Source organism: Thamnophis elegans, chromosome 2 (genome assembly GCF_009769535.1).
Source record: "Thamnophis elegans isolate rThaEle1 chromosome 2, rThaEle1.pri, whole genome shotgun sequence".
Lineage (NCBI taxonomy): Eukaryota > Metazoa > Chordata > Lepidosauria > Squamata > Colubridae > Thamnophis > Thamnophis elegans.
In genome coordinates this window covers 75,322,925-75,611,282 of record NC_045542.1, presented here as the reverse complement: position 1 = coordinate 75,611,282, position 288,358 = coordinate 75,322,925, and the positions used below count along the sequence as shown (strand labels likewise).

General features: G+C 38.8%; 3 protein-coding genes across 9 annotated transcripts; all 3 read left to right on the top strand.

Moving 5' to 3' along the window:
- The first annotated feature begins 77,761 nt into the window (after window positions 1-77,761).
- Window positions 77,762-201,271, top strand: PPARGC1B (PPARG coactivator 1 beta). Of its 6 annotated transcripts, none has more exons than XM_032209012.1 (12): window positions 77,762-79,013; window positions 167,954-168,127; window positions 177,521-177,736; window positions 181,760-181,876; window positions 185,865-187,047; window positions 187,953-187,989; window positions 189,381-189,445; window positions 189,874-190,648; window positions 191,599-191,680; window positions 193,329-193,450; window positions 194,970-195,124; window positions 196,311-201,271. In XM_032209012.1, exons 1-12 carry the CDS (start codon window positions 78,930-78,932, stop codon window positions 196,412-196,414), a joined length of 3,114 nt encoding a protein of 1,037 aa, XP_032064903.1. In that variant the 5' UTR covers window positions 77,762-78,929; the 3' UTR covers window positions 196,415-201,271. The 6 variants fall into 6 exon arrangements, with proteins under 6 accessions (XP_032064903.1, XP_032064905.1, XP_032064902.1 ...); XM_032209011.1 differs by having other exon boundaries at window positions 77,787-79,013; window positions 177,524-177,736; window positions 196,308-201,271; XM_032209009.1 differs by having other exon boundaries at window positions 77,787-79,013; window positions 196,308-201,271.
- Window positions 201,272-236,937: 35,666 nt separating this feature from the next.
- SLC26A2 (solute carrier family 26 member 2) lies at window positions 236,938-249,227 on the top strand. 2 transcript variants are annotated; one of them, XM_032211881.1, is made up of 3 exons: window positions 236,938-237,174; window positions 245,172-245,820; window positions 247,008-249,227. In XM_032211881.1, the coding sequence occupies exons 2-3, from the start codon at window positions 245,182-245,184 to the stop codon at window positions 248,511-248,513; spliced, it is 2,145 nt and encodes a 714-aa protein (XP_032067772.1). In that variant the 5' UTR covers window positions 236,938-237,174; window positions 245,172-245,181; the 3' UTR covers window positions 248,514-249,227. The 2 variants fall into 2 exon arrangements, with proteins under 2 accessions (XP_032067772.1, XP_032067773.1); XM_032211882.1 differs by lacking the exon at window positions 236,938-237,174 and adding an exon at window positions 237,207-237,397.
- A 30,932-nt stretch (window positions 249,228-280,159) lies between these two features.
- Window positions 280,160-282,837, top strand: LOC116523950 (sulfate transporter-like). Its single transcript, XM_032239043.1, has 2 exons — window positions 280,160-280,771; window positions 281,236-282,837. Exons 1-2 carry the CDS (start codon window positions 280,160-280,162, stop codon window positions 282,835-282,837), a joined length of 2,214 nt encoding a protein of 737 aa, XP_032094934.1.
- Window positions 282,838-288,358: the final 5,521 nt, after the last annotated feature.

The following is a 288,358-nucleotide window of genomic DNA, read 5'->3' as shown; positions in this document are numbered from 1 at the left end:
CAATTTTTGCAAAATGACTTTTCATAGATGCGTCGGATAAGTTTCTATGTTAGTTTTAAAAGGTGAAGCAAAGTACTTGCCCCAGGTTGACAGTCTACTTGGCAGTTCTGAAGACAGGAACACATAATGTTCTCCTCTACTTTGCATCATGCAATTGGTGAACCAATGAAACGATGGAGTTTCTGTTTTGGTTATTTTTAACCAGTCAACTGATGAGCCAGTGAAACAATGCATTTTCCTTCCTCTCCCCCGTAACCCCTTTACTTTTAAAATTGCCTGGATGTAACTTAAAAGCAGGGAAACAATAAAGGGGCAGGAAGATTGGGTAGCTGGTTGCGGGGGTTGGGTAGGGACTGCAAGAAGAAGGGGTTGGAAAGGAAAGGATTCTCTGTGTGCACGCTTGTGTGAGGGTGAGAATATGTTTGTGCAGGTCAGTACTGTGCAGCAAGAAAGCAAGCGAACTCTCACAATCATAAAGAGACAGAACAAAATAATTCTACTTTTTTTTTCTAAGTATGAATCTGCCTTCCAGTAGAATCCAATAACAGCTTGACTTGTGGTAGCTCTCCTAACAAGGGTTCCAAAGACATTCCTATGGACTGGCAGCAAAGGCTGGGGTGAAATTGACCAATATTTAATGTCAACTTTCTGGCTTAAGTGATAAGAAAAATAGTGAATTTTCTCCCACCCCACCCCATGACCTGGTAGAATTCCCATCACAAGCAAGCACTGCCTGCGCCTCCATTCTCTTCACAAATTCATTCAACAAAAGGAAAGAGATTGGTGAGAGAAATAACAATCACGAGATCCATCAATTGGGGAATGCTGTAATTGCTATCTGGATGGAGCATCTTAGAAGTATCATTGTTAAAGCTTGAAATCTGGATAACAATTTCTTAAGCCAAACTTGCAATTCCAGCCAGTATCAGCATGAGAGACAAGTGCTTTGGGCTACTGAAAGAATTGCCCTAGGGCCTTCTCCCTAAATCACTGAAGGAAGCTACAGACATTCCTGGAATAGGAGGTGGGGTGGGAATCAAGTTTCTCCTTTTATATTTCACTGTTCTGTGAAGATATGAAGGACTCTTGCACCAGATCAAACCATCTAGGGCAATAAAAGACTATGTATTAGAATTATAGCCATATTGCAGCTTCATGGCGGGGGGGGGGAGGGGAAGCAATAAAGGAGAATATTTATAGCTCAGTATTGAAATGAGGTACGCTCTAAGCTTGCTGTTTTTTTTTCCTTTTTTTGCAAATGTTTCATTACCCTAACTAGTTAACATTATCGCACCTATGCACTAGCATTGATGATGTTACCTAGTTAGGGTAATGAAACGTCTACAAGAAAACAAGCATGCTCAGAGAGCACCAAGGACCCCTCCCCCCAAAAAACAGAGAAGAGGACAAACAGGAAACAACTATTAAAATTGCTACTAAAAATTACAGTGGTATATTAGAAACCAGGAAAACCTTATTGATCCCCCCCCCCAAAAAAAAATTAACTAGAATGGGAATCCATGTTAGAGGCAAGCAGATCCAATGATCAGTCGAGCCTGTGAGATCTGTCCAGACTTGAAGAACTGACTAGGCACACAGACATCTGCAGCAAAGTGAGATGCCATCAGTGTAATGATGTATAGCATGTGTGGTGACATCACAAAGCAAGCTTCATCTTTCCATCTTTGCATTCCAACATCTGATGTAAGTACAAAGCATTGACTCATCTGATGCAAACTGATAAGTTGTGTATGCATGTGCATTACAGAGAGATGCTTTCCCAGGACATCTAGAAAATAAAATAATATCCTGTTGTGATACTTTGGGCAAAAAGATGCTTCAAGAGACATGGAGCAGTGGTGGGATTCAAAACTTTTTACTACTGGTTCTGTGAGCATGGCTTGGTAGACATGGCAGGGGAAGGTTACTGCAAAATCCCCATTTCCTCCCGATCAGCTGGGACTTGGGAGTCAGAGAATAGATGGAGGCGGGGCCAGTCAGAGATGGTATTTACCGGTTCTCTGAACTACTTAAAATTTCTGCTACCGGTTCTCAGAACTGGTCAGAACCTCCTGAATACCACCTCTGCAAGGGAGCTAGGGTCAGGGAAAAAATAGTTGACATAATTAGATTGAGACTGAGACTGGGGCTAAACAGAAGCTGGACAAAGATATTGGGGCTTTCTTCAAATGCAAGAAATCCTGGCAGCAGCAGAATCTGAACATATTTATCAGGCCATCAACATTTCTGCTCTTCCATCTATGACCAATTCTGAAATCTTTGGAAGGGTTCTGGTTGCTGACAGCAAAATGAAGCTTGGAATGCTGCTCCCTCCCACCAGCAGGCTTTCTAATTCTTTTTTTTGCCTTCCTCTGCCATGCCTGAGTAATCAGAGAGTATCAAATCACACATCACACTTGTGAACAATCCAAAGTCTTTACCCGAAACCAGGATTGTTGATTATTCCATCTTAATTCCTTCTTAGATGTAAGGCTGCCAATCTGCAGCTCTTTGTTGCCATCTAGTGGTCACCCAGATTTTTGCTACCCAGGTGGCCGTACTTAGATGCACCTGACGAAGGTAGCCACTTTAGGCCTGTGGCTTCAGATGAGGCTTGCCTTTCATCCTTAATAAGTATTTGACATTCAAGCCCTGTTTATGAATCTTTTTCAAAAGCACAATAAAAAAAAATCTAGCCCATCATGTTAAAAGTCACAAAGTAAAAAAGTGGACTTTCTGATGAAAGTTTCCCCACCCAGCGTTAACCACTGCTTGCTTGTTCTGCTTCTGCCATTCAAGTCAGTTTCTACCATGGAACTACAGTGTTTCCACCCCCCTCCGTCAAGATGCGCAGTGAATACATTTCTTCATGCGTATCCACTCCCAACCGTCCTTGCTTCCTGTGACTAAATGGCAACAATCTGTGCTGTGGTTTCTTTTTTTTTTCTTTTCCTTTCTTTCTTTTTTATGGTAGCAAACAGGGAATCAAAAGCGAAGCCAGCCAGCTCCTTTTTGACCTCAATTTCTGCTGTCATAAGGTTTCACCGAGTGCTCATCCTTCTGCTCGTCACAGCAGCTGTCGGTTTCTACTTGGAAAATGCTGACCGTTTCTCTCACTGCTGCTGCCTCTGCTTCTCCTGCATGCTTTTTTGCTGGCAACTTGAAAGGGTTTTTGTGTTTCCAGAGTCCTTACGGAAAAGTACAAACAGATAAATGACCTATGTGTTCACTTTTCTTGTTTATCTTCCTCCATCAGGCAAAACAGACCAAAGGCTTGTTTCTCCATGCATTCCCTCCTCTGTTCCCCCCCAACCCCTGCAGTGGAAATCTGCTGACTGCAAATTTGTATTGGCATAATGCAGATCCAGATCTGACCTTGAGCACTTGGCCCACACCAGCTTCTCGGAAAACCAGTGGCCCAACTGGCTTGTGTGCATCCACTGACAGTTCAGAGTTGGGCCAGGATGGCAAGCATGAAAATAGACCCTACTCTGACAGAGATAGAAGTACAATGCTCTCTTGCCACAAGTAAGATATTTTTCGTTTAAGTTCTTTGCTCAGACATAATCATCAGCATGAAGAGCATCCATAATGTTGCCCATACTAATACATCAACACTCCTCAAATCCTAGTCTCAATTTAAAGACTGCGACTGGCACAGGAGCTAATTAATGCAAGCTTAATAGCAAACTCCTGGTAAAGAGTTTGATTTTATTTATATATGTTTATTATTTTTCCCATATGTGTATCCAGCAAAAGCTTGTTAAAGGCAACTTAGGACTTCCTGCTTGCAGGGAGATCTTGCCTGGGATTCAGAGGCTTCAAGCTTCTGTTAGCCAGATTTTTGTCCCTTCTACGTATTGGAATGAAAATCACTCTTCTCTTTTTGGGAACATGCTCAGGAACAAGAGCACATGCATGCATGTGTGCATGAGACAGAGAAGCAGCATGATTATCTGCCATAATCTTACTTTGAACCCATTAGGTAAAACTGGAGGCTGCATCTCTGGTTTTGAACAATGGCTTCCAAGCTACCTTGAGGGGCGGGGGGGGGGGGACCCTACCAAATGGTTATTTGGGCTTGGTTTGACTACATAATTAGTTTGTGCCCTGAGTCCAAAATTGATCAGCTGTTTCCCAGCCTTATTTCATAGAAGTCATTTAGATTCAGTGGCTAGGTTTTGGCTATTAATGGGAAATTATTTCTCAACCCGGCAAGAAGTGAATAATTTCTGTGGCAACTTAGATACTGCAGCTGGAAGCTCTGATTGATGCCAATTCATTAGTTCTCTTCCCTTTAGCTGTTGCCCAGATATAGACTCATTGTGGAGATTCAAAAGCTTGATGTGTGAAGCACAATATTAAAAAGAGAGAGAAAGAGAGAGTGTGTGTTTTAAAACAGCTTGATGCACTATTGGAAAAAAGACTGTGGGTGGCTTGATTCAATAAGGCGCCTTTTGCCTCAGGTTGCAAGAGATTGTATTGACACCAGGAAGAGATGAATCTCACAGGAATGAAAAGGGTGTCAGTGCTTGTGTGTGTGTGTGTGTGTGAGTGTGTGCAAGCAGAGTGTTTAAACATTCTTTTTGCATTTCTTCATACAGGCCTAAGATTCCATTTAGCCTAAGAAGGCAGGTATGCATGATAGCTTGCCCTGAAGAAAGAAAAGAGAATAGTTTGGCAAGCTGCTGATTATCCAGTAGAAGTACTTGAAAGCTGAAGTGTCTTAAAACTATCCTATTTTAAATCAGGAACAGTTTATTTTTTATCTGCCAAGTTGAATGTTTAATTGACAAATTAATTTTAGGGAGTAAAGCATGGGTCATAGCAGTGGGGTGGTGACATGTCAGCATTCTTGGAATGGGTGGGGTTGGAGGCTTTGTTTTGGAAAATTTGGGGAATTATTCTCAATATTGATAGGTTGGTTAACTGTTAACACACACGTCCTTTCCTACTCTGCCTAATGTTGATGGAAAATCACATCTCCAGAACTGAATGAGGTTCCACCCAATCTTAACCAGAGAATTTGGGAAGACCCACGTGAAATAGGCTTTGGTTACATAGCACTTTGCTTTGAAAAATAGCAAGAAAAGGAGAAATACCTGGGTAACATACTGGGGGAATGTGAGTGGGCATTTTGAATCATGTGCTTACTTACCTAGCAAGCTACCTGTATAAGAGGTTGAAAACACAGGGGTGCTTCACATAGGCAACCTGTTAGATTATTTCTGAACAAAAGAAGGGAATATTTATCAGGAGTGTTATCTGTGAAAATGGAAAACCAGGAAAGGCCAGCTGGAAAGACTATGTATGCAAGAACCTCACAAGGAGAATACAAAAACCAAAGAGCAGGTAGGAAGAGAAAGTCACAGCAAAAGAGTAGCATTCTGATATGATTCCCCTGAATAAAGATCCACTTTCAGAAAAGGCATCAAGAGGATTTTGCACATCAGGGACGCTACAAAAATTCAAGCAGGAGGAAGGCAAGGTAAAGAAATGGCTTGCTAGAAAAAGAAGCCTGCACAACTTAAGCAAACATCCTAAACAATCCTTCCCTCACTCTCAGTGATCAGATATGTTGGTGATTGCTTGGAATTCCACACTGGGATTCAGCACACAATGAGATAAGGAGAATAATGCTTTCAATCCCCTTATCTCCAACTAAGAAAGATCTCCCCCAAAATGCTCTCAAAGAGCTTCATCATGATTTTCCAACTTCCGGTCTTTTGTGCACCTAAAATCAAAATGGCCGGAGAAGACTGAACAACTCCTGGAGAAGAAAACACCTACCTCCAATAGCCTCAAGTGGCCAATAGGGACCATGCAGATTCCAACTCCCTATTGTGTTATCAACTGTATTGTTGATGGAAGCATGGTAGATCAGATTCACAGCCAAACCTGAGGAGAAGAGGGAAGATACCTATACTTTAACCCTTAGAGTATCTAAAGAAAAGTTTAAATTGGCTCTGGTATGGACTGAGAATGTGAAAAAGGCAGTGACCAAGAGATGTTGTATAAAACCATTTGCAAGGATCTATTTGTGTCACAATTAGGAGAATGTGGGCATAAGCCTAGAGTTAGAGTTGGAGTAAAAGAGAGTTCAACTTTATGCAGAATCAATGAGACAATATTGGGCTTTATTAAACAATAAATGAAAGCAAGAAATCATTGTCTGGAAAAACCTAAGCCTGAACAAGTTATAAATTATTTAAATTAATAAAAAAAAGAACAAGTAAAAGTGCCAATCAAGTCCAGAGAGGGCCATTGTTACAAACAAAATTTGCAGGACCATGCATTACTTATGATAGTGCATCTTTGTGGCAATTTTAACACAATCTATGGTATATTCTTTGTATTAGCCACATTTTATTTAAGGCCTTCTGCAACAGAAAAAGGAACAAGGTTTTAAAGTAGTAAAATAATGTTGGAAAGGAGAACATCACTTGCTATCTTATCTCTGTTTGAGTGTCAGCATGTGTAGTCAAATGTCATGTTCTATAGTCACATGATTTATAAATTGGGTTTTCCACCTCTTAAGTCAATAACTTCTCTGTAATCATAACTCTACAGCCATATATTCAGATATGACAGCTCACCAACTATACACCTAGACCCAATTATGCACAAACTAGCAGAATGCCCAGAATAAAATCCTTTCTGCCTCTAGCTGCAGAGTATGTGTGTGAAGAATATTTGCTTTATTTACCTATTTATTATTTATGGCAAAGATTTAAATTTGATTTTAAAAAATCCCATTCTGGCTAGAATGTGCATCTGTTCAAAATCCACTATCTCTGTTATTACATCAATCACAGTTAAAAGTTACATGTAGAAGAATGGAATAAATTTTTAGCATCACATGTGAAAATACCACTTGAAGTTTGAGCATAAGCATAAGAATAAGACACTCTCTTTCGCTTCTTCCTTTCGCCTAATCAATTTGTTGTTTACCCAACTTTACCATTTGAACACTATAATAGTATGGAGTTTTGTTAAAGTTACTAATTTTAAAAATGATACTGTTTATGTTCCTGAAACAGCTGTATGAATTGTTGGATTGTCCATTGAATTAAGTTTTTGTTGCTGTTCTTACATCTGCTAGGGAAAGAAAGCTGGAGTATTAAAATCTTAGATCATTGTTTGATTAAACAATCTTCCTTTATTTACAGTCTTTGAGAAACTAATTCTGCGTTATAATTTATTTATTATTCATTTGATATGGATTTATTCAAACAATCAATATCACGAACATAAGCTTTTTTTAGTAACAGCTGAAAATAATGCAAATCTGAGTGTAATTAAAGGAAATAATGAAACTTCTCTCTGCGGATAATATTAAATCTGCTTCAGATATGTTAACTTGCTCATTATATAAAGCATCTCCACATATGAAAAGGAAGGAGCCCAATGGTTGCACACAGCCACACAAGAAAATTAAGCATATTGTTATTATTATTGTTGTTTATTGCACAATCAGCCAGATGTTTAGACTGGATTTGGCATTTTTATCCATCTATAGAGTCCTTCCCAAGGACCTGGAATAGGCAGATATTGGTGTTTGATGGTATTAGAAGTATCGTCATAGGATGTAAGCTGTTCTCAGTAAAGCTGCCTTTTGCAATTGACTGATAGTGATTTTGTCAATGCTGATGCTCCAGTTCTTTTGTGATTACTGTTACCTTTGGCATTGCATTGCCTTCTTTTGTCATGGTCGTTCTTTCTATTTTCAGGTCTTTGGGTGCTTATATTATAACCAAAGTTTTTAGCCAGTCTGTTGGTGGCTCTTTCACTTCTTCTGTTTCAGATTTTAGTAAAAGTTTATACATCATGGCCAGAGGTGGTATTCTGCCAGTTTGCACCATTTCGGCCAAACCAGTAGTGGCTGCCAAGCTGACATCATCACACATGCGCAGAAGGTCCTGCACATGCCCAGAAGTGTGTGCTTCCGTTACCGAACCAGTAGTGAAGAAAATAGGATTCCACGCCTGATCACAGCAATTATACGTATGTTCATCATTTTTACACAATCTATTTCAAATTTAGTTTTACAATGTTCAAAACCATAAATTCTTTTATCTACTTTCTAATAATTGTAGATGAACAATTGGCAAGTATATCCCTCTGACACCAGCTCTTTTCTTGATTTTATTTTACATTCCTCTTGACAAAATTCTAGTATCTTGCGATAAGTTAACCCTTTGCATTTGTCTAATATTTCTCCTTTATAAAATGCTTCTTGTGCCTAAATTCACAAAGGTATTTTGGGGAACAACTTGGATTTGTTTCTATTCATGTTCTTATCATGGCATGTCTAACATAACATTTTTTTTAAATCCACATTAACCTTGACTCTATCGTACCATAAATATTCACGTCACCCAAATCCCAGGTCATGCTAAATTACCTGACAAATGAAAAAAGCCTTTTCAGCAACAGTCACTTTTTCTTCCAAACTAAGCAGCAAGCTGCAAAAAACAATTTCACCTAATGCTCTTCTTTCCCTTGACTCTTATATTTAAATTGTGTTCCCCCCCCCTGCCATACAAATTTAGATATATCCTTTTGTCAATATTTAAATAGTGGTTCAGTTGTCAAACCAGGTATTGTGTGAAACAAACAAAAAATCACCCCACTATCATTCTAGGCAAGAGATTCACTTTTATCACAGAAATTCTTCTCAACGAAGACAATTATAATTTTTCAAATCTTAACATGCCTTTTAACTTCATTCCATGACTTATCAAATGTTATTTTAAATTCATATTGATGTCACAGTGATACCAACATATTTTACCTGTTTCTCAAATCTTAAATCCTGTTTTATCCATCAATTCTGCTTGATCTTCTATTTTCACATATTTTGTTAACACCCTCATCTTCTTTTTATTAATCTTGAAACCTAATAATCACCACATTTTTAATATGTCCATTAATAATTCAATTCCCTTTAAAGGATCTTCCAGAACCAACCTCAAGTCAACTCAAACTTAATTTATGTCTCTCTTGTAATCTTTATTGCCACAATTGTCTCATCTTATCTAATATCTCTATTCAGTATTTCAAGAACCAACATAAACAAGAGGAAGGACAGTGGGCATGCCTATGTTGGTTTTTTTTGTATTTAACTGGGTTTTATGAGAGCTTCATTAACAATTCTTTGTGCTTTCTGTGAGGTGTAGATTAATGTTACCCATTTTATAAATTTTCTCCAAAATTCATGCCTTCTAAAACCTTGAACAAGAAAGTCCATTCAAATTGTCAAAGGCTTTCTCTGCTTCTAAGAAAATCAACATGGGTTGTTTTTCATTTTGTTGCTCCAAATAATCCAAAGTGTCCAACACTTCTCTAATATTGTCCTTTAAATAAAAACCCATCTTGTTCCTCATGAATAAATTCTTGCAGAATTATTTTCAATATCAGATAGAATTGCAGTGAATAAGTTGTGGTATTTAATAATGATGTTGGCCTATAATAGCTTCTTATTAGGCAAAGTTAAATCTTGTTCATTATTGGGTGTTAATATTATATTGCCCTTTTGTCAATTCTCCAGCATCTTTCCTCCCTGTAGTACATAATTCATCATTTTTTGTAAAGGTTGTAAAAATTTATCCTCAAAATATTTACACTAACAATCTGATAATCTCCTCAGTCCAGACCCCTTTTCTATTTAATCTTTTTATAGCTTCAGAAACATCCCTTGTTTTAAGTTTATTCATAATCTTTCTCTGTTCCTCTGTAACCTTCCATAAATTTTGTATCTTTAAATATTCAACTATTTTCTGTAGAGAAATATCATTTAATTTATATAAATATCAATTATTTAAATGGAATACTATTGATGAAATGCTTTTGTATGGCTGTATTATCCATTAATATAATATATCCCCTTGTAATTCCAATATCATGTTATTTTCTTTTTCTTTTTGTAATTTATATCTAGGCACTTCTCTCCTTTATTTGCAAACTCATTTTTTTGCTTTATATAATTCATTTTTATTTTATTTCCCTTTGTCTTATTATTGGCATTAATAAACATCATTGTAATTGTTGTGTAAATATTTTTTTTATAATCTTAGAAAAATTCTTTAATTTTTCTTTTCTCCTTATTTCATTCAAATACTTGTACTTTCTCTTCTTTGTAAGATCACTATCATATTATATAAAATAATTCTACTAAAAGCTTTAGTTGCATCCCAAATCACTCTTAAATAAGTTCCTTAACTAAATTATTGTTTTAAAAAAATCTTTTATTTCTTTTTACAATTCTCCACAATTGCTTCTTTCTATAGCAACATTTCATTTAGACTCCATCTAACAGAATTAGATTTTCTTTTATAATCCAAATTTACAGGATTATGATCCAAAAATGTCTTTGTTAATATCTCTGCCTTAGAAACCTTAGTAGCAATGTTCTTTGAAGTCCAAATGATGTCTGTTTTTGAAAAGGATCTATGTCTTTCTGAAAAGTAGGTATATTCTCTTGAATAGCCATTTTTCTGGCTCCATATTTCAAATGCACCAGAAAAAATTAAACTACGATTTATTATTTTTATAGACACGATTATATAAAAAAGTGAGCTACGTTATAACTATAGAATAAGAGCTTAACTTATAATTATACTATTAACTGCTAAAAAGAATATTGAATGCTTCGCTCTGTTTTTTTTTCTTTTCTATTTTTCTCCTTTTTCTTTTTGCATTTAGTTTTCTCTGAGTTCTTTCTTTTTCTTTTCATTTTCTTACTTTATATTAGTTTGTATTGATTTTTAAGCTTTGTTTTTTTAAAAGAAAAATCCTTGATACATTTTTTTTTAATACAAAAGACTTTCATTGCAGTCTAGGGCAAGTTGGCCTTAGAATAGCCTTTCTCAATTTGGCACCTTCATATTTGCATTTGCTGTTTTTATATCTTGGCTTTGTATCTAATGTTCTGTGCCACCTAGAGTAACTTTTGGTGAGATGTGCGGTATATGAATTTGAGTAATAACTAAATAAATAAACTTTCTGCTTGAGTCTCCCAAACCTATCAGTCCAAATTTGTATTAGGAAACTGGTTCTAGAACAATATTCCCCAGGTTGAAGTCCTCTAAGTTCCTGGGCTATAGCAATAGCACTTAGATTTACATACCGCTTCATAATATTTTATGGCAGCATACACAGTCAGCATAGCAATAGCACTCAGATTTATATACCACTTCATAGTGCTTTACAGCCCTTTCTAAGCAGTTTGCAGAGTCAGCATATTGCCCCCAACAAACTGGCTCCTATTTTACTGACCTTGGAAGAATGGAAGGCTGAGTCAACCTTGAGCCAGTGAGAAACGAACTGCTGGCAGTTGGCAGAATTAGCCAGCAATGCTGCTTTCTAACCACTGTTTCACCATGGCTCCTCTCTAACTCTCCTCTTTCCCAGTAAGCAACGAGTTGCAATTCCAAAGTATTTGAAAGACATTGTTTTGGGGGAATTCTTACACTGTTGCAGATTTTCCAAAGATGCTGAGGGTGCGGAAGAGAATCCATAAATGGGGGAGTGAATCACTTTCTCACATTTCAGCAGAATGGCTTTTCCTAATGTATAGATTCAGTGGATACAAATTGATGCAGCTCATTTTTTTTTAAAAAAGAAATCAGCTGAGTATTTTCAAAGCTCTGCACAAATATGTCTTAGATTAAGTACAAATGAATACTCTGAAATTATTATTGAGTTTATGCATTTGCAAGTAGTTCAATTTGGCTACAGCCATGGTTTCCCTTGTAATTTAAGCACAGGTGGTCTTCGCTTAATGAATGTTTGGATTTACAGCAATGATAAAAAAGAAACTTTTTAAAGCCAGCCTTCGCTTTTATGACCTTTGCAGATCTATAATGCAAAAGAAAGCTGAAATAAAACCATAAGCACAAAGACAGTTCCATTTAGCAACCTCTTTACTTAACAACCAAGTTGCTGGTTTCAGTTGTGGTCGCTTAATGAGGGCTACCTATAATAGATAATTAAAAATCAGGGGTTTGAGTCAGGGGAGAGAAATAAAATCTTGTTCTGGGGAAATAGATTATGGTTTTCAAGTAAGTCTGTCTTGTTATAGCCTTCATATGGAGCCCTTAATGTTCTTTTTTATTTAAAATGCTTTAGAAACTAGCACATGTCTAGCCACCAATAAACATCTGAATGCATGATAAACAACAATCCAGTATCTAAGACAAGGCAATAGAGAATTATCCTGGAATAAATGCCAGTTAATTCTCCCAGCTGAGTGAAAATTTCCTTGCTAGTGTTTCTTTTCTGCTATTACAACCCAGCCAGTATTTCATAGCTAGCAGTTATGGCTCTAACATGCACTCTAACTGTACTTCCTTTTGAAAGGTAATACATTATCTCTTTCCTCCCCTGCTTTCTTTTCTTTCTTTTTTCTTTTTCTTTTTCTAGCAATAAAGCATTACATTCTTACGGTTTGACTTCCTGCATGGGATAATTTGAACTGCTGCTGTTGCAGGATGGCATCCTATTACATAAGATGACAGAACAAACCAGTGGCTTCTGCTGATACTTCAGGAAATGCTTGTCTTCTCTTACACTATCCGTTCCATCTGATCTCCAATGATCTCACTGTAGTCAGTTTATAATTCATCAAACCAAACTGAGCCATGAATATCCTCTTTAGGGTAAAGAGACCGAATCCTCTTTAGGTTTCCAGTCTGGGCCTGAAAAAATAAAGGATGCTATTGTGTTTGACTTGAAAGTCCAAATTGATCCATGGGTCTTTGAAAGAACCCACTGCAGGTGGGAAAAGCTGCCCTTGAGTTCTTCCCTCTCCCTTCTTGGGAATCCCTTCATCTCTAATTTCTCTAAATGTATGGAGTCATTCTCCCCACCCCAAATTGAAGAGCAATGGCCAAAAGTAAGAGGAAATCAGGATTGGGGATATCTACAGTTAAGATTAAACATATGACCAGCATAGAAGCAAATCAGACAGAGCTAGCTGCTTGGGAAAGAAAGAAAATTAGGAAATAAATATAAACCACCACTATTTTGGATCAGTGTTTTGGAATGTTGTTTTATACATCATATTGCTGTTATTTCTTTTTTTTTTAATGCTCTGGATACCATCTAAAGTCAGTTTTGTGAGATCAGCAGTTGCATATATTGTTCAAATAAATCAATCAATATTAAATATATTTCTTATTGTTTATTGATGAAAAACATGTATATAGCCACTCATATCCCCAAATGTTTTCAGTGGTGAGCTAAGAAATTAAGAAGCCACCTGAGATCTGTGGACCATGAGATGGTTGTTCCAAGCATAAAACACGCTTGTAACCACCGTATTTTTTGGACTATAAGACATAACTTTTTCCCCTCAAAAAAGAGGGTGAAAATCTGGCCTCCCCAAACCCCTTTGCAAAAATAGCCATGCATATATAGCCTTTAGGAGGCTTCCAGAGTGCTCCTGGGGGCCGAGGAGGGCAAAAATGAGTGAAAAACCGGTCGTTTTTTGCTCATTTTTGTCTCCCGCCCCCAGCCCCCAGGAACACTCTATAAGCCTCCTAAAGGCTATGCATGCCCTTTTGTGAAAAAAACAGGCCCATTTTTGTGAAAAATGGGCAGTTTGGGGGAGGTTTGCAGAGTGCAAAAACTTTTTAAAAAAATTTGCCTCTTCAAAATCTTGGTGCATCTTATACTCCAAAAAATACAGTATTTTAGATAGACTGTGTGAAATTTGCTACTAATTTTTGGTAACAATATTTTGGGGTCTCAAGGAGTAGCAAAATGAACCTGAGACATGCATGCAGCTACATGTGTGCAGCCAAGATGTCTTCCCTGCTTCACATACCTTCTGTAATGGCGTTTGACACTTTTTTCCTGATAGGTGAATATTTTTTCTGGCTGATGATAGAGCAAGAATACTCTGACCCAGTCATGATGTACTTGTCCGAAGGAAGGGACTGTAAAGGTCTCTGTATCCCCATGCTTGGGAAATTCTAACACCATCCCTCCCACCCCCTCATATCTCTATCAATTTTCCTCTCTCATATTTTTAGAAGATCTTTCAGGACAGTTATTTCACCAGACTGTCAGTTCTAAGGTTTTTGGGCATCCCAGATAAAAAGAGGTTAATTTAATACTGTTGCCTTTTATTATTGTTTTTTTATCATTTTGAAAACTCTTGTAGTATTAATCAAGAACTGTGGTGAGGGGTTAGAACTCAGTACTTGCAGGATAATTCTGCTGACTGCCGGCAGTTCGAATCTCACTCACAAGGTTGACTTTGCCTTCCATTTTCCAAGGTCGGTAAAATGAGGACCCAGGTAGTTGGGGTCAATATGCTAACACTGTAAACTGCTTACAGAGGGGTGTAAAAGCACTGTGAAGCAGTATATAAATCTTAGTGCTAGTGCTGGTGCTATTGTTGGTTTACACTATTTTAACTTTTTGCAACCTGCCCAAACTGTTTTGAGACATGCAGGCTATCAAATCAATAACTAAATAAGTATGGTTTAAAAATCTCCCCACTACCCTTGGTTTGCTGGCTGATGATCAAATTCCAAGGGCAAGTTCCTTCTGCATGGGAGAAGGCAATTAGGCCTGGCCCAGGTTTTTGTGTTCTTGGTTTCTCTTATTGTTGTATCCATTTTAAAGCTGATCATATTTGCTTCTTTTGGGATTGATTTACTATATAGGCTTATTTTCTATTGTGAAATAAAGGCATTGCAAGCTGCTGCGTAGGCCCAAATTGTTCTATTTGCGAGAGATGCCTTTTCCACTTGAGGAAGGGGAGGGAGGACAGCAGTTCAATATTGGCTTGTTATCTGCAGAGCGCTCATCACATTTTGCAGTCAGATGCCATAAATCCTGCAAAACAAGCCAATTGCTACCAAGCCTTTGAACATTCCTAGAACTTCAGAATATACAAGGCCAGGACAAAAGCAGGCATGTTGAGTTATGGAAAGAACTCCTGAGCAATGCCATTTGGGGCTTGATTACAGGAACCAAGAACGCATCCCAAATTGGAAACTAAGCGAAAGAGCAAGAAAAATGGCAGGAGGACCTCCTTTCCTTAATTCCAAAATCATCTTTTTTGGCCAGCTGGTAGGGAAGATAAACTTCGCTTGGAAGATTTGATAGAAAAATAGCTTTTTAACACAAGAGGAGGCTTTAATAATACCTCTTCAAAGCCGATGCTGCAGAAATAATATAAGGGAAGCTTTACTTGAAAATGCCTAGAATGAATTCTTCATTCTCACCAGGGAAAAGATAGACACCTCATCAACTATGTCATCTAAAAGTGGACTGGACAAAGCCCCAGAATAATATCCTGTAGTAAACAACCTTTCTTTGCCTCCCAGGAGATTGACAACATGACAGCTTTAGTTGCTGTTTTAATTCCAGATCCTAAAAATAGGAGGAGAAAAAAGCCTGTAAATTTTAAGCCACACACACCAACTTTAAGAATGATCGAAGAACTGAGGAAAGCCAGCCAAAGGAAAGGCAGCTTTTTCTTACTAGGCCAAGGAATCATGGAAATAGAAAAATAAACTAGGAATTAATCACAGGTCTGCAAAAAAAATTTTTTTCAAGAGCTGTTTTGATTATTCCACATAATCTTTATGTTTTTTGGGGCACTGAATCCGAAAATGACCTCCATTTTGTCCTAGGTCATCATGTTTCCTGACAATTTAGGTAACTATGTTAAATAAGGCAATACCTCAAAATAAATGGAAATAGACTTATAAAATTAAAGTTTTATTACAATATTTTCATGAAAATTCTTTTTTGAACTGAAATGAGCTCACCTACACACACTAAACTCGATTCTTCTTCCTTGTGAGGCTCCTCTTGGTACATTTACACTTGTGAGTAGCATCTGGAATGTCTCTCTGAAGCATCCAACAGTAGTCTGCCATCATTGTAATGCTCCATTTTCCCTGGTATCTCCTTTCCATCTCTTTAATGTCTTGGTGGAATCGTTCACCTTGTTCCTCATGCACAGCTCCCAAATTTTCAGGAAAGTAGTCAAGGTGGGACTGGGGGGAAATGCACTTTCAAACTCATCAGGCAACCTAAAGCTTGAAATGCTTTCAGCATTCTTCTGACAATCTTTTTGTAGTGAGCATCTTTGTTATTGCCTAAAAAAATTCTGTACAACTTCTTTAAATGCAATTTAAAATCTTTTTTAGGATCCGTCATGGTAATGACAAACTCTTGATCAACTATTGCCTTCTAATGTCTGGTCCGACGAACTCACCTTCCTTCAATTTTGCCTCCGACAGGTTTGGAAACTTGGTGACCAAGTATTTGAAGCATTCTCCATCTCTTGGAAGTGATTTTATGAACTGCTTCAATCCCAATTTTATGTGGAGAGGTGGTAGAATAACTTTATGAGAAGGTACCAAAGTTTCTCGGAGGAAATTTTTTTCACCAACTGTTACCACCCTCAGCTGCCAACTCTTCTTGGTCCGGTAATTTTGTTGGTCTCGACTGTCCCATAGACACAGAAAACAAGAGTATTTGGTACACCCAGCTTGTTGCCCGAGCAGCATGCACAAGACTTTCAAGTCCCCACACACTTGCCAACCATGGTCTTCATATTTAAGTGAAGAACCAATTCCAAGTTCTTGTAGGTTTCCTTCAAGTGTACTGAATGATCTACAGGTATGGAAGCATAAAAACCATTGTGGAGTAAAACTGCCTTGAGACTTCTTTTGAAGAATCTATAAAAAGACGCCATTGCTCTGAATCATATTGGATTTTAAATTGACCCATCAGACCTTTGACATCGATGCAATAAACCAATTTGTCTTCCTGGGCGAAGTAAGGAACGAACTCCTTTTCACGATGTCTGAACCATGAAGATGACACTCCTGGCGACAATAAACTCCTGCTTTTCAGTCTTGGTCTGAGTAACTCAGCAGCATCTTTGGGAAGATTCAAGTCTGAGAAAACAATTTTGGTCTTGTATCATCTTCAAAGTCAGAACGCAATTCGCCATCTGGTTCAGGTATGACTTCACCTTCATCGGAGTTAGGTATCTCTTCCAAGGTAGCAGGGGGCTTGGGTACTGGTATATCTGTGCCATGGGGGATGGGATGAATTGTTGAGTGAAGATTGGGGTATGAAATGGAATGCTTCCATTTGGAATTAAACCCTTTCACATCACATGAACAAAAGTAACAGTCATCACTACGGTGCTTTTGCTCTCGCCATAACATAGAAATCCCATAATGGAAAGATTTTTTCTTACCCTTGAACCAGTTTCAGAGGTCCTCAACACATCGTTTGCACACTTTATGAGGCACCCAAACTTTATCTTGATTTCCAATTTTTAGTCCAAAGTATGCAAAATATACTTTTTTTCCGCAAAGTCTGTAATATTCTGCTGTTGCTTCAACACTGTATATTCACACAGATGAAACAGAAACTGTCTGGCAAATTAATACACTTTCGCGGAGCCATAATAATGGTTGAAGAATGACAAGCTAACATAAATTGCGATGAAAAAGTGTGAACAGCCTAGAACCAAGAACCTGATGATGATTCGTGCACAAGTGTGGCATGCAGGAGAGAGCAGCTCCATTTTTGTACATGAGACGTCACAGTGCTGGCCACGCCCCCTGCACTGACCGGAGATTCTGCTATCTGCCCTGTGTCTCCCTCCCACTGGATTCTTCAGGAAAGATTAACCCCTTCTACCATTAGAAGCACAGACTTAAAACTTGCTTAGCTTAAGTATATATTGCTGACCATCAGATTTACAGTGCTATATTTTTTTTACATAACTCGGACAAACCCTTTAAGGGTTTTTTTTGGGGGGGGGTTATATCTTAAATGCACTTATGTGAATTAATTAATAGTAATTTGGACTTTAAATTTGGTTAAAAACCCATAATATAAAAAAATACCAAAAATTAAAAAAAAAATGATAAATTTGAAGACAATTTTGCATGTTGCAGCAAATTATGACGTCTAGGAGTTTTTTCAATATTTTATTTGTTTTCAGCACACCAAAATACATGGAAATTAGATGAAAATAATCAAACAGCTTTTTAGTTGCAGACCTGTGATTAGTCACTCTGACTATAATAAGGATCCCTAAAATTGTTTGCTTGTTTTTCTTTTAATCTAAATTCCACAATAGCAAGCAGAGAAAAAGAGCAAATCCCTGCCCACGTTGTGCTACATACAAATGTATATTTATACGTAGAACTATTTTTTGCTGGATGCATACTAAACTGGTAGAATTCACCAAACAGGATGCAATGATGGCTGCCAACTTTTATTTATTTAGAAAAACGTATCTACACTCCCACCATTCTTTGGTAGCTCTGCATGACTTGCTGTAATGTAATAAAAAACCACCATGAGGCCATCGTTGAAAATTAGAAATATTAAAACCATAAAATGGAGCCAATAAAGACAAAATGCCTGAGTGAAAATATAGGTTTTTAGCCTTTTCTAAGGTGTAAAAAGAGACCAAATTCAATTCTAAACAGCATCATCACCTTGTTCACCAAGTTGGTGTAATATGAAATATTCTATATCAGCTGACAGCTTCATAGATGACTTCTAAGTGAGATCCTTGCCATTCATGTTCTATTGTGGAATTTAGAAAACTTGCCTCCAGGAAAGAAACAATGGTTATTAATAAAATGGAGTCCTTTGAAACCCTCATAACTGAAACTGGGAAGGGATTCAGAATATAAGAGGTAAGACAAAGAGATTCAAGAACCTTATGTATTTCCCCAGTAGACAAACTATGAAACAAATTAAGGTTAATAGACAGTTTGGTGAATACCATTGGATACTATCACTCAAAATGACAAAAACTATATATAAGCTCACTGGTAATGGAGTTCCAAAACTGTTCAAAGCAATTCTCACGTGGCACATGCATGCCAGCCAGAACCACTAGAAAACTGGGCCATCTGCCCAACAACCTGTGTTCCTCTTTGGATGCAGTCAGAAACGAGACCTGTTGTTTCTGATTTTAAAAGAGAATGAGACAAATTAATCAATAGTAAGTTAGTCAATAATTGGTAGCTATAGCATTATATTTTACTTTAAAACAACAACAACACAGAAGGGCTCTTGAGATAAGCTGTAGGGATATGTACTGGGGATAGTGCCCTTGCTCAGATCTTGCTTCTTGACTTCTCAGAAGCCTTTGGATGGCCAGATTGATGGTGCAATTTTTTTTTATTTGCACATTTCTTTATGCTGGATTTTTTTTGCCTTCAGTGGAAAGTATTGATAGCCCCCAAGGTCCATCACCTTCCTCCCCTAAGTTAAGAAAGTCAGCAGATAGCACAATTTTTGATTGGGTTTAACTAATGTACAAATTATGGGTTTTTCTGAAGTAAGACAATAGTGACTCATGCCCTTATTCCCACACAGGTAGATTTCTATTACCATGGTCTATATGGGTTTGCTTTTGAAGGCCACTGAAAACTGCAACTAGTGCAAAATTCAACTGCTCCCTTGCTGTCTGGCACTGATTGCTACCATCACATTACACATATTTTGTGGCTTCACATTAGATTTTTAGGTGCAATTCAAAATGTGTGGTTTGATTGTCGTGGCTTAAAACCAAGGTACTTGCAAGGCTGCTTACTCCAAACAGTGGCAATTCCAACCTACCCTCTGAGTAGAAATGGTAGCGGCCTCCTTTTTTATCAGTGAGGGAAGCTAAGCTAAAAAATATTTTTCAACCATGAAGTCTATACTTTAGCAAGTTTCCCTGTATATCTTAAATGGTTCCCTTGGTAACAGCCTTCCTGGAAGCTAACAAAAGCTGAACTATCCTATGGAGGATTTGGGGATGTGATTGTTCATCATGATTATTATGTTTTATTATGATTTATTTTAACTGTTACTATTATTGTAGCATTTTGCTTTATGAGCTGCCTTAGAGCTTTGGCATTATAGGGATTGTGGGCTAAATTCATTTACGTACATATGTGTGTATATTTATAACACTATTGTGGATGCTTTATTGTATTTTTTATGGTTGGAAGCTGCCACAACTCACAATGATTCAGTGGCATACTAATGTAGTAATAAGCAGATAAATAAATAAAATATCTCTAAACTACTGACTCCGGCCAACTTGAAGAGGTTTAGAAATATAGAAAACACAGGAAAAAATAAAATAAGCTCCACAACAGAACACCACAGGAGTGAGTATCATCCATATGGATTTGACCACCTCCAAGAATATGGAAAGGGAGAGAAGTATTCAGACATTTGGAGACAAAGTCTTTCATAACACAAAAACCCAGCATTCCCTAGTACAAGATGAGTTAGACTCAGAGACTGGCTTTTATGACTAAGGATCTCACAATCTCCTGCTTTCAAGGCTGGTGCCTTAACCACTAATATGCAGGGTACTTGAAATTGTCCTTGGAAGCCTATTGGTAACCAATGCAGTGCTCACCCACCCTCTGTTGTATAGCACTGCTGGCTTTCACCATCCAGTAAACAGGCTGTTGCACTCTAAATGAATTGCCATTTTCAGGTAGTCTTCAAAGGCAGCCCCAAATAAACCACACTGAAGTAATTGATCTGTGAAATTCTTATGTTTTTAGTACTGGAAAAATAGTATACACTACACAGATGGCGTACCATATTAATACAGCTGTCATGTGGAACAATTTGAATTGCAAAACTGACATTTTGATGGATGGGTGTATTCATTTTTGTTGGAATTGCAATGGAAGGAAGTAACATTAAAGAATAATGGAAGGATTATGTTTTGCTGAATATGTTAAAATAATGCACTAGCACTGATCCAAAGTTGATTTAAACTGCAATCCTAATCAGGAGCCGAGTTTTCATTTTTCCTAGCTACAAACAATATTGAAGCTTCTTCAAGTATATCATGTATAAGTTGACTTTGTGGGGTCCTTGATGCTCTGTGAGCTTATTTGTTTTCCCGCAGACCTTTCATTACCAAACTAGGTACATCATCAGTGCTAGCAGTGATAGGTAAAACATCCACTAGAATACAAGCAAGCTCAGAGAGCACCAAGGACCCCTCATTTCAATCCTGAGCGACAAATATTCTCCTTTATAAATTGATTTTGTTCAAGATCGACATTCCTCTATTGTGGAATCCAAGATTTTGTAATAAAAGTTTCCAGTATTTTGCATTGAATAGAAAGAATAGAATACAACTGAATTCTTTATTGGCCAAGTGTGATAAGACATACAGGGAATTTGTCTTTGGTGCATATGCTCTCAGTGTACATAAAAGAAAAGATACATTTGTCAAGAATCATAAGGTACAACTCTTAATGATAGTCATAAAGTACAAATAAGCAATCAAATCATATTAGGAAACAATCAATATACCGTATTTTCACGACCAAAAGCCGCACCGGATTATAAGCCGCAGTATCAATTAACGTTAATTTTTCAAACTTTTTCCACATATAAAGTGCACCGGGTTATAAGCTGCACGTTTCCCGATGCTTCTGGACATCTGTTGCAGTCGCGAGGAGGAGCGGAGAAGAGCGCGAAGGTTCTTGGCGCTCCAGGAAGCCGCGAAAGCAGCTGGGGGAGGCGCACGGCTTGGTTTATCCTCCCTGGACGTCGCAGCAGCAGCCCCAAGCGCACTGATCTCTGTGTTTTTCGCATCGGGGCATGCTCTTGCAGCACACCCCGATGCGAAAAACACAGAGTTCGGTGCGCTTGGGGCTGCTGCTGCGACGTCCAGGGAGGATAAACCAAGCCGTGCGCCTCCCCCAGCTGCTTTCGCGGCTTCCTGAAGCGCCAAGAACCTTCGCGCTCTTCTCCGCTCCTCACGACTGCAATAGATGTCCAGAAGCGGCTTTTGGGGCTAATGGGGATTGGATTTCCAGCTCGATAGCCCCTGCCGCTTCTGGATGTCTAATGCAGTTGTGAGGAGCCGAGGAGAGTGTGGAGAAGAGCGCGAAGGTCCAGGCCCGGAATATGGCGTGAATATCATCGGTGCGATCAGGGAACGAGTGGATTCTCTCTGCTGTTGGGTGATAGAAGCTCTCTGTGCGTGGCTGACAGGAGCGTAATCGGGTTGGTCGAAGACCCCCTCCCGTTAAAACAGTTGGATATGCGCGGAAGCCCGATCGTCTACTTACGGTCATGTGGGGGGGGTGTGGAGTGGGATTTGCATTGGTTCCGTTGCCCATTGTACGCGCTAAGGACGCGGGTTGAAACTCGAGTTACCTCGGGGTAGGTAGACGCGTATTTAGACTGGTGTTTTTAATTCGCTGTGTCCGCGCGTGGTGTGTTTTGCCCGCGCCCCACCGCGGTTAAAATAATTCGTGCCATCGTGAAAAGCCCCACATGGCGACGGCTTTGCTCCCAAGCCTTGCTTGCCTTCCCAGGTCCGCGCACGAGTAAGCGGTTGTCTGTCTGGCTTCTTAGCTCCAAGACTGACATCCGCCAGGCAGGGATTTGACATGACTGTTCCCTTCACTGAATTCCTTTCGCTAGCCAGATTTTGCTTTTCTGACTGACCATTTGGGGCTTTGGGGATCTTTGGTTTGCCTGTGTGTGCATGTGGGTAAACAAGGCACATGGAAGAAGAGAGGTTGCTTATGAAACGTGGATAGGGAATCTGAATGTGAATCTACAGGATTTCCAGCTCGATAGCCCCTGCCACAGAGAAAAACTCTGTGTTTTTCGCATCGGGGCATGCTCTTGCAGCACATCCCGATGCGAAAAACACTGAGATCGGTGAGTTTGGGGCTGCTGCTGCGACGTCCAGGGAGGAGAAACCAAGCCGTGCGCCTCTCCCAACTGCTTTCGTGGCTTCCTGGAGCGCCAAGAACCTTCGCGCTCTTCTCCACACTCTCCTCGGCTCCTCACAACTGCAATAGACGTCCAGAAGCGGCAGGGGATATCGAGCTGGAAATCCAATCCCCATTAGCCCCAAAAGCCGCTTCTGGACATCTATTGCAGTCGCGAGAAGCGGAGAAGAGCGCGAAGGTTCTTGGCGCTCCAGGAAGCCGCGAAAGCAGCTGGGAGATCTTTTTCCACATATAAAGCGCACCGGGTTATAAGCCGCACTGCCGGTTTTGGATGAAATTTTAGGATTTTCAGTGCGGCTTATAGTCGTGAAAATACGGTAAACTTTAAGGATGCAAGCAACAAAGTTACAGTCATACAGTCATAAGTGGGAGGAGATGAGTGATAGGAACAATGAGAAGATTAATAGTAGTGCAGACTTAGTAAATAGTTTGATAGTGTTGAAGGAATGAGTTTGAGTTCCATTTTAACACCCTAGTGCACAAATAATTCACAGATGGATAACACTGGTAAGACATAGTGGAGTTACACTTGGATTCAGCTTTTGTATTATTATATATTGGGCTTATTTTTATGTAAAAACTTACCTTGTAGCCCTGTAATGGACCTTTCTCTATTTGGTTGCTTTGACACTTAAGTAGAGCAGCATGCTATCAGAAGTAACATGCTGCTCATTACCTTGCTAAGCTAAAAAGAATGGTTCAGATTTGTAACTTGGATACTAAATATCAGATCTGATTTTCTCTCATGTAATGTCTAAAGCAGCATGACATGTAGCATGCACAATAAAGGGTCCAGCTCACTCCTCAGTGAGTGCCCTATATTTGTGGCAGATTTGAAGTACAGTACAGAATATAAATTATACTTTAATAAATGGCACTTTTGAAACAACAGCAGTCCTTCTCTTTGTCACAAAGCAAATGTCTTTTGAAAATTGAGCAGAGTCATAACCAGGTAGTAATCTGTCAAGTTGCTGTGCCATTCAACATGCAAGTCCACTGAACATCGCTAGTGAGCATATCTAAAGTTCTTTGTTGGGTTCTCTAGCTAAAATTGGGACTGCAAACATAAAACCAAGAAATAAAAATCAAGACTTATAATCAGCCTTTTTGCAAGGTTTAATATTAACTGATTCTTAGCCCACTTGCTATTTGCCAGGCCTTTTTAAAAATGCATCTGCAATAGCTTCATTGACTCCGGGGTAAAATAATCTGGAAAAAGCAGAAGGCTAATGAGAAGCCATCGCAAGGTTCCAAGGCTTTGTTATAAATAATAAGAGCCATGTAGCTTCTCAGCAGAGAAGAGAATGTTCATCTGTGCTTATGTACAAGCTTCAGGTTGGTCCCAACCCACCATCTGAAAGAATAACATCTGTGCGTGCAGGCAATGGAATTTCATTAAATCGAGCAAGCCCTGAACAATCTAGTAAAAGAAACTCTATTTTTCTGTGTGCAAACACACTAAGAGCAACACAAATGCTTTAACTTACATCTAAAAGATTTCTGCCTGCCCTTGGTTGTGGGCTCTACAAAGAAATTGAAAACATATTTGCATGAGTCTCCTGCATGTTTCGAACAACACATAGTGTGACTTTCTGAATGTCCCTAAATCTCTGGTGGTTATTTACGGAGGGCAGGAAAGTTCCAGATTAAGATAATCTATTATCATACTTCTTGGTTTTATTTATACTTAATTTTAAAATCATGGTTTGTTGAACAGACTTGGTGACACTAAGCCTAAACCGAAGGAATGATATGGTGGCTTAGTCTTAAACAGGAACCAGGGCTTTGTAGGAAGTTAGCACCAATCCCTCTGCTAGAAGAATGAAACATTATAGGAAATATTAAAAAGGTAGAATATGTCCCCTAAAAAGAGAAGTAGAAACTCAAAAGAGTCAGAATCTCAGCTTTCCCCACCCTTTGTCAATGGGCCATTAAGGACATTTCTTCCAACAGCTCTTTGTTAAGAGAACTTCATCAAGTCAGACCGTGGTACTGACATTTCTGATGGCTGCCAGAAATTTTCAGTATAAGTTCCATCAGTAGCTTTAACTTGCTCATACAATTGGAATGAGATTTGTCCTGCTTTGTATTTTTTTTAAAAAAAATGTGGTAAATTTCACTCTCAGAAGCAACGTTGTTGTTACTAAGTGTATGTTACAATTCTCCATCGATTTTGAATATGATTGTGGAGATACATAACAAAAAATTATCATGATGACATGATGATCATCAAGAAGAAGAAAGAGGAAAGATTGTGAAAACAGCTGCCTAATGTCTACCACGTTTTACCTTCTACTTGACATGTCATTTGTCCTGCAAACTCTGGGGATTTAAGGCAGAATGTGTGTTGGGGATTAAAGTGTCAAAGTGAAAATTCCATTTTTTCTTTGAAGAGTTCAAAATGGCATACACATATAGGATCAGCCCTCATTTTAAATTTGCAACAAGTAGGCTGGTGTGAGGGAAAAATTATCTGAATCTCATCTGGGGAGCTTCATGGCCAAATGGGGACTCAAATATTGCAGTCACTGCAGAACAATACTTGCTATATATGGACTTCTTAATTAGTAGGTTCTCTCTCTTTCTCTCTCTCTGTCTTCTCTGTATCCCTCTGTCTGTCTGTCTGTCTCTCTCTCACAGACACACAGACACACAATTTCATATCCAATGAACATTGTGCACTCATTGAATTATTTTTGAATGGACATTTGGAATGGGATAAAATGTCAACTGAGCCTTTTCTTATAATGGGATTTAACAGCTTCTTCAGGATAACAATTTTAGACAACCTTTGCACTGGAGAAGGGTTTTGATAATTTTCCTGAGGAGTCAAAGGAAATCAAAGGTCTTCCACTAGTTCTTGACAATGGATCCTGTTGAGCCAACAAGCTACTTTGTTCTCCAGCTAAGCACTATAGCAACTTATTTATTGAAAATAAGAAAATTATTCCAGATTTTCAGGTACTGCTGGATTCTTCAGTGATAGCCTTTTCTTAATGACTGTTCAAGTCTCCTTGGCTTTTCATCTTCAAAGTTTACCCCCCAAAATCATTTGTTTATGATTATAACAGTGGAATACACATTATTTGGAGTTGTCTTTGAAAATAATTTGGAAATTCCAGCTGGTACAAAGCAAGCAGCATGAAGCTGGAAAGGCACTGAGGAAGCAGTCTTCCAATAATTGCTGGGTTATCTTTAAGAAGGTGAAAATAAAGGAATTTAGAGGCAATGACATCCCATTTGCTTTTTTCACAACTACTTAAATGGAATGAATAAGTTCCTGTAAACAAACAAATGCATTCTAAAAAAAGTCTGTCTGCCTGCCTGCCTGTCTATCAGCTACCTACCTACCTACCTACCTACCTACCTACCTACCTACCTACCTACCTATATATCATCTATCTATCTATCTATCTATCTATCTATCTATCTATCTATCTATCATCTATCTATCTATCTATCTATCTATCTATCTATCTATCTATCTATCATCTATCATCTATCTAAAGCTCTTTCTAACACTAGTTTATCAGTGTTCTGAAGTTCAGCAACATTTCAGTGTTTGCATCCTGTTCTTAAGACATGGTTAACATTATAATGTGGAAAATAATATCATGTAGAGAAAGCCATGGCTGCTCGGAGAATATGGGAGAAGCTCAACATCTTTCACTTCATCAACATTTTTAAAACTCTGTCAGTGTTTTACTAACAGGAGTGTCTTGCTGGAGGAATTCCATTACTTGAAATCGCAGCATGAAATATACTTTGTATATGATCCTTAATGTGCTGATCTTGGATCCCCGAAGTGTTAATCCTTATGACCGAATTGTTATATATTTGACTATATGAAATATTCATGATAGGCACAATCTGTCCAAAGTGAACAGGTTGAGTTTTGCTGATTTGAGCTGAAGAGATTTGTGCAAGAATTTAATTCTTAAGAGAATTAAATTAAAAAATCCACATGTCTCTGTATAAATTATCTGTGTTCCTTGAATTTTCTTGTTTTTCAAACCCCGTAGGAAAAAAATAATTACAAAATGATTTTTTTTTTATCTTATATAAAAATTGGTGTTCTGGATTAGGGTCATATTTCAATTAAGGATGACAGTTTATCCTATATTTTATCTAATCCCCTACCCACTGCCATCTTTGAGAAACTGAAAAGAAAAAAGAAAAAGGAGAGACCCATTATACTTTCTGTTTTTAGATTCTGGATGAGCACAGTTTTCTTTATTCAAGAATAATCTTATTTTGCTTTTTGCTTTTTTCATAGTAAACACTTGTAAAGGTAATGTAATAAATCAAAACTATGGAAACATTCGCATTTCAACATATGACTTCATAACATTTCTGCGTCAGGACTTTTGTTTGCTTGTAGAAATGTTCTTGTCTATGTGCCTGGCAATTTTCCATGTGAATTAGGTGTGGAATTATCTTAACATTTTGATAACCTGGTGTAGCATCAACAAGGAGAAGCATGGATTATTATACAGACGTGGCCACATACTGCAGTGATGCTGTTTCTGGAACAAAACACTGCACTTGAATGAGTCATCCACAATTCCACCCTAACCCACTGTGCTCACCCACTCATGCAGTTTTGTGTTGAATGGCAAAATGAGATTGCTTGGAAGCTAACTTCTGATATTTTCTCTGTTATACAGCACTAATAATATTTCTGAAGGTTCAAAATGTGGGTATTTGGTTTAAAAAATCAACGGAATTTGACAATCCCACAAAGAGTTACAGAAAAAAAATGCAGTCTGATTGAATTTCTTTCCTATGAATATTGTATAAACTATGTGTAAAATTGTGCAAAGTTCACAATCAAAAACATTACAGTGCTAAAATAACCGTGTTTCAGCAGGAAATGCCCTCTACTAAATGTATTATACTGAATTGGTTATCTACTGCTGCAAATTCTAGTTATCAATGATTTACTTCAATGATTGAGGGCCACTAATGACACACAAGGTGCCCTTGTGTAGAATGCCATTTAGCTATTCCCAAACATTTTTTAATGTTCAAAAATTATTAAATATAATTCTAATTATGTGAAGACTTGCTGTGTCATGATACAACAGCAAAGTGTTCATGCATAAAGTTTTAGGGCCTGTATTGTTGATATGGTATCCCCTCTCTTTTTTACTTGCAGCTGGAGCCCCACTCAGGTGGTACACTTATGTGGTGACAACTTGCATACTAGATTGTGATGGCTTGCCATGGTTGCTTGCTAAATGCTTAGATTTTTTTTCTTTTGGATAAAAACATTAAATATTCATTGCATGCTTATAGCATTTACAAAAGATAGCAGATCATACTGGAGGTAAATGAAGACCTAATATTTGACAACACAAACATGATTCTTGCTTCAGATTCTTAGATAATTTTTCTTTTCTCTCCTTCCATTCTAAGCTACAGAATACTTCACTTTTGCTTTTAAAATGTGTAGTCTTCAACTTTCAGAATTCCCCAAACCGCCAATTTCCAGGTTACAGGAAGATCATTCAATGGAGAGGTGGGTTCCTACTGGTTTGGACCAGTTCAGCCGAGTAGGTAGTAACTTGGCCTGCCACATCCCTGAAACTGGTTCTATCGGTGGGGCCGCCATCTTGATTGATGGAATGCATGCGCAGAACAATCTTCATTGCAGAAATTTTATTTTCCCCCCTTTTCTAACATTGTGCGTATGCACAGACCTTTTTAGGTGCAAATGCGCTCGTGCCCGGAAAATGTTTTGCACGTTGAATCAGCAGTAATGCCAGCAGCAACTCACCCCTGGTTCAATATTATTCTACTTGGATTAGATCCTACCTCCACTTCTAGGCAGCAAACTGTGAACATATTTGGAAATAAGGATGATCAATGGTCTAAGAACTATGAGTCCTATGAAGAGAAGAGCTGGATACATGAAGCCTGAATATGATTTTAGGGGAAAGGTGTGACTATGATAATAATCTTCAAATAGGTGTTACAAACAAGAAAGTCAAGACCCGTTTTCCCTCATTCCAGAGAACTAAATGTAGAGTAAAAGATATATACAACAGGAAGATGATTTGACTCAAAATGTACCCAATCAGAACCAATTACCTAGAGAGGTAGTCTTCAATGGAAGTCTTTCAAGGAAGGCTGGTACAGTGTAATTTGGATTCTTCCCCTGAGCAACAAGTTGCATTTAATAGCCTAGAAGAAGCCTTGCAACTCCAGGATTCTATCAGTGTGGATTGTTGCCAGATTGAAGAGCAAACAGGTTAGAATGGGAATATCTAAATAAGATATGGAATGGGAAAAAATAATAAAGTATGTAAGAAAAAATACTTGGTGAGAGACCTTTTCTATTATATTAGTGGACTACTTACAGGCAATAAACTTAAACTCAGCAGAGATCACTTACGCGGACTTAGATGAAATGGAAAATACCTTCTGCCATGACAGAGTTCTACTCTTAGGAGATGGCTTTGCTCAAGAGACCTTATTTATTCAGTTTAAACTCCGTTTACATAAGTGTAAATCTATCCCTGGCAAATTTTTCAGATGGTGATAATCAAGAAGCAGAATAGAGATACTACTGAATCCAAAGCCATTCATTTCACATATTCTGGGTGCATAGCTAAAATAACAAAAACCAAACAATTAAAATAAAACTATTAAAATACAACTGAAACAGTTAATAACTATAAACAAAACAAAACAAAAGTCCAGGATAGTACATTCCAAAATGTGAAAGCAGTATAACCATTTCACAGTCTCTATACTCTCTAGTATCCTGAAGATGAAACTCAAATACTTTGGCCACCTAATGAGAAAGAAGGACTTCCTGGAGAAGAGCCTAATGCTGGGAAAGATTGAGGGCAAAAGAAGACGGGGACAACAAAGAATGAGGGGGGCTGGATGGCATCACTGAAGCAGTAGGTGTGAGCTTAAATGGACTCCAGAGGATGGTAGAGGACAGGAAGGCCTGGAGGAACGTCGTCCATGGAGTCGTGATGGGTTGGACACGACTTCACAACTAACCCCCCAAAATTTCCTATGGTCCCCAGGCCAAGGACAAAACCAACTTTAAGGCCCTTGCTTCCACTATGGAGTGATGGTTAAAGTGTTAGGCAAGAACAAGGGGGTGCCAAATTCAAATCCACTCTCAATGGTAGAAACCCACATGGCTGTTTTGAGCCACCCAATATATCTCAGACCAACCTATATCACAATTATAACTGCAAGGAAAAAAATGGCATTTTATTGTCATCATCATGAACTCCAGGAGGAAAGAATGGAAAGCAATCAATCAATCAATCTAGAATCATAAGATTGAAAGAGGCCATTTAGTTTATCAAATATAAACCCTGTTAATAATTACCTATTTACTTAAATTGACTTAACCCCAAACACAAATTTATGAACTCCCTCCCTCCCACTCTGCCCCTCCCTCTCTCTCATCTAGTCATACATACACTGACACACAAGTGCAGTCATTTGCTTTGACAAAATGCCCACATCCTCATATTAGTCATTGAACCTAGATTTTGTGATAAAAGTTTATAACATTTGCCTGGGAGAGAGTACTTTTTCAGAAAAGTATCAAACGGAGTGCGGTGGGGAAACCTAGCACCATTAGTCTTTGGTTTCCTCTGTATGCCAAAACTCTGTAATGGCTCCAACCTTTATTGCAGAGGTGATTTCTAAAGTACCCAGTCAATGGACCCAGGATCAATCCCCATGTCACAAGGCATTGCATGACCACCTCCTGCTCTGTGTAAGCATTTTGTCTGTGCTATATAGACACTGTTTAAACCCACTGCTCATTTTCTCCGGCTGAGCTTTCATCTTAACCTCTGTCTCAGTTTGCCTGTTTACTTATCTCTAGTGCTTTGCTGCTTTGGAACCCAACATTGACTGATTACCACGTGCCAGCTTTTGGCTCATAGCCAAATCTCAGTGGTCCTGGAATTTGTCCTTTCTAAGGCCGGAGAAGGAAAGAGAGTTAGAAATAGAGACTTATTTGCTCTTCCTGTACATGACCTGGGGTGGGGGTGGGGGTATTGCCATTACATGAACAATAGACAATCAGTAGATTTTTAAATCTGTGTATGTATGTATGTATGTATGTATGTATGTACGTACGTACGTACGTACGTACGTACGTACGTACGTACATACATACATACATACATACATACATATATATATATATATATATATATATATATATATATACACACATACACATACACATACACACACACAAACACACACACACACATTTATATATATTTCCCTTTGGAAACCCGCCCTCATTAACAAACGAATCCCAAACATGAAGAATGAGACCAGGCCCACACTCACAATAGCCACACAGAATACTACCAAAAAACATCCACAAAGAAAACAACCAAAAACACAAACTGATGAGGAGGCACGACCCAGAACCAGAAGCCAGACTGCTAAAGCACAATCAGCCTCTTCAAAACCCCTCCCACCCTCACAGGAAACACAACCCCCCAAACAATCAGAACAGAACACCCCTCCACCAAATAAGGACACACTTCCACCTAATCAAGACACACCCAAGCCCCCATTCAATCAGTTTTCATCCCCTACTGGCAGTTAAAACTTAATCCCCTACTGGCAGTTAAAATTTAATCCCCTACCAGCAGTTATAAGGAACAAACAGCCAGCCAAGATCCCACACTACTCCTGGAAACACCAAACCTGAAATAGTCAGCAGCAGCCTGAAGATGACGAATGTGACTTCGTCGAAACGTCGCCAAGACATCTCCAATTCTACGCGGGAGAAAACCTGAACAACTAGAGACCTACATATATATAATATTATATATATTACATATATTAGATTTTTACAACCCCCGGTATGCCCAAATATGGGAGGAAGATCACTACTTCCATTCTCTGTCCTTCGGCTCGTCACAAGAGACCATCCAGGCAGAAACCCAATATTTTTACTGTTGCCTTTTTGTTACATTTTGTTGTATTTTGTGCTAATAAATAAATAAAGGTGTGTGTGTGTGTGTGTGTGTGTGTGTGTGTGTGTGTGTGTGTGTATTTAAAGTCACAACCCCTGGTATGCCCAAATATGGGAGGAAGGTCACACTTCCATTCTCTGTCCTTCGGCTCGTCACAAGAGACCATCCAGACAGAAACCCAATTTTTTTTTTTACTGTTGCCTTTTTGTTACATTTGTTATATTTGTGCTGATAAATAAATAAAGGGAGACTAGTATAGATCTATTTCAAGCTATTTAGCTCTCATCAGCTAGCCATACCCTTGCTGGGAATCGAACCTGTGCTCTATTGCCTCTTAGGCAGATGTGTTAACCATTGAGCTACAGAGCTCGACTCCTTATCAGCCAGGCCAGGGTGAAAGGTATATATTTAAAGTCACAACCCCTGGTATGCCCAAATATGGGAGGAAGGTCACACTTCCATTCTCTGTCCTTCGGCTCGTGACTTTAAATATATACCTTTCACCCTGGCCTGGCTGATAAGGAGTCGAGCTCTGTAGCTCAATGGTTAACACATCTGCCTAAGAGGCAATAGAGCACAGGTTCGATTCCCAGCAAGGGTATGGCTAGCTGATGAGAGCTAAATAGCTTGAAATAGATCTATACTAGTCTCCCTTTATTTATTTATCAGCACAAATATAACAAATGTAACAAAAAGGCAACAGTAAAAAAAAAATATTGGGTTTCTGTCTGGATGGTCTCTTGTGACGAGCCGAAGGACAGAGAATGGAAGTGTGACCTTCCTCCCATATTTGGGCATACCAGGGGTTGTGACTTTAAATATATACCTTTCACCCTGGCCTGGCTGATAAGGAGTCGAGCTCTGTAGCTCAATGGTTAACACATCTGCCTAAGAGGCAATAGAGCACAGGTTCGATTCCCAGCAAGGGTATGGCTAGCTGATGAGAGCTAAATAGCTTGAAATAGATCTATACTAGTCTCCCTTTATTTATTTATCAGCACAAATATAATTAAATAGGAAGTTTACAGACATTGGTGATATCCAAATCAAAATACAATTCACCCCACCTCCATCAAATGGATTTGAATTGCAACTAGAGCTACAATGAGATGATTCCAAAGCTGAGACATGAACGTTGCTAGGTTTCACATTTTCAGTCTCTTAGGTTAGCTTTAGATTGTGCTTCCAATGATTGAAGTTGCCTTTATTTAATGTTCACTTTACCAATTTTCCACAATAAGCATATTTTTATATCAGAAAAGAGTACTTTGAGAATGGCATACTTTATTATTTTTCTACCCTTTTATTCAAGAGTTTTCTGGCAGACAACATGGCACCTTAAAACACAGGGAGTGGATAATATAAAGAAGGTACTTGCAGACAGACTGACTTAACCTGGACATTTGCCACATGTTTTGGCTTCAACTACTAAAGTTTCCAACAACGGCAAAGCTTACGGAAAATTCTGGGAACTGAAATATCTACTTTGAGAGGATATCCACACTGGGGAAAAAAATACACTGGAATATTTTGGAGCCTATTTGAAAAGATGGCTACTACTCAGTAGAAGTCTTCAACATGCTTCCCTCTCAAGAAGACACAAAAAAGCAGCGTTGTATAAGGGCTCCAACTGAAGTCCAACTAACAGCCATATCTAGCAATTTTAGAAGTCTATTGTTATTTTGACCTCTTGAAATTATGAATGTCTTCAGATATGGATCCTATAGCTTAAAAGATTATTTGATAGCCAGTAATTCAACAAGTACACCTTTTTTAGTACAAAGAAGTTATTGGAGCAGCTCTTCTTCAACATTTTAAATGATACCTGAGACAACATCCTGAGAACAGATTTCTTGCCATTGCAAGTCAATAGACTTACAAAAGGCTCTGGGGAGTCATCATATAGTCAGCATTGAGCAGAATATATGAAGGAAAGAGAAGGAAAGGAATACAAGTATAAGTATCTGTTGAACTTCTCTGTGGTTCCATATGCATAACCAGAGAATTAAGTTTTGATGAATTGATGTAGTGTTTTCTTGGATGTATTCATTTTTCTTTGTAAATATTTGCTACATTCTGGCTTTGCTTTGATTTGTGGTTTTATTTTTGATAGGGTGGGGTTTATGGGGGGGGGGGTTTCTCCTATGTATGTATTTCCCAAAGGTTCTTTTTCAAGAGGCAACTGGACTTTCTGGTTTTAAAACCAGAAAGTCCAGTTGCCTCTTGAAAAAGCACCTTTGGGACAACCAGGACCTGGATAACTGAGAATCTCCATAGACATGTGTATGTATACTTTTTTCTCCAATATACATATTTTAGCAAGTTCTTTTTCATAACAAAATCTTTTTTTCTACACAATTTGTTAGCAAGGTATACATTTCTAAGTGTGGTGGTGTGGAAAAAACCACTTTCAGTGATGAATGAATTGTTCCGTTCCACCTATGCTCAAAGAATATAATAGCAGATTCCTACGCTGTGCACTTCAATAAGACAACTAGTTCAGGAGTGCTGTAGTTGTTTAACATTAATGTTAAGGCAAGTAGAGACTAAAGACCTGCATTTGCCACTATAAATTCCATTTGGGGGGATTCTGTAGCATAAATCCTCCATGATTCTTGCCAATATCAATGCCGTTTGCTTTATGTTTTCCCCCTGCTCTGTTTGGTTTAGTGCTGAGGAGGTACAAGGTATTAAGTAGAAGCTACTGATCATTTTCTTTGCTGTTCATATGCACAAATATATATGAGATGCACAAATATAGATGCGATGACCAACCAATAAAAGCAGAAAGAGGTGTCAGGGTTACAGGACTATTTTGCAGGCCTTGTCAAGTCCTGGATAACACTGACCTCTGACAGCCCCTTCCTCTGCTCCATTTGTTAGCAATCATAGCAAAGCAAGAGAGATTCAGTAAAAAGCCTTACAGTAGCAAAGTTTTGGTCAAGGCTGTTTACTCTGGGCTTATTATAGGTAACAAGGTGCCTTGGTGAATGTTGCAATGTATATATGCACGTGAGACATGAACACAATGTTATCAAAGCGCAGCGTAGAAAAACACTTTTTGATGTGGTGAGGAAAAGAGACATTTCAAGAACTCTGTTAGAAATTGCAGTGATAAGAGGCTGCGTTTGCTATTGTGCAAGACTGTTTCAATGTAACACAGACTTGTAAAAATCAGAATTGCCTTTGCACCCCAAAATCCATAATAAGCTGAATGAAGAATGTGCAGCAGGAGAACAGCAGACAACAGAGAGTGACTTCAGAAGAGCTCAATTGTCTGCTGAGTTCACATATCAAAGGCAGGAAAATCACTAAAATCAATTGGAAAAGCCATTTACCAGGAGAGGAAAGTAGAATTTATTTAGGGAGATAACTTATGTCATTTCTTATATTCAGGCAGAACACTTCCACTCAGCATGAGGTAGTTGTACAACCTTAGGGGATCTGCCTAAGATCAGTGCAACAGACATTTGGGTTGAAATGTCACATATTTTCAAAACCTGTGCTGTAGTTTTAACGCTGCTTGCATTGGATGGTTGCCATGAAATGAGGCGTTGCCTCTTGGTATTAGCCAATTAAACTATCCTGGATAAGAACATGTAGTTTGTTTCCGTTTATTGCCTAACCAATTTCCCAAATACCTTCCTTGACAATGAGGAAGGGTTCTGTAGATGATTTCAGAATGTACTACATGTGTATTTGGTAATTATACTCTATTAAGTACAAATTCTAATAATATTATGTAACTAATACCAAGAGTGCCATGGACTCTTCCAAATGGATCCTGGATTAGGCACAAACATGTTTGCCTTTCAGGGAAGCGAGGGAGGCTGGGCAGGTATGAAGGCAGGCAGACAAGAAACACATGCAAAATGGCAGATACCAGTCATGTCTTACCAGTACTCTTCTAAATGTACAGGGTTTGGGATAGATTTTTTGGGATAAATTGGGATAAATTGGTTGGGAATTTTGGAACCTGTAATCGGAATACATCTGGAAAGGACCAAGTTGTGCATTAATGTCATAAACTGGGTTGAACTGAAATAAATGCTGTATAATATCCCGTTTTCCCGAAAATAAGACCTCCCCCAATAATAAATCCAATCGGGATTTTGAGCGCATGTGATAAAATAAGTCCTCTCCTGAAAATAAGCCCTCCCTGAAAAATATTGCAACACAACAGCAGCCATGGGTGACCACGCTCTGCCTCCTGCACCTCAAAAATAATAAGATCTCCCTGAAAATAAGGCCAAGTGCTTATTCTGGGGCTAAAAAGAAAATAAGACCCTGTCTTATTTTCAGGGAAACATGGTAGTGAGGAAGAGGAGGAGGGGGAGAAGGAGGAGAAAGAAGAAGAGGAGAATTCTGTGACAAGAAGATTTTCAGGTCAAGTTTCTCTTCAGCCAAGATAATTCTGCAATCCTATACATAGCAAAAAGTCTTCATGAATTGGGATTCACTTCTACATTAATGTGCATAGGATTGTCCTGCTTTATGGAAGATGCTTCATTTGACAGTAACCTACAAATGCTAGAAATATTAAGACTATGGTACAAAGTTTGAAAACGCCCTTTCTCTTAGCAGGATTGTCATAGGTCTTCTTGGGGTGATGTATAATGCAAACCTACTCAAAGAGCAATAAATAAATTATTGTCCATTATCTACAAAATTATTTATTAATATGTATTTATATGTGCATATATTATTACTGAGAGCCAGTTTGGTGTAGTGGTTAAGGCACTGGGCTAAATGCTGAAAGACCATGAGTTCTGGTCCCGCCTTAGGCAGAAAGCCAGTTGGGTGACCTTGACCTCCCTCTCTCTCTCAGCACTAGGAAGATGGCAAACCACTTCTGAAAAAGCTTGCCAAGAAAACTGCAAGGGCGTCTCCAGGCAGCCTGCAAGAATTTGACATGATTGAATCGAAGAAGAAAAAAAAATATCCCTATTATTAACCTATAGGACCAGAAGCAGAGTTTTGCTTGTGCAATTGAACTTTCTTGCATTCTTTCTCTCCCAGAATGGCAAGCAACAAAGAATACTCTTTTGTTTCAACCAGTACGTATTAGCATTAACATTATTATTATAATTTCCTTTTGAACTTTCATTTTGTGTTACACTGCGGCAAGTGTTCTTTATTTATTTATTATAATAAAGGTTTCCCTCTTTTCAGCTAAAAAGAGAGTTCTCAAGGTAGTGAAAAAGATCAAAGATAAGATATAACCCCCAAAGCTTGGAAGGAAGATGATAAAAGCAAATGCAGGCACTAGTTCTTAGTTACAAAGATTTTACAATGACGCATTTGGAATGAAACAGTTCAAGGAAAGGAGCCAAAAGTTGATGACTTTCTCTCTGCTCAGCTAACGGAGTAGTTCTCCTTCCTAACCTAAAAGGTTGCTTCCCAGTGTGTTTGATGGCTGCTTCTGCTTCATGGAAGGGGTAAGAGAAAGTGCCCATATGTCACTCTGTCATTACATTGGATGGACATCCAGCTTGGATTCCCTAGATTTGTTTCCCCATAGCTTTTTCTATCTGCTAGTTGGTCCTGCACATTTGAGGAGGTAATTGCAATTGCAATGGAGATGCTGTTATGTTTCTTCTACATTAGCACCACAATGTGTCTTGCCGTCAAGCCCCAATTTAATTTTTCTAATAGGAGGATGCTCAAGGATATACAGGAGAAAGGAGGAGGCAACCCTAGACTTCATTTTGTTTTTTGTAATGTAGACTTAGCACTTCCCTCCTAGCTGTGTCCATTTACAGTAAAACTCAAAAGCTTAGAGAAGCAAGCTTCATAAAACTCCCAGACTAGAATGGACCAATTTTCAAGTATGTGAAAGCTGTGTTCTTCCATTTAATAAAGGAATAGGAGGAAAGTTCACCCATCTATCGTAAACTCAGCATTCTGATTCCAGATCTGCTCTGTGGGGCTTTGGATAGAAGGAAGAAGACAATGTGGGTCAGCAAGATTTCTTTCCAAGTTCTGAAGAAACTTTTACCTAGATCTACTCAAAAGATGCGTAGTCCGAGATGAGATAGTATCCTGTGGGCTCTTGGATAGTAAGGTGGCCCATTTCAGCACTTTTAAAGTAAACCTCTGTGCAGCTATGGGCATTGTTATTTTGGGAGGTGGGTAAGGAGGCTTTGTGAAATCACAGCCTAGAATCTGATGGCTTACCCTGACAACTGAAGCACTGCATACTTTCCCCCCAATCTCCTAGCTTGGAAAGTTGATTCTAAGACATCTAATGTGTCACCATAACTGATGGTGTCTATTACATGCGAAAAAGAATGATGCCAGCAAAAGAGAGATCGGTTGGTTGTTTTGTCCTTACTTTTGTGTGGCAGAAGCCTTTGTTGTATTGGGTCCTGGTCAGCTGAGTGTGGTTGCCAGATATCTCTTGCAGTGTTATTGAAGAATCCATTGGAAAAAGAAATGACAAAAAGAGCCAATGCTATTATATGTATTCAAGTGTAGGGAGGGAGCATTATCATTTGTGAACCTTTGGCAAGGAATGGAGATGGGGAAAAGTGCAAGATATTGATTCTTTGTGGTGGAAGGAATTCTTATAATAAGTAGCAAAATCAGTGGTCAATTATTTTCACGAACTTGTTCATGCTACCACTGAGCAATGGAACAAATTGAACTGACATAATAAATGTAAAATAGAAACATTGGTTAAGGGGGAAAAAAACAGACTGTCAACTCTGGTTGAACTCTTTCCTTTGTGGGGAACACTCTTATCAAGAGTTACAAGGAATGGCTTGCTCTTCAGAATTATAAATATAAGCTGCTGGTAGCAATATTATAGCTACTGTCAACAGCAAACAGTGACAGCTTTAGAGGAACCAAACGAAGGTAGCCTTAAAAAAGGTTAAACTTGATTTGTTTAGCAGCTAAGTGTATATCTGAGCATCTGAGGTATTCTTCAAAACATAACTGCAACCACACAAAATGGTAGCTGGCCTTTTTTTTCATGTATGGCAAACAACTGCCAGCAGCAAAGCAGATGACACAAATGTACATATACATCAAGGCAAGTCAGTTCATACATTGTATGTTATTTGATAGACATAAATAGATCACCAACAATCAAACCTAATTTGTGTAGAGCTCAAGAGAGTCGAGAAAGCACAACTGCAGCAGAGGTAGATTGCTGCTGGTTCTGCCCGGATTGGGTGAACTGGTAGTAGCAGCAGCAGGAGGCTCAACCCACGCACCTGGACGCTTTTGCACATGCGCAAAAGTGTCGTGCATGCGCACAAGTGTGTCTACGAGCAAATCGGTAGTAAAAATAATAGAAACCCACCACTGAACTGCAGGATTTGCACAACAGTAGCAATTTAAGTCTATGCCTTTGTTTTAGAATAATTCCCACCCACTGTCTACAAAAGTCATCTTCAAGTCCCTCAATTAAATCTCTGCTTTGGGTTGATTCCATAGATGGGCAGAAGAAACATAATGAGTCTATGTTTGCATTGCTTGAAGATCTTCTGAGGACAGCATAATGATCCTATGAAGCTGCTTACAGTAGGGACACAAAATTAGATTGTTTATGGATACTCAAGGTGGAGTATTTTTCATTTTTCATTGGAATTCAACTGAGATATGGCCACATTGCAAGGGAGTTTCTCCTTCTTGTCCCAACATCAGTTATACCAAAGCTCTTCTTGAACCCTGTTTCTTTTCATATATTCAAAGGAACAAGGATTTTATCTTCTGGAAAACTTACTCTGGTCTACCATCCAACAATGGAGATCTGAATAGTGGGGGTGGGCATTGAGACCAATACTCAAAAGTAGATGTTCTGATTGAACCATAACTTTAGTAACAACTTCACCTACGGATGCACTCAGCAGTACATGCATGACCACACAACTAATCATGTAATCACAAAGATTGCCTGAGCAATGTTACTTCAACCTCATTTCCATCCATTGGCAGAGAACAGGCTCTACATACCTTAATGCTACACCAAATTGACCTCATTTTATCTATAGGGAAATCCAGGTTTTATGAACAAATGTGCATGAATTCTGCTATGCAAGAGCTCAGAAAGCCCACACCGAAAGCCCCAGATTCATCTAATTAAAATCAGCATTTTGTGCTCTACTGACAAATATGACATTTGTTTCCCTATGATCCAGTTCTGTCCCTTTATTTTAATCAGAGTACACTTCAACTGCTTTTATAATTACAGTACTTCAGTGTCCTTGGGCTCTTTTTGGCATTGTTATATCACTAACAATAAGGTGTCAATTCAACTCTCCCCTCACCCTGTCAATTTCTTCTGCAGTAAAGAACAATTGAATGGGGTGGGGGTGGGAGACAAGTATTTATTATCTATTCAACAAACTTATACGGCCACCCAACTCACACAGAGTGACTCAAAGCAGTGTACAGCAATGGAAAGCCACAATTTAAAACTTCCAAATTTCCCCACCTGCTCTCCATTGAAGCAGTAACAAACACAACCCAAGAAGCCACTTGGTTGGTTGCATCCCCAAGACTAATGCCAGTACCATGTCTTCATAATTCCAAGGCCCTTTTTGAAAAGTAACATGGTGGAGGCCAATGCTATTCCAGGGGACTGATGTTCCATAGGGAGGGAGCCACTACAGAGAAGACCCTTTTCCTTGGTCTCACCAATGTTTATTTTCTCAATAGATGGGACCTGTAACATGCCTTCCATTAGAAAATGGGAAGATGTAACAGTGGAGAGATGGTCCTACAAATAAGGCAGCCCTGAAATTCAGCTTCTGCAACAGAGGTGACACATGGGCATATTGGGGCTTGCTATGGGTTACTGTGTTTTGAAGCAATAAAACTTCCAGATACTGTTCAAGGCAAGACCACTTGACAATACATTATAGAGTACATTATAATAGTCTAAATGAATAATGACTAGGACATGGGTAATAGTCGATCCAGAAATGAGCCTAACTGGCACAGTATGCAGTTGTTCATTGGCCCTCCTAGCCATAACTACTACCTGCTCCTTCAGCATGAGTCAAAGTCCGGAAGAATCTCCTGATTGCACACTGGGTCTGTCTGGGACAATGCAACCCCATCCACAACCAAAGCAGAAGCTGAACTAAGAAGCCCTGATCAAGCATTGTTCCATCATGCTCGCTGAAAAAGACAAATGTGCTACAGGGAAGAAAGGTTGTAGGGGCAATGTTCATTGGTCCACAGATTAGAAAATATATCACACTAGACCAGTTGTGATCTTCCTTCCTTTGTCATCGATCTGGATTTGTGCAGGTCTGCATCCTATTTTTAAATTGCAAAAATGTACCTGCTCTCTACCCATCCTGATTCCTTACAACCCCTTACAATGTTCATGAAGCAGACTATATGACGAATGTCAAACTTGCTGGGTCACATTGCCGTCACATGATATTTCATGCTGTTTTCCACCTTCGCAGACCTGGGGTGGCCATGGCCTGCATGTGACACAGCTGGCCTGTGAGATGCCAATTTAACACCCCTGAATGGGAAAAATGGAAGTGGGATAGACTAGATACTTGGCCCTACATGAAAGAATAATCACCAGAAAGAAGATGACCAACACCAAGGGGAAGAAGCTTTGACCACACCTCAGAATGCGCCCACAGGTGGCAACAGCCAGCAAAAGTAATTTAGAATTGCTGCACCAAAATAAGGCAACCTTCTTTTCACACTGTCTTGCCATGGTGGTGATTTCAACTGCAAGTGTGGAAAAGGACCTCAAATCTGTATTGCCATTGCTCCTTCTGGCCAGCCATGGCATTCAAATGACATTCCTGCAGCTGTGCCTGGAAACTGCAGCAACTGCTGTTGCTAAGAAGCACTTTAAGCAGGAAACCAATTATCCAAGCATGATGTATTCATTTTAAATAAATGAGAAGGAATTCTTGGGAGTGCATGATAGATTGCAAAGGGCTTAATAGACAGAGCTGCTGGATAGGCCAGTTTTTGCTGGTCACCCAGAGGGCAGGAATTCTCATACTCAGAGAAGAGAAAAAATAGCTATTCATAACAATGCAAAAGTGTCATTGTTGTCTCTTGGCAGCAGATACCTATGGAAAGTGATGAGCTATAGCTATTTGATTTGTCAGCATACACTGTGTTTCATATATCATTGTAAGCACAATTCAGACCATATTTCTCCAAACTGAAGACTCCATTTTGTATGAAGCCCTTACAGTTTAATACAACACCTTTTGAGAACTCCCACTGATCAATTTGAATGAGTTAAAAAGCAGGTGCTTAGTAGTAATACCCTATCAGCTTCAAGGTAAAATAAAAGTTGGATTCTGTTCATTTTTCATATTCATCTGCCAGCAGGCGAAAAACCATTCTCTAAGACATTTATATTTAAATAAAAAAAAATAGTTGTCTAAACACTTAAGGGAAGCTGTACCACTACATTCCACAACGATCAATTTTGAATGTAGTCTACTGCAGGTAGTTCTTGACTTATGACCACAATTGAGACCAACATTTCTGTTCTTAAGCGAGACATTTGTTAAGTGAGTTTTGCCCCATTTTATAACCTTTCTTGTCACAGTTATTAAGTGAACCGTTGCAGTTGATAAGTTAGTAACATGGTTGTTAAGTGAATCTGGCTTCCTTATTAGTTTTGCTTGCGAAAAGGTTGCAAAAGGTGATCACATGACCCTGGGGCACAGCAACAGTCGTAAGTATGAACCAATTGCCAAGCATCTGAATTTTGATCACATGATCATGGGCCTGCTACAAAGGTCGTAAGTGTGAAAGATGATCGTAAGTCACTTTTTTCAATGCGGTTGCAACTTTGAACAGTCACTAAATGAACTGTTGAGGACTACCTGTAACTCAATATATTCTTGAAACAATATTATTTTTTATTTCATAACGCCAGTGAATTATTATTTATTTATTTGTCACATTCCTATACTGCCTAAGTGTAGGAATGTGATACGTGTCTTTAGATGGTTTACAATAAAAACTTGTCAAAAAAAGATAAAAGTATGAAAAAGAGCAGAATTAAAAGCAGAATTAAAAGATAGGGTTACAGTATTAATAGCAATAGCAATAGCAGTTAGACTTATATACCGCTTCATAGGGCTTTCAGCCCTCTCTAAGCGGTTTACAGAGTCAGCATATCGCCCCCACAGTCTGGGTCCTCATTTCACCCACCTCAGAAGGATAGAAGGCTGAGTCAACCTTGAGCCGGTGAGATTAGAACCGTTGAACTGCAGATAACAGTCAGCTGAAGTGGCCTGCAGTATTACACCCTAACCACTGCGCCACCTCAGCTCTTAATAGTTAAACAGGTGGAGCAAACACTCTCATGACATCAACCATCCCCAGGGATGCCTACCAATCTTCAACTCCCATGCCAATTGGCAGAGCCGGGTCTTAACACTCTTTCTGAAGGCCAAAAGAAGGGGGGGTCATTTCACCTCTGGAGGTAAGGTATTCCAAAGAATTGGGGGGGGGCACTGGCAGAGAAGGCAAAGTGAGATCTGCAACATATCTTCCCTGCCTGATCAGGTGGGATGGGACAATATAATTGGGACAAGACAGTTCTTTAGGTAACTTGGTTCAACTAAATCCAGTTCAGATCCTGCAAAACAGAAAAACAGGGAGATTAGGTTCACACCAGTAGCTACATACAAGTGGCTCAAGCAGAGAAACATGCAGTAAAAGTGTATACTAGTTTGAAATTGTACTTGTAGAACTAGCATCTATTCCTACATGAAATTCTCCATTGCTTAACTGAGATAATCAAGGTTACTTAAATGTCTGTTCTGCTAATGGAAAACTGAGGGAAAGAATTAGCGAATGCATGGCATAGAAGGTATTATTATTCAGATATGTTCTGCCTAAGCAGGTATTTGAACCAAAATTGAAAACAATTTCCACATCTTAGACCAGTGCTTCTCAATGCCAGCCATTTTAAGAGGTGCTGATTTCAACTGCCAAGATACCCCACCCAGCCAGTGATATTCTAAGAATTTACACATCTGTAAATGACTAAGGTTGACAAACATTACCATAACCAAATCCTGCAGAAATCTTGAAAAAGCAAGGTTTCTTTGAACCTTCCATTAAAGTGAAATAATTTTATGTAAGAGGAGCTCATCTCCAACTGAAAACTATTTTAACTGAATGACAGAAATGTTCAATAGGACTAATAATATGGCCATGGTGCTTTAGTGCTATTAATGTTAATTATATAGTTCTCCAAATGAATTGTGTAACAATCAAAATATTAATCATGCAATACCTCTAATTAGGATTAACCTATCTTCAAAATGTGCTAAGGAAACATACCTAATTATGTATCGTATTGCTGATTTAGATATGCACACACATACAGAGAGAAAGAAGGAACAAAAGATATAATAAGGAAACAACTTGCAATGTTAAGACACTTTATAAGTTTTTCAGGGTGATTATATGAACATATGAATTAAATATTTTGCCATCTGATTAAACATGCATGGTATCCCTGTAACAAAAGACAAAACAATGAAGTTAGGGCATGATAAGACTGAACAATAGCTTTTTTGTGTTCCTGGTTGGGTGATGTATAGAGTGGTAAGCTGCTAAATCTGGACTGCAAAACTCCCGATAAGCATTAGATGCCAGTAAATGATACAGAAAAATCTGAATACTTGATGTCATCTAACGGTTGTATGGATGTTTGCATCTTAGATCTGTATTTATGTAGCTATTTCTGGGAAAAAAATGACATTGAACACTTTAATGTTCTTAAAGCTGGAAACTTACCTAGACGGTGTCTACTAATCCTGTATTGTTCCCTGTGAATTATACAGAGTACAGTAAATGGAGTCAGTGAGAGAAATGTATCCATATGAACATGTCCCTTCAGATAATGTGATAATAAGAATGCCATAGGATATTTTAATAGGAATACTGGCCTTTTTACACCCAGGCAGTAAATAGTACTGCTCTTTCATTCTCACATAGCTCCCTGTAAAAATATACCTAGCCTGGGCACTTTCCATCCTAATGAAGATTTTGACACAGAAATGGCAGAAAGAATCCAGTGTTACGGTAGATGTAACATTATCAAGAAATATACAAGAAATTAGATTTCTTTCTCCCATAAGAATTGCATGGATTATATCAATAGTTTAATGGCCTGTATTTTATTAATTTTTTAAAATGTTGCCCAATTCCAGAAAGATTCTGGATAGCTTACAATATGTCCAGTATGGTAGGAGGAGTGACAGAACCTGGAGCTAGAGTAAAAAAAGGAATCAGCATCGAGTCAAAAATTGTTCTTAGTCACAAATGGGCTAAATCCAACTTTTCTTAAATTCCATTGGCTCTTTTCTAGCACCAAAATAGTGTTAACTGTTAGTTGAGTAGATTCCTGTGTATAGGCTTGAGTAGTCATAAATCACTTTAATTGGAATTTCATGTGTAGTCTTCCACACACCTAACAAATATATGGTATAACTTAAACTCGACTAAAACATGGCCATTGAGGAGCCCTGCAGTTTTTGTGATACCTTCCTTTTTGGAATCAAATCAAAGGCTGATTTGAAGTCCACAAAGACTGCAGAAAGGGTGACTTTGGGTGGAAAAGTGTATTTTTCAGTTAAATGGTACGGGGCCAGACAGTGGTCTAAGGCTGACTGATCCTTTCTAAATCCTCCCTGATAATGTCTTCTGGAAGGATATGTTCACTTTGCACCCAACCCAACAGTTTTAAATAAACATATTTTGCATATATCTTGCTTATTGTGCTAAGCAAGGTAATAGGTCTGTAATTGTAAGGGTTAAGTTTGTTCTTATAGAGAAGGGATTGCTATGGTCTCATTCTACTCACATGAAAAATGTGCTGTGCTCTTAATATAGGTAAATAGAGCAGCATTGGAGCCCACTGATTTTTATTTTCTCTTAGCAACTCTGGAAGGATGAAATCACCTCCAGGAACTTTACCAGTTTTAACTGTGCAATGAGATCTTAAACCTTGGCTATAGACACAGACATTAGGAGATGCATTAGAATGGGGGACCATCACTGGCGGCTTTTTAATAATTCTGAGCTGAGCATGGATTGAAAGCAATTCTCCTAAATATCTGCTTCAAATCTGAAGAAGTGGATAGGGTCCTTTTGGGAATGAATTTGGACACTTGTAAATTAGTTTCTTGCACCTCTTGGCTGATAGAGAGGGAAAGACAATCTGGTTGCAGGACGTATGTTGTGGGATTAATTCTGCCAGTGAGTCTTGGAGGAACTAGTAGTTTGCAATCTCCTCAAGAAACCATCCTGTGATTAGTTGTCTTAATAAATTATCAACTTGTTTTCAACCTACCATTTTTAGGCAGGATGGTTGGCAGTGTGTTCAAGGAAACAAATTATTTGGATTCCTTCCTGTCTGAACTCATGCTTTTGTGACTATCTTGCAATGGGATCACATGAAAGAGGCAGATCTTTCAGCAGCATTCAGTACTATCAACCATGGTATCATCGCAAATATTGGTGATTGAAGCAATTGCTTTACAATAGCTTTTGTCATACCCAATTGGGAAATTCCATCAATACCAACTGAAAAGAGTGTGAGCCCTTGAACATTTCAATGCAAGGTGAGCCTGTAATTGGTCATCTCACCTGTATGTTTCAAAATCTACATGAAAACATTAATAGGTTTCTTTATTAAATCTTCAGTACCATTCCATGGCTCCAATAAAACCAAAACTAAATCATCAGTAAAAAAACAAAACCCTTAGTTTGCAAGTCTCTTTTTTAAATTTTTAGGCCCAGAGGACATCCTTGTCTTATTCCCTTCTGTATCTCACATAGTTTATTTAAATTTCCCTTGACAATAATATGTGCCTTCTGGGGTGTATACATCGGTTTGATTCATTGAATAAAATTTTCCTCGAAGTGCATATTTTCCAAAACTTTAAACATAAAATCAATTCATGTGATCAAAAGTTTTCTCAATGTCCAATAAATAAATAAAGTCCTGTAAAATTTTCTTTTATCTATCAGCCAATATTGTGATAAACATTTTATAATCATTATTCAACAATGAAATAGGTATGTAATTCTTAGCTGAAATTAAATCTTGCCCTTTCTTTGGTAATAAAGCAACATTAAGCCTCTTTCTGATATAGCGAATCCTTGCAAAATAGCATTCATTGTGCTTTTAAGTGGATATAAATTTTGGTCTTCAAAATGCTTATAATTTGGTTGCACATCAAAGACCAGTTGCTTTCCTATTTTAATTTTTATGGCCTCTGATATGTCAAGAGATGCTATAGGCTTATTCATAGTTTGTTTCTGAGATTATGAAAGCTTTGGTAAATTTTAAATATTCATTATCTTTTCTAGGGGATCTTTTCCTGCCTCTTATATAAATTTGAGAAAAAGTCATGGAAGGATTTCTGGATACTGGCATTATCTGTTAAAACAGTATCGTCTTCCTCAATCTTAAATATCATTTTCCTTTTTTTCCCTTTCTCAGTTTATATAACAACCATTTCCTAATTTATTTGCCAATTTGAAGTTTTTCTGTTTTACTTATTTTAATTTAGGCTATTTCTCTCACAGTTGATATAATTGCTGGTGTAAACATTTAATTTGAGATAAAATAGTAGAATATATTGGTACTTTCTGTAAATTTTCCTCTTTAATTATGTTTCTCCAATATAGTCTGCATTTGCTACTGAGTTTTCTTTTTCTCTTTTGTTGAAATTTAATTGTTTGAGAAAAGAAAACACAGAGATTATTCATTCACCCATAATATCAATTGCATTTCTACTCCAGGTCAAACAGAAGATGCAATAGACAGCCTAGAGTCTGTGAGTGATTGAATATTCTAGACCAGTCTTAGACAAAATCACATAAGCTTACACATAATCAATAAGAACACATACTTTATTAGAAATTATAGGAAATGTAAAGAAATAATGATGATGAGAATTCATTTTACTGGCAAGCATCTGCTTGTAATCACTTCCAGGAGGAACTAAGTCCGAGACTGGAAAGAAGTAGAAAATGGAGTAAGTGCTTATGGCTGTTTATGTCATTTGCTTCTTATTCCTCACCTTTGCCATTAATAGCAATAGCAATAGCAGTTAGACTTATATACCGCTTCATAGGGCTTTCAGCCCTCTCTAAGCGGTTTACAGAGTCAGCATATCGCCCCCACAGTCTGGGTCCTCATTTCACCCACCTCGGAAGGATGGAAGGCTGAGTCAACCTTGAGCCGGTGAGATTAGAACCGCTGAACTGCAGATAACAGTCAGCTGAAGTGGCCTGCAGTACTGCACCCTAACCACTGTGCCACCTCGGCTCTTTTTCCTTAATTAAGGAAAATTAATGATGTCTTACAAAATAGACTGATGATGATTGGGTTTGGCTTCCACTTACCTAAATCCGGGGTGGGGGAAATAGATAAAAAAGATTTGTTAACAGATGGCAGCACCTGGTCTATTTTGACCTTGATGTTTAAGCTAGACTGGTCCTGGTTGAAATGTGGAGAGGAAACCTATTGGGAATAATACCCAAACTTAAATATCTATGGAGATTCTCAGTCATCCAGGTCATGGTTGTCCCAAAGGTGCTTTTTCAAAAGGCAACTGGACTTTCTGGTTTTTCTTTGAAGACATTTCTTCAGAAGCTTCTTAGATGAGAAGCAAAACATCTTCAAAGAAAAAGCAGAAAGTCCAGTTGCCTCTTGAAAAAGCACCTCTGGGACTCAAAGTTAACTGGGGAAAAAACCCAAAGCAAACCATATACGTTCTTATCAAGAAAGCCACATAAATTTGTTCATAAAGTTACCAAGAGCTGAGTTTAGATTGAAAGAAACTAGTTTCTTTCACTCACTTTAAATCACATTCTCAGGTGATAATCCAAAGCAACAAATCTAATTTGTTCTATTCAAAGGACAAGGGAAAACCCAAATAATATCTCTGCAGGACCCAAAGCACTGTTGTTGAGCATGACTAAAAGTTGTTTTCTTACACTTAACGTGTCCTACAAATAGATATATGCATGACCCATCTCCTGCTGTGCCCACCTGCGCTGAGAATGCAAAGCTAAACATGCACTAAGAAGGAATAGCGATGATATTTTTATTACTCTGATTAGTTAATGTTTATAAAGTATTCAGTGGGGATCTTGATACAGAGCAATTAATATATAAGTCATGAAGCTAAGACCCTGGCATGGAAACATTAAGTTTTGAAGTCTGATAAAGTGTTGAGTATTTTGGAGTTGTGTTGACTTTGGAATTCATTAAATGTTTTGGGGCCTCATGTGATCAGTTCAACAGCCTGCAATAGAAAATTACTGGGGGGGGGGGAATCTCATTAGTAGCCTTGTGCCAGGACCAGGGCTGGAGCATTGCAATTTGAATTTAGATTTCTGGATTTGTATGTTCAAAGATAAAAGGAGAATGATGGCTCATTGTCCCATGGACAAAGATATAACGTGAGAAAACAAGTGCCCCTTGCCCCATTTTTGAATTACCAGAACTGTTTCATAAAGTGTGTGTGTGTGTGTGTGTGTGTGTGTGTGCGTGTGTGTGTGTTGCATGCATGCATGCATGCATGTATATTAAGTACAGAGAATGTAAACTCCAGATGGGAAGAATGAATAAATTAAATATGAAAGACTCAGTGTTTCTCTCTCAAACATTGCAATCTATATGTTGCACTAATCTTGAAGGTCTTCAGTAAATTGAAACTGGCCGATAGCAATTAGGGTTTTTACTCCAAATTGTCCTAATTACATGCAAACAAAATTACTTTGTACAGCATAAGCAAAATCTTCCCAAAACAGATCAGTTTGCTCCAGTTACTTACCTTAAACACTGCACAACTATCTCATCAGGGAGCTTACAGAAACTAGGAAGGCAATCTGATGGGAAAGTAGACACAGAACATCGCCCAGCCAAATGAAATAAGAACAGAAGTTTTAGTCTCAATTAGATTCCCACTCTAGAGTATAAAGTTGCTTTCTGGTATGGCCAGTGTAATGACAGTAGGGGGGGGGGGGCATCCTTTAGAATAAACAATCTGTTCAATCATCTGTCCCAGAAAAGGATCAGAAGTATGTCTCTCTGTAGGTTTCATTTTTGTTCAGACTTCATGACCCCTTCTTCCCAAGCAGTATACCACCTTTCCCTCTGAAATTCCTTTTGAAAAATTGCTTTATGAAATCCTTTTTCTAGGCTGGATTCATATAATGTAATTCAGTTTGCTGTAGCCACAAACTGTACTCTGTACTCTGGATTCAATCATAAAACATTATGGCGCATTATATGGCTAGGTTCACAGAATACATTAACTCTAATCCAAACATAACACATTATGGTTTATAGAGTGGATGAATGTTACCTAAAAAACTTGGTGTGGAAATCTCAGTGGACTAATATGAATCAGGGTAGACAATATTGTATGAGATATATCAATCATCTGTCTTAGAACTTGCTGACTTCAAAGAGTCACATCACTTCTTTGGTCAAGTTTTGCATTAATCAGGCTTGATCTGTATTGTTCTTGAAACTTAAGGATAATATAGATACTTGTGGGACCATTGAAACGGCCAGTTCTTTCTTCATGCCAAAGCTTTTGCACTGGAATCACATACCATATATCAAAGCAAAACAAACTCTGTGACAGAGTCAAATGCACACCTACTGTAAAAGAACAAAATTTGTAAAAATAGCATGTACACGGTGCCAGAAGAGAATTGTATTAGCCATTAAGAGCAGATGGCTAAGTAAACTGATTGCCTAAGAAGCCAAGGGACCAGGGTTAGGCGAGGAAAAGATACGGCAGCAGCATCAAATATTGCATGGCAGCACATTTAACACTGTAGCACAATGACATCAATACAATATGACAAGCAACGTAAGCTGAGTGTAATAGCCTGCGGTGGTAACGTGCAGCAGAATAATCAGAGTTCATTTGAAGGTTGAGAGACCGACCAACTGAATGTTTGGGTAAGATACTCTGGGATGTGGCTATGCTTAAAAGTAAATAGCTTTCCAGTCCTATCTACCTAGATCTCCTTCTAGTCACTTTAGAGGAGGATTAGGGGAGAGATAGAAAGGAGAAATGAAAAGGATTGGTGCTTTCAGAGTGAGACAAGGACACTACAGATTCTCCAGACGAAGCCGCAAGTCTCCCCTTAATTAGAAGTAACATAAACCTCCTGATTGCATCTGAGATAAGGGAAACTACAAAGCATGGAGTCAAATACATTTATAACCCTAAAATATTGCACACAGCAAAACAAGAGGAATCTAGCTATACTAACAAATCATGGGGATGGGTTGGGGAAAGAGTATTTGATTCTTCTCATTTTGGGACTAAAGTTACAAGAAGGTAGCGATGGACCCACTCATGTTTCTCTTGTGCTGCAATTAGTAATCCTTTCTACTATCCCCTTCTATGAACTCTTCTGAAAAACAAAATAACACAAATATGTTTGTGTTGTTTATCTTGGATCAGGCTGGGAAAGAACACTTTTCCAAAAATGTAAAAAAACTCAAAGATCAGTGTCAATCCTTTATGAGCCCCATAGGGAATTGGATTCCCATCCCTGTCTTCTACATTTATGCATAGGATTAATAGAGAAAGCCCAGGCCCCTTTGGTATAGGCAATGCCCTGGGTTATTTTCATAATAATTAAACAGGATACCTCATGGAAGCTAAAAAAAAAAAAAGGCCAGCCAAGAAATTTGGAGAATGTTAATAAGCAAAGACTTCTTAGCATAGACCATAGGAGGCATAAAGTTGGATCTCCATTTGGCTGTGGTTAAGAGGACAGAGAAATCACCAAAATTATGCCCAAGAGATTAATAAGGTGGGAAAATAGCTTCACAGACATTCAACTGCTAGAAATGGCTCCATTTCTGATGTTATAGTGAAAATTCATTCACAGCTGAGCTTTGTTGAGCTTCCAGGAAGCTTCAGTCAAGTTTTAGCCTGCCAAGGGGAACCTGGCAATTACTTCTCAATCTAGCCTACAGTCCTAGAATTCCCTGGCAGTCTACTATTCAAGTACCAAGCACCTGACCGTGGTCTATTTCCAAGGGCAGACAAGGTTGTGTCTAAATATATTAAACCCTTTGAGCTTGAAGTTTAGACTAAATGGTTTTTCTGGAACTTCCTGACTGGCTCTTAAACGACCATATCTACTTTAAGAGGACCCCACACAAGAAGTTTTCAAATCATAGATAGGCCTCTATTTGTGATCCAAGTAGAACCTCTAGAAACATTTTGATTCTTCCTCTTAAATTTCAATTATGTAAACCAGTTTGAACTGAATTGCTATTACAGAATTAAAGTTCTAATGCTGTGGTTATTGCAAATATGGCATATATAGGCATATCTCAGAGTTAATAGCTAGCTTTACTGCAAAACGTTTTAATTATGAATTTATTTGATTAATTTTAGCTATTTATTTTCTTAATTTCACAGATAAGTCATAAAACTTCCTGAGCCAATTTTTCTCCCTCGCTTTCATTTGCCTTCACGTGGTTTGAAACAAATGCGTGGAATGACTTTTTCTTAGGAACTCTACTAAACGTGCTGAAAATTCAATCTGGACACTCATTTCCTGCAAACTCACTCCAATTCAAAAATTTTGAGTGCACTGTTATGACTTCTGTGTATTTTTTACAGTTTTCCATTTACAATGACTTCAGCAGCTGAGCAAAAAATGTTCAGACCCTCAGTGACTGCAAAATTCATATACTAAAGTAAACTTAATTTGATATATTTCTAGTTCTCAGATGTGGCCACTGCCTTCCCTATGCCGAAGTGAAGGGTTGTATTGCAACTACAGTGATCTATCAATTATCAGAAAATCATTATCCTGGCTCCACAATATGTGCCCAGTTGCCCAGTTGCCCGATATCCATCATGTTATTTTATATTCTAATAAATCCAGTTACATGCTGTTTAAGATCCGGGAATAATATAAAGAATGAATAAGTATCCAGCAGTGGCTAATCCTTTCCCCCAAAGGAAAGTAGGGCAGTCCTGTAATTAGTAGTTGCAAGCAAACTTGAGATAAATAAAATTTAGACCAGCGGAATTGTTTATTAATGAGGTTTTTCAGGTATGTGAAGAAGAACTTGCTTTTGTTTGTTTTGTTTTAGCAAAACCAGAGTATATCAAATCTTTAGCAAAATGATAATGAATTAAAAATTGGATTATGATGGACGTTTAAAGTACGGATGTTATAATTTTGAAGAGGCCACTAAACATTTCTGCCTTTCATCACATGTCATCTGTTATTACAACATCAACTTCACAAGTATCAGTGATGTCTGAAATCTGAAACCAAAGCTGTGGAGTTTACATAGCATTTGGGGGTGTCTCCTGCTTAAGTGGTTTTCATTGGTTCCTTTTTCTGTGTTGTACATTCAGGCTTTGGTAGGCTAAGGGTAGAGATAAACTCTACCGATTTCTCCTGACCAGTGGCCTAGTGACATGAGGTGGTCTCTGAACTTTATTATTTTGAAAGGACGCTGGCAGACTGTTACATTTCAAATTGTTAACTTTATACCCAGTGTCCCTGAGCCTAGATCACACCACAACAGCTGGCTGTAAAGCTCTTGAAAATTGGTATGGTTATGATCCATGACTCACAACCATATAAAATTATAGCCAAGCAAGATGATCTGAACATTTTCTGTAACACCCAAAAGGCCAGGCAACACCTGAATCAGGATGCCTTATGGTCTTCCCAGGATTATGGTGCTGGAGTCACTCATCACAAGAAAGATTACTGGACCCAGAAATATCTGAGATCTGTGTCAAAGGTATTCATAGTTAAAAATTCATTATCCTTTTATTTTCAGATATGCCTGGAAGCAGCTTGGCGTTTTCACAAAGGCAGGAGATAAACATCTTTACAGCACTTTCCTTCTTTAATTTTTTAAACTGGCACTGTCGCCTCAAGTCAAGTGCAGAACTTTCTCTGGATATTGCAATTATTCCCTACCATTATTTTGATAGGTAGTTAATTTAAAATGGAAGGCCATGAAAATTCTCTATTTTAGAAAGTCCCTAAAGTCAATCTGAACATTTTTGTGAGCTATAAAAAGACGACTGTAAGAATAATCTCATGGTACTTTTGTTGCTCACATTTCAATGAGATGTGGCAAGCAGCTAATTAAAAAGTTCATTGTACAATTCTACATGCAGTAATCACTACTGTTTCTGTATCTCTTCACTGACATCTCTATTCTAACTTCCACGCGCTAGGAACATTTAGATAGATGAACTCAAATTAGGGTGAAAACTTTGCATTTTCTAGAAAATGTGATTCACTATAGAACAAGATGATAAAAAAAGAAAGGGGATCCTCTGCATAGGTGGTATTCAGCAGGTTCTGACCAGTTCTGGAGATCTGGTAGTGGAAATTTTGAGTAGTTCGGAGAACTGATAAATACCGCCTCTGACTGGGCCCGCCCCATCTACTCTCTGCCTCCCGAGTCCCAGCTGATCAGGAGGGAATGGGCATTTTGCAGTAACCTTCCCCTGAAGTGGGGAGGGAATGGAGATTTTATAGTATCCTTCCCCTGCCACACTCCCAAAGCCATGCTGTGCCCACAAAGCCACATCACGCCCACAAAGCTACGTCCACAGAACCGGTAGTTTGTTTTTTTTAATCCCACCAGTGATCCTCTGGTGCCAGTGGAAATCTTTGCTCTTGGAAGTAACATGAACTTTGGGTGGTGAGTAATGAAAGGGTTAACCCTCTTCCCAATTTTCTCCATTTTACTCATCCAGATTCTTTAAAAAAACATTTCATGCAATCCTTGACTTATTACCACAATTGAGCCTAAAATTTATGTTGCTGAAAGAGACAGTTGTTAGGTGAATTTTATCCCATTTTACAATCTTCCTTGCCACAGTTGTTCAGTGAATCACTGCAGTTTTTAAGTTAGTAACACAATTGTTAAGTGAAGCTTGTTTCTCCATTGAGCCCAAGTGGCGCAGTGGTTAGAGTACACCACTGCAGGCTACTTCAGCTGACTGCTAGCTGCAGTTCGGCAGATTGAATTTCAGCAAGGTCAAGATTGACTCAGCCTTCTATCCTTCTGAGATGGATAAAATGAGGAGTCAGATTGTTGGTGGCAATATGCTGACTCTGTAAACCTGCTAGAGAGGGCTATGAAGAAGTATGAAGCAGTATATAAGTCTAAGTGCTATTGCTATTGACTTTGATTGTTGGACGTTTGTAAAAGGGGATCACATGACCCTGGGTCTCTGCAACCATCGTAAATATGCATCTGCTAAGCATCTGAATTTTGATGACATCATCATGGGGAGGTCGCAAGTATGAAAAACGGCCATAAGTCACTTTATTCAGTGCCATTGCAATTTAGAACAGTCACTAAATGAACTGTTGTAAGTCAAGGACTATTGTATACAGTTTGGCTTTTTATTTTGTTTTACACATTACATCTGCCCATCCCACCAGATCCACAGGCAGGACATGCTATAGGTCCAGTGGTGGGTTTCAAAAATTGTTCGAACCTACTTTGTGGGAGTGGCTTGCCGCCCATGTGACCAGATGGGAGTAGCTTGCTGTCCATGTGACCGCATATAAAGATGCCGACGACACTTGCCAGAATCACCTTAAATTACCTCTCACACTGCACTGGCATGCATAAGAATATGATGTAAACTTGTTTTTTAAAAGGCATCTCTGGTTTGTGTTAAAACAACTTCAACACATGCAATGTTCTGATTGCACCAGAAATGCAGTAGTCATCCTTACCTTTCACAGAGACACTGAGTTTTATAAATATGAGCATGATATTGTAGAATAATCATATCCAAGGAACAGTGGTGGGTTTCAAACATTTTTGGAACCTCTTCTGTAGGTGTGGTCTGCTTTCTGGGTCCACTGGTGGAACCTCTTCTAACCGGTTTGGTAGATTTGACAAACCGATCCTACGGAATAGGTGCAAACTGGTAGGAACCCACCTCTGTATAGGTCCCACTGGCAAGAGAGCTTTACTTGCTGACTCCTAGGTGGGTGTGTTTTTCCTGGGGTGACTCACACTTTCTGGAACATTCTTACCTCTAGAAGCAAGGTTTGCTTCAGATCTTTTAAATTTCTGAAACTCCCTGGAGACCTGGTTATGGCATGAGGTCTGGGAACCCCAAGGGATTGGTTAAATTCTGAGATAGCTCCAATGTAATTAATATCTCCTCTTCACCTAATACTTTTCTTTTAGTTTTGTGCCTTTTATAATTTACATTTTTAAATATTAACTTTAATACTTGTTTGTATATGTTTTTAGTTTTGCTGTATCTGCCCACAGTGACCTGTTTGTGAGATGAGCTGCCACATAAATAAGACAAATAAATAAATAGATTTTGGTAAGTTAAATAATCACACTTAAAACATTAAAAACAACGTATTAATGGAAGCCAACTTTATTTAACATATAAGTATATGGAATCCAAAAGCCACCTTCGGGTTGTTTCAGATCTGATTTGGTTTTCACAGCATGCTTTGTTCATTGGATCAAGGTGTTTAGAATAATTACAATAGCATGCATTTGTATATTGTACTAAGAAATAAAACATGGTTTAAAAATGGCAATGATTGGATTGATACAACTTGTTAAGTCAAAACCAAGCAAACCACATTGTCGTTTACTATAATATGTGAGACCAGTCTACATGAACACTTAGGTAACAACATAAAGACTGCATCACTCACAACACTGCAGCCTTATAAGAACCGATCGGAAACACAAGATCCATATTATATGGATATGAGTGAACTCCAGCATCAATGCTGATATTCAAGCATCAACCTATATTGTAGTTTAACTTACTGGTATTAAGCAATAAAAACTGTGCAATATAGTTATCCTCTTGATATATTTGTTTGTTTATAGAGTCATTAGTCCTCTGTAGAACTAGTGTTGACCCATAGCAGCATCTTTACAAATTTAAATTTGTTTTCACCTCCTACAGAAAATTGAAAGAATTCTTTTGAAAAATCAAGGGTCTGGGGGGGGGGGGATGAGCCTTGTCCCCATCCCTTTTCCCCACCCTGTTCAAATATCAACTGTTAGATCAGGTGAATGAAGGCATATGCTGGCTTCAGAGTAACAAACAGCTCTTTATTAGTACAAGTCAATATTGTACAATCCAGCGAAGGTTCAATCTGACAGCAGCCCTTTTATAGGGAGCTGTCAGACCCTTTGACCAATCAGATTGAATCTCTGTTCCCGTCGGAACAGAGGACCTTGGTGTAAACCATTACAAATGTTTCTGGTATCTAACACACCTCCCATCTTAGATGGGCTCAACCAACTTGTGACGTAGTCACGCAGGTAAGCGGCCTTTCTGGTGACTCGCCTGGTGGAAGCTCCTGGAACTTCTCACAGGCCGTGGCTGGAGTTTCTGGAGCTGGTTCGCTTGGAACTTGCTGTGGGGCTGCAACACTTACAGATAAGTGCCCCGGTACCTTAGGGATTGAGTTATCTCTGGAAGGAGTAAATCCATGCTCCTTTTGTGTAGGGCTTTGGCTAACTCGTGCAGGAGTTACCTCTGGTTGCCTAAGACTGGAGATGGAGATGTGGCCACAGAGTTGGTTAATGTGCCATCTCCAATTTCGACCATCCTTGAGCTCTAATAGGTAAGAGCGAGGTCCGGTGATGCCTATTACTGTGGCAGGAATCCAAAGAGTTCCCCCAGCATAGTTGTGGGCATAAACTTGATCCCCTATGCTAAAGTTTCTTATTTTGCCGATCAAATATGGGGGCGACGCGGCAGAGTAGTTTGGGTGTAGCCGGTGTAAGTGGGACCTTAGCCAGCGACCCATTAGAAGCTCGGAAGGGCTTCTACCAGTGGTAGCACTTGGCATGATGTGCTGTATGAGGAATTGATCAACCCGAGTTTGCCAATTTCCCGGGCCCATCCTGGATAGGGCTTCTTTTGCAGATCTCACCATTCTCTCCGTCTGACCATTGGAAGCCAGATGGAATGGAGTGACCAGGACATGTCTGATTCCCTGTTCTGCTAAATAAGTCTTGAATGGCTGTAAATTGGGGCCCGTTGTCAGAGACCAAAACATCGGGCAGGCCATGAGTGGAGAAAAGTCTCTGTAGTGCCTTGATGACCGCTTCTGCCGTGGTAGAAGTCATGAGGACTACTTCTAGCCATTTCGAGTAGGTGTCCACAACTACCATAACGGTCTGGCCATGAACAGGGCCAGCAAAATCCATGTGCACCTTAGACCATGGTGCTTGAGGTCGCTCCCACTCCTTAGTGGGCACCTCTGGGGGAGCTGGTCTGGACTCCTGGCATGGTATGCAGCTAGCCACCCATTCTTCTATCTCCCTGTCCATGTTAGGCCACTACAGTTAACTCCTGGCCAAAGATTTCATCCTGACAATTCCAGGATGCCCTACGTTCAAGGCCTCTAATACTGCAATGTGCAGTTTGGGTGGAACAATGACCCGGTCCCCCCACAGTAAACAACCATTCATTACTGACAGTTCATCACATTTGCAGTAAAACATTTTAAATTCAGACTCCACAGGCCCCTTGGGCCACCTCCTCCACACCCAGTTCAAAACTTGTCGGAATGTAGAGTCTTTTGCTGAGTGGTGGGCAACGTCACAAGACGAGACAGGACCAGCCTCAAGACAGTCAATGAGGAGGACTGGCATCTTGGGGGTAGGATCTGAAAGCAGTTCAGGCAGTGGGCATCAACTCAAGGGGTCAGCATGCCCCTAAGGTAGAGCCAGGTCGATGGATGGGGCGATAACTGTAGGCCGTGAGGAAGATTGTCCATCTGGTCATTCACTGTGACAAAGAAGCGGAGGTAGGCTAGCCCCCAGCCAGAAATCCCAGCAATGGTTTGTGGTCTGTGATAAGTTCAAAGTCACGGCCGTAGATGTACTCATGGAACTGTTTCATGCCAGCGACTGCAGCCAGAGCCTCACAGTCCAGTTGGCTGTAGTTCCGCTCGGCAGCAGGCAATGTTCTTGAGTAGGTGGTGGGCACCTCAGTTCCATTGGGCATGCGGTGGTTGAGGACGGCTCCTACACCAAACGGGGAAGCATCGCACGTTAGGACAAGCGGCAGTCTGGCTATATTGGACCAAAAACATGTCCGCTGACAGCAGTTTCTACACTGCAATGCGATCGCTTGGTGTGATCACTGTGCATGCGGTAGCTGTCATCTTTGCTCTCCGAGCCTTCAGGCTCTGTGGCCTCACGATGCACCTCTTCCGCGCACTCTTTGGACTATTTTGGAGCTGCAGGGTTTCCATTGATTTAAATGAAGACTCAGTAGCCCTGGCTTCGTCTAGGGCAATTTGGAGAGTAAGATTAGTTTTTGCTAATAACCTCCTCTGCAGGCCAATGTCCCTAACACCGCATATGATGTGGTCAAGTAGTAGTTCATCAAGATCTCTAAACTCGCAATATGCTGTGACCTATATGAGCGCCGCAACGTATTCATTGATGGATTTCCCTTCTTTTTGGTTACGGATGTTGAATTCATGCCTCCGGACGTATTTAGATGGTCTGGGAGCATAGTTTGTCCTCAGTGTTTGTTGTAGAACCAACCAAGTGACCGATTGGAGTGGCGTTGGCTTGGACAAATCCTTCCCCGTCTCGAACACCTCTGGTCCGCAGTAGCTCAGGAACATATTCTTTTTCCTACCTTCAGAAAGGTCCATGAGATTGTTGGCTTCAACGAAGCAATTGAACCTCATCATATAGCAAGGACGTGCAATCAGGGGAGGCAGGGGAGGCGGGGCCTCACCAGTGTCATGAGGAAAAGAAAAGGATAATTAAAATAATTAAAAAGGCTAAGGTAGTTGCTTCCAGACTCCAGAGTCACAGTGACTCTGCTTAGTGCTAACTGCAGGGGGAGGCGAGAGAACTATGGGCCTCCTTTGCATAAGGAATTTTTCGCCTTTTAACCCTTGCTCAGAGTTAAGCAAGGGTTAAAAGGCAAAAAATTCCTTATGTAAAGGAGGCACGTGATTCTCCCACCTCCTGATCTGGGAGCAGCAAATTGTGCCTAAGTAAGTTGATTTTTCATTTAATTTTTTACATTTTCATCATGGCGGGTGAGGAGAGTTGAAATCCACAGCTGGAAAAGGTATGTGGATTGGACAGAGGGAGGGGCGGAATTCAAAATTATTGTAATTTAATTTGTAATTTTTTATTGTGAGGAATTTGTGTGTGTGTGTGTGTGTTTCTTTCTTCACAGTGGTGGGGTCGGAGGAGGCGGGGACGAGGCAGAAGAGTGCGGCAGTGGCAGGGACGTTCTCACCGCTGTGTCCAACAGGTAAGGCGTCTCGCATTTATGTCCACCATAAACGCAAGACACCTGGCCTGTTGGAGACAGCGGTGGTAGGCTGGTGCTTGCTTTCTTTTGCCAGGCCCCTCGCACCCGCATCCAGCCCACTGGAGCTTGCTGCACCAGGGGAGGAATGGGCTGGGTGGGCTGGCTGTCTGGGGAGGGTGGAGTCATGGCCGCTCAGGCCCTGGTGACAGGGCTTTAAGGCCCTGCCGCCGCGTCCGCCATAGAGCAGGATGGGGCTCTGGGACTTTAAAGCCCTGCCGCTGGTGCCCTGCTGCCACTTTAAAGCCCTGCCACCGCATCCTCCATAGAGCAGGATGCGTCCCGCTCTATGGCGGACGGGGCACCGGGACTTTAAAGCCTTGCCGCCGGGGCCCTGCTGCCACTTTAAAGCCTTGCTGCCGCATCCCGCTCTATGGTGGACGAAGCAGCAGGACTTTAAAGTTCCAGCGCTGCGTCCGCCATAGAGCGACCGCCATAGAGCGACCGCCATAGAGCATCTGCCGCAGAGTCACTGTCATGTAGGATTCCCAGTGTTCGATGTCTGGGTTGTACAGAGTCGGTGGGGCGTACGTTGTCATCTTGTGTTCCCGAGAACTTTGAATTTGCCGCTCAAAGATGGCTGCTCAATGCCACACCATGCTCTGAGCTGGATTGACTTGCTGGATTGTCATGCTCTTTTGTCTGCCTAGTTGCCTTCCAATCCCATCTTCGTCGCCAGTGTTATATTGGGTGAACGAAGGCACACTCAGGCTTCAGAGTAACAAACAGTTCTTTATTAGTACAAGTCAACATTGTACAATCCAGTGAAGGTTCAGTCTGACAGCAGCCCTTTTATAGGGAGCTGTCCAGAGGTGGGTTCCTACCAGTTGGCACCTATTCGGTAGAAGCAGTTCGTCAAATCTACTGAACCAGTTAGAAGAGGTTTCACCAGTGGACCCGGAAAGCAGGCCACACCTACAGAAGAGGTTCCAAACTTTTTTGAAACCCACCACTGGAGCTGTCAGACTCTTCGACCAATCAGATTGAATCTCTGTTTCCGCCGGAACAGAGGACCTTGGTGTAAACCATTAACAATGTTTCTGGTATCTAACAGCAACATAGAGTGAACTCTGGCTGAATTTGAAAACTAACTAGATCATCTCTACTTTGCAACTGTATGAACATGATTTTTAAAAAATGCCTAAGCCAGATGAAGAAGTTGAAAAAAAACTGTTGGAAGCATTGCCAGAGGAAAGATTTATTAACAACATTAAAAAATAGCAGAAAGAAAATCAAATTATGGCCAACTATGATTGGCCATATTTTCTAGTGCACATTCGCTGGATGAGTATAACTACAGTAAGTACATCCTTCCACCTTAACAACAAATTAGCATAAGAAATCGGAAAGTCTACTTAATAACTTACTCCCTTATAATCCCCATCCCAAGTACCTTGGAGTAACATTGGACTCAGCAGTGGGATCAGTGATGGGTTTCAATTTTTTTTACTACTGGTTCTGTGGGCGTGGCTTATTTTGATGGCATAGCTTGGCAGTGACCGGGTGGGAATGTGACTGGTTGGGCATGGCCAATTATGCAGCCCATTTTGCCAATTTAGCAGTCTATTAAGCAATACACAGCAGCCCCCTTTTCTATTCTTGTTAATACTGCATGAAGTTTTTGCTGTAGGTTTTTCTTTTTTTACTAGGGGGGAGTAAAAAAGGGAAAAATTACATTTTTCCATGAAGATTGTTCTGCGCATGTGCAGAACAGAAAACCAAGATGGCTCTGCCACTGAGGATAGTACCGGTATGGTCACATGTCTGCTGGAGTTACTACCTATTTGCCCGGACTGTACCATACCAGTAGGAACCCACCTCTGGGTGGGATTCACTTACCTTTCCTACTGGTTTGCAAATTTGAGCTTGCATGTGCCACGTCTGCCCACTGCCTTTTGTGCATGTGCAGTGCTCGCACATTATGTTGGGGCAGGTGGGCGGAGTCTCTCGCAGCTGGAGAGAACCGGCTGAATACCATCTCTGATTGGACTGCACTCTCTCCTATAAGATATATCTAAAGAATACAATGGCAAAAATCAATACTAGGAATAACTCAATAAATTATGTGGAACTAAATGGGGAGTTTTAGCTGCTCCCCTCCGGTCATCAGCCTGAGGGTTGGTCTATTCTGCAGCAGAATACAGTGGCTGTAGCATCTGCCATACTAGCAATAGCAATAGCACTTAGACTTATATACAACTTTCTTTAGTTCTTTACCACCATAGTTTAGTCATTTTTTTTAGTCATTTATTTGACATTTATAGGCCGCCCTTTTCCCTGAGGGGACTCAGGGCGGCTTACAATTAATAGGAAGGGAGTGCAAGACAAAACACAAGAAAAAAAAAAGTGAATAAAAAAATAAACCAGTAAAACACAACATTCATTCAGCATTCGGGTGGGGCGAGGTTAGGGTCTTATCCCCAGGCCTGACGGGATAGCCAGATCTTGAGGGCTGTGCGGAAGGTCTGGACGGTGGTGAGGGTGCAAATCTCCACGGGGAGATCATTCCAAAGCGTCGGAGCTGCAACTGAGAAGGCTCTCCTCTGCGTAGTCGGCAGTCGGCACTGACTGGCAGATGGAATTCGGAGGAGGCCTACTCTATGTGATCTGATGGGACGAAGGGAGGTAATTGGCAGAAGGCGGTCTCTCAAATAGTCAGATCCACTACCATGGAGGGCTTTATGAATGGTGAGTAGCACCTTGAAGCGTACCCGGAGATCAACAGGTAGCCAGCGCTGCTGACGGAGGATCGGTGTTATGTGGGCGAACCGTGATGCGCCCACGATCACTCGCGCGGCCGCATTCTGGACTAGCTGAAGTCGCCGGATGCTCTTCAAGGGCAGCCCCATGTAGAGCACATTGCAGTATTCCAGCCTGGAGATCACAAGGGCTCAAGTGACTGTTGTGAGGGCCTCCCGATTCAGGTAGGGCCGCAACTGGCGTACCAGGCGAACCTGGGCAAATGCCCCCCTGGTCACAGCTGACAAATGATGGTCAAAAGTCAGCTGTGGGTCCAGGAGGACTCCCAAGTTGCGGACCCTGTCTGAGGGGTATAAATTTTGACCCCCCAGCCTGAGTGATGGAACGTTGGCCAAATTGTTGGGAGGGAAACACAACAGCCACTCGGTCTTGTCTGGGTTGAGTACCAGTTTGTTAGCTCTCATCCAGTCCTTAACGGCCTCAAGACCCCAGTTCATCACGTCCACCGCTTCATTGAGTTGGCACGGGGCGGACAGATACAACTGTGTATCGTCCGCGTATTGATGGTATTTTATCCCGTGCCTCCGAATGATCTCACCCAGCGGTTTCATGTATATGTTGAATAGTAGGGGGGATAAGACCGAGCCCTGCGGCACCCCATAAGTTAGGGGCCTCGGGGACGATCTCTGCCCCCCAACCAACACCGACTGCGACCTGTCTGAGAGGTAGGAGGAGAACCACTGCAAAACAGTGCCTCCCACTCCCACCTCCCGCAGTCGTCGCAGAAGGATACCATGGTCGATGGTATCGAAAGCCGCTGAGAGGTCAAGGAGAACTAGGATGGACGCATGGCCTCCATCTCTGGCTCTCCAGAGATCATCGGTCAATGTGACCAAAGCGGTTTCTGTGCTGTAACCGGGCCTGAAGCCGGACTGGAAGGGGTCAAGATAGCTAGCTTCCTCCAAGGTACGCTGAAGCTGGAAGGCCACCACCTTCTCAACAACCTTCCCAACAAAGGGAAGGTTGGAGACTGGATGGTAGTTATTAAGAGCGGCTGGATCCAAGGATGGTTTCTTCAGGAGGGGTCTCACCACCGCCGCTTTAAGTGCGGCGGGGAAGTGCCCCTCCCGAAGGGAGGCGGTAACGACCGCCTGGATCCAGCCTTGTGTCACCTCACTGCTGTTGGCAACCAGCCAGGAGGGACACGGGTCCAGTATACAGGTGGAGGCGCTCACAGCTCGCATAGCCTTGTCCACATCCCCGGAGGCAACATCCTGAAACTCAACCCAGAGATGGTCTGCCAAGTTATCCCCCTGTGTCTCGGCTGGATCTGCGGGAGTGGAGTCCAAGTCCGACCGAAACCGAGCAACTTTGCCCGCCAAGAACTGGACATACTCCTCAGCCTTACCCTGTAAGGGGTCCCCTGCCTCCCTCCTATTTAGGAGGGAACGGGTTATCCTAAACAGGGCGGCTGGGCGGGACTCGGCGGACGCAACCAAGGTGGCAATGTGTGTTCTTTTAGTTGTCCTTAGTGCCCGGATGTATTCCTTGGTGCATGCTGTCAGAAGTGCTTGGTTCGATTCGGACCTATCGGACCTCCACAAGTGCTCTAGGCGTCTCCTCCGGCGCTTCATCTCCCGGAGCTCCTCGGTGAACCAAGGAGGCCTGCGGGATCCGCCGACCCGGAGGGGCCGTAGTGGTGCAATCCAGTCAAGAGACTCTGATGCTGCCGAGTGCCAGGCAGCAACAAGAGTCTCCACCGAACTGTGGGCGAGAGTATCAGGAATAACCCCAAGCTCCGTCTGGAACCTTAAGGGGTCCATAAGTCGCCTGGGGTGGAACCACCTGGTCGGTTCCTCCTCCCTACGGTGGGGGTTTGGCCTCCGGAAGTCTAGCCTCAGTAGGCAGTGGTCTGACCACGACAGGGGTATGATCTCATTACCCCTTAGACCAAGATCACAAATCCACTGCTCCGAGAGAAATACGAGAAAACTATTTCTCCGAGAGAAATAGTTCTATACAGCTCTCTCTAAGTGGTTTAATGAGTCAGCATTTTGCCCCCAACAATCTGGGCCCTCATTTTACTGACCTTGGAAGGATGGAAAGCTGAATCAACCTTCAGCTGTTCAGAATTGAACTCTGGGAATGAGCAGTGAGTTACCCTGCTCAAAGTGGCACTCTAACCACTGCGTCATCATCGCGCTAGTAAGTTAGACGCCAGATTCAAGGACACCATGAGAATTATAAGTGGATGCATATTAAGACCTCTTCAACTTGCTGGCTTCCTGTTCTGAGCCATATGAAGACAAGTTGCCTTCATATAGCTGGTGAGAAAATACAGAAAAATTGTGAACAACTCTCTCCTATCAGTGCATGCTGACCTTTCTCATTTATCAGCCAGAAGACTCAAATCCAGGAATCCCCTACTGGTATTTGCACATGTATCCAATATTTTTAATCAATTTCTAATGGAAAGCCAAATGGGTTGCTGAATCCCCAGACACAGGTAGATATATAAATGGCCCCATAAAAAAGGTGCCAGCTTTTAACTACCATATTTTTCGGAGTATAAGATGCACCAGAGTATAAGACACACCAAGATTTTGAAGACAATTAAAAAAAAGTTTTTGTACTCTGCAGACCTCCCAAATACGGCCCGTTTCTCACAGAAATGGGGCATGAATAGCCTTTAGGAGGCTCCTGGGGGGAGCTCCCCCCAAAATGAATAAAAAAGGCCTGGTGTTTTTGCGAATATGGGCCCGTTTTTTGTCAAAAAAAGAGGGCATGCATAGCCTTTAGGAGGCTTATAGAGTACTCCTGAGGGCTGGAGGGGGGGGGGCAACAGTGTGTAAAAAATGACCCTCCCCAGTCCCCAGGAGCACTCTGGAAGCCTCCTAAAGGCTATGCAGGGCCATTTGGGTGAAGGGACGGGGTTTCAGGGGGCAAAAAATGCTATATTCAGTATATAAGACACAACCAGATTTTCAGCCTCTTTTTTGAGGGAAAAAGGTTTGTGTTATACTCTGAAAAATACGGCAACAATGGACAATTCTGGAGAGGATTTGCACAGTGCAAATGGGGCATAATATCCTCCCCTCAGTGTAACTGTGGGGTCCCACGTCAAATTGTAGATCATATTGTGACCAGTTGTAAGCTGAGGGTATATACCACTCCAGTATGTGATTTTTTAAAAAATATGATTCTGTGCCTAGACTTTGATGTTTGAACATACATTTTTTTAACATTTATATATTATTGTGTTCTAGTAATCTAGGTGAAATGTTAATATATATTGCTGGTCCTTGTGCAATATGCTATATAGTAAATAAATAATAATACTGGATGAGGGTTTTAGCCATGGTTAATGCATGTCTGGGGAATGCAGTAAGTATATAGATTAAACTAAGAAAAAGTTCATGATATGTACTATCTTCTTCCCAGTCTGAGTTCATGCCAGTGTAATGCTATTTTTTAAATAAAGAAGGCAATTTCTTACCAATTTGTCCTTATTTCCAAGGAGTGTATTTCTCATCTATGATACCTGTGCCAACTCTGTGGAAGGATTTATACATCTCCCAAAACATCAATGACTGTCAAATATCATTTATTTTATTAGATTACTGGGAAATGCTCCCTGTTTTTATCTGTTAAAAAAACTATACATACTCATGCCAACAATCATTTTTTTGCAACATTTTCACATGCTTACTTTAATGTAAAAGTTGAAGTGATTAAACTCAATAATTGGGGACATTTCCTTTGGGAGTATTTTCAAGTTTACAAGGTTTCCTCGACTATTTAAACATGTTACAAAAAGTAATTGATGTTTGCAATCTGGATTTGCTCCATAGAACTGACTCCATTATCTCTGAATTAGAAAAATGTCTCTTGACTGTGATTAAAGTTTTCTGATGTTTTTTTTTTTTTAAAAAACCACATTATCATTCTGCATCTATGACCTACTCATCAAAGTGAGTTTATAGATAAGATTTATTAATCCTACAGATTATTCCTTCCTATTTTAAGAGAAAAAAATAAGGTATTGATAAATATGAGACACTGGAACCTAGAAATCAGTTGGAAGCCAGTAAAACAGGTCATATTCTACATGGTGAGATAACATCCAGACTTCAAAACTTGTTTTGTTGTCAAGTTTGAATTCTTACCCCCAAGGCACATCAATGGGATTTGACACTAGAAATGAAATGTATCTGTGATATGGATTTCTCTGTCCAGCAAGTTATGCTAATAAAGGCTTTTTTGTGCCCTTGACTTATTCTACATGTTGTTTTTTGAAGATTTTTGGGCTGAGAGAGAATGACTGATCCAAAATCATGCAGCTGGCTGTGGGTCTAAGACAGAAGTAGAATTTACAGTTTCCCAGTTTCTAGCCTGGTGCTTTTAACCACTACATGAGCCTGGTTCAAAAAGAGTTTATCTCTCTAATATAATTGACCAATATACATAATTGGCATTAACAAAATAGGGTTTTGTAATTGAAATTCAGGGGAATCAAGATGGATTTTAGAATACATTCACATTTATTATAGTTTCCAAATATATAAGCCAGGTGAGAAACTGCTTCTAATCATCATCTCATCAACATCATCAACAAAATTTTTGACTTTACTATCCCAAGCAACCATGAAACTCTGAGGTTATACACAACCAGATTGTTTTGCTTGCTGGGTTACAACTCTTTACAACTAATATAAATTAATTATGTTGGTGATATTACATTTCTGGTCTTTTTTCTATTGTTCAGAATACGAAAGGTCCATTTCTAATCAGCAGCTGCTCTTTATTCATTGCTGGAACTGAAACTTGTTGAATGCTTTCTCTAGATATTTCAATATAATTAAATGCATATATTGCTTCCATTCTGACTTTCTGCCTATGGCAGAAAGACAACATTTAGGTCACTGAGAGATACACTATATGAAAACCTTGTCAAATTTGTGCAATGTTAATGTTGTTATATCTTTTAGTAACTTGAATAGATTGGTCACTGGGTAGGGACCTGACATATCTTCATAATGTGATAATATTTATAAGAAGGCTGTTTTAGCAAGGTTTTTTTGTGTTGAAGTTTCCAGATGGAGGGCTTGAACACTAGTAATCAAAAGGAGCCTCCTAGAATTTTATCTTTTCTTCCTTAATGGATTTAAGGATTCCAAAGAATGGAAGGAACCATGCCTGAAAACAGCAGACTTACAAATGGAAAGCAGGAGGGACAAAGATTAGATACTGTACTAAACAGCAACTGGATTTGTTTAATGTTGGTTTAACATGTTGCATGAATCCAACCAAAAGTTAAATCATGATTTAATGCAAGGTATGAACCCAACAAGGAACGATTGCAAGAATACAACATAGTGATTGCACAGTAAAGACTTCATCTACAAGTCAAAAAAGATCAGGAGATGCTGCTGCTGTTGATTCATTTAAAAATATTCACACATTTCCTTAATCCATCCACACTGGGCAGTACCTAGCCAAAAAAAAAAAAAATCCATAATAATTTGTCAAAGCTCCATTAAAGCAATAACTAGGGGATCTCACAGACTAACTCACTATGGGCCAAATAAACTCAATTTCTTCCTTGTGGAATCATATCAGCACTTTGCCCATTCAACAAATAATATACAATGAAGAATTTCATGGGTATCATGGGTATTTTAGAAAGTGCCTCATTCTTTTTCCAGTAATCTTATAATTTACTGAGAACTACTTTGGTCTCACTGAAGAATTGGAAGCTAAAGTTGACTGTAGCTTATCAGGAGATTGAACTGATAATAACTGGTATATCTTGCAATAGCAGAGAGAAACTATGATGGTACTAACCTTGGTTTAGTAAAGTTAGTCAACTTAAAAAAACTGGTTCCATGGTTATGTCCAGAATTGAAGATTATCTGAACTTCTATTACCTGTCCTGAATTCATCAAGTAAAAAGGGCCATAAAACATTAAATACTACATGGGCATATTTTTGTTTATTATGAAGACTTTCTAAAAATAAAATTCCGAGTTGTTTTACTATGCTTGTTTAAAACCTGGGTATCTATCTTCATACACTTTTATTCTGTGTTCATTGCATGAATGATGTGGGTTAGGCCTACTGCCTTAATATATGAGTTATGTGTGTTCACCACAATTGTACAGAAGTAGAATTACAGAATCCCCAAGATCCTATGATTACTGTGTTACTTTATTGGCACCAAATGTCATTTGAAATACTGCTAAAGAGTAAAAACCTGAGTCCATAAAACTTCAAAGAAACAACCATAGACAGTCTTAAAATGGTTGGTGACAAAGAATACTATTGTACTAGGACCATAAAACATTTCAGTAAAGAACTTCAAGCACAGTATACAGAAGTATATCTTTTTTAATAATATAATCCTTTATGTACATCAGTATCATATTGTCTGATAAGTATCTCGGTGGAGAGGGGGGGCAAGCTAGCTTCAATTGCTTACATCAGCTATTGTTCAGGACAGTTGCATATTGACAAATTAAATTATTAAGGAGCCTACACTGTCAGTGCTGACTTAATTTTATTTGCTTGGGATAATCAAATGAATACGAATTAAAGGTGGTTTCATTCCTACAAATTAAAGATGATTTCATTTCAGTCATTAATTCCTTTAGGAAAAAAACCTTACTACTTTGCATGGATTAAAACACAAGAATGGAGTCTGAAAGATGAAAGACAGACAGACAGCTACTAGTTGGTAAAAGCCTTGTTCTTTGCTGCTTCAGTTTAGCTCTGCATACCCTCTATTCAGCTTTACAGACTATTCAACAGCCATTTTTCCTGCAGTTATTGGCACAGCATTCCACGCATATGAGAAAGTATGATTACCGTGTGCTTTTATATGCTAACAAGCAGCAAGCTTTGAGCTTCTGGCTGTATACCAACAGCTAGAAAATTTGATCTCTACAGAAGGACCAGCTCTCTCTATGTTTATGGGTCTACATTTTATTTATAGTTCTATTCAATGATGAGAAACAGAGAAATCAAAGAGATGTCTTGGAAAACTTTAAAGAACAATCAATAGTAAGCGGTATGTGCAATCATCTGTCCCTTAGAGCTAATACATGCAAAGTGAAGTGTTCCTTGTGTGAGTGTCTGTGGGAGGGAGAGACGGTGCAAAATTAAGCCAGAAGTCAAAATTCTGATTGTGCCCTAACAGCACTAAATACCTTATGAAAGCACTGTATAATTAGCTTCCAGGCAATGATAGAAATAAATATGAAAAACCAAATAAGGAGAGTAGCAAAGCAAAAAGGGGAGAGGAGAGGCTATAACAAAATGTAATATCTGCAATAAAAGTAAATATTTTAACAATCCAAATGAATGCTTTTATATGGAAGAAAGCAGCAATGTACATTGCTTTTACTGTAATAATTACTTCTTTTTGTGCATATGATTAAAAAAATGTAAGACAAGATTTGAAGACCATTCTTGAATTACTATATCTAAATGTTTGGCCCAGAAGCAAGGTTGAATATTTCTAAAAAGAGAATGACTGTTGGCTTACCTGAATGGTCATTCTCTAGGCGCTGCGGGAGTGTCTAAGCACGGGTTAACATCAGCTTGCTGCCCAAGGACTGAATTTAATATTTTTGTAGCTCCGCCTCCTGCTCTCCTGAGAGGCTCAGTTTCAAAAAACGAAAAAGAGTCCAAAAAGGTCGTAGGTGGAGATGCAGAATGTCCCCCACTGGAGTACAGAACGCCGCGGGCACTTATTCTGGCGGGGTTGGACACTCCCGCAGTGCCTAGAGAACAACCATTCAGGCAAGCCAACGGTCATTCTCCTAGATGCTGCTTGGAGTGTCCAAGTACGGGACATGCCAAAGCTATGCCATCCTGGGGAGGGAAGAAGAATTGCCCAAGTCTGCGGGAGTCGCAATGACCTGCTGCAGAATTCTTCTCCCAAAGGATGCTTCAGCGGAGGCAAAGACATAGAGTCTGTAATTCTTGATGAATGGAGATGGACTGGACCACGTAGCGGCTTGACATATCTCCTCAATGGATGCTTTCATAGCCCACACAGCCGAAGTTGCGGAGCTCCTCGTTGAGTGTGCTGGGATGCGAGGAGGGACCAGCCTGGCCTGCTGTTCATAGGCTATCTTGATGCAAACACGTATCCATCGTCCTATGGTGGAGGAGGTGACTTTCCTGCCCATAGAGACTGGTTGGAAAGATATGAAGAATCCCTCTAATTTGCGGAAGGAAGCCGTCCATTTCATGTAAATACAGACCGCTCGACGGCCATCAAGCTTATGCCACTGCCGCTTTCTTGGATGTCTGGGGCCCGGACAAAAGTCTGGGAGAACAATTTCCTGTGACCTATGGAAAACGCTGTTAACTTTTGGCACAAAGGCCGGGTCCAATCTAAGGATTACTCTGTCCGAATGCACAATGCAAAGGTCACCCCTGACCAAGAGGGCGGCCATCTCGGATATCCTGTGGGCCAAGGTGATGGAAACCAGGCAGGCCGTTTTAAGGGGCAGATGTCGGAGACCAACGGTTCGAAGCGGTTCAAAGGGAGGTACAGACAGAGCTTGTAGCACGACCGACAAGTCCAAGGTTGGGTACCTGTGGATGACAGGAGGACAGACATTGGTAGCACTCTTGAGAAAGCCACGGACCTGCAGGTGTCTGGTAAACAGCAATTGAGAGTCCGTGGACAGGATGGTGGCCAGAGCCACAGTCTGATGCCTGAGGGTGTTAGGGGCGAGGTCTTTGTCCAAACCCTCCTGCAGGAAGTCCAGGATCTGCGGAATGGTGGCAGAAGAGGCCACAATCTGATGAGTGTCGCACCAGTGAGAGAAGGAAGCCCAAGTAGCCTCATAGATTCTGACTCCTGGAGGCCTGGATGGTACGGATGACTTTGTCAGAAAATCTGCTGAGTCTCAGGATGTCCTCTTCAAGTGCCAGATGGCCAGCTGCAGGCACTGGAGCTCTGGATGAAGAACGGACCCCTGGCTGAGGGGGATCTGATCCTGAGGTATGCGCCAAGGTGGACTGACAGACAAACTGACCAGATCGGCGAACCAGGACCTCACGGGCCAGTGGGGCATTACAAGCAGCACTTCCGCTCTCTCTGACAGGATCTTCCTGACCACCAGGGGAATCAGAGGAAGAGGCGGAAATGCGTAGAAGAGTCCTGGTGGCCATGGTGACTGAAGAGCGTCCGTCCCTTCCACCCCAGGGCAATGGAATCTGGTGCAGTACCGGGGAAGCTGGGTGTTGGCTCAAGTCGCGAACAAGTTGACCTGCGGGTGGCCGAAACTTCGCGCCAGCTGGCGGAATAAGGCTGGATGAAGACGCCATTCTGAGCTCTGGATGGTGGTCCTGCTCAACCAGTCTGCCGTCATGTTGTCCTGCCCTGAAATGTGGTCTGCCCGGAGGGAGTTCAGGAACATTTCTGCCCTCGGCCTAGCGCCTCCGCTTCTGATATCAGGGCCAAAGACCACGTGCCGTCCTGATGGTTGATATGTGCCTTTGTGGTGATGTTGTCTGTTAGGATCAGCACATCGTGGCCCTCGATCTTATCGCAGAAATGGCACATGGCTAGCCAGGCGGCCCAGAGCTCCAGCCAGTTGATGTTGTGGGTGAGCTCTGCCTGCGACCACCAGCCCTGGACTGGAGGTGCGCCCCAGCCAAAGAGGCTGGCATCCGTCATTATGAGCAGGCGCTCCAGTTCCTTGAAGCAGCAGTCCTTCAGAAGAGTATCCATCTGCCACCACCTGAGGGATCGTAGAACCTTCAGAGGTAGATGCACTCTCCTCTTGGAGTTGCTGGCCTTGCGCCTCTGGAGCGGCAGCAGAAACCACTAGAGCTCTCGTGTATGCAGTCATGCCCACGGAACCACTGAGATGCACAACACGAGTTTCCCCAGAACCTGAGAGAAGGAAACTACTGATGCTGACCCCACCGACCAGATGGACCTCACCAGAGACCTGATGCTGTCTATTCTCTCCTGTGTGATGAAGACCTTGCAGTCCCTGGAATCGATCACCATGCCGAGGTGTTGAATTCTGTAGTTGGGGGTCAGATGGCTCTTGGCGAGGCAAGAACCCGTGTAGTTGGAGGACTCGGATGGTGGTGTCTAGGTCTCTCTGGGCCTGCCCCCTGGATGACGAGTGTATGAGGATGTCGTCCAGGTAGCATTCCAGTCTTACCGGGGATAGACCGTAGTTGCACAGTGATGGCGGCTAGCAGCTTGGTAACGGTCCGAGGGGCCGATGATAGCCTGGTGCTGGTTGGCAAACTGGAACTTCAGGAACTTGCAATGCGCTGGGTGGATCGGAACATGCAGATACGCCTCCTTCAGATCTATCGAAGTCAAAAGGTCGTCCTGTCTGACGCAGCCCAGGATGGTTTGAAGGGACTGCATCTTGAAGCGCTTGTATGCCAGATGCTTGTTGAGTTTCTTGAGGTCCAGTATTGCCTTTACCCCCTCCCCCGTAGGATTTGGGAACCAGAAACAGGATGGAGTAGAAACCCCTGCCCTCCTGGCCCTCGGGAACCTTCTCTATAGCCACTATCTCTAACAAGTGATCTATCTCCGCCCTCATGAGCTGGAACTTGTGAGCTGACCTGGGAGTGGGGCAACGGACAAAGGTCCTTGGAGGGAAGGAAAGGAATTCCAGGGTGAAGCCGTGACGGACCGTGTTCAGAATCCAGGTGTCTGTCGTGGTCTCCTCCCACTGGTTGGCGTAAAGCTGGAGATGGCTGCCAATGGGAGATCCCGCTGATGGTCACTTCGACTTCTGGAAGGGATGGTTGGAATACCCCCCACGGAATGGTTTGTGGAAGCCCTGCTGTCTGTTCCTATCTCTGAAGGAGGATTTGTCCTGGGAGCGGTCCTGGGACTGAGGGTAGGACCGATTGTCCCCCCCCCCCCAGGAGGTGGAAGGCTCAGGGCTTCGAAAGGAACTGCGGCGAAAGGGCTGCCCCTTGCGGTCCGGCTTCTTGGTGACAGGGGGCAGAACATTGCGCTTGTCCTTGGACTCCATTAGAAAGGGGTCCAAGGCCTCTCCGAACAATTTTCCTTCCTTAAACGGAGCGGAAGCTAGTTTCCACTTGGCTTTCACGTCCGCCTGCCAGTGGCGAAGCCATAGCAGACAGTGTGATGTCACATTGGAGGCCAGTGCTCTAGAAGCGAACCTGGTAGCAGCAAGGGAGGCGTCGGCAGAATATTCAACGGCCGCTATGATTTTATTAACGTCCTACCTAGCTCTGGTATCGCCCCGCAGGGAGGCCGGCCAACAACTTACGTAACCAGAACAGAGCCACTCCACCAAAATATGAGGAGGACGCTGAAGCCTTCATGGCCCATGCCATGGCCTGGTGGGTCTTATGGGAGACCGACTCTGCCCTCTTGTCTTCCATCTTTAAGCCCTCCAGTAAATCAGTCGGAAGGGCAGAATTAGATGTGAGGGAGACAATGGGGTCATCTACCTGGGGAAGCTTAAGTAACTCCTCCAGAGGGGCCTCCATGTAATAAAGCTTCTTGTCCGTACCACTAGGATTGGCCATGGTGCCCGGCTGGGCCCATTGACGCTGAATGATGTCTAAAAACAGCTGAGGAGCTGGGACCAGATCCAGAGGAGGGGAAGCCTCCTTGAAAAGCCCCGCACCTGGGTCTTGGGGCCCAATGGTGTCCTTGGTACCCTGAGCCAAAGGCGTCTTCTCAGCTGGCATGGGCAAACCCATTTGGGGTGCTGCCGCCCTAGCCTTGGTTAGGATAGCCCTAAACATGGAGGGGTTGAAAAGACCCGAAGAGGCAGGTGCCTCGGGGGCGGAATTCTCATCTCCTGAGAGGTCCGGAGCATCTTGCTCCACCTCCTCCCCATCGGATACCTCACTATCCCAGTAGGGGCCGGGGAAGCCTCCCTAACCGGGGGCTCCTGAGAGTGAGTGGCACGAGGCTTGTTGGAACTGCCAGGGTCCCTGGGAGCAGGGGAGGCAATTGCAGTGCCAAAGGGTAATTTAGTGGCCAACTGCTGGATCCCATCCGAAATACCCTGAGATATTGCACGTGCCACCACATCCTGCATGGATTTGGACAACTGGGGCTCCTGGACCTGAGGCAGAACTAGCTCAGCTTCAGAGGGAGCCAAGGATTTCTCTCCAGCAAGGGTCACCATCATCAAGGGAATCCTCAACCAGGGAATGGCAGGGGGATCCTATGGAGGCCCTAGAAGGATTGGGAGAGAACCCAAAGTCCTCCTCAGGTGGCAAGGAGAGGGAGGCCTCTGGCTGGGAAGTGAGAAGGGAAGGCCCTGCCTCAACATCCCTGGAATTGGGGCCTCCCTGTTGTTGCTGCTGAGCAGCCTGGGCCTTCTGAAATTGCTTTCCAAGTGCCTTCTGGCGTCTTTCAGCAAGTTTCTCATCTGCCTTAAAGGCCTTGCTGACTCTGGGGCGCTTTCTCTTGGTTGGACACCCCATCCCATCACCTTTGGCAGCAGGATTGGGCCTGCTGCATTTGGAAGAGGTGGGCCCAGCTTGTTGTTCCACCTGTTGCTCCATCGTCTGTCTCAGAAGATTAACAGCTGCAGAAATGGCTCAGAAAGGCAACCTCCTGGAGAGAAGATGCGTTTTGCAGGAGCCAGGCCAGATGGTAATTGAAGGCTTTAAGCAGGTGGAGCTGGAATAATGGCCCCGGCTGAGGAAAGGCCGGAAGCCTGCAGATCTGAGCTTTAGCAAGGGAGAATGGCCGGATTGAAGCCAGAAACCCCCCGCAGCCGCTTGGAACAGGGGAGAGGAGAGCCTGCCTGGCAACACAAACCTAGACCCTTGCATTAAGTGCTCTCCGCGGCGATCTGTGAGTGAGGCAGTGCGGTAATGGTCAGAGCCTCAGAGAAAAAGTGCGCCAAATTGGATTCAAAATGGCCGTCGCAACTCACTCGCTCGCACACCTGGAGCGACACCGGGGGAAGCTGGAGAGCTTAATGCTCCGTGCTGGGGACCCTACCCCCTTATCCATGCCCTGGGCTCGTTAGCAGCAGCTAACGAGCCTCCCCACGGCAACCAGGAGCCTTTACACTAGAGAAAGGCAGCCTCACTCCAGGAAGCCTGCCTCGCGCCAAACAGCTGATTTTAAAGTGAACGAAAAGCCAAATTAGAACGGAGGAGAAATTAAAGGGGAAAACAGAAGGTCTAAGCTAACTAACCACAGTAAAAATAAAATTCTAGGAGCTACACTACACTGACTATGGGAACCAGCTTGCTGCACAAGGGCTGGATCTCCCCAAAATGTGTCCCATAGGGCGACTGAGTTTTTTTAAACTGAACCTCTCAGGAGAGCAGGAGGCGGAGCTACAAAAAATATTAAACTCAGTTTAATGTTAACCCGTGCTTGGACACTCCAAGCAGCGCCTAGGAGAATAGTTGGTCAAACTTGATTGCTTGGGGACAAAGGATGGGGAAACTGTGCTATGAGTGGATGACTGTGCAGTAGACACTACAGGAAATATAGTGCCATTACTCAACTTAAAACAGTTCCCTTTCTATTTCTAGAACCAGTCCTCCCTTTAACTAAGGTCTAGTTCTTCCATTATATGAAATGAGGAGATTATGTCTAATGTCAGGTGGTAGATTCTGCATACTGTAGTCTGAAAGAAAGAAAGAAAGTGTTTATGCCACCTGACCTTTAGCTTGCTGGTCCAACTGCTGCCAAGTGGCAATGGTTAATTCAACTGTCACTTCCACGTGGAATACAGAGGAGATGCCATCTTGTTTTTTGCTCCAGATGAATACAATAACAATAATTAAACCACATAATGTGCACAAAAAAGGTAATTACTTCACAATTATTGATAAGAAAGATAATAAAGTCTGGATAGTGAACATGGTAGTACTTGGAGACAGCATAATACAAGAGTAAGAACTGGAAAAGTTAACAACATACAAAGAACTACAATTAGAAGGACTGTAAAAGCAAGCCAAGGTAGTACCAATAGGCAGGTTGAGCACAATCCCAAAACAATTGGAGCACCACTTGAACACTATCGGCATTGATAAATTCATCATCAGTTAACTGCAAAGGGAAAGTTTACTCAGAACAGCTTAAATCCTGTGACAATACTTCCAACACCATCAAAGATTGACATTTGTCTATCCCAAGTACTTGGCAAGGACTCAGTAGGTAGACAAAAATGTCAAAACCAGTCTGAACATCTGGTTGACTGTGAGATGAACCATAAATTAAAAAAAAAAAGACTGGCTCTGCCCTGAACTGTAAGCAATGTTGCACATGTAATGACATGGAACATGTCTACCGAACATTCCAAGATTCTACACATCACTATACCATGAGTTCTAGACCACCTTTAGGCAGGAAAACCATCTGGATTGGTCGCTCACTCTCAGCCCAAGGGCCCTCCCAGGATGATGATTGTGAAAAAATAAGAGAGTAATTGCCTTGAGTCAAACAAAATAATGATATAAGTAAATAAATAAATATGTTTACACTAGATACACTCCTAATTGAACCAGGGATTTCAAGAGTACAGCATCCTAAATACTGCTTCATACTTGCTTTCACCAGAGGCTACAATATTTACATATCATTTGGGGCTTATGGGGTCCTTCCTCCCTCCCTCCCATCCATACTTGTGGTTCCAAAGCAGCATGTACGAATAGATTTTTCTTTTTTAGTGTTGTCTCCCTTTTTCTTGTTCTCATCTAATATATTGATTGAGAAGAGTTGCTGATCACATTCCATGCCTAAGAACCACAATATGTCAGCTCAGCAGGACTCTGAAATTTAGTTACTGGGGAAAGGCATTGTATTCAGGGAGCAGGAGGGTGCATACTGTATAGAAACATTACCTGCAGACTTTACTTTCCCATCATCTGTGTGAACAATATTTACAACAGGTTCTCTTTATATTATGAGGGACATGAATAGCAGCATCTGTTAACTGGCTTAATTATGACACTTGATGCTTTTGACTTTCTCAGCATAACAGATGTTTATTTTGTGGCTGCGTGAAAATGGGAGCACTCTGAATAGACTTAACTCCAACGTGTAAGAGTAAAGATTATTGGCTCACTTTGACAGTAACCCGGGATAAGAATTGAGAAAGTCAGGTGAAGGTTTGAAAACGTTACAAAGACCGCGCCAGACGGAATTACTTAAGGGAGAGAGTTAGGTAATTTCAAGTGTCTAAACTCCATGATCTTATTGAGGCAATCTCTTTCAATGAAATCTATCTCTTTGCTTGCTTCAGTCCTCATGCGTGTTCTATTAAGTTCCGCTGGGGCTGTGACCCAGGGTAATCCTCAGAAAGAAAAATAGCTGAGTTGCTAAAGCCTCAGGAATAAATCCCATCGTGTGGAAAACTAATATTGCTGCTTCTTCTTCAGGGGGAAATACGCAAATGTCTCTTGAAGCAACGGTGCCAGGGAAGTCCCCAGCAGTGGAAGAAGGCTGTTGCTTCTCCCGAGTATTCCTCCCCCCTCCACAACTTGTTCAGCGATAAGGGGCGGAATTCGGAGGAGCAAAAAAGCCGCCCAGGACTCTGAAGCATGTGCGCATTTGCTTTCTCCTCCCGCTTTAGTAGATAACTACTGATAAGCGCCGGGTCAGGAAGTGGAATTGCCGGATTGGTTTACTTGCCCTGGCTCCTCTTTCCCTTTGAGGAGGCGGGGAGGGGAATTTCTACTACTCCTCGGGGAGGTAACAGATTCCCCCCGCCCCAAGCACTTTGGGTGACCTCGGGGCCACACGCTCGCCTCCCTGCGCCTTCTTCCTTCCTCTTCGAAACACGCGTGGACACGGCCCTTGCAAGGCCGCAAGTCCTCTTCCAGGGCGGGAGCTCCGGACGCCCAAAGCGCGCGAAAGAAGCAGCTATGCCGCTGCCGCCGCTCTGCCCTACCGCTCCCGCGAAGCCCAGCCCTGACGAGCCTCCCGCCTGCGGGCTCCTCCTCCTCCTCTGACACCGACGCCGCCCATTTCCAACCGGCGGGCTCCAGGCTCCGCCTCGCCCCGCCGGCTGCCCGGTTTGGCTGGTTTCTGACTGTGCTTGCTGTTGCCGTTGCCGCATGCTGTTTCGTGCCGTTGCCGGAGGAGCAGGAAGATGGCGGAATCAGAGCCGGACTGCAGCGCGCTTTTGGATGAAGAGCTTTCCTCCTTCGTCTTCAACTATCTCTCCGACAGCCAGGTAGGGCTTCGGAGCGCCGGCTTAGTCTCGGGGGGGACCCTCAACTCCCCCCCCCACTCCCGGCACGTTCGGAACAGTGGCTGGGATTCTAAATGGACCGCGGAGTCGCCAGGAGGGGGAGAGCCTGGAGCGACGGGGTGCTAAGCTTGCGGGGTTCAGTGTGTTCAGATCCCCTGTGCACCGACCGGTACATCTCGGCTACAGGGACTTCGGAACCCATAAGTCATTCGGGACCCCAGCTCTGCTATCTGTCAAGAACGGGCGGGGGTTAAAAATTCCCTGCACCGTGAAATTTGGGGCTGGGGGATTCCGATCTGTCATGCTTCGCTGGGATGTTTTACGCAGCGGGTGCTTGATCTGACATGCACTCGAGTTTCGAGCATTAAAAGACGCCGCATGCCCGCATTTACTCTGCAGAGAATCCGGGGCGCCGGGAATGAGGGGTGTGTGGTTGCATTAAGACGCAACTTGGAAGTCTGGTGCAGAGAACAGCCATGCCTTTTTCTTTTTTCTTTTTAAGTGCTAACGATGCAGGCTTAGATCTGCCAGGCAGGAGTGATCTCCCTTAGAGAGCGCGAAATGTGCGTTGTGTGTATATGTGTCTGTGTGCGTAAGCGTAAGGACTTTTGATTTTTCCGTAGCGGATCTTTTCCTCTCGGGAATGGGGAGAGGAAAATGGAGAGCTCGCTAGTTGCCCGGCGGTCTGACACATTCCAATGCATCCAGGGTTGTGGAGCCAGGAACGCGGCCCTTTCGGGTGCCCGGCTTCGTTCAAACGGCAGGGGGAAGGGACGAAAGTAGGGAGGGAGGCTAGTCCCTTACTCGCTGCAGATTAGATAGGATCCAGCGGAACGGAAGAAAAAAGAGCTTTATTTTGGAGACACTTAAGTTGAGGATGGCTGTGCGCACCCCTCTTCCCCTTGGAAACCCATCCGAACACTTTTCAGCACCACTCGCACGTGGACGAGTGGATCACTCTGCTGGTGTCCCAGATAACGAGTCTGGGCTTTTGCAGTGCTGCAGAGCTGTTCCTTTTAACCTTACCTTCCCCCCAAACCTGAACGCCATTCGGTTCCCCCCTCCCCAGAATTAAAAACTATGGATAGAGGAATGGGAGAGGCTGAGGGTGCTATCCATGGGAAATGAAAAGAACAGGGTACAATGTTTATTTACTCCCCCCCTCCCTTCCTTTGGGCTTGCTGTTGCTTTTTCTTTTATCGTGGGGAGGCAAGATTGGCAGCAATTCAGTTTGACTGTGGGAAAACAAGGGTAAATGGATGCTGACCCCCCCTTCCATTTTCTCTTAGGGATTTGCTGGTGGGAGCACTTAATGTCTTAGGGTTGTATGTGTGAGTCATTGCTGATTATATACCCGCAGCTTTAGGGTGAGGGTGGCGGTGGTAATCTTAGTTGCTTCAAATAAGCAATTTTGCAGATTGCTGCCCCTTTTGGACCGAGTTGCATGTCAAAATCAGATTAAGGCTTTTTTGGCAGCCCTTGCTGATCACGAGCGGGTTCCTGCTGGAAGGGCAGCAGGCTGCATTCCTTTCCATGAGGAGAAGCGGAAGAGCTCTAGAGTGAAAGCGTCAAGACCATCATGATAGCTCAAGTCCTGTTGCAGAGTTTCCTATGGTTACAATTCCATGCCTCCCTTGTCTTCCAGGTTTTCCCATAAGTAGAAATGGCCCTAATTTGGGGAATGGCATATAATAGTATTCCATCTTTCTTCCTGCCCTCTCTCAGGTTTCTTCATTTAATTGATTAGAAGAAACCTGGGGAAAATTTGCTCTGGTTTGGTCCTAGACAAGCAGGAACAGCTTGTCCAAGTCCCAACAATTCATCCAAAACATATTTTGTGTTTATCTGGGAGACAGAACCAGGCTGGACTAACTCCAAGCTGGTAGTCTGTAGTTTGAACACTTCTGTTCCAGGACCAGTACTGGAGCTTTCCAGTTTGACAGTGTTGACTGGGAGTGGGAGGGCGTGGATGAACTTTTCACAGAATTAGATAGGAATGGAATATTTTGTAAGTAGGAATTTTTTTTAACCTTGGTTATTTAGGTGATGCCAGATAAAGAATAAGGAAACTCTCATGGATCAATATAAAACGTGTGTTTGCTTTCAGAAAATACCAACAACAAAACCCTCAGGCAGAAAAGTTAAGAGATTTGTACAAAACCCTCTGGTTGTGTTCTTTCAGATGAAAGATCTGACATTCTGCAGCTAGTAATATAGTTGGTACAGTTAAAAGTGGATCTTTTTGTATAATGATAGAAAAACCTGAGCTGTCTGGCCCTGTGTATTCTAAATTTGCAAATGTAAATGGAGATACTAGAATCTGTATTTTTTTGCATGTTGGATAATGAAAAAACCAAGTGAGCGAGCATTTCCCGAAAATCTGAACCATGTACAAAGATTATTTTCACAAGCTCTGATGTAATAAACAGCTATTTGTACCTAAGTAGCATCAATGCAAATATGTAATTTAGAAGGTACATCCCCAAAACACTTCTGGTAGGTTAATGTGTGCTTTTGGTGCATTATTAGAAGGTGTTGTTAATCTCTGGATTACTTTTTCCCTTCCCTTGCGTGTGCAGAAGGCTAAAGTCTGAAATTGAAGTGGCATGTGATTGCTTTGGAAATGATTGAAGTTGTAACAGTGGTTTGCACTTGTACTTTAACCTCTGACGAAACTGCAGTGAAGGCTCCAGCCTTGAATGCTGTCACATGCTTTGCTTGTAACTAGAAGTGGGAGGTGGTTCCTAGGCCTGCCTCCTGACGTCACTCTCCATTACTACAATACTGTACTGAACTTGCCTCTGCTTACAGATGGGCTGCTGAGTTCTCAATGAAGTCGGGAAGCTGCACAAGATCAGATTATTTTACGAGGCTAAAGTGTCAGGAAGCTCGGGGAGAGAATGAATGTTATTCCTGTCTTTCACCGAGTCTCTGAATTATTTCAGTTCTTTTCTGTTTCTTACCATGAATACCTTCTTCCCTTTTTTTTTCCTTCTGCAGCAAATATTGCAGAAGGAAATGTATCTCAAAGTCTTGTGAATGTTGATTATATAGTACAGGAAACTGGAAGCTCATCAATTTGAAAGTATTTAATTTTAGTTATCTAAATACCTTTTATGTCTTGTTGGAGAGGATATTTCCCAAAATGACTGCATTGCAACACTTAGATAATAGAGCCTGCAGGCTGGTTTTCTCATTGGAATGGGCCTGCTGAGCATTGAACTGATATAGTTTATGCATTAACCAGCAGGTTGCATTCTGTGCTGCTAGTTTTGAGTTTGTGTCTGTTGCTGGTACACGATGTATTGTAAGATTTCTGGAATTTTTCTGTCTTAGAAGAATAAGAAAGGGGGTTTCCTATTCTATATATTAGTTTTAAAAGAAAAATCACAACACAGGCTGTCCTGGAGGGTATTTCTTTGTTCCGCAGCATCTTGATAACAGTTCCATTAATTCATAGTTGGAAATGTAAACTATGTTTGATAAAAAATAAAGTGGCTTACCTTCTGTCAGATAAAGTCCAATGAATTCATAGATTTTTTAAAATAATGCATCTTTTCCATTGCACAAGCTTCTGCAATTGGAATGTCTGTCTTCATTAGTTGAATGAATTAAAGGTAGGATTTTTTGGGGACAAATACTATAAAGTTTTCTTTAGGAGAACATGTGATTTTAAAAAAATATCTTAATATATCCCTCCAATATCTTGGGGAATAATTTAAGAGGAAGATAAGGGATATCAGGTTCACCTGTTTTACATATTTCAGCTCTGAACAAAAATGTGGGAAAGCCAGCAAATTATGGCTTTTATAATCACTATTAATGAAGCGTTCTATATTTTCTTTTCTTTCTCTTTTTTTGGTGCCCTAGATCATTTATTTGCATTCTTGGGAGTGACAAAGTTGTCTTTTATTATTGTTCTTATCAGTGTTTCATTAAAAAAAATACTATGGATTTAAACTATATTTGTTCTTCCGTTGTATCATAACAGTTTTTGCTACTGTATCTTTCTCATCTCCCATCCTGAATAAAATTTTTGGTTTGTCCTTCCAAAATAAAGCATAAATTAGCAAATAAAGGAAGTAGGATTATTCAAATACACACACACACACATATATATATTGTACTGACTAATATTTTCTTTCTGACTTAAAATCACTCTACTGTATGTATCCAATCTCATATGATCCAAATAACATCCAACTCATATAAATTTCCATAAAACTTTCTGGATTCTCTCAAACTCGTGCAGCCTTCCTCGTCTTGAGTAGTTATTCTAAAACTGCATTTTTCAATTTTTATTGAACTATTTTTATATAATAAATTAGGACTTGCATCTCTGGTGATTTTGAGAAGGGTTGGAATTGTTTCATTTTTAAAAAATTCTAGAATATACTTTATATTCCAGACAGGAAAGCAAGCAGCATTATATTCTTAACACTGCTTGCTTTCCTGTCTTTGGCAAATGTCACACACAAATTGAAACTAACAGAGGAACAGCATATTCAGAAAACTTCATAGAAAGAAAACCCTTTTGGAGATACATCACTTCAGTTCCAAAAGTTAAATCCTGTTGAAACTAGTGGGATTTATTTCCAGTTAAAAGTGTATACGCTTTGAATATAAAGCTGAAATGATGTGATTATGGGAAGGCAAGAGGCAGAATGTTTAAGCTGTGGAAATAATGCCTTTGTGTGGCATTATATTTTTAAGTGAAAGTTAATCTAAATTGCTTTTCAACATAGATTCCACTCAGAGAGGTGTAAATTTAGTGCCAGACAGCTGTATAGATTGGATCCATTTGTTTATTTTGAGAGTCTATAAAGTGTGGGCAGTAGTCAGCAGGCATCTTTCTCCACAGCAAAGTTATGCCAAGTTTTGCTGAAGCAGAAATCTCAGCAGAATAATACTGTCAATTTATTCTTAGCAAGTTTGGCTTCTGGACTTTTTTTATCGGAATACTTAATAAATGATCCTAATATATGCACCACGTTGCTATTGGCTAGGAACTGACAATGCCACATGACTTTTATGATAATAATGATTTGACAGTTTACCAAACCACGGATCTAGAAATACATTGTGTTTAACAGTACAAAATTTGGACAATAGTATACTCAAATGCCTATATCAATGTTGGTGAATCTTTTCGGCACCAAGTGCCAAAAAGGAAGCACTTCGCACCGGAAAATGTACTTCTGATTTCCGGTGCATGGATGTGAGCAGGCCAAGTATTCCGGTTACTGTCACGCATGTGCACGCATTGATCAGTTGGCCAGTGTGTATGCTCACGTCGGAAAACTGAAGGCCAGCTCTTCTGGTTTCTGGAACTACTGCACATACATGCACGCCAGAAACCTGAAAGAGGAATGGGTGATATTGCATGTGCCAGGCAACATGGCTCATGTGCCATCGGTTTGCCATCACAGGCCTATAGCATTCAGCTGGATAACCAAGAACCAGAAAATCTCCACAAATGAAATCATTAGATAAACTAAGCATAAACATTGTACCATGCATTTTTCATGATGGCCAATAATTTGCAAGGAGAAAATATATTTTAAAATGACCTAGTCATTTCACTGGTTCTGGAGTTAGCTTCTGGCACCAGTATCTTCTATAGCAGGTGTTCATAACTCTTCATTTGGGGCTTCGGTGAAATATGTGATATGCCCAAGGGGCAGTTGGTGGGTCTGGAGCCACTATCCTTGAGAAGAAGTCATTCTCCATAGATGTCTCAAAAGGCAACTGGACTATTTTTTCCCTTGAGGAGGAAGAAGAAGATACTTTGCTTCATCAGTTTTGATAGTGCAGACAATGGAAGGTTTCACCACCACAATTGATGAAGCTTCTTGGATCAGAAGCATAATGTTTTCTTCTTCCTCAAGTGAAAAAAGCAGTCCACTTGCCGTTTGAAACAAAAAGCACCTTTGAGACAACTATGACCTGGATGACTGAGAATCTCCATAGACATTCACCATAAAACTTTGCAAACAGGTGATTGTAATTATTCAGAATTGACACCATTTACCATATTTTTCAGACTATAAGATGCTCCAGACTATAAGACACACCTAGCTTTTGGGGAGAAAAACAAGAAAAAAAATCTGCCTCTGTCTCCCAGCAATTTGCCTCCTTGCAGCAAATAGCAAACAGCCTGGTCAGCTTCAGTACAGCCTGATTTAGCATGAGCAACTGAATGGCAGTTGGATCTGCCTCCTCGAATACTGCCTGTCAGCTGTTCCAGGTTGTGAGGATTGCCCCTGTCATTGATTGCCGCCACCACCAACCATTCCAGGTGGCAGAGATAGGCGATGGCAATGGCAATCCCCGGGGCCCGGAATGGGCTGAAAATGGGATGCACGGAGGGAGAAAATGGGGCATGCGGAGGCAGCGATAGACGGCAGCAGTGATGGGCGGCGGTGGTGATTCCCACAGCTTGGAACAACTGATAGGCTGCTCTGGGAGGCAGATCTAACCACCAATCAGCTGCTCGTGCTAAAGCTGAAGCTGACCAGGCTGTTTGCTGCAAGGAGGCAAATTGCTGGGAGGCAGAGGCCGAAGGGTGGGGGGCGGTGGGTGGATGGGGCTTCAGCAACATTCGCTCTGTAAGACTCACAGACATTTTCACCCGCTGTTTTGGGTGGTTGAAAGTGCATCTTATACACTGAAAAATACAGTAATTATCAGAAGGCATTTTTTATCTACAAGACTAGGAATTGACTGCACTGGAATGACTCCAATTTAATTGTTTTGTACTTGCAATGATTGTTGACAGGCATTTTATGAACATGTCCATGAGGAACAGCAGTGTCTGCATGAATGATAAGAAATGAAAAAGAGTAATTAATATTAGTCTAAAACATAGCCTTATATGATTTGGAGAACAATATGGCACTTTCATTTCATATGAAGAGAGTATGGCCAACTGAGTTAACGGATGCTTTATGTTTATAGTTTTTATTCATTGAAGCTACTGCCAGTTTATATGGCTTTAAAAGTAAGAGGACAGTTTTACAAAGAATATAACATTTCTGTTAATAAAGGGATTTTAAACTGTCTAGTTTAGAAACAAAATAGTACCAAATGTTGTATATTCATAATCTATATTAACTGCCAAGAGTTGCTGGAAGTTGTGTGGTATATTGCTATGTATACAACAATGTGAAATCATAAATGTCAATTCCTTAGTACATTGGCTTCTGCTTTGTTTCAATCTAGTGAGTTTTATTTATTTAGTGTCTTAGTCTGTACATGTACCTTATATTCTTCTTTCTTGTTTCCATAATTAGTATGCACATATATTTAGTAAGGGACACTAACCGTCCAGACCAAAGATTTAGATGGGATGTAGAAATAATGCTAATCTGGTTAAAACCAATCACCCTGACATGGACTCAGTCAGAATGTTGAAAAAGGTACTGGTATCTGTCAGAAACAAACCTGGATATCTATACTCACTCTTTTTCTGGCTTATCTGTACTTTCTCTTCACCAATCTCAAAATGGAAAGTGAGCTTCTTCCACAGAAGAAGTGAGGACAATGGGTACATATTGATTGGCTTAGGTAGTCAGATTTATGGAATACAGACTTCTAAAGAATTCTAAATAAAAAGTTACAGATGCATTGATTTAGTTTCTCACTCCTTTTTCTTTGTTCTGAAGATGATCCATTTCTTTTGTATCTATGTCGTTCATATTATGGTGCTGGGCCTATTTTCTAATAACAGCAGAGAAACCTTTTCAGAAGGCAGTAGGGCTCCCAATTCCCCACCCACACAATCCTCACATTTGGACAGCCTTGTTCCTGTATTAATTGGTGCAAATTTAAGAAGGAGCTATCAAAAGCCAACTATATTGATTACAATGTTGGGCTAAAAGAAGGGAGATCCAGGATCAAATCTGTCCTCAACCATGGAAATTCACTAGGTGGCTTTGGGCCAATTACTTTATTTGGTAATAATAACCAATAATAATTTGGTTATTTGGTAAAATGGGAAGAGGGAACACTGCATACCACCATGAATACCTGCATAAAATAGGAGATATAAATGTAATAAATTTTATAAATATGTTCCTAGATGGTTTCCTTAGAGATCATGATAGCAGAGCTTTAAAAGTAAAAAATGGAACATTTCCTGGTAAATTCCAGTAAAACAATGTGCTGGAGGCAAACAACCGGTCAATGGTATTGATAGCGTGGAACAATATACATTCATACATAGACATATATAATGGACAAAAAACAAAATGAAAACAAGATAAACAGAATAGTCACAAGCAGGGAGAAAAAAAAATACAGCACAAGCAGTAGCAACTTTCTTGCATGCTTGATTTACTTGTTTCTATGTACCTTTCAGAGGCAGCTTGTAGCCATGGTTTGAAACAGTTTGCAACCTAAAGATGTGGCCAAACGTATTTCCCCCCAAATAAACTCAATATGTAGTGAAAAACGTGAGGGTTATTCTGTATTCTATAGAGACCATAACCAGAGGAATGCTGTCAGTATAATTTACTTGGACTTCAGCAAGGCATTTGATAAAGTAGATCAGAACCTACTACTAGATAAAGTAGAAAAATGTGGGTTAGACAGCATCACCACCAGATAGATTCGTAACTGGCTGATCAACCACACTCAACGTGTAGTCCTCAATGGAATTGCATTTACAAGTATGCAGTGGAGTACCCCAAGGCTCTGTTTTAGGCCCAGTACTCTTCAACATCTTCATCAAGGATCTGGATGAGGGGATAAATGGGGAACTCATCAAATTTGCAGATGACATCAAGATGGCAGGAATAGCCAACACTCCAGAACATAGGCTTAAGATACAAAGGATCTTGACAAACTTGAAGATTGGGAACTATCTAACAAAATGAAATTCAGTGGTGAAAAAGGTAAGTTCTACATTTAGGCAAGAAAAATAACATGCACAGGTACAGTATATGTGGTGCCTTGCTCAATAGCAAGGGATCTTGGAATCCTAGTAGACAACCATTTAAATATGAGCCAGCAGTGTGCAGCAGCTGCCAAAAAAGCCAACACAGTTCTAGGCTGCATAAACAGAGGGATAGAATCAAGATCACGTGAAGTGTTAATACCTCTTTATAATGCCTTGGTAAGGCCATACTTGGAATACTGCATCCAGTTTTGGTCGCCACGATGTAGAAAAGATGTGGAGACTCTGGAAAGAGTGCAGAGAAGAGCAACAAAGATGATTAGGAGACTGGAGACTAAAACATACGAAGAACAGTTGCAGGAACTGGGTATGTCTAGTTTAATGGAAAGAAGGACTAGGGGAGACATAATAGCAGTGTTCCAATATCTCAGGGAGGGAGTCAAACTATTCTCCAAGGCACCTGAGGGCAGAACAAGAAGCAATGGGTGGAAACTAATCAAGGAAAGAAGCAACTTAGAACTGAGGAGAAATTTCCTGACAGTTAGAACAATTAATCAGTGGAACAGCTTGCCTCCAGAAGTTGTGAATGCCCCAACACTGGAAGTCTTTAAGAAGATGTTGGATAGGCATTTGTCTGAAATGATATAGGGTTTCCTACCTAGGCAGGGAGTTGAACTAGAAGACCTCCAAGACCCCTTCCAACTCTGCTATTGTATTCTAACCATTTATTATTTAAATTACCAATCAAATAAATAATATAACAAGGATGATGATAGGCTTCATTCATATAACTTCAATAAAAGTTGGGCAAGATGCTATAACTTGCAAACATAGAATGACCCTGTTCGTTCATACATGCCGTTCCCTATGCCCTATATGTTGCTTTCATTTTCTCTTACAATGATATAATGTACCTTTGCCTCACCAGAAATAAATGGACATGATAAGCAAAAAGTTGAAAGTGGTGGAAGAAAATGATAAGAAGGTTCAAGTGAGATGCACTGTTAATTTGACAGTCCCTACAATTATGCAATTAAGATAGGATGACTGAGATGGGACGATGAGAATCCTCATTTGGAAAGATAAAATCTGGAATCTAGTTTTATGTATCCTTATGTGTATAGATAAGCCACTTATATACACCATGAAAAACAAACATCTGTAACTGCGCCAGCTTTGCTGAGGAATGCTGAAATCAATTGTTTTGGGTAGTAAATATGTGTCGACATTCGGATTTTAAAGCCCCCCAATGAAGTGTCTATATTTGGAGGAGCAAGAAAGAAAATCCTAATCACCATTATATTGTTCTATCTCAATAAAATATAGGGAATGTTTGTGATCTGCTTTCTAAGAATAACATATCCCCTGCAGCCTATTGAAATTCCTACACCTATAGTAATTAGGATGGTACAGGTAGAAACCAAGTCCTATCACTCCCATAATTATATCAGATATAAAATAACTCCACTAGATCTACAGCCATTCAAAGAGAACACTGGGGATATTCTCTTTCCTGTTCTGAACAGAAAAATTGGACAAATTATAGTTGTAGCTCTTCCAAAGACATTTCTGTGATTTCTCTGCCCTGATAGGGGGACAATATGCATCCTTGTCTCAGTCTCTTTCTATTCTGAACGAATCTGTTTTTCTAAATTCACTTCTTGCAACATCCCCTTTTCACTTTAAAGGTTTCTCAGAAAAATAATTGGGCATTCTGACATATCCATGAGTCTTAATACATTCTGTCGTCTGGCCAGATCTGCATAATCAAAGATTGCTGTACTATAGTCAATAAATGATGGATTTCTTTTTGATATTCACTTGGTCTTTTCACTATCCATTTTCTATTAGCTAACCGGTCTTGTATTCCTTTCCCTATTCTGCAATTGCCTGCTTGCTTGACATTTCTCATTTCATTTCTTTTAGTTTCTCTTTGTAAGAGGTTAAACAAAATGTTAAGCAAACTGAACTGATCAGGTATGCCAAAGTGGTTACTGAATGCTTATGTACCTGAAATCAAATCAAATCAGAATAACTTCAATCACAGTTGAACTTGAACAGCTAAAATATCTTTTTGTCCCCTTTTTCAGAGGATAGAAATAAATGTTCACTGATGTACTTCAGCATCCATTCATTATTTGCATTTTCTCAACACATGAGTTGGTCTAGAACTTAGCACAATGCCAAGAATATCATTTGATGCTAAAAGCGAGGGATGTAGTCCAACTCAAATTTGGGTTTTTCTTGTGATTAGAGATTAAAGACGCCTCTTGAATATGGAAGTTTTATGAAACTGAAAATACATTATTACCCAAGAATCTTACCTACTTCAGAGAGTAATTCCATGCACTTTATCTGACATAAAGCTTTGCATATAAAAAAGGTCAAAAAAATCAGTGACTAGGAAAATATTTTAATATCAGAATAGCTAAGGAGTTTGTTAAATAAAATTATCTTCATTAAAATGATTAATTCTTTAATAAATGATGTTGCTAGTGGTACTATTGAAGAACACTATAAATGCATAAATACAGATTTTGTTTGCCATTCAGTTCCATGAAAAGTTTCCCACAATTATCCTCCTAAGGCATTCCTTATCTGAAATAGATGAAATCTGCACAAAGTGCCTTTAGCTTAAGCAGGTGGCTCAAGAACTTTCCCATTGAAGGGGTTATTTATTAATACTATTGGATGTATGTATAGTTAATTACTTTCACAAGCATTTTTTAAAATATAATTTTAAGTAGGATGCTATTTAATCAAGACCATTTTGATTAACGCAAAGGAGTTGGCTCTTGTACCTCAGTTTGTTCATCTCTAACCTGCTTACAATAAAACTGATATGACCTGAGAGTAACACTAGTGAGAACAAGAGCTTCTCATAGAATCACCCTTGCTGGTAAGGCCAAAGGAGGGAGATGAGACCTTGTATAATCTATAACCAAGGGGAAAGCAGGTAAGGCTCTACAGGTGCAAGAAAACCTAACTCCCTCAGATGAAAGAGGTGCAAAACCAATTTTAGAGGAAGTCACTGGCGAAATTCCATTGCTCAGAAAACTATAAGGACCTGGCTGAAACATTTAAACACATTTCAGTGACAGATGAAATGTTAAAAAGTAAAGTTGTTGACTAGAATTATGACAAGGCTAGATGGTCATACAAACATGGAGAAGTGCAGTTCATTTCCCCAAATGCTTCCACGCATAGACTATGGAGTTACAAAGCCCCGCTGTCTCACAGGAACAGATCATGAAATATTGGTGTCAAATATATAGGTTAAACTTAGAAAATGAAAGAGGTTAGTATGCCAGCTAAATCCGATCTGAAAGAAATAGAGTCAGAATATAAGATCAAGAGAATGAACAGGTTCAGTACATTTACTTTATGTGAAAGAGAACCTCAGAAGCTATAGGAAAGGAAAGAGATATCAGGAAAACTGAAGCAAAATTAAAAACAAATTTTTAAAGTAGCTTTCATAACAAATATACGCTAATAAAAGATTAAAACTTGAGGTACATGAAGGACATATGATAAGTGAACACAGACTTCCAATCCAATGTCAAGTGAGAAAGAACAAAGAAAGATATCAAGAATGTCAACAAATAGAGTTCCTAAGAAGGTAAGGAGGGGGATCACACAAATATTCAAGAATAATCACATAAGAGATGTGAAAAAGACAATGAGGTATTTTAAAAATGGAAAGTCTACCAAAAGGCGATTACAGAATATCAAACAGTTGCAAAGAGATATGTTCAGAAACTCACCCCTCTAGAAATAAAACCTGACAGGCAATAGACCAAGATTGCAAATTGTTAGTTAAAGCGCTAATAGCTCTATATCTATTATAGCAAAAGACTTAGAGAGTAGAAAAGATACAGCTATATTGAAGAAGTGAGTTGCTAAATATAAATTATTGAACCATTGCACTAATTCTTCATGCACACAGAGACAGACAGACATACACGCACTCCATATAGTCTTCTGACACTTGTTTCACAGCATGCCTGCAGCATGTTAGAAATTAACCAAATATGTAAAAACAAAGCAACACAGTGTTAGTGTTTACAAATATATCCTTTATTTGTAGAGTTTAATTTCAATTCTTAAATTAGAGCTACGTGTAGAACTAAGCCCCTGTCACAAGGAGGAAGTAACTCTACTTCAGCTTAATGTTTTCCAGGCCCAGATCTTGGTTATTGTAATGGTAAGAGTACAGAAGCCTGTCCAAACTGCCAAAAATAATTTCTCAGAGACATTACTTTTCTTTTTTATATTCTTTCAGATTGTGATATTGGTTCTTGCAGAGCCATTTATCAGATTAGTTATTTGTTGTTTGGATGAAGTATTACTGTACATTAACGATGTGATTTTTCCTCCTTCACCGTCGTGTTATAGCTCAGATGCTTTCTGACAGTGGATCTGTTTCTGTTCTGGCTGAGAAACAAAACCAAAACGTTCATTCTGCTTTTTTTCTTTCTTCAGTTTCTGTTTGACTTACTGGTTGTAGGCAGACAGAATTGATTGTCAGATGTTTGTCAAGGTTTTGTTTTTTTTACTAAAATTTCCACTAATTTAGATTCTGCACTCTTTTCAAGAAAATTTAGTGCTTCCTAATAGTGCTTTTTCAGCTTCAGCAATGAGCTGAATGAGAAGAGTGAAAGAGAAGCTGGAATCAAAGCCAGAATTTTATTTTCTTTTTCTTGTATATGTGTATTTTTCTCCCACTTGCAGTCATCACTAAATAATTCACAGACATCAGATGTATGACATTTTCTTTGATCCAGGTGTACAGGTATTGATATAGGTATTATTGGGAAAAATAACACCCAAAAGGTCTTATATAGTATACAGGTCAGAAGCAAGATTGACATTTTGCAGAAAGCTAATATACAGTTGCAATTGGAAGGCTACAAATTTATCAGCAGTTCCTATTTCCTTCCCACAACTTCCAGTAAAATAATGGAGATTTGAAGATTTTACTAGCTGGGAAATCATCTTCAAACATGGAAAAATAACAATTTAAATAAAAATGTAAACAATGATGGTAGATAATGAATTGTGACTCTTTATTGGTGTTTGTTTTAAGAGTACAGATCATGCTCTCTACTTATGAATAGGTTATATTCCAAGAGGCTGTTTGTAAATCTATTTTATTCACAATTCCAAACAAACATATATGTATGGTACACTCTGCAAACTAATATTCTTCTGAGTTCCAGGACCTTCTAAGTTGGACTTGTGGACAGGTTTGTTCATATTGGTGAATGTACATAGCTTGAAAATTGGTAAGTAATGTTATAAGCGGTTCTTGATTGACAAGATTTGACTTCAAGGATTCTTGCCCTCCTTCATTTTTTTCAGTTTAACTGAGTAGTTCAAAACCACCAGGCCATGATCAGAGGGCTAGGAAAGTATGTGAAGAAAAGCTGTTCCTTCAGTTTAATAGAAGCATTTTGAGGCAATTGTGAAGCATCTCTGAAAGGAAACATTCCCCTCTTATCAAATGTTCCAAATGATTCTTTGTGGCTTTTTTTTGTTCTGTCTATCTCTGTCTGTTATGAATGATTCAGTACTGTTCCCCATTAGTCCATTTTGGTTTATTGTTTGGAGACTGAACTGGCAGCATCTTTATTTGTTCATTACTCTGACTTTTGAGGCAAGTGATGTCAGTTTATCATTTCCCAATGTCTACTTCACTTACTTAGTTTATGTATTTGATTTATATGGCTTCTGTCTCACAGCAGTGACTCTGGACAGCATATAAGGATTAAAACAACAACCTTGTAATTTGTTAACATGGTACAGGTTACCTCAACGTACTACCACAATTGAGCCCAAAGTTTATATTATTAAGTGAGAAATTTGTTAAGTGAGTTTTGCCCCATTTTATGACTTTTTTGCCACATTTGTTAAGTAAATCATTGCAGTTGTTAAATGAGTAATATGGTTGTTAAGTGAATCTGGCTTTGCTTGTCAGAAGGTAATCACATGATCCTGGGACACTGCAACTGTCATAAATGTGAGTTGTCAAGTATCTGAATGTAAATTACATGAACATGGGGATGCTACAATGGTCATAAGTGTGAAAAATGGTCATAAATCACTTTTTTCAGTGCCGTTGTAACTTCAAATGGTCACTAAGCAAACTGTTGTAAGTCAAGGACTTCCTGTATTGAAGTTTGGTCTAAAAGCTGGCATTGGAATACCAAGATATATGTGTGACTAAGAAAAAGCGGTATGGGCCTCCCCTGTCCAATATGTTGTTTGCAACCCTAATGTACCAGGATATTGGTGGCCCTAGCTCCAATCACTGATTCTCAACTTTGATATTGCATTCATGTCTGGCTTCTCCATCAGTGTTGTGAGACTATGTTGACCACGTATACTTACACTCACACAGTGAAAAATGGATACTTTATCTCATCAAATTTTGAGATTCAAGATCAAAATCGATCGGTTTTGAAGGAGAACAGGATTAAATATAAGCACTAAAAAAGCAGCATTCAGATTGCTAGTGGAAGCCCATAAATCAGGACATGAGCCGCTGGTACAAGCAACAATGAAGTCTTATCCCCCACAAATATATCTGGTTTTTCTTTAATGCTCAAGGTAATGGTACATCTTGTATTAGTAAATTCTATAATTTAACGATTCCAGAGATTAGCAATATTTGACCCCAAGGCTACATTTTGTTCCAGATTATATAACATGATCAAACATCCTATGCCAAACACAATATGTTTAGACATTCATCAAAGCCTACGTTGGGTTTTAGGATTGTTGGGTTTTTGTTTTGGCTCAACCTGATTTCCATTAGGAAAAATGGTATCATATACTTGGTACGATCCTAAAAGTCATAGTTCACCTCAACATCATGAATTCACATGACTGATTAACCATCCAGTGTAACATTTGCAAATAAGAAGAAAACAAGGCAAAATGAATGCCTTGTAACACCCTGATACAATTGGTACACTGAACACATTAAAATATGTTTAGTTCATTTAATGGAGACACTAACATTCAGTTTGTTCTCAGAGTCCCCTGACTGGATGGATGGATGGACAGATGGACGGATGAACAAACAAACAAACAAACAAACAAATATGTGCAACAGTGAGCTCAATAATCAACCCCAATGAATGTAATTTCTATTAGTTAGGGATAGCTTTCCAGGGCTGTTTGCACACACTCCATTTTTCAGTTGTTTGGCTGAATAGTTCAGTGGTTAGCAGCACAGGGGAAAAGGTTATCTGTGACCAAAAACAGTTTGCTTCTTTATTTACAAGCAGTATTTTTTTCTTTATTTAGGTAGACATACAATTGATATTTCAGTTTATGAAATCATTCACTGCCTAATTACTGCCCAAAAATGTGATTGGCATAGTTTACAAATATTGTAAATGAATAAATAAGTATTAAGTGAATGAATAGAACAATCTAAAATAAAATACTATCATCCTAAATAAATAAAATTACTATCAATAAAATATCAGTAAAGTGGATTTCAAGATAATAAAATTTATTAGAATTATGATGGAAAGAATACGATCATCTTCTGAGTACCAGACAGATTATTGCAGGCTTGTTTGGAATGATGATTTACAACCAAAGTAATGACTGAAAATGCCTGTCCCTATTATTTATTACAGTGTCACTTGAATGAGGCATCTAAGAAGAAGGCTACTTAGTCAAATACTCCAATCCTGATTTATTTAGTTTCCTCTACAGATTATAACACTAATTCCATTATTCTTTTCTCCTTACGCAGCAAACTCTGAAGGTAGAACATATAGAACAATGTTTGCACAACACTATATAGCTTCTCCCTCCCTGGAAGTTTCTAATAAGGGCCAGAGGCAGTAAAGAGAAAGAGATTCTGTGGTATGAAGCACATAAATCATAGCCATAAATCAGGAAGTTAGTTTAACTGAAGGGTAGTCTTGTGCTTCCAGGCTCTTGAGTTACTCACAGTGAGTAGGTGTGTAAATCTGACAAACATATCTGTGAATAATGTGCAGAGGCTTACAATACCTACTTTTCTGTGAAGTTAAAGCAAGTGGACTTTGGAGCCCTTAGAAGTATTTGTTGCATTTCTTGTGCAATGGCCTTATCTGTAGAGGCTGTCCCATAGTACCAAATCATGACTTGAGGATTGTGTTACTCCATCAGCAGGGCCTTTTTCAGATGTGCAACAGAAAGTCAAAAGCAATGATTAGATATTTTTTTTTCTGCCTTTAGATCTTTCAGAATTACTTCAGGGGAAAAAGCCCTATTTAACAATTCCTTCAAAAGTAAGGCAATAACTGACTTCGATCTCTCTCACAACCCCTCATGATTTTCCAAATCTGTTACTTCTCTCTCTTACTGTCTTTTGCCCTGTTGTAAGCTGGAGAAAATCTTGGGAGTCATAATATTTATTTAATAACTGAGGCAAGCATAACTATTTTCCACATTTCATATTGTAAGCCAAAGAACAATAAAGCTTGATGACACTCCTAATAATAATATATCAATAAGATACTGCAACTACAACAGACCATAACGCCTTGTCATAAAACCCAAATTAAATGGTGAATGACTTTCTTTTGAAATACCCAAAGTCCTGCCCATTTTCTCAGCCACTCTTTTATCGTTTCTCATATTTTCGTTTTGTTGTTTATGTTTCCTGACTTTCTCTAATCTTAAAAATAGGAGCAAATAGTTGTTACTTCTTTGGTTGTGCTCAAAGATTACAAAGGTCAGTGCTTCTTTCCCCCCTGGGATTAGTATATGATAAGGCTTCTGAAATTCAGAGAAACAAGAGTTTGTTATCTCAGCTCACAAGGTTTTTTTAGACACTCAGAAATGGTGTGAGAGATTCTGGACGTTTGTCTCTCACCTAGTATGAATCAAGAAGCAAGAGATTCTTCAACCAATCATTCTGCATGTGTTAGATAATCAGGAAAGTGTGCAGAATGATCTCAAATATTAGTTTACCACAAAATATATAGACCTCTGCCATTAAATTAAAAGGCAAATAATACTTGAACAGAGAATTTTCTTCTTTCAAACTAATGGATGTTTGTTTGTTTCCTAGTCCCCATTTTTATTAAAATTGCAGTGTTAAAATACAAGCAGAAGGAAAGTAGAAACCAATCAGTATCAAAATGGGAAATTTGACGATTGTCCAAAATTTGTCATACGGTATAAAAATATAATTTCTACCCATGAATTGAAGAAATCTTGCTCTTTATTTTCATTGCTGTATATATCACCCGTGAATTATTTGCTCCTCTGTTTTCAATTTTCCATACTTTTGCATAACTAGAAATGACAATTGTTACTTTTGAACCTTCCTTATAGAAGATAACACTGATTACTTTTCAAAGGTTTGCACTTTAACCTACTGTTTAAGCTTTTCTGTGGCTATTGGTATTTGAAAACGGTCATTCTCTTCTGTTCTTAATGACATTAGTTAAGTTAACAAGGCTTTCATGGCCATGCTATACATAGTCAGATAATTGGAGACCAGAAGTGGGAAATCACGAAGATAGGGTTAAGTAAAAGAAGTAAAACATTCAATGTATGGCCTTGAAAATGTCCATCGGATTTCAATTTCATTTGCCAAAGATAATTCAACATCTTTCTCTTAGATAGTATGTCTCTTTGGAGTAGTTTCATTCTACCAATATTCAGAAGAGCATTATTTTCTTACTAAAGAAATATATTGCTCTCCTTCCAATGTGTTGTTTCCTTCTTCAGCTTTTACTATGTGGATAGTTGAGTAGAAACAGGTATTTTCTTATGTGGCTGAACCAAATGTGAGTTGAAAATAAGGGATGAAGTTATGACTTGGGTGAATTCCATTTGAAGTTTTGGGCAGGGTATATAATTGATTGATGTCCAATGCTGGAAATTGGATGTTAAGAGAATACATCTCTGCTACCTCTTTAAAACTTCAAATTATCCTCCTTTCTGGTAGGAATAGACATTGTCCATCTTTCTTCAATGGTTATGGCCTCTCCTCTGAAGCTGTGTTCAGAAGATGATATTAGGGGAATTGCTGATTGGCAACTTGTCAGACAGCTTATACCTCATACTGTTCAAATCTGCTTGAAACAAACATGGGAGATAGTAAGCAGTTTTGCAATGGAATTTTATCAATAGCTGATAATCTCCAGTTTTGTTTATCTTTACTACCCAGTTCTAAGGCATTAGTTGGTGCTTTTGAACATTATACAAGTTTAACTATAAGCTATATGAAATAGAACAAGCTGCAGTTATATTCAGACAAGACCGAAGGTCTGATTCATTGATTAAGTTTAGCTTGTTTTGAAGAAGATTGCATTCCTGATGTTGGGAACTCCAATTTGCTTAATGTAAGATAAGTTGCTTCTTGATATATAGCTATTGCAGAATTTAAAGATAATGGTGATGGTGAGGAGTGTTTTTCTGCATTAATGGCTAGAATGGCAATGTGGCCCTTTCTAAGACAATTGGGATTGGGAGCAGTTAGTCCAGAGGTGTCAAACTCGCTGCGTCACTTTGCCGTCACGTGATGTTTTGCGACGTGTTTCCATTCGGGGAGATAGGGTGGGCGTGGCCTGTGTGTGACATATGTGGCCTGTGGGCTGCCCTGAATTGTCATATCTTGATTGTATTCTCTCTTGATTATTGCAATGTGCTCTGGGAGAGTTTTGTTACAAAAAATCTAGAATTTGAAATTGGTGCGAATTGCAGAACTAATTAATTAATATATTTCATGATGTCTTTACTGAAACCTGCAGTGGATGTCAATTGCTTCCTGGACGTAATTATAGATATAGGTGCAAGTCCACATAGTTTTGGCCTGATTATCTGAGTGATTGCTTTGTGATGAATTTATGTAGCATTAAGAGCTGCAGAAAAGGATTATCTGAAGATGCCCCTGATCAGCAATTTGGTTTTTTACTTGTATAAGATTTTCTCCTGTGTTGCTAACAGCCTATGGAATATACTTCCACAGGAGTTGATTTTGGCTCTTACTCTATCAGCAGTTAGAAAATCTGTAGCAAGTTATTTCATAGATTTTTATAATCAATTTTTAACCTGATGTTAATTTATGCTTCAGCTTAAATAAATCTTAACCACCTGAAGTGTTCACTTTAGTAGCAAAGTGTCTAAAATTGAATAGCAATTAAGAGTCGACCAATTAGTCAATAAATTGAAGCACCATCTTTTATTTTGTGAATCAGTTAGTGTCTTGTAGCAGAGATGACTTTATTTGTAAAATACTTATTCAGCATTTATGATGCCGGTTGTGTGTATCTTATTAAAATGATCACTTTGGGTTTTTTCATTTACCGCATGGTATGTTTCTCCTTCACTGCTATTTTTATACTTATTGCTGGAGGAACTATTTCATAAATGCCACAGAAGACATATTATTGCAGTTGGGTAGTAGCCTTTAATTTTGGCCCAGGCCTTTTGGATAACCATTTTCTCTGGAGAGAAACTTCATTTAGTGTTGCATATGTACCAATGCAGAGAGAGCAACTGGTAAAATGGCACACTTTTTGATGCCTGCAACTCTTCAACTATCTATCTGCATGAGTGTGTGTGTGTGTGTGTGTGTGTGTGTGCGTGCGCGTGTGCATGTGTATATATAGAGATACCTTCCTTTGTGGCGCAGATATTCCAGCTCAGGCGTTCCTGATTTAGATTCTGTTCTTCAGCCAAGCTGCTTGAAGTGCTAGCTGATAGGTCTTGTGATTTGGTCCCCGGCTGACTGGAGTGTGCATAAGGTTTGCTCTGTGTTTTCCATAGGGATGTAGAAGATCTCTTGGTTACTTGACTGTTTAGCTATGTGATATTCCTGTTGTTGCCTTTTAAAGGCATTGGTCTGTTAGTAAAGGGAAATATATTCAGAGTTTTGATTTGCATGGCCTGTTGGCCTCTGTGAAGCATTCTCTCTACACACAAACACACTATCCTTTTTCTCTGTTTATAGTCTGATTATACCCGTAAGAAAGAAATTGCTGCAGCACATTTATCAGCAGCATCATGTACCAGTGCTACTGAACTACGGTGTGTGTGTGTGTGTGTGTGTGTGTGTGTGTGTGTGTGTGTGTGTGTGTGAGAGAGAGAGAGAGAGAGAGAGAGAGAGAGAGAGAGAGAGAGAGAAGAGACTGAAATCATTGAGTTTATTATTCTGTTTGAGTTGAGGTCTCAATAAGAATCATTCTATTCAGTGACTTGTTAATTTTTGTCCTTTTTCTGAATGGATTCATATAAATAATCTAAAATAGCTTTTCTCAGTTTGGTGAAACATTTTTATTTTGTTAAAAAATATTAAAAAATAGTTATGGTAGCAATAGCCATAGCACCTAGACTTAACGTATATATACATACATACATACATACATACGTATGTATACGTATGTATACGTATGTATACGTATGTATATGTATATGTATATACATATACATATACATAGCACCTAGACTTACCGTATATATATATATACATACATATACATACATATACATACATATACATACATATACATACATATACATACATATACATACATATACATACATATACATACATATACATACATATACATACATATACATACATATACATATACATATACATATACATATACATATACATACATATATACATACATACATACATACATACATACATCTATATATCTCACTTCATAGACCTTTACAGCCCTCTCTTAGTGGTTTACAGAATCAGCATATTGCCCCAAACAGTCTGGGTCCTCATTTTACCGACTTCGGAAGAATGGAAGGCTGAATCAACTTTGAGCTGGTGAGAATCAAACTGCGGCTATCTTTTGATGTTACACAAATGCTAATTTATCATATGGTCTGGATTAATAATAAGATGTATAATATAAATAATGTAAAATAATAGCAATAAATACCTGAAGGTAAAATTCAATTTTTTTAAAAAAAAAATGAGATAAGTTTTTTTTTCCTCTTGAAAAAAAAGGCCTATTCAAAATAAAGCAGGAAACATACATCATAGCAATTCACTATTGCATTTTACTTGTAATTTTTTGCCTTTCAATTCTGTACTGCAGTTCTTTTGGCTATTATAGTGCACAATAAATTATTTTTACTTCTTGATAAATTCCAATGTCTGGATATGCAATTAAGTAGAGCATACACATTTCTGACAAGTGATCAGTATAACACGACTAACACACTCTATCACAATTTGGTGATAAAAATAAAGTAATAGTAGAATAACACAATTTATATGAATTGATGTTCTAGCTCTTAAATTTCATTTGTAGTAACTTGAAGTGATATTGCAAGATATTAATATTCACAAACAAAATGTTTTATTTACTGCATTTTAAGATAAAAAGACTAGTTTAATACGGTTTTTAAAATGAAATATCTGTGGTTTATGTAATAGGATATTTAAGCTTGTTATTCCAAAGGTCACATAGATAACTAATATCAATTTCATCTATTTTAACTTCTTAGCCTCAGTTAATTCTCCCAAGACTTTTAACAAATATAGAATTTCAGAGGCAGCAATGGTATCAGGATCAAAGAGACCAAATAACTAATACTTAAAATTCAATTAACAGTCTCAGAAGCACTCTTCCTTAGCTTTGAGATCTACTAAAGGTTTAAAAAAAAGCTTTCAGCAGTTCAGAAGTGTTCAGGGTAATGTTATGAAACCCAATTTACTCCCCACCAAGATTTACTAGTTATTTATAAATTGGGGCTGTCTTAAAAAATATTCATAAGTAAAGGTGTCTGTTCTGTGAAATGTTAATACTGTAGCTATATTGTTTAGTGATTATAGAAATTTCTGACAGAACTGGTGGGCATTGAGTTTTGAGAAGGCTGATCTACAGTATTTGCTGAAAAAAACACATCATGCAGAATTTAATTTATGCCATGGCTCAGCTCTAGCGTCCATTGTCAAGAGCAGGGATCAAATCAGAAATATGTCAAATAAATGTAGACGAAAGTGTTCCTGAGTTAGAACAGAGGGCATTTTTCGCACTACTTATTAAATATATAGGACTTCTCATAGATTCCCTCACACTGAGGGAAAAGCCCATTAGATCAGATGGATATGCCCCTGGCCTTTTTTTATAGTTACCTTAGAAATTAAGTCATATGATCATAATCTCTTAGATCCTGTTTTCTTTTCCATATGTAGCACCTTAGCAGATGTAAAATGCTGAGGACATACCTTCGTTCTCAATAGACTGAGTAGAGAGGCTAAGCAAGTCTTACGCAATCAGAATCCATCATCCGTACAGTGCATTAAATAGGGCAATAAGCTTTTTATGAAGTCTATTTCCACACTTGAATCTGGGATTTAATGCATGGTTGCTTAGAGAGACTGAGGATTTCAGAGGTCAGCAGGGCTAATTGCAAGGCTGAGAGCTGCTCAGGACAAGTGGGGCCAGAGGTTACCACATATGCTAAGGGAAGTAAGCCAATCAACTGATGAACCAGTTGGAATCTCTCCTGCAGGGATCAGACTATAAGCTTTTAAATGTTTGAAGTTACAGTGAACAGGGACATGTCTGTTGTATCATTCAGAAGGTGATCAGAAGGGTGAAGTTAGAAAGGAAGCCCCTTCTAGGCTGTATTCAGTAGATTTTGCAGCCTTTGGAGTGGTGGTATAGTACTATGGCATTTTCTATAGCCATAGATTGTGGAGAAAATACCACATAGTGTGATTTTTGCTTAAAGGCAAGTGTGTCTGAATATCAGGTTGTTAACAATTTTATGTGGATGTCCATAAGTTAATGTGAGAAAGGATACATATGTGAGTCTGAGATCTACCTTAGAGCCTTACATTTGGAGATTCTGAACATATCAATTTTATATCTAGTGAATTATTGATTTAACAGACCTTCCATGTATGGCTTATCTCATAAGCATTTCTTTGTTTAAAAATATAGGTTCTGGTATACTTTATTTGATGTTATCCAGACTGAATTTCTTTTTGAAGAAATCTTTCTCTAAGGACAAATATGTTGGGCTACCTATTATGAATAGTTATATACTGAAAATTCAGCAGGAATCCTGATTTAGTATTACCTTGTTCAAAGTTGTGGCCAGGGAGGCATGAATTAGGGAATAGAATTGTCGTATTGCGACATATATAATGTACTGTATATGCTATATAAATATGTAGCGTTCCTTCCTTAAACCTGTTTCTATGCTAAGACAAAGCACAATGAAGAGCTACTCTAGTTCCATGAAATGCTTTGTGGTGAAAGAAGCTATTTTCTTGATGGCGGAATAAGTATATGTGGTTTTTCAGGAAAAGGATTGACTTTTAAAAACATATGGGGGCACGATGGTTCAGTGGTTAAAGACCCTGAGCTTGTCAGCTGGCAAGCTGCAGCTTGGATGTGAGACCCCCCCAGCGCTGTGTGATGGGGCAAGCTCCTGTTACTTGCTTTACAAACCTAGCAATTTGAAAGCATGAAAAAAGTGAGTAGATAAATAGGTACACTTCGGTGGGAAGATAACAACAGAAAATGAATTTATTATCATCATATTTATGAACAGCTGCTATCCAAGGCCGTTGCTAAATGAAGATTACCTGTACATGATTTTTAGTTTCCAGGTTTTCTGCAGAGCAATCTTATGAAGTTAAAAGAAAATGATTGGACCTAGCACATGTATCCGTCTACTGTACGCCTAACCCCATATTCTAACTGTGATAGTCATGCAAGCTGTCACAGTTCAAGAGAATATTGAGGCTAGCACTTCTTCGAAATAAATATAAAAACAGCAAGGCTGGTGCCCTGAAAGTCAGATAAATCTTCGACATTCTTTTCAGTGAATTGTTTTAAAAATTCAGAATAACTCCCACTAGAGAGACTGATAAAAAGATTGTTCTGTGATCCACTAAGTATAGACTCTTAGGTATATCCCAGTCACTTTTTTCCTCCAATTTCTTCTCTTTCCTTATTTTACTTGACAATCTTCAGCTGTCTTGTGAGAAGTGATGATGTTGTCATAGCAACCAACATGGCTGCAATCTTGTTATGCTGCTCCCATGCAAGACACAACCATAATCTAAAAATAATAATCCCTGCTCATTTCTGTGAAGAACTGATCTAGATTTTGTCACAGGGTATAAAAAGCAGATGTTTAGAAAGAGGTTTTTAAGTGTTCAGTTGAATACTTTTGGCAATATTTTAGAATGTCAACTTCAACTTAAAACAAAGTGGCGAAATAATAATAAATATGCAGCTGTACCATAACACCCCAGACTTAACGGTTGTCCATAAAAAAGACAAAAAAACTGGATAATGAATGTGGCAATACCTGGAGAGAAGAGAAGAGAAAAAACTGGAGAAGTAACAAAATACAAAGACTTGCAAATAGAAATAGAATGACTTTGGCAAAAGAAAGCAAAGATAGTACCAATAGTAATAGGTGTCTTTCGTGATACAAATAAATACAATAGTAGAATTGGAAGGGACCTTGGAGGTCTTCTATAACCCCCTGCCTAGGCGGAAAACTCTATATCGTTTCAGACAAATGGCTATCCAACATCTTCTTAAAGACTTCCAGTGTTGAGGCATTCACAACTTCTGGAGGCAAGCTGTTCCACTGGTTAATTGTTCTAACTGTCAGGAAATTTCTCCTCAGTTCTGTGCACTTCATTTTTCTTGCCTAAATGTAGAACCTTACTCTTTTCACCATTGAATGTCATTTTATTAGATAGTGCCCAATGTTCAAGTTTGTCAAGATCCTTCTGTATCTTAAGCCTATCTTCTGGAGTGTTGGCTATTCCTGCCAGCTTGATATCATCTGCAAATTTGATGAATTCCCCATTTATTCCCTCATCCAAATCATTGATGAAGATGTTGAAGAGTACTGTACCTAAAACAGAGCCTTGAGGTACTCTACTGCATACTTCCCTCCATGGAGATGCAGTTTCATTGAGGACTACACGTTGAGTGCGGTTGGTCAGCCAGTAATGAATCCATCTGGTGGTGATGCTGTCTAATCCACATTATTCTACTTTATTTAGTAGTAGGTTCTGGTCTACCTTATCAAACGCCTTACTGAAGTCCAAGTAAACTATATTGACAGCATTCCTCTGGTCCACTAATTTGTCACTTTGTCAAAGATTATATAAAGTGGACTCTGTGATCTTCCTGTATTGTTTATTTATCCCAAATGTGCTTTTTCAAGAAGCAAATGGACTTTCTTGTTTTTCTTTGAAGATGTTTCTTCAGAAGCGTCTTGGATGAGAAGTGAAACGTCTTCAAAGAAAAACAAGAAAGTCCAGTTGCCGCTTTAAAAAACACCTTTGGGACAACCATGACCTGGATGACTGAGAATCTGCACAGATATTGTTTATTTAGGGATATGTTGTGGATAGTCAAATTATCTGTATATTTATTTTCAGTTTCCTTGTTTTTGTATTGATTATAAAATATTTATATTGTTTTGTCAGTCTAAATTAAGCCCATTGGTATCTAGAATTTGCAAAAGAATTATCTTTCTTGCCTCCCATCTCACTTGCCAGACTAAGTTTTCTCTTTGCCAACGTTTTTTCCCTTAAGCGTGGGAAGCAATTGCTTTAAAAGAACTCTTTATCCAAGTGGGAGAAAAATTGTCTTTTTCAAAGTAGGGTTTCTATATATGATTAATCACAAGGTTTTGTTTTATTCTTCATTCTCTCCCTAGAAGTTGCCATTTTTTTTACTGTCCCTGAGAGAATCATAGTGCTAGGAACATTTTCTAAACTTGTAGGAAGATCAGTTCAGCAGAACTAGGGCCTTTTAAAATATCTCTAGTTGATGTCTTTATTAGACTAGAACTTCCCATGTGCTAGACTATGATATGCAAGTCTCTAATTTTGGAACACCTGGAAGCAAAAACACCATGTATTGGCAAGAGAGTGTCTGCAGGTGCAGTGATTGAAACATTCCACTTTAAATTGGTAAATCTCACTTTGTTCCAAAATCATAAGTTATATTTCCTGCTCCCTTTTGAGACATAGGCAGTATTTGGGAGATTGATTGACAGATTTGAAATTTTAAGGACATCTCATGTTCATGGACTACCGAAGTGGCTTCCACATTGATCAAATGCCAGCTCTGCTAAACACTATTTACTGTAATGCAAAATTATGACGTTTTTCTTACCATCTTCTTTAGTTCTGTTGGGAGGAAAATCCATCTGGTTCAGTTCCAAGCTGGGAGAAATACATTGGAAATACGGAGGCTGATAGGAAAGAGAGGTTTATTAATGAAGTAGAACCACATGTGATTCTGGGCAGCTGACAAAATGGAGTTGAGAGTGGGTGGGTTTTTATACCTTCTTTGGGCTTTGATTTGAGCTTCCTGTTCCTGTGCAAGAACATATCCTTTAATATTCTATTGACTGTTGTCAGATTCCTACAGGGTCATGTAGGGGTCATAGCTGGCTCTATAGGCAAAAGAGGAAATACAAATCCTAGGTGTTTGTCTGAGCTAATCTGGTCAACCTCTGGGTTATTGGACTGCTCTGGGGGTGGTGCAGTGAAGGGGCTTGAGTTCTGAAAATAAATTGTTTGGCAATTCTAATGGCTTTTGTCCTGTGTTGGATATTGGGTGAGGGGCTCCTTCTAATCCTACCATTCTGCCTTTGTTTCGAAATATCCTGTCTTGAATGGATTACCAAATCTGCATTTCTAAAAGCTGGCCTCCTCAGTTTCTGCTTGGGGCAGGGAAACTGGGGCTGGTTTCTGAATAGGCTGTCCCAATCTTTCTTAATGGGCACAAAATAACTGCTGGGTGCTATTAAGAAAGACTGAGTCTGATTTCTGTCTTTAAGAGCATGTTTCTCCATTTTTCCTTTAGAGAAATATAATAGTCTGCCTTTTTAATATTTCCCAAAATATTTCATTCTTCTTGGGGGTAGGTGCTGACTTTCTACTGTACCTTCCAATTTGTCTCAACAAACCCAATTTAAGAATTGTTTTTTTTTCTTTGGGTGTGTTTTCCAAACAAAGATTTGAACACTAGCTGCCCCCCCCGCCCCCCCGGCAAATATTGTAAATATAGAACACATTTTTGGACAGAGCACTCTTGGAAATAAAAATAATCCTGGTCCATTATTTTAAATATGTAAAAAGCAAGGCAGTATGTAGAACCTGTTGTACTTTAGCACATTGATGCTTACCAGCTTATTTTGAGAGGGAGGGAGAGGGAGGGAGAGGGAGAGGGAGAGAGAGTGGGAGAGAGGGAGAGAAAGCAGGAGAGAGAGAATGAATATATATGTTAGAGAAAAAGATAAAATATTATTGGAAAATTGTGGTTTAAAATTAAGTTTTCATTTTATAAAAGATTCTTGGATTCTGCTGGGAGTCAAGTGATCTGTAATTGAAATGACCTCTAAATTTACGTTCAATTTCGTTACTCTATTCTTCCTCTTTCTATATAGAGCATTCACAGCATACAAAGATCTTAGCATATTAACAGGTACATCCAAGAAACAAAGTTTTGTTTAGTTAGAACCAACAGTCAACATGTGCCATGATTTTTTTTCTATTTCTCTACAGGTCTTATGGCCAGGTTCTGGGATATTCATCTATAAAATGAACCTCAAGTTTGCATAGCATTACAACGTAAAGGCTGTATAGTTTTTTTTTAAATTTGCATCACCTTTCTTTGTGCTATTAGATATCCCAGGGAAAGTATTTTCCCATCATGAATCATGCAAATGCTCGTACTGTAGTAATATAAGAAAAGCAGGAGTTCTTTGAGGGTTAAGGGAGAAGAAAGGTAAAAGAAGATTAGACTGATAAACATGGTATAGCTGTGTCTTCCAATACAGAAATGGCCCAAGCAAATCAGGAGGGAATGCTTTCCAGATGTTTCTGTTGATGTCCTCAATATTTTCTGTCTGAGGCATTTACTACATGTGTCAAATGTGAGGTCAGATATGCTGGTAGTAGAAAAGATTCCTATAAAAGAAAGCATATCTATGCATATATGTATGTAGTGATCTGTAACATGGCAATCCTACAATATAAAATTTGCAAGCATAATTAGAATGCAGATGCACTACTTTGTTAAACATCAGATTTACTGGGACTCATTTAGGCAGAACGTTTTGCAATACAAGCTCATGAAAGTATTTGTATTTATGCAAAGATATATATATTTGAATATTAGAATATTTTTGCCTATGAAAGAAACATGTGTGCTCAGATATGCAAGCAGCAGCATGTATACACACACATATATATTCCTCTTTCTATCGATGTGTGTTGTAATGGTCTTGCTGTTGCCAGTGCCGTAATAGTTTGCAGCGTGATTTAATGAACAGCTTTGGGAATTGGTTCCAATTCCATCTTCAATCTGACACTGTAATTAGTGCCACCTGCTTTCTTTCCTTATTCCTTTTCTGTTATTTAGCAATTGAACAAGCAGAGGAGAATGTAGGGTTCTTAGGCAGACTTAGGTTCCCATAGGGCTAAGAAAGGAATGTGCCTACAGACAACATGGGAGAACTACAACCTCATGAGTGGTTTGATAATATGTACTACGTTGAAAAAACTCTGAAGATATATGGATTCTTAGGGACCCGCTGCAATTTCCTTTTGATAAACGTAGGCTAACGTAAAGGTTGCATTTTAAGATGTTTTCTTAGGGCAAAGCATGCAAATACAAGCCCCACTTCTGGTTGGAGTCCCCCAAAATCTTGTTGAGATCCCCAGAACTTTTCTAAGTTTGCTATCAAATCAGTTTTTAATGTGATAGAAAGGATTTTTAAAAATACCTGGGGTGGAATCACTTTAACTATATTTATCAATGTAATTTAAAATAATGTCAGTTAAGATAAATGAAATTATATTTTTACCTGATCCAACACATTTTCTAATTCTGGCTTTGTGTACTATTTGGAATAGTCCCCCAAAGTTCTTCAGATCACTGAGGGTGGCCCCTGGCCAAAAATAAGTAGCAAATCTGTCTTCGAGTTACTGAATTTTAATAAGGTAACGTGACTTGCAAATGAATGACATTGCTCAAAATTGTTCCTGGGTGCCCAGAATCTTATGATAAGATGAGCAACCTTATAAATTTAAATAAATAATTTTAAATAAATAAGCAAATCAGATTTTTTCATACTATGGTTTATTGTTAATATCAAATGTGACATTAACAAGGAAAACATGAAGGAGACTGCAGTGCTGGTAGGGAAGAGCTGAGGACATTAGTAGTATTATACTTCAACGTCTGTGGAAATGGTTTTGAGCATGCTAAGTTTTTAATACATTTTGGGTATGGCTAACAGCTTCTTAGCATTGGTTTCTTGCATTGAGGCACTTGTCAACTCCATAGAACGAGGCTCACCTTTCTTGCAGATCTTCAAACAGAACTGAGCAGCAATCTCACATGACTGTCCTACTTAGAATTTTCTGCATTTAGGATGGGTGGGTGGACTAAAAAGGTAAGTCTTCTTTCCATGGTTCTGTAAAGCTCAGTATAAAACAGAATAAAACAAAACTGTTAAGCAAAGGTTATATTTAAATCAGACATTTAAGTTGAATTTTCAGCTTTTTATTAGCTGTGCTCCTGTTTCTTTAAAAACTGCAACACAGAAATTGAGCTTATGACCCATCCTTGAAGGTATAACAACACACTCACAGTCTTGTGATTGCAGTTTGAATGCTTGGCAACCAGCTGACATTTGTGATGGTCCCAGTGCCTTGTGGTTATGTGATCATGATTTGCAACTAGTTTGGAAAAGCAAGGCCAATTGGGGAAGCTGAATTCACTTAATGTGAATTCTAATGGTGATTAGTTTAACAACCATGGCAAAAGTAGTCATAAAATTGGATCTGCTCATGTGATGACTTGCTTTACAACCGCAGAGATTTACAATGGAAATTCTAGTCCAAATTAGTGTTGTAAGTTGAGAAATGTATATACAGGCTACACAGGTATTTTTAAAAAAGTATTACTGCATATACTTATGGATAAACCCATCCACAGATAAGCCCAACCCAATTTTGGGGTATATTTTATTGACATAACTGCAAGAATATATAGTAATTATCATAATAAGCTAGGATCAGAAACCTTACATATGGCTGCCAGCTTTTGGTGAGGGAAAGTGGGTTACTTACCGGCATATAAACATAGAGATCCACAGACAGAAATTTAATATGTTGATGTTTCTGCTGTAAGTGAGTGCGTGTGCGTGTCTGTGTGTGTAAACAAGTTGTCCTCATGACAACAATGACTTTTCCAGGCCCAATAGTGAAGTGGTATGGTCATTAAGAGATACATCACATAATCATGACTTATGACCTCCCCTGGTGGCTTCCCCATTGATTGTCGAAAGCTGACTGGGAAGGTTGCAAGTAGAAGTCATGTGACCACAGGATGCTGCAATTGTCATAAAGGAGAGCCTGTTGCCAAGTGCCTGGATTGCAATCATATTACTGCTGGGGGACACTGTGACAGCTATTAAGTGTGAGGAGCAGTCATAGGTCATTTTTCAGCACCGTCATAACTTCGAATGGTCACTGAATGAATGGCTGGAAGTTGATGACTCCTTGTGCCGAAATGGGTTTGAAGCATTGTTCTGGTTTGAGCCATTATTGCATAATTGCCTGATGTTTGTCTTTAGTTCTGTGCCATGTAGAAATTCAGGTGCTAGTTTTTCATAGATATCAAATGCATTTTATCAGAATAATTCCTAGTTAAGGCGTAAGTATTAAAGTAGGGTTGTCAGGTTGTACCAGTGCTTTCCTTCCTTATTTCCTTGATCAGAATTATTTGGAAATTGGGTGTGTGCATATGAATGAGTGAGGACAAGCAGGGACAAGGTCAGACAGGTACTGAATAGTAGCTAGTCACGTGAGGCCAACTGTAGTCTTGTTACAACCTAGTAAAATATTAGCACACTACATTGTAAAACTCTTGAACTTTCACCTAGAACTAATTGCTCTTTACTCTTTAAGAACAAGCAAACTCAAAACTATGGCAGAGTTTGAAAAACAAGTAAAAACAAACAGAAGATGAAAGATTCGCATGTGGGGAAGCTCTCTTTTTTTTTGTAACGTGTTCTGTTCCTTTCATGATTGACATTTAGACATTGTGGAAATATTGTGACATCTTTTTCAGAACCCTTGCTGTTAGAACAATATGAGAATTTGCAGACAGTGAATGAAAAAGCAGACACGCTGGAGGTAGAAAGTAGTTCATTATTTCTGCAGTGGATAAATTTCTCATCCAATGTGATTATGCCTTCCAGGATAGAATAGTTTGCTCCCAATCTGAGTGTGCTGAATAAGAGAGTGATAGCTTCAAAGGTTAACCAATGCTGAAAGTGTGAATGGTGTTTGGGATTGCTTTTAGAATTCTTTTTGTTTGCAGTTACAAATCCCTCCACTTTTTTTTAAACAAAACATGTTTCTCATCCTGGTTGGAACAATATGACTACCACAGAATGATCAGAGACTTGGATCAGAGACTTCAAGAACTGTTCTCAAGGAATCTCTTTTTGTCCCCTGTCTGCTCTTCTCTTAGAAACTCATCACTGTTTAAATACAGCTAAATCTAAGCCCGTGATGGCAAACCTATGTCACGGGTGCCCAAGCGGCACATGGAACCATGTGCGGCATCACCCATTCCTCTTCCAGGTTCCTGATGCGCATGCACGCACAATGATCAGCTGGCCTTTGTGCATGCAGCAGTGTTGGAAACTGGAAAAGCTGGTCTTCCATTTTCTGAAATCAGCATGCATGCCAACCAGCTGATCGTCATGTGTGCATGCGCACCAGCAATTGGAAGACTAGCTGGCCGGTGCACATGCTCCCTGGGCAGCTCCTCTTCTGGGTTGCGTCCCAGACGAGCGTGTGCGCTCCCTTTTCAGCACTCAGTGCTGAAAAGGTTCACCATCACTGATCTAAGCTGTTCATCCTTGCTCCCATTCCTTTTACAGTACAGGCTGCTTGTCTAAGAAAGTTCAGTAATCTCTTCTGTCCCATTTCTTTCCTTCTTTGGTTGTCCTGATTGCTTGATGCCCTGGCACCTATTCTCTCTTTCCATTGTCTGCATCTAAGGCTGTTCCTTCCATTCCAGACACAAATAAAAGCAGTAAGAGAGGAAATGGATGCCAATGGATGCTAATTCAATCGTATAGTTCTGCCTGTCTCCTGGAGTATAATTGGAGACCAACAAGGAAGATAGAGGATTCCTCTATTATTGATATAAGCTTGGTTGCCAGCACTTAAGATAGATGCCAAGTTGCAGCCTATTTGGCATTTCAGATTCAGAAAACATATTTTATTGCAATATTATACCCCATCCCCCCTCCTTGACATCATTAAAAAGATTTGGCTTGAAGTTTAGAGTAACTGGAAACTGCCTTCCATTGTGACATCATCATCAGAAAATGAATTAGGATTCAAAGTATCCTACTTTTCTTTTCTTTTGACAGAACTGAATTTGGCAGAATTTCATATAAATATGGATTTAAGTAAATTGTATCAAACAGAGCGATGCTTCTGAATAAAATACAAGTATATAGATTTGGGCTTGTGACATATTTTTTTATTTCTCAAAGCCTGCAGAATAAATAAATTACCATATTGTTCGCTCCATAAGACACACACACACACACACACCACCACCCAAATGGATGGATATGTCTGTGCGTCTTATGGAGCAAATATCGCAGCTGGGCCATGGCGATGAGGTCCTTTTACAGGTTTAAGCATAAGTTATACCTAGATGTTTGTGTAAGCAAGTGTCTAGTGTGGGAGAATGGCTCAGATGACTGGCCTTTTCTGTGGTACCCTCTGCTCTTTGGGACTCTCTTCCCATGTAGGTGCATGGGGCCCATAGACTCCTAACATCCCGAGTCACTCAAGTGAGATGGATAGTATATAAATTTAATAAATAAATAATAAAAATCCACTGTATTATTTCTACAGCTCATCTTTTGCCATCTTTTGTACCTTAATTAGTTTTTTCTATTTTATTTATTTTGTTCAATATTTTTTTCCTTTTTTTTTTTTTTTTGGTTACATTTTTGTTTCAGAGTTGTGTACTGCCCAAAAGCCTTTGGGATTGGAATAAGTTACAAATGCCATTAAATCAATAAATGGATGAATAAATATGTATTAAACAAAACTATTTCACCATCACATGAAATAATTGGTTTGTCCCTTAATTAATAAATCATAAATATGTGTATATGTTATGAAAATTGAACACATCGGGTAGTTGGAGAGATTAAAATAAAGAAATAAAGTAATTTGTCAGTTCTGCAAATAGAATGGGAAATAAGCAGAATGTTATTACTACATTCCAATTCTTGATCCCCCCAATGACTTCTAGTGCTTGCTCAGCCTGAAGGTCAGCAATTATAATCTTTTCTGCATTAGGAAGTTATTCAGTGGGATGTAGATGGATCCTATAAGATACTCTCCTAGAAATCGGGAGGCTGTGAGTTCTAGGCCTCCCTTAGACATGAAAGCCAGCTGGGTGAAAAATACTATAACATTTAAACCAGGTCAAGAACTATGGAAATGATACTTTCACTTCAGAAAACAGGACAGCAGATTCTGTTTCGTCTCAATTCTATACTGCTGGTTGTACCTGGAAAGGTTTTAAGAACAGTCAGAATGTCCTGACCCTAAATAATAGGATCAGCCATGCATGCTGAAAAAAGAGAGACACCCTTGTGTTGAGCTTCTCCCAATGGCTATATTTGCACATCCATGGTCTCTTCTTGGATATAGTGCAGAGATGATTTCGTCCTAATTGTTCCATTTTTTAAAACTCTCCCAGCCTAGTTTTCAGGTCAGACATTTCTTAGTGATGTCTCATCTACGCACTAACCACATCTAAGCCTACACACAAGACACACACACACATATCAAGCAATGCTTGTCCGTGGTGGATGCTAACTGTTATTACTGTTCACTCTCTGCGCAACGCTTCTACACATGTGCAGCAGCGTCCAGATGGGTGGGCGGAGCCTGCCACCGCTACTACTACTACTGGTTCGCCTGAACCGGGAGCAACCCACTTCTGATGCTTCTGTTACTGAGATTACTCATCCCTTGACTCAAATATATCCATTTGGACATTGAGTTTATTATCTACAAAACCAGTTTAGGTTTTTAGCTTTATTGTGCTATTACAATGACCATCACAAAAGACAATATTTTGGTGTGGTTCTTAAACATTAAAATCAGCCTTAAACATAAAGTATTTGCTGAGTAATCTTAATTTATGGCCTTCAATAGGTTTCCTTGTAGATATTTTAGTACAGGTAGTCCTCGATTTACAACAGTTCATTTAAAACCCTTTGAAGTTACAACGGAACTGAATGAAGTGACATAACCATTTTTCATGCATCTCCATGGTCATGTGATCAAATTCAGATACTTGGCTAATGGCTCCGATTTATGATTGCTGCAGGGTCCTGGGGTCATGTAATTTTTGCAACCTTTTGATAAGCAAAGTCAGTGGGGAAACCAAATTCATTTAACTAAGTTAAGTAACATGTTACTAACTTAACAACTGCAGTGATCACTTAACAACTGTGGCAAGAAAGGTTGTAAAATGGGGCAAAAACTCCCTTAACAGACGTCTCACTTAACAACATAACTTTTGGGCTCAATTGTCGTTGTAAGTGAGAACTGCCTGTAATTTTGTTTTAAGAGAACCCTGATTTTTTTAAAAAAATTAAAACTCTGTTCACAAAAGTAGCCGAGATTTGTTTTTGCACCTTGTTAGTTGGTTCTATAGTTGCAAGCAGCTCAGGAATGTGCTGCCTGGCAGGAGGTATGTAACCCTCTCAGAATCTTTCATAAGTCTTCCTCCACCTAGAACTAACCAGTGGTAGGCTGCTTTGGGTTGTTGGGGGTCATTTTGAACTCAGACTGCTTTGGGGTCTCTGAGGGAGTTGCATTTCAGTGGAAGAGGAAAACAGTTGGTCTTTAAGTTTCAGAATTAAAATGTCACGTTCTGAAATGAAAGAAGATCAGATTTAGTTTCAGGTTGAACTTTTAGCTGAAGCTGGTATCTCACTTTGCCTGTAATACATTCTTGAAAGTGAAAGCAACCGTCAGGAGTAAAAAGGGGCTTGGCCCCTATTATCTTCATTATTGTCTTTTGCTTAAAAATAGGGAACCTGTTCCTAAACTGTTAATTGCTGTGGAATTTGAACATCCGTTTTTCATTTTCATTGTAGAAGAAAATAGCATCAAGAACATGTGACTTTTCAAAAATGGTCTTGTCAATAAGCGTGACCACAGCTCCAAATCTGGGCTGTGTTTGCATTTGTCAGCGTATACATATTTTATCCTTCTAGCTCTCCTCGGGCTACCAGTCAAATCCTTTTTCCTCCTGAAACATCTGGATCCCCATGTAACCAACATTGTTACTTGAGCCATGGGAGAATTTTTGGAGTGGGAAAATTTTTGGAGCATGCGTAGCTGCATCTTTACTTCAAGGCAGGAGGAAAGGTTGCTAAACAAAATGTGAGGTTTAGCCGATTTCAGATTACAAATAAATGTAATTTAATTTTATAAACTCTACAAATTATTATATATTTGGAAGTTTTCCTCTCAGCCATCCTGGAGAACCAGATGAATATTTTTTTTGTTAAGCAATTTGGAAACGAGAGAGCCCTTGTGGTATGTGCAGCAGTGGTGTTTATTTCATTGGAAGCGCAGTTAAGATTCTTCTTACTGGGAAAGGTGAGACAGGTTAGTTAGAACTGACAGTGCCACCGATGTTTAAGCACTCCTTGTTAAAGCCAAATGACCATTCCTATTCTCTCCCTCTGTCCCTGAACTTTTAGAAACAACTGCTCTGCCAATTCTTAATCTGGTTAGTGTCTTTTTTATCTATCATATGTTTATAACAGAAGAGAATAGAATAACAGAGTTGGAAGGGAGCTTGGAGGTCTTCTAGTCCGACCCGCTGCTCAGGCAGGAAACCTATACCATTCAGACAATATAAAACCTCCAGTGTGGATCATCCACAACTTCTGGAGGCAAGCTGTTTTTACTCATTACTTGTTCTAACAGTTAGGAAATTTCTCCTTAATTCCAGGTTGATTTCTTCCTTGATTAGTTTCTATCCATTGCTTCTTGTCCGGCCTTCAGATGCTTTGGAGAATAGCTTGACTCCTTTCTTTGTGGCAGCCCCTGAGATATTGGAGCATTGCTATCATGTCACCCTCTAGATCTTTTCATTAAAGTAGACATTCCCAATTTCAGCACTCATTCTTCATATACTGTATTTTAGTTTCCTGTCCCCTAATGATCTTTGTTGCTTTCAAAGCTCACTGCTTTATTACGGACATTTCAGAGTCTTTTTTGTTTATCCATTCCCAAATGAATGTGAAATTGTCTCTCTGGTGGACCAGGGTGATCCAGCAACTGTGAACATTCCATTTTCTCCTATATGTTAGTGACTCAGATTTCATATATGTCTTTTGTTATGGTGAATATTACACATTAAACTTTTTTAGCTGTCTTAATTACTTTGCCTTAATTTATTTTACCTGTCCCTGTTTTTACTTGCACTCAATTGTCAGAATATTTATACAGCAACATGAGTTTAAGATGACTTAATTTTAATGCTAACTACAGGAACCTTCCCACATTTAAAAAAAATGAAATATGGAAACAATTCTCCATTCCACTCACTGAAAATCAGTAGTTTAAAAATGCATAGGGTTAATATTTTTAATGAATCTTTTCAACAACACTGTTGCTTAGCTATGTTGCATATTAACACTAGAAATTTATATGCATGTTGTTGAAGAGTTCACTCTGTAAGTCTTGCTTTCACATGTATGCACTTGTTTATCAGCTGTAATATTATAAAACATTCTCTTATGACTATTATGTGCTCATAAACCCATATTTTGGGAGGACACTCATAATAGTTACATGCTAATGTGCTGTTGAGTACTTTTGAATTAAATGTTTTTGCAAATAACTTTCTTTGCAGTCTTAGACAGTTTTATATTAATGTGCCAGTGGTCAAGATATTAAACTTTAACATTAAGCTTTGCAGGGGTGTGGCGAGGTCAGAGAGGTAAGCTTATAGGAGGCAGAAGGGCAACAACTGAAAGTTTCTTTATTACTGTACTTCTGTGGAATTTGTGCTTGTCTCCACGGTATTAAAGGCATGGCATTGGAGCCTTTCCAGAAAACAAGGAATTGATATTGAAGGGATAAACTCTGAGAGACACAGATTAAGATCTGTTTTTGTAATTAAAGTGAATTAATATAATTATTAATCTCTTACAGTTACAGGTTATACAAACAAATAATTAGGAAGCGCTCTATAAACTTTCATTGTCTTGTAGCATCAGCTCTGAAATTATTATTTCCCAAAGTACTTTTACTCAGGAAAAACAGACTTCCTATTATGCATTTAATCCTCCTTCCTCTTGTCAGGAGTCCCTTGACCCTACACCAGAGGCTAAGAATGGGACTGTTAAACAATATCATGTTGAGAGAAGTATTTTTGGCATAGAAGTAGACATATAAGATGGACTTATGTTATGAAATGCTGTGTGAGTCTGTAGCTTACACCCAGAAATTCCTTAAGTGGAAAATGGGTGTGTACCTCTATATGCAGGAAAATATCTGTGAACTTTATTTCCAGATAAGAGAACAAATGTTGAGATGTGACTCATGTAAATATCTTATTCTTAATCATGTGGGATAATGGAAAAAACTATCCTTGTGCCCAATAAAGCTGTTTTGGTGGTTGGTTCTTGTGTAATGCCCATTGGTTTGTTACCTTTTAAAAACGTAATTCTAATTGCAAACAATTGTTAGCGATTTCTAAGCTGTTATATTCAGAACACCAACTTTCCCTGCCTTTGTTGCTTTTTTCTCCTTTTCTTCTCTGTTCCATTTTATTTAGTCTATGTGATCCAAATAGGAGAGCTACTGTAACTATTATCTGTCTTGACTTGTGTTTGCTGGCATCCGGTCATGAGATAAGAGAATTCAGAACAAAGAACCCTATGGGATAGCAGGTTTCCTATAGCCTGTAGTCTAGCAGGTGTCCTAAGCTGAACCCAATGTGCTGGAAGTGTTGGCACTATGAGGCAGTATATGCATGGAGTTCCCATCCTCTGGCCCTGCCTCAATTGAATTCCATGCCAAATACTAAAAAGTATTGGACTAAACATTCAACTGAGCTTGTTTAAGCGCTAAACATATTATTTGGTGGTGTGGAAGAGCTTGGCCAAGTATTGAAAAAAAATAGTTTTGGAGGAAGATGTTAATTACTATATTTTATTTTTTTAAAAAACATACAGATCTATTTGGCTGTGGTAAACGAGTCCGAATAAAGAGACAAGTAGTTATTGAATTGTACATGGCAGGGCATGGTTAAATAGATTTGAAGTATTCTGTGGTGTCTTGTGTGTTTTTCTTGTACTATATGTGGACAAAGTATTGAATAGCAACAGAATAACAGATAACAGAATAAAGGAATCTTGGAGTCTATAAATAAGAATCTAGTCCAACCCACTGCACAAGCAGAAAATCCTATAACATTTCAGACAAATGGTTGTCCCAATCTCTTCTACAAACTTCCAATGTTGGAGCACCCACAACTTCTGGAGGCAAGCCTTCCCACTGATTAATTGTTCTAAACTGTCAGGAAATTTCTCTTAATTCCAGATTGCTACTTCTTTGATTACTTTCTATCCATTGCTTCTTGTCCTGTCTTCTGATGCTTTGGAGAATAGGTTGACCTATTTATTCTCTTCTTTGTGGCAGTCCCTTTGATATTGGAGCACTGCTATCATGTCACCCCTAATCCTTTTCATTAAACTAGACATACCCAATTCCAGCAACTGTTCTTCATAAGTTTTAGCCTCTAGTCCCTTAATCTTTATTGCTGTTCTCTGTAGTCTTTCTAGAATATACTTTTTTAATATTGTGGTGACCAAAACTGGATGCAGTATTCCAAGCGTGATCAAACCAAGGCATTATAAAGTGGTATTAACATATGATCTTGATTCTATCTCTCTGTTAATGCAACCTAGAACTGCATTGGCTTTTTTGGCAGCTGCAGCACACTGCTAGCTCATATTTAAATGATTGTCCACGAGAACGCCAAGTTCCCCACTGATTGGCTGCATTGAAAACTTACTGGAGAGAAAAACTGCAGGACAGATTGTATCTCAATTAAGGTGATAGCATGTGGAACAAAGTACAAATGCACTGAGAAAAGACTTGGGTGCTCATCAATCCATATAGAACGAGCAGTCCATCCCCAGTGTGTAACTTTGATCTAGTAACACCACCTATGAATTTTGTATTTAAAATTATTGGCAGGAGTCAGACGTGTATTTGTTTCTTGACTATTATAACTCATACAAAATTTTGAGTCTAGTGTTACAGCACATACTACTGTAGTTGGCAAATCTGAGAGTCATTATCCAGTTCTTGTGGATATACCACCTTGGTATATTTTAAAGAATGTTCAAACTTTCCATTTTTTTTTCTTGTGCTATATATTGGTGAGAAACAAATTGGGCCCTTTAAATATTTGCACTATATCTCCTACAATGCAGAGACATAGACCATGTTATGCATCTTTGGGTTTACTTACTCTTTGTTTCTTTGAGTTTACTTATGTCTTTGTTTCATTGTTTCTGAAAATATTATAGCTCATTCCATTTCTAAAGGACTCTAGGCAAGGTTCATGGTAAGTGTGCTCCAAAACATATAGAATGCATCCGTTAGCCTACTTTAAAGTTATGGTTAGGAAGATAAGGAGCCCCTACGGATTTACTCCGCTAATGGTTGCTGACTAGGGGGCAGTGCTCATCTCCGTTTCAAGGCCATTGAGCCAGAACTGTCTGAAGACATTTCTGCAGTCAGGTTGCCATCATGATGTCACAGAGCTTTGTTACTTTCCCACCAAAGTATGGTACCTATATACCTACACGCACTTGGATGCTTTCAAATTGTTACTCTTTTTCTTAGTATAGTAGTTACATCTCTTTATCGTTAAGAGTTTGGGCTCCAGAAATGAGTAAAATGGAAATCACTCATAGGCCTGTAATTTTAACTTTTAATGTGAGAAAGGAACCTGTTTTTTATAAATACATTTTAGTACCTTAAATCCAGCTCAGTTTACTATAGACACAATTTTCTCTGTTTTAAATTCTCCATGTCTAATCACTCAGAATAAGTACTATTCAAAAAAGTATGCATATTTTAGTTACTAATGCAGATTATAATTCCTGCCTCTTTCCAATTTATTAAAAAATTATGATTGAAAGGTATTAAAATGATCACTCATCCATGTTAAGTAACACTTGAATATTTGCATCAAATGAAAATAACGTTATAGAATTATGAACTTTGGGTCATTTAATCTAAAAGGCAGTTTTAGGCATGATTCTTTGGTATTAAGCAGCAATGAACCTCAGTGAAACTGTGGGCCAGGTGAATAGGACAGTTCTGAATACGTATACCATAACTGTATGCCTTTTTCGGTTGAAAATCTCTTACAACCATCGTGACAGGATATTTTCTACAGCAAGTAGTAAAACTCAAGGCCCAGGGGTTGGATCTAGCCCACGGGGTGCTTAGATCGACCCTCATGGCCATCCTGGAAACAGCCCATTTTTGCTGGCAGAGCCCTTGGCCCAGCACAGGCACCCCTGACACAAATGACGTATAGCTGGCCACCCCCACCCCGCCTCCAAGGTCAGACACAAAGCTGATGCAGCCTCCAGTGAAATCGAGTTGGACACCCCTGTTCTATAGGGAAGCTCTGATTATGTCCATATTACAATGGCTGCTGTTTTTTAAAAGTCCAGATATCCCTCAAAAGCTCACCTTGAAGCTGCCTCTATCAACTTCAAAAAGGTTGTTTGTGTGTTTCTATTTATTGAATTGAGAACTCTAAAGTTGTTCTAGATGGTCTGTAATACTTAAATTATGGCTTTTAAATGAGGTTCCAAATTTTGTATGATGAGAACTCTGCTTAAGGGGTTCAGACCTGACTCATTACTACATGTGACTCTATTGAATTTCTTCCGGTGTCCTTGTCAGTCTTGAGTTTGTAAATTATAGATTAATTTTACCCTTTTGCTTCTAAGCTGCTGTTTTAAAGTATAGTAATTACTTTTGATACCTTCCCTCCATATTGCCATAATTGCCTCAGGCAGCACTAGTTCATACATGCATTTGGTGATTTCCCTGCATGAAAGAAACAGCCAAGTTCCTGGTAATTGTGAAATTCACTGTAATATTTAATCTGTATATCTGTATCCTTGGGTTCAACAAGCCTTGTGGTGCTGGCAAAATTTCCTAAGAAATATGTTGAGTATAATAAAGTTCTATAATCCCAAATTACAGGAGAGGTGGTTTCTTGCTCAATATAGAAGTGGCCACCTCTAACAAATATCAACCAGATATATAACTATAGAAAACTTTGTAATGCTCTTTATTTCTGGGTAAACTTTGGAAGGGAGTGTTTTATGATGATGGTGTCTATAGTGAAATTCTTTCTGTGACTGGAAATTAGTTGTGGAGCAGTTGAAGGTGCTAAAGAACCAAATCTTCCCATCAAGGAGTAATGTCATCTTATGAAATACTACAACAACATTAGTGAAGCAAAGAACAATATGATTATTAAATCTACACATTTGAATAAATAAATTCAGAATCCTGTCAATATGTATACTGTATGTCATTTTGAAATAGGGATTCACCTGTATGAACTCTTCAGCTCCTAGGCCACAACATTTCTAGGTATTCTTACTTATTTTCTCATTATTGTCTAGTTCTCATTACAGCACAGAAACACCTCCCACCAGTTTCTAATTAATTTTGCCTTGCACCTTAATTAATATGATATGCTGTATCATACTGCTTGTGCTGCTCATTTTGTTGTAGAATTTGCAATATATAATAATGCACTTTTTCTTCTCTTTCCACTTCCTTTTCTTTAAATCCCCTTTCTTTCTTTTATCCTGTATCTGGTTCAGTGCTCTGGATTAGCAATAAATTGTATTTAAACCAAGCTAATGTTTACCTTCCTTTTTTGTAGCTAAGGCAAATGTATCCTCTTAGTGAACACTAAATAATAAGCTCAGTAGGAATGTAGTAGCAGAGAAAAGGAGGAGAAGGAATAGCAGCATAGACGCCTGGAGATTCAAAGGAATGGGAAGAAGAAAAAATTGGAAGCCATCAAGATAAATAGTAATCTGGTAAAGGAATAGAAGTAAGAGACATTCAGAATAGGTATTTGCGTAATACTGTGTGGAAGTTCAGAATGTAAGTCCCCTCTCTGTCATATTATATAATTCTTCCTTGTTTCTATGTTGCATGTGAAGGCATGGAATGATGGAGAGAATTTTCTGACTTGATAATTTCTTCTGTATTGCCTCAAGGAGTCAATTACCGGTAATGTTCATTGCGCTAATAAAAGTATTACTTAAGAAGTACAAATGGGAAGCTGTGTTTTTATTTGGCCTTTCCGTATAGTACGTGAAAAATGGCTTTTTAAAGGGATTTTATCAGAACTCTATCATAGTAACAAATAATATTATAATATATACATATGTGTGTGTAAATCCTTGGTCCACTGCATCTCAGGTTTGGTAAGTATTTACGTAACAAACTCTGCATACGTTTTCAAATGTTTTTTACGATTTACTCATGACAAGATTCAGGAATTCTAACCTGCTATTGTATTTGTGGGCTAGGTTTCTGGAGCTATCTGTTTACAGAAAACAGTTCTCAAACAATGGAAGCTCTGTAACTTACAAAGGCAAGCTTTTGGTATTTCCTCAAAACCAATGGTTGAACTATTTTTGCACCACAACCTCTGTATCCTTTGTGTTGCAACCCATAACTATAAATTCATATAATTAGAATGGATACATTTACTATACAAAAACAATCAAATAGTATATCAACAGGAGGACCTGTTACCAGAGTGGTATGGTAGTTTATACTCTCTGCACCTTAAGATTTAATTCTTGAGCTGTAGCTGGGTAATATATAAGCGATTTACTCAGCAGCTGTGTTCACATATAATACTAATCCAAAGTCATAATCATATTATGACTTAGAAAATGTAAGCGCTCAGCCAATCTTTGGTGTGTTAACAAAAGTTTTTGAAGGTAACTGCTGATAACTCCTGAACATTGCTATTTATGGTGTCCTGTTTAGAAATCTTATGTTTATGGGAATTGAGTTATGATTACTTTTTTCTGTATTATTAAAATTATATTTTCTTGTACAGTATTTACTGTAAAAACTTGAGGTATTCCAGGTTTAATGGATGCATATAACAGTTTAGTTTCTAGACTGGATGTGAATGATGGCCAGGTCTTCCCAAGAGTCACATACTCATTTGCAGAGTTGGTATTCACTGGATTCTGACCAGTTCTGGGGAACTGGAAGCGGAAACTTTGAGTAGTTCGGACAATTGGTAAATACCACCTTTGACTGGCTCCACCCATATCTATTCCCTGCCTCCCAAATCCCAGCTGATGAGGAGGAAATGGGGGATTTTGCAGTAGCCTTCCCTCAGGGTTAATGGGTTCCGGCTTCTGCTACTGCCGGTTCACTCAGGGACGTGCTTCGCACGTGTGTGCATTTGATGTGAACTATGTGCATGTGTGTGCTTGATGTGCGCTATGTGCACATGTGTGCTTTATGCATGCTGTGCGCACATGCACAGTAGTAGCAAAAAACAGATGGGACCGCTGTAGGCTTGGGGGTGTGGCAGGCCGAAATACTACCCGAACTGGTAGGAACCCACTTCTGCTTCCCCTGGAATGGGGTGGAATGGAGATTTTACAGTATCCTTCCCCTGCCACCTCTACCAAGCCACACCCACCAAGCCATGCCACGTCTACCAAGCCACACCCACAGAACCCGTAGTAAAAAATTGAATCCCACCACTGCTCTTTTGTAATTTTACAGTTATAAATACTGATGCTGTAAATCAGTGATTTTTAGTTTTCACATCTTAATTTACTTTACTAATTCACCATTCACTCTGTCAAACAACCTGGCCCCACCATGATAGAAGAGAGAAAAAAACCACCCATCCTCGATTCTCATTAATCCAGAATATTTATATATTTTGAGGCATTCCATTACAATAGTTATCAATTACAAGTTTTAAAAGCTTACTTAAATAGAGACCTAATATTCTATGTAAAAGACCTCAATAGTTTTTTTTTTTGCGTATCTACTGATTGTCTTTACAAAGGACTTGATTTTTATGTTTTTTCTTCCTTTTCTGGGTACTTTTGTTCTTTGAAACACTTTTTTTTTCTCCAGCTAAAATTAAGTATGTTTTGTCCTTGAGGCTTAAAGGACAAAGCATTTAGCCTGGAAAGAACACTGATATTGCAGTGTTTCTCTATGCTCCCAAACAGGATTTTATCAAATATACTTCCCCTGAATTCTGAAGGTGGTTTGGAAGCCTTTCAGATTAACAGATAAAGCCTACAACTTTGCCCATTTGGTTTATTCTGTGACTTTATATGGTGTGGCTTTTGTAATAGCTTTCCTCCTTTATTAGATGCAACATGTATCTTGGAATTTATATGTTACTGAGCTAAACAGGGAAAATGCTCTGTTTAGGATAAGCAAGAGCACTGCTGATTTTAAATGCTTTTATATAACAGGTTAGATACAATATCAATTCTTAATCCTGATAATCACAGAGAGCTCCATGAGGGTCTTGCTGAAAAATTACAGATGAAAACCTTGGGCTTGTTGGGGCAGCCCCTCTCCCTTTATCTGGAATCTACTTTTGCATAATCTAAGTAAATCACTTGGGTAGTTGAGTATCTTCATGTAATCCTAATTTTATGATATGAAATATCTCTTCCCGTCCCTTTGAGTTTCCCCACCCTCCAAGAAAATTGTGCAACAATTGTATAACAATTGAGCGTTTGGGTATAGTATTCTTTTTCTTCCTGCTTTACCATGCAGGGAATCATTCCTCTTTCAAAAATGTTGTTGGCTGAAGTGGGTTTGGTGACACTGACCATAAACAAGGAAAATACTGAGCCAAATGTTTTTTCCTTGCAATTAATAAATTTATCTGTTTTCAATAGTCTTTGATCTAATAAGTATATTGCCTTGCCAAAAAGATTTGAACCATCCTTCCCAGGCCAAAACTGAAGCTTATTTTCTGATTCGTTGCCTTTTGTTCCCATCTGTTCCCCCATTTAATAACAATATCCAGACATGATCCTGATAGTGGGTAGATATTTGGAAAAAAAAATGTGTCTCTTGGTTGCTAGATAAGTGGGACTGAGCAAGAAAACGTATCTTGCTAGATTGAAATACGTCGCTGGCATTTGATTATTTCTGAGTGCAATTTAAAGTGGTGATGCTTAGGAATTGGATAACCTGAGGAATTGGCTTTCTTTTTACAAATATCTAGATACCTTTTGCAATAAATTTAGATTGGCTGTTAAGAGAAGCATGGTGGGGGAGGAACTATTTGGCGTATAGTGCTTTAGTTCTGAAATGCTTTCTGCAGAAATAAATTGCTTGGCATCTTACTGTTATGTTTTGTGTAATCTATACTGTGATTTTACTTTTTTCAGATGTTTACAATGCTTTTATCAAACTATTAGCTATCATAAGATCTTATGGTGGAAAGGTACGATTTTCATTTGAAGTAACTATCCTTAAATAAAATATGTCTCACGGTTGCCATGTCATTATCACATGATAACTTTGCAGGGATTTTTGTGGATGTTAAATATTTTAAAGACTATATTCTCTTAAGAATTTTATTTAATTTGTCCTAGAATCTAAAAGTTCCAGCATAATTAGCACTGTTACCTTCAGCACTAAAGTGGGAGACATAGAGATGTACATAATGGAAGGCAAGCAGGGGAAGTACATAATGTACTAAAGACAGTATTGCAGAAAACCTATTCCTGCATAATAGAATTCTGGATTTTTTTTTCTTCAAATAATAAATCTAGAACAATTCTTTTTCTATTCCAAGGAACTAATCAGAATGTTCACACAAAAGTTTATACCTTGGTCAGTCTTTTTCAGATTTGGGCTTCTAGGAATCTGAGAATATGTCTATGTGTGAACTAAGAATGTCATTGAGGATTTTTCCATTGAAAGTGCCAGATACATTTTCTTGACAAACAATGTGACTGAAATGGCTGGTTATTTTTTTTGCAAAGTCAGTATAGTTAACCTAAAGGTTAGCTATATTCAAACCCCTTAACTGGAGCAGTGTTTAGAACGAATTATTTGTGTTGCATTATACAATTAAATCAGTCACTTTTTAAACCAGGTACTTAGCTATAAAAAAACAAAACAAAATGAGTAGTCAAACATATAAATTTATATGTATCCAGATTTCTGAATAGTCCTCCAATTGAGACTCCCATGATATAATGCATGTTCCAAATATAGAAAGAGAAATAAGTGCTTCAGATCACAGATAACTGATATAGAATGAATGTCCTTCCAACCTTGTCGTATCAGGAATGGGGAGTTTTTGTTTAAAAAAAAATCATGAAAGATGCAGTGTAGGTTGTTTTCGTTTAATGACCCCTAACTGGCACTGTTGCAAGGCAACAGTGGTTATTAAGGAAAACTATCGCATGGCTGCCTTGTTTAGGTATGGCATTTCAACCAGTCCTAGTTATACTTATAACTGTTAAACAAGACATCATGTGACCGCCACGTTCTAACATTATCCTGGCTTTCCCATTGAATTTGCTTGTCAGATGCTAACTGAAATCTTGTGACTGCAAGACAGTGCAACAGTTGTAAATGTCCAACAGTTGCTAAGCACACAAATCATGATCATGTGACTTTGGGAACACTGGACTGCTCATAAGTCACTTTTTCAGCACCGTTTCAACTTCCTGGCATGTGCATGTGCACTGGAAGGCTACTCTTGTGGGTTCTGGCACACACATGCTCACCGACCACCTGGTCTTCCGGTTTCTGGTGTGCATGCGTGTGCAAAGACTAGCTGGCCAGTCCACATGTGCATGCGGGAAACCGGAAGAACAACTACCCAGTGCACATGCATATACCAGGAATATGATCTTCTAGTTTCCGGCATATGCACCAGCCAGCTGGTCTTTGATGTGCATACGCACCAGAAACCAGAAGACTAGGTGGCTGGTGCGCATGCTTGCTCCGGAAACCAGATGATCATCTTCTCGGCATAAGCATGCGCACCGGGAGGCTGCTCTTCCTGTTTCTAGTGCTCCCATGCGCCCTAACCCAGAAAAGCAACGGGTGACGGTTTGCATGCTCACAGAGATGGCTCTGTGTGCCACTTCTGGCACATGTGCCATACATTCGTCATCATGGATATAGTGTATTAATGGAACTGTTTATAAATACCTACTGTATTAAATACTTTATATTTTTAAAGCACATTTTAAATCTAATACTAGGGTTTAAACTGCTTAGGGCTGTTGATCTGTATTTCAGATCCATTATCTACTGAAATTACAGGTAGTCCTCGACTTACACCAGTTCGTTTACTAACCGTTCAAAGTTACAACCGCACTGAAAAAAGTGATTTATGACCATTTTTCACATTTACGACTGCTGTAGCATCCCCCTGGTCATATGATTTACATTCAGATGCTTGACAACTGACTCACTTTTATGACGGTTGCAATGTCTCAGGGCCATGTAACCTTCCGGCAAGCAGTCAATGGGAAAGCCAGATTCACTTAACAACCATGTGACTAACTTAACAACTGCAGTGATTCACTTAACAACTCTGGCAAGAAAGGTTGGGGTGAAATTCACTTAACAAATGTCTCACTTTAGCAACAGAAATTTTGGCTCAATTACAGTCGTAAATCGGGCAGTACTTGTATTCTTTTCTTATGTGATTAACTATTGTGGGAACAGAATGGTGACTTTTGATCTTGTTTCTTTTAGAAAGAGAATGTTCCTTACTATGTCTTCATGTCTATGTAATAAGAGTTCTTCTGGAAGGAGAAGAAAACATGCCTAAAGCTGGATAGAAGTCATGTAGGTTATGCAGTAAGACTTGATTTTCCCAGCTAAGACAAAAATTTGTCCTTATTACTGTTCCTTTGAAAGTATATACTGTAATTATGCACCATGTTCATATTGAAATGATCCAGTGGTTGAGCTCAGCATGCAAGGCAGGACTTTGTACCAACTTTCAGCAGTGAGCTGTACATTACACAAATCCTATCTTTGCTGTCTTGGAGCCAATTCATGTGAGTGCTATCTCTCTCCAAGGTGACTTTTGCAGTAAGATGGAGAGTAATCTGGTTAATAAATCCAACACACCACCACATCATTCACCATCATTCAGTACTGTACAGATTTTTTTTACAATGAAGCAGAATGGAATAAGAGAGGGGAGTGAACTGCAGTGAAAGGCTAGCTTGGAGTCCAGTTTTCAGGTTAGAAAGAAGGCAATGCACAACCTGCTTTTATCTGTCAACTCATTTCTGCTGGTGCCTTTAGCTGATTCCTTGAAAACCCCCTAGGTCTCCTGAATAATTATTCACTGGGTATTAGATTCAACATCAGATGGCTTTTTTATATCGGCCATGGTGCAAATGCTCACTGTGAGTTAAATCTAACTTTACCTGGTCCACCTTGGAATTGAATATCACGTTTTTGCCTCACCACAGTGCTGCAGCACCTCTAGCTCATACAGCAAAAAGCTCCCACAGTTTATGTGTTCTTGGTTTCCTGTTTGTCTCATGACTCTAGTAATTATAATGGTAAGACTTTATTGAAGCTGTTGTAGGTAGAACAACCTGGTGTGACTAATGTTTGAGGTTTTTTTTTAAATGCTATATAATGAGGTTTCTCATGCTCTGTTGCTGTACTTGTTCCTGGTTCTTTTACATAATTCAGATTGGGTAACATGTGTAGTATAAAATAGCTGACAGAAAGTATAGATCAACTTTTTTCATAACCACAATTATGTGTCCTTTCATTCTTTTTCTCAAACACAAAAACTCCTGTCCCTTACTGCATTGCTTGGAATAGGTTGTCATTGAAATTCTTGTCAAGAGACTAAATTTACTCATTGTGTTTGTAAGTTTTTTTAAAAGCTAAACAAACAACAAATTTGAAATAACCTCAGAGTCAAACTTTGTGTTGCCAGGTGCTATTTTCTTGCGTATAGTTCAACCAGAATCTAAAGACAACACAATTTTGCGAATACATATCAGGGAGTTAAAAAGGTCTCCTTCCCCCCCGCTCTTTCACACACAGCAATTCATATTTATTCCAGCCAGAGATGTACATATATTTGAAGATTGACTTGTTATTTTTGTTTGTAGTATTTCCTGGTCCTGTTTTTTTTTTAAATCCTGAAGAATGTAGAGTCTCTTTAGCAGTAGAATTTGCTGTGCAAAAGCCTGCAAATTAAAATCTGGTTCTCATAGTCAGTAAACATTGTTCTTCTTTGGACTACACTCTAGACTTTTGAGCAGGCATGTCAGCTTCTGTAATTCCAGTTGGCTTTTCTATTTCTCCTGTCTTTTATTACATTGCCTCTTGAGATCGACTGACTGAGTACTCTGATAAGATGGTACTGCAGCTTATATGGTGCTCTTGAAACTTAGAATTTAGTCTGCAAATTTTGGAGTATGATGTAGCAGTCTTCATTTTTTTTGAGGGATTAAACGCTCATAATCCATTGCCCCTGCCTATTGTGATGATGAGAAAAAGTAAAAAAAAGGTGTAAAAACTCGTCTTATAGGAAAATTAAAATACTATGGCATAAGATGTAAGGAAACTGAACTGTAGGGTAGCTGGTCTTTTAACAGGCTCACTGCCTCACTATACCACCTAGTGCCTATGATTTTTAGCCTAGTGATATAGATGTTCCAAGATCCAGGAGGCTTGGGGTAATGAATCCTCTAGATATAATACAATGAGGGATCCTTGGTGCTTTTTGAGCTTGCTTGTTTTCTTGCAGACATTTCATTACCCAACCTACGTAACTTCATCAGTGCTAGCACTGATAATGAAACCCTAAACCCTTCATGTCAACCCTGGAGCTATAGACATTCTCCTTTATTAGACAAGCACACTAGTAGTAACAATGTTTGCAATTTAATCCAATGCCTTGATATCTTCAAATGCCCTGTCAGATCATTCGTATTGTGTAGAAGAGAATACACGCTAGGCATCAATAATATACTGTGACCGTTACCAAAGAATTTCAGGTGCTGACATCTACCTGTAGTTTCATCTGGAAAATGTCTTGTCTTTAGATCTGGGTCAATGAAGCAATACAGTCTGTAGGCACAAGCCTTTCAGGTATCTGCCTTGATTACGGAAACTTCAAGCTAAAGATAAGCGCTTGGTAAAATGGATGTCACTAGCTATCATTGTTGTGATAGTTCTGCATCTCAGAATAATGAACAAAAATCCTAGATGTCACATATTCAGAACAAATATTTAGTAGATTATTGGAGCTAACAGTTGGGGTGAATGTGTCAATTTCCTGAGTTAGCTTCATGTTTCATTCAAGGGAGTTGCCTTTGTGAGGACTTTTGTAGCAGGGTATGAAGTGGGGGATTCCTGTGGCTGGTGGTGACATCTTACAACAAGCTGGGCTGTAGTGGATGCCAGAGGAGTTTGGTTGGCTAGTCATAGCAATCTTCTCACCCTGAAACATGCATAAAATAAACTTGTTGGTATACAGAAATTCCAGAAGCAACTGTCTAGTAGTTTTGTGTGTATATATGTGTGAGGGTGCCTTAAATCAGTGTTGACTCTTGGCAACTGTCTGCAGTTTTCTTAGTGAGTTTTCTCCCCAGAAGTGGTTGTTATTGTCTCATTCTTAGGGCTGAAAGAGAAGGAGTGACTCGCAAGATCTCCCAGCTGGCTTCATGCCTTAAGGCAGGACTAGAATTCAATCTCCTGGTTTCTACCTAGTGCCTTAACCACTATACCAAGCTAACTCTCTGTCTAGGTGTTCCTAGACAGAAACTCCATGAGATGAAAATATATGTCCATGAGAAATCAGCACATTGCAGAGGAGATGGTTAGGATAAATAAATATAGAAAAACATCCATATAATCCAATGGTCTGCATTTATTCTTGAACCATTTGGACTGGATTGGGGGATTGGGTTTTTGAGGAGAAGTAAATGAAAAGTGAGTGAATGTTATATGTTGTCCATGAGTATGTATGTGTATTATTTCTGCTTGGTTACTCCTTTTACTAAGGTCTTAGGGCTACTAAGTGCTGGTAGCAATTGTAGCCAGGGGTGAAAAATATTCTAGGCATCTGCTCAGTAAAGTCCTCAGCATTAGACTGTACCTAGGCTGGCAGTGAGGCAGGAGTTTGTTTGGTTACCTGGAAGTGTTTGATCCTGATACTCCTGTAAAAGTGGGCAGGATGTTTGGGTGTGGTAACCCAGCCATCTGATTATTAGATCTTTGTTCCTTGGGGCTGGTGAAGGCCACTTGGGAGGTGACATATAGTTGGGCAACTTGAGGGAGGAGGTGGTTCCAATAGCCTTGAAGGAGATAGCTGTGCTTTCTGAGAGAGCCAGCACAGGCCACATGTGAATGAAGAAGACCATAGATGAGTTAGGGGAAACCCGGGAGAGGCTGGCAAAGGATAAGCATGGCAGAGGTGTGTATGTGTGTGTGCTGTGGGCAGGAGCAACACACCAGAGCAACTTACAATCTTCCTTGCCAGCTTCCCATTGACTTTGCTTGTGGGAAGTTGTCAAGGATCATATGATTGCAACTCCATGGTATCAAGTGCCCGGCTCATGATTACAATATCATGAGCCAGGCATGTGAGCACACAGATTACAATCATGACTGTGGGGATCTACAATGGCTGGAATTTGGAGATTGGTTGTACATCCATTTTTTCAGACCCACTGCAATTTAGAATGGTTACTGAATGAATGGACATAAGCTGAGGACTACCTATATTCTCTACTGAACCAAGGTGAGTCAACTTGTTCCTTTTTCTCATACTCCTTTTTTCGCAAGCCTGAAATGTCATTATCGCATGCTAAAATTTTTGCATATCTTTACCAGCTTTATCTCTCTTTTTCTCTACCCTGGCATTTCCCAATCTCTCAGCAACTTTCAATACCATCAGTACTATATTCTTTTGGACACACTTGAAGGAATTGGGGCAAGAGGTACTGTGTTACAGTGGCCTCCCTCTTCTTTCTGAAGCTCATTCCAGGCAATGTTGGTGAGAGGTTGAATGTAAAATCTCTGATTTGTGGGGCGCTACAGGTTTTGGTACTTTGATCATCTTGTTTAATGTCTACATGAAATTGCTGAAAAGATCATTTATCAATTGAGAGTCAGGAATCATCAGTATACGGATAACATTCAGTTGTTCATCTTGGCTCTTGACTAGCCATGTGATGGTGTCATAAATACATAAGCAGTGTCCTGCTGGAACAACCCCTGGCCCTATCTAATCAATTAGTCTGTTCTCATGATGGCTAACCTTCAGTATAAGGAAGCCCACTATTCTCCCAGCAGATGATTTTCAGGGACAGCCACACTGCTATCAACGATAATAGCCATTGTTCTCTTTTTTTAATATAATTTTTATTGAGAATTTTGTTTACATAGAAAAATGAATACAAACTCAAACAGGAAAGAATAGTAAAAAGATAAAAGGTGCAAAAAAAGAGAAGAGAAAGTATATAATAAAAAAAGAAATTATAGATATATATATATATCTATATATATATATATATATACATAATATACATACATACCTACATACATACACACATACACACTACATACAATACATACATACATACTACAACTATCGATACATTTAATAAATTTTCACCCTTATACTATTACAACAAGATATCTATTCATCCCATATGCTATTCCTTATCTATAATGATAAAAGTCCACAAAATAAATACAATATGTAATTTATGATATAAGATACAATGCATCTAGCTGAACTTAATAGAACTTATTCGGATAAAGCCTACAGTATTCAATGTGGTTCAAGCCTTAGTGTTTAGGATTGGCTTAGCTTTAGACAGGTTCTATTTTAATTGTGCTTCCTCTTTGTATTACAACATATTTAATGCGTTTGTTTAATAGAAATTATATAGTCCTCAGCTGATTTGTTTGTATTAAGGTCTTCTAGTAAATCAAGTTATTTTTCAAAGGATTTGCTGTCAAAGCTGTTTAAGTACGAAAACCTATTATAGCCATTTTTTTTCTCTTTAGAAAACATCAATATTTATCATATCTGCAGCTTATTTTCTGCTTTCAGTTAGATTTGAGGGCACCTAGTAGGGGATCCATTCAGAATTTTCATTTTGGCTTGTGTGTATCATTGCTCATACATATTTAAACTCTTAAGGGCTTTTCTATGTCAGTTTCAAACTTCTTTTCCTTTTCCCTTTATGAGATTGTCTGAGATGCCCCGGCCAGCTGCTTGCTTTTATCTATGCATACTTAATTTTGCATTATTACTGGTGTCAGTGGAACTCTTACCGAAGCATCTTGCTTCATTTGGGTCCCACGTCCAGTAGCAAGCATGTTAATAATTTGGATCCTATATTTAGATGCTCAGACTAAGAAAAGGTCACTGTTCTGCTAGTAGAATTTGCTACAGAATAATGCTGGGATTTTTTTTTTCCTTCTTGCTTTTCTTCTGTTCAAAGCAGCTTTTACAAAAGTTCCATCATGGCCCACAATATATGCACTCATTGAATGTTTGGTATTCAAGAAAGTAGAACCAGAGAAGAAGCCTATCTAAGAATTTGAAATACTTTGACTGACGGATCATTGAGTTTGGCAAATTCTTCATGTACTTCCATGGAAATGTATAGAAAAGCTTGTAATATGTCTTTCTATATTTCCATATTTTGTATTACTTTTGCCAAAGTTTGGAAGGATTGTCAGTTTATTGCATGTTCAAGGTCAGAGTCTGTCAGAAGACATAGTGCGATCTTCATGGAGATATTCTTCAGTGAAAATAATGCAGTGAATACTTAGCAAAAGCCAAAACTTGGGTCAGTTCCCTCTAAAACTAAGGAACTTTTGCAACTTTAAAACAATTCATTATATCATGCAGATTAACCCTCACCTATCTATGGATCAACCAAAAAAAGTTGTACTTTGATGGAGTTTCTGACTTCCAAGGACACTGTAGAACAGCCTGAGAGTCAACGTGGCCTAGAGCTATTCTAGTGAATCTCTATTGAATTTAGGTTAGCACCTGTCTGATGTCAAATGGTATGGGAAAGGTCCAAGGGTATCGTAATTACAGCTTGCCATATCTTTCAGACAATCTTTGATGGGAATATGTGGAAATAATAAGAAGAGAATAGCAGTCATGGTATACTCCAGTTCATGGAGTGAAGGGTGAGTAGAGCAAAGAGAGGCATGAATCCTGGGTTGAAAGTCCAGTGGCCAATTGCTACATGTTGCCTCCTCTTGGAAATTTTCCTTGTTTATTTTCCTTCTATGAAATGTCATTTAATTCCATAAAGAAGTCTAATGAGTTGTGATTCAGAACCGTAATATATAACTTGCTGTAAAATTCTTGTGAGTTTTTATTGACATATCTTATTAGGAATTTAAACACTTGGAATCTGGACAGATACTTTACAGATCTTTTCTGTTACAGTAAGAAGTTATGTGGTATAATAGATGATCAGCACTGTTATGCAGTATTGTTTACATTGGGGCAAAATGTGCAATACTTTTGGTTGTCTCATGATAAGGTTGAGAATAATAATTTGGCAGGATAGTAATTAATTAATTATGTAGATTTATATGGTCACCATCTTGCACCCAACTCTGGGCAACAGACACGAAACCCATACACAAAAACAAAAAACAAAAACATGTTAAAAACAGTAAAGAACTCAGCTAAAAGCTCCTTAATCAAGCAGACCAAACCACAGATTGGGTTCTGTTAATATCTTGGTTCTACACCTGAGGAAAGAACCAAGTTATTAAAGCCTTATGAAAGGCCTACAATTTTGGGTCAACCTGAAGCTTGAAGGAGGAGACTGTTCTATAGTGCAGTTGTTATGGTAGAGAAGGCATAGCTCCTCGGTCCCACAGAAGAACATTATTTCATAGAAGGGTTACTTTAGGACAGGCCTAGGCATTTTACAGGCCCCGGGTGACATTAGCACTTTGGATATCCTTATCCAGCCCACGCGAGGTCAATGGAAGTTAGAATAGAAATAAGTGTTTGTCAATGCGCCAGGCACACAATTCAACTGTATTGCTTTTATTTTGAAAGGGACTAATATTTTTTTTCCAATTTAAGTCTGTTCATCTGTGCCTGCACATCTTCACAACCCTATTGGTTCAAGGCTTCACTGTGGCTCCTTGGGAAAATTAATTGCCCACTCTTGTTTTTAGGAACTAGAAAATCACCACAAGCACTTCCCGATAAATAAATTGTGAGGTCGTTTTTTTTCCCCCCATAGGGAATATCTGTAGCAGTTTCTGAAGCTACATTGGTATTACACAGATACAAGATGGAGGAAGAAGAAACTACTTTTAATGTAAATTAGGAATGTGCCATAATTTATGGAAACAGTGTAAGATGATTAAAGCAGTATGACAGAAAGAGTTAAATGTCCCCCCTTTAAACATTTTCCAGATCACTATCTGCTCCATTTCTCCCCTGGTTACTTTGAAGTAAAGAAAAAATATTAGATGAGTAAAATTCAAATCACATGCAATTAGTTTGTGAAGCATGTATGTGAACAAAAAACACTTGGAAATATATGCTATTATATTTGCCATAGATGCAAACTCTTTTGTTCTGATTCAGAGACACTATTTTCTTGCATATAAGGTTTGCTGTTCCCAGCTTGCTAGCTGCCTTGTAAGGAAAATGACTTAATATCAGCTTTTTCTTCAATCAACCTTGTTCAGGTGCCTGCCTTACATCCTTAGTACAGCAGCTTTAAAGACACTTCAAGGTCTGAGAATCTGCTGATATGCAGTTATCAGGTGCTCAGCTATGTGCTGTATCCTGTCATGTTGCAAAAAAGGTACGGTATCAATAATCCAGCTTCTGCCAATAGTATAATACCATACCAAAAATTTCAGATGAATGCTCCACAGCTTTGCACAGGCACAAATCAAAATTGAAGTGAATAGGAAAAGATGTTTAAAACAGTTAATCTGTTTTTCTATGAGACTTCTTCAGCAATGTTGGAAGAAATGTCCATCTGGGTACAGTTCCAAATAGGGAGAAAGACACTGGAACAATGGTGGCTGTTTGGAAAGGTGGTTTTAATGGTGGACAGGACCACATGTCTGAAGATGTGGGTGAAGAAAAAAGGGGAAGAGCTTGTAGAGCCGAGGGTGGCGCAATGGTTAGGGTGCAGTACTGCAGGCCACTTCAGCTGACTGTTATCTGCAGTTCAGCGGTTCAAATCTCACCGGCTCAAGGTTGACTCAGCCTTCCATCCTTCCGAGGTGGGTGAAATGAGGACCCAGACTGTGGGGGCGATATGCTGACTCTGTAAACTGCTTAGAGAGGACCGGAAAGCCCTATGAAGCGGTATATAAGTCTAACTGCTATTGCTATTGCTATTGTATTCTGATTGATTGTCAGACTCCCATGGGGCCATGCAGGGACAACTCTGAAGGCTGTCCTGAATCCCAGGCTTGGTTGAGCCTTGCTGGGTGATGTAATCTTCCTAGTTGCCATGTGGTGAGATGGGTAGATCCTACCTTTGTTGGATCTTGGGTGAGGGCATTTGCCTATGAATAGACCTAGCTATCTCTTTATCTCTAAATGCGGACATCTGTTGTGGGCTATTGAGGATGGTGGGGGCTATTAAGAGTGAGTCTGCTTCCTGCCTAAAAACATGTTTCTCCATTTCTCATCCAAGGAAATACAATATTCTGCCTTTAATATTTCCTAGAATATTTCATTTTTCTAGGAGACGGGTGGGTGCTAACTTTCTACAGCAATGAATAATGGCAAGGAAGTCAGGAGTTGGTATTTGGGGGTAAGAAGTGATTGGGTGAAAACAGGTCTTGTGGCATATCTTCATTCTGGTTTAAAACAGTTTCATCTGCCTTGACCTTGCTAGCAGTTTCTTCTGCTACTAGGGAGTTTAGGAAACTAGCATATTAAATAGATTCCTCAACATTTTCCATGTTCGCCAAGCATATAAATCTGTTTCAGCAAATATTTTCTCCAGTCTAGAATCTAATTCTCGTATCTTAGTTCTCTTCTAAACAGTGGATTCTGACACTAATGTGAAATGTTTGCTATGTATGTATGCATAAATGTGCATTCCTTTTCAGTTAAAAATGTAGTCATTCAAGTATTTGTGGTGTGAAGAACCTGAACAAATGAAGGAGGGGGAGGAGAAGGAAGAGGAGGAACGGAGAAAAAGTAATAATAGAAACAGTTAGTAGTAAAAGAAAACATTAAGCCTAATCTTAATCCTATATACGAATCACATTTTAGTTACATATGTTTTGCGAACAGAAGCAATATATTCTGTACTATGAAAATTTTGACCATGCAAAAGTGGTTTCTAGACAAGATTCCGGCTTCTGAAAACAGCAGAACAACTTTTCCCCTTTTATCCCTGCAATGTAGTACATGGTACTTTTTAATGAATATACCTATAGTGCATTGCCCAGCATCTGCTACTTGTCACTTAAATTTTACACTCCAGCTCAAGGGATTCTGGAAATATTTTTTTGTGTTAATTTTTTCATAACTCAGAAGGTAGAAGTTTCTGAAAAAATTAAATTTCTCCTCTGTAATCAGTTTCCAGAAGGCATTAATGACTACAAGGAATCTAGTTTCCCTAAGAATAAAATAAACACATCTTAGCACGAATCCAGTTAGTAGGGAATATTATTTAGACATCTATTGTATTAGTAATTTTGTCTCTAGACAGTTTTGGATGGCAAGATGAATGGATATGTTTATTTGTATGCATACCTTGTTTACACATATTTAAACTGGTCACATTCTAAAAAATATCTAGAAATAATCATGTTGCTGTTCTTTGTCCTGAAATACTGTTGTGTACATAGGAGAAATATTTTTTTACTAATTGATAATGTTATCTTTCATAATACAAGTGAATAATAGTCACTTATAGTTTTTTTAGAACCTGATCACGGATATTTCATGCACATTCCTAAGATAACAATAGCAATAGCACTAGTATATTATAGACTTATATCCTACTTCAATAAATACTGAAAAGTCTGCAGTTTGGCGGTTCGAATCCCTAGTGCAATGTAACGGAGTGAGCTCCCATTACTTGTCCCAGCTTCTGCCAACTTAGCAGTTCGAAAGCATTTAATAATGCAAAGTAGAAAATAGGAACAACTTTGTGGGAAGGTAACAGCGTTCCATGAGCCTTTGACGTTTAGTCATGCTGGCCACATGACACGGAGATGGCTTTGGACAGCACTGGCTCTTCGGATTTGAAACGGAATGCGCACCGCCCCCCTAGAGTCGGAATGACTAGCACCTATGTGTGACGGGAACCTTTACCTTAAAACTAGCATTTTACAGCACTCTGTAAGTGTTTACTGAGTCAGGATATTGCCCCCAACAATCTGGCTCTCATTTTACCGCTCAAAAGGATGGAATACTGAATCAACCTTGAGCCAATCATGATCAAACTCCTAGCAGCGGAATTCAAAGTTAGTCTGCAATACTGCATTCTAACCATTGCACCACCATGGCTCAAATGGCCTGATAGTAAATAATGCTTTATTCTTAACTTCAGTTTTTAATTTTTAAAATTCTGTAAACAGTGTAATTAGATTATTACATTATTACATTATTGCATTTGAAATTAAATAATACAGGTATTCCTCGATTTATTATCACATTGAGAATGGACTTTCAATTGTAAGTCATTGTGATTCTAAGTCAACACACATGCCGGGACACTTGAGTTTAGAAACCTTACATAGTCAATAAACAAGTCACCATGATTTTTGTAAACAGACTGCATGTTTGTGAGTATAAACCAGTTTTATCCAATGGACATTTTTGCCATTATTTTTTGCAAGGAAACAACAAAAATGATCCAATTATGATTATGTGACTGCGGCATCAGAGGGGGGTTGCCATTTTTATTACTGGTTAAGGTACGCCCCTGCATATGCGCAGAAGCATCTGGGGTGGTGGTGTAGCCTCCCGCCACCGCTACTACCGGTTCGGCCGATCCAGTCCGAACCGGCAGCAACCCACCTCTGTGCGGCATGCTGCAGCTATAATAAACATGAGCCAATTGCCAAATACCCAAAATGTAGTCATGTGATCATGAGGGTGGTGCTGCAGTTGTTGCTTCCAGAGCACGTCATAAGTAAAATTTTGTAGCCAGTTGAAATTTCAAGTGGTTGTTAAGTGATCAGTCATAAATTGAGGACTACCTGTATGTAAACATGATGACTAAGACCAATTGGGGAAAGCTTTTCCCCAATATATATTTTCTCAAAGCGATTAGAAACTTCTTCCTCCTATTGTTTACGGTTGTGTTCTCATCTTTCAAAATGATGAGTAAAAAAGGAAGGAAATCATAGTTTACAAGGGATATGTGGTAGATATGTGGAGGTCACATACTTCTAATCAACAGAGATGTCTCTTAATTATTAACAACTGTTCAAGTGCCTGTGTGTATGTGTATCTCTGTTTTTCTTCAAAAGTAAAAAAAAACTGCTCAAAAAGTGTACAAATATTCAAAAACAAGAATACCAAGAACGGATATTTAAAAGACAATTGTCAACTTTTGAGCTAAATTATATCTTACCACGTCCTGCAGATCATACCATATCTCATTTATTTCAGGATTTTTATCCTTAGGCCTGTGGTAATTCAGTTCTGTTTTAATTCACATTCCTCTCATATTTATTCTGGGGTGTGAATGATTAACCTTCTGTATGGTGTATCTTCTCACAAAATACTATGAAGAAAGGCAATAAATGTGGTAAAGACAAATGGTTGTGAGGAATAGGGTAGACTATATGAATGTTTCCTTAAATCCAGTTTAGATTTCTTACATTCCTATTTTTAGCACCCCAACTTCTTCTAGATATTGGTTCTTAAAGAATATCAAGCCAGGGTTTTATGATTTTAAAAACATCTTTATTTCTTTCTGTAGCCTTGATATGTAACTAAATCTCTAAAGCAATGTATAATTTATCATAAAATTTAGGGGTTTTTTTCGTATCCACTTTCAGAGGATGGTTATATCTTTATGGGATGTCAGTGCTTTGTAATTCAAACAGTATATTGTGGAGAGAGTATCAGAAGAATACAGTTAACACATATTCTTTTAAAGGCATTGGTTTATGTATCTTACACATCGTACATTGATGGGGAAAGAATAGAAAAAAAATTTGGCCTACAGGGAATAATGCCTTCTCTGTGCTTGCTCCTGGGCATGTTTCCCTAAATCTTGCAATAACTGAGTTGAAATAATAAGTGCCATGATGGAAAATGTGTTTGGTCATGTAAAAAAATCTGCAGAGATTTCCACTGGGATGGATAAAATAGGTTGTAGCATGTTAAGTAATTGAAGGAAGAGAACTATGAATTCCTTGATAGCAGTATAGAAGTAGGATTGTGCAGTGTTTCATGTTTGAATTGGAAATAGATATAAATACCATATTAAAGATATGATGCTTAGAAGTTACAGACCTGTCAATAATAACATCTACCTACAGTTCATTTTTAAAAATATAATCTTATTGGAGGAATGTTTAACCAGATAAAAGCAATTCAAATATGCAAAAGGAAACAGGAAATTAAGAAAGAATGGTTGAATAACTAACAAAGAAAATAGGGGGGGGGGGAATGCTGTAAACCGCTTATAGTCGCTTCATGAGAAGATGGTTAGCATATAAATAATAAAATTACATGTTAGTTACTTATATATACAGTAGTTCACCTTCAAATTCTGTCAACTTCTTCTCCAATTCCAAATGTTTTGTTATCTACAATAAATCTTCTCTTAACTAATCCTTTCTGCCAAGCCAATTGCTCTTTTGATTGCATTTTACATTCTCCATGTTACAGCTTAAACCTCCCGGCGTTTACGTTCTACTTGTTTTCTTTCCAGTTTAAAGGCACTTCTTGTGCTCATTTTTGCGGTACAGACTGGGTTATCTTGCTCCATGTTTCTCAATATGGGCACATCTAATATAATGATTCTTACAATCTACATTAACATTATTTGTACCACAGGAAAACCATTACCATCTGAATACTAGAGCCTAAAAGTCCAACAGGAGCAAAATTATATTATATTTCATATATATTATGTTTTTCTTGCTAAAATGTTTTGAAGTACAATTTTGTTGGCCAATGAAGTTAAAGAGTTTTACCATTTCTCCCAAAGATTGATGAGACATTTCAAAAATTAGGTGGCTCATATCCATTTGACAATTTCAATGTTCAGTATCTCGTGTGCTACAATGAGTCCCACGGATAATCATAGTTCTGTTATTACATAGGAATAACATTATTAGAGTAATTTATTAGAGTATATTTAAGATGGGGATTCTTAAATGTATTTCAGTTGGGGGGAAACCCAAAATTACCAGAAATTTAATAGAGAGATTTGTTCTGACACCCTCCTCCTCACAACAGAAATTAGTGGACAATTTCACTGAAATATGTTTTAAAAGAGTAAGAAAATCTACATGAATAAAAGAAGATGAGAAAAAATAGAGTAAATATTAATGAAAAGATTGGGAAATCGTATGTATTTTGGAGAAATTTATTTGACCTACAAAATATTCAGTTCTAGAATATAGAGGCCTGTGCAATTTTAATGTATGGACTCTTAGGCCTATTACGAATAGATATAGCTAGCACCAGAATCTTCCTATACTCTAGTGAGTAAAGTAGAGCATTAGAATTTGGATTACTTCAATATTTCTCTACAGATATGATATTAAGAACAATTATAGTTTTTTCATTAGTGCTGAGACTAAAATTAAGTGACTCACACAAATGTGTGCTTTGCAAATATATAAATGTTCTCTTGAGAGACATTAACATGATTATTGTAAGGTCTAGTCCATTATTCACAATGTGTAAATAAACTGTTCCCTTATGGTTAGGGAAATTCTCTTTTAAAATAGTGTATGGATTAAAATAAACAATAATCATTATAATCCATTGATAATTGTTGTACTGGTATCCCCATTACAAATTTATAATAAACTTTTAATATAAACTTTTAATAATAATAACAACAATGATTCCATGGATGAAAACTTGCTCTACTCTCCATATTGTCTAATGTTTTCAAGTAAGTGGCAGAGTATTTTCTGAGAAGAATAGATGCAATGAAACCAGAAGAGTTTTTTAAAATATTTTTTTGGACTTTGTAATTTGGAATTAAGAGTAATATATTCTGCAGTTCTTGGCTGCCACAATGGTAGTTGTTCACATATGATACCCAAGAATGACAGGTTTCTATTGTGATAGCTTATGTTCATTTCATTTGTTAGCTTATTCAATGTATGATAACATTGAGAATAAGATTCATAAAGTATGTGGGGTTTTCGGTGCTCTTGTGTTGTATTAAGAGAAATTAATTTGGAAACCATTTTGTTTTCAAATGTTTGCCATTAATGGACAGAAGGCATATATTATAAGGCATTTTGTTTTTTTGCTGAGGGGATCCAGATTGCACTAGCTATCTTGGATATATTGAGTTGCTGAGTTTGAATTGTCCACATTAAAAAATAATATGCCCTTCTTTAAATGCACCTGCCCATTAAAGAAATAATTAGAATTAGAAGCTTTTTTCCTGGAATAGTAAGTTTGATATGAAGGTAATTTTCATGGTGGGAGGGGGGTGTCATTTTCAAAAGCATACTTCACAGTTGGAAGCTGCACATTCAACTCAATAAATTATTTGCCTCAGTGACCAACATTGAATTAGCTCTAAAAGTGAACTTAATTAAAGCCAGGTTAGGGGAGAGTCCACAGATGCTGTAAAAGGGTTGTATTGGACTCAGTGGAGCAGCAAACTGTAGCCTGTTGATCTGATAAGAAACTGGTGTCAACTACTTCTGTAATACAAAAAGAATGTTAGACTCTCAATATGTACCAGATCAATCTTTGCCCCCTTTACCCTTAATTTTCTGCCTTCTTCCATCCATGTAATGGAAGGGGGGAAGGGGCTTTTTTTGTAGAGACAAAGGTTAATATACTAGAAGAAAAACACTGTCAGGCTGCCTTAGATGTTGGCTGTTTTAATTTGTTAGGAATCCTTGCCATTATAACAATGTGTTGCTTGGCAATGTAGATATTTCAAGACATTTACCTGTATTACTGAGTCTCAGCTATAGTAGCTGCCTTCATCATTGATTGCAAGGATACTTGACATTATATGCATACAAAAGTGCTTTGACGCCTGTCTAAGTTACTGTTAATGCGGAAGACAGAGGATACTAATAGCTTTCTTGTCCATTCTTAACGATGTTTGAACTTTGCAGTCACCTTAATTGTCCTTTGGGATTACTAGGATGATTTTTTTTCCTTTTCTGTCCTAGACTTGCTTAACATTTCTATCATAACTAAGGATGCTTCTATTTGAGTTACTGTGTGTGAAAAGAATTACTCAATTCTGAAAGACTTGGGAATTTCTGCCAAGTTTTTTAAAGTTAGCTTCAGGCATCTGGAGTACATTTACAGGGATAATTTTTTCTTATTATATGTTAGATCTGCAGACACTGAGCAATGATTGTTCTAACTATTGTGCAAAGATTTAAGAGATTTGACTTCTCAGGCGATGCCGAAGCTTCAATTAGGAGTGGTTGGATTTGTGTAGAGCTGCCCCATGTGGTGAGTCATTGAACTGCATTATTTCTGTCTCGGAAATGCAATTTAGGACACTCAGTCCTGAGGCGACATTGTCAAGCAAAATTTGGAAGCTTCTATTAGGAGCAGTGCCTTTTCATTTCACTTTGGAGAATGCCTTCCCATAGTTAGAGAAGGCATTTGGTGTCAACGACAGAATCAGTCCAATACAGTTTTGTTGCTTGAGGTGAAAGAGAAAAATTCCCCTCTGCTATAGCTCCAGAAACAAGACTGGCACTTGAATCTTATTGCAGCACCAATGGTGAAACTCAGGGGCAGCAGATTAGCATAGAATTGCAGGCAGGTTGTTCAAAAAAAAAAAAGGAAAAGAAAAGAGGTAGGTTGCCAAGATTATTGTCCTTCAAATGACACCACTGTAGTATTTGGCACTGAGACAAAGCACCTCAGTTAGCCAAGTGAATTTATTTCAGCTACAACGTATTTTTTTCTTTAAAAACAATTTAATGATTGTTGCTATTTTAGTGATGTTTTTGTTTCATACTTATCTTCAGCTGCTGTAACCTGGTGGATTTTCTGTCTTTATTTACTTTATTTGCAATTTTGCATCATCTTTTAAAGAATATTTTATTATTTTATGGGATAAGTAAACTGTAATTCATAAAAATACAAAGAACATTGGTGATGATAATTTATTCTCCTCACTTCCTTCCATTTTGTCTGTGGCACTTGTCATCTTTCATATTTTATTTATTTCATTATAATTTATTTGATTGTTATGATCTGCCCAAAATCAGGTGGCCTACAATTTAATACATTAATATTGCCATCATGTCATCATCATTATCATCATTATCCAATACATCTAAAATGTATATTGACAAAAAAATGTCTGATTTAGTATTTAGTTAGAAAATAAAGCTAGACATGTATGATGCATTCCATTGAATATATTATATTTCTTCAATTGGAGGGACTACCCTTTTATATTTACAAATCTGAAACTGCCAATCATGAGGTTTTTTAAATTAGGTGCCTAGAAAACCAAATTTATTTCATGACATTTTTAGAAATGATATACAATTTACCTATGCATAGACATACACATGTACATTTGAAGTTGAGAAGATGCTTCAGAGCATGAGGGAGCACAAATATAGCATGAGTTTGCAGCTAATTAAAGCAGGTGTATTCTTTTCCAGAATTGTGTGACTGACCTCTACAGTTGCTTTACAGTCCCAGGAAAGGATACATTTGTTTTAAGGAGTTGAAGACAAATGTTAAATGTATAATCGAAAGCACTTTTTTGACTTTGAATCTAAAATGCTATACTACCTTAAAATGTACATTCACGCACAGAGATTTTCTGTAACCTCTTTCACCTTTTTATTGCCCTTATGGTTTGCAGCCTTCCGACTGTAATGCCCCACTGATTGAAAGGGTCATTAAAAGTTCATAGATGGTTAGATGATTAGTTCATCGTGAGCTTAATGAACCCCAAAGCAGGTTCATTGTGGATATGCAGTACAATTATCAGTTGCAAATACTTAATTATTTTTTTCAGATCAGTTTTGTTGGTCATCTGTGTTTGTGTTTTGACTATCCTGTCTAAATCCAGTTAAAATCAGTATGAATGGGACTTAGTTTTGTCACAGTTTAATTCTATCTGTAGCTTTCAATTTGGTTGCGAGTAATCTTTGCTGAAATTATGTCCCTGGTGTCCTTTATTTTATCTTATTTGTAATTGTAATAAGTTTGTCGAAACTATGAAATAAATCTGCTGTAATGTTTGGACTGATAAATGCTTAGTAGTATTACAACTATTTAAAATCTCAGCTGTGTACTATTGTAATCTAAAGATGTAAAGCTTAGGGCAATAAACATGCTGTTTTTAGAATGTATTTTCCTTGTTTGGAGTGAGAAAACTGAACAGGATATGCAACTGTTGGACTTTAGGCACAGTTTCCCAGCCTTTCTTGAGAATGGGATTTTAAGGGACTGGGAGAGGTCATATGACAGGATAAAAATACTCTGAACGTGGAGCAAAAGCCCTGGAGCCACTGCATGCTTGAGAGACTGACCTGTTACTAGCTTCAGTTCTTGACTTTTCACCCTATATGTTCAGGGCATTTGTTTTTCAACTCCAAACATTTCACATGGTTTTACTGAGAACTAGCATCATCAAGCATTTCTGAGATTAGCACACCTGGGATAACACTGAGATCCACAAGGAATTACATACTATATTTGATTTCAGGAAAGATCTGGCAAAGTAGTCTATGATATTCTGATTAGCAAACTAGTTAATGCGGATTAATTTTCCCAACAAGCGGATGCACAGATTTCTTGAAAACCATACTCAAACAACACCCATCAACAGTTTCTCATCAACTGGGGGAAAAGTATCAATTGGGATGCTACTAAAGTAAGTCCTGAACCTTGCATTCGTCAACATTTTCATTAATGACTTGGATGAGAAAATAGAATGTCTCAGATTGCAGAAAATTTAGAAAATGGTTGAAATTTTTAATATCTTTGTTGGAAGAAATGTCCTTCTGGGTTCAGTTCCAAGTGGAGGAAAAGATACTGGAAACATGGAGGCTACTTTGAAAGATGGTTTTAATGGTCGTTAGGACCACATGGTTTGAGGTCCTGTGGAAAAAGGGTGATCACATGCTTCAAGATGTAGGTGAAGAAGAAAAAAGAGACAGAGATGCTGAACGTCCCTCTTTTTATGCCCTCTCTGTGCTTTGAACCTGAGCTTGTATTCTGATTAGTTGTCAGACTCCCATGGGGCCATGCAGGGGCAACTCTATAGATTGTGTTTGAGTCCAAGTTTGGTTGAGCATTGCTTCTTTCTAGTTGCCCTATGGTGAGATGGGTAAAGGGCTAATACTATCATGCCTTAATACCATCACCCTGGAGCTGAAGGGGGATATTTTTGTTATGTAGAATAGACTGGCTCAGGCCTTTTAATGGCCCATTGATAAAGATGGGGGCTATTAAAAGTCTGTTTTCTGCCTAAAAACATGTTTTTTAATTTCTTATCCAAGGAAATTTAACAGAAAGTGCAAAGTTCTTAATGAAGGAGACAGAAAGGTAGTAAAGCAGTATCTGACTTGTGAATAATACTTGTGAAAAAGGTATTGAAATCGTAGTTTATTATGAACTGAGTATCAAGTCAATTGATGAAGAAAGAGACAAATGAAATTTTAAGCTGCCTTAAAAGAAACATGATTCTAAGCGACAGAAACAAATTTTTAAAAATTATTCTAACTTGATCAAATCCAGATGCTTGTTTGTTTGTTTGTTTGTTGGCTGCCCATTATACCACAGGATAACTCTGGGTGGCTAACAATCATAAAAAAATAAAATTGTATACACTAAAAACCTAAATAAGTTAATACAAAGCCTAACACTGCAATCCAATTAAGGATGGGGAGGGTGGAAGTGGAGGGAAGTAATATCTCAAGTATTTAGAAAGTCCTGAATTTCAGTTCTGGTCATTAGAAATTCAGGCCAACTGAACAGAAAACAACTGAAATGATCATGGGAGTTAAAACTACCAACTCTAGGAAGAGAAACTGAAATAGCTGTTTATGTTTAGCTTTAGGAACAAAAGAGCAAGCAGCCACATTATAAAATGTGATTAGGTAAAATCCAGGAGATATGCTTCTCTATTGCCACCCTTTTGGAACTGTACCAGAGGTGGGTTCCTACCAGTTCACACCTATTCGGTAGAACCGGTTCATCAAATCTACCGAACCGGTTAGAAGAGGTTCCACCAGTGGACCTGGAAAGCAGGCCACACCTACAGAAGAGGTTCCAAATTTTTTGAAATCCACCACTGGTCCTTGGATATGATTATTCTACACTATCATGCTCATATTTATAAAACTCAGTGCCTCTGTGAAAGGTAAGGATGACTACTGCGTTTGTGGTACAATTAGAACATTGTGTGTGTTGAAGTTGTTTTAACGCAAACCAAAGGTCTCTTTTAAAAAACAAGTTTACATCATATTCTTATGCATGCCAGTGCTGTGTGTGAGGTAATTTAAGGTGGCTCTGACAAGTGTCATCGGCATTTTCATATCCGGTCACATGGGCGGCAAGCCACTCCCATCCAGACACATGGGCGGCAAGCCAACTCCCACAAAGGAGACCACACCCACAGAGTAGGTTCGAACAATTTTTGAAACCCACCACTGAACTGTACCCCCCACCCCAACCAATAAATCTGGGGAACTTCAACACTACCCCAGAAATGGGGTAAAGCAGTTCAGAAAGGGAGGTTGCTACTCAGCAGAGAGACTGATAGCAACAACACCAACTAATCCCAAGAGCCGAATTTAATGAACAGGGTCTCACAATCTGGCAGCATAAGTGCTGAAGGCCTTCAGAGTTTCTCAGATGGAAATTGCCACCGCACTAGTCCTGCCCTGAAATCTTGGCTGAAACTATACCCAAAGCACAGCTGGATACATTTCTGAAAGGTTTCCTGCCTAAGCAGGGGTTGGACTAGAAGACCTCCAAGGTCCCTTCCAACCCTGCTATTCTATTCTACTCTATTCTGCATCCCTTTTTGTAATATGCGGCTGTTCCCAGGGTTAGATCCCACCGGCTCAAGGTTGACTCAGCCTTCCATCCTTCCGAGGTGGCTGAAATGAGGACCCAGATTGTTGTTGGGGGCGATATGCTGACTCTGTAAACCGCTTAGAGAGGGCTGAAAGCCCTATGAAGCGGTATATAAGTCTAACTGCTATTGCTGTTAGATGTCCCGATTAGAAAACTGAGCCTTGAGGTGGTGTGGCCTCGATTATATTTTGCCTCATGTTTTTTTTTTCCTGTGTCTTAGAAAAACCCTTTTCTTGTATAAAAAACATAAGATAATACAATATATTTATTAATGATTGTATGGATGCCATCCATCATAACAGTTCTGGCTGCATTTCTGATTTGTAATTGTTTTTTATCTTCTAGGAGTATCTATTTATTTTAAGATACCAAATCACTGGCACATTTGGCTACATTTTATTCATACCTATCTTATTAACACAAAGAAAGAAGAATTTTGAAATTTATTATGGGAAGTTTCCTATCTCCACCAGTCTTATATCAAACAGTATCAGATTAAACTGCAGATAGATGTATGGGTGTGAAAAATAGGAGGAAGCCTCAGAAACAAACACTGAATCAAATTAATCTTTGGTAAAGTATTATTTTTTCCAAATGATTCCTATGTTTGTTTAAAATGCTCTGATTTAACTTTGCTTACATTTCAGCTATGCTTCAGATCTATTCCTTATTTCTTGGTGAATATTACACTCCCTTTCTTCCCCATGAGTGCTGTAGGTTAAGTTATCCAACAAGTTCTTTCAAGTTTGATAATTAATTGTAACATCATTATTTTGTTCTTTATACTAAGGAAAATATTAACTTATTTCCAAGTTAATGGAAATGTTTCCTTGCTCTGATAGTTTGATGTGTTTTTGCAGCAATTCTATTTGTACATAGAGATAATAGGGGTAGGCTCATTGTTTCTCACCATTAGTTCAAGATTAATTACAACTTCTTGCCTGTAATTGTTGCTAACTTATTTGAATTTTGTTAATTAATGTTTTCTAAAGAACAAAATCCTGATATTATGATTTATGTTACTGAAAAACCAAAGATTCTGATAGTTAGTTATTGTATGAATCACAACAAAAATATTTCCTTTATATATAATTATCTACCTGTCAGTTGAAATAAAGAAACAAGAATATCAATGGTATTTATTACTGGTTTGTATCAGTGAGTAGGGCTTGATAAGTTGTAGTATCAAACAAATTTCTATAAGCTGTAGCATCAGTCATATTTCAATCACATTGTAGGGATCTGTTATTATTGGGAAGCCAAATTTATGTAAAATTGTAAAGTATTTGTAGTCAAATATGATGCATGTATACAGGTAGCCCTCAACTTAAAACAGTTTTTTTAGTGACCATTCAAAGTTACAATGGCACTGAAAAAGTGAGTTATGACCATTTTTCACACTTATGACCTTTGCAGATCATGTGATCAAAATTCAGATGCTCAGCAACTGGTTTATATTTATGATCATAGTTGTGACCCAAAGTCATGTGATTCGCTTTTGCTGCATTCTGACAAGCAAAGTCAATGAGGAAGCCCGATTCAGTTAACAACCAGGTTACTAACTTATCAACTCCAGTGATTCACTTAACAAATGAGGCACAAAAGGTCATAAAATGGGGCAAAACGCACTTAACAAACATCTCACTGAACAATAGAAATTTTGGGCTCAATCGTGGTCGTTAGTTGAGGACTGCATATAGCACTCCTAGTAGTACCTATCATCACAAACATCACATGCTTATTTGTCAACAGAAAGGACACTACAAATATTTGTTTCTGATGTTCTTTCTAAGTGTAAGCTGGTTTCCGGAGACCAGTAACTAAGATGAGTGAAGGCCTTAATAAGACCCTTGTGGCTTTCAAAACTGTTTGCTTTTAAATTTAAATCCCTTTTGAAAACTTTGGTACAAACTATGGATGCTTCTTTCACCTGCCTACGGATTGAATAAGCAATGGGGACCCATATAGGAGCTTTCTTGGCACCCAGGGAATCTTTTTTTCCATAGCCCAGTGGGACATCATTCTTCTCACCTCCCTCCACCATGTCAAATATTTATGTTTGCCATTGCAAGCTGGGCTGCCTCTCCAGTCACAACTCCTGGGGAGTACTAGTCACCTCTTCTGAGGCCTTGGCTATAAATATCACACTGTCAAGAGGAGTAGCCTGACAAAAACACGAATCAGCACAACACTTATCCATTTAAAATGACATTTTGTCAAATGCCATCACAGGGGTTGGCATATTTCCTGGCAGCATTGACCTTCATGCTGACTGCCACATGCTTTGCTCTCTCCCTCTCTCTTTCTCTCTTGCTTTTCCAAACTATTATTCTTCAGAACATCTTTCATTTAACTACTCCTTGACAGCTTCAAAGTATTGTAATCCCTATTTCTGTCCCTCTAATTTTTATTCTCTCAATTAGGAATAATTGTCTTGTAGACAGCATGTACAACCCACAAAGAGATTAAGTTTCCCTGGAATTTAGCAGATTCCCCAGTATAGCTTCTGAATGGGCCTGCAGATACCCAAAATAAATTTGGCCTAGATTACTAGATAATCACTGGAGGCTACTTCTAAGACTGAAAGAGGCAAAGAAGCAGTAAAAATATACATGTGTTTCAAGAATCACATATTTATTTTTATGATGCCAAATAACTTTAACCAGAGTTGTTTTTTCTCTCAGAGACGAAAAGGCTTAGGAAGAAAGAACAGTCTTCATTTTGATAGCTCAGTGACAGAATTTTCCAGATTGTGTTTCTTTTTCACAAAAGAGCAAGAATTCAGCTTGGAATTCTTTATCGTAGCAAAATAGAGGAAGTCAAATTTGTTCAATTCACTTTGTTATGATATTCTAAGGAGATATTAAAAAATACTCGACAGCACAGTTGGGAAAATCCATATCACTTTGGGTATTGCTGAACTACATCTCACAGCAACCCTAGCCTGCATGGGCAATTAGAGATCATTAGAAATTAGAGCACAGTAGTTCAGCAATATCTGGAAGGCTACTCTGTGGTATAGTAGAGTCATGTTTTCACCAGGAGAGAGGAGTGATCTTTTGGATATCAAAAAGATTTTGTTCTGTATTGTTCAGAACATTCAGAACTAGCTATGTGGAACTGCTATTGAATGCTGGTAGTGGGGAAATCACTCATCAGAAAACCAATATTTCGAGACACAGTTGCAGCTGTCAGTACAATAACATGCTTGTGAAAAAATGGATTGAGGTTTTTTTCTTTCTCACATACTATTATATAAATATCCAATGTAGGTAACAGTTAGTTTAGTATATAGATGATATAGGCTCAGTAGCTAAGACCCTGAGCTTGTCGATCAGAAGATCGGCAGTTCAGCGGTTTGCATCCCTAGCACCACGTAACAGAGTGAGCTCCCATTACTTGTCCCAGCTTCTGCCAACTTAGCAATTCGAAAGCATGTAAAAATGCAAGTAGAAAAATAGGGACCTCCTTTTGTGGGAAGGTAACAGCATTCCACATGCCTTCAGCATTTAGTCATGCTGGCCACATGACCACGGAGACGGCTTTGGACAGCACTGGCTCTTCGGCTTTGAAATGGAGGTGAGCACTGCCCCCCTAGCGTCGGGAACGACTAGCACATATGTGCGAGGGGAACCTTTACCTTACCTTTATACTGGAGTTTCTTATACAAGAACATGGCTGGTTGGAACTGTAAACAGGAACCCTGCTGCCTTCCAAATATTATTCAAAAAATGTTAACAGAGATCCTGTTTTCTATTATTGTTGTTTTTTAAAAGTAGACTTTGGCTCCAGCAAGACATTTTGGTTCAGTTATAAGTATGGGAACTCTATAATCCCATTGGTTACCGCTGCTGAATGTAAACATTGTGTTCCTCAAGTGGTTGAAATATGCATAATTGAATTGATGCACTCTCTGAAGAGATTGTCCCATCCGAAAGGTCAGTAATTCATGATAATAATAAAAATTATATCAGTACACCTATAATCTGGGTTGCTTATAGTGTGTAATTACAGATTTCTCTGATAAATCCAGATGGTTCTCATAAAATCTCCTTGCACGTGGATTGTTTTTTGGTGTGAGGGAGAGAGGCATACATTTTATTTGACTTTAAACCTACAAACCTCCTTTCATTTGCCTGTCCATCATTCCTATGAGGTTTGAAGTGTCTCCCCTCACCCAACATACTACATACAGATGAAATGGAATCACTTTCCTCTCTGAAGCTTCTTTGCAGATCACTTCACCTTGCTCTGCTTTGTGATACAGCTACAGTTCCCAAATGTGACTTGCTAATTTGGAGCTTTCTTGACAAGGCTGATGCTGAAGTTATTTTTATCCCTTAATGCCATTGATGGGGGACTTACTCATGAGTGGGAGACTCTGAATCAATTAGGATGAATCATTTGCAGAAGCCATGTTTTTAATGAGTGGCCTAATTGGTTGTGTTTTCTGTTTTGTGTCCCTGGTGAAATTGAGTGCTCTCTAGCCATTCCAATAGAACAATCGTAACTTACCATCACGGCTGAGAATAGCAAAGAAATGTTTGAATTGCAAGCCATTTACAAAGCATCTTAGTAGCATTTATGCAAATAACAACATAAATCTAGTCTTCAAGGTTTAAAATGGGATTAGGTTACTGAAAAGCTGCTGTGGTCTGTCCTTCCGGCAGCATTTTTTTTTTTTTAGCTGCTGCAGCAGCTGTTAAGAAGAAGCTTACTGCTTCACAGACTAACCTCCCATTTGTTCTCTATTTTCTGCTGCACCGCCAAAAATATTTTTAAGATGCTACCATAACCAAGGAACCAGTCTCGGAAAAGTGCAAATTTAGCTTTATTCTAGCTGTACAGTCTGCTTCGATTTTGTGATAAGCTCCATTTCTTCTGCATTCAATATTCATATAGGTCATTTTCAGAATTTGGAAAGCAAACTCAGTTTGCACTGAGGTGAATCATCCTTTATAAACGGCGGAGAACCTTTTTATGATTGGTGTCTCACAATTCCCCCTCCCTTTCCTGGAGAAGGGCAACAGTAATTTAAGTAAAGATGCAGACTGGGCAAATCTATATGACATAGGAGTGAATCTTCAGTTTTTTATTAATGTTGGGAGATTTGGAAGATTCCTTTCCATTTTTGTGTTTGGATTATTCTCAGAAATGTCCTACAGTTTTTGTGCACTTTCTTAAACCCAACATTTTCAGAGTAAGAGAATTTGAGCAAAAATAGGGCTCCATTTATTCAACCCAGCTTTATCTTAAAGTTAAAAAAGAAAAAGCTCTATCCATGAGCATAGAAAACCTGCAAGAGTTTCCCAACTGCTGACTAAGAAAGGAGTTTAAGAGTGTTTTAAAAAGTCTCAGTTGAAATCAGTGGTCTCTTTGCAGAAGGAGGGTGGATATTTTCAAGGTCATCTCTGCTGGTGGCAAAGATGTCTGATGTCTTCCTCCCTAAGACACAACTTAATCTAGAAAATTAAGTTTTAAGATCTGTTTTCTTGATGGTGAAGGATAGTTTTAAGGTGTTTGTTACATTGGGGAAAGGACGTTTTATGAAGGCCTTGCTGCTTAGAGAATAACCACAAAAACAGAAATTGGAAAAAGTATGAGAAATATTTTTCCCATTTATTATGGGTAGAAATCACATATGTAGGTTTTAATATTCAAGAATTAGATTGACTACCCAATAATAGCTCTAGTAGAAAACATACTGTATTTCAAATACATTGAAATGGCTGTAGATTACACCTCCATATATTCATTAGTAAAGACAAATATGTTTGGATACATAGGGTTCTAGTCTCTATGTGAAATCAGTAAACCAGAACCATGTCTTGTAGATTAAGTGCAACCCCAGCAAGAGAATGGCTGTGGTTCACTGTATTTTTTGAATTGTGGGGCATGTGGCCCAGAAAGACAGCATGACAGCACTGCTTTAATTCCATAATTCCGTTATGGCTTCATTTAGCCTCTCCAAAAGTCCCTCTGGGTCTTATGCAAGCAAGGCTGTCTGGGAGAATGAGGTCTACAGTACATAAGGAAGCAAGAAGAAGAAGAAGCCATCATTAAGCAATGAAGCAAACAAACAGCAGAAAATCCCAATTTTCGGTCTGCAATGTCTCCAGTTAGTAATATATTTGTGTTAAAAGTCATGGATGATCCTTTCAGAGGCTTGAATGCTATAATTATTCTCAGTTTTAAAAGCTCAGTTGAAATACTTCTTGATTGGACATTTTCATTTTCTAATTTAATATGTTCTAAATATCCATGCATCCAAATTACTGTGGAGCATGAGTGTGTGTTTGTGTGTGTGTGTGTACACTCATAGGTAGGTAGATGATAGACAGACAGACAGATAGATAGATAGATAGATAGATAGATAGATAGTTTTTGATTTGATTTGATTTATTGCATTTCTATGCCGCCCTATTCCCAGAGGGACTCAGGGCGGCTCACAAACCAAAGTAAGGGGGGGGATACAAACAGGAGGGAAAAAAAAACAATGGACAACAACTACAACAATTTAAAAACAATCAACAAGCACACAATTCGAGCGGGGACGGGAACTCGTCAGCCCCAGGCCTGTCGGAACAGCCAGGTTTTAAGGGCTTTGCGGAAAGCCTGAAGGGTGGTGAGGGTCCGAATCTCCACGGGGAGCTCGTTCCTTTGCTTCAGTAAAGGAAATAGGCCATGCCATTGAACAGAATAACAATTCTTGTGAGTTTCTCTATTCTGTTTTTCTACCTTTGAGGTTTTTAGTTTTAATAAAAAAAATGAATATGCATTTGTACACTTGGAACCCAACCTACAGTCCTGTGTTACATAATTTGACAACCAATATAATGGAAAGTTGTAGATAGAGCCTTTTACCTCTTAATTAGGTCAGTAGTCAGTAGTCCAAGTGGTGCAGCATAATCTGTATAACAATCAGCTATTCATAAGGAACATAACCATATCCAGGAAGAGTTAGAAAGAAGACTGTTCCATTTTTGGTGCCGGGATGTTTCATCCATATACTTCAGTGTGAACTAACCCAGCATTCATTCTGTACTCTCAAAGTGATGAGGGATAGAAATACATGCTAAAATTTCACTTCTGTAATTATCTAGCTGTCTGTCTGTCAAAAGGAGGACTGTATGTTAGCAGAGTGCATTGGATTTCAAAGTAACAGAGTTAAGTGTGTTACCAATTTAGAGCAAGGATCAGAACAACCTTTCATCTTTCTCACACAAAACTCTCGTGGGGAGAGTTCCATTTTTCTGATCCTATCCTAAAGTTCACAGGGGTTGTCTTACATCTTTTAAGATGTCATCCACTAGCCTATATTAAAGTCAGAAAGTTCAGAAAAAAAACTTTCCCAGAGCAAGCCAGTACATTCTGCATTTTCTATTCAGATCTTGTTCCTCATGTCACAAATCTCAAAAAAAGAATTGTAATTTCAGTGCTACATCTAGCTAGACATTGTCTGCCTGTCTAGTGTGGAAAGGGCTTTGCTGCTCACAGATCAATTTCTTGATTATTTTTCCTTTAATTTAATCAACAATTTTCCTGACTGTTTATCAGTTACAGGAAATGCATGTCTAAAGAAAGGCTTTAGGATAATACTGTGATGACTTCATTGAAGATGAATTGCCCAACTGCTGTGCAAACAGACAGAAGTGTAGATGTCTTTGTGGCTTCATTAATAAATCAGAGTTTGAGGCTTAGAATATTTTATCATGGCTAGATTTGCCATTTGACAAAAGCAAATCCAATGTTGGGCAGTTCCTGAAAGATGGCAACACCATATTAGCACATAACATTTCAATTATATTTGAAATCTTTTCTTCATTATATTGTAGTAGAAAAGCCCTCTCATTCCCTGTTCTTTTTCAGACGAAGCTGTGATCTGTATACTATTCGATCGTTGACTTATTTATGCAAGAATAAATTACTATTACTAACATAGCTCTCCAGTCTAACTATGTAAGAACTTTTTAATCTGATTACCTGAGATCCTTTGAAACGATTTTGAGAGAATTAACATTTACCTAAAATATTTATAAACCATGCTGATCTCATGATGTCAGCTCCTGGGTGTTTTTCATTTTCTGTACCCTTTCCAAAGAAGAGTGCCATGAGGATCCTATCCAGCAAATGCCATTTAGGTTTCCTTAGTAGATTTAAAAAAAAAGGGGGGGGGAATGATCAGATTTTACTGAACTCCCAGTCTGTTTGTTTTTTTTTTTGCTCCAGTGCACATGAATGAAATGTCTGGAATGAAAGATGGTTCAGAATTCCCAACCATTATTCTGGCCGCCTTCCAAGGCCCAGTGGCTGCTTTTCTTGCAATCTCCTGGGTAAAATTAGAACAAAGTTCACTTCTTTCACAAGCAGTAAAAGGAAATGATGAACAGTGGACCACTCAAGATACATTCCAAGTGCAGACTCTTCCAGAGTAGTGTTCTGTACATTCCACCTGTCTATGTCTAATAAATAGGGGGGGTGGGAATCAGAAATATCACTTATTCTGCTTTTTGTTATGTGTTTATTCTTCCAAGGCATGTGGCCAAAGATGTGTATTTCTTCACATTTTTAAAGCACTGAAGGAAGAAAACTGTACTCAGAAACAAAATACATTTTGCTGCCAGAAGCAGTCAACTATAAATTAGTCCAGTTCTTGGCTGTTATTACAGGTGAATGAGGTTCAGCACTGGCTTAGAGAAGATTCCTGAGCCTGAGGCCATTAGTCTAACACTGATGGATCATGATTCACTATTTATCCTTTACATGACCTGGGTCATAACAGTGACAGCAACCTAATTTCCTTTTTAAAAATGATGTTTAAAGCAGTAGGTTACACAGAACAAGGATAGACAGGAAATGCAGTAAAACATGGCTACTGTCTTGTAGGATAAGGCTAAGATTGTGATTAAGTTTGAATTTGTTAATCTAGATTGACAAATTTAAAGAACTAATTCTATTGTAGTTATGAATTATGCTACTAAATTACTGAAACCAAATACTCAAATTATTGTATTCAACATCAGTGGAACAGACAGTTGCTTTTGTTGACTTTGGATGGATGCATTCTTATAGTAAGTAGCAAAGAATACTTTTTTTAATTTCCCAGGTGATTGCTATACTGGACTTAAACAACATGGCATTGCCAGGACACCAGCTGAATCTTGCAGCTGATCTCAGGATGCAGTAGCCCAAAGAGGCATTGGATTGCAGGAGTTTATTATACCCAATTCTGTTGGCAGTGAGAACGCATCATGACTGTAGAGATTATCAAAGGACATCCTAAGTACCAGTGTCAGCTGTGCCTTGTGATTGCAATTTAGGATTTCTTCCCTTGTGACATATCAAAGACAACTGAAGAACTCACATAGTTGTAGAAGTCTTCATGCATATAACATAATAGCAGTGTATATGAAAATATATTTATTTATGTATCAAATTTATATCCGGCCACAACCACAAAGTTTTTTAGTGGTTCATTAGAAAAAGCAAACATAATATACCAGTATAATATCTTCTAAACCAGCACATATGTCTTCTACAGTATTCTAAAATAAAATTAGATAGGTACGTGGGTAGATAGATGATAGAAATATAGATATAAAGATAGATAGGTAGGTAGGTAGGTAGGTAGGTAGGTAGGTAGGTAGGTAGGTAGGTAGGTAGGTAGATAGATTGATAGATACATACATAGATCCTTAAGGAAGGCAGAGTATATTATGAAAACATATATGTTCCACGGTGCAGAAAGAAGAAATAATGAAAGAAAAATGGTCTTAAGTACTACAACGAGTTGAACAAGTGGGAAAATCTCAAGGGTTGGATTAAGCATCAAGTTAAGTAAAGTATAGCATAATCTATCCTAATCAAAATAGGACCAGTTTTTTTATAAATATTTTTTTTATTTTTGAAGAAACACAAACAGACAAAACACAAAAACAAAACAAAACACAAAACCATCTTCCATTACAAATTGTAGAAAGTGTGTCGATTGGTTACAAAAACTTCTGTGCATCCCTTCCACAGTCATCACCTACAATTCATATCAAATCGTATATTTTAATATATATGAAGTCTGAAGCAGCCTGAAGATGACGAATGAGACTTCGTCGAAACGTCGCCAAGACATCTCCAATTCTATGCAGAATATATATATTCTGAGGTTTTCGCGGGTGTTAGTATGTAGGTCTCTAGTTGTTCGGGTTTTCTCCTGCATAGAATTGGAGATGTCTTGGCGACGTTTCGACGAAGTCTCATTCGTCATCTTCAGGCTGCTTCAGACTTCATATATATATATATATTCGTATCTCAACTTTCATTTGACTATAATTGTTTTACGTACTTTTATATAAAATATTCCAGATTTAAAGAAAACCACATAATGGTATTCCATTAGCTCTTCCCAATATCATCCAGTAACATTATATCTTTATAACATGTTCTAAATAAAATTTGATTATATTTAATAACGGAGTTTCTAAACCTCCTTTCGTAGTCACCATTTGCAATTTATATCAAATTTCCTCTTATCAAACCAATACATATATATGCATTATTATCATTATCAATCAATTATTTAACTATATCCATTATCACTTCATTTTATACATAATGCTCTAAATTTAACTAAATTTGACTTTTTTTATTATAATCTTTTATTACATCAACCTGTGTCTTTCCAGTAATAGTGCAGTCTTATGTCTCTTGCCATTTCTGGCATTATTTCCTTAGTAAGTTTTGTATGGACTTCTCTTCGCAACTTATTGCTTATTACATATCTTGTATAAGCTCGAAACCCTCCATCTGCTTCTTCGATCAGCTTATCTTTGGTTATCACTAGTGCTTCTGACAAGATTTCTCTCCTTATTTCCATCAATTCTTATCTCTTTTCTTCTTCTATACTTTGAAATCTGGGGTAGAGCTCCAGTCCATCTATTTCCCCTTTCCATATTCTACTCTTTCCATTTCCAACCACGCTCAGTTCACTCTCAGTATCAACAATTTTCTTGTTTCTTTGTTTATTTTTTCCTTCAGTTTTTAGAACTCTGACCTCCACTTTCTTTATTTGATGAACATCCTCAATTTTTCCATCAAAATTTACTGTTCTACGATCTATGTTCTCCAATCTCTTCTCAATTTTCTCTGTTACTTCTAATAATTTTTGAATTTCAAACATAATATTTTGCAATGTTAAGGTTTCTTTTTCATGTTGCGCTATTCTTCCAACTTGGAAACACTGCCACTCTGGCATTCAAAACTTTTTATTAAATTTAAAGCAAGTTCATGTATAATCTTTTAAGACAAGGCTTTGTTTTCACTCCACTCCAGCTGCCAATAAAGCTCCTGAAGAGCACCTGTATAAACAACCCATGCTCTTCTCACTATCACTCTCTGTAAACAAGCTGAGGAACCTTGAAATGCAAAGTCAAATGATCAAAGAGGAAAAAAAATACAATATTTCCAAGCCTCCAGCCTCCAAGTGGCAGTGTTACTTCCTTTCCGTCTGTTATTACAGCCCTCTTTGTATTCCTTTTATATCTTCTTTATATTCCAGGCTTAAAGAAAACAAAATTCTTAAATGGAGCAAAAAACCCCATCCAATCCAGCATTATAAAAATAAGGAAAAAGATTTTAATCCATAGGTATTAAAAAAAGAATATAAAAAGTAGAAGAAGAAAAACTAATCCGTTTAATTTTAAGAATAGAAACATTTGCAAAAGTTCCATCCGTAAAAGAAAATTTTTAAAAAAGGATAACACACTATCTAATGTAGGTTCATTTCGCCGCCTGTTCTCTTCTGTTTTCAAATTTTATTTAGCTTTAATTTTTTTTTTGGGGGGGGGGGTAGTCTCTTTTATAATAATACAAATTCTTCACCAGATGGACACACATTCTCTTTCCGTTTTCCTCCCGTTCTGGAGTTGTCCCAACTTCAGCAACTTCAATGGCTGTGCTTCTGTCGCCGGCAAAAAGAGATTCTCCTGGATCAATCAGGGACTTTGCGGTGTTCCTGAGATCAGCAGGATGTACTCTTCCCTGTCACCGTCTCTTCAGGATGGTTTAGGTCAAAAGGACCATCTAGCTGCAAAAGTATCAACTGCGATCTTGGAGCTCCAATTTGAATTCTTACTGTATACAGTAATTTTCTAATGTGGGATTAAGTGCTTATTTTGCAGTTCATTTTAAGTCAAAAATTAATTGTAGCTCCTTCATTTTTTGGGGGGAGAGGGGGAAACGAGTATAGATATTTTTGGCATTATATTCTTCTCTGTTGGGAACATTGCATGAATGATAGAAGATAAAGTGTAAATGCTAACCATTCTTTCAAGGAGGTTATGGATCAGAGGTTCCCGGAAAAATAGAATATGATTCATATACTTGTCATTCTTATTTCATTTCAGAATGCTAAACATCTCCAATTCTAAAGTGTATCCAATATTTTGTTAATCTTTCTTGATCAACCTGAGTGCAGAAGAGAATCTCTAGTCTTGAACAAGTTGTACTATATGGATACTTGTATAGAGTTGGAATACCATGACTCCCTCTTCCCTAAATGTTGATAAAGAAGAGCAGAAACTAAATAGAAAAAAATGTCCCTGACATTTATATTAGGGGGTGTGGACCAACAATTCAAGAGAGTGGCAGTGAGTAGGCTCAGACATCAGTTGGTATGCTGACAAATCCTACAATCTGTGCAAGATTGTTGCATGCATGCCTTATGTTATAACAAGAATACGAATACATTTCCCTTTAAACCGTGATAGTTTGATTAATGATAATTGAGAAATTATTTTGCTTCTAAAATAGACTTTGTTCAGTTATTATGGTATTTACTTCCATGTTGTAAAAAAGATTCAATTGCTTTTCTTTCATACTGAGGCTCTGTTAAAGCACAAGAGCAAGCTAAGCTGCTTTTCTTACTCGGTTTGCAATGCTGCTCCCGTAATCTTCAGTGTATTAAGAGAGCTTCTGAAATTACCCTTGAATTCAGTGATGAGGAACAGGCGGTGAAACATCAAGGCTATTTTAATCAGATAAGTATGCATTATCTCTCCCATACTGGGCAGAGTTCAGGTGCAACTTTTCTTCCATACTGCTTTCAATTTTTATTTGTTTTCAGTACTCCTTCTTTCTCCAACATCTTCTTTCATAATCTTCTGACCAAATGCTTTTTCTTGCCTTTGATGTTCATAAAGAAAAAGAGGACAAATAGTTTACAGTTATGTTCATTGTATCATGGGGCACTGCATCCCAAACTTAATTGGAAAACGATGACAATCCCATTTTTTGCAAGAAACCAACTGTAATCTAAGGTTATTGTAGATGAGAGAACTAAGAATACTTATGGGGAAGAATAGTATTCTGTCGCTTGCATTTCTGCAATTATGAAAATCGATTGTTTTCTAGAGATACTTGGAAAAATTCAAAGCAGTTGGTTTTTAATATGCTCACTTGATCTTGTGTTATGATTAGACAGTACAAAATAAGTACCTTGGCTTTCCCTCTGGTTTAGAATATTGTGTGTGTGTGTGTGTGTGTGTGTTCATGAATGTTAATTTATTGGACAGTGATTTAAATGCTATTACTGGTTATTACAGAAACAAAGAATGCAGATTACTTACTGGATTAAAAAAAAGCCAAATGCTGAACCTTCCTTGCTGAAGTCACTGAATGTGGAAGGAGTATTATATCACCAAAGTTGTGATCAGGAACAGTTATTCCTTGTTGTTATCGTTTGCCAACCTCAAAATATTTGCTGTGAACCAGATAGCTTCACTGTTGAAATAAGAATTGGACATCATTTTCCAATGGGGACTAATGAATTGAATTAGAATGAGATCCTTGCAGATGAAAATCAATTTAACAATTAGCAATAAAGCTACACATAACTATGTAAAAATACCACTCTATATAGCTAGCTTAATGTAATTTTAAAAATAACCATATTCTTCCCCAGAATCAAATAATAGCCGTGCTGTACAGCACAAGTTTTCATAAACCATTATTTAGACAGGCCTTAACCTTAAAACAGTTCTCCTCTCCCTGCTTTCTCTTCATTCTGAATATTCAAAGGTAGAAACCTCCAACATAACCCATGACTTATCATAAGCTTAACATTAATGGTGCAGTGCAGCATTACTCTGCCTTTGGTTACTTGCTTTGTGTTGAACGTTAATGCAGTTGTGTATGCCTTGAGAATGTAGTAGAAGTAAGGCTGGGTCTCAGCTGCTCTCTGTGATTGACTGGATATTTTTAGCTCAGTTCTTAGAGCGTAGATTGCCTTATGTGCGCCAGCCATTGATTTTGCTCTATTATTCTTGTGTTTTGGCTAGGTTTGAGGAGAAGGAAAAATTACAATGGATTGTTAGAGCCTTTATTGAATAGGTGTCTAGAGAAACTTGTTTCTATACAAAGAGATTGTCACCAGGGACAAGGAAATATTGAAGTTTGAAGGGATTGCCTTTTAATACCTTGAGTATGTCAGAGCTACATTTAGGTGAAGGATGGAGCTTTGAGGTGAAAGGTCTCAGGAGGAAAAGAAAAGCTAAAAAAATAAAAGTCAGAGAGAATGGAGACCATTGTTATGTCTACTGAACCAAAATCATGAGCTTCAAATGCTTCCATGCTTCTCTTCCGACTGGGCCTACAAAGGGGTATTTAAAAGTTTATGAACCTTTTTGAATTTTCAATATTTTTGCATAAATTTGACCTAAAACAGACTTTTTTTCCACACAAGTCCACTTGGTATAATTTTGGGTGGTCAACCACTCCAGGAGAGGATAACAGTGGTGTTGAAATGCCTCCACTTGTGCATGATTTGCTTGGCAGTGAACTTGTGGAAACCAAATTCTTTGGATACAGTTTTGTAACCTTTTCCAGCCTGGTGAACATCAACAACTATTTTCAGAACCCTTCGGAATCGCCTTTGTTCCGGGCCATGACATAGTTCCTCGTACCTGGGTTGTGAAGATCAAGAACTCTCTTAATAGAGTTGGACCTCCCATATTCACACCTGATTATGTCTGATTGAAACAGCTAACTCAATTTAACCTTTCAAATGAACTACTGATCCTTAGAGCTTCACATACTTTTTGCACTCAAGTATTGGCAGCTTTGAATCATTTCCCTCAATAATTGAACAACTATAATGTCTCTGACTTTGTTTAATTGGGTTCTTTTTATCAAATTTTAGAACTTGTGTCAAAAACAGATCATGTTTTAGGCCATCTTCATGCAGTAATATCAAAAATTAAAGGGGTTTATCAACTTTGAAGCACCACTGTAATTACCTGGAGGACCCTCTAAGATTTTTCCCTTTTTCCTCACTGTTGTGGTAAGATTGTTTGTTTGTAAAATTTATTGGCCGCCCATCTTTCCTCATGGTAACTCTTGTTATTCTTTTAGGGCTGCATTGTGCTTTTGGAATTGTTTCCCTTAAGAAACAAAAAATGTGCTGGAACTCTAGTTTTTCTGGAGCAGTAGTTCACTTTCCCTAGTTATTTATACTGGGAGTTCTAGTCCAACACATCTGGAATACATCAGTTTGAGGAAGACTACTCTAACATATGTCTTTGTGGCCAAGAGCGTTTCCTATTTATTATTTATGTTATTTAATTAAATCCCCCCTCCTCCTCACTTTTTTTCAGCTTGAAAACTATCCAAAGCATCTAAAATTCAGCCAATGAAATCAATGCTGTTTCTGCCCACATTCTTAACCATTGAAAATGATATGACATAGAAGATGAGGGAAAGCAGAGGAACGTTTTTTGTTTTTTTTTAAATGGAGCCAACTCTTAAATCACATTTTTTAAAATAACATCCAGTTGAAAAATATCTCAGGAAAAAGCGGTTCAGAATTTTTTATTGCCACCTGCAACAATTTCTCTTTTCACTTAAGGTGTAACTCTTTTTTGGGGTGGGTGGGGGGGGGAGAGGAATTTGTAATTCTGTTTAATGTAACATTGGAAGAAGCCATTTTTAATTTGAAATATTATGCTAAAAGGTGATTGGAGGAGACTCCATTTCCGTGAGCAGACACAGACTTTAAAATGTCTGTCTGTCACCAATAACTCCTCCCTCTCTTTTTTTCCCCTCTCTGAAAAAGAAAGGAACCATCAGAATTATTTTCAGGAAGTCTCAAGCCTCCTGAGACTAGGAAACAGTGGGAATGTATTTCTAAGAACAAAGAATTGTTAAATTTTGAATCTCCATAATGTTATATTATATGTGAATGTAGGAAATACAAAACTAATGTATTCTGAGAAAACTGGCTGCAGCATTATTCCCAAATGGAAATAGTAGTAGTTAAATGAGAATATTAGTAGCAAGCATTTTATTTTGTTTATTGTAGAATTTTTGTTAGACATGTATTTAAAGTGAATAAACATAATCAGATAGTAGTAGTCACATTTTTCCATGTATTTAAATGCCAATAATCTGGAGATAAACTCAGAAAACCTAATTATAGTAAAAAAAAAAAAAAAACTAAAACTCTATGTTTTTTTTTAAAAAGTGGTAGCAATGCCCTAATTCAGCATTGGTGAATTAGGGCACCAATCCTGGCCTATTTAAATTTGCTTTCAAAGTGACCGGGAAAAAGAAGAGTTTTGATTTTTTTTGTAAAATGATAATTCTTCCTTTTTACCCCATTTGCTCTAAAATATGCCTGGACTATATTTTATGTTATTGTATTTTTAGTTATAAAATCACTCAGTTTTTCAATTACTTATATATTAGCAACATATGTCTCCTTAAGATATAACAGGTAGAAAATAATCTCTTTGCCTCTGGCCTGAAAAATAAGTCTAACACTGTAGGTAATTTCTCAAAAAGCTCTAATTGCAGCTAAGTGATTCAGTTTCTGTAAAGCAGTGCTTTTATATGTTGTCCTTGCACTACTGCATGTTGTCCTTTTCAGCCTCAAGAAGCACGTATGATATCAAGATGTGAGATGGAGGCTGTACATGTGTGAATACATACTGTACTCCCCCCCCCCCCATATACCATATATGCATATGAAACCTCTTTCATCCAGCAGTTCTAAGACAAGGTTTCTCTACTGCTTTTAGCAATGAGGAAATGATGTGCAGCATGGATTGACCAAATTCACTGTTTCATAACAAGATCAAGCTTTTGTAAATCCAAAGGTTGTAGTAAGGCATTTGTCCTCACATATCCTCTTTCTCAGCCTCGTTAGACAAAAGTGTAGCCGCATGGTTGGCAAATGCAGAAAAGGTCTCTCAAAGTTTGCATACCACAAATTGCTCATCTCTGTTTAAAGCTTGCTTAGAAATACCTTTGTTTTTCTAGGGCTTTCATTTGTAGCTTCTCCTCCACGGAGAGCCTTAGGGGATTGGTGTGATATTGCCTGTTTATATTTTTACATTTTATTGATCACATTTTCATGTTGTTAAACTGTTTTTAAAATAATAATAATAATAAATATAAATAAAATAATAATATAATATAAATAATACACATATAATATAAATAATATAAATAAAATAAATAAAAATAATAATAAAGCCCCACTGAACTTAAATCAATACTCAACACAGTTCAACTGTTCAGCAGCGACATCAAAATGAACTTTGGGCTTCAAAAATGGGCTATATTAACCATGCGGTAAGGAAAAATGGAAAAAAAAAACCAGAAGGAATAGAACTGGAAAATGGAAATATAGTGAAAGCATTAGCAAAGGATGATGGTTACAAGTACCTAGGCATATTAGAAGCAGATAACATCTTGAATGGAAAAGTCAAAGAGTCAACGCAAAAGGAATACATCAGGAGGGTCCCCAACATATTAAAATCAAAACTGAATGCTGGAAACATAATTAAAACCATTAATACATGGGCAGTTCCAGTGATACGCTACTCAGCTAGAATCATCAACTGGACTTTGGCTGAACTGGAAAACTTGGACTGAAAACATGCAAACATTTGAATATGTACCACACATTACATCCACGAAGTGACATCAACAGGTTGTATCTGCCAAGAAAAATAGGAGGCAGGCGGCTGTTGCAAATCAATCAAACTATAGAAGAAGAAAAATGAAGTTTGAATGATTATGTGAACCAAAGTACAGAAAAATTGCTGCAGGCTGTGAAAACGGAGAACAGCATAAAAACAACAGAAACAAAGGCAGAATATAAGGGAAAACAGCTGGATGACAGATTAAATAGATGGAAAATCAAAGCTTTGCATGGACAGCACTTGAAAAACATTGAAGGAAAATGTGATGACAACTTGACATGGACATGGCTTAAGATGGAAACTATGAAGAAAGAAACGGAAGTTTAATACTGGCTGCTCAAGAACAAGCACTACAAACTAATGCCATGAAAGCGAAGATACAAAAATCCACTGACAACCCAAACTGCCAACTTTACAATAACAAAGTCGAAACTGTTTTACATTTAATATGTGAATGCAGCAAAATCACACAAACTGATTACAAAGCTAGACACGACCGAGTTGCTAAATTAATCCACTGGTCATTGTGTAAAAATATGATTTACCTGTATCCAGAAGATCATGGGAACATAAAGTATAATATGTATGTATGTACACGTGCGCAGGCACACATACACACACACACATACATACATACATACATACATACATACATACATACATTTAGAGTTACAACCCCCGGTATGCCCAAATATGGGAGGAAGTTCACTACTGCTATTAGTCACCCATAAAGCCCTACATGGCAGTGGATCTGGATACTTGAGAGACCGCCTTCTGCCAATTACATCCCTGCGACCAATAAGATCACATAGATTAGGCCTCCTCCGCATTCCATCGGCCAGCCAATGTCGGCTGGCAACTACAAGGAGGAGGGCCTTCTCAGTAGTAGCCCCGACCCTTTGGAACGAGCTCCCCGTAGAGATTCGCACCCTCTCCACCGTCCAGGCCTTCCGCACAGCCCTTAAGAACTGGCTCGCCCGTCAGGCCTGGGGACAAGGATAGTTACCCCTCCCGAATGATGAATGTATGTTGCTTACTATTTTATTATATGTCTCTATCTTAACGTCTGTATTCCCCCTCCCCGATTTTATGTGAGCCGCCCTGAGTCCCCTCAGGGAAAAGGGCGGCCTACAAATACTAATAAAATCTAAAAAATCTAAAATCTAAAAATCTTCCATTCTCTGTCCATCGGCTCTTCACAAGAGACCATCCAGACAGAAATCCACTGTCTCACTCTAAATAGATGCCTATCACCCCGGCTCAGCTGATAAGGAGTTGAACTCTATGGCTTAGTGGTTAACACATCTGCCTAAGATGCAATACAGCACAGGTTCGAATCCCAGTAAGGGTATGGCTAGCTGATGAGACCTAGATAGCTTGAAATAGATCTATACTAGTCTCCCTTTATTTATTTATCAGCACAAATATAACACACACACACACACACACACACACACACACACACACACATACATACAGCTGCATGAATGCAAGTGTATTATTTGCCATGAAGTAATCAAGAATTTTGTAGACAGGTGCTATACATTGCAAAACTCACTATTATTCTTTCTCTCCCTCCCCACCCCCTTTACTTCATAGTACGAAGTGTCTGGTGAGGAGCATCTTTATTCTGATTTCCCCGAGATTGATTTGTCTCCGCTGGATACCAGTGACTTTGACTCAGCCAATTGCTTCAGCGAGTTCCAGTGGTGGTGTGAGCACTCCGAAACAGAATCCAGTCAGTACAGCACAGACGACTCTGAGCTCTTTCAGGTATCCTATTATCAAGGGATCCCCTGTTACAGAGGGGAACCTGCTGTGCAGCACGGTTTTCTCCTTCCTTTAAGAAGTGTGTCACTCTGGGAGCTCCTGAAAACCTTGGGTGTATGCAAAAATTGCAACCAAATTGTAATTTCAAATGTGACAGGAGTGGAGAGAGAATGATTAAATACAAGGGAAGTAATCATGTTAACTGTATTTACTTTAATCTTGATTGAGTTAAACAGCCATTCTGAGTTGCTGTGTACCCCTGCAGGAAAGCTGCCAAGGGCAAAACTGCAAGCCATCCTTATTTAACAACTGCACTTTGGGACCAACAACTGTGTTGCTAAGCAGTGCAGTTGTAAAGTAAAACATCACAAGCAGTGGTGGGATTCAATTTTTTTTACTACCGGTTCTATGGGCGTGGCTTGGTGGGTGTGGTGTTGCTTGGTGGGCATGGCAGAGGAAGGATACTGTAAAATCTCCATTTCCTTCCGATCAGCTGGGACTCGGGAGGCAGAGAAGAGATGGGGGGCAGGGCCAGTCAGAGATGGTATTTACCTGTTCTCCAAAATACTCAAAATTTCCGCTATCGGTTCTCCAGAACTGGTCAGAACATGCTGAATAGCACCTCTAATTACAAGACCATTCCTGGCTTAACAGATATTTGTGTAGTGACCTTTTCAAGTTACAATGGCATGAAAAAGTTACTTATGACTAGTTCTCAGACTTTCAACCATTGCAGCTTCCCTGTGTGGTCACGTGTCCAAAATTCAGACATTTGGCAACCAGCATGTATTTATGACGGTTGCAGCAACCAGGGTCATGTGATCACCATTTTCAACCTTCCCAGATGGCTCCCAATAAGAAAAATCAATAAGGGGAAGTTGGATTTCCTTAACTTTATGAGTCACTTAAAAACTGCAGTGCTTCACTTAATAATCATAGCAAAGAAAGGTAGAGTAAATCATAGGGTGGAGATGCCTGTATCGATCAAGGGCATGGGAGATGTGTAGAAAACTGGAAGGGAATATCAAATGGGGGCTAAGAAATTAAAAAGGATCTTGGTGTACATCTTTTTTCTGAACAGAGCTCCATGCCCTTTGTAAAGAAAGTACACATTCTAAGATATAATTTTGGATCCAGTATTGCCACGTGAATTTCACATTTTGCATTTTTGTATGGGCTCCTTTATTTCAAAACTCATTAAGTGCTTGCTATATCAACTTCCTTCTTTGTTAAGAGCATCAGGTGATGCCTTTGGTTAGAGAAATAGAGGACAGACTTCCTTGAAAGAGATTGGGCTTCAGATCATGCCTCTAAGGGCAAATCTGACTTGCACTAACCATGTCTACGTTTGAGTACCAAGTTAATGAGAATATACAGTATAATGTTATAATGTTATCACACTGTATATGTAATTACATGCTTATATATATAACTGTATAAACCCAGCTGTTTTAGGAATTCTTGCAAAAAAAATCACTCAACCAAATTTAAGGAAAAGAAATTCCCTTATCTGTCTATATATAGCTCACTCCTAGCTTAGTTATGCATCTCTTTTAACAGGACCACCTGGAATACTCTACTTAATAGCTTCATAAGCCTATTAATTCCTTATTTTGGAGCCTGTTTTTTTTCCCTTCCTTAGAACAGTATGAGGAAAATGAGGAAAAGAAGCTGTGGATAGGGAGGGGATCCAGGCTATTAATATGTATTTTCTGCACATGATTAGTGCTCCATTAATTTGCACTTGGTTTCTAAATGGAGCAAGTGTAGTAAAGCTAATGAGGAAGTGGAATAGTGGGAGAGGGTTACTGAGCCAATCCTCTTGTGATCTATTATTGAAGGGAAATTACAGGATGGTGCCTGGTGCATCCAGCTTTTTTTTTTTTTTTTAAGATGATGGATTATTCTTCTGTAGGTGGGAGCACTAAAGGAGAAGGATGCAGAGAAGGCTGGTGCAGGGGAAGCATAAGTTATATGACTCGAGAATGTTAATTTCCATCCTGCAGAAAGCTGCTTTATTTGATTCCCCAGCTTCAGCATCACCTTTACATCTCTGTGCATGTGGATATTTATAGATGAGGCTCTCTGTATGTTGCTTCCACAGTACTTTCTAAATATATGTTGTCCCATTATACAAATAATGAGTTAAGACGTGGTGCTGGGTGGATGGAGCAATGAGCCAGTGAAGATTAAAACCACATTACATACCTAGGCTTATGAGAGGGGTTTTGTTTTGTTTTTTTGTTTTGCACAACCCATAGCTTCCCTTTCCTTTCTGGGTTTTCACAAAGTGGTGCAATATTTCACATTTGGATACATTTTATTCACACTACAATTAGTACCCTTATAATCAGGGCATGTTGTAAGTAATTGCAATAGGATTCAAATGAAAAGTAATGCTTCTAACCACCATAACATAAGTTTAGTTTAAAAAGTAATATATGAAATGGAAAAAATCCCTGAAATGAGCTATTTTGTTACCTTATATTAACTTCTTCACATAATCACCACTGTTTACATTGCTGCCACTGATAAGCAAGCTTGATAAAGCCATCATGAAAGAACTCAACATGTTTTCTCTTCCCTCAAGCTCTCTGAGTCACCACATGCCCACAAAAGTGTTTCTTAAATTTTTGGAAAAGATAGAAGTTGTATGACACCATCTTGGACTGTATGCCAGATGTTATAAGATGATAAGATTCACAATTGCCTCTTGGCTGGTGAGGCTAATGTTGTCATGTTGCAGCAAATTTTTTTGAGTGTGCTTCAAAATTCTGTTTCAAAGCTTTGAATGTTGCAATGTAGCACTACAAGTTAATAGTGGTGTAGGTTCAAGGAAATCCTATGTGAATAGCTCCATTTGCCAGATCTTGACTTTTGAAAGTTTTTTTACATAGGTGAACTTTTCTGATAATATATATTGTATAGATTGATTATTCATTTCTGGGTCATAATAATGAGCCCCATTTTTGTCAGATATCAAGGTGTGAAGAAATTCCTCACTTTCATTCATGTAGCATGACAACAACTGCTGGCAAATTTCAACTCTTAAGCTTTCTCAACCATAAGCCTGTGAGGAACCTACCTTGCTCAAACTTTCTGATTTTGAAGAATATCAATAATTGGACCTCACACATTCCTATGAAATGTCAAGCTTGACAGCCATTTCCCTTTGAATGATATTCTAATTATCCTTAATTAGTTAATCAAACTTTCTCATCTGAAACTTGATTGCTGGCACAAGTTGTCCACTTTGTGCATGATACTTTCATCAGCTCTTTCTAGTTCACCATATTTACAGTATATTTTTTGACCCAATGATGCATTTTATGCCTTTATTTGATTAAGTTTTTGATGCCATACAGCTCCAACTGACTGGGCAGATCACAAATTATTTTTTAAAAAAACCACCACAAAACAAGTTAAGAATTTAGTAAAGAATATATCTTCCTTACAAGATAATTATAAGATGGCAATTCAGACAGTACATAATAAATATGAATTGAATGAAATCCATCCACCCTTTCCTCAAGGCCAGGGCAAATTATCAGTACTCATGCCAGCACAGTCATCAATATAAACAATCTGCATTTGCTGATCAATTTCAGTTGGAGGGGCTCTTTCAGCAGACAAATATTCAGTCATGATGAAAGTACACTGAGTATTTAATACAAGATTCCATTTCATGAATAAATAGCAAGATAACCTTTTCTCACGGCAACTTTCCACCGAGTGAAAACAGCAGATGCTAAAGAACACATCACAACTTCTAACATATCAGTGTTGCCATCTATTGGTGACCTACAACTTTGGAGGCATTACTTTTCATTTGCTCCTCCTACCTTCAGTTTTCCTGTGGATAAATCCTATATAGTTTAATGTGTTGAGAGAACATCAAAATGTGTCATTCAACTTAGTAAACATAATAAAGAAGTTGAATATTTAGTATACAAGTTTATATGGTTTCCCAACTCACACAGAGGTGACTCCGGGTGACTCATAACATTAAAATCCTCACCCCATGGCAGCAACAACGCAATCAAACCAACTATTTATTTATTAAACCAATTTATAAGGCTATCTACTCCCCTAAGGAAAAGTGTTGGAATTAAAAGGAAATCTCTCCATTACCAAACATAATTCAAAGACCTGGAAATAGGGAACATATTTCCTACTAAACCGAGTGAGTGCAGTGGCCAAACCATGCCATGTCTATGATTGCCTGACAGGCCATTGGGGAAGAATTTTAGTGATGGAATGAAGCCTTGCCAGTACTCTCCCGATGTAAAAACTTTGGAAACGCTGGGCATTTTCTGATGAGAATTTATGGGTCTTTATGTTCCCCAAATAGGATTATCAGTTAGTATAATTTTATGATCTACTGACTGGATTTGGGGCTGGCAAAGTTAAGTGTTCTATGGAAACAGTATATTAAAGCTGTAGTCAAACTCATTGCCAAACTGTTTCCCTTGAGCCAGGCTTCTGTTAGGCATTCACTAGTTCCATGCAAGTGATATGTGGTTTTACCCTCTTGCCAGCTCTCCCTGGTGCCATACTGTCCATGATAGAAGTGATGCCTATTTCTCCACGTGAAAGCTAAGCCAGAGAATAAAATAAAAGCAGAATTCCTGATTCCCCTTTGCTACTTCACCATATTTTTAGCCTGCAAAGGGTTAATCATACAGCACAGTAATTTTTGCTCAGTAACAACCTGGAAAGGCTGTTTCTTTCTTTTCCAGGTACATCATCAATTTTTACAAATAGCAATGAGAACATTACTGACACCCGTCAGCTCAGTCTTTTTTGGGAGGGGAGGAGTGAGGAGGAGATACTTCTGCTGCTGTTGTAAGAGCCGTTCCTGGATTCTACTATAGCATCTAGAGAGGGGGTTTTTTGTATTTTTTTAATGGAGGTTCAAGAGAGTTTTAATCAGCCCTTTTCAGGGAATAGCAATTCTAAAATGCATTAAATAAAACAGCATAGAAATGTGGTAATTGGAGCCCTTCTGGTTACTGCTGAGTGTAATTACAGTAGGAGGCCTGACCAGCTGCAATGAAGCTTATCCAAGCAACCTCTAACTGATCTGCTGCAGAAGCTTAACTGTATGAGCAAACAAGGGTTTGCAATTTTAATTTCCTGAAATGGCTGAAAGTTGTGGAGGAATGAATGAACAACCCACAGTCCCACAACATAGATACCAATGGCAAGAACAACAGTCTTGTTCTGGATAAGTGCAACAAAGCTGGTCTGGATAAGAGCAGAGAAAAAGAATCTTAAATTGGCATATTAACACAATAGTGCAAATACATGGGTGCTGCTCATGAAAAGATGATTCACTCATTAATATTCAGAGTGCATGCCACAGTTTCAAGTCACCAGACCTTGCCAATTACCAGAACATGTCTAACCATGGGCAGAAGCTTTGTCTCACCTCACCAGAATCTTCCAGGTAGGTTTTCCTGCTTTATGCTGACAGGAAAGGTGGTTACTTACCCTTACAACATACAATCTTAGCTTATCTTGCTTTGTTCAGAATCCCACTCAATCCATCCTTGGTTTGATTTAATAAGAGCCTAGCCTAGCAGGATGTTGCGAAAAGACCTAGCAGGGTGTGTGTAAAGCTAATATTATTGCTATTTATTTCCTACAATAAAAGAATCTATTTATACGCTGATTCCCCTGTAACAATTTTTACAGGGATGGGGGTATTTCCACTTCCTAGGATAGAGCCTCCTAGAAGTAACTGAAAAGAGGCATATTAAATTAAAGAGTGTGGGGGGAAGTGCTTATGTTTGGGCAAGTTGTGTTGCATACTGTAAAAGAGTTATTTAATGTACATACTGCTTTTATACGGCATAAAGAAAATGGCAGAAAAAACATTTGATTGCTTGCATAAAGGACTTTGTCCTAGTTCAAAAGGTGAGGTGTATTAATGGATACATATCAACATGTCTTTACTTCTTTTCTGTTCCTTCTTTTAATATAAATATCACCTTAGATTTCAGGACCTGCCTGGCTAGTTGTACTATAACTGCTCATTCATTAAGAACTTTCAGAGACATAGTGCCTTCACTTTGCCGCTTTATGTTGTTGTTCTAAAAACTCCAGAATGACTGACAGACCATCATTGCAGGATATGTATTTTCCACCCAGGAAAATATAAACAGAGCAAGCCTTTGTGTTTCATACAGACTGAATGCATAGAACACCATGAAAAATATCCTGTTGATGTCCTATATAAAGAGGTATTTTGCTAATATTAGAAAGAAAATATCTTCTCAAATAATACTGCATTCTTGGTGCTGTATTGTGTAACATGACTTGGGGGAGGGGTGGCATTAATGACTTCACTATTATGGAGTAATTAATGGCTGCAGATAGCCCAAAGATATGCTTAGAGTCACTGAAGACTTTCTATTTCTTTAAATACAAACTACATTTTTAAATATCTGAAAAACAGTTCATATGTTTGGGCTTGAGAAAGACCCACAAGTGATTGTACAATATCTACAGTATTATTGTAAAAGTATGCTATATATACAGTATATAGTTTGTTGAAAACAATCCTATATCAGCCTATAGTAAATAAATAAATGTACTTATCAGCAAGAAGGTTGTACAGTAAATGCAACTACCTTGCATATAAATTTGAATTAATAACATCAGTGGGAAACACTATGCCATGTATTTGAATTAGCTCTAACTGGATTAGACTAGGGTATCTAATGTTTTAGACAGCTAAGCTTTTCCCGTTTGTGTGTGTGTGTGTGTCTGTGTGTGTCTGTGTCTGTATCAGTGTCAGTGTGTTCTATATCAGTGCTTCCAGCATTCAGGTTTCAACACTTAATGTGTTATGTCTCTAGAGCATTCTTTCCATTACTAGCCTGGTAGGCTGAGGGTCAACTACATATAACTTGAACATGTGATTATCAGCTATGTCCAAATCAGGATCAGAACAAAGGTTAGTGTAGAATTGTTCATTCTTTCCTCTTCTGCAGCTCCATCTGAAAATGCAGGAAAAAGGGCTCTGCAATTTACATTGTCCAAAATTATAGATTAATTTGTTTGATTTGATAATGAATGAGATAACAGCAGAGGCTGAGAATCTGAATAGGGTATAAAAGTTGGCTAAAGCAAGTGCATTTCTCGTGGTAAATCTGGGTCTGGATCTGATTTGAGTATTTGCTTATATTTGGTATAATATTGTTATTTGTTGTGTTTTTAAGCAAACTTACTATCTAAGCATGACTCACACATAGTGAATTTAATCACAGTTGACTCTGTTAACCCATTTTCATGTTTGTACAACACACTGAATTTTAAACATCAAACAGTCTGGAGTTTTTACCCCAGGCTAAGCTAAAATGTAATTGGCTAGATCTCAGGGCGTCATGTGAGCACAGCTATAGCTTTAAAGGTAGTATAGGCATTACATGCAAGGGTGGAATGTATTGTACTTGGACTCTCTTTAAATTCCTTTTGTGGCCATAGACCAACACCATGGATCCCCAATACTTAACTCAATACTTCAAATCAGAACATTTATTCAAGCCTTTATGGATTCCCCCAGAGGCCCATGGACCACAGTTTGGGAACCATTTCATTAAGCATTGAAATGTTAGCTAGGTATTGCAACATGACAAGGGAATCATGTCATAAGGAATCATGTCATATGAGGTTAGATACAGTATTGCTTACTAACTTCCAGTTCAATAACACTCCATAATATAATTAAAGAGCTCCAGAATTTTTAATTGCTTTGGGTAACTTCATTTTTTCTAAGATCTACCAGGTCCTGATCAGATATATCTTATACAGCTATTATATTTGGATAGCCACTATGCAGCAACAAAGAAGTGGGGAAAATTCTAATTCATTATCTTCCATGGATTGTTCAGATTTTAAAAGCCCAGATATGGCAATCCTAGTATCCTAAGCTCATCTTGATTGGAAATTCAGATTTACCAGTCCTTTTCTTGACCTGCATGAATTCTAAGTAATTTCTGGTGGAGATACGTGGAAGTTGCTGCCTAGTGCTGCATTCATGTGTCACATTATTTCAGTTGTATTTGAATACTTTCTTAATTTTCCCATTGAAAGTTGGAGTTAAAGTTCCTGACTTTGACTGGATTTTGTGCATTGATTTAAAATGAGTACTTTAGCAGTTTCCAATTTTATTGCTATATGAAAGATTTTCCCAGAAGTGAAAAATATTACCACATTTCAGTACTATCTAGCTACAAAGACTAGAAGACTGGAGGACCCTTACATCTTCTCTTCTCTTCCCTTCCCTTCCCTTCCATTATATTACATTACATTACTATTCTACTCTATTACAATTTGTAATATTTTAATATAAATGAGGAAAAATAGTAGCAGATTGAGATGCCATCAATTAATTGAAGGGTAATGTTTTATTTTATATCAAAAAGATATTAATCTAATCTTAAGAAATTTTAATTAGGAAATGTCCATTGTGTTTGATGAGATTTAATGCTAATTAAATTGCTTAGGACAGCATAAGTTTTTTTAATATTTTCAAAAATGATAACATTTAATGTTTTATAGATAGACCATAAATTTTTACTCCTAATGTTCTCTCATTAATGCATGACTTTGGGATCTTATCTGGGGTTTAATAAACTGGAATACATCACACTTGTGCCTATACATCATATATTTTGTGTTCTGAATCCCAAGAATTGTGGTAGCTATCTGGAATAAGAAACTTCAACACAGCTCCTCTTTTAATTCAAACTGAGTTATGGTTGACTCTGTCAAATCCTGACAATACTAGGAACCCTGTTTCTACAGGTGTTATTCCATTAAATCTATGATTTGGTGTGTCCTATTATTGTTATATTTTGGGCTAGTGTCAGCGGGATTGTAAATACATTGTGTGATCAATCACTGTCTATCAAAGATGTATATATTCTTCTTGGCTCTATCCCCAGTTTTGGGTATGTATTAAAATATCAAGAATTGTGATTGGGGCAAGTAAGGGTTTGGCTATAAGAATGACTATACAACACTGTAAATAGAACTCTCCTGAATTATAGTAATGGCTGTTGATATGCTATGTTTGTCAGCATTTGAATCATTTTCTTTCTTTCTTTGTTTATTGGACTAAAGGCCAAAGAAAACTTTAGAGCCGTATGATCAAACTTTCTATTTACTGTATGTTTAACGTTAGGCATGTATTGAATATAAATATACCATGGTATTATCAGTTTCTCTGCCTGCTTTTAAAAGAATATAAAGACATCTGGCTACTATGTTGTGTAAATAACTAGAATACGATTACAAGTGTGTTTGTATCTTGTCAGAAACACTCTGTTTGGGAAACATCTCTTCTTAATTTCTGTTTTTCTCCTATGTCCTTCTGACTCTTTCCAGCAGATTATCGACAGTGAGAATGAAGCTTTGCTGGCAGCTCTCACTGAGACACTGGATGACATTCAGGAAGAAGACATGGGTCTGGCTGTCTTCAAAAATATGGACGAGGGGGACATGCCCAACAGCGGCTACACCTCACCCATCCCCTCTCCCAATCCTGCTGCACCAGTCACGAGGGGGCCTCCTGTGGCCCAAGAGGTTGATGAGCTGTCTCTAGTAAGAACCACTTCCTACTGTTTAAGGTGGATTTGGATGCGCCTCTGATAATCCGGCTGCATGGGTATGATAGGAAGCAAAGGTCTGAATTTTTTCATTATAGGCTTACAGTTATAACAGTACAAAAGCGTTGTATCTATTATTGTATACGTATACATGTTCCACATTGTTGCTCTCATTTGATCTGCTCCGTAGAAATCTACATCGGGAAGAATATGATTAGGATAGAAAAAGAAAAAGGCATAGAGCGGGCTAGTGCATGAAAGCACATAAGCACATCATAATACATCTGGTCCTCCATTTAACGACTGGTTGCTTAACCATTTGAAATCACCACTGGTGCAGAACACGTGCTTTACACCCCACAAAACACTTCTGTCCATCATAAAATGTGCCACACACCCTACACTTCATATCACATGACCCCCATTTTGGATGCTTGACAACCGGATTGCCCTTACAAGCGGTTGCACTGTCCCCTAATCACGTGACTACAATTTGCAATGTTTTCTGCTGGTTTTCTGGCATTTTGTGCTGGTTTCCGGCAAGCCCTTTCAGAAAAATGGGTTTGCACTTACGGTCATGGCATGAATGACTGTTGATTCACTTATCGACTGCAGTGATTTGCTTAATGACCGCCACATAAAATGTTGTAAAATTGTGTCTTGTCACATGGGTACCTTAACTTACAACTGGAAATCTGGTCCCAATTGTGATTGTAAGTCAAGGGCCACCTATATTCATTTCAAATACTATCTACACTAGGGATGCCCACTGTTCAACGTTTTGTCTCATCTCTTACATTTTTCTTTATGTTACACTTTCATGTCTGTTAAGGAGATGTACATGATTTTGTAAATTGTGACTTTTTTTTTTGCATGAGTAGTCATGATATAGGGCAAGCTGCTATGCAGCATTTTCTCTAAAACCACCTGTTCTATTACAGTAATTTAATAAATTGTTCTGAGATTTCATAGTCTCAGCTGATAGTTGCCTCTGGCCAATCTTAGCTGGTCTTGGAAACCAAATGAGATAAAAATTGAGCTAATTAGTACTTGGATGAGAGATCATCAAATATCACTGGGAAATACAAGATATTACACTGCTGTTGCATGGTTGTCTATGTAGTCATTAGAAATTGAGTTTAACTCTTTAGCTCACATATCATCATTTCCAAGGGTCTTGAAATTTGGTCCTGTAAAGGAACTTGTTTTCCCAAGAAAAACTGACCTTTGTGAGAAATTTTGTGTTCTTATTTGAGGCACACACTCTAGTCCTTCCTTGAGTTAGCAGAATAATCTGCAGTTGATTTTCTGTGGTTTCTATTCCTCAGTACATGGTATTATTAACCAACCAGCAGGTGAGAGCAAAGAAAATAATATTATGGATGACAGCCTCTCTGATAATAGAAAATACTGCTGTTTATAATCCAGGTTTCACTTAACAAGGAAAGATCATTATGGAACTCTGAAACTTCAATGCTCCATAATGTCCTTTCCCAAAATATGCTTTTACACGACAGGAACATTCTTCATTTCAAGCAGAACCTTTGCACAGGATACCAGAAACATAGCTGTGTAGATTCTTGCCTCTTGTCCATCCATACTACTTCCCTGTTATCTACCATTATTGAATGTCATGATTTCTAAAAGTCTTATAGTGGCATCTAGTGGTAAGAAGTACACATTTTCATGTCACAAACGTCTACATCTGCCTGTGTATGTCTCTACATATCACTCACTCACACACACACACGAACACACACAGACACACATAGTACAAATCTTTGTGTGTGTATGTATGTATGTATATATACATACATACACACACACATACACACACACACACATACACACACGTGATGTATATGTTGCTAAATTGAGGAAATAACTTTAATATTTTGTCATTGTAAAAAGTTTACAACTAGAGGATCAAATTAGTATTGCACGACATTGTATTAAAAAAACTTTTAAAATTTTGGTTATGGGAACTAATTGAATAGTTGTCATTTGCTTAATTGTTGAGAGTTTTGAGTTTCTGGACAATCCTTAAAAAGTTGTTTTTGCTGCCATATTCCCACCAGAGTCAATGGTTGGTTAATATTCCCATTTTGCCTTCGGTGAGAGAGTGGGAAATGTAAATTTCTATTTTTAAAAAACAGACATATTCTGGGCATTTAATCAGAAAAGAAATATTATCAGTTATTTAAAAATAATATTTTACTCAGATTTTACTCGGATTTGGAATATATCTGTTTTACAGACATCATTAAACCCACCTAAAACTAAGAAAGAAAATGCTTCTTCAGATTGCTTCATGAGCTGTTGAATTAATTAATTAAAACCCTTGTTAGAATGTTACATCCAACTGATTTCTTTGGCAGGAGCTTATGCCTACTTCCTGATTCATACTAAAATTAGTATCTGAAAATAAATCACAAATTAGGATAAATGGGAAAGAGAATATTCCAAATTTTCAGAAACCAATTTAATACTGCCAGCCATGTCTGGAAACCTACCAGCAGCCTTTTTAAACCTGGTCTCTCTGAATGTGGGAACAGCACCTTTCCACAAACTGCTATTGAACGTGCTTTTTTCTCTCTTTGCAACTTAAAAATGGAATCACAAATTTGAAATTTTCATACTGAAAAATATTCATTTTTCAACCTCAATTTCTACTTCTTTGTCTCTAGACTGAAGAAAATAATATGCTACATACTTGTAATTAGCTTAACCTAGCTAGTATTTTAAGGTACCATGAGGTCACTATTGAAATATAATCCTACCCTAACCACTATGGCTAACCCATAGCATACCCATCCTATGTTGTTGTTTTGGAAAGAACTTCCAAAAGATTTTGGAAGCTTTTTTGGGAAGGACTTGCAGAGTATTTTGAAATCATGACTTTTAGTAACTTTCAAAGTACTAGGAGAATCTGTCTTTCTTGTAAAGCATGTGTGGGGGACTATGGTCCTTTTATAACTTATGACAAATCTGGGAGTTGAAGTCCACAAGTCATAAAAGAGTTACATTTCCCCACCCTGTTATAAAGAGTAATTTTCAATTTTGGCAGTTAAGCTATTTCCAAAAAGTTGCAGAATGTTTAAATTATCGACATTTTTTCAGGGCTTATTGAGATAATATATAATTCCTACCTTTATCCAATTATGCGAAACAAATTTTATTTCTTCCACCCATTAATGAAATCTTGCTGTGCTTTTAAATTATTATTACAGTATATACACAAAAATGTGAAATCACTGTTGCCAGGTCTTTTAGCTGGTTTCAGTCTCCATATGCACTGAGTTCTTCCTAAGAATTTGGGATACCATAATGTATCGGAGTTACTATTTCTTTATTATTTTCATGGGATGACAAGTCAGACTAACTGCAGCAATAAATTCAGGATTTTTTTTTTTAAAGCTTGGCTTTGCCAAGTTATTGCTGGTCTTCAGTCCTCCTGTGATGCATCTTCCTCATGAGCTTGATTCATGAGATTCTTTATCTTTTTTGGGTGGGCATTGTTAAAGAAAATGATGAAATTCTACTCATGTTCAGGGGAAGGGGACTTCTTTATTCTCTGTCACTTTCTATAATGGGAAATATCCATGGAACCATTCCAAATCTTTGAGAATTATATGGAAGAAATAAGATGCTCTTTGCTAATGAAAGATGTCTCCTAAACATAGTAACTCAGCTACCATGCCTCTTCTATCCTCTTATCTTTCCTTGACAGCCATGAGTATGATTTTGATATTTGATTTTGATATTTTGATTTTTATATTCTTCCTAATGTATGAAGAAAGGGAGGGTCTGTATGAATAATGATAAAATAATTCTGTGGTGGGGGGAGATAGGCTGTTAAAATAAAATAACTAACACTGTGGTTTTTAGTTTTTGGATCTCTACTTCACTTATCCTATGATTGTGTTTAAGTATGGGAATTTAAGGAACTTAAAAAGAAGTGACTACTGTTCATTTATGTAGGAATTTCGACTCTTTCTTTCACCATTTCCCTTTCTAGCTAAAGAAGTTGCTTCTCTCACCATCCAATGTGCCTCCAAGCTATGAGGTTCAAAGAGAGGGGAATATATGCCGTCAAGGACCTTCTAAATCCAGACCTCAGCGGTCGTGTGCAAAGGTATTGTTCTTCTTGGCAACTACAGCTTTACATAACAGTGGACTATGTTTATGTGAGATGAAATTTTTGCCAGGAATATTACACAGTTTTCATATGTTCAGATCACTAGCTCAGCATTAATTGCGCTTATTGGCAGTGATTCTCCAGGTGATGTAGTCAGTTTTTCCTCTTTATTGCCTCTTTACTTCTGCCACTCAGAGCTCCTATGAAGGTTGAGTAGTTGTTCTCTCTGTGTTTATAGCTCTCCTTCCTCTACGTTTCTTCTCACAGGCAAACCATCACAGCAACCATTTGCTTATTTCTTTAAAAATCTTTTAAGAATGGTGCTGGGAATGTTATTCTGCAAGATAGTACATCTCCTTCTGTTTGATCCACCTGAAGAGTAAGGCATTAGAAAGGCAGACTTTGGATAAGCCATGCCAAAAAGATAGAACTTGGATCCTTCTGCATATAACGGATTTGTCATTTATTATGAATACAATGTACAAACTGATGGAATCATCCAGTTGTTAAAGCCAATTGTTTAAAATCACACAATAAGCCTTTAAAAGTTTTTTCACTTGGATGAAGGAAATTGTGCAGTGTATTAAATAAATGAATTTGGATTGCATAGGGAAAGATAAGGAACATGGGGAGACAGAGCGTAATGAATTTGGAATGGGGATAGATATTAAGCCTTCTGTGCTTAATGTCATGTTTATTATATATGTCACATGGACAGAAAATTGACTGAAGAATCTCTGCAATCTATGCCTTACCATACTTCTGAAATCTTTAAAAGAAGCTTTTTAAAAATAATATTTTTCCTCTTGTTTTTCCTGCTAGCTCTTTTTGAGAATCTTCTGGGCTCTACTCTTGATTTCTGAATCAGTTTAATGTATCTTAACAGCTTATATTGTTCAGGATTTTCTGTTTCCTGATATAGGCGAGTAGATAGATAGATAAGAAACAAAGATAAGGGCTTGTTCAAAGTAAATTTCTATCTCTCCTGTATTGTGCACAGATGATCAAAGGTCTTTGAGGAAATCTGGAAAAGCATTAAAGCATTAATCCTGATACTGGTTTGTCCATATTTCCAAAGACTTACAACACAATGCAGTTCAAGAAATAATACAATCTGTTTCCCTCACCCCCAAAGATAATGTTTCTTTTTATTTTCTTATTATTTTGTTAAAGTATAGAAAATTGGCTGACGTAGTAGTATAGAAAAAGAGCTTGAAAGAATCCTATAATTAAGGATACTCCCACTCTAATCCAGTCTCAATGTCTTAGGTATATTAAGCTGGTTTTTTTTGCATAGATTACATTCATCTATACAAATACCTCTTTTATGAGCAAAAATATTGAATATGGATGTTTAAGTGTACTTCTCGTTAAGATTACATATATTTCTGACTTTTTCTTGATATTCTTTTGAGTTGCTTTCATTTTTATTGATCGTTTCAATTAAAATGAACTCAAAAGAGTGGCTAGAATTACCAAAAGTATATGGAATTTCACAGACTGGAAATTAGCACTCATGGTACAGGGGTTACTTGCTGGGTTAATGTGATTCTCCCTCTAGCTTATATCTTTGTAGCTGCTGAAATTGGTATGTATATATGAAGCTGAGCTGCAACTACTGAATTATGCATCACAGCTAAATGATTTGTTTCTTACCATTGCCATCATGTCTGGGCAACTTGAGATACTTGCTTACACACACATGTGCACACACATACACACGTGTGTGTGTGTGTGCTGTTAAAAGCAAAGGTTGATGCTAGGCACGTTGCCTTTTATTTTTAACCATAGTCCCAGACAAACCTAAAGTCCCCTAGCAATGCTATCGCACCCCTGCTGATCCACCTTTCAGGCAGTATATTTATGCACACATCTTTCACTGCTTTAATTTTCTAGAAATGAAAGTAAAGGAACTTTTCCCCTTCAGCAAGACTCTTCCCACATCACAACTGTGATTCTACTCCCCTCCATTTTATGTAGCCACTTATGCCATCCAAATTGCAGGATTGGAACTTGTGCAATGAAAACGGTGAAAGGGAAAGAACTCCCATGGCTTGGCACTTTATCAGCTGTGCCCAGTATCAAAAGGCAAAGAGGAAAATGAAAAGAAGCCAACCTGTGATGTAAAATGCTATGGAACTAAGCCTGTGATGAAAGATAACAGATTCCTGCAGCGAAGGATGCATAATGACCTAATCTCTTCTCTGATTCAGGGGGAAAAAAATCACCTTAGGGATCAGAATGAAAGTCCAGCCCATACTGTGCATAAATGCTTATAAAAACTATACTTTTCAAATATAACTAACAGGTTCAAAACACTATAACACACAAATGTGCAAAGAAGGGAAGACTGTTATACCCAGTAACAAAAGAAACAATATATAGATGCAAAAGCAATTCTTAAGGGCCTTCTATTATGTCTTTCTTTCTATATTAGTCCTTTAAACCCATATTTATGGATGTGAAATCAAATCTCTCTATATATCTGGTGCTTAATAAATGACTTCAAACTGAATAGAATGCCAAAGCTTCAGTAGAAATCATTTGAAAATTCCAGCCAGGCCAAACACATTGAGTTGATTAGAGCAATGGTTGTTATAGGCGTATTTGAATAAAACAACATGCCCAATAAAATACAACTCTTACACTATTAAGTGCAGTTAAGAAACAAGATAATTTTCCACTGTGCTTATAGAGTCTAGGCAAAAACAGCTTATATGATTAAATCTCTGGAGCTATCAATTACATTTGTTGGTTCTAATATGATGGTTATATAGGTTTGATACAGGTTATATAGCTAATATAGGTACTGTATATAGGGTGAAATTCAAGTACTAGTACAAAAGGGCAGATATAGTTGCCATTACTGAAACTTGGTGGAATGAAATTCAAGACTAGAATGTGGTGTTGGAAGGATATAAACTGCTCAAAAGAAACAGACCTAACAAAAGAGGAGGTAGTATTGCATTATTTATGAGAGATCAGTACTTCCCTACAGAAATGCATAAAATCAAGGATGAAAGCCTCCTAGAATGCATATGGGTTAATATATAAGGAAAAAAAGAATGACATTACCATAGGTGTATACTACAGGCCATACAACCAAACAGAAGAAATACATGAACTTTTTGCCAGTCACTTAACAAATTTATGTAGAAAAAAACCAAAGTAGTTGGGGGTGGGGGTGGGGGGCTGAAATGAACTGGGAGACAAACTCTGCACCAAGTGGAAAATTGAATAGGTTCCTGATCCTTCTAGCTAACAACTTAGTCAACAAAAAATAAAGAGGGAACTAGAGGGGCAACTGTGTAATACGTTTACACTTGTTATTTGCTTGTGCAAGCTGCAATTTCACTCTGTTCCTCTTTGACACTTGTTTTATGGATCAGAAATCAATATTCCTCTTTTTATTACGAAGACCTCCCTGACCAAGATGGTGAAAATTTGTTATTGTTATTTCAAGCATAAACCAAAGTCATTTGCACAATAATTTGCACAATATTATATAAAACATAACATCTCGGTGGGAATAGAAGCCAAATTTAGAGAAATAATAAGCAGCCACCAGAAAATCAGATTCTGCAAATTCTCTGGAAATAGAATAGAGCATAATGATTCTGTCTGTTAAATTACTTGTTTTTGAATTAAAGCCAGAACCTTCTGTCATTCAAGTCATAGAGAAATGGCACTGAGAATGATTCTTCCATTGTTTTATTACCTAATATGAATCTATGGCATTTGATATGGATGGTTGGTAAAATAACCCTCACACAATGTTATCTTACTGGTTTGTCAGCAATTAAATAGAGTTAAATTAAGTATTTCAATTAAGTATGATATAATTAAGTCTTGAAACAGCTATTTTAGTGATGTGAAATATGTAAGGATTCGAATGATCTTTGCTGTAATATGCTTAACCACCTAAAACAAAGAAATAGATAAATTTTGGATGTAGCTTAATTTCCTTTTTTCTTTGCTTTTGAAGGTGGAAAGTGTCCATGACAGAAAGACAACTTTTCCCCAGGCTCAGAGTCGGAACTGCACTGAGCTTCATAAACATCTTACTACGACCACCACCACTAGACACTGCCCGCACAGAAAAAACAGTGGGCCACTAGACATGTGTCATGCCGACAACATTACCACTTGCTCTGTACCCCAGAGACATTACATCCAAAACGAAGAAGATAGCAATTTAAGTAAAGATGCATCGAATTGCAGTAACAGTGTAACGCCTCCTCTCTCTTCCTCCGAGAAAGGCACTGGAGACAAGGAACTTCATGCTGCAGTGGAGCTTATCCACTACATGCATACTTATTGCCTTCCTCCAAGAAAGATGCCCACCATTCACCCCGGTGAGGGGAAATACCAGCCTTTTCATAGCCCCTCCAAAAGAGCAAAGTCGGATCCCCCCATGCAGCAGTCTCCACTCTGTGGGAATGACAATTGCCCATCCAGCCCTTGGCATTTCTCCATGCACTGCAAACAATCCCGAACTCCCCTTTCTGAATTTTCCATCCTGAAAGAACTGCTTGCCAGAGAACTCCCATGTGATGTGAGTAAGCCATATCGATTAGCAAAACCTGTCTACGCCTCCTTGGCCAGGTCACAGCTTCACAAGTCTTCAAGAACTTCGCCTCACAATACCGGCAGGGAATCTACAGATGGATATAATAAGCCCACCAACAAAATAATACCCGAAATGAAAACTGAGCTGAGACAGAGTCTCAAAGTAGAGCCTGAGGCTGAAAAAGGAAGTGCAGAAGAGGATGGTGCAAAACAAGGGATCCCCATGGGTCAGGGATCCTACGGGAAGTCAAACCGCAAGATGGACACCTCTATTTATGCAGTGCGTCGCTCTAAAAGACTCAACCCTGAGCTCAGTGTTTGGCAGTCTTTCCTTGATAAACCTCCCTCAGAACCTACCGTGTCCTCAGCGGCCACAGGAAACGCATTCGCTTCAATAGAGCCTGCCCTCTGCTCATCTTTGCAAAACTTTGATACAGAAGCACCAGCAGCGGAAGTAGAAGTGAGCGGCGCTGATGAGATGGACGGGGGATTCCAGAGTTTCCCAATGGAATTGCAGACCCCTTCACCAGAAAGTTCCAGGGAAAATGACACTTATGCAGCAAATGAGAGTCAGTGCTTCACCCCCTGCCATCAAACAGGTATGTAGAAAAGGAGAGCTCAGTCATTCTCCTGCATTTCCACATTTATGGAAGAGAAAAGGATTGTGCCTGGTGTGATATGGTCCCATATCTTCCTAGTTCAGTGTTTCTCAACCTTGGCTACTTGAAGATGTCTGGACTTCGCTGGCTGGGGAATTCTGGGAGTTGAAGTCCAGACATCTTCAAGTAGCCAAGGTTGAGAAACACTGTCCTAGTTTGTCTGAATATCTTAAATACTGTTGAAGAGAAATTTCTTTCCCTAAACAAGATACATAGATAATTTCCTATAAAACTGTATATTGAAAAAGTGGCAGTAAAGAAAAGGTTTGGTTTTAATTGAATTGACCCAGGTCTGACAAGAAATAGATTATAGAAGCCCAGTATGCTTCATGTGAGTCACACATTGAGGGAGAAACATGAAGCTTCTGAACTGTTGTGTTCCAATTGTGTCATAATTCATCCACTCAGGACTCAGTCATATAGGGTAGGAAAAATATTCTTCCTATGTCTGTTGCTAAATTAAGGACAGACATGGGGGAAACTGAATCAGATTACTATTTCAGCATTGAGAGAGATGATTTATTCTTTTCCATATGATGTTTCCCAAAGCTCCTCTCCTCTCTATTAATCATAGAATGGCAACCAGACAATAAAATTCAGTGTGGTGTGGTGGATCATTTCAATATGAAAAACTGCATGAAAGAAGAATTAATCTCCTCTCCTTCATCTCCAATACAATTCATCTACTCTGGTCTGGTTTCAAGTTTACAAAATAGAAGATAAACCACGTATCTTCCATGGCTCACCTCATTTGACCATAATCTGCTTTCTCTCTTACTAATCCAGTTTATGGACAGAGATATGGCCAGTTGAATCACTTTGCTTTTCTCTGTTCTTTGTTTCAGAAGCACCACGGTGTCTGTCATTGCCCTTGGCACAAACGTAAGTGCAATACCCGAAATATATCTTGTGAAAGGATGATCTCTCTAAGTGTCAGAAGCCAGAAAAATCTGGCAAATGGCAGTCTCAGAATTTTGCAATCCTGATAACCAAGCTGTGTGTTCAATACTGTCTGGTTGATAACTATCCTTAAATTAAGCTGCTTGTGCACTAAGAGGACTTCTGGTGCAGGAGCTTAATGTCAAAATAATCCACTACTGGGTAAGAACTTCATAGTGCAGCTAAAGATTTTATAGAAAGGGATGTGCAACTCATACACACACACACGCACACGCACGCACACACACACACACACACGCATCACTTACTCCATGATTAAAGCCACATCAAACTTAGGATGTTCACCACAGGTTGCATATTATTATAAGGTTCCATCATTGCTAGACGGTTCCTATGTTAGGGAGATTTTAAGGGGAGGAAATTCATGGACAGATAGAGATTAACCTGACAGTGACATGTCAATGTTTATACAAAACTGTATTCATGTATATTTCAGTAACCAAAGCTAAGGAAGAATGAGATGTTTGGATAGATGAAGACCAAACAATGAAGAATTTAAATTATATAGGATGGCTTCATAGTGAGGCAGTTTTCTTTATGCAGAAAATCTCTGCTTTCAGAAACTTGTCCGTTGGTGTGCCAAAAGGCTTTATTGTGGAGACTAGATGTTAACTAGAATGAACCTGAAAGTACAGTATAACTTGCTTTCTTCTAGTTCTTCATGAGGATTACATTAGCTGTGAAAAAACTGTGCTACGTTAGTTATAGGATCTCTGTTATGGTGCAAATATTTATTTGCAGGAATGCCTTTGGGGTTTGTTTGCTTGGAGATCAGTGGAAGGTTTTTTTGTCATTTGTCATTTGTGAATAAGTAAGAGTCTTCTGGCAACCATTCTGTGACTATACCAGCCACGTGCTCACAAAATTTCAAAAGTGCCCCTAACTTTTAAAGTTTGTTTACTTCTGAATCCTTGCAATGGAAGTGTGGGCTTCCATGTGTAAAAATGTAAAGGGGACCTGAACAGACAATGTATAAGTTTTCAGGTTGGATTTTATTAATTTATATTGATTATTTGAGACCTTTTGGTAGTTTAAATGGAAATTAAAATTAGTCCCTTTCAAGCTTGTCAACTTCCCTATATACGTAGTTATTTGGAGATGACCCCAGTTCATTAGCTACTACAAGGCGGGTGCCCATTTATCTACCCTCCTTAAAAAAAGTTTGCCATTTAAATGACAGCCATGAGATGTCCTCCCTATGTGACATTTTATTTTCAAAGCTCCTTTCTATTTTATTGTGTGAATTCCTCATTTTTAATGGATGTCTTGACTTTTCTATAACTATTTCATTCTATTCTTCTTATTATTTTTAGAGAATCAACACTCGGGAAGCGCAGCTTTGATCAAGTTCTGACTGTAGAGCTGTGTGGCACTGCAGGTAAGGGCAGAATTTGGATTAAGTGTTCATTATTTTAAAAGATATAACCATAGAGAAAAGATTGTACCCAAAATCAGATTATCAGATAGTAATTCCTGTATTTAATCATTAACATGAAGGAAATGGAATCTAGGCACCCCTAAACCCTGTTAGATTTTTCCCTTCCTTGAAAAGACAACTGCAGAGCAGCACATCTTTTGAGTGACAAGTATTTTGGAACCACTGTAGCCATCTTACAAAGGCAAAAGACTGAATATAAACAGCAGGGCATATCCCCAGATCAACTGTGCGATTTGAAGGCTCAACGAAGGGGTGGGAATGTTTAAAAAAATAGACCTACAACTAACTCCTATTATAGTGATGTCTTTTTACTCTCATGGTCTTATACTGAAAGAGTTTTATCCTTTTGCTTCCTTGGGGGAGATAAGGTCTCACACCACCAACTACTCCTCCATACAAGCCTTCGGAAGAGGACCTATATAAGCCAGACATTCACCAGAGACCAGCACAGAAGACTGCTGTCATCACCAGCTCTGAGCCACAACCAATGATCAGTCATAGGCCAATTTCCAGAAAGCATCAGAAAAAGCAACCAGTGCGGACAGAGCTGTATGCTCACCTGAGTCGGTCTGCTATTCGCCCTGCTCACTCTGAGCAACATGGGGTGTTGAAACGCCCTTTCTCGTGGTCTTTTGGTGATCATGATTATTGCCAAGTCTTGAAACCTGAGTATTCGCTCCAGAGGAAGGTGCTAAGGTCTTGGGAGCCCCTGAGCCATATAGAAAGCCAACACAAGAGGCAAGTGCCTGACGTTCCCTATCAGGAGGAAAGCAACAAGAATTTTGATAAAAGCTCAGTGAAGGAGGGCAGCAAACAGCTGAGGGACCAAGAAATCAGAGCCAGTTTGACCAAACACTTTGGTCTTTTGGACAGTGCCCTGGATGATGGGGAGGAGGCCTTGTTCTTCAAAACTCCTGAATATGATACTGTCTTTGAAGACAGCTGCAGTGAGATTGGTTCTCCATTGGAAGAGGAAGAAGAGGAAGAGGAGGAGGAATACTACATGAGTCCATTGGGTTCCAACAGATGTCTACACAGTAGTGCTCTTTCTAGGACCAATTTGCACTATTGCTCCCGAAACAGATCTGATTCAGAGTCTTCGTGTTGCAGAAGTAGGTCTCCAGTCAACCAGCAGGTTTTCAGGTACATTCATTTGCAATTAGTATTGTTTTGCGGGAGGGGTTTGAAATGGCCATAGTCAAATACATTGGTTTGCATTGTTGATTGCAATGATTCAGAGTATTGCACATTAAAATTTCATACACTTTAGTTACATTTTAAAATAATACAGTGCTGTATGAATGGTGGCCTCTTCAGTCAGCCTGGCTTAAGACTAAATTTCTAGAAATTTCTCAGGCAGGGTAAGTTTTTCCTTATTCTTGATTTGCCATTGCAGTGGGGGGGGGGGGTACGTCTTATAAGGCTAATTTAAAAGACAGTATGATGAATTCAAAAATCCTGTGAGCAAAGTAGAAAAGTGGGAGGAATTATTATTACTGAATTAGTTCCTCCTCCAGGCCTTGAGAATCTACTCCAAAGGATTGCCGGACCTATTAGAACTGCACCAAAAATAGCCATGACAGCTGCAAAAGAAATTGGGGAAATTTGCCTTCGTCCCCTCATTCAAAAATATCAACTTCTACGGGATAGATAGCATTCCCGAATTGGAATGAGACCCTCCATTCATAGAAGGTTTTTGAGAGCCAATGGTGAAAAAAGAGATACCCTGTTCAGACGGGTAGAAATAAATGTAAGATTATTTGTAAAAAGATTTAAAGCCAAAACCCACAGTATGACTGTGCCCTAAAAAGAGTATATCTTCAGATTTTCTAATTATATAATATTTAATCATTTATATTTGCTTACCTCTTTGCTCCAATATTTGGTAGCTATCTGGCCACCTTTAAAAAAAAATCCTCTAAATATTTGTGAATCTACAATAGCCCGTGGTGTTCTGTATTGATTGTAAAATGGGTGAGGTTGTTCCTGCAAGCAAGGAGTATGTTTCTAGGAATATTTTCCTGATTAAGATTCTGATTTCTACGATTTAAAACAATTGGAATCCATTTGGGTCTGTATTTCTTGTTTTCCAGTAGACGTGGAAATGGCAAGCGTGGTCAAGAGGGAAACATGAGCAGCCAGAGACTGATGGAGAAAAAGAGAGAAAAAGCCATTGTGAGTGACATATGAACTCTCAATAAGATTTGGGATGAATGAAGTGGAAGTGGTAGGGTTTCCAATCAGATCAGATGATTCCTCTTTCTGAAACACATTTGAATTTTGGGAGGCAGGAATTTCTATTCAAGAAGGGGTAATACAGGAAGTTAGCTGGCTTTCCAAACTATTACTCTGTGGAAATGGAAGTGCATGCTGATGAGTGATAATTCTTCCTCTGCCAAGAACTCAATCTGTTGCCAGTTTCTTCATTTTATTCCCTTCCAATATGTTTCTTTTAGATAGTCTTGGCATAGGGAGAACTATCGTTCATCAGCATACACTTCCACAGTATAATAGTGTTTGGAATCTTGAAAAAGATATGGTATCATGTTTAAAAATCATACAAATAAGAGGAGATATACAGTGGCTTAAATAGGAAAAAAAGCTGCATTTGAGGCTGGTGGTTTGATATTCTGCATATCTTTTAACCAGCCAGACACAGATGCATTTAGCATATTTAGAGCTCATCTTTCTCCTGTTGGGAACTTTAAAGATGTTTAGCTGAGAAAACCACCTTTTATCGAAATACTTAGTCAACTGGTTAAAGAAGTTATCTGCTTCATGTCCTCTTGAAAATATTAGTCTTCCTATTCGGGCACCCTTCATATAATTTAAAATGTTAGGACATGGTTCTTATATGAGTGGTTTGACATCCATAAATGAAAGATACCCGTGCAGCATATGAATCTTTTCAGTTCTTCTGGTGAATGGGATGCCTCATCTTGAGGCTGCGTGGAAAATCAGAAATGCTTCAGAGATTTGCTGTGGTATGATTTCCTGCTCATTCACCAAACCTGGTCTCCTTGCTCTGCAAAACTCTTTTTTTCTTTCCTTTAAAAGAAATTGTATGTCAGATTTAGTTTTAGGTTTTTAGATCACTTTATAGAACAATTTAAAGCTTCCAAGAAAAAAAGTGACCAGCGTTTTTAAGCCAATAATATAATTTAGTAGATTGTTCCAAAGGCCAGAAACTTCCATCAGTCATCCTTTACTGTGACAGGCTTGGCAAACTTTAAAAAAAAAAAAAAAAAAAAAAAAAACTTCTGAATTACCTTCTAAACTACTCCTTCTAAACTACTCCTGTGATTAAAAAACTACATTTTCTAATCTACAGTTCATCTGTCTTAGATTTTCCATCCATTCTTTTCACACATCAGGTTCTTTGAAAACTTGGATTGATAATAAAAAATAATAATTTTCTGACTAATGTGATTTCAAAACCAAATGGAACAAAAGAGTTTCGGCTCCTGTCTAAAATACCAAAGGGTACTACTTTAATAGTAAAATGGACCTGGAGATATTAAGAATTTATCAGTTTAAAACATTGTACTAGGACAAGCATGAGCAATTTCCTCATGTAATTAAGAGCCGTGGAGAGCTGTGGTGGCGTAGTGGTTAGAATGCAGTATTGCAGACTAATTCTGCCAACTGCCAGCAGTTTGATCCTGACCAACTCAAGGTTGACTCAGCTTTCCGTCCTTATGGGATTGGTAAAATGAGGACCCAGATTGTTAGAGGCAATATGCTGAATCTGTAAACCAGTTAGAGCGGGGTGTAAAGCACTATGAAGCAATATATAAGTCTAAGTGCTGTTGCTATTAAACAGGGAGAAGGCCGTGTAGTATACATCCAAAATCTTGCCAGCAGTATGAGCTCTAGTGAACTGAAGAAGCAATTTGAAGTGTTTGGAGAGATTGTTGAGTGTTGCATTTTGACCAAGAATAAAAGGTGAGTTTTCTTTATCTCATTATTCACCCTGGCTGAAATCATGAGTATTTGTAAATTAGCTATCTTACTCTATACTTAAAATTAAAACCGGAATCCAAAGTTCAGTAGCTGGATAATTCTTGTTTGTAAAAACATCTGCCCCGAGGACCATGTAAACACAAAGGTTAAGTATTAATTGAACTAGTGTACCTATTAAGAAGTAACCTTTTGCTGGTTAAATATGTGTAAGGATTGCAGTGTAAAACTCATTCTTTCCTCAGCTGTATCATTTTTGTTTTGGCTAAGAAACTGCCATTAAATTCCCTCATCATTTAATTGTGTAAGATCTAACTCTGTTGTATTGCATAGGACAGGGGTGTCAAACTCCCGGGCCACAGGCCAGATGTGCCACATCCACACCCGGGTTAACGAAGCGGAGAAAAGTCACAATATGTCATGTGACGCCGCTGTGATGATGCAAATTTGACACCACTGGCATAGAAGATGCAGCACTTCTTTAAGTTTACAATGGATTATTACTACTTAGCATATGTGTATGTAATTAAATTGTGCTATATACAGAAGCAGATTGAATTTGGAGTAGTTCAATCGAAGCTTGAAAGTTTTGAGCTCAAAACGCTATCTGTTTCAAATGAAAAACAGAGCATTCAAGTTAAAAGATATCCATTGTGTGTGTATGTACACACATACAGTTAGTCCTCGATTTACAATAGTTCATTTAGTGACTGTTTGAACTTACAATGGCACTGGAAAAAATGACCTATGACCTTTTTCCACACTCACAACCTTTGCAGCATCCCCCTGGTCAGTCACATGATCAAAATTTGGCTGTTTAGTTGCAGTGTCCCGGGGTCACATGATCACCTTTTGCGTCCTCCTTTCGAGCAAAGAATAGGGAAGCCAGATTCCGTTAACAACCGTGTTACTAACAGAACAACTGCAGTAGTTCACCCAACAACTAGGGCAAGAAAAGTCATAAAATGGGGCAAAACTAACAATGGTCTCGCTTAGCAACAGAAATTTTGGACTGAATTATGGTCATACTCAAGGACTGCCTGTATATTGTACATACATACATACATACATACATACATACATACATACATACACATACATACATATTTTTTTTAAGTGGGTAAATTATTTTTATTCAGCATCTCTTGTCTATTGCAGATTTGTGTTTATATAAATAGGCAATATAGCAATGTATGTTCTATTGTGCAGGGGAAGGTCGATGTTTTGTAGTTTAATGGCTGTTAACTATCCTGAGTGGTGTGTAAGTGGAAATAAAAATAATAAATAGCCTGGCTGGAGTGTTCTCTTCCAAGGCAGCTGGGAGATGCCAATGTAATCACTGCAGTTTGATTAATAGACTCTTGGATCCTAATTCCTATAAAGTTTGCATGAGATTTAAACGAGATGCTCTGAGCTCCTGTTGGAGAGACACAGAACAAAAATAATGACAAATAAATAATGCTGCTCTGTTGGCTATGCTGACATTCCCTCTTTCATTATCCAGGGGAGATAAATATGGTGTCATCACATACCGGTGTTCTGAGCATGCTGCCTTGTCCTTGAAGAATGGTGCTTCTCTGTGGAAAAGAAATGAGCCATTGTTCCAACTGGCTTATGGCGGCTTTGGACACTTCTTTTGGACCAGATTTACTGATTTGGGTAAGTCAACAATCATCTTGGCCTGTTTCATCATAACAGATCTAATTTGGAAAGGGTGATTGTACTGAATCTGATTCAGACAGTATATTGCAGGGTTTCTAAAACCTTGGCAACTTCAAGCTGTGTGGACTTCAATTCCCAGTATTCCCCAGCAAGCATCCCTTTCTTTCTTTATTATCAGACAAAATTATATGATCATCCAACTCACACATGATGGTCCTAATATGGATATTAATGATGGTGGACACTAAAAAATCCAAAGTATAAAATCTATACAATCCCAACAATCCTCATTTACTTATCTTATTATCAATATTTAATATTTATTTACTATCTGATACATTTATTTCTATTTATTAGCATTGTGCTTTCTTTATACAATCAGAGATAGCGAAGGGCTTTTTTTCTCCATCAGAGATGACTGAATCAGAGTGGTTATCTGGAATCACTCACATATACTAATCATACTAATCCACTGATTATTTAACTACAGATACTGAATTAACCAGAATTAATAAGATATATGCAACACATTAAGCCATGAGTCAGTGTTTGCAAATAATAATAGCTGGGTTTGTGCCCATACTTTATTAAAATCAAAGAAAGCAGATTAAACATTCCAAGGATTTTTATATTTGCTCATTTTCACAGACCACAAGTGATTTTAATTTATTTTCCTTCATTTTAATTAAAGCCCTCCTCCCCTGAAAGGGGGCAGACAGCAACTATTGTAATTGAAGAAAATTTAAATTAATCAACCGTAACCATGAAAAATAGCACAGAGTTATGAAATCAAATATAATGCGGTCACCCAAAAAGTAATCTGATTAGGGAGATTGAATTATCCAATGTAGGCAGTTCTTAACAGCTTCCAGACAGATTGTGGCCAACCCTTTCGCTTGAGAGATAGTTTGGTTCCTTCAGCCAAATGGTTTGTGACCCATCATATTTGTTGTTCAGCCTCTTCAGAGAAGAGCACGGGGGATATCTCAACAGGCTACTCATGATCATTAAATCCTTCCATTTTAAGAGGAAATGAAGATTTGGAGGTTTTCCATGTGGCTTGGGAATATTAGATGTAATATACACGACTTAGCTGATCATCTTGGGACCATAGAAGAAGTCCTTCCTTTCTTACTTTCACTCCTTCCTATTTTTGACAGCATTTATCTTTTCTCTGTAGCAGATTCCAATACAGAAGAGTCCTCTCCAACTCCAGTAAAAAGCAAATATGAGACCATGGATTTTGACAGCCTGCTGCAGGAGGCCCAGGAAAGTCTGCATCGGTAACAGCCTTAACCTTTGAGGAATACCTTAATACCTCAGTCAAGGCACTTCCAATATGTTTACGTTTTCAAGAAATGATTAAATATATAATGAGAGAGAGAGAGAGACTGCTGACCCTTTAAATTGATGTTTACATTGAACAAGCTGCTTCTGTCTGTGAGTTCCCATGGTGTTAATGTTCCACTGCCACAAGTTAGTATCTCTGCTTCTGATTGGTTGTGTTAGGATGAGCCTGCAAAAGCCTTCTGTCCTCTTCTTGTCCAATCCCCTTTCTCTGACTGGTCCCATTTCCGCCGTGGAGTGGCAGCTGTGTTCACCATAACTTTTATTTCATTTTTGGTCTGTAGTGTGTGATTATGAAATTGTTAATTGTGAATAGAATCAAGATTGTAAACTAATTTTTAATAGAAGAAAGAAATATATACTTATAATGTATTTATGGCTCAGATGTACTGTAATTCAGATTTATTGTACCGCTTCCTTGATTTTTAACTATGCACTGTAATGAGGCACTTGCCCCTCAGCAGATGCAGCCTTTCCAGAATGGTTCTCTTCAGTGAGTGGCTCATCTGAAAAGCATTAAAAAAAATCTGCTTGTCCTTGATTAGCAAGGGGGGTGTTATTGAATGGGCAGTGTGGAATTGCTGTATAAACCATTATTTCCATTTGTCTGGACTGAATGCTGGGATCTCCACTCCTTAATCATTGACTGCATGAGACATGAAAACTGTGATTCTGCAGTCCAAAGCAGACTCCAAGTATTTTCCTCAGATGGCAAAAAGATTAGTGAGAAATGAGAAGGTGACAGGGTACGTTTTCCCCTCTTCCTTCATGCTGAAGTGATAACCTGTCCTCCCAGCCAAGTAAATGATGCATGAGAAAAGCCCTGCAAAAGTCCTATCTGATCAGCATCCTATTTCCATGGAGCCACCAGGTGCTTCTCAGAAACTCACAAGCTGCCCAAGAAAGCAGTTAATCTACTACAAGTGGTAATCTAATGCCCATTGCTGCTGAGTTGAGAAGTATATAACAGCCATTATAACTAGCAGCCATTGGCCTCTTTATTCTACATGTGAAATCTCTTGTGGGACAAAGAAGATTGGAAAGTGAGCCAGAAAAGTTAAGGCTCCTAAGCATTAGACTCCACCATTGTTTCATGACATCACCATAAAGTCACAAATGTAGAACAGTTTATTTAAGTCATATCCCCAGTAGCCTCAGGAAGAGGAACAGATTTCTGGCCATCTGGTCATTCAACCAAAGCAAAATCTCTTGCCTGATGGATAACCTGGGTTTGTTTGCAAGTCCTAACAGAAAAATGGTCAAAAGCATCCTTGCACCTTGACCCAGCCCTCAGCATCAGCAGAGTATCTCTGTCCCCCTTTAAATACTGCTCTCTGCCTGAGCAAATTTGAATAAGCCATACTGTATAATATATAGCCAGTAATTGCATTCTTTTTTTATTATCATTCTATATGTCTGTCTGCATATTCCTTTCTTTTGATTTGCCCATGGCTTAGAACTCTACTTATTGATCAGCTTTTCCTAAATTCAAAACCCAGAGATGTCCAGGAGAAGGGAATCAGCTTTGTGTAACTTAGGCTGATTTAAACAAATGGTTTCTGGAGAAAGAAGCCGTCGAATGGGGATAAATACACGTGGAGACCTCATGCTCATACAGTACTCTATACCAAATGCATCATTTGCCAGATGCAATGCGGCTGCTCTTGTGCTAATTCACACCCAACAAAGGCTAGGGAGACACTAAATAAGAAATAGGAACATCAAGAGAGCACTTTCGAGTGGGGACCAAATAGCATTGCTAAGTCCTCCATCAGTCACCATATCCTTATTCTGTTCTTCACAAAGATGAGACCAATGGGGTTCAACCATCCCATGTAGATAAAATACAACAGCCTTAATTCTGTCAGTAGTTAGATTCTCTTCCCTTAAGGTCTCTTTAGCATCAGCATGTATTTGATTTAGAATCAAAGGACAAAAACATCCTGATCCTGCCCTTATTCTTGCTGTCCCAAAGTCTATTTGTCTGACTAGTCGCCCATTGTCTTGATAAGGACTGTACATATCAAAAGCACCATAAGATCAAGGAATTTCTCATCCCACCCTTAAAGTTTATTTCCAGGATGCGGATGGTGATCTGGAGCTTTCATAATAATCCTGATTTCATATGGCAGCTAATATAATTTCCATGCTACTTACAAAATTCACTGTCGCAATGAGTTTTGGCTAACAATGTCACTTTTAACATCTCTGTTTAGGAACTTATTAAAGGATTACAAGGCCATTAGATCTTCTTGTGATCAGTCCAGAACAAAGTCTGGCTAAGTTGAAGTATCTGCTATTGACAAGTGCCTCATTGTAGCTTTGCCTTTTCTGTCCTAGTATTTCCTTACCACAATGATGTTTACATGTGATTGCTATAGAGCTTACTGTAGAATGTACATAGTAACACATTTAGGGTGGGTAGGACTGTCCTGTCCTGTGCTGTACTGATGTTTTCAGAGAACAATCAAACAACAAGAAATAATAATAACCACCCCAGCAACTAGTAAGTGGAATTCTTCCATCTCCTGGCTCAGTTACAAAAGAGATCAAAAAGTTCAGAACTACGGTTGGTCAGAGAGATGGAAAATGCATCAAATTTTAAGCGTGTTGAAAGTGTTGAATGCAGCTGGAAAGAAAGAGTTAAAACAGTCCTTCTGCTATTTGGAAGGTGCTGCTTCTAGCCCAAACTTGCTTGCAAACGTGGCTTACCTGCTTTTATAACTCAAGTTAATTTTCAGAAGCTGGACTTGCCAGTGATATTTGGGCATGCAAGACATGCTCTTTGAAAGGAAGGAAGATCCTGTAATGCACATAGCCTCTCGATCCTAGCTGTGGGGAGAGGTGCAATAAGTGATCTTTGTTTTGCCTGAAGCCTATAAAAATATATTTTTTGTGCGAGAAACTTCACTAGGACTTTATGCAATATGCACGTATGTGCACAAACGCACACATGAATGAGAGAAAGACAATGGGGCACTGAGCCCTTCAGCATCTGCAAGTTCAGCAGTGTTGAATGTAGAACCTGAGTGGGAGGGTTTGCAAAGCACGCACATTTGTCCTGGTTACAGCATATCAATACCCGCAGCTTATGCTAATTGCTATTGGAAGCACAGCTAGTTTGCATCACCCACACAGGGAGCAATGTGTGAAAATCCTTTGTTCATATTTATTCTTACCGTGACTTGGGAAGTTGTAGTGTGTTGTAAGAAGAATTTTAGGCAAACTCCTGGATCAGAGTACAGGAAGAACAAATGCCATCCCAAATCTTTTAAAGCAGAGAGATATACTAAAGTTTGTATGAATAAATAAGTACAATGCATTAAACTTTTGGTATGTATGTAGAGCACTCAGCTACAGTGCTCCATAAATATTGTAAAGAGTAATTATGAAAGACTATTGAAGAAAAGGCAAGTTCCATATGACAAAGGAAATGATAAGTTCAAATGTATAAAATACCCAGCTGTATACTCCTGTCTCTGAATACCAGAGTACTGAATAATAGACTTGTGATCCACTAAACGAAACTCAGACTGTCATCCTGTCTCCTGATTTTGCTCCTTGCCTAGGAATGTGAGATCCCATAGGCTTGGATAGGCAACTGATAGTCTGTGGTTATATTGGTGGGTCAACAAATCTGCAATATAACATGAGCCTTTTTTCATGCAGTAAGAGAACTATTTGCTTTCCTTAGGACGAGGAATTAAGATGAGCTTTCTATCTTGTTCCAGCCATCCTTGCTGCTAATATGTTCTGGCAGATTCCTCCTAAGGGCAGTTATATCCAGCACATTTTGATTCTCCAAGGCTAAAAATGACTGTATGCTGCCTCTCAGCTTAGGGGATTCATTTCTGAAGGCATCGTGTTCTTTGCCCCTTTCATAAAGAGTTTGCTGCTGGGGTCCTTTCTGCAAAGTTTGCCTAACTTTCTTCCGTCCTTGTGTTAATTATATGCATAATGCCAACACCCCCATGTTCATGGGGCAGGCCTAGCCATAACGATGAGCAACATAACAAATCAAGATCTTGTGAGAACACATGAGAAACCAAATAAAGAAGAATCAATTGTCCAGGGTTTTTCGGAACAAAAGGGTGTATTAAGAAAGGCAATCATGAGGGAGACATTTATTTTTTTAAACAAAACTATATATGTTTGTAGGTGTGTGTATGTTTGTGTGTATGAAAGAGAGAAAGAGAGAGAAAAATCCCTCCTGATTTTTTTTATAGATTTTTTTTAATTTTTTAATTTTGGAAAATCAGGAGAAATACCTTAAGGATAGGAATAAGTCACAAGCCATTTATTTTCTCTTGATCCTTTAATAACGATTGCTTTATGTGAAACACAAGTCAATATTGATAAGTCAACTGAAAACTTTGGCAGAAGTAAGACAACAGTGTTGTAAAGAGACTGCACAAGAAGAACTGGATTCTGTATCTTATTTTCACTGCCAGTTATTCGAACAGTTGTCTTGTTTTCCCTCTGACCTATTCTACCTCCATAAAACTGATATCGGCTTTCTCTTTGTTTTTGTGGTGAACACTCAGTTTTCTCAGTAGCCCATTCAAAAAGCCATACAGGAGTCGGTATGAGTGTGTGCATGGCTGTGTTTAATATGGCATTAATTTACTATATGAAAATAGGAAGCAGTTTAGCATTTCCTCGGTTTATTTTTTACAAGATAGTCCATGTGTGATATTCTTTACCAATGTAAGCATACCAATCCCTATTTTCATTTCCATGTTTTCTGAACTTTTTGGAAAGAGCTATTTATTTTCTCATTTGTGCAGTTTGACTTTTTTTAAAAAATAAATCCCTACAGTATATCACCGATACCCATATAGCATTGGGGAACACCCCTTCCCATATTTTTGTGTATGATTTCAAGAACCTCTTTGTTCTGAAGAAGGTGTTCACCCTCCTTATCAAAAACAACTAGGGGCTTATTATGCATTCTGCATTGTATTTCTGATTAGCCGAAGAACATGGCCTAACAGTGAGCAGCTGCAAAAGGGTATTACTAATTTATTCTAAGACAAATGCTATAAGAATGTAATATATATAAAGATGTTTTAGGGCATATGTTGAGCAAAATGGCTTAGATTGTCAAAGCCTGTGTGGGAGTTCACTTGATGAATTGAACTTCCCTATTATGCTTATAGAGGTAGTCCTTAATAATTCATTTAATGATCGTTTGAAATTACAATAGTACTGGAGAAAGCGACTTATGACCATTTTTCAACCTTATGACCATTGCAGCAACCTCATGGTCATATGAACAAAATTCAGGTGCTTGGCAACCGACTTGTATTTATGATAGTTGCAGTGTCCTGGGTCATGTAATCATCAACCTTCTGACAAGCAAAGTCAATGGGGATGCCAGATTCCCTTAATAACTGTGTTAGTAACTTAACAACTGCAGTAATTCATATAACAACTGTGGCAAGAAAGATTGTAAAATGGGGCAAAACTCACTTAACTGTCTCACTTAATAACATAAATTTTGGGCTCAATTGTGGTCATAAATCGAGGGCCGCCTGTATACGGAAACCAATAAAGTTAGTTTTGGGAAGAGTCTCTTAATATTAGGCCAGGTTTTAAATGTCCCGGGTGTAATATTTAAATCTCACTTATGTAAATCTCTATTATTAAAGGCATCACCTTGTCACTCTTAAGATTCAGCCCAGGTAATCCTGAAAGCACGCCCACATTATCTGCATCAATCCTAGGTTCATTTGTCGAAGAGAATGATGCATCAAGTCAGCCTATGAACCATTGTGTGCAGAGAGCTGTACAGGAATAGGAGCTGACCCAATTTTCGGTTGCGTTGCCATTGCTGCAGGCTTCTCAAATCATTTGGCAGCTTTGGAAAAAAAATAGACCTCTCCATCTGCACAGAACCCTGTGTGCATCAAAATGCACCCTGACCAGTTCAGAAAGGTGCTGTATTTTGAGGAGGGTCACAGCACCACTGAAAAGCAGATTTCTTATAATAGTCTTTTTTTTTCTTTTTTCCATTTCTCATGTGTATGATGCCAATTACAAGACAAACCACTGGAAAGACTGATTTTAGTACAGGAGTTGGTGCTTTAGGAAGCATTATTTCACACAAAGATGAATTCATGCCCCTCTTTGCCATGTGTGTTTATGTGTGGATGTGAGGCAGAGCGTGTGAAGGAGGCTAAATTGATGCATTTTTTTAGAGAAAGGTGTAAGAATTTCACCTAAAAGAGGGGCACATTTGCTATATGTTATTTATAATAAAAATTATAAAATAAAGATTTTACTGAGGGTTGGTTTTTTTTCTTTTCTTTTCTTTTCTGGAGAACACTGCTAATAATTAGAAGGGCCCAATTCTGCCATGTTTTTACAAATATTAACTGAGTGGTAACTTACTTCTGGGTAAGTAAAGACAGCAGAATTGACTCCTTCGTAATCTATACAATCAAGTTTTTAGTTTGGTGTTTTAAAAGAGTAGAAGATTTTAATATTTCACTTATTTTCCCCCCAGTCGTATTCTGTTTTGTCCTTATTTATGTAATATATTTTAACCTTAATGGGCATACATTTTATGCCTTTCTTTTGTTATTGTCATTTTTTAAATAAATATTTCTTTCTAGTGTGATTTCAACGTCAACCTTCTAAATAAGAGAATGTTTTCTTGTATTTTTACATTGTCAGATTCTATAGTTTCGTAGATGATTTAACCAAATTGCTCAATGTATTCTCTATATCTATCTAGTGAGTATATAAAAGTTCTATTTTAAATTATGTAAATACTTCAGAACTGGCTTCTTTTTGAGACTCCCCCATTGCGGAGTTAATTGTTTACATCACAAAGACTGTAGACTCTCTACATTCATGTACTGTAAATAGTGAAGTGATCTGCCTATAAATAAATAAACCATAACAAATATACCATAAAGTTCATCGTGTTTAGTTTGATTGTAATTCTGTGTGGAACTGTACATATGCTCAATGAGTGGTTCAAGTCATGAATTTCTGTGTTGGTTAAGCTACAACCTGTGGTTTGCAACAAAAAATTGTTATACTTGCCTATACAGAGCTACACAAGATTTATATAGCTCCAGTATATTCAGTAGAACTTACTCTCAGTAAGTATAATGTATATAAGTTAGATATGCAATCATTTGAAGATTAACTGCTTAATTTTAAGGTGTATGGTTATCCTGACTTTGCTATTTAATTAAATGTTTTTATGTCGAGAGTTTTTACATGTGAGAATCACTGCTTAATTGTCAGCTTATCAGAATACATATTAATTACACTCAAAATGTTGATTTACCTCCAGTCTCTTCTTTCATCATTTCTGTTTTTGACAACTTAATAATAGGGCTTATGTTACAGCTTCACACTATTGCTGATGATAAAAGGTATAGGCCTGCAGGCCTTCTAATCACCTGAGAAATTAGTGAAATGTTGCTGATCCTGTCAGATGCATTCTTTATAAATGTGGCTTTGAAGATTTATTGGTTCACAGATCCTGAAACAGTGGACTATTCTGACATCCTCTCCAGTTAGTTATATTACAATCTAGAACAAAAAAATGAATTGGATTACCCCCTAACTCAAACACTTTCTGTTGTTCTTGCACATTCCTATGGACTTCCTGGGTTAACTTCCTGGGTTCTCATTAACCTGGGACATTTAAATTCTTGGATAGGTGTAAGCAGGTAAACAGGACTTAATGATTCTGCCTCTTTAAAAACTCTTTAATTTTGTTTAAAAAATTCTTACATTTTAATGTTAGAGTTATGCTGTTTTTAAATTTTGATGTTTAATTGTATATTGTCCAGAGTCCCTCTTTGAAATGTGAATAAACAAACAAACAAACAAACAAATACCATAATAGTAAATAGGGAAGGGATCTATCTGGGATTATTACTCTTACTGCAAATATGCAAAAATGTTCTTCATACCATAGAAACTTGGTAAAATATTGACAAACAAACCTCAAGGCATCTGTTCCTGGAACATGCTGCATGTTGATTCTAGGTCACAAAGGAGAGAAGTGACAAGTTTGAAGAAAGGTTCTTTCAGGTACCTAATACCAGAATGCACAGAGTAAAAACTTTAAAACCCTTATGGAAAAATGACAGCATTCCTCCATAATACATTACTTTAGCGTGCATGGAATGATACTTTCCAGCTGACCCTACATTGCAGATACTACAATGAGGGAATACTATCTCCACAGGGAAACTTGATGATACACTTGTATGTGCCTTTAAATCACTTGGATGTGCCTATATATCCACCAGGAATCTAGTTATAAATCCTCCCCACTGTTTTCTCTGGAGCAATCAAGAATCTGAGGTAACACAGTTTTAACTTTTTTTTCCTCATCACACTAGTGCCAAGATGCAATCTTTAATTCATTACTTTTTTCCAACTGGAATCCAATTTTTAAAAAAGTTAAATAGACAATATGATGACTATTTTCACTCACCCTCATGCCCACTTTTCCTTCCCCAAATGGCTATCTATCTATCTATCTATCTATCTATCTATCTATCTATCTATCTATCTATCTATCTATCATCTATCTAATCTATCTATCTATCTTATCTATCTATCTATCTATCTATCTATCTATCTATCTATCTATCTATCTATCTATCATCTATCTATCATCTATCTATCTATCTATCTATCTATCTTATACATAGTTTGTAGTTTTTGTAGTTTTAGTTTTATTGACATTTATAGGCCGCCCTTTTCCCTGAGGGGACTCAGGGCGGCTTACAATCAATGGGAAGGGAGTGTAAGACAAAACACAAGAAAGAAAAAAAAATGTGAATAAAAAAAATAAACTGATAAAACACAACATTCATTCAGCATTCGGGTGGGGCGAGGTTCGGATCTTATCCCCAGGCCTGACGGGATAGCCAGATCTTGAGGGCTGTGCGGAAGGTCTGGACGGTGGTGAGGGTACGAATCTCCACGGGGAGATCGTTCCAAAGCGTCGGAGCTGCAACTGAGAAGGCTCTCCTCCGCGTAGTCGCCAGTCGGCACTGACTGGCGGATGGCATTCGGAGGAGGCCTACTCTATGCGATCTGATGGGACGGAGGGAGGATAGATACATATAAATATACATGTAGAGCGATAGATGATTGGAAAATACTAGTACTGTATCTCCTGATATAGGGATGTTTCCTGATAGTCATCCTGCCATTTCTTCTATAAGACACACTCCTAAAAAAAAGCAATTAAAATGAATATAACAATACCAATAAGCAGTGGTTCTCAAAGTGGGTAGTACCGCCCACTGGGGGGCGGTTGGATGACTTAGGGGGGCGCTTAGGAGTGCTGGGCGAGGCCCCTGCACAGGACGCAATTCTGCCTGGGGCTCTGTTGGCCGATAGTCATCTGAGCACTTCCGGCAGGCGTGAAATTCAGTCTAACTTCCCAAAGACTGGAAGGATTTTTCGCTCGCTTTCTCGCTCACTCAGGAGGCATACAAGCATATCAGGCTGGGGGGGGGCAAAGGGGGGCCGAGAAAGAAGAGAAGATACTTTTGCCTGCATTTCTCCTCTGATACAACTCTGCGTGTGCTGTGCATGGAGAAAAGATGAGGGACTGAACAGGCCTGCATTTCAAGGATTCGGAATTGGCGCTGCATTACGCAGGGAGTCCGATGTCACTGCACAAGAGCCCTTGCCTGCCTGCCTGCCTGACTCTTTCGCGCTTTTATAAATGGCTTTACTTCTGACTCCCTTTCCGGGGCTGCGCTGTGAGCTGCCTCTGCGAGGATGCGCCTGTGCAACGAGCCCCCCCAATCCCTCTTGCACCTGCTCCACATGGACGCGCCACTCTACCCCTCCCACCTTAGAAATGCAACACAGGTAAACATGCGGGAGGGGAGAGAGAGAGAGGCTAGTCCCCCTCTGCCTCCTTGCTCCATTCGTAGAGGTGGCCTTAAAAAGCGAGGAGCGGGAGGAAGGCCACTTGGGTGGTTTCTCAAACTTTGAGTTGCAAAGTAATCTCATTGAAGGTTGAAATATAGGGGAGATTGTGGAAAAGGGATAAGCATTTCCAACATATACCATTTAAAAGTAAATAAATAAAAAAGTGGTCTAATTACTGTCTAAAGTGGGATATTGTCACATACAGGAAAAAGCAAAGCAAAACAAAATTATGATAGAACAACATCCCATATTAGAAGAAAATGCTGTCTAAATGTTCCCAGTATGCCAAACAAGATGTTTTATAGCCAAATGGAGTCAAAACACTGCAGTTTTTTTTAATAAAGTGCCCTTCCTATCTTGATATTTATGCACAGTGAGACCTTTGTCACAGATAAACCTGCATAATGGCATCACTCTTATGTTGTGTGAGTATACATGAGCTGCAAGGCTTGTATTTTGCCATAGTATCATCTACAGCTCCATAAGTACTACTAGGGTTTTGACCAGCTGCTAGTCAAATATATATATATTGAGGAATACAGAAAGACTGATCACGTGGGGCAGTCTAATGAGCCTTTTTGAAATGGCAGATACCACAGAACAAAGTCTTCTTCCTTCTCTACCCCCACCCCACCCTGGTTTTTTTGAAAAAAACAAAACCAAAAGGCAGCAGTGTGTGTGTGATCAGGCATGTACTGTATTACACAGAATTTACTGAACACTGAAGTAGTTACTAAATTTTACTGAGTTTACTAAGTTACTAGTTAATAAGGTTCTTGATTAATGACTGGATCATGTTCAACAATTTTGTTGAATTAACATTAACTAAAAAGGTTTTTGAATAAATGTGCAATTAATTGTTACAGTGTTGAATTTTACTGTTACTATCTTCCTTCCGTCATGCAAACCGCCCAGTCACATGTTCCCCAGCCACGCCCACCTAGCCATGCCCACAGAACTGGTAATAAAAATTTGAATTCCACCACTGGGTAGGGGGCACTGAGGATCAGTTTGTAGCACCAAGGGGGCGGTGGACTGAAAAAGTTTGGGAACCACTGTTCTAAAGGGTGGAGGAAGAAATATTCCAAGACACACATGCAAACTGCTTGATGATATGAAAGTTCTTGGTTTTAGAAAATTCTTTAAAACCTGGGAGGGAGGGGGGCTTCTAGGGGAAGCGTTATATCTGAGACATCAGATATCTCTGTAAAATATTTGTGGCGGATGGCAGATTTCAAGTTGGAAAATGGCACCCATAAAGAATACTGAACTTTACCTAATACAGAGAGAGGGAATGAGATGTGTTGCTTTAGTAAATCCAATTAAGCAAACTTTGCTTAATACAACCAGCTTCTATTTGCATGCCCTCCAAATATATGGAGATTGTTATCCATATTTCTCATTAATAGCCATGTTGGCTGAAGAGTTCAATGCGTTGATTTATTCACATCCAGAAGGATCTCTGAGTGAAGAAGTAACTAATATTAATGGGGAGAATGTGTGCAAATGTATTGTTTGTTTGTATAACATGTATATGTTATAAAAGAGAAGAATGGAATAACTAGCACACAAGCCCTCTATATGACTAAATGTTATGCCGGATTTGAGACTTTGGAGTAAATTTCCAACAACACTCTTAAAAACCTAGTCAAGCTTTGGCTTTAATCATAGTGCTGCATACAGAGGATAAAGAAGAGCCAAGGTGGCGCAGTGGTTAAATGCAGCACTGCAGGCTACTGCTAGATCAGCAGGTCAGCGGTTCAAATCTCACCGGCTCAGGGTTGACTCAGCCTTCCATCCTTCCGAGGTGGGTAAAATGAGGACCCAGATTGTTGGGGGCAATATGCTGACTCTCTGTAAACCGCTTAGAGAGGCCTGAAAGGCCTATGAAGCGGTATATAAGTCTACTACTACTGCTATAAAGTCCTTTATAAAATAATAAAAATTGCATATAGATTCAATGTGTTGAACAATAGTTGCATTATTGGAAGCTGAGTGTGTATCTTTCTTTTTGTGCTGGAGGTTCATGTACTTTCTAAAAATAATTTTCATTATAATGTTTTAAAAAAGAAATACAGGAAGAACATACATAAACGGATGAAAAGAAAATAATAAGAAAAAAGAAAATAATAATATCCAACAAATTAATTACAAAATTGTTAGCACCAAAATGAACAAAAACAGAACAAAAATTAAATTATACAGAAAAAAAATTAAAATTATATCAATATCACTAAAATATGTCACATATTTAACTATAATAATGTATCGTTATACATAAAATTTCCTAAATCCAGTATTTGCTATCTGGGTTAGCAGTACTTTTCAAATCTCTCAACATAATTCTCTACAATGGATATAACCAAAATTCCTCAAAATTATTCAGATTTCACAATTTTGAAATATAATTCAAATCAATATGGTTATCTTTAACATGAAAACATTTATCCAAACATTTATTTATGTGTATTAAATATTCTTTCAAAAAGAAATCAAAAGCAGATATGAACAAATCATATGTTTTAATGTGTAATGTTTTTACATTGCCAACAAAGAACTTTTACGATCCATCCTTTCTGAGGGATTCTGTCGTTTCAGAATAAAATATTTTGATGGATTAACTTCAGCCATAATTCCAAATAATCAAACTTAACACTTATGGGATATTCCAACTCTTTATTCCACGAATCATATGAATTGATGGTTAAAAGTACTTTTTAAATTCAATGTTTAGGATGTTTTAATTTCAACAACAGAGTCAAAAAATACAGCATCTCAGGGTAGTTTGAGGCAACTATCCTGTTTGATGCATATTCAGAAGTGAAAACATGGTTAGGTTGATTTTATTGCCACTGATGTGTACCAGACAAAGAAAAATGTATTTATAGTGGTTGAAAATCATTAAAATAACAATTGCATACTAATGGATAATTCAGACTTTGTCCAAGCTTTGACAGAACATCTTCCCACCTGTTTTTTTTTGTAGACTTTTCCACAAAGATAAATATTCATGAGACTGGGCATCACAACTTAATCTACAGTACATTTTAATCAACCCTGGCTATGTTTGGTTGCACATAAGCCAGGAAATACGTAAAAAAATTTTTTTGCTATATGCTGACTTAGATATTGCTAGAATCTTAATGTAGAGATAATAATTTTTCAATAAAGCTTATAGAGGTTGTACCAAGGGAATTGATACCATCCTCTCGTAGGCAAATATTTAGTCATTCATTCTTTATTCAAATCAGCATATGAAATAGTACAATTAAAGAATCAGAGGATTCTGGCCCTGGGACTTTAAATTAGGTTCCACCTGAAGCAGCTGTAGTGCTAATCAGTATGATAGTTTGGAGGGTTACCAGATGCAGCTAGGATCACTTGAAATCCATAAACCTGCTGAGTTTCCAGACTTAAAAAAAATCTACTGTATATTCTGAAGCCTATTTATAGGCTTCAGAATATACAGTAGGTATAAAAGATGAATTATTTGAGAGTGGGCTCAAAATGTGCTATAACAAAAGGATCAGTAAGAATCAAGATCTCCCATTTTGGATGGGAAACTCTTCAATAGTCTGGACCCAGAGAAAGAGTGTAGACCTCAAGGGTATTTTCTGAGCACTTTATTGAATGAACACTGATTGGCTGACCAACAAAAAGACAAGACATGGAAGATGAATAATTACAGAATACAAAGTATAAGAAGGCTGAGAAATGTTTAGAACTTATTGCAATTAGTTTGATCTATTTTATTTATTTATTTAGTTTGTCAAACATGTATGAGATAACAGGTATAAGTATAAACATGGACAGGAAATGGGTACAAATAAATGGGGATAATAGGACAGGGATGGTAGGCACGCTGGTGCGCTTATGCACACCCTCTTAGGAAAGGGGTACGGTCCACTAGCGTGGACCTTAACATTTTAGGGGTTTGAGGATATAACAACAGAGTCAGTTAATGCATTCCAGGTATTGACCACTCTGTTGCTGAAATCATATTTTCTGCAATTGAGTTTGGAGCAGTTTACCTTGAGTTTGTATCTATTGTTTTCCTGTGTATTATTGCAGTTGAAGCCAAAGTAGTCATTGACAGGTAGGACATTGTAGCAGACAATTTTGTGTACTATGCTTAGGTCAGACCTTAATCAGTGTAGTTCTAGGTTCTCCAAGCCCAAAATTTCAAGCCTGGTGGCATAAGGTATTCTATTATGAGCAGAGTTGTGATCTATTGTGATCTATTCTGGGGTAGAATCACAATCAAAACCTTCTTTTCTTACCAAAAGAAAAAGACTGCTGATTAATGGGGAATATAGTTGGGTTAGTAGGAAGTAAGCTGGAAGTTGAGACAATTAATTGCATTTCCAGTTCAAGGGGACAAATTCTTTTCAACTTATGTAAACAATTAGTTTCTTTGCTAGCTGTACATATCTGTAGCTTTCTTCTCCTGCCCCTGGCAGGGTTCAAATCTTTAGCAACCTTATAAAAGAAAAAAACAGAATATTTGAATTTCTCTATAACCGAATTTCTCTATAACCATTCCTCCACTAATTGTCCTCAATGGAAATCCAAAATGAGTCATAGGAACAGGTAAGATGGGTCATCTGCCAACTAGAAACTACATATTTGATTTAATTAAAATAACACCTTTCAAATCATTTAATAAAAGTGTTTTAATTGCAGGCCCGAGGGCTTCAATGTTTTTCCCCTCTAATATATTCAAGATTAGAGGGAAGCCCCAAATTTGGAACATTAAACCTAATCTTGTAGTTCCCTTGTTCTGTATGCAAAATATTTATCAAGCTACTTCAGATGAATATTGGCGCTTCAAGATTTAGAGAGAATTATTATGAGACAGAATAAGAATTACAACATAGGATGATTCACTTGGATTAGCAGACTTCTAAGGACACTGGGTCCCAAGCATAGAGATGGACTTACATTAAGGTGACCAGATTTTCAGATTGGAAAAGAGGGACGCCCTTGACCGGGGGGGGGGGGGGGGGGGGGGGGGGCTTGATTAAAAAAAAATTTTTTTTGTCAAAAGGTCACCCCAGGACACTGAAACCAGCATAAATACGAATCTGTTGCCAAACAAAATTTTGATCACGTGACCATGAGGATGCTGCAACGGTCGCTAAGTGTGAAAAATGGTCGCAACGGTCGCTAAGTGTGAAAAATGGTCATCAGTCACTTTTTTCAATGCCATTGTATCTTCCTGATTATTAAAAGTGCAAATTCACTCAGTGTCAATCATGACTCCTGAGTCCATTTCAAATTATTGTGCATAGAAATTTTAAAAATGGCTTGTTTCAATTTATTTTGGATAGAATCTTTTTTTAAATAGTTTAAGACAATTTTAAAAAAGAATCAACACAGAATAACACTATTTTTAAAAATCATATGCACAATAAATAAAATATTATTTTAAAATACATTAAAAAAATAAAAGAAAAAACCCAGCTCACTTACCAGCAGGCAGGCAGAGTCAGCAGATCTTCGTAGGGATGGATGGAAGCACACAGGGAGCCTATATATACGCAACTGCAGTAACAATGACAATGATGAAGGATTGGATTGAGTTAAAGAATAAAAGAATTCTGATCTTAGAAGGCCATGACCTGCAGGCAGGCTGGCATAATTTCTTATGGAATGAATGACAAACATAAAACGCACAAATACTTTCAAAATCATTTAATTAGAACTTTACTGCAACAATGGCTCAAAATCAAAAAAATCCACTATGTGAAAACCCCAAATTGGCTATCACCAACAGAAAGAACGACACACCCAAATTTTACAGATTGGAACAAAATTCTAAGATACAGAGATCTAATTGACAGACAGGGAAATTTAAAAACAATTGAAGAATTGGCAGATCAGAATATGAAAGGTGACTGGCTAACCTACCTCCAAATTAAAACTAAATACAATAAAGACACTAAAATATATGGTATTGAAACAGAACCACACAAATTGAATAAAATTATTCAAAGTCTGGACAGAAAGATGATAGGGAAAATATACAAATTCCTCTTGAAGTATCAAATGGAAGAGGAAATTGGAAACTGTAAAAGAACCAATGATAAAATGGGCACAGAACTTTGGCTATAACATTGAACTAGACAAATGGGAAAAATTTTGGGGAATAAATTTAAGAATGACACTATCAATCCCATACAAGGGATTGTTCTTTCAATCCTTCCAATATTTTTTTCCTTCATTCCCTTGTCTGTTTCAATATTAAGTACATTTCTTCCTTTCTTCCTATAATTTTTTCCATTTTCTTCCTTATATTCTTTTCCATTTCAACATTGTCTTCCTTTTTTCCTTCCTTCCTTCCTATACGTCTTTCCATTTTCTTCCTTATATTATCTTTTCTGTTTCAACAGTCTTTGTTTCTTCCTTCCTTCCTTCCCTTCCTTCCTATACTTCTTCTTTCATTCATTATATTTTCTTTTCCATTTCAATATTAAGTGTAATTCTTTGTTCCTCCTTCCTTCTTTCAATCCTTCCAATACTTTTTCCTTCATTCTCTTTTCCTTCAATATTAAGTGCAATTCCTTCCTTCCTTCCTTCCTTCCTTCCTAAGTTATTTCCATTTTCTTCCTTATATAATATTTTCTGTTTCAACATAAACTGCCTTCCTTCCTTCCCTCCCTCCCATCCCTTTCTTTATGTTTTCTTCATGCTTTCTTTTCTTTTTCCTCTGCTCTTTTTAAACCCCCCCCCTTCTTCTCCTCCTCTACATTTAGGTTGGATTAGTTTGTTTATTAGTTAAGTCAAACGTTTTAATAAAAGTTTCATCTTTTAAGATTCGTCCAACACATCCAATTGTAACCTTAACAGAATCCCATTGATCCACAGACAGCAGCGGGGAGCCCCAGAAGCCAGAGGACGTTCTCTGCTGGCGTCCGCCGCTCCCCCGATATCTCTTCCTTCCGCGGCGAATGCCATGGATTCACGAACGGACTCCACGGAAGGAAGAGAGATCGGGACAGCAGCGGGGAGGCCCAGAAGCCAGAGGACGTTCTCTGCTGGCGTCCGCCGCTCCCCCGATATCTCTTCCTTCCGCGGCGAATCCCATGGATTCACGAACGGACTCCACGGAAGGAAGAGACATCGGGACAGCAGCGGGGAGGCCCAGAAGCCAGAGGACGTTCTCTGCTGGCGTCCGCCGCTCCCCCGATATCTCTTCCTTCCGCGGCGAATCCCATGGATTCACGAACGGACTCCACGGAAGGAAGAGAGATCGGGACAGCAGCGGGGAGGCCCAGAAGCCAGAGGACGTTCTCTGCTGGCGTCCGCCGCTCCCCCGATATCTCTTCCTTCCGCGGCGAATCCCATGGATTCACGAACGGACTCCACGGAAGGAAGAGACATCGGGACAGCAGCGGGGAGGCCCAGAAGTGAGGGGACGTTCTCTGCTGGTGGCGCCGCTCCCCCGACCTCTCTTCCTTCCGTGGCAAATCCCATGGATTCACGAACGGACTCCACGGAAGGAAGAGACATCGGGACAGCAGCGGGGAGGCCCAGAAGTGAGGGGACGTTCTCTGCTGGCGGCGGCGCTCCCCCGATATCTCTTCCTTCCGCGGCGAATCCCATGGATTGACGAACGGACTCCACGGAAGGAAGAGAGATCGGGACAGCAGCGGGGAGGCCCAGAAGCCAGAGGACGTTCTCTGCGGGCGTCCGCCGCTCCCCCGACATCTCTTCCTTCCGCGGCGAATCCCATGGATTCACGAACGGACTCCACGGAAGGAAGAGAGATCGGGACAGCAGCGGGGAGGCCCAGAAGCCAGAGGACGTTCTCTGATGGCGGCGCCGCTCCCCTGACCTCTCTTCCTTCCGCGGCGAATCCCATGGATTCACGAACGGACTCCACGGAAGGAAGAGACATCGGGACAGCAGCGGGGAGGCCCAGAAGCCAGAGGACGTTCTCTGCTGGCGGCGCCGCTCCCCCGACTTCTCTTCCTTCCGCGGCGAATCCCATGGATTCACGAACGGACTCCACGGAAGGAAGAGACATCGGGACAGCAGCGGGGAGGCCCAGAAGCCAGAGGACGTTCTCTGCTGGCGTCCGCCGCTCCCCCGATATCTCTTCCTTCCGCGGCGAATCCCATGGATTCACGAACGGACTCCACGGAAGGAAGAGAGATCGGGACAGCAGCGGGGAGGCCCAGAAGCCAGAGGACGTTCTCTGCTGGCGTCCGCCGCTCCCCCGATATCTCTTCCTTCCGCGGCGAATCCCATGGATTCACGAACGGACTCCACGGAAGGAAGAGACATCGGGACAGCAGCGGGGAGGCCCAGAAGTGAGGGGACGTTCTCTGCTGGTGGCGCCGCTCCCCCGACCTCTCTTCCTTCCGCGGCGAATCCCATGGATTCACGAACGGACTCCACGGAAGGAAGAGACATCGGGACAGCAGCGGGGAGGCCCAGAAGTGAGGGGACGTTCTCTGCTGGTGGCGCCGCTCCCCCGACCTCTCTTCCTTCCGCGGCAAATCCCATGGATTCACGAACGGACTCCACGGAAGGAAGAGACATCGGGACAGCAGCGGGGAGGCCCAGAAGTGAGGGGACGTTCTCTGCTGGCGGCGGCGCTCCCCCGATATCTCTTCCTTCCGCGGCGAATCCCATGGATTGACGAACGGACTCCACGGAAGGAAGAGAGATCGGGACAGCAGCGGGGAGGCCCAGAAGCCAGAGGACGTTCTCTGCGGGCGTCCGCCGCTCCCCCGACATCTCTTCCTTCCGCGGCGAATCCCATGGATTCACGAACGGACTCCACGGAAGGAAGAGAGATCGGGACAGCAGCGGGGAGGCCCAGAAGCCAGAGGACGTTCTCTGATGGCGGCGCCGCTCCCCTGACCTCTCTTCCTTCCGCGGCGAATCCCATGGATTCACGAACGGACTCCACGGAAGGAAGAGACATCGGGACAGCAGCGGGGAGGCCCAGAAGCCAGAGGACGTTCTCTGCTGGCGGCGCCGCTCCCCCGACTTCTCTTCCTTCCGCGGCGAATCCCATGGATTCACGAACGGACTCCACGGAAGGAAGAGACATCGGGACAGCAGCGGGGAGGCCCAGAAGCCAGAGGACGTTCTCTGCTGGCGTCCGCCGCTCCCCCGATATCTCTTCCTTCCGCGGCGAATCCCATGGATTCACGAACGGACTCCACGGAAGGAAGAGAGATCGGGACAGCAGCGGGGAGGCCCAGAAGCCAGAGGACGTTCTCTGCTGGCGTCCGCCGCTCCCCCGATATCTCTTCCTTCCGCGGCGAATCCCATGGATTCACGAACGGACTCCACGGAAGGAAGAGACATCGGGACAGCAGCGGGGAGGCCCAGAAGTGAGGGGACGTTCTCTGCTGGTGGCGCCGCTCCCCCGACCTCTCTTCCTTCCGCGGCAAATCCCATGGATTCACGAACGGACTCCACGGAAGGAAGAGACATCGGGACAGCAGCGGGGAGGCCCAGAAGTGAGGGGACGTTCTCTGCTGGCGGCGGCGCTCCCCCGATATCTCTTCCTTCCGCGGCGAATCCCATGGATTGACGAACGGACTCCACGGAAGGAAGAGAGATCGGGACAGCAGTGGGGAGGCCCAGAAGCCAGAGGACGTTCTCTGCGGGCGTCCGCCGCTCCCCCGACATCTCTTCCTTCCGCGGCGAATCCCATGGATTCACGAACGGACTCCACGGAAGGAAGAGAGATCGGGACAGCAGCGGGGAGGCCCAGAAGCCAGAGGACGTTCTCTGATGGCGGCGCCGCTCCCCTGACCTCTCTTCCTTCCGCGGCGAATCCCATGGATTCACGAACGGACTCCACGGAAGGAAGAGACATCGGGACAGCAGCGGGGAGGCCCAGAAGCCAGAGGACGTTCTCTGCTGGCGGCGCCGCTCCCCCGACTTCTCTTCCTTCCGCGGCGAATCCCATGGATTCACGAACGGACTCCACGGAAGGAAGAGACATCGGGACAGCAGCGGGGAGGCCCAGAAGTGAGGGGACATTCTCTGCTGGCGGCGCCGCTCCCCTGATATCTCTTCCTTCCGCGGCGAATCCCATGGATTCACGAACGGACTCCACGGAAGGAAGAGACATCGGGACAGCAGCGGGGAGGCCCAGAAGTGAGGGGACGTTCTCTGCTGGCGGCGGCGCTCCCCCGATATCTCTTCCTTCCGCGGCGAATCCCATGGATTCACGAACGGACTCCACGGAGGGAAGAGAGATCGGGACAGCAGCGGGGAGGCCCAGAAGTGAGGGGACGTTCTCTGCTGGCAGCGCCGCTCCCCCGACCTCTCTTCCTTCCGTGGCGAATCCCATGGATTCACGAACGGACTCCACGGAAGGAAGAGAGATCGGGACAGCAGCAGGGAGGCCCAGAAGCCAGAGGACGTTCTCTGCTGGCGTACGCCGCTCCCCCGATATCTCTTCCTTCCGCGGCAAATCCCATGGATTCACGAACGGACTCCACGGAAGGAAGAGAGATCGGGACAGCAGCGGGGAGGCCCAGAAGCCAGAGGACGTTCTCTGCTGGCGGCGCCGCTCCCCCGACCTCTCTTCCTTCCGCGGCGAATCCCATGGATTCAAGAACGGACTCCACGGAAGGAAGAGACATCGGGACAGCAGAGGGGAGGCCCAGAAGCGAGGGGACGTTCTCTGCTGGCGGCGCCGCTCCCCCGACCTCTCTTCCTTCCGCGGCGAATCCCATGGATTCACGAACGGACTCCATGGAAGGAAGAGACATCGGGACAGCAGCGGGGAGGCCCAGAAGCGAGGGGACGTTCTCTGCTGGCGTCCGCCGCTCCCCCGATATCTCTTCCTTCCGCGGCAAATCCCATGGATTCACGAACGGACTCCACGGAAGGAAGAGAGATCGGGACAGCAGCGGGGAGGCCCAGAAGCCAGAGGACGTTCTCTGCTGGCGGCGCCGCTCCCCCGACCTCTCTTCCTTCCGTGGCGAATCCCATGGATTCAAGAACGGACTCCACGGAAGGAAGAGACATCGTGACAGCAGCGGGGAGGCCCAGAAGCGAGGGGACGTTCTCTGCTGGCGGCGCCGCTCCCCCGACCTCTCTTCCTTCCGCGGCGAATCCCATGGATTCACGAACGGACTCCACGGAAGGAAGAGACATCGGGACAGCAGCGGGGAGGCCCAGAAGCCAGAGGACGTTCTCTGCTGGCGTCCGCCGCTCCCCCGATATCTCTTCCTTCCGCGGCGAATCCCATGGATTCACAAACGGACTCCACGGAAGGAAGAGACATCGGGACAGCAGCGGGGAGGCCCAGAAGCGAGGGGACGTTCTCTGCTGGCGGCGCCGCTCCCCCGACCTCTCTTCCTTCCGCGGCGAATCCCATGGATTCACGAACGGACTCCACGGAAGGAAGAGACATCGGGACAGCAGCAGGGAGGCCCAGAAGCGAGGGGACGTTCTCTGCTGGCGTCCGCCGCTCCCCCGATATCTCTTCCTTCCGCGGCGAATCCCATGGATTCACGAACGGACTCCACGGAAGGAAGAGAGGTCGGGACAGCAGCGGGGAGGCCCAGAAGCGAGGCGACGTTCTCTGCTGGCGTCTGCCGCTGCCACGACCTCTCTTCCTTCCGCGGCGAATCCCATGGATTCACGAACGGACTCCACGGAAGGAAGAGAGGTCGGGACAGCAGTGGGGAGGCCCAGAAGCAAGGGGACGTTCTCTGCTGGCGTCTGCCGCTGCCACGACCTCTCTTCCTTCCGTGGCGAATCCCATGGATTCACGAACGGACTCCACAGAAGGAAGAGAGGTCTGGTCTGGGCAGCACACACAGAGCGGGAAAGGCAGCACCAAAGCCTGGCTGCGAGCGAGGGAGCGCGCGGCGAGCAGCGACACCGGGCTGATTCCTCCTCCGCCGCCGCTGGCGGCTGCTCCCTCCGGGGCAGGAGAGCTGGGAGCAGCCGCCCGAGAACTTCCACGTGGTTCCAAAGGTTTTGCCGCCCGTTCCAGCGCAGCACAGGGGCTGGCTGCGAACTCCACAAGGGGGCTGTCTCCTTCCCCCAGCCCAGCACCTCCCGATTCCCACGGTACCAAATTTAATACAAAACATGATTTACTCACCACCAGTGAGTAAGCGCAGCTGCCCAAAACAAAGACGAAATAAAATGGAGACTCGCGCATGCGTCCTCAGCTAAGGAGTCCAGCCAATCAGTGAGCTGGTTGGCCAGCTCACTGATTGGCTGAAGTCCAGCCAATCAAATCAGTGAGCGGCAGGCTGGGCTGGCTTAAATTTGTAGGTGGTAGCATAGAACAGAACGATGAGCCAGCCCAGCAGCTGATGGGCGGGAGCTGCAAGCGCCAAAAAAAGCGTGCCTTTTTAAAAAGCGGGCGGGACGCGGGAAAATGCATCAAAAAGCGGGGGTGTCCCGCCAAAAGCGGGACGTCTGGTCACCTTAACTTACATTCTAAGAAAAAAAAATCCACATTCAGAATAGATAAAATAGGGACAGATTCCTATTCAGAATGGAAATTTCACTGCTGAAGTTCTGATAATCCACCAAGCCCAACAGACATTGAGTACAAGTGCACATCATACATACATAAGCCATATTGACATTAGGCCAAGGGTAGTATATGAAACCAGATCATGACTTGGATATTGGTTTAGATTAGAGTCTTAGCCCTAACCCGAAACCATGGTTTACATTTGATTTACTTACCTAAGGTAAGGCTAGCAGGATGCAAAAATCCATATCATCACTATGATCATGTAAAAGCAATTTGCATTTTTAAAATTCAGATCTGCTCACTCTGACTAAACTATGGCTTTATTTATAATTACTATTTTATGTCATCTGATTTAAGTAATTTACAGCAAATTGTATAACAAATAACATTGCAGTAATTCACAATTACAAAAAATGCAATGTATTTTTCAAATACATTTATAATAACCATCAGTACAAGTCACATTCCTTCCAGTAACCATTATCAAGTACACATTTATAATTAACTCAGCAAGAAAGGGATGTGGGGGTTGCATAGCAAGATGCAATAAAAATGCATCAAGCTCAATAGGCCAAAAGCCCAAAAATGCATCAGGCAACTGCTGAAAAGGCAAAGTTCATGTTGCAAAAGAAATAAATAAATAGAAGGAACAAGATCCAAATGCAGGAATCAATAAATTCCTTGGCCTTTAAGTGTTCTCAGAAATGGAGGCAGAAGTTTACTTAAACTGTTGAAAAACAAAAACATGCATTGGCTAATTAAATAAAGACATGCAAGAACAAGCATTGCAAAATTGAAACACCAAATATACAGGAAATAATAAGTGAATATTGAAATAATGTAATAAAAACAAGAGTAAAATGCTGGCAAGGAAAAGCATTACATGGTCAATTTCTATAAAAAGTAGTAAAAAATGAACAGTTAAAATATGGGATTTCTGAATACAAACTGATAAAGTCTTGGCTTATAATACCAGATTTTATTGTGCTTAAAAAAAGTGTAGATAATTGATGTAACAATAACAGGAAATAGTACAATGGAACACAAGGAATTGGAGAAGATCACAAAATATCAAGATCTGAAAATCAAAATTGAAACATTATGGAATAAACTAGTCATGCTGGTCCGGAGGCTTATTCTGGACGGCATACCAAAAGAATATTGGAAAATCTGCACATTAGCAATATTTCCATCTGTTAATTACAAAAGACACCACTGCTTGGATCCACATATATACCACACTAATACATTATGACATCCTATGTTCTTGGGAAGAACTTGATGCCTATAAAGGCCAACACCATTCTAAAGAAGTTACAGCCGTGCTTTTCAATAATAATATTGAAAATAAAGAAATAATGATCTCTTATTACAAATCCATTTAATGCAAAGAGTCTACCTGAAAAAAATGCACCTGTTCTGGAAAGAAGAACATTCAAAATATTTTTTAAAAAAAAAGAAGAACAGAGGCTAGCAGATAAATGTCAATTTTATAATACAAAATAAAGGATTCAAAGAACTGGAAAACTGCAAAGATCTACCCAGGGCAATAATAATAATAATAATAAAACGTAGGGGCAGACAATGAGGAGTTGGCAGTAGAGAAAACCAGCATAGATCTTTTATCACTTTTATTCCCAAACCAGGCATCTTCCCCTCTGCCTTCTCCAGAGAAACAATAAAACTAAACTGTAACTAAAAAGATGAACTGAAACAAAAAAAATAACTGGACATCTAGAACAGCACAAAAACGACCAATCAAGGTTACCTCCATTGTACGCTAGTTCCAAAGAAGCAGTTGGATAAGTAGCAAGAGATGCCAATACTGTAATATCAAATAGTAGCATCAGTTCACTGAACGAAACAAAACAACTAATGTACAGTACAGTGGCAGCTATAACTGAATATCTTAGATGCAAAATCAACAAAAGAAGAGAAAAGCAAACCATGTACCACAAAAATGTAAGATGAGCTGGAAAATAAGATCAGCTTGCTAAGACCAGATGCAAGCAAGCTAGAACAGATGAAGAAACCTAAGCCTCCAAAATGCTTCTCATAACGATGTCCTCTTGCACATAACAGGATTGCTTAGTGTTAACCATAGATGTAGAGTTTTTTTTAATAATAGACTGTTGGCTAGATCTTAATCTGAAAAGAGAAAAAAAATATTCCTACGAGCCAGTGGTGATTAATAGTTTAGGTCACTCTCTTCGTGCCAATAGACCTAGCTGTCATTAATCGAACAATATGGAAATATGGAAATTAAATGAGTCCTAGATATTTATTTTGCCTAATGTTAATTTGATTACTTCTTTTATGACACAGTGTCCATAGGCCAGCTGCTTCTAATGTCTATATGTTCCCCAAAATGTATGAGTATGCAGTATATTTCCATATTAAAAGATATCAGAAGGAAATGGGAAAACCTCCCAATTTTCAATGTTAATTTCACAGTTTATATGTTGCAGGAGTTCACTAGCCTATTTGATCACTGAAGTGCAACAGGCCAAATACTGCTATCCTGTCCCACAGTTTAAAAGCAGTGATATTTTTTAATGAGCCAGCAATCCTATCCACTTTTCTTATTCTTTGTAGGAAAAAATATTAATCAAACACAGGGGAACATTTCTATTCTAGCTTTCAGTATGGTCCTTGATTTAGCATGCTATTTTCAACTACATCCATTTCTTATTGAGCTTCACAACAAGGCATTCTATAATATTGCTCAGTTCATGTAAAGCTGTAGTCTTTATTTGAAAAGAAATCCTACGTGGAATGATCACAATCTATAAGAAACCTAATTGGTATTGATAGATAGAACAATAGCAAAGCTCTCAAGAGACAGGTAAAATTCCCGCAGGAATTTTAATACAGTGGCACCACTTTACATTCAGAGGGAATGCCTTTTTACAGAGCGGCTACTGAATAAAACATCCATTGCAAATTATCTGCTTTGCTTCCTTTTTGCTATTTACTTAGAGTGGGAGATAAGAATAGAGAACAGCCATGAGGCGAGCTCATTATCCTCATATAACATATTATGCAAGGGTTGCTCTTTTTTTTTACTGTTTATTGTTTCATGGTACAAGGTAAATTACTTTTTATGTAGAAATGCAGGTCAGAATGGTTTCTTAGTTTGCATTTTTATGTCTCGTTGTCCTAAATTTGTAATCTGAAGCACTGACTTTAAAACAGCAAATATTTGATTATGATACATGAATGTTGTAACGTAAGTGATAAAAGTATTGGAAAAGGGACCTAAAATTCCAGATTCAAGTCCACTTGTGGCAACACCCTAGAAATCCTTGGAGTGGAGATTCTCATTCATAGGCAGGTTATAGTAATGACAACTTTAAAGAAAATCACTACTTCAGAGACAAGAAAGGGTATACATGTACATGCAATAAATGAATTCATAAAATGTACAATATGCCCTAGTGGAATTTTCAGTCCCAACAACAAAGAATAACACATGAAGTTAATCAAGAATAGTTTCGTTTACTTTTCTTCATCTATAGACATAAACTTGCCAAATTGAAGCAACTATTTGCATAACTACAGATATATTTTGGGAATAGCTATTTTAACGCTCTTCCTATTGATCAGATGCTCCAGATTCTGCTGCCTCTTTGTCCTCTGGAAAGCATTGCCTCCCTTTTGGGAATCCAGTCTGCATTCCACCCCAGGACCACTGTTTAATAAGAGTTAGCAATGTGCTGCAGCTGCCCCCCAAAAAATCTATGTGGTCCTAGACTGCATCAACAGTTGCTAATGTCAAAATCAAAGGACATGGTAGTGCTGCTCTATATTATACTGGTGAAGTCACGTTGGGAATACTGCAGTGGTGAAATTCAAATTTTTTACTACTGGTTCTGTGGGCATGGCTTGGTGGGTGTGGAAGGAGAAGGATAGTGCAAAATCTCCATTCCCACCTCACTCTGGAGCCAGCCGGAGGTGGTATTTGCTGTTTCTCCAAACTACTCAAAATTTCTGCTATCGGTTCTTCAGAACCTGTCAGAACTTGCTGAATTTCACTCCTGGAATACTGTTTCCAGTTCTGGAACAATACAGAAAAGATGCTGAGGTCCTAGAACGACAAAGAGGATAGGAAGGGTTTATGGCTAAATCCTATGAAGGGAACTATGTATTTTTAGCAAAGAGAAGACTGAGGGGAGACATGACAACAGTCTTCCAATACCGGAAGGTCTGCTACAGGTTAGAGAATTCTCAATAGCACTTGAGGGTAGAACAAGAAGGCATGGGTAAAAGCACATAAGAGTGGGATTTGACCTGTAAATAAGGTGAGAACTATCAAGCAAGCGGGACAGTTTGGCTCCCTCCACTGCAGGTTTCAAGAAAAGACTGGACAACCATTTGTTCAGCTTATCAAATACTTAGGAGGCGAGGGCTTGGCTGCACAAGGCAAAGATGGCTAACAATTTAATAGCCAGTCATCAGAAGCCCAATCAACTACTAAAAAGCCACACATGACCAGGAACCATATAAATACCACACACAGAATAGCTCAAAACACACACATAAATTCCCTGAGGAAGGGCTCCAGTTCAAGTCTGAAAATTCGGAAGACAAAACCTCTGGTCCCCATGACCAACCTGCAACATTATCCTAGGAGATGTGTATTCACCTTCAGTTATGGACAACCATTTATTTGAGATGGTGTGTGGACTCTTGCCTTAGTCAGGGGTTTGGACTGGAAGATCTCCAAGGTCCCTCCCATATGATATTATGAAAAACAAAATCTATCTAGAAGATTACTAAGAGTCAAAAACAATTCGATGACACATAATCTATCAATCAACCTCTAGGAGCCTGGTAGCCTAATTTCCTATGAATAGCACAGCATGTATGTGACAGAAAAGACAAGAGATGGAGACAATACAGAAAGAAAGCAATAGAGATGCAAACTTGTAAATTGCAAAGTCACCATCAGATCCTGTTCCATCATCGCTTGTTGGCTTTTCTTGTGAGCTAACAGGTTTTGATTTTTAAAAAATCCTGATACTGTTATCAAAAACTTGTCTATGTGCTGATATTATTGGAGTATATGCATGTTCATGAGACAATGTGACTGTGTTTTATTTCAGTGGCCTTTGGTCTTTTCCTAAGGTTCTTCTTGTTGAATTCAACATCCCATTTCACAAAATAGTTTCATCATGGTGCAGAATAAAGGAAGAGTAACCTGGTCTCCTACTTTTCATTTCTATTCAGAGAGAGGGGAGCGAGAGGGGGAGATGGAGAGAGGGAGGGAGAGAGAATGCATACAATATATATGCAACAGTATAGATATAAAAAATCTTGCCTGCTTTTTATATCTTTCTCCCTGCTTTTTCTTCAGTTTGTTCCCAGCTATCTGTTTTGATGTCTGATGTTTAATTAAACATCAAGCTATATTTGTTTAATTTAATTTGCTGTTAAATTTAATTTGCTGTTTTAAAGTCAATGATGTTTAATTAAGTATCAAGCTATATGTTTTTTGCCAGCTGAAACGAGTGGTTTCATTTATGCCTACTCTGAGCTGGATGTAAGGACTGACTGGGAATGTGCTAATGAGTGAAAAATACCCATTTCTGACTCTTAAAGTAAGGAAAAAATACTGGGTCATTTGCCTAGCTCCCAAAACTAGAAAAAGCTTATGAGGAATGCTTTAGGAGACTTGATAAGAATTACAGTCTATTTATTCCCAAGTGTGGTTAAGTGCAGTCAAATTCTTCTTGAGGGGGTCGTTTCCGGAACCTAGTTGATAGCAAAAGCTTTGACAAATATATTGAAATCAGTACTAGCTACCTTGATTTTGAAATTTAACCCACTAGGCTGATAACTGTTGCTAAAGAGCAAATAGTTCCGGTGTTTCTAATAATGTCTAGGCTGCCTTCAAAAACATTCCTACTACTCCAGAAATAATCAGTTTGGAATGCTAGTGGGCAAAAATCATGGCGGTACTTTATAGTACTACCTCAATTTACAAAAAGGACACAAGAGAATCAATAAGACATCTAACTCTCTGTATCTGCCTGTAGCTTCTACAATGCTTCATTTGTGGCTCCAGTGCACCTCAGAATTGTTCTGTCAAAAAGAGCTGTGATCTTCCCACCCTTCTCCTGTTAAAATAGAATTCGTATCTTGAATCAACCCAATATTTCTCAATCTGAGATTTCAAGCTATGTTGAACTGTACCTCCATCATTCACCTCCAGTTCTTTCCAAAGTTCTGAGATCTGTGCAACTATTTTAAAATTTGCCTTTAGTTTTCTCTCTCCTGTGTTTTGATATGTATAGACTAAAAAGAATTACAGACTACAGAACAACTTACATAAACAACTAAAAATAAACCTTTGCATAAAACTATTGAAGCATTTTCTTAAATTCTATTTTGCCAACCTTATTAGAAGTAAGAGTTTATATCAAATGGGGCCATGAAAATTTGCTTGACTAGTTAGAAGTGATTCTTACAGCTTTTATTATTCACTTGAACATAAACTGAAAGACACCAGAGCCTCGGATGTATAATTCCTGCACATTAAGTCAGCCTCTGGTAATGAAAATAAGTTTGGGTGAAGATTAGCATAAAATTAAGACATTTGAAGATGTTTGTTGTGGAAATGCTCAGTTCACCTTTAATTATTTTTTAGCTTAAAATACATGCTATTTCTCATTGCTTTCTAGATGAAATGACTATTTATTCTTAAAAAGGACCTATAAAAGGGAGTGGGCCGAATAGTGGCCACAGAAGACCTCAAGGGAAAACTTCTATGAAGTTTCCATAAGTTTCCAAAATACGTTATATTAAAATTTATTGATGCAAAATGTAGTGCTTTGTAGAATGTGGTTGCAAGTGGCATTTCCTTGTATAGTGTCTATGGCAGTGTTCTTTTTATCTGCTACTCTCCAAATGATAACACATACTGGCTGGAAATTCTGGGAGTTGCAGTCCTAACATAGGTAAAGATGCCAAATTGGGAAACTACCAGGCCTCCTTTCCATACTGTAGGGCAGTGGTCTCCAAGCTTGGCAACTTTAAGACCTGTGGACTTCAACTCCCAGAGTTCCTCAGCCAGCAAAGCTGGCTGAGGAACTCTGGGAGTTGAAGTCCACAAGTCTTAAAGTTGCCAAGCTTGGAGACCACTGCTGTAGGGGAGTCAGATGCCTTCACAACTGGAATAACCAGTAAGCCCAGTAAATACAATACAAGCTCTTTGGATGAAAAAATATCCTTCAAGAAACATGACCCAAAGCAGCCTTAAGCTTTTACAGCATTTTATTTCAACCCTTCTAAAAAGTACCTTATGTACACATTCCTATTTCCTCATCTCCAAATGCATATTTTCCAAGCAATATTGCATAAGAAGTTCACACAAATAGGTAGAGTCCACAGATCTGATTGTACCCTGAACCAAGCCAAGAGTTTCTTGCTCAGGTTGTATTTTCTTATCATGAACTCAGGGCATATTTGGACTCTTGCCCAGAGTCTTGGGTGCTCCAGTTGTAAATTACTGTTACACTGACCTCCTGCAAACATAGCATTCATAATCTCAGGTTCACACCAGGTTGAAAATCAGTTGGCATACACAATCAAAAATTAAAAAAAAAATTGTAATTTTTTTCACAGCATATTGTCCTACCTAATAGCACTCAGATGTAACCCACTGTGCTTCTTTGCTACATAAGCCTGAACAAACAGGATATATGACTAAGCATGTTTTAGCAATTCCAATCTAAGCCAACAGATCATGTTGTTGGTTATACTAGTACAGCCAAGGGGACTTTTAATCTTGTTTACAATGCCAATTTCCAGTCACTCAGATGGCTGAAGCAGTAAGATGGGTGGCATAGAAATTTAATAAATAAACAAATAAAATTTCTAGCAAAACCAAGTCATGGTATACAATTACATCCTATTATTTAGTTCTTGCTGATACTGTAGTTTCCACCCTTCATAAAGCCAACACCCACCTTTTGCAGAATTAATTATTAAGATTATCTATACATCTTTTTCAACTTGGTAGCTTTCAGATGTGTTGAGATTATAACTCCTAGCAATTCCAGCTTGTTTGTTAGGCTATTGGAAATTTCTTAGAATAATAGTTACACACCTGGAAGGCACCATGTTAGGGGAAACTAGACAACCAATTCATTAAGAGAAAGAATTGTTGGGTGTTTCAAACATAACAAAATTTTGTGCGCTGAATGCAGGAAAATAAATGAAGTATATTTTGATAAAGACTGCTTGGTTATTCCATTGATCCAGGTATATTCAGCATCATGGTCCTATCCCTCCTTGATTCTATATACACATTTTTAAAGAACTTAAAAGCACAAACCTTTGCTGCAGACCAAACACAATTTATTTCTTAAATTGAAATTGCAGTTTTGAACAATGTACAATGTCTCTGGCACACCAACCCTAAAAGTTGGATGATTGATTATTAGTGAGATGCAACACTGCTCCAACCCAATTCATTTTGAGAAAATCTTCAAGAATAGGATCTCTACACTCTTCATCAAGAACATTTAATTCAAATAAGAGTCTCAGCTTTCTTTCTTTCTGTCTGCATCTGATATTCAAATTATCTGGAGATCATTATGATTAACCTTGTAAGAAACTTATTACATTTTAAGTCTATGCCTTTAAGACTCAATCTATTTAATGTTGTCAGCATAGAACCAAAGAGCCTTTCCAAACCACAAATGTATCAGTTTTTTCAGTATCTTGGATTTCATCTGAATTACCACTCATTTGGGCCATGGCAACTAAATCCATCAAAAAAAGCAAGTTGGTGGAAGAACATTTTTTAATCAATATACCCTACATCGATTACTTAGTTCTAAATATCACTAGAAGAGTAGAGTATCAAGAATTCTGAATTAATTGGATTAAACTTACTTGAAAATTTTTTGAATTTTTAGAATTCTTAGTATTTTATTCTGCAATTGTCTTATCTTACTGGAACTTTATGAAGGACCCAAAGAAATGTGTTATAATTGTTGCTTTAATCAGAAGGATAAAGCAAATGAGCTATAAAGCAATTTAGCCATGAGTAGGCGAACAATAGAGATTTGAGAAACAAACACCAAGGTATTAATATTTTCAAGCACTACCCAATCCAACTCTAATAGCTTGAGAAAGCAAAGGCCTTAGAAACAATTAAAATCTTGGGTAGGATCTCAGTATGTTTCACCTGGCCTAGTAAGGTGGTCCCCATTAAAGTTTAAAACTCTTCCTGCCACCGATATTTCTCCCTGCTCTCAATGGAGGATGAGATTGTATATGTACAAGTGACTGTTTGTGAGATGGTCTTTTGAAAAATACTTAGTAAATAAGAAATGAGTCTATGGTTGCACAGTTACCTTACTTGGGAGGGGGAGAACAGGAAGGTCCTGCCCAGTGGTGGGTTCCAACCGGTACAGCCCGGTAAAGCCATACCAATAGTAGCCAGGAGCAGCAATCACCATACCAGTATGGTGGCTGTTTGGTCCCACCCGCCCACCCGCATCCCATACCTGTTTTTGAAGCTACTGGCCAATTGCACACATGCACACAGCATGCGGTGCCAGCATGACCTACGACAAGCAGCTGGGTGTCGCAGGGGTGGTGGAGTGTGCATGCATGACCAGGACGCCTGGCCCCGTGCATAGCGTACCAGTAGCAACAGCGAGAGGAACCCACCACTGGTCCTGCCCCTCTGCATGCTTACAATCTTTCTGCTGTCTACTATTAACTTGAACAAGGCCTTTGTGATGAGAACAAGAAGGCTAGGTAAGAGCAGCAACAAATGGAAATGGAAAGTGGCTTGGTACTGTACTGTGCAATTGAACTTTGGAAGGAGATGGCTGGGTGGAGACAATCCATATTGATGTAAAGCAATATGAATAGAACAAAAGACTATATATAGCAAGATGAAAAAACTGAGTCGAGGGTAGAAATGAAGATGAGCAAAAGCTATGAAGCAAGTTGGAGGATCAATATCTATTAGAAAATGAACTAGTTGAACCTTGCAGAAGAACCACTTCTCAAGAAAGGGGAAATTTGAAAATTCTGGATCATTGAACAACTTATTTATTGGGACAATAGTTTTTGGATATAGGAGGCAGAATGGAAAGAGAAATGTTATCCATGGGATTAGAATGCTTACAGAGGCAGAATCCTGAGAAGTCCAGGGTGGAAAAACTCTTTTAAGACTGCGATGTGCCTTCAGAAGGAAGATTCCCAAGGGGAGCGCAATTAATCATTCACACTTCAGGGAACTGAAACATTTTCAAGCTGTCATTTCCTCTTTCAGCAAAATTTATGATCATTACATATAACTTTCATCTATCATTTTTTAATTTTTAGTTTACACTGAGCAGTCAGTTCTCCCTGTGCCATTCCCTTTTTTTCTCAGCTGAGTTGTTCCATTTTTACATATGTGCTCTGTAAAAGCATTCATGCTAATTTAGTTTGCTGGCTTATTAATTATGCTATTCTTCATAGAATAGTTCAATTACTTCTGATTTACTTTTTACCAATTCAAAATTAGATCTAGAGGACTGCAGCTAAATGAAGTACCAAATGGTTGCTACTATGTAAGCATCAATATTATGTAAAATGTAACATTAGGGGAACAAATACCAGCTGCAAAAATCCAGACAACTACTGGATGGCAGCATAGAGATACATAAAGCTACTTTTTAATATGTTTTTATTGAAGTTTATAGAAATAAAAACAACTAATACAAACTAAGAAAAATATTTAAAAAAAACAATGGAGAGAAAAGAATAAAAGAAAAATATAGAAAAACAAATATTTTGAAATGAAAAAAGAAGTATGAAATCATTTCCCCTTTTCACCAGAAATACAAATGATAGGAGTAATTTCTCTGTAACTACAACAAAAGTTATCTTATAGTAAGACTCTCATCTCTTATCTATAAAATTTATATATATAAATTTGCCTCTTTTCAGACAATGCTTCAAAAATTTAACACACCTCTTACATAAATTCAAATGACTCTAGGGTAGGGGTGTCAAAGTCAAGGTCTGTGGGCTGAATTTGACCCACGGGATGCTTAGATCTGCGGGGTCACCCTGGAAACATTAAAGGACCAGTCCACAGTGCCTTTGCCAATGAAAACGGAACTCGGGAGACCACCTTACAAACAGCTGGCAGAGGGTTGCGGGAAGCCATTGCAGCCAAAAACAGAGCTTCGGACTCTGTTTTCGCTGGCAAAGTGCCTGGGCACACAAGTGACGCTGAGCTTGCCACACCCACCCTGGCACCCAAGGTCAAACACAACCTTGATGCAGTCTTCAATGAAATCGAGTTTGACACTCCCGCTCTAGAGGGTATTTCTTAGCTGAGGGAGCCAGTGTTTTTCAGAAGACATTTCCATGATCATACCATGTTTCCTCAAAAATAAGACAGGGTCTTATATTCTTTTGACCCCCCTGAAATAAGCACTTGGCCTTATTTTCAGGGAGGTCTTATTATGTTTGAGATGCAGGAGTAGGCAAGTGTGGTTATCTCATGGGTGCTGCTGTGTTGCAATATTTTCAGGGAGGGCTTATTTTAGTGCATGCACTCAAAAGCTCAATTGGTCTTATTATCTGGGGAGGTCTTTATTTTGGGGAAAACAGGGTATGGCCAACATGACTATATGCCGCAGCACACAGAACACTGTTACCTTCCCACTGAAGTGGTACATATTTATTTACTGTCAATTTTGCATGCTTTGGAACTATTAGATGGACAGGAGCTAGGGCAGAAATGTGAGATCGCTTTGTCATATAACTCTCTGGGTCTTGAACCCAAATCTTTAATAGCTGAGTCATTGTGATCTCCTCTATATCCAGTATATCTTTTTTTCCATATCAGGCTTGAAGCTTGTCATTTTCAAATCCACATTTAAAACAGCCTTAGTTTCAGTTTTGTTCAGTTAATTTTGCTCCATTTTGTATTAGTGGATCTCTTGGCCTTTAATTATAAATTAAAATATGGCAATTTTTTATCATGAAAACAATATAGGAAGTTAGTTTTTGAGGAATATTATTTATCCATTACCTTTACAAATTAATTATGATGCAAGAAAATATGAGATTCTATAGCCCTCCACTGGTTTACCACAATTGGCTATTGGAGAATAGAGAGCTCTAGTTTATTTTTCAGGTTAGAAACACACACACAATTTTAATTAAACATGATTTGGATAACAAATTTCCTCTAACAAGCATTATTCTCCCAACAAGGAAGATCATTTTTCTAACTTTTCATTTTATTTTTAAATTTTAATGTGCCCATATTTCTTCACAGCCCATACTGTGTACAACAAAGTGATAATGCTGCCATATCATTTTAAACTGAACCCAATGATGTTTCTCTCCACATAGAGAAGGCATGCCTGGAGAAGAGGATTGCTCCATTCCAGCCTACATCTCTAAATGCCACACACTGCTTACTAGCTATTTATTGTTCATTTTAGGGGGCAGGAAATAGCAATAGCACTTAGACTTATATACCGCTTCGCAGTGCTTTACAGCCCTTTCTAAGTGCCCCCAACAATCTGGGTCCTCATTTTACCAATCTCAGAAGGACGGAAGGCTGAGTCAACCTTGAGCCTGGTGAGATTTGAACTGCCACTTTGCAGGCAGACAGCAGACAGCAGAAATAGCCTATAGTACTGCACTCTAACCACTGCGCCACCATGGCTCATAAACTACAAACGCCCTACTTTTACAGTTGGAAATGCAATTTTTAAAATTAAAATTAGGGTTTTAATTGTTCAACATTTAAAATGTATTTATTTACAATAACTTTAAATATTAAAATGTAAATGAGGACTAGCAAAGGAAATAAACTTTAAAAACAATTCAAATCAATAGAAAATAGCGACTTAAAAGGAAAATTGCAGGCGAAAACCCAAAGTTCCAGCTATGAGATGAAACTCCTCTGCTGAAAATAAGTAATTCTTTTCCCAAATAAAAGAGGCTAGTTGGACACTTTGAAACTAGCATTACCCATTTAAAAAAACAAACATTTCAGAGACAATTTAGTGTCAATTTTGGCACAGTCAGAAATGCAAATAAAAGCACAAATGTATGTACAGTACAATGTTTGTAATTTGTCCAGAGAAAATAGAAAGGTAGACATTAAAGCCTGACACAGCACTATAGAAAATTAACTGTAGACTCCTGTTTATTCATTTTACTTTTTTCTACAAAAACAGCCACACTTTAAGCATCTATTACCCTTTTCCTTAATTTACCACTTTGGAAACTTCAGAGTTTAATCATAGTCTAATTGGGAATAATGTTAGCCTTTTGCTTTTTTCCAGTCTCAATTCACAGAATAAATGGAATGTAAATGTAAAAAAACAGAATGTGTTGCAAAAGTTGCTTTAAGACAACAGAAAGGTATCATATAATATGCATAAGGGGAAAACAACAAAAACAACAAGGAAATGTTAATATTATAGGTGTTTGTTATGCATGCCTAGAAAGGTGATGGGCAGGACAATAAGGAAAATCTGAGATGTACAGGCAGATTTTTTTATGTAGATTAGATTTTTTGCTCTTTGTGTCATTAAAAATTCTATGAATGTGAGGTTTACAGTATGTTCATCAAACAAGCATTGGTAAATAAATAGACCCATATTATGGAATATTTTGCATGAGTTTAAGATTGATCACTAAAGCTGTTATTAATATTTCTATCATATCAAGGATATGAAGGAAAGCTTGTGTGAGAATCAGTGGAATTTTTAGTGAATGGCTCCACATTGACCAGGGACTAAGGCAAATTGTATCATATCTGCTTAAATATACTTACAACAAAATATAAAGAATACTTGCAATGACATTAGAGGTTTGCTGATCTTGATTCTTGAATTTACGTGTACTTTTATAGACAGACAATGCTGTGTTGTTGATTTAGAACCTAAATGACTGCAGTGAGAAATAGTGATGTAATGCCATGAACACGAAGATGTGTTTTACAAAGAAAATGAAGTGAACAAACAAGTACATGAATAGGAAAGAAAATATATAGCGAGTAGGTTGTCACAGGATAACTGGGTTTAATTTGAACTGGAAATATATTATGATTTGCAAGGAAGACAACTTACACAGTCAGATAAGACATTGGATGCATTTATGCCTTTTTAGTATTTACAGTAGTAAATACCGTATTTTTCTGAGTATAAGATGCATTACACTCCCCCCCCCCCCGGAGAAAAATGGATGGAAAAGTCTGTGTGTCTTATACAGCTAATATTGTATAATACAGCAGGGGAGGGGAGTTGGTGTGGCACCAATCAGCTATTGTAGAATGGGCCACAGCGGCAGTGGCAAACAGGTGGTGGCGGCGAATGGGCCCTGCCAAATGGCTGGTGTCATTGAACAGGCAGTAGGAAATGGGCGGTGATGAACCAGCGGTGAACTGGTCATGGCACACAGCAGTGGTGAATGGGCTGTGGGCTGCAGCGGTGGTGGCGAACAGGCGGTGGCAAGCGGGGAGCAGTGAAAGGGCCAGATGAATACCAAATTGATGCTGGGAAGCAGAGGCAGATTTTTTTTCTTGGTTTCCTCCCCAAAAGCTAGGTACATCTTATAGTCCAGAGCATCTTATAGTCTGAAAAATACAGTATATTGACAAATATTTACAAGTATATACTGCACAATTGTGGTGTTCAGCCATTATCAGATTTCCTCCTAAATATCCTTCCTAGAGCTTGTCCCCCTCTAGCTCTCTCGATTCTTCCACTTTTAATTCAAGCTCCTTCCCCCATTTCTGAGCTTATCAAAGGAGAGTGAAAAGAGAGGAATGGGTTGGATTTACTGTAATTTGTTCAACATTGTTTGATTCCCCCCCCCCCCCCCCGGGAATTGCTCAACTGAACCCTATTACTTCCTTAAGGTCAGACTTTCCCCATTACCAGGGCCTTGCCAACAACAAAAATCCCTTTATTCTGTTTTGGGTCTTGGGTGAAGATGCCACCTCCAGCCTATCAAGGCTCTCCTTTATATCTTGCATGAAGATATAATCTCTCTAGCATTCCTGTGCGAATTGGGGGGGGGGACAGAGTGCTGGCAGAGGGCCAGCTGAGAAAGATAGGTCAGCTGCGACAGGGCCCCCTGGGGTGAAGTGGGTTAAGTAATGTGACTGTGGTCAATTGTTCCATTCCATCCTAAGGTCCACTACTGAATTATAGGACTAGTGAATCCCCTTACATCAGTAGAAAATTACACTGGCATAAAAAAAAAAATGTCCTTATTGCATTCGTCGTCCCCCTTTTACTATCTCAGCTTTTTGCCAGTTATATAATTTCTATCCAAGGTCAAGGTAATTAATAGATTTTGCACAGTTCAGACAATGTAAGAGAAAAGAAAAGATATTGGTTTTATTAAGGACAAATTGAGTCTGTACCACTCATGGGATTGGGATGAAATGAAGATGTGTCATGGAAACATGGCAAAAGAACGAAATTTCCAGGGCATGTTTCTACTATGGTTAGAAGTGAGCCACAGATCAATAAACTGAGCTCATAGTTCAAATTGAAATGGTGAATCATAGTGCATAAATTTACCATTATTTATTTGATTTGTACTCTTACCTTCCTGCTTCAAGAACAGATTGGACAACCATTTGTCTGGAATGGTATAGGGTGTCCTGCTGAAGCAGGGGGTTGGACAAAAAGACTTCCAAGGTCCCTTCCAAATCGGTTGTTTATTGATTCTTTCCAAGCTTATTTTTAATGTGCAGCCCAGTTTTTCCTGATTATTTTTCCCTTTGCTACTTGACTTGTATAAAGAGGATTGCCAGCCCACATGCATGAACTAGCTGTTCAGTTTAATAGCTGTATCAACTTGCAGTGTCATTTCATCTCCAATCACTGATAAACAGGCCAGAGTGGTTAGTCACGTGTACTTCATTTTCTCTCTTAACCATGTCAGATAAGTTATATGATACCCTGGGAATGTTCACCCTGGGATGTTTTTCACTGAATAGGCTACCTGCCTTAAGGCCCACAGTGTATTCAAGTTTTGGAAAGCATCACATTCATTTCATGAGAAATGCCTATCAAGTAATTTTACATTTTGCTGAACAGCAGAATATCATCTTAATCTGGAAATTCCTTGTAAACAATTATCTGAACAGTGATTATCAGAACTAGGCTTCTACATTTTAGCCACAAGATGAAATAGCTATCCTAAAAGGAATACTCATGTAAATACCTCTTGCAGTTTACGGGGGTCAGTCTCCCTAAAATTGTCGACCCTCTTCACACTCATGTGGCCTATGATGTTAAAACAAGAAAAGATCCCATGTCAGCAATTGGAATCCTGGGTGTGTTGCTGTATCCACAGGACTGTTCTGATATAAGAGTTGTGCAGCACAGCTATCAAGTATGTGGGTGGTGGGGATATGATTCGGTTGGACAATTTTCCCACCCATTTTGCACAATATTAATTGCTGTATAGAAATTATCCAAACTGTTTATTCGTGGATTTCATAGCATACTGGAGTCTGGATAAGTAACACAATACTTGTGTCCACTAATTCATTGGGCAAAGTGAATCTGGCCTGTCTGTAGGGCAAAAGAGACAGGGGAAAAAATTAATAGCTACAGGTCTGACATTTGAACTTAAATCAAAGACGAATAGTATCAGAGCATTTCAACCTCCCAGGATACTGCACTGCAGCTCTTGTAGACTTGCTGTAAAAGAGCAACATAATTGAGCCAAAGGCTGCTAGTCAAAAGGTTTCATGCTATCTCAGAAAGTCTCAACAAACACCAGGGCTTTTTAAAACATTACAGGTAATCTATCTCACAAGTAACCTACCCCTGGTTTTCTCTCTTTCTCATACCCATTTAAATCCTACATCAGTTTAGCCACTCTATTGCATCAGATGAAATGAGGCGCAGCTGAGGAATGTGACTGTCTCTTAATAAAATGTGTCACATAATTTGACAAAGTGCTACCGGGCTCTTCATTTTTGACTGCAAAAGCTTTCCTCCTACAGTTCTCTAGCATATCTCTTAAGTCATGGTTGGTGAGATGTTTTCTTCCATTACATGCAGCACACCCTTTGACTCTGTAGGTCATATAAAAGGACAATTACAGGTAGTCCTCGACTTATGACCACAATTGAGTCCATATTTTCTCTTATTAAGTGAAACATTTATTAAGTGAATTTTGCCCCATTTTACAACCCTTCTTACCACAGTTGTTAAGTGAATCACTGCATTTGGCAAGTTAGTAACCTGGTTGTTAGTGAATCCAGCTTCCTCATTCACTTTGCTTGTCAGGTCACAAAAGGCGATGATCACATGACTCCAGGACCCAGCAACAGTCATAAATATGAACCAATTGCCAAGCATCTGAATTTTGATCACATGATCATGGGGCTGATGCAAAGGTCGTAACTGTGAAAAACAGTCATAAGTCAGTGTCACATTTTCCAGTGCTGTTGTAACTTTGAATGGTCACTAAATGAATTGTTGTTAAGTCGAAGACTACCTGTATTTCTTCTCTTCTACTTTCTCTCTGCCGGGAGAGGGAACAACAATAAAAAAAACCGCACACATTACAAACGGTACTTAGGAAGTATTTTGCAAGCTGAACGCAGCGCTAGCTCCGATTTTGAAAACGCCACCTCAACGTATTGGTGGTATTTCCAAACTATTCTGAAAAGTGGTCACACCAGGTTTTAGCGCGCAACCCACCTGCAAGCCTATCAAAAGCCTTCTGTGGCTACCGAACCTTTCTTCAACTTCTATAACGAACATATATAATTGGGGGGCGCGGGGGAACAACGAAGCCGATTGCAGACTGAGCTCCAAGTATTACAAAAGCGCCAAAAACTACAAGACAGATTGAGGGCTTGACGTCTTTGCTTTTCGGGTCCAAAGACGGGCAACTCTCTCATCGGAGCTTCCCAGAAGAAAGTCTTTCTCTCCTATTGCAACTTCTCCGCCAACTTCACCAGAGGCCGCCCCGCCGGTTTGGCCAGCCGCCAAGTGGGCTGGAACTGGGCGGCGTTCATAGGCCCGCTGACTGGCGGGAGCCGAACAAGCAAGTTTGTTGCTTGTTTGGCGAAAGGCTGCGGAAGACCGACACGTTTTCTCTCCCCCCCCTTTTTTTTTTGACGGGTAAGGCGTCCCGAGGAGAAGGAGGGGGGGGGGAAAGAACCGGTGAGGAGAGTGGCGGTGCTCCGGGAACAGGGACCAGACGCCGGTGCTTTTACGCGTGCTCTGTGCTTCTCCGAGGACTAAGCAGTTCAGAAGGGGAAACCCCGGAATAAGTGAGTTGTTCTGCTGTGGAGTTGGGGTCGTATGCAGGGAACAGATAAAAGTCCTTTCAAAGAATGCAAAGGTATAAAAAGGACGCCGCGCATTCGTGTCCTCCCATCCTTTTGAGTGTTCCCGCCTCCTCCGTGTAGTATGCGGAGTTTGGGAGTGGGTAAGAGTTGAATGGGATTTACTACGTAGACTTGTGAGAGAGCGTCTGCTGTACCATTTAAAATGGTAAGAAGACCCCGCGCGCTTTCTTGGAATGTTTGTATTCTCATTAACTACAGAGAGATTTCCCTATAGCCCACTGAGGGTTTCCAGACAAAAAGCTAAAAAAGCTACAAAACCGTAGCTTTCTAATTCGTATTTTTGTTTTATTATAAATCACTTCAAAAAGTTCTTGAAAAAGAATTGTGCTTTTAAGTACTTATTTGGAAACACATTTTATTGAACTCTGCCGGGGGTGGGGGGGATGGGGTCTGTTTCTCAGAAGATGAAGATTTCACTCCTAAAGCAATAATTAATTTAAATGTCAACATGGATATGGTGTGTCAGCCTTGTAGTCTTCAAAACCATAACATGTCCCAATCTACAACTGAAAAAATGATAAAACGGGGGAGGGGGATTAAATAGAATTTAAATTAGAAGCCTAGAAACACTGATCAAAACTTAATTCGGAAGAAGCACTGTGTATGTATTAATGATATTTAAGATTGTTTTAATGAATAGAACATTGCTGATTATCTTTTAATAAGGACTTTTATTTATTTTTATCCCACCTTCATTATTTTTTACAAATAACTCAAGGCAACAAACATATCTAATGCCCTTCCTCTTCCTATTTTCCCCACACCAACAACAATAAGTTGTTGGGTGAGAGAGTGACTGGTCACCCAGCAGGCTTTCATACTTAAGGCAGGGCTATAACTTCCAGTTTCCCAGTTTCCAGCCTGGTGCCTTAACTTAGAATATCACATAACTAGTATTTGATTTTCAAAAATAGATGCGCTGGAAGACAGCATTTGTTAGAGAAGAATGAATTACTTCTGAACCTAAGTTGGTGATTTTTTTTTTCCTGCTTGCTTTCCTGCTTTTCAAGTCTGATAGTTGGAGAAGGTTGATTTGACTTTTCATAGACAAGTATTTTTACGACAGTTAATTAGAATGGTATCATAAAATTGGTTTTTATTGCTTATGAACATTTTTCAACCATGAAGCTTCTGCAGGAAAATATTAGCAATAGCACTTCAACTTATATACCCCTTCACAATGTTTTATAGCCCTCTTAAAGTGGTTTGCAGAGTCAGCATATTGCCCTAACAATCAGGGTCCTCATTTTACTGACCTTGGAAGGATGAGTCAATCTTGAGCCAGTGAGAAACTACTGCGCTATTGGCAGAATTAGCCTGCAACACTGCATTCTAACCATTGTGACACCATATTTCTACATGGATAGAGCTAAAATGGTTTCCATAAACAACATAGTATCTTAGAAAAATATGGTGGTCATAAAAACTGCACCTATTCTGGCTATGATCCTATTTATCATAACACGTACATTTATTTCATATTTTATATATACAACCAACATGTTTGTCAATTATGTACAGTATTAGAGTATGGTGTGATGTTGGTTAGAAACCTATAGATGATGAATTGTAAGCCTCTTTTAGGCATCGATGCATTGTTGTGGATAAAGTAGTAGGAGGAAGGAGTTTCTTTGAGGTATGTGTAAAAAAGGTGAAAAAAATAAAATATTACAGAATTATTTTAATATAGATTGAGATAATATATATTAAGTTCTCTGAATTTAAAAAAATATACACACATGTATATGTGTATACATATTTTGGGTAAAATATAGTTCCAGTTTAAAACTCAGAGTCTCTTGATTTCTAGGCCAGCATCTTCAGTAAAACATTACAGACAAAACAACTGCTTCTACAAGGAAATGTGAAGTGTAAAACTTCAGGATAGGACTGGGGATTATAACAATTTTTATACTATAATATTTGAGGTTTTTGTTTTAAGTGTACCACTTTAATCAATGGGCAATACCTGGCAGTTTACAACAGTTAAATTAATGTAAAACACAGGTATCAAACTCAGTTGTGTCACGGGCCAGATCATGACATAGCATGATGGTTTTTGCCTTTGTGGAGCCAGGGTGGGTATGGCCTGTGTGTGACGTACCCAGCCCATGGCTGCCAGTTTGACAGGCCTGATGTAAAACATCACCCCTCAACAATAAAATAATTGTAAAATACCCTTCTTTCTTCCAAATGATAGTGTTAATCCATGTTACCCTTTCGTTACTCACCATTGTCTTTTTAATAGAAAATTGCCTTCTATGTAGGTTTTTTTTCTTAATTAGATGAATTCTATAAGAAAATATTAACAGAGAATTTGGTCAAAAAAGGCAATACATGTTCTCACTCATAGTTGTAATAAAATACTGTTATGCCTGAACTCAGGGTATTTTACTGTTTTTTAAAAATATTGTCAGCTCATTTCAAAATACTTAACTTTTCAAAAAAAAACACCTTTTCTCTGCAAAAGGAGAAAATCCCTTTATTTTAAGCCTCTGGAAGGCTTGGGGTCAGTCACTTTCTCTCAGCCCAGCTCACCACACAAGGTGGTGATTGTGGGGAAAATAGACAGGAGTATTAGATATATTTGCTGCCTTGAGTTGACCCTCGCCCACAAAAAATGGCAGAATAAAAAATTAATAATAACGAGAACAATTTTTAGGCCTCATATTTTTCAGGAAGGATAGGCAAAATCAGGTTTATTTTAATTATGTGATATAACTCTCATATTATAAAATAATGGTGGGACAAATGATATAAACTTTTTTTTTTTACCTCCAAGTGGGTCTTAATAGTTTTATATTGCTTTTCTTGTTCCTCAGTGTGTAATTTAATATCTCTTTCATTGATCTTAAGCTACATTTGAAAGAAGCTAGAGGAAAGCATAAAATACTATCTATTTCTGTGTGCATAATTCCAGTAGCCATTTGTGCAAGAATATCAAGTTAATAATTTCATTGGATTTAGTGTTCCTTTGACCCAAAGTTGAACTGATTACAATTCATATGAGTAAATTTAAACTACCTGCTTTTAATAGCCTTGTCACAATGGATACAGCTACTGAGAAAAAAACCGACAATAGCAAATCAATAAAGCAAGAGAAAACCATTTTGAATTACTTGGTTGTAAAAGAAAAGCCAGTGTTATAGTGCTGGAGAAGATCCAAGTTCTAATCCTCCCTTAGGTACAGAAGTCAACTCTGTGACCTTGAACCAATCACTTTCTTTGAGGCCCAAAAACTGTCAGGCTTTGCAATAATCTGGCCGAGAAACAAACTGTCATTACCTCCTTGTATCAGTATGCTTTCCGATAAGAACTAGGTAAGCACAGTGAAAAACAGGCAGACTCTGCATCCAAGCAGGACAATTGCTATGAAAAACAAAGCAACTTGACTATAGAATAGCAATAGCAATAGCAGTTAGACTTATATACCGCTTCATAGGGCTTTCAGCCCTGTCTAAGCGGTTTACAGAGTCAGCATATTGCCCCCAACAACAATCCGAGTCCTCATTTCACCCACCTCGGAAGGATGGAAGGCTGAGTCAACCTTGAGCCGGTGAGATTTGAACCGCTGAACTGCAGATAGCAGTCAGCTGAAGTGGCCTGCAGTACTGCACTCTAACCACTGCGCCACCTCCGCTCTAGAACAGTGATGGTGAACCACTGAGTGCACAAACTGCGAGGGCACAGGCAGAAACTGAAAGGTGTGCACTCACGCGAATGCACGGACATGTGCACATATGCAGCAGAGACCCAAACACCAGCTGGCCGGTGGGAGGCAGGGCATCCCAACACAGGCAGTGTGGCAAGAGGTAATATATTTTTCTTTTGTGAGCTTCTGTATTGTCGTTTGCAGGGAAACAGAAACTCACTAAAGAAATGCCACGGAGGTCTGACCTGGGACGATGGCACATGTGTCAGCACTGAGGGCTCTGCGTGCCATGGTTCGCCATCCACAGCTATAGAAGCTTAATTAAAAGGAGAAGAAAGTTGCCTCCCTATTAATCTGATGCTGATGTTATCTGTGTCACATATGAATAGCTACAGGCTGTAGTTTATCTAAAGTAGGAGGTTAATCTGAAATCTCATGTGTTCAGAAATGATTTCACACACCCAAGCAAAGTGTTTATGGGCTGGCTCTTGTCTCTAAATTTTTAAACCAGTATAGATTTCCTTCAAGCAATAAGCATTCCAGTGATATCCCAGAAGGATAGCCAAATGACTACTCTACAAATGTCTATTTAGCAACCAGCAAGAAGTCGCTCTTTTTCAATTACTAAGCACCATTGTGAATGAACTAGTGGTATTGATTTAAAGTAGGTTTATCTGCTAATGGGATTTGAATTTGTTTATTCTTAAAGATTTCCTGCAGAAAAATTGTACCTGCTGGATTGGGGGCGGGGGGGGGGGCTATGCCTCCCTCAAAAAAGTTAATAAGTAAATGCTTTTCTAGGCAATCCTGCTATAAATAAACTTGGTATTTAAAAAGGAAGTTATTTGGTTCTGTTACATATCTCTGAGTTCCTAGTTAACAAAGGAGAAAATATTAAATAAAGCTTTGTCTGAATGAATGGAATTGAATAAATGTTAGCTAATTTATTTTTAAAAGTACCAGTAGTTGAGGTTTGGATGAAGTGCAGATTCCTCTGAGTAATTCATTTTACTTAGTTAAAAAGAAGTTCCTTATTCTATTGCCAATATTTGAATTATTTCATAACTTTAGAATAAGAATTCTAGAGAACCGTAATCTGTGTTTTCAATGTTAGGCACTTTTGTTGACTTCATAAATCTTTTAGTCTTGTGACTGTACCCATTAATGTTCTACATATTCCGGATAATTATTATGGCAATTAGACCAATGAGCTAGTCATATCAAAAGCTAAAGATGAAAAATGTAGCCAAATGAAACATATTGGCATTTGTTTTAAATGGGCAATTCTGCTAAAAACAGTGTTAAACTAGAGCTGGCTACAGCCTTATAAGTGGTTTTATTTTATATGCAATAAGCTGCTTGTGTATTGGAGAGACATTTCACTACACAATGAAGACTTTCATACTTGGACATATAAAGGTGAAATATAGTCAAGCCACCTTCTGGTGCCAGGCAGTTTCCTAATAAACCACTTTTCCTTGATGTTGGAAGCCTTTTACTGTGTATACAGACACTCCTTAAGTTCCACATGACAAACATGTAGTTGTTTTACTGTAAGTTCTTTCAAAGATATTGAACTAGGCTAAATGCCATATAAATTTGCAACTGGGTACCTATTTTATGTTCTTAAATTTAAAAGACCACAGAGCTAGTAAGCATATTTGTTGCAAGATTTATGCAAGCATAGCAGAGATCTGCAGAAACACAGTGGATAATAGTCTGGTTCTCTAGAAATTCTGCTTTCTCTTAAGCATATCTGCTGAAGTTTAGTCTCCTGTCATAGAGAAACAAATATCACAAAAGGGTCTCAAATCAGTCCATGGGGTGGGGGTTTCCCACCCATGTGGAAAGAGAGAAAAATGTCTTCTCTTTGGTGAGTGTACCTGTTACACTCACAATTTATTATGGAATAAGAGTGAAAATAATAGAAAGCTACCAGCATTATCAGTAGCCAGAAACCAGCCAGATGAATTTAATAAGTCCAGATACAACAAAACAGGAGCCAGTTAATGGCATTGCTTATATTTTGATCATAATATTTAGTGTGCTTATTCCCCCGCCCTCAATTTCTGTAAAATTTCTGTACAAAAGACTGTTCTGAAGTCAAGATACTTACGTTGGGTGCCACATTTGTTTGAATCAGTTTTGGTATGCTTCCTGCCTCAAAATAGTGAGAAATCATTTCATTGTTTTTGGACAATTGAACAACTTAATTTTGAAGAATGCTTCAGGACCCATCAGAAACGACAGGGAGGGAGGCTGAAGGCAAATTTATCTTCCATCACCCCAAATTTGTAGATGTATCTGGGTAATATCTCTTACATACAATAGCTATAAATTTGATACATCCATTCATTGATAAATCAATAAAGGATATTTTTCTGAAACTTTGCTTCATTAATTTACCTATCTTCTCTACTGTTCTTGACTTATAATGAAATTGAATCTCAGTGTTTACCGAAAAATCAGCATATATTAACTTAAATTGGGTGTGTGGGTGTCCTCCGTCTATCCACTGCAGGATGAAGTCCTCTTCCACATGTTTCCAACCTATACGGTCCTAAGCGTTCATTTTTATTGCGGGCCCAATATATTCGCAAAGTCTTTTTGAATGAAATTTGACTTCTTAGGACTTTTTGGCTTAAGTTTTCTTATAAAGTTTTCTTGCCAACAAAAAAAAAATGTTTGCCATGTTCTTTTTCTAATGTATACACATATGTACATTTATTTCCAGTTTATTTTACAAACTTGGAATTTCCTGATGGCTTCTTATCCTACCCTATTCAAATCTGACCTTGCTTTGCTTTTTGAAGTCAGGCCAAGATCACTTAGGTGCTATCATTCACAATTATATTTAAAACAAAAGATTTGCATGCGTTGATATTTGCATAGGAAATGATGAAAATAAAAAATACGTAGTGCAAACAATAGATACTCATATGAAGAGCATGCTTTGAAAACACTACAGTTTAAAAAATTATCTACTGTGGAATTGTATATCCTTTACATTTTGATTCACATTCCTTGGGTAATGTGCAGAATATAAGTGCCTCTTTGTTGTGGAGTAGATAGTATTGTAAAATATTTATGTTTCTTCCTGTAAATGCAACTCTTGCAATCCATAATTGTAAAAGAAACATAGAGCAGAAGGTTGTGGACAAGAGTATCCCAGTCTCTTAACAGAAATGAAATTCCTTATATTACATATACTATTCTTTTGGAAGAACCAGTTAAACATATTTCCTTGGTATATCTTTTATAAGAAGATATTAATATTATACACCTTAAATTACTATTCGGTTTAGATTAAAAATACATTTTTGGATTACCCCAGAATATACAAGGTTTAAAAATGCTTGAGTTTTTAAATAGCATATCCACTTAGTCCAATGCAATCAGTCTTACAGGTTTAAAGATGCTTAAGTTTTTTAAATAGCATATGCCCTTAGTCCAATCAAAGTCAAATCATGTCTTAATCCAATGCAATCAGCCTTATAGATCTATTGTGTGCATAAAAAAGATAACCCATACATGTTATTTATGCTATACGGAAGTAAAAGAGGACCCAAATGTAACATAAAGTTTGAAAAACTAGGTAGCTGAAGTTAGAAGTAAAGGATTGCACTCTTCCTTCATTCTTTCTGAACATGTAGACTCAAACATTGAAAAGGGGAAAATCAGCTCTGCATTCTTACTAATTCTTCCTCATTCCCATAACTGTCCCTCTTAACAGAATAAAACTGCTTGCTTAATTGGACCATCCAGTCCAGAAACTATCTAATGTAAGACTCCCCGTGTGTTTTAGGGCTTCTTTGTTGCCCCCTTTATTATTAAGTACATCAGGAATGAAATACCCATTTTTTCCCAGTTGTCAGGAGCATTCAGTGGGTTTTTAAAAAATATTTTGATAACCTTCCAATTTTTCTGTTTCCAAGTGTTTTCAGGCCATTTAAACGTTTATGTTTCTTATTTCATTTGTTTTGTCATGTTAATTTACAGGAAATTATGCTATCAATATTCATCAGAGTGTTGTCCATTTCAGCCATGGAGTCTGAGCCTCTTCTTTTGTGCTTTATGTTTTAATGATATAATGTATATTTAACAGGTGCTAGTCCTGATTTCTTTCAGTTTTGGGTTGTTTAATATAAATTAAGACTAGCAAGTGTTATCTTTTCCAGAATTGCTTATTTGAATTTTGGCTTAATAAGACATATTTGAATATGGGTTAGGGGTGGAAATCTAACATCTTTTCTCCATTTTTCTACAGATCCCAGAGGATGGCAGAAGAAGCCAATCACGTCCACCCAATGCTTGAATTGGCAGAGGAAACTTATGGCAAAGGGAAGGATCATTCCAGGATCTCTCTAGAATATCTAGGAAAAAGTACAGATATTAAGGCTTACATGTTAAAGAAATGGAAGAAAAATTGCAGTTGTAGCCCAGCTAAAGCCAAAGATCTGCTTTTCAGTTTTCTTCCAGTACTGACGTGGCTCCCCAAGTATAAACTGAAGGAGTATTTCTTGGGTGACCTTATGTCTGGCATAATTGTAGGAATTTTGCTAGTTCCACAGTCCATTGCTTATTCCCTTTTGGCTGGCCAAGAACCTGTCTATGGTTTATACACATCATTTTTTGCAAGCATCATTTATTTTCTATTTGGAACTTCACATCATATCTCGGTTGGCATTTTTGGTGTACTCTGCTTGATGGTGGGAGAAGTGGTAGAACGTGAATTACAGATTGCTGGGTACGAGTCAATATTGAGTGATTCTAGCAATTTTTCTGTTACAAATGATCTCATAAATGTCACAATGGTGTCTTGGACTGCCAATGAGACTTCACAGAAAGTATGTGATAGGAGTTGCTATGCAATTACTGTTGGAGCAACTGTGACTTTCATAGCTGGAATTTATCAGGTAAGAAATTGCAGTTAAAGGGGATCCATCTGATATCGGTTCTTTACCTTTTGTGGGCTTTGTTTGCAAGTATGCAAAATTGAAGATAGGTAGATATAAAAACTGCTTAGATTTCTCTCCTGTATCCTACAGACATACAGGTAAAAAAATGTAATAGTGAATAGATTGCAATTCTAACAGCTATAATCTTAAAACAGCAGGAAGGCGACCAATTCTGCAAGGCAATTTTAGTATTATAACTATACTTTGAATTAAAGGAATGAATATCTGTAATTCTTACAGATTGCACCAGGTTGGACTTGTATTTTGAAATTTATTTAGGAAAAATACTTAATATTCCCAAATTTAATTTAAAAATATTTTTGATACGTTATATTGCTTGTTTTGCAAAGGAGCTGCATCGTTGATCCTGAATAGAGGTATGAAGTATTTGGATGCAAACCAAGTAGATGGTGTGCTTCATCCTTAATACCTTTTCATGATCTGAGGCCTTGTGGCTACTATACAATCCCAGGAAAAGATACAGTTCCCTTAAGGTGCCACCAGTAGATGTGACAAAAGTTGGCATGCTAGATCTGATGAACCTTTTTTGTTTTGTTTTGTTTTATTGCCCATTTCCAATACTAAAGGTTTTTTCACATTAGTAGGATGGATAAAGGATATTTATGAAGTGACTGTAGGATTCTGAGCTTTCTTCCCAATAGTTTTTATTAAGGATTTTATTAAACATAAAACGCATAGAGAAACCTAATATGAATATGTAAATATAGTTGATATATGTAGATATTGATAGAGATTGACAGATGTAAATAGATAGAGCTATATTGTGGAAAAAATGGAAAATGTTGCTCACAAAAAAAGATAGCAAAAAGAACAACAACATCCTTTCCTCTTCATCCCCAGGAGGCATATTTAACATCAGACAAATTTATATCAAAGTAAACATGCATATCACAATTATATCATGCACAGTATAAGGGTTAAGTGGCAATCTTAAGAAGTAGAAATTTAAAAACAAACAAGAAAGTTCTCAATAATAAGTAAACATGTTTGAACCTGAAACAAACACATAGCTATTTGTATTCTGAATAGCATAATATATCAAAACCTATCTTATAACATGTAGTTCACCCTCATTTCCTTTGTAAATACAGAAGTGTCATCTAATCTTCTGCCTTTTTCTTCAGGTTGCTATGGGCTTCTTCCAGGTGGGCTTCATCTCTGTGTACCTCTCTGATTCCTTGCTCAGCGGATTTGTGACTGGCGCTTCCTTAACCATCCTTACCTCACAAGCCAAATACCTCTTGGGCTTAAACTTTCTACGGAGCAGTGGCATTGGTTCTCTTTTAAAAACATGGATAAACATATTCAGAAACATCCATAACACCAACATCTGTGACCTCATCACCAGCTGCTTGTGCCTTCTTGTTCTTATTCCAGCAAAAGAGTTAAATGAGCGGTTCAAATCAAAACTTAAGGCTCCCTTGCCCACTGAGCTCTTAGTGGTCATAATAGCCACATTGGCTTCTCATTTTGGGATGCTGAAAGAGAAATACAATTCCAGTGTGGCTGGACATATACCAACTGGATTTCTACCACCACAATCACCAGATTGGAGTCTGATTCCTAGCGTGGCTATGGATGCAGTGCCCATAGCCATTATTGGCTTTGCCATTACTGTATCTCTTTCCGAGATGTTTGCCAAGAAACATGGTTATACGGTTAAACCCAACCAGGAAATGTATGCCATTGGTTTCTGCAACATCATCCCGTCTTTCTTTCATTGTTTCACAACCAGTGCAGCCCTTGCCAAAACTCTAGTGAAAGATGCAACAGGCTGCAAGACTCAGCTCTCTGGTGTGGTGACTGCTTTGGTCATCTTGTTAGTTCTCCTTGTTATTGCTCCCCTCTTCTATTCCCTTCAGAAATGTGTGCTAGCGGTCATCATCATTGTCAACCTCAAAGGGGCCTTGCGGAAATTTGGTGACCTGCCAAAAATGTGGCGGTTAAGCAAAATCGACACACTGATCTGGTTTGTCACTATGTTGTCTTCAGCATTGATAAGCACTGAACTTGGCCTTCTTATTGGGGTCTGTTTTTCAATGATTTGTGTCATTCTGCGGACGCAAAATCCAGAAGGACAGCTCCTTGGTCTGGTACCAGACTCTCAAATCTATGAACCTCTTTCTGCCTATAGTGGCCTTCAAGTTGAGGCAGGCACCAGACTTTTTCGCTTTGAAGCACCAATATATTATGCAAATAAAGAGAAGTTTAAGTCCTTGCTATACAAGAGGACCGGAATCAATCCTTCATTGGAACTGGCAGCAAAAAGAAAGCTAGAAAAGCAAATACGTACTGAAAAATCAGATGGAACCAGTGGAAAACAGGCAGAAACTTCGGTGCAGCTTGTCACTCAGCAACTCGCATTCCATACACTAGTAATAGACTGCTGTGCAGTGCAGTTCTTGGATACAGCAGGGATCCATACACTCAAGGAAGTTCAAAGGGATTATGGGGAAATTGGCATCCAAGTGCTGCTGGCTCAATGTAATCCTTCTGTGAGGTACTCCTTGAAGCAAGGGGAATATGTTAAAAAAGGAGAGAAGCATTTTCTCTTCCACAGTGTGCACCAAGCTGTGGAATATGCATTGTGTACATATAAGCATAATGGCAGCTGTGTCTCTGAAACCTAATGTAAGTAGAAGCTTCCTGTTTAATGACACTAATAATGCTGGGCATTATATATACTGTTATCTCACAAAGTTGTAAAGGGCAATGTTTTTTTCACATACTGTTGATCATACAATATTATAAACAAATTCATTTTGCACCTTTCATTTTGCTCTACTGAATCGTGCACTGAGAAAATGGTGAGGTATCCTATGCATGAGTGATAACTACACACATAAGTTGTGCTTGGCTGAAAGAACAAATACTCAAAAATTTAATGTGTGTGCATCACAAAGTGGGCCCTTCTGGTTTGGATGCCTTTAGGGCCAAAAGTCTTCATCCCAAACTGCTGGGGAGGTAGTGTCACTACCATTCAGGGTGTACCTTTCATGGAAGGAAAAATTCCTGCTGCTTTATGCTTGTACTCTCCCCCTCTCCCCTTCTCACAACTCCATTGATGCCTTTCAGGAATGCTTCTGAATTATGTGGGTGTGTCATGATAAACTATTTGAGAAAGAAATATCTCAGAAAATTGGAAATCCATCCTGATTTGGGGCATTTGTCCCCACTTTAGAAATCTCATCCCCACATTACCGAATGTGGAATAAATGGTGTCAAATTAGGTGGGCATGGGAATAAGTGTGTCATTTGAAATGCAGGTGGCCCTCAACTTACAACAGTTTGTTTAGTGACCATTCAAAGTTACAACGGTACTAAAAATGTGACAACCATTTTTCACAATTACAACCTTTCCAGCATCCCCATGATCGTGTGGTCAAAATTCAGATTCTTGGCAACTGGTTCATATTTATCACCCTTGCTGTTCCCAGGGTCATGTGATCCCCTTTTGCAACTGACAAGTAAAGTCAAGGGGGAAGCCAGATTCACTTAACAACTGGGTTACTAACATCAACTGCAGTGATTCATTTAACGGTGGCAAGAAAGGTCACTTAAATGTCTCACTTAAGAGAAATTTTGGGCTTAATTGTGATCATAAGTCGAGGACTACCTGTACACTGTATGAAGCACCTACAAATAGTTCTCAAGTTATAGCTATATTGTACAGTAGATACTTAATTCTGTTTAGACTTTATTTAGGAAACAGAAACACTAACTCTTAGCAAAACTAATGGATGGTGACCAAACTAGTTAGAATATGTTAGTTCTTTGTATGTCTGTGCCTCACAATAATTAGTTATCACTATTAAATAAGGAATCTGATGAATAATCATTTTACAGATAAACTATAGACTTTCATTGTGCTTTTCTTTTTGTGTGTATCCCAAAACTTTGCGGAAATAGGATCATTATTTTGAAAATCTCAGGCCAGATATATGAAATTCTAACTGAAAATGAAAGCATTACTGGCATATCTTAAAGATTCCTTTCCATTAGTTGTTAATAGTGCTAGAGCTGTCATAAAAGGATATTGAGGGAGTTTGGCAGAAAATATCTTTGATAAGGAATTCTTGGAACTTCTGCGTTGCTATTAGTTTTCTTGGCACAAAAGAGAAGGGTTGTAACCAATATTAAAGAAGACTTCTTTTACAAGCTCTTCTGGAAAAATGGAAATCTGTCATAGATAACAGCAAAGATAAAATGTCTATTGAGTTACAGAGTTTCTTGTCAGATTATTTGCTGCTTTACAAATGCATATCCACAAAATATATAGAAATGTGATATTAAGAAATCTGAATGAACAATTTTAAACTTATTTCACTGACTTAGAAACTTTTCTGAGTTATTTGGTAAAAAAATATTAGTAGACTTGAACAAAAGACACAGTTATTCATGAGATTAATAGCAGTCAGAGTTTCTTCTATACAAACAGTTCCAAAAAGGGTCATAAGGATGCTCACCAATAAAGCACCAAGGCATTATTTGTCTTCTATGTTCATCGGCATCCTGGAGGTTTCGTGAAACCATAGCAACTAATATCTCTTGATACAGGATACTTTTCCTGTATGACTTTGTGTAATCCAGCCAAGTGTCTGACATTGTCATAGCATCAAGAATTCCGAGGTGGCGCAGTGGTTAGAGTGCAGTACTGCAGGCCACTTCAGCTGACTGTTATCTGCAGTTCAGCGGTTCTAATCTCATTGGCTCAAGGTTGACTCAGCCTTCCATCCTTCCGAGGTGGGTGAAATGAGTACCCAGACTGTGGGGGGCGATATGCTGACTCTGTAAACCACTTAGAGAGGGCTGAAAGCCCTATGAAGCGGTATATAAGTCTAACTGCTATTGCTATTGCTATTTTTGGGTAGCTGCTGGGCTCTGTACCTGGATTTTTTTAAAATAATTAAATGGAATGCCTCTAGAGCAATATAATACTATAATTTGTTTATAAATAAATGTTTGTAACTGGTTGTGTCTTAGCAGCAATTTCATGAGAGCACCCATGACATTTTCTGAAAATTCCAAACGCGTCCAACAGCTGAAAAGGGTTATTTAATCAAGCATCTATAAACCACATTAACTGTGGAAACCATGGTGACTTGCTTAGAGAAGTTCAGTTTGCATATGTGCTTTCTTTTACCCATTCTGCTTGTTGCCAGCCAGTTGCAATTGTTAATATTAAATCTTAATGTTGTGAATGAAGGGAAACAAAAGATATGCCACTTGCTGCTTTTACATGCAACTTGTAATTTATGGCTAAATCTCTAGGGGGCACAATTTACTAGAGAAGTACCTGCTTGACTTTTTTAAAAAATGATTAAGAATTAACCATGTCTAACTTCAAAAGATACAGTAAATTGCAGTGGGGGTTGATTGTATTTATTTGTTAGGTAGTAGTGCCTTTTCCCTGTTACTTCTGCATAATAGATTACAATTTTAGGAAGAGGCTTCTCGACTTTTTAAAAATTACCATAAAATTACTTTCACTCTTTAAAAATATTTGATTTTGTGAAGTATTATGAAACAATATAGTGAAATCTTATTATTAAGAGAACAATGTACATATTTCTCTCATAGCTACTAAAATACAATTCACAACTGGAAATCATACTGCAATAAACATATTTATTGAAATTGATAGATTGGAGGCCTTTTAAAATAAAAGGCCCACAAATCTAACAATTTCAATATAGTATCTGTTTTACTAGACTGGAAAAACCATTCCCTCCTCTGTTGTTATTTCAGCTGTTTTGTGTGGTTTTCAGTTAGTTGTTAAATAACTGCAGATGTATTATCTCATTTGAAACTATTATAAAAAATCATAGTTAAGTAGTTTCTACTTCAGATGCATTACATGCTGATGGAAACTTTTTGCTTCACTTGAGGTTGTTACCTTTTTCCTTAGAAATGTTTTGTCCTTGAATAAATGCATTCTAGGGAGATAGCAGACTATAGCTATTTTCACAGGAAATAGGTGTATTTGTCAACTAGTCATCTCTGAAAGGATCATAGATGTAAATCTATTCAATGTTGCATCCAGAGAAGACAAATTGTTACTACGAGTCTACCAGTAATTTTCCAAAAATAACTATGTATGGAAACTAGTCTTAAAGATTTAAGGATTACATTTTCTATGTATCTTAGATTTAAGAACAGAAAAATTCAACAGAAAATTAATAGGTTCACAGGTTTTACAAAGGCACGTTACAATATTTTTTGCCTTACTATGTGATATTAACAGCCACTGTAGTTACTAGGTAAACTAAGATTAAGCAAAAATCATGGCTTAATGCAAGTACTAATCTAAATAAAATTAATCTGAATGAAGAACTGTTAATTTTTAATGAGAAATAATGTTCTCCTTGTAGGAAGTTAGCACCCACCCCTCTCCTTTTTGTTGTTACTTGCAAAGTCATGTCCAACCCATTGCAACCCCATGGACAATGTTCCTCCAGGCCTTCCTGTCCTCTACCACCCTTTGGAGTCCATTTAACCTCACGCTGACTGCTTTGGTAATTCCATCCAGAATGAAATATTTTAGGAAATATTAAAAGGGTAGAATATTTCCCCTAAATGGAGGCAGAAAATCAACCCCTTCCCCCACCTTTGTTAATGAGCAATTAAGGCCTGGGACAGTCTATTCTACATAACAAAGATCTACCTCCTTCAGGCAGACCCATTTAATTTCTCATTGCATCACCCAGCAAGATTCAACCAAACCTAGCACACAGACAACCTACAAATTTATTCCTGAATGACCCTATGGGAATCTGACAACCAATCAGAATACAAGCTCAAATTCAAAGCCCAACAGAGGGTATAAATCTCTCTCTCTCACACCCATGTGCTTTGTTTGCGCAGGATTTCAAACCATGTGGTCCTGCCCACCATTAAAACCATCTTTTCAAGCAGTTTCCAGTGTCTTTTTCCCCACTTGGAACTGAACTCAGATGGACATTTCTTCCAACACCCTGCTTAATCTTTTAAAATGAAACACAAGTTAATTTTACAGAGAATATTTCTGTGTGCTAATGGAAGAGAAATTAACATTCATCAAACTTCAGTTATAAATGTGGAATCTTTCTCCCACTTAGAGATGCTGCTTATAGCTGTTTCAGTTGCTTCTAGAATGTTTAATACACTATAAATGCAGGCATTCAATAACTGAACATATTTTTAAATGATACTTAAAATTATACTACTAATTTTATTTTGCATTTACAAGATTGTAATCATAAACGTAAGCATTCCTGCTTGAAAATTTTCCCTTAATTGCCTTGCCACATTCTTACATAGCCCTAAGTAATTTTGATATTTGCTTTTTTGCAAAAACATAAAGATATGGCATAGAGCAAAAGAGGCATGTACTGATTTGCAATGAATGTAGCCATTATCTTTCTCTGTCTGCTTTGCTAATTTATTTTTTCAGAGGCTGTTCAATTTGCAAAAGTATTTTTGAAAACTGCTACAATTTTTCCCCACATGGCAAGCTCCATATCTTTATTGTCGTGCGCAACAAAATGCCTTTTGCAGAAATTTTACGCCTATTCTCTAATAGTAGTATATTCATGTGTGCCTTTCTTTTATCATCTGCCACCACAGATTTATTTAAAAGACTCCTAAAAGTCCCCGAGGGGCAAAGAACAAGATTAGTTCTGGGGACTGGTGAATCCAATGGATACAATTAAAGTGGTTCAAATATCACTATGGAGCTACTTGTCTCCAAACCACTTTTTCTCTGGAAAGAGTCCATCAGATGATTGGTGAAAGATAACAGTATGAGAAAATGGGTGAGATCACATGTTGATTCTCTTACTACAGTTAGGAAACTCAGCTGCTACATATGAAGTTGCTTGGTGGTGGTTGGTTTTTTTTTTGGCAACTATGTATTCCAGATGTTGTTATTACACATTGTTCATAGGTATTTCAGTAAGAAGTGATTTAAATGTATCATCATTATTGTTTGAAGAGCAGTGTGCTTTATTCGGAACAACAGCATGCCAACAGAAATTAAATGTTTAGTTGCAGTCCTTTGGATTGTTGTTACTATTGGCCACTGTACATTGGTATATTCTTTTTAAATGAGAGTAGTTCATCTTCAGTTCTGTTGTAATGCGATTGTGTAGAACTAAAAATTGGGATTTTTTTTTACTTTATACCTTTGATTTTTTTTTTTAATGGTAGACCTCCAGATATCGGGATACAATCTACATCTTCATTTTTGCTAGGCTTCTTGCTACAGATTAGGATGATAACATTTTTCACAGTTGAGCTGCATTTAATATTTGGATTGGGAGAAAGGAAAGGCTATAGGGACAGGATTATTGGGCAAAACAGAAGGGCTGTTTCACATATATCAGCAGGGCTGAAATTTTCTGCCTTGGTTTTGTAAGATATAGTATATGCTGTATATTTGCTTTTTATAACAGGTGTAAGTCTACCTCAAAGACCTACAGTGCTGTGTTTCTCAGCTATCAGTTTTCTGCAATCACATTGTATAATTAAACCATGGCTTTGGGAGCCTCCTCCCATTTGGGGGGACTTCAATTGTCCTAGGAGATCATATTGAGTATGGTAAGATGTGGTAGAGGGATGCAGTGGCTCAATGGCTAAGACGCTGAGTTTGTCGATCAGAAAGGTTGGCAGTTTGGTGGTTCAAATCCGTAGTGCCGCATAGTACTACAGAGTGAGCTCCCATTACTTGTCCCAGCTTCTCCCAACCTAGCTGTTCGAAAGCATGTAAAAATGCAAGTAGAAAAATAGGAACCACTTTGGTGGGAAGGTAACGACATTCCATGCACCTTCAGCATTTAGTCATGCTGGCCACATGACCACAGAGACATCTTCGGACAGCACTGTCTCTTCAGCTTTGAAACAGAGATGAGCTCCGCCCCCTAGAGTCTGGAACGACTAGCACATATGTGCGAGGGGAATCTTTACTTTTAAGATGTGGTAATAAGATAAAATCCTATCCAAAATGCCCCAAATTTGAAATAGTTGAGAATGCTGAGAATCATAGCCTGATGTTATTTACAGGTTGCTGGTTTGCAAAATGTTGAACCAATTTATATTTCAAATTAAAATTCCAAATTAGAGTGAAACTAATCATTAAAAAGGCACGGAGCTGCTGTCTTTTTAATGTTTTTTTTCCTCTTTTGTCTAGTAAAATGCAATGAATAGTATGTTGTTCTGCCTCCTCCACATACTTTTTTGAATGGACCACAAAAGTTACATGTTGCAGTTTAATAATCACTTAGAATCTTTTAACCATTTTCATGATATTCATTTTGTAAAAGTTTCAAAATTCTGTAAAAGGGCTAAAATATAATAAAATATTATAAGACCATCAAGTGGACTATATAAATCACCAGTCAGATCTTTTGGCCTTTTCTTAAAGAACATGTAAAGTGCATATAATAATTGGAGATTCTTTGGAGATTGTGTGCAATAGGTTTGCCATCACAGTTATACGAAAATGGTTAATTTTCCAGGCTGCTTTGAAAATCGTATCTTTTTAAAAAAAAACTTTGAAAAATGTGCACTATTCAAATGGTCTCAAATTAATATTGATTTAATGAAGGAAAAGGGCTGCTGTTTGTACGTCATTAGAATTACAGGATTTTTCAGTAAATGGAAAGTTTCTAACTGTCTTTATATGGAAAAATAATGTTTTTTATGGAGAAATGTTATTGTACATTGTAGATTCTTATTGTGGGCCAAGGTTGTTAATTATTGCTTAAAATGGAACAATAAAACTGGATAAGTAGGTTATTAACCAATATGCAAATTAGCAGATAAGGTCACAGTTCAATTATTTGTTTTTTGTAAAAGTTGTGCAATATCCAAAGACATGGGTAGATGACATAAATGAAAAGTTTATGGCAAAACAAAGGAAATCACAGGATTCGTGGGTAATGAACCCATATTTTCTTATTTGTACTTTCAGAGGCAAGAATGCTTAAATTTAAGCAGAGTGCTTAAATTCTTGGCTGGCAGTATAGGGAGATAAGGAATTAAATCTCTATGTTTCATCCCAATTTTTTTGTAAGCTAAAGAGATAAAGGGTTATTACAAAGGAAGAAAATTGTACTCTTCCCCCATAATTGGTGAGAAGACTAAGAAAAATAATCAATAGAAACCAGAAACTTTTGCTTTACAAAAGTTATATGCAATTCATTGTATTATGGATAAAATGTTGAATTACTTTGCCACCTGTATGATTGTACAAATACAATTCTCATTTAGCTATTTTTTAAAAGTATGTTAATTATGGTAGGGAGTATAGAAGAATTAAGGCATATAAAAAGTACAATATTAAAAAAAAACCTAGTAATCCCAAATCTTCTTGTCCTTAAAATTAGCAATGCTTTGTTTCAAAGGCTGGGGTTGTTGTTGTTGTTGTCGTCATTGTTTTTGTGGCATACAAAATTCTAACGAAATATGCATTAAATTCTTTTATTTCAATTTTTTATTGCCATATGTAGAGCAGGAGAATAGTTTAATTTTCTTCCTCATTCTAACTGTGCATAGTTACAGTAAGGTTTCATTGCATCTGCTCATCTACTAAGGCAGGGGTCAGCAAACTGCGGCTCTGGAGCCGCATGTGGCTCTTTCATCCTGCTGCAGCTTCCTGTCGCCAGTCAGTGCCACAATTTTGGGAGGAGTTTCCAGTTGGGGTGGGGAAGCATGGTGCACGAGGTGAAGACTTTCATGTAAGGGGCGGGTTTTCTGGTCAGCTCCAAAATTGATAGGGCTTTTGGTTAGGGAAGGTAGAGGAAAAAGGACGTTGTGCTAGGAGGAGACTCTATGGTGGGGGAACCGGACTTCCAGTCGGCTCCAGAATTGAAAGGGGGGCTTCTGGTTGGGACCTTTGTGACTCTTTGAGTGTTTATGGTTGCCAACCACTGTACTAAGGGAAACTGCACTTCAAAGTATCTGAAGATAATTTCCTAAAAGAAGAACAAGTTAAAAGGGAGCAGGTGTTTGTAAATAAGTAGAAATGCAAATAGAAAGAGGTTTTGTCTCCTGCCTTGTAGGCAATGGTAAATATCTAAACACCTCACTTTTTTTTCATTGACCAAATTGTTGGACAACTCTAGAAATAAAGATGGTTAAGGATACCCATGAATTGCAGTGGTTAAAATGTTAACAAGTCTCAAGGACTCTTGCTTTGAATTTCTCACTCAACCAAGGAGATTTCTGTTGATTTGGCAGTCATGCTCCCTAGTTCTACTCACTATCAATGTGATGAAATAAAGAGATAACTTCCATTTATATTGCCTTGAACCACATTGTTAAAAATTCTATTATTAATATATTGGTAGAGCTCAGTGTGATTAATGAATCCCACAAAATGGTTGCATTTCTCAAATTCGCACTATTCCAAGTTATTCTTCTGTGAAAAAAATGGTAATTGATTCTATCTCAACAGAAATATGTAATGAAAAAGATACATTTTATATGTTTATGAAATATTGTAATAAAAGATAAAAAGATAGACTTTAAATTTATGGTTAACAAAGTTGCATAGTAATTATAGATAACAAAACAAACATTGTACTCTAAATTCAGGCATTCCAGTATCTTATCCTATTTTTGTTACTATGTTACTATGACTATATTCATGTTGTTGAATTACATCGGGTTTTTTTCTTCTTCTAATGTCATAAGAAGCCTTTTTTAATGTATTATTTCCTTCCATTATAAGTACGGTAATAAGAAACCTCAAATAAGGAATCTTCCATTCCTCCATTTTGTACACATGAAGATTGTATGTGTGTGTGTGTATGTGCCTCCCTTTGAGTCAGTATGGCTGGTGATTGTATTGACTTGGTGCCTAAGGTGGGAATAGAATTCACGGTCTCCTGGTTTCTAGCCAGGTGTTTAACCACTACACCCAACTGGTTCTCACATGAAGATTAGCAGAATCTAAAACTCCATCTGCAACTGAGCATACACTAGACCAGTGTTTCTCAACCTTGGCAACTTGAAGATGTCCAGCCAGCAAATGCTGGCTGGGGAATTCTGGGTGTTGAAGTCCGGACATCTTCAAGTTGCCAAGGTTGAGAAACACTGCACTAGACTCTACTTTATACAAGTTAGCCTTGCATAAATTGAATTTTGAGTCATAGTCAACCTGACTTTATTCAACTTAAAATTTGCACTAAATGGAATATTGCATTGTTCAAACATTAATTACAATCTACCTGTATAATATTAGTTTCTAATAAGTTATTTAGAAACTATCAATTCAAAACACTAGCATTTTTAAAGCAAATGTTTTATTAAGTATTATCCAATTGCGTATTGTCTTTTTTGTACAGCAAAGATACAAAGTGTACAAGATAACTACCAAAGAAATGGCAAGCAAATGTTGCCTCATATGCTGCCGTTTGTAGTACCACATTCCAGGTTTGAAAATGTAACTTCAATATCTTTTTCCAGTTTCAAATTTCTCAGAAAATGTTAAATCGGTTTTCATAAGATTTTTTAAAAAATAAAAATATTTACTAATAAAAGTATTTTATATTACTGTTGCTGTGTTGTGCTTTTCTTTTGGCAACTCCATTGAACAAATTTCCAGAATTCAAAAACTGCAGCATGTCTCCAATTACAGGATGCAGCTGGCAGATATGTTTGCACAATCATATGAGTCACCACAATACAAAACAAATAATCAGGAAAGAGGAGCTATCATTCTGATCCCAGTTCTTTCTCCCAACAAATCCAAAATTTGATGGTGATAATTATTGGTGAGCCACAGTCTGCCCACAAAATATCTTTGCTCTCTGAGCTGCACTAGTGTCAGACAACTTCCAAGAGCCACGGTAGTGCAGTGATTAGAATGCAATACTGCAGGCTACTTCTGATCATCACCGGCAGCCAGCAGTTTGGCAGATCGAATCTCACCATGCTCAAGGTTGACTCATCCTTCGGAGGTGGGTAAAATGAGGATCCATATTGTTGGGGGCAGCCCTCTGTAAGCGGTTGACTCTGCAAACCACTTAGGACTGTAAAGCACTGTGAAGCGGTATATAAGTCTAAGAGCTATTGCTTGTGCTATGTGCCATTCAAGGTACCAGTTTTCATCTGTAAAACCCATTGTGGCTAGGTTACTTGGAGGACTATTTTTTTTAAAAAAAAATCTAGTTGAATCTGCCTCTCCCAGTAGATCCAACAGGGTGCCATGCTATGAGTCCCTTCTATAAAACAATGTCATCTCTCAGGTTGCCTTCTCAATTGCAGTGCCTACCTTCTGGAACAGCTTCCTTTAAGATTAAAATGGCCCTGACACTGCTGGCTTTTTATGTTATTGTATTTATATGATTTGGTAACACAATAAATAGTTGATCTGTTAGGTTTCTCTGGGTCTGTCTGTTTGTCTCTCTTTCTCACACATGCACATACAGGCGCGTGCGCGCACACACACACACACACACACACTGAACAAAGAGGAATAATTATCCCGCACCTCTATGTAGGCCATTCTGAATAGTGAACTCAGTGGTATTGCAGAGGCTAGAGCAAAAGTAGATGCCCGGCCTTGACTTCAGTCCTAGCGCCATTCTAAATGTTTGCCTCACACCATCCCCCAAAACACACAAGCTTCAGGGAAGAGCACTATTGTTCTTGTGACACAGCAATTTCAAGGATCTGCTTACCTTCAGGCAGTGTTCTTTTCCTGTAGAAAGACTCAAATGGCCTCCTTCAGGTACCTCCTTTGTTCCTGAACCGGTTTTGTGGAGAATGCATTTCTGCACCCTATGGAAACTGCATAAATGGATGGCTATTCTTGCACAATGTTTGGAAGCTCCAGAGGCCAAATGAGAGCACACCCCACTGTCGGAAAGCCTCTGCAGCCTCCAAAGGTTACGTGAAAATGGGGCACGCTTTTGAGTGGAATTGTTGTTGTTTTTTTGTATATATATATATTTATTTTTCATTTTTCATTTTCATACACTCACATGTATACACCATACAGTATTAAACAATAATTGCATCAATTCCTCTTGTCGACAATGCCCCAGAAAATAAAAGCCCAATATACCTCTTCCATTCTCCATAGACCTCTTTCTTCCACCACCCTCCAACTTTCTATCTTCCCTCCATCATCCCCCTCTACCCTACTTCCCCTCCCCCTCTACCACTCCTCTCTCCAAATCCGCTCCCCCCTTCCTTTTCGCCTTCCCCCCCAACCTCTCTCCCATCCCGCTCTACCCATCCTTCTTCTTTCCTACTCCTCCTCCCCTTGGTGTATTTCCAATATATGTTAATGTACTTGGCTTATCCTATTTTTAAAGAAAAATTAAAGAAAAACAGTATACATGTGAAGTCACATTGCATTGAGATCTAACACATTGTGTCTAGCCTAATATATATCCCTCCTTCCCCCCATCCTCCCCCCCAACCCCCCACCTCCTCCCCCCCCCCCGACTTCCCAGAACCCGTACACGGTATAGATTTTTAACAAACACAGTCTAAAATCTATTGAGAAAAAAGAAATAAAAAAAAATTAATAACATCTCTACATTGATCTTAGCTTCTTCTTGCTAAGCTAACTTTAAACAATTTCAATCATTCCTGATCTTAAGCATAGGCTAACTGGAATTTTTTAGTCCCATATTTATTTTGTATATAGTCAATCCATTTTTCCAGTCTCGTTTATATCTCTCATTTGAGTGATCTTTAAGATATGCCGATATTTTAGCCATCTCGGCTAAATTTGTAACTTTCAATGTCCATTCTTGAGTTGTAGGCAGGTCTTCCTTCTTCCACTATGGCGCCACCAACAGTCTTGCTGCCGTTATTAAGTGCAGGATCAAGTTAGTCTCTACCGCTGTAAAGTCAGTATTTATACCTAGCAAAAATAACTGAGGAGTAAACTTTATCCTTCTTTTAAAGATATTTTGCATAATCCACTATATTTTTATCCAAAATGCCTTAACCTTTTGGCAAGTCCACCATATATGGAAATAGGTAGCATCGAGAGAACCACATCTCCAACATTTGGATTGTAAATTGAGTGGAATTGTTATGAAGTGTTGGTGAATGCTGGCATGTCACTCAACGTCACTCAACCACCCTGTGGTACTGCAATAAATCATTGACCTTTTAGCTTTTAAGATGATGTCCTGCTGTTACCAGGATGCTAATGACAAAAAGGATGCTCTCTTCCAATTAAAATCAAATAAAATGTAACTAAGTTTCTAAACTTTTTTTAAACAGAGGATTCATGCCATTAAAAATAGATGCATTACAATCTCCTGCATTGTGATCCTATTCAAAGGCTAGATAACAAATATTCCTTGTCTAGGATCTTATGTTAGAAATGAGTCTTTGAAGGGGAAAGGAATCTGAGTGGAGTATAGAATTTAGAACAGCAGAAGATGGATAGGTTATAGCATTCTGATTCCATACACTGGGTTTTCATTGCACCGAATGTATAATGTTGGTCTTTTCTCTGTCCTGTTTTAGATTCAGAATTTAATTTAACAATGAAAATATCAAATAGCTAGGAAAAATTAAAAAGCTTAAATTATTGGAAGATGAAATTAAGCTAGTATCCATGTTTGAATGTGGCTTTTCACTATTATATTCATGATATTATATGTGTGATAATTCTCACAATTAACAATATAACAGCAATGAGCAATGTGATAAGATGACATGTCCCCACTTTTCTCTCTTAGATCCCCACCAAAGCTAACCAATTTAAAGGGTTTTGGTATCAAGTAAGACTTAAAAGAAGTTGACATTTAATTACCTTTCAAGATCTCTTCTTTACATTGGTTGCTTCTGAATGTTTTCTAGTCCAAATTGGAAGGAAGGATGCCTCAAGCTTCTGGATACTATAATTCTACATATTTTGAGAGAAAGAGAGACAGAGACAGAGAGAGACAGAAACAGAGACACGGAGAGACAGAGACAGAGACAGAGAGACAGACAGAGAGCAAACAATGCAAAGGAGTGTCATGTATTTCTGTTAACACACATTTGCACAGACTTTGCTTTCATGAGCTGAGACTTTATGGTGACATTTAAGTTGTGAGGGTTACTTACAAACTTTAAGAGAACATTGAGTTGAGTAAGGGAAAGTCTTTTCCACGGGTTGCAGGAGTCAAATAAAATAAGTCCAGGACTACTTTATTGTATAGCTTTATGGATTAGTTGTAAAACAGACTATATATGCCTTCATTGATACAAACATACCTTTCACCTGCAGTTACCATTGACTTCTGTTATAAGAAGGCATCCGGTCTGAGTTTTTATATCTATTTCTATCTTTGAAATAGATGCAGAACATTAGTTTCTGTAGCAAGATGCTGCATCTAATGACATATTAAAAACAAATATAGCAGTATGAAATACCTTTTAGCAATGTGATGGGATCTTTATGGGCACATCATGTTGCAAATTAATTTCCCCTTGATCAAATTGGATGTTTTAATTATATGTAAGTAGCTATGAAACACTGCAACTCTATAATTTAACCCAGCAGTCTCCAACTTTTGCGGCTTGGTAGCCCGGCTGTGTGGGGGGAGAGAGGAATTGTGCCATGTGAGTGGAGTTGTACGTTCACCTACATGCCAACCTGTCTCTCACAGTCCAGTTCCAAATAGGCCACAGCCTGATAGTGGGCCAAGCCCCAGGGGTTGGGGGACCCCTGGTTCAAGCTACCTATTGTAAGGCAAAACATGTGAAATATAATCAATGATGGTAGTGAAGATTTTCCTCTCAAAATCAAGTGATCAAACATGATTTGTGAATTTTTTTTTTCAAATTTATTCTTTGACTGCAACTTACTAATCAATCAGATTAATCAATCAAAAGAGCTAGAAAGGACTTTGGAGGTCTTCTACCAGTAGTCCAACCCCCTGCTAAAGCCTGTGCCATTTCAAACAGGTGGCTGTCCAGTCTTTTCTTAAAAGCCTCCAGTGATGAAGCACCTACAACTTCTGAAAGCAAGCTGTTCTACTGGTTAATTGTTCTCCCTGTTTCTCCTTATTTCTAGATTACTTCTTTCCTTGATTGGTTTCCATCCATTGTTCTTTTCTTGACTTCTGGTGCTTTTATTATTAGCCAGCCCTGCTGGGAAGATTAGCATTGGCATAGAGGTTGCAAGCTGATTCCTGTGAACTTCCCTTTGAATATTCATTTTACAGCTTTATATGTAAAGATATGCTTACATTTCTTCAGCATTTTAAAGAAAGGAATAAATAATTTGAAAGTGGGCATGCTGCAAATCAAAACACCAACAGATTTTAATTTGAAGAAGGTTGCAATGGCATTCCAAGAAAACAAGAATAGGTTGCTACTGCCCAGTATTTGTGTGCCATTTGGTTAAGGAAAAGAAAGTAAGACAGGGAGGAGGAATTGGGGGAGGTAGACCATCTGCTATGAGAGTAGAAAAGGTATTGGGGAAGAACCTTATCAGCCTGTTCCTCATAAAACCGTGTTCTGACCCCCCCCCTCTCTGTCCAGGAATGAACGCCGAAACTAACGCAAATGAGAATGTTTTTTAATCAGTCCAGGCTCTCGTTGGCTGCAAGCCACATAAACAAAGAGATAAGCACCCTGGCAGCAAGTCCTACAAAACTTGGCAGCAATGCAAACAAACTCTGGCAGCAATCCAGCCTGCCAATTTTGTTTCTTGTTAGTCCTTATCGTTGACTTCTGCAGAAAGGCGTGGCACAAGCAGTCTCTTTTATAATCAGGAGAGGATCTTAATGAGCATCAGCTGAGCGTAATCACCTCCTGTAATTATGCAGTTCTTGACGCTGAGTAGCCCTTCGACGGCGTGCATCCCTGAACAACTCACAGGTGTATTCTGGATCACTCACTCTTGTCTCCTCCTCACTGATCCAAGGCTCAGGTGTCACCTGGTGACCAACTAATCTCTCTGCGCCCTGCTCGGAGTCGGAACCCTGTCCAGGGTCCTCCGCATCCTCCAGGGCCAACTCATAAGACCCCTCGCTGTCAGAGTCTGGGGGCAGCTCCAACGGCTCCTGCCGAGCCACAACAGAGCCTCATTTATCATAAAACCTAACCTAACCTAAAACATAACGTAATGTAACATAACATAACACAACATTGTAACAACATAACATAACACAACATTGTAACAACATAACATAAATTAGGTTCTATCAGAGGTGGCATTCTGCCAGTTCAGACCAGTTTGCCAGAACCAGTAGTGGAAATTGTGGGCGGGCCCGGGTGGGTCTGCCCACCCTCCCTGGCTCTTTTCTGTCCTATTTATGGACGTTTGTTGAGCAAAGCACTTGCACTGAAAGCCGGGCGCATACGTGGACGGACACACAGACACATTTACAAATCGGTAGGGAAGGTAAGTGAAAATCACCGCTGGGTTCTATGATTGGCTTTATCCACCAGAACAGCTATTATTTGAATTGGTCATTTTATGAGGGTGTTCAGGACAAGTTCCAAACACTCCCAATAAAACTACCAGCCTTAAAAATATTTTCCATCCTATTTTAGATAGACAAGATGAAAAGAAGAATATTGTGAGTGAAATAAAGCTAACTATAAAATAATACATTAGTTCTAATCCAGATTTTTAAATTGAAGTAGTTAAATATATGAAAATGACAATAAGTTCCTTTCTATTAGATCTTTAATAAACATGACAGAATGAATATTGATACTTTTGAACTTTGGTATTGGAGAAGACTCGTGAGAATACTATCGATAGCCAAGAAAAAACAAGCAAATGGAACCATGAACAAATTAACCAGAGTTCTCACTCAAAGTACAACTGATCAGATTCAAATTACAGTAGGTTCACTCTCTATAACTATGAGAAAGGTGAAAGAATAGATAAGGGGTCAAGCAGAAGTGAGGTAGAAAGACTCAATTACAGCAGAAATACTGTAGATAAAGTATTGGAAACCCAACGGATCCTCCTAGACTAGAGGAATCTATGATGTGGTCACTAAGAGTTGCCATCAAGTAGAAGGCACATGATCTTCGTTAATGGAGGTAGTTTTCAGAATACAATATGATGCACAAAGAACTTGATGGTGTTTAATAGTAGTTTCTGAATGAAATAAAAAATAATGCTGGATGTTTGCATCCATATGAGCCCTTCTGTCTGTAATTATCTAAGTGTGTGGATTCAAATCATCACACAACAACAGAGACAGTGAAAACATTTGCAGATGATGCCATCAGCTTGTTCTAATCATAATTTTGAATGCCTGACTGAAGAATACACTTCCTCCAGAAAACAATATCTGCAATTTCATGTGGCTTGAGCTGAGACTGCTTCTTTGCTGACTGAACAGGTTCAGAACGGAAGCCAACATAAGCCAGCAAGTTTCTGCTGGTATTACTGAGCTATTTTAGAAGTTATTCCTCAAAACAAGCCCTTCTTAATATAGCTGTGTTCTAGTGACCTTTGCTTAGCATCAGTTAATGTGAAGTTAATTGGACTTAAAAGCTGTGTAAAGGTTAACTTTTTACAAAATCTTTGTTTCTGCACGATTCATTGACCGATCCATAATAGTGGCAATGTGTTGGCCTATAACATCATGTCCCAGAAACTTATTAAGACAAGCCCTATCTAAGAAACATCTCGTACTCATGAATGGATGGATGAATGAATGAACCCACGCACGTATACATAGACACATTAAGAGCTATACTAGGAATCAGCAATTGGGCAATCCAAAATCGTCAGGGACAGGATGTCAATATCCCTGCAATCAAAGCGAGTAAGATTTGGTTTTGTGTGTTGGTTCGCTCTCTTTCTTTTTCCATTTCTCTCTCTCTCTCTCTCTCTGTATATGTTACACTTAAAAGAAAAACTTATAAGACACTAGCTGATAACCCACCATTGCCCGGGCATTTATTTATAGGGGGAAAATGTCTGGACTAAAAGTAATTTCTAATGTTGGATATTCCTCCTTACCAGAGATAGTCCCCTTGTGGAGTATATGAAGCTGTTACCATGGCAAATCCACTGTGCTGTACAGTAGAAGCCATTTAAGGCACAACAGGCTGTGTCTTAACAGAACACCCCCCCCAAAAAAGGGTGTTAGGGGTGTCTTACCCCCACAGTATTTTTGTCATCTGTGTACCAAGTTTGGTTAAAATTGCTCAAAGCATTCCAGAGTTATACTGGAACACACACACACACACACACACACACACACAAAAAAGAGCCATCTATGTATGTATGTATGTATGTATGTTACATTTTTGCTGATAAATAAATGAAGGGAGACTAGTATAGATCTATTTCAAGCTCTTTAACTCTCATCAGCTAGCCATACCCTTACTGGGATTCGAACCTGGGCTGTTTTTATTTATTTATATTAGGCAGTTATATTAACGTCTAAGTCACAAGCTCTCCTCCCTTATCAGCTGAGCCAAGGAAGTGATTAAGTGTTATGGCAAAGCATGATGAGAGCTAAATAGCTTGAAATAGATCTATACTAGTCTCCCTTCATTTATTTATCAGCAAAAATGCAACACAAAAATGGTTTTTCTGCCTGGAAGAGAACAAAGAAGCATGAAAAGTTTCCTCAAGGAGAAATCTTAGAAAATATTAGCGAAGAGGAATGGATGGCAGTCCATTCAATCATAGTTTACAAAGCTTTTAGCAACTTTCTGTTCTTGCCTGAAAACAACCGAGCATACATTTTTTTAAAAAGTAAAGTCAAAGTATTAGCACAATGAATGGCATATGTCACTTGATGGGCTAGGGTAAAGAGGCATCAAATCAAAAAATGGTGGCATTTAAAAGAGAAACTGACATTGGAAGCAATCTGAAAGATTGCTAGAAACAAAAGACATAAAAGATAGTATGCACAGTTGAATATTAAAAGGATGGCCCAGAATAAAAAATATTCTAATCCTTCGGAGAAACAAAAAGAGAACAGGAGAGACTACAGAGGATTTTTAAGAGTTATAGATGGTATATCCTTGAAGACAAAATGGAGAGAGAGAAGAGTTTAGGAATAAATGGGATTAGAGGAAGAGAATTTGAAGAAGCAAGACATTTACAGCCATGGGCGGGGGGGGGGGAAGCATGTAAAAGACTTATTGTGAGGAAATGGTAAGCCTAATAACACAGTCAAGTCTTGAGGGTCATCCAGAATATCAGAAGGAATGTAATTTTTTTTTTACTGGGGGGTGGGGGGTGGAATGTTCCATAAACTGGGCACCATACGCTTATTGGGCATGGCAAGGAAAGGATACTGCAAAATCTCCATTCCTACCCCACTCTGGGGCCAGCCAGAGGTGGTATTTGCTGGTTCTCATCAAAATTTATGCTACCGGTTCTTCAGAACCTGTCAGAATCTGCTGTATTTCATCCCTGGAACCATGGCAGAGGAGGTATGTGTCCTGGGACCCCAAAGTAGATACTTAATTGATAGTACCTGCAAATTCTGCCAAATCTAATGAGCTGAAATAAGTGGGGAGAGACAGTCCCTAAGATTCTTGCACAGAACTGGATGTTGGACTCAATAGCCTAAATAGCCCCTTATGCCAGTATGATTCCATGACATTTGACAGAAAGACCCCCAAGATTTGGGAAGCATCCTTAGTATTAAAGACATCATTTTTGGCAATAGCACTTGAGCAGATTCACTTCATTCACAAAGTAGCCTATGATTAAATAAGTTAAATATATTCTTAACCACAAGAGTCGACAAATTTGCCTTAAAGGCATAAAACTGTCTTGTTTGCCTCAAGAGACAGAAATGTTTATTGTTTTGAATGAAAGCTCTGCTTCTTAGAGTGGTAAGTTGGTCATGGAAAATATTTTGCTGTTTCTAAAGTAAGTGGGTAAACATGAAGCACAGAAATTAGCCAAGCATGGGCTTCAAAAGAAATAGAAAAACATCAAGAAACAGCTTTCCCATTAAGGAGACAAAGATGTGGTAGGTACTACTCACGCTCCTGCACAGCAGCATCCATTTCCCAGCTCCTTGAACTGATCTCTGAACTCAATCCCCAAAATTAATGGTTTGGGGGATTTCATGCATTAGGGAAGGGTCAGGAAGGAATCGGGATTTTATGGCCATCATGAAATTGTTAGAATAGAATAAAAGAGTTGGAAGGGACCTTGGAAGTCTTCTAATCCAATCCCCTGCTTAGACAGGAAACCCTACACCACTTCAGGCAAATGGTTATCCAACATCTTCTTAAAAATTTCAAGTGTTGGGGCATTCACAACTTCTGGAGGCAAGTTGTTCCACTGACTAATTGTTCTGTCAGGAAATTTCTCCTTAGTTCTAAGTTGCTTCTCTCCTTGATTAGTTTTCACCCATTGCTTCTTGCCTTGCTCTAAGGTGCTTTGGAGAAGTTTGACTCCCTCTTCTTTGTGGCAACCCCTGAAATATTGGAACATGGCTATCATGTCTCCCCTAGTCCTTCTTTCTATTAAACTAGACATACCCAGTTCCTGCAACTGTTCCTCATATGTTTTAGCCTCCAGTCCTATAATCAGCTTTGTTGGGTAATGTTCCTGGGTAATCTGTTCATACTCTTCCACCCTTTGAAGGGTGTTCATCCCAAAGTGCATAGCTTAAATGTCTATGGAAATTCTCAGCCATCCAGATCATGGTTATCACAAAAGTGCTTTTTCAAGAGGCAACTGGACTTTCTGGTTTTTCTTTGAAGATGTTTAGTTTCTCATCAAAGAAACTTCTTTAGCTCTGAGAATCTTTAGATAAAACGTCTTCAAAGAAAAACCTGAAAGTCCAGTTGCTTCTTGTAAAAGCACCTTTGGGTATTCCTGAGTTCCTGGACTTAGATCCAGGGGTGCCTCACTGTTTACAGAGGAACCTGGAAATGTAGCACCTGAGCATGAAAATAAACAGTGAACACTAGTATCAAAGAAGCCCTAATTCAAGATAGGGATGAGAGCAACTAGCCAGAGTAAGTATTACACCTTTATTGCAACAACAACAAAAATCATCCAGTGACTTATTTAAGGGGACCCGGACTTTGGGGAAAAATTAAGACATATTTTTTAAATGTATTATCTTGATTTCATTTTTATGTCATTTATTGCTGTACAACTGGGTCAGAGTCCCATGGAGATGTTAGAAATTCTGTTAAATAAATAAGGCAAAATCTCTGTAAATGCTTCTGTATCATATTTTTAGGTACTTTGAGATCCACCTTGTTTGCATTTACTCAGAGCTGGATTCATCATGAGTAGAGTTGGTTAAGATGATTGGGGCAGCATTTTTCAATAATATATGGGATTTTTTGATCCTGTGGAATATGAGGAAATTGGCAAAGTTCTCCACACTATGAACTCAGCCATCTGTGAGTTGGTTCCCTTTACCTTCTGCCTTGTTTGAACTGTCACCTCTGAATTCAAAGTTCACTATGCTTTTCGAGAACATTGGTTGTACCTAACACCTTGAAGAGGGCAGGAGGAGTCTGCTTTTCTGAAGAAGTCCTCTCGATCCAGAGACTATGGATAACCTCTGTGTGATCAAAACCTTTCTTTTTTTTTTCAGAAAATAGATTTATGTACAGCTGATACTGTGATGATCTGGATTCCTTTCATTTCATTTCCTTTCATTTCATTTCCCTTTATTTGTATGCCACCCTTTTCCCTGGGGGGACTCAGGGCGGCTCACAGTTCAAAAGGGGGGGGGGGGAAAGGACAAACAATTTCCAACATAAAAGCAATACAACATATTTAAAAAACACAACAGTCACAATTCGAGTGGGGTTAGAATCTTAACCCCAGGCCAGCCGGGACAGCCAGATCTTTAAGGCGGCGCGGAAGGACTGGAGGGTGGTGAGGGTCCGAATCTCCACGGGGAGTTTCAGCATCATTTTAGACCTGGTTCTAAGATTGAAATGGCATGGGTCACTCAAGTGAAAGGATGTGGCCCTTCTGCTCCTGCAGAACAATTAGCAAAAAATTATGGATCCTTAGATAGGATCCATGACTTTTTGCTAAGTAATGGGAAATGCTGGATGTTATATTGCTCCTGATAGTTAACTTTTTTCAGGTTTACAGGCGATGACTTTGCTTTTATGCTTTTATTTTTATGCAGTCATTATGATTTTATGGTTATGTTTTCATGACATTTCTACTGTTTTTCAGTCTTGTAAAAAGAGTGATACACCAATAAGATAAACATAAATAAATATCTGGAAACGAAGTCATCCAGGTTCGGCAAGCTTCAGTGACTAAACAAACCGAGTACATACCCTGGCCAGGTTTAATGAGTTCATGTTTTTGGAGTAATGAACTATTATGTACAAGACCATAATAGAAGAAGCAATACAGTTCTTTAACTGTTCTTCAAAGTTCTACAGATTGCTTGGTTGCCAACTCCAAAAATCAAATTCCACCAGTGAACTATTCATCTAAATGAAACTTTTCAACATTATTTTTTAAATTACTAGTATTTTACCACCCCTTTTAGATGAAAATCAATGTGAAATGCTCCTTTTATGCAATATTATAAAACATTGTATTAGTAACAGTCTCTAACCTTGTGTTTAAAGGTAATGTGTACCACCAGCCCAAAAAGATTCCAATCTCTGTCCTACTGCAACCTTCACTATAGCCATGTACTATCCCATTCCCACCCCATCCCTGGGGTCCCATCTCCCTCTGAGATATTTATTTCTATAAGACCTGATGATTCTAATATTCTAGAATATGCTAATAGGAAATATGCAGAGGTGGTTTCTACTGGTTTAGACCAGTTCAGCCAAGTAGGTAGTAACTCGGCCTGCCATGCCCCCAAACTGGTTCTCTTGGTGGCGCCATAGGTGCTGGCATCTTGTTTTTTGCTTTTGTGCATGCACAAAGGCAATTTTTTTAGTATTGTGCATGCACTCACAGCGCGTCCTTGAGCGAACCAACAGTAGCAGCAGCTGGAACCCACCCCTGGAAATGTGCTTATCCTTGTCCCTGTCCTCTTAAGGATATATTCCATCATTCCCTAGCTGGAAGACAGTTTATTTCATAGACTGCTTAGTTGGATGTTCTCCAAGTACTTTGCCAAAGATTCCAAGTAAGATAAAAGTCTTATAAACTCACTCCTAGGTTGATCTGGCTAAAACAAAGTCTATATATAACCTAGACAGGTGTGTGCAGTGAAAGTCCTTTGCTCTATATTTGTCTTAGGTATCATTTATATAATACTGCATGTCTCTCTTGAAAGGATACAATATAACATTCTAAAATAAGCTTTAACATTGCAAACAGAACAATCCTTTACCTGTGGTTTATTTTTAATTTTTTTAAAGGCGTCTATGGGCAGAAAACCATGTAGTTGGGATTTTTATTCCAATATTTTGCTTAGTAATATTAGAAACAATAACCAACACATTTGTAGCTTGTAGTTTGGGAAAAGCCAGTACAATTCTGTCATTATCAAGATCATTCTTCGTCTGATATCCTCCAGATGCTTTGGATTATATTTTCATTAAGTCCCAACAATTCAGTCAATGGTAGGAATGATGGGAGCTCTCCAAAATATTTGGAAGGCACTGACTGGGCAAAGAGTAATATTGTGCTTTCTTCTGGCACATAGTACATAAGCCATTTTCCCACTGATATGCTAAAGTTCTTCCCATCCGGCATAACATTTATTGGCAATTTGTATTCCTCATCCATTGCCTCTATTTTGATTTAATCCTGAATGGTGCTGTCATTGTTAACATTTGTAGGCAATCGGCCCCTTTTCTACCTTTAAATTCCATCCCCCACCCCTTTGCTTAAATGTCAAATTGTTACAGCCAGTAGGAAATGAGGAATCAATCAGGATAGCATGAGGAAGGGTCTTGAGAAGATGGTGAGTTTTAACAGATGGCTGACCACCCTCTGCTATTTTATCAGAAGATAATTAAATTGAAAAAGAACAGCATGTGTATCAGAACTTGTTATTTCTACCGGTAGCTGCTGAGTAGGCTTGTATTGAAGGCAGGTCTACTATTCTTCCAAAATTCTTCTTCCCCCACTGCAAGTTGGCTTGCAGAGGGAAAGTGATTGGAAAAGAGTGCTAAATCCATACTCAAAATCCAGCATCTCCTAAACCCCACCAGTTAGCTCTTGTGTGGATTTGAGAGATGTTGGATAAAGCAGAAACAAGAAAGATGGATCTTTCAAAATCCAGCACCTCCCAAGCATGGTGAGGCACAGCTGTGCAAAGTGGTGCTGTGGACAATACATTCACCTTTCGGTCGGTAGCTTGGTGAACTGTCTTTAGGGAGCTAGGGGTTTTGAGCAGCTATGCCCAGCTCTTCCCTGGAAAGTGGGTGAAGATCCCACAATGTTGATAGAGCTGAATGCCAGGAACCCAATGGGAAAGGATTCCGTCTCCTTAGAGGTCAATTGATTGTGATACCAATAGAATGGGTGGCAAAGTGCACCAGATTTAATACGCTTTTAAAATGCCATGGGCTGTTGATAAAGGAGAAAACACTGTTTTAACATGAGAATCTCATGTATTTGGGTTGTGGACATGGCAGAAAAATAATTTCATAGTTTCACCTAAAAAGCCCCATCACAGCCTGATTCTGAGAAGCTGTAGCCCAAGCTAAAGACGTGGCATTAAAGAAAACAGAACTTTATAGTTGAAAGTCTGCAGTGACTAAACAGAATAGAAACCAGAAATAAAGACAAGCATTTTCTCCAAGAGATCCTAGCAATAAAGTGTTAGTCAGCCATTATGCGTTAGATTTTCGGAAGGAGTTGCCATGGATAATGTGCCTCCAGGCATTCCTCTAGAAAATTATGTTTCAACAAATGTTGAACCAAGTGTTGAAGTAACAATAATTCAACAACATCGTGCATATTCACCAATTTTGTTCTGATAATGTATGTTTGTTTTAAGTAGACTTTTAAAAAGTTTGATGGAAAATTAAGGAAAGCTGCAATTCAAAATTCTATTTCAGACTGGCAATCATGTCACCGTATTAAGGACGCAGCATGGTTCTCATGACGTGTTTTGATTCTTTGTGCTACTAATTTATTCATTTCACTGCAGAGTTATCAAATAAGTGGACTTCAGGGAGAGGGTTTGATTTCATCAACAAAATGTTTTGCCAAACTTTCTGTTTACTCCTGGCATAATGAAGAACAGTTACTTTTGCTGTGTGGGTTTGTCTTAGTAAACTTTATTCCCAAAAGGCACCTCTAGACCAGTGGTGGGATTCAAATAATTTAACAACCGGTTCTCAGCCCTAATGACCATCTGGGTAGGTGGGGCTCGGTGGTCATGGGACTGGGTGGGCTGGCCAACTCAATGTCACTCATGTCCATGGGCATTTCGCCTTAGCGGTTCCAATGTCATAAGGGTTAACCGGAGAGGCAATTTCTATAAGCAGGGCAATAAAAATTAGGCTAAAAATGACACCAGAATGTTTCCTTCCTGCCTTCCTTACAGGATTAGCCCTATAAAGTGGAAAAAAACAAAAGGAGATTTCTTCCAACAATCGGTTCTCTGAACTACTTAGAAAGTTACCAACCGGTTCTCCCAAATAGGTGCAAACTGGCTGAATCCCATCACTGCTCTAGACAGTGTTCTTTACCACTGGGATGCTTGCAAACTCAGAAGGAGAATTAAGCATCAGATTGCGCAGAATCAAACTTCAGGAAAAATAACTCAAGAAGAAAAGCAGGTTGCAGGTTGACATTTCATTTCTACTGCTACAAAATGCTCTCCAAGCTATTTCTCCAAAGTAAGAAATACAAGTTGGAGGCATTTCACATGACATAAAGAACATGGGTTGGAAAGTCATTTTTGGTTGTGTGCAAAATATACCTGTATCTCAATAGGAGCCGATTTGTTCGCATGAGAAAGTATGACTTTCATGCAAAAGTATTCTAGTAGTTTTCAGCTTCCTTCTGGCCATAGACTAATGTAAGGGAAACATTGAGAGATTGTCCTCTATATTGTATTTCAACAGTTTTTGAATTGCATATTTACATTATCTCTGCAGATTAAATCATGTTTAGTTCTGAAAAGAATCTTGAACAGGATTTGGGATGTAGAATCCTGTTTCATGTTTCCTACTTATTATCAGAAGAAGACGTGGAAATCTAATGTGATACATAGTTCATTCATTTTTAATAAGATTTTTTAAAAAACCTACATTAAAAATGTATATCTATTTTTTGGGGGAAGATACCAGACTCCTGTTTTACCTATTTGTTGGAACCCTGGTGGCACAGTGGTTAGAACGTAGTATTGCAGGAAAACTCTGCCCGCAGTCCAGAGTTCAATCCTGATGGGCTTGAGATTTCCATCCTTCTGAAGTTGGTAAAATGAGGACCCAGATTTTTGGGACCATATGCTGACTTTGTAAACTGCTCAGGCAGTGCTGTAAAATTCTGTGGAGTTAAAGTGATATTGCCATTGTTAAAAAACACCCACTTAATAAAATTTCACTGCAAGTTAGCATACAGCAAAGCACATGCCTGCAATATGATTTGATTTTAAAGAATGTCTGTGGATCCTAATGGATACATTTAGAAAACACTAACAGTGGGGTCTATAACTTTTTCTTTTATTTGGAAATATGTTCAGATACCTGGAATGAGGACAAGGGTGAGTTGTCGTGCTACTAGGCTAGGACTGACGAAGAATAATTCATGTTTAGTAACTGACCACGCCCATCATGGCAGCTGTACTGTCAGGATTGCAAACATTCACTGAAAGATCGTCACGCTTTCTCAAAAAGAAATAAAAACGTGGGTTTAAATGATCAATCCCCTTAAACATTTATCTAACAATTTTGGCTACTTTTGATTTAAGCCATTAGAATTTTCAGAGAACTTCCTCTAGGTGTCCTCATAGTTGCAGTAAAGCATTAATGAAATATTCTTTTCAGGAGGCACTCTTGGTATTCCACATGCAAGGCTGTTAAATTAGGAAGCAAGAACATATTTCCTAGGCAGTTCTATACTCTTGTACTCTGGTGGAATGGGTTACATATTTCCTGGGCTATTATTTCTCTTTTGAAGTAAACTTGTCCAGAGAACTTGAAAGAAAGAAAGAGAAAGAGAGGGGGAGAGAGAGAGAGAAAGAAAGAAGTCCAATTTTCAAAATCTCATTTAGAGTCAATTTCCACCAATCAAATCTCATCGATGTCATATATAATCTTTGCAGTAAGCACAGCAGGTTCAAGGATTCAAAAACTGTCCTGGAGCATAAGTGTCTAATGGAGATTCTTAGTCATCCAGGTCAGTGTTGTCCCAAAGGTGTTTTTCCCCCACTTCTCATCCAAGAATCTTTTTCAGTTCTGGGAGCATAATGTGGCATCTAATCCTGATTAATTTCCTGGTACTTTTTATATCATGGAATTCTTTTCAACATTGCAGAAAGCCACCAAGAATTAAACATAAAGAAAAATTTAGACTGTGTGCCACCCTAGTAAAATTATGCTATATAAATTATAACCTTCCATAGCTACATTACGTGCATTAGTGGTATTGTAAGCAAATTTATACACCAACTTTTATGGAAATGTTTACTTATTTGTGGTAAAAATGTTTTCATGAAACTGGGAAAATCACTTTCATAATGAATCTTGCTGTTGATTTAATATCCATAAATCCTAATACCTGGAAATCAATGCAGCCCAAGACATTAATCCAGTGCCTGCCATAAACTAATAGGTTTGTTATTGCAAAACACTGGAAAATTAATATATGAGTTAGTCTGGATTAGAGGCATTAATAATTGTGATTTCTTTGGTTAAAAATGAATATACCAAGGACCTCTGAAAAAAGTCCCAGTGAAAAGAAAATTTATTTAAATCTAGTCACCATTTCGGTTTTGAATTTGTGGCTTTTTAGTATAGGTTTTTAATTTCTTTCTTTTTTTTTTTGCTTGTTCAATTTTGTCTTCATAATTTATTTTCAAATAGGGAAATATTGTAATATTCCCTTTGGTTCCACCTGTCACCCACACTGGTGGGTATTGATGAAATCACCTTCCTGTTCTCCCTTTTTCCTAAAACAAGAATTGGGAAATTAAGAGGGTTCAGAAGAAAAATGTGCCCAAGCAGCTCTTTTTGTTTTGCAAACAAAGGTCTGGAGATCCCGATGGTTGTATCATCCTCCCTATTAATGGTTTGAATTTTTAAAAGAATCATTAATGCTCGGGACAAGTTTCTGTAAAAATATGCCACTTAAATGGTGTTTGTTTTCAAAATACCAGCAAATGTGGATAGACAAATTGGTGGCAATTATGTGGAGGTAGATAAAAAGCCAACTGAACTGAGCCCAAGACCATTCGTCTCCTCCTGTCAGAATGGGATTCAGTTCAGGGATAGAAGAAGGCAAAGAGCACAGGTTTGAAGCATTATAGAGTTTGATTTCTTTTTTTACTTCTTTCCAGCAAATGTTTTGTGGAAGGCAGCTGGGAGGTGCTAGGAAAGAGAAGGTATCCTCCACCTGCCTTAGGCAATATCAGCAGTTTTAATTTTGATTTGGAGAAAGGTGTTGGTGATGATTGTTCTCTCTATCTCTCTGTGTGTCTGTCTGTGTGTCTGTCTGTCTGTGTGTCTGTCTGTCTGTCTCTCTCTCTCTCTCTCTCTCTCTCTCTCACACACACACACACACACAGAGGAGAGAGAGAGGAGAGGGGGAAGAGATACTTTTAGAGAATACAGCTTCTGCAGAGTCTTTGAAATTTAAAGTTGAGATGAGAAGGATATGGATAATTATTTCTGGACACCACCAAATAAGCGTATAGGTCAAGATATACCTGAGCAAGAAAATGCTTCTGTTCTACTCCTGATCTCTAACTGATTACATGGGTAACATATGTATATTGCAGAATGTGAATCCCTGTTCTCATTTTTGTAAGCTATACAAGCTGATTATTAATCATTCTTAAGCTGAGGATAAAGAAATCTAGTTCATGCAGTTGGTGAATAAATAAATAAATGCAACATAGGTAAAAATGGTTTTAGTTAAAGTGCAGATACGGAGGTGGTGAATTCTAGGCTGGGAATAAAGGATTTCACCCATATAAAGATTTACTTGTTATATTGACCCAACTATATCACCTGTGCAAGATTCCAGAAAGCAGTGTTTGTGTTTTGGGGGAATGTTAACTTTATGCACATACATTTTGTGGGCAGATTCAACTTCTGGAATTTCACAAAATGATCAGGGCTCAGAACTCTCATGAGCTAATTGTTTTCATGTCAACAACAAAAAATAAAAAATAAAATAGAACGAAGGTATCTCATCATTTCTTCTTCAAATCAGGAAAATTTGAAAGAGGATTTTATCAGTATCATACACAATGTTTTTATAGCATTTTCAAGTATTCAAATTGCATCATAAACGCTATTTATTTGCAAACTTTATAACCATTCTGGAAGGTAAGTTAAAATGATTATCTTCTCTATTGCTGGGGGGAGAGGCAGGAAGAAAGAATAGCATTTTTCAAGGTTGTCTAGTAGATTCACGATACATTAAGAATTTCAGATTATACATCAAGAATTTTCATTATAGAAGGTCCTTGCTTAGCAACATAATTGAGTCTTTGTTACTAAGTGGTCACTTTATGGCCACATCATTTAGTAACAGAGTCTCAATTATAAAGTGCTCAAATATCATATGATCATGCTGACTTATGACAGAAGTTGTGGCAGTTCCATTTCCCATCAATCAAATCTTGCGTGATTGTTAGGCACAACATGATAGGATCAGCATTGACTTTACTTGTGAAAAGTCAGTACTTAAAGTTGTGAATGGTGCTCACATGATTGCAGGATGCTATGGCCTTGGTAATTGTGAGCTAGGTGCCAAGGGCCCAAATTGCAGTAATGCTTGTAACTACAAGGAGTGGTAATAAGTCTTCTTGTTCAGTGCCATTGGAATGTTGCTGAATGAGTGGTTGTTAAATGAGAACTACCTGAAAAAACTTTCCCTCTCCCTAACATTTAGCCTAGAGATACACAAAGCTTTCAGTAATGAAATTGCTAGTGTACAGCAAGTGTTGTAAAGCTGATATGCAGTTTAGAGTATATTCTGCCCATCAGTGTACATAATGTATACTGTAAATAAAATGGAAGATCATTAATAGTGATGCAAAGAACCCAAAGAAAATTTTCTCCGTATTATCGGAAAAATGTGCAATCACAGGTTAGTGATTGCTACTGGTTCTTATGATGATTCTCAAATGGTCTTTAAAATAAAACTTTAAATATCTCATATTAGTTCTGCTAAAAGTGGCTGGAGTAAGTATTGTTCCTCAGTGGATAATTAAACTTTAGCTGTATAGGAAAATTAAACTATATAAAAACATAAAAATTAACTTTGCTTATTACTTTGATGAACAACTGATTTCAGATAGTATGTTCATTCCGGAGGTGGGTTCCTACCAGTTCGCACCTATTCGGTAGAACCGGTTTGTCAAATCTACCAAACCGGTTAGAAGAGGTTCCACCAGTGGACCCGGAAAGCAGGCCACACCTACAGAAGAGCTTCCAAATTTTTTTGAAACCCACCACTGACTTGTATGCTTCAATGCCAGAGTTTCTGAGCCAACATGACTGGAGGAGGAATTCTGGGAGTTGAAGTCCACAAGTCTTAAAGCTGTCAGGTTTGAAGAACTCTAGTTTTTTTTTTTCTAAAGGGTTAGGGTTCTAAAGGATCTTGTAACTTGACAGCTTTAAGACCTGCATGCTTCAATGCCAGAATTTCTGAATAGCTACTTGAACTGACCTAAGTACTAATTCATAATTTCATATCCAGTCACATGGGTGGCAAGCCACTCCCACAAAGGAGGCCACACCCACAGAGTAGGTTCGAACAATTTTTGAAACCCACCAATGGTTCATTCAGTAGAAATTTATACACATTTCAGAATATCTAGGCATATTATTTTTCCTGTCATCCTGTGCTTTTAAAATATTTTCTTTCTGTGTATATGCATCCATCTACAGCACTAAGATTTTTTTAAAAATAAAAAAAATACACACAGAAAAAATAGAAAAGGAAAGACACTCATCTATTTTCAAATAATATTCAAACCATCCTACAATCTTTCTCAGGAAGCAAGTCCAAACATTGGGAAACTAAAAAGCAGAAGTGAAAAAAATACCAATGTTAAAGTCTTGAACAGTGATGGCTAACCTTTTTGTTGCTGCATGCCGAAAGCACGTGCATGCGTGCATATATGCACCCATAATGCAATGCACGAGTGCCCCCTCCCCATGTGCCCCACTTTCTGCAAAATTACATTCGATCGTTCAGTGAACATACTGGCTTATGGGTCACTGCTACCTCTTTTCACTTTTTTAATTGCATTTTTCAAAAGTTGTTTCAATTTTGCTGCCCACTAAAATTTGGTGCCCCTAGGCTGGTATCCATTTGGCCTTAACCTAGTGATGGCTCTGCCATGGCAGGACTAGAATTCATGTTTTTCAAGTTGTTAGCCTGGTGTGTTAATTATTATACAAAACTGGTTCTCCTAGCAAGTATTACTGTTAAAAAATAGATGTTGGACATTCGTGTTGAGTGGCAATAAAAGGAAATTCAATTCATTTGGGGCAAAATCTCTCAAACCATCTAAACTGTTTGCTAAATAATCTTGTGGAAGGACAGGTTTAGACTGTGATAAAAAGCCTGATTCCTATCATACTGGAACCACTTGGACCAGTACAAACTGAACATACATATTTAAAGTTTACGAATGTTTTTGTTTTATACTATTGCAAAGGCTTTAAAAAAGTTTAGGATGTAGGAAAAAGTTTATCAACCTTTTAAATCTTGTATAGAAGCTCAGGTGCTTTCAAAGAATGATGATGATGATGATGATAATACCATTAACATTAAATGGTTTAAATCTCAGCATTGTTAAAACTAGTAAGGTTTCTTTAAATGTTTTTAAGAGACTGCAATGTTATCTGAGAGACTGCTGAGAGCAACAGCTGATGAAATTTTGTGATTGCCTGAGATGTAAAACATTTTTGAAAAGAAAAATATAATAATTTGGGAGTTTGATCTATGCGCTCTATGGTGCTGTGAGTACAGCACACTAGAGGCTGTGTTGATAACCAACATGAGGAATAAATGTAAGTTAATATGTAGAAACAAACTTTTATGTTCAAAATTTTAGTGCTGAGTTTCTATGGATGAATTGTTCCTTTTTTATTGCCAGACAGACATAACAATATAGGTTCTGTAATAATCGTCTAGCGATGCATCATCAGATTAATGTTCAACTTTCCCTGTGCCTAAGTCATGCACTCTGCTTTAAAAATATCTGTATGTCCTCTTTTCAGCTATTTTGGAGTCATGGAAGATGGCAAAATCACTCAAATGTCCGAGAACAGCACTGACACCTCCAGCTTGCCTTCTTCACAGTCTTCACAGTCATCTTCCTACATACCTGTCAAACTAGAAGAATACGAAACACCAGGCTTCAGCATCAAGAAGCTTCTCACAAAAGCCAAAGAGAATTACAATTGCAACCAACGAAGTGTCTTCAACTTCTTTCGACAGTTGTTCCCAGTAATTGAGTGGCTTCCTCGTTACAACATCAAGGAACAACTGCTGGGAGATGTCATCTCCGGCGTGTTGGTAGGAGTTGTTTCCATCCCTCAATCAATCTCTTATGCCCTCCTTGCAAGCCAGGATCCCATTTATGGTCTCTACACCAACTTCTTTTGTGCTATTATCTACTTTGCCATGGCTACCTCGCGCCATAATTGTGTTGGTTCTTTTGGGGTCCTTTGCTTGATGATTGGGCAGACAGTAAACCGGCAACTTACTCTAGCAGGGTATGATTTGGACATGGATACAAATCTGATGGCCAATACCACTATGAATGGGACAGTTGCCTGCAACAGAGGTTGTTATGCAATCACAGTGGCAACCACTCTAACGTTTTTGGTTGGGATTTATCAGGTAAGATAAATTAATCTTTCTTTTTAAAGACTTTCTTTCTATGTAAGTGTCCTTCTAGCCTAAGCAAAAAATGGCCTTTATATTTAGTGCTCTCAAGAGTCTTTAAACTGAAAAAAATAATGCTGCTTCTAGTACAAACAAGTGTATCTCTACATGAAACATATAGGCCATCCAGGACTTCAGTATAATACTTCTAATTGTCCTGAGAATTGATTTAGAGAGCTTTTGCATGTAATATGCTTTAATGTGATTTCAATCATTTTAAGCCCTACTGAGTTACTGATGATTTTTAAAAAGTTGTTATTTCTAATATTTTATCAAAATTTATTTGTTCCAGATCTAACATCTACTTGTCACACTCAACTTCTGTAACTAGAAATAATAGACAAATGCAAGTTGAGATCACCTTCTTTTTCAATGTATTTATTTCTAAATCATGAATTCTACTTGCTTTTTCCTTTCAGATTATTCTAGGGGTCCTCCAGCTTGGCTTCATCTCAGTTTATCTCTCAGAACCTCTTTTGAGTGGATTTGTAACAGGGTCCTCCCTTACCATTCTCACGTCCCAAATAAATCTTCTGTTTGGACTGAAGCTCCCTCGGCGTGATGGAATGGGTACCCTCATTTTAACATGGATCGACATCTTCACATACATTGGGAAGACCAACATCTGTGATTTGGTCACCAGCCTGGTGGCTTTAATTCTAATTGTGCCAGTAAAAGAAATCAACAATTATTTTAAGGACAAAATGAAGGCTCCATTTCCTATGGAACTCCTAGTGGTAATTGGAGCTACACTCCTGTCACACTTCCTTAACTTCAATAAAAAATACAAATCTAAAATTTGTGGCACAATTCCCATTGGTTTCAAACAACCTGCTGTCCCAGATCTGAGCCTTGTGTCAAATCTGGCAGTTGATGCTCTACCCATTGCCATTATTGGTTTTGCTATGACAGTTTCACTGTCAGAAATATTTGGAAAGAAGCATGGTTATCCTGTCCGAGCCAACCAAGAGATGATTGCCCTTGGGATGGGAAATCTGATCCCATCTTTCTTCTACTGCTTTGCTTCCTGTGCAGCCTTATCAAAGACTTTGCTGAAAGAATCAACGGGATGCCATACTCAAATATCAAGCTTGATATCTTCGGCTGCACTGCTCCTGGTACTATTGTGGATTGCGCCTCTCTTCTATTCACTGCAAACTTGCATCTTGGGTGTTATTACAATTGTTAATCTCAGGGGAGGATTGCAGAAATTTGCTGAAGTACCCAAGATGTGGCAGATCAGCAAAATAGACACCATAGTCTGGTGTGTAACCATGCTGTCCTCATCTCTGATCTCCACAGAAATGGGCCTTCTGATAGGAGTCTGCTTTGCTCTTCTCTGCATCATCTTCCGCACCCAACGGCCCCGAGCTACCCTTCTAGGTAAGGTGAATGACTCAGAAATCTATGAGGATCAGTTGACTTACAAGAAGATCACTAGCATTGCAAATATCAAGATCTTCCGCTTTGATACTTCTCTTTACTATGCAAACAAAGACTACTTTAAAAATTCACTTTTTCAGAAAACAGAGGTGAATCCATGCCTAGTTGCTGCTATACAACAAAAAGCTCAAGCTAAAGCAAACCTGAGCAAAAATCAAAGTTGTTTTTCTTCCAGGTTGAACTGCCTAAAGGGAACCAAGACCCCAAAGGCTTCAGCAGGTGGTCCCGATGCTTCAATAGATATGCATACCTTGATCATCGACTGTGGAGCCATGCAATTTATAGACAGTGTAGGCCTCAGTTTGCTGAAGGAGATGCGCCAAGATTACAAGAAGATTGGCATACAGGTCCTGCTGGCCAATTGTAACCCATCCATACGGCGTTTGCTCCAGGCAGGAGGCTGGCCCACTGGGATGCAGGATCCAGAGTTGGTCTCATTCCATGGTATACATGCTGCTGTGCAGTTTGCAGAGAAACAGGATCAAACTCAACAGTCGGACAGTGTGGTGGCAACAAATGCTTTCGTACCAGAAACCGAGGACATTTCAATAGCCTTGAGTCTGGAAGAACCTCTCTAGGCTGTCTGAAGCAGGATGTGAACTTTTGAGGAACTGTTTCAAGAATTATTTTACCAAGAAGAAAGGACTGGCTTCCAATAACCTAAGATCAGATGCATTTAAGTTGTGACAGGCTAAAATGGTGGCCTTTACATTCCAGAGAATAATTATGCTCTGTTGTTACATTACCACATTGTCCCTGCTATGGAGATAAAATGATGTGGGAAAAGCTGCTTAATTTCTTTAGTTAAGCAACTGTTAAAGGGAAAGAAAGGAAGATCTTCAAAGTAGGAGCATAATTATATTTTAATCCTGCATGAAGTTGGACCAGTATTTAATCAACAAAATAATCAGGAATACATAGACAGGTTGGGAATCAGGAAGTAATGAGTCTGACCTACATATGTAGCTGGAGAAAGTCAGGGTCTGAACTGATAGTACAGCTTTATAGTCTTTCAATGGCTGTGCCAATTTAAGAAGACACTCCCTACAAATTATGCCTTGCTTTACTACCTTATAGATTATCTACAAGAAAAAGAAACGGTAGGAGATAGAGAACATAAGCCCGATAGAGAATAGACAACTGGCACCTACCAGAATTAAGGACTACAAGTCCCATCAATCCTAGCCCTTAAGAGTGGTCAGGTATGATAGATCCGTTGCATCTGAAGAACGACAGATTGCCTACCCATGCTTTAAAAATAGCTGATCACAGTGAAAGTAAGCAATTGTTCATTCATTTTACAAGACTAAACATTGTTATCACTATATCTGTGCTCAGGAAAGGAACATGTCTTTAGTTGTATTATATCATAACAATTCAGCCCACTGGTTTTCCTAGAGAGGCACCCTCTTATCTGACCAATCTGGGTTTGCTAAACTGTCGAGCAAAGAGGAAACTCTTAGCAGAAATCCTTTAACTGGCACCAACAAGCTGAAGCTGTTCTTGAATAGATAGCAGAAGAGAGTCAGAAGGGAAGGGAAAAGTTGGTATTTGTTCAGAAAGGAAATGCAAAATAATATAGCTTTGGCCCCAGGAAAAGAATATTCTATTGGACAGAATATTATATAATCTTATAGATAGATACTGTATATACTCGAGTATAAGCCTAGTTTTTCAGCCCACTTTTTGGGCTGAAAAAAGCCGCCTCGGCTTATACTCGAGTCAGTGAAAAATTTGCCCGAAATGGAGGAGAAAAAGGGGCGGGGCCATGCCGCTGGGTGACACTCGTGAATGGCCCAGTGCCCCTGTGAGTTTCCCCTCCCTCTGTGTCAGTTTGCCACGCAGCGCGCACCGCACCATCCCCCCTCCTCACGTTCTAATGTAATGCAGGGCTGTCTTACGATTCCCCTTCCTCCCCCTCCTGCCGCTCTGCAACGATGTCCCACCTCCTCCTTGTTATGGCAAGCAGCCACATAGCGATGTCCCACCTCCTCTGGTACAGTGATCCAATGATAGGAATCACTGTGCCGTGTGTCATAGGAGGCGGGACATCGCTCCCGCGGCTGCACGGGACATCATCATCACAGCGGGACATCAGCATCATGAGGTGAGTGAAGTATTTCATTGAATACACCGCTAGTTTACTGTTTTTCTTTGAAATAAATATTCAAAAACATTATTGGTATCTATTTTTATTTTTGAAATTTACTGGTAGCTGCTGCATTTCCCACCCTAGGCTTATACTCGAGTCAATAACTTTTCCAGTTTTTTGTGGTAAAATTAGGTGCCTCGGCTTATAGTCGGGTCGGCCTATACTCGAGTATATACGGTAAGCTCTTAAGGTGATCCTAAGAATGCAGCAGGCTTTAAATGGCTTTGGAAAATGACTTGCATAAAAATGCTTTCCCTTCTTTCTGTCACCTCTCTAAAGATTGCCTTAGTTGCTCAACAATGGCCATTTCCTCTTAAAGGAAAAAAAAGGGGCTGCATAAAGGTGGTGGGAAGGATGTCAATCTCCCTCCTTGTTGCCCTCTGTAGAACCTCCAACCTGTCTGCTCTCCTGCAGGTCACGCATTACAAAAAGTGATCTAGGAGCAGCCGGATGTCCTGCACTTGATGTGCAGCATTGAAACACATTGAAACCTGAGCTTTAGGTTTAGGAAAAATGTGTGCAGAAACAGCACAGGAGACATTAACAACAAGATGGGGCTCTTTGCCAGGAAAGAGAACTGAAGAAATTAATAAGAGCCGAGGTGGCGCAGTGGTTAGGGTGCAGTACTGCAGGCCACTTCAGCTAACTGTTATCTGCAGTTCAGCGGTTCCAATCTCACCGGCTCAGGGTTGACTCAGCCTTCCATCCTTCCGAGGTGGGTAAAATGAGGACCCAAACTGTGGGGGTGATATGCTGACTCTGTAAACCGCTTAGAGAGGGCTGAAAGCCCTATGAAGTGGTATATAAGTCTAACTGCTATTGCTATTGCTAATATTTATAAAAGGGTTTAATAATTATTAATAATTATCCAGTGTATTTAATTTATAGGGACTTCTGTACTTTTTCCTGTAAAGAACTCCTAAATTATTGGTACACTGTCCTCCCTTCTGTGAAATGCTTCCTTCCTTCACTTTATTTTCTTGTATACTAATGAAACAAATCAAAAATCAAACATCTTTGTGTCATTTGTTTTGTAAATGCCTTATTGCTCTTGCTTCCGTGACTCAACATTGCTCCAAATGACTTATTTGGTTCTCCACTTTACCCTCCCAGCCTGCATGATAAGTGGCCTGAGAGTAATTAATCACATCGGTGACATGAACTTGAGATAAGGGTCTGAATTTCCACATCCAGCAAAAAAACTTGTTCTCCCCCTGGTTTTTGAAGCAGGGAAGAACAAGTTCGCTTCATCCCTCAGATCAAAAACTTGTAGCCGAATATAAACATACTTTAAATAAACGAAAGGCTCTGTGCATCAATAATATTGCCACCAGAGGGCGAGAGAATGACACAGGAAAAAGAGAAGTCAGGTTTGTTGGTATTGAGAGAGTTATAAATGAGCAGAATATATTAAATTATAATAAATTCTCAGGCAATTGGAAAATGTATTGCACATGACCGGGAGGGCTTTACTAAAAATTTGATGAAAAAAGTAGGTATTTGTTTTTCCTCTCAGTGTAAGCATGCATAGGAAAAAGCTGCCTGTTGGAAGAAGAATTTCTAAGATTATTTGCCAAAGAGAATGGCAAATAGCATAAATAGCATAAATTCTAATAATGTTACATCTGAATCTATGGATAGTATAAATAAACGTTTTGGGCTTTGTTGGGCTTAATGATGAATTTCAAATGGTTACTTTGAAATTATACATCCTGTGGTATCTTCATGGTACCTGTACATCAAGTTCATTAATAGATAGATTTTTAAAAATATGTAATAATAACCCTTTAGGTAGAAAAAGAATATTTGTCTTGTTAAGCACCTTGAATAATTTTGAAATAGTTTGTTTTGTAACTAGAAGCAATGTATATAAATATTAGAGCTGTGCAAAGTTGCCTCAGAAGGCTGCCGCCTCTTTCAAAGGAGCAATATCTTTTGAGGCCTTTGGTAAAGTTGCCATTCTTCAGTTGTCTGAAGACAGATTAGCAGAACATAAAAGTACATGCTCACAGAGGCAACTGAAGAAAAATTATCAAGCAGATCAACAGCTTTTTGAAAGAATTAGGCCACTTTCTTCCTTTATTGGCATGAACACACTTTGCAAAGCACCCTTTCAAAAGTTTTGCACAGCCTCGATAAATCCCAGTTTGAACATCAGATCCAAAACTTTGTTTTCCAAGAAAAGCCTCAATTGACCTTTAAAGCATCTTCTTTTGAAAAGCAAGTAAGAAGTCCAAGGATGCAATTTTGAAAGTTTCCCCACCAAAGGCTGCTGCACCACTTCAGCAACGATTGGGAAGAGAAGATTTTCTTATAGATCAGCATATGCTAATAACTAGTTAATGGAAAACGCAGCGGAGAATCTTGCTGCGAAGAAATGTGACATATTCCCTAAGGCTCTCTACTGAAATGAATGCTTTTAAACTTCCTTTAGTGATGAAGTAGTGAGATGGCCAAATGAGTGATAAGTCAAAACAAACAGCGACTGTGGAAAGCCCATAGAGATCTGTCTAAACTAGGAAGATCATTATATATGACTGAATATATAAGATTGTCATATATTAAACAAGACGGTCATATATAAAAAGTGTCAATTTTGTTAGTGGTGAAGGGAGGAGGCTAGAAATCCAGGAGACAATGACACAAAGGCAAAATAAAGAGTTTAGTCTCCCTCAAGTAAGCTCAACTCTAGGTGATGTTATAGACATTAGGAGACAAGGAAATTAATGATACACATTATGTTAGAAACTGAATGGGATGACCAGGCAAGACATTTGTGGGGTTGGGTAGTTCTGTAAAAATGGAAACTTCCATGATAGATAGAATTACAAAATAAGTCAAGAATTATGGTAGCCATACCTTTATACCAAGCTATCGTACAATCAGCCTCTTGTAGAATTCTAATCAATATATTTCCAAAAGAGTTTGAAAAGTGCAAAAATAAGCAACCAAAATAGCTAAGAGATTAGAGCTACTACTCGACTTCACTCCAAGAAAAAGGTTAAGGGCTTTAACAAGAATGAAGTAGACTGGTGAGGGATTTCTAATAGAACTGATTTGTAGTTGAAATTGAGACATACAATCACCACTGTTCGGAAGGCCACCAAAAAGAAAAACTGTAAAAGGGGATCAGACTAACATTACAGTCAGCAGCAATGGCTGTTAATTGTGATGACTATATATTGTGGAAATCATATTCAGAAGGGTACTCTATTTGTGGGCTTTGGATTATTACAAGGGGGGTGGATGGGTTCTAAAATGAAAAATGGCAAGAGAAGAATAAATTGGAAAGTCTTCTTTGCCTAGGGTGACCAGACGTCCCGCATTTGGCGGGACAGACATGCCTTTTCATAATTTTTCCAACGTCCCGGGCCGTTCTAAAAAAAAACCCGCTTTATTTTGGCGCTCGCAGCTTGCTCACTCCCCCGCCCATCAGCTGCTAGCTTGCTCGCTCATTCCCTTCTACACTAAAAATCTAAGCCAGCCCAGCCTGCCACTCACTGATTGGCCTGGACTCCAGCCAATCAGTGAGCTGGCTGGGATGGAAAATTTTAAGCGAAGGCCTTCCCTAGGGAGGCCGCGGTCTGGCTTCCCCCTGCCCCGCCTCCTCCACTAGCCTTTGTCCCTCCACAGTAGGGTGGCTGGGGGGAGGAGACGGCCCTCCTCTCCTTCTCCCCCTTTGCGGAGTTTCCCTGTGTCTCCCAGGTTGTGCTCATCCCCTCTCAAAAGGATTCGGCTCCCTGTGTGTGAGAAAGGCGCCCGCTCGCCAGCCCGCCACCCTTGGGCTCCGGGGGCAGCACCTTCCCAACACTGCCACTGCCGCGCTGGTTCCTTCGCGCCCTGCGGAGTTTCCCTGTGTCTCCCAGGTCACGCCCATCCTGTGTGCGAGAAACTCCGCAGGGCGTGAAGGAACCAGCGTGGCAGTGGCGGCGTTGGGAAGGTGGTGC

Bases quoted from the DNA above. Each gene is read 5' to 3' on its own strand.
- PPARGC1B (XM_032209009.1), top strand. From the start codon at position 78,930: ATGGCGGAATCAGAGCCGGACTGCAGCGCGCTTTTGGATGAAGAGCTT. The intron at 187,048-187,952 runs GTATGTAGAAAA...TCTTTGTTTCAG, and splicing joins CACCCCCTGCCATCAAACAG to AAGCACCACGGTGTCTGTCA. The intron at 191,681-193,328 runs GTGAGTGACATA...GCTATTAAACAG, and splicing joins AAAAGAGAGAAAAAGCCATT to GGAGAAGGCCGTGTAGTATA.
- SLC26A2 (XM_032211881.1), top strand. From the start codon at position 245,182: ATGGCAGAAGAAGCCAATCACGTCCACCCAATGCTTGAATTGGCAGAG. The intron at 245,821-247,007 runs GTAAGAAATTGC...CTTTTTCTTCAG, and splicing joins TCATAGCTGGAATTTATCAG to GTTGCTATGGGCTTCTTCCA.
- LOC116523950 (XM_032239043.1), top strand. From the start codon at position 280,160: ATGGAAGATGGCAAAATCACTCAAATGTCCGAGAACAGCACTGACACC. The intron at 280,772-281,235 runs GTAAGATAAATT...TTTTCCTTTCAG, and splicing joins TTTTGGTTGGGATTTATCAG to ATTATTCTAGGGGTCCTCCA.